We start from the raw sequence: 267887 nt of genomic DNA, 5'->3' as shown, positions 1-267887 counted from the left end.
GCCTATTTTTCAAGGGTGACTTTTTCCAAATAGGGCATAGGGTCGGCAGTCCCAGAGTAATTTCCCTTACTGGTCCTCCTATTGGTAGGTGAGTTGTCCAGGTCCCATCACTTAAGGCCCAAACCAGATGTCCCACACTACCTATAACGCCTCTACAATCAATTCTATCTCCATCAATGCCTATTTTGGTTGCTTCCTTTGGATCCAATTGTTTCTGACAAATGCAACCTGCAATTGTTGCAACTTTAATGATGGACAGAGGTATTTCTTTTACATCTGTCTGGCAGGTTATTACTTGTGAACAATTCCACCATGGTACTGTTGTTCCTCCTGTTACATTGGACCACCGTACACACCATGGAAATGCTTCACTATATTGGTATTGTTGTACAATACTCAGTGTCCACATGTTATTCCATGATTCAGTTCTATTTTTGCTATTTTGATCTTTGCATTCCCAGTAAGTCCGTTCAACCTTTTCATTTACCGTCTCTTTGGTCCAGCTTTCATAGGTGCACTTGGTTTTCCACCCAGCACCTGAACCAAGTTTTCCTCTGAGTCTCATACAATCTTCTACTGTCATTACTTCTGTCTGGGGTCCGCTTTTTACCCATTGCTCAGTTGGGACTTCTTCTATTCTAGTGTGAGATTCACATGCTATTTTACTAGTTTTATTTACTTCTGGTAAGGTGGTAGATATTATTCCCCACTGTATTGGATCTTCAGCCGATTTTGGAATTGGAAGGCAAGCAGTGATGCTACTGGTATTCTGGGTCAATGCAAAATCTCGAATTAGCCCTATCATCAGATTCTCTGCCTGATTCTGTACGCTTTGTACTACCTGTGGCACCTGGGTACTTTCATTATTGTTTACTGCTCTTCGTGGCCTAATTTGCAATCCCATTTGAATTGTCCCATTTTCCCACCGTTTATCAGAGGCCTTGTGGAATAGAGTGGCACTTCCCCCTCCAATTTTCAAAAGTACAAACACTCTAACCAAAATCACAATTCGGTAATGAAAACCAGACATTATTGCGATGTAATCTTGAGCGTGGTAGGACCCACTATCTGCGATTTCCACAGTCTTGGAACTCTTTTCACTCGGGTATAATGTATCCAGGAGTCTACTCCAGCAACTTTGACTGCGGTGAATGTAGTCAGGAGTACTTGATAGGGTCCATCCCAGCGCTCTTTTAAGGGTTCTTCATTCCAGGTTCTTATATACACCGTGTCTCCAGGCTCTATATCATGTACCGGATTCTCGAGCGCTAGTGGGCGATTCCACACTAGTGCGGATCTGAGTCGATTCAATGTCCTGCCAAGAGACAACACGTAATTGTGCAAGTCCTGATTACCTTTCACATGTACCTCTGGGTTTGGGTCTGGTGCTTCATATGGTTTGCCATACAAAATCTCGTATGAACTTACTGACATCCCACTCCTAGGTTTAATCCTAATGCGCAGCAATGCTATTGGCAAGGCCTGAGGCCATTGAATTTTTGCTTCCTGACAGATCTTGCTAAGTTGCCTTTTTAGAGTTTGATTCATTTTCTCCACTTGCCCACTAGACTGGGGTCTCCATGGGGTATGTAACTCCCATTTAATTCCCAAACATCTGCTGGTTTCTTTTACTAATTGTGCCACAAAGTGTGGTCCCCTATCGGAAGATATCCCCAGTGGTACCCCAAATCTAGGGATTATTTCCTTTAGTAACCATTTTACAGTTTCTTTTGCTTGGTTGGTGCGACAAGGGAAAGCTTCTGGCCATCCTGAAAAGGTATCTACCCCAACTAGTATATACCTGAATCCTCGGGTTCTGGGGAGCTCTACATAATCTATTTGCCAATAATCCCCAGGTTGTACACCCCTCTTAATTTTCCCCATTTCTATTTTTCTTCTTACTAAAGGATTATTTTTCAAGCAAATTTCACACTTAGCTGTAATAGACTTTGCCATTGTTAACATCTGGACCGAGATAATTTGTTTTCTTAGGTAAGCTACCAATGCTTCTGCACGCCAGTGACACTTCTGTTGTTCCGTCTGAAGTATTCCTCTCATAATAGTGGTTGGTACCACAACTTGTCCGTTGGTGGTTACATACCACCCAGAATTATTTTTGCTGGCTCTTACTAGACTTGCCAATTTTTCATCTTCTGTAGAATATTTAGGTGGTTCTGAAGGTAATAAATCAATTGCTCTTACCTTCTGGGAGACAAGGCCCACCATTGTTCTTACTTGCCGTGCTACTGACCGAGCTGTTTGATCAGCAAGCCGATTTCCCTCGATGAGTTTTGATGTTCCACCTTGATGAGCTTTACAGTGCATTACAGCAACTTGTGATGGCTTTTGAATGGTCTTAAGCAGGTTCAGTATCTCCTCCTGGTACTTCATGTTTGTTCCTTGTGAAGAGAGCAGTCCCCGCTCTTTCCAAAGGGCTCCATGCACATGAACAACTCCGAAAGCATATTTTGAATCAGTCCATATATTAACTTTCTTGTTTTCGCTGAGTTCCAATGCTCTGGTTAAGGTGATTAACTCCGCTTTTTGTGCTGAGGTGTTTGATGGTAAGGGCTTAGCCTCAATTACTGTCTTGGCAGTAGTGATGGCATATCGTGCATACCACATTCCGTTCTCCACAAAGCTACTGCCATCAGTAAAGAGTTCCCAGTCAGTTTCTGCCAGCGGAGTGTCTTTCAAATCAGGGCGACTTGCGTGGGTATATTCGATGACTTCCACGCAATCATGTTCCAGGTCTCCTTCTTCAGTACCTGCACCCAAAAACTCAGCAGGGTTCATTAGGTTAGTAGTTTTTAGAATAACATCATCTTGTTCTGTCAGAATTACCTGGTATTTCATCATTCTGCTTGCGGAAAGCCAATGGCCCCCCTTTTGTTCCAGTACTGTTGTCACCATATGGGATACAAACACTTCTATCCTTTTTCCCATAGTTAGTTTTCGGACCTCCTGGATCAGTATTACTGTAGCAGCTACCGCCCGCAAGCACGCCGGCCACCCAGCACTTACCGGATCTAGCTGTTTAGAAAAATAGCCGACAGGTCTTTTCCAAGATCCCAGTCGTTGGGTTAATACCCCCAAGGCAAGTCTTTGTCGCTCATGTACAAACAACTGAAAATCTTTGCTCAAGTCTGGCAGACCCAAGGCAGGTGCCTGCATCAAAGCTGGTTTCAATTTCTGGAAAGCCTCTCATTGTGGCTTTCCCCACACTAAGGTCTTATTCTTCTGTGCCTCATATAAAGGTTTGGCAATAAGTCCATAGTCCATGATCCAGAGCCTGCACCATCCTGTCATTCCTAAAAAGGATCTTAATTCATGTAAGTTTCGTGGTTCTGAAATAGCACAGATAGCATGCACACGGTTTGTGTTTTCTGCTGTCCTTGAGAAAGCTCGCATCCTAAATAAATCACAGTCTCGGATACAATTTGAGCTTTATTTTTCGATACTTTGTACCCATTCATTCCCAATTGGTTCAGTATTTCAATCGTTACCTGGATGCAGAGTTCTCGCGTCTCAGTCGCGATCAAAATGTCGTCTACGTATTGTAGCAACAGGTACCGTTGTCGAGGGATTATGATGTGGCCTTTCGTAGTCCATTCCTCGAGCTCCTTAGCCAACTGATTTCCAAAAATAGTTGGGCTATCCTTGAATCCTTGCGGAAGACGTGTCCAGGTTAACGGAGTTTTCCTTCCATTGTGTGGATTTTCCCATTCAAAGGCAAACAATTTTTTGCTTTCCTGGTCGAGGGGTATGCAGAAGAAGGCATCTTTTAAATCAAGTACAGTAAACCATTTATATTTCTCCTTCACAGATGTTAACAAGGTATATGGGTTTACAAATACCGGATAAATGTCCTTAGTGATCTGGTTTACAGCCCGCAAATCTTGGACTAATCGGTAACTACCATCAGGCTTCTTTACTGGAAAAATTGGAGTATTATATTCTGATTCACATTCCTCTAGAATTCCATACCTCAAAAATTTTTCAATTAGAGGCACTATTCCTAACCTAGCTTCTAGTTTCAGTGGGTACTGCCTCAACTGTACTGGCTTGGCATCTTCCTTCAGTTCCACTTTAACGGGCTGGGCCGTTTTCGATTTCCCAGGTATGTCAGTCGCCCATACCGTGGGGATCACTGCCTCCTCCACAGCTTGTGGTACCTCTGCTACTGGGTTTTCTTTTAACAGCAAAACTTGTCCTACCTTAGATTCTGGAATTTTCATTACCAGGTTTCCATTCTCGAATGTTATTACAGCATCCAATTTGGTCAATAAGTCCCGTCCTAAAAGGGAAACTGGACAATTTGGAACATATAAGAACTCATGGGTTAACTTTTTTTCTCCAAAACACAGATCTAAGGGTTGTAGGAATGGCTGTACTTCTTCCTTCCCTGTGGCACCAACAATCGTTGTCTTTTTATTACTTACTGTTCCCTGTAAAGAATTTAGCACAGAATAAGTAGCCCCTGTGTCCACCAAAAAATCTCACATCCTGATCCCCCACTTGTATCGTCACCAGGGGTTCCTTACTCTGGGTATCTGTTTCTGTGCTGCCATATAGTCAGCTGTTGTTATTACACTCCCCCAACACCACAGTTTGTATTGCATTCCCTGCTGCGCTTGGTACCCGACCCGTAGGGCCCGGACGATTCGGGCATTCATTTTTCCAGTGTCCTCCCTCCTTGCAATAAGCACATTGATTTATACCAAGCTTTACAACAGGCCTCAGAGGAGTTCCCTGAACATTCCGAAAACCGCGCCCTCGGCCGCCTCTAGCTCCCCTGCCGCGGGCTTCCATTCCTATTCCCCTGCCTTGCCCTTGGACCAGAGCCAACAAGTCTTGCTGAGAACACCTCGACTGCTCCTTTTCTCTATTATTATAAACTTTCCAGGCTGTTTCTAACATAACATCCAGATCTCGCAATTGTGCCCCCTCCAGTTTCTGTAATTTCTCCCGAATATCATCCTGAGACTCCCCCAAAAAGATCAAAGCCAACTGGACCCTTGCTTGTTCCGTTTCAATATCTAAATCCATATATCTTTTTGCAGTTTCCTTCAATCTTTCTAAAAAGGCTGAAGGGGATTCATTCTTTTCCTGCCTAACATTATACAATTTTGACCAATTCATTTGTTTTGGCATAGCAGTCTGAACGCCAATTAATAACCAGTCCTGATACCTCCGGAGGCGAAGCTGACCAGCCCCAGTATTATAATCCCACCGGGGTTCCTCTTTTGGGAAATTCTCATCAACATTACCGCCCACAGCCCCATTCCGAATATCCTCTCTTACTTTATCTCTTGCTACCCGTATAACCATATCTTTTTCTGTAGAATCCATTAATGTGTCAAGAATCACCTGCAAATCATCCCAATCGGGATTCTGCGTTTTAATTATCATCTTAATTATCCTTGCAACCTTGTCTGGGTTTTCCCGGTAAGGACCAGCTGATTGTTTCCAAATCATTAGATCTCCTGGTGAAAATGGGACTTTTACATAAACTGGTTCTCCCCCCACTCCTACCGCCTGTCTCAAGGGTGCTATTACATTTGACGGTTCACCCCCCTTTTGGGCTTCCTTTTCTCTGTTCCTAGTTCTGTGGGATATTGGTGTAGTTGTTACTCCTTTTACTCCGGTTGCTGCCCCCTCATCCCCACTGGAATCGATATCACTTTCAGTAAGACGCACAGGTGCCGAGGGTTTAAGGGGTTTAGGTGCAGAGGGTTCAATTTCTGAAGGCGCAACGTCTAAACACGGCAGATCTGAAGCGTTGCCGCGGCTGCTCTCTACTGCCAAACACGTTATGCATTTCTTTTCCACCGTACAGCCCGTACATTTATCATTAATACCGTTCCTCTGGACTAACATTAACCCACATTCCTTCGTCCAGTCCTGGTTTTGTTCAAGATAGAAAAAGAGATCCACATACTGTACTTCATCCCATTTACCTTCCCTTTGACAAAACCTCATTAATTCAACAATAGTTCCATGTTCTAAAGTACCCTCCGGTGGCCAACGTACTTCATTAGGCAAGTCATATTCAGGCCACCAGTGAGTACAATATTCAATTAATTTCTTTTTACTCATAGATTGTCCAAATCCAGCCTCCTTCCAATGTTTCAACAAACAGTCTAATGGTGACATCTTTGTACCACACATACCAACACAAAAGAGTAACGCAGAGACGGGTTAATACAGAAAGATAACACACGGATAACTTTGAAATCACCAGTCTCAACAGCGAACACAGGTCAAATTACCAGAACGATGATCTGTATTCACTGTTGAAACCGGCGACCCCAGACAACCAGATAAATAACCAGACCAAATGGTGAGCCTGAATATCACAAATAACAGACCAGGTGTGTGCACAAATAACCAGACCCTAGGTGCACGCAGATAACCAGACAGGCAAAACCAGAACCAGATAACCAGATACCAGATGCCGAACCTGCAGAGGTTTCCCTCTGTCTAACGGACGGCTGCCTAGGCAATACCTCAGGAGCTCCCTGCCCAACCGAGCGTGGCTTTCGCCGCATCTGACCGGCAGGCTACCGGATGCCTGACCAGCAGGCTACAGGACCAGAACAGAACCAGACCAGATGGGTACCCAATAATACAGGTAAAACAACAGATAAAGCACCTTCTTACCAATCAGAGGTCCGTTGTGAGCAGCAGAGAGCCGGTCGCGTCCGACGCACTCCCCAAGAATACCTCGGTGCTAGCCAGAGCAGGATCGAGACGCGAGCCGTCTCAGCAATTCCCGCGAGGTCCCATCTGGGTTGCCAAAATGTTAGCAATCAGGACACATAACCACGGGCGTAGTTATATGCGGTGCTTTATTTCAGCGCGGGGAAACCAGGGGTTCGCACCCAAAACTGGCTTCCATCGTCAGTTTAGGTTACACAGTATTTATGCAGTCCATTCACATACATATTCATATATTCATTAGGATCATTAGAATATGTAACAGTTGCTCAACATTTATTGCAACATCGATTGCAACACCTTGGAACTACTTTGATCATGCGCAGTGTCCTCTGGTGGTCTTTCAGGGGGTCTTCAGGATGAAGTAAGTAGTCTTCATCGCCTCTGTCCTTTCCACCTTTTGATGCGGCACATGCGCACTACTCTATAATTGCACAACTGCTGACTAGCTTAATTTCCAGAGGTACTGTATATATTTCTCCTCATTCTAAGCATATTTGGGCTAAGATAAACGCTAGCTTGATAAGATAAAGGTATGCTCAATTCCCTTATTAGGTAAAACACGGTATGCAAAGGTTGAATCAGCCTGGTACCCATCCCAGAAAAGAACATCTTGTAAAATTGATCCTGTTAGTCTCCTATTAAGATTGACTGTATTGATTGTATTAGTATAATCCCCTATAAAATTGATTCTATCTCTAACACCTGGACCGTGAGTAACTGCCCCCTGACCCCTCCCTGGCGTCGAGTGACACATGGGGTGCCACCTGCCAGGCACTGAGCACCCCATGCCCTGTCCCACAGGGAGCGGACGGGCGAGTGCAGGTACCCCACTGTTCCGCGGAGCTGCGGGGGCCCACACAGCCTCACGCCCCCGCTCTTCCAGCCCCAGCCGCCCAGCACCCCACGACCGTCCCCATCCGGCGCCCGCAGCCCCAGCAAGGTAGGGATGACGGAGGTGGGGAGGGGGATGCTGAGCCTGCGGGGGGATCTATCCGTGCCTCAGTTTCTCCAGGGAGAGCTGGCTGGGGGAGGGTTGCTGGGGGATGCGGAGTGGGGCCCCGTGTTTGGGTCACATGCTCTCCCCTTCCCAGAAGGACTCGATGCAGCTTTCGGGCCAGGACGGCACTGATGGGAACCGGCAGGACGAGCAGCTCTCCATGATGGGGGGCTCTCAGCTGCCCACAATGCCAAGGGCCACCCCAGACACCACGACCTCGAAGAGCCGGCCAGGTATGGCCCTGTCAGGGCACCAGGGGGCAGAGGACACCCTGCTGTCTGTGGGGACGGGTCTGTGCCCGCAGCTGGGCAGGGCGGGACGGGGGTCTGGGGTCTGGACTGGGATGTGGGGGCAGCACGGGCTGCTGGGGCAGCCGCTCCTCGTGGTGGAGCTGGAGGGAGCTGGGGGGACATTGGGGGTGGTGCTGGCAGTGTGGGACAACAGCCTGCGTGCTTCAGGGTGGGGGAAGGACCCTGTTTGTGGGTGTCTGTGGCTGACCCTGCCCCTCGCCCCCAGGCACCCCCTCCTCGCTGCTCTCAGCCATGCTGCTGCACCAACCAGTCCCGTCTCCCAGGCGCTTCACCCTGGCACCGAGTCTGCTGCCGCCCATCCAGCCCCCCCGCAGTGAATCACTCCCTGACAGCCGGGCAGGACAGGGGTCCCGGCCCCGGTCCCAACGGCCCGGGCGCTGAGGAGGCAGCGGCTCCAATAAATGGCGATGGGCAACCAAGCGCTGGTGTGATCTGAGTGGGGGTCCCTGGGGCAGGATGGCAGAAAGCCCCGCTGTGTTTGCTTTTCAGGAGAAAAATAAGCGCTAAAAAGGCACTTTGGGGGTGCCCAGGTGGATCCGGTGGTACCCAGGGCCCCCCCAGAGGGAGCACTGGCAGCAAACCGGTGGGCACCAGGGCAGAGCCAGCAAAGGCCCATCCTGCACCCCGGGGTGGGGCTGAGGTGTCCACGGGCTTCAGAAACACCCCCTGGGACTAACTGGGGGGACGGGGTGAGGGGGTAACCAGGGGGCTGTGCAAGAAGCCGGGCTGACTGTCGGCAGCCGGAGGAGGGGAGCGCTTTGCTCTGGGTCGGGGGACCCAGAACTGGGGGGACGCAGCAGCTCCGCGCCCCGCCCTGGGGGGCCCACAGCCCCATGTCGCAGCACTTTGCAGCCGTTGGAAAGCGCCCGGCACTTCCGGCTGATGGGCGCTCTGGTCACGCCCACAGCCCTCGGCTGACAGACGGGGCCCTCGTTTAGTGAAACGCCTGGGAGCAGAGAAGCTTCTGGAGCACTGACCGTATACGGGCCCAGCTCGGATTCCCTTGGGCTTGACAAGGAGGCTGTGGGACCTTCCAGCGGTTTCGGTGCGGGGCTGTGGGCGGAGCGTTGTCCTTAGACTGCGGACCCTGCGGGAGCTCCCCGGGCAGAGCCCCCCCCGCCCCGCCGGCCGGTGGTTGTGTCTGCTGGGGACCCTGCGGAGCCGCCAGCTTTCGTGAGTGGGGATGTGCCTTTGGAATTGTCATTCAAAGGGTAGATGAGCACAGCTCGGCTTCAGCCAGGACGCCTCTGTGCCTTTAGTTTTTGTTTTTCCCTCACCTTCCCTTTCGTGCGGAGCGGCCCGGCCCGGGACGGGGGGTGTGGGTGTGTGTACTGAGGGAACACCTCGTACCCAGCAGCCTGCTCCGTGCCGCTGCTCCTTGTCCCTGCATTTATATACGATACACAAATGTAAAGCAAACGGGGGGGGTGCGTGGGAGCAGGAGCGGCTGGGGGCTCCTGGGCCGGGCCTGACGCCTGCAGTGCCTCACACTTTCCCACTCCCGTCGCGCCGCCATCTTCGGCGCGGGCAGTGAAGCCGCCGCACTGAGGCCGTGCCTCGTGCCGCCGGGGAGGAGGGGAGCTGGTCGCTCTGGGAGCCGCTCTTGGGAAGCGGGCGGCGCACCCCGCCGAGGAGGGGGAGTTAACGTCCTTCAAGTCCTCCTCCTCGGGTACCGGTGCCGTTCGGGCGGTGGCTGATGAGGTGTCTGTCGCGGGGCGGGGAGAGCGCGGCCGCTGTGCCCTCACTAGAGATGGCGGCGGGGCGGTCTCTCACGCAGACAGGACGGCGGCTGCGTGGAGCGGCGCTCCAGCCCCTGGCGGAGCTCGCGTGGCTGGGTGAGGGGACGGGATCCCCCCTCCAGCCTCGCTGCCTGCCAGGGAAACCCCTTCCCCTTTTCCAAACCTCCTGTTCCCCCTCAGCTCAATCCACCTTTCCCAGCCAGAGGGAACCCGTTCTCTGCCCAGCCACCCCCATCTTGGGGTCACTTGTCCCTGGTTCCTGAGGTTCCGCCGAGTGGGCGTGGGGCGAGTTTGGGTCGGGCTGAGCCGAGGCCCAGCTCCCGGGGGGATGCTCTGCAAGGAACACCCCCCGCCCCAGGAGCACTGCTGCTCCGGTTTATTTTCATATTTCCCGCGCCTAGCACTGCGCCCCAGCAGTGAACCAGCAGACTGCAGGTACCGAAGGGATCTCCTCCTCCTCCCCACCCCTTAAGGGGCGGTGATCCCTGCAGGAGTAAGAAAAGGATGCTGCAGGAGCTGAGGTTGCCTTCTACATCTGTTGTTTCTCGCTTCAGAGCTGCGCCGGGGCTGCAGGACTCTCTGGCTGTGATGGTGAGCGGAAACAACTTTACAACCTGTAAAGTCATAAAACTTCCCAACTCACAAGGTTATAAAGCAGGTATGTTCATTTCGACGTCGGGCGCAAGGGGGATCGTTCCACCGTTCATGCGCAACTTCTAACAATATGAGGTGTGTTTAAATACAGTAAGGTGTTACATATTCATAATGACCCCAGGAACACCTCTACATATTCATAACCTTTCCCGCTTCTTATTAAAATGAGTCCCAGGTGATCATTTCCATAGTCTCCTCCTTGACCCCTCCCTGTTGCACCTGCGCAGTGCCATCTGGTGGTCTTGAGGAGGGGTCTTTGGATGAAGGCTCCTTCAGCCTCGTCACAGTGACCTCTTTACCTTTGGCTCATTATGTTGAATGGACTGGAACCCAAGCTGCCAAGTCGATTGAAATCAGACCGGTTCCCCCCTTTTGCTGTAAATCTTCGTTATCTCGTCTTCTCAAGTTTACATCTAGGTGCTGTAAAACCTCTTACCTTGGCATTCGACGAGGTTCTGTTTTTTCTTAACATAATGGGTTAGTTAGTTAGTTAGTTCCCTCTGTCAGTTCCCCCCTTTTCGGGAAGGTTAGTAAATTCTTGTACTAACATGATGATTTCCTATTTAACCTTTTCTCGGACCACAAGTAAGAAGGCTGTTTCGACAGGAGAAGACTTATCTTTCTCCCTCAAAGAACAAACAAATTCTCATGTTGAACAAAACATTTGTGTTGCTCTTCTGGGGCAGCTGATGACCGGGTGGCTGGTGCCCCAGCAGCAATGGCATCTGTCGCGCTGCAGCGGGAGCTCGCACTCTTTGGCGTGGTGACCCCGCTCACTGCAGTTCCTAGCGCTTTCCTTTTGGGTTTCTTCTTCCCAGTGCGATCGCCAGGTCCAGTTTGGTTTTATCTTTTAAAATCATTTAAAATCATTCTGCAAGTTTTCTACGATTCATTTGTTATCAACTAATTCTCTCTCTGCTTGCTGAAGTTTACTCCATTGTGCTTGTAAATCTGTGTAAGGTGATTTAATGACCTGTTGCTCAGTTTGCTTGTCGTTCGTGGCAGCTATCAATGCTGCTTCCAAAACAGCAGAGATCTCAAATCTGCTTTCTTTTGCCAAGTCCCTTATTTGCTCAGTTACAATATCTGGAGCCGACCAACGTCCAGAAGCCCTCCTAAGACCCTCAGGAGTCCGGCAAGCCTTATAATCTTTCAGGAAACTCAACATCAGGGAGCAGTCCAGGCCTGGCTTGACCCGGGATGCCATGACCCACTGCCGGAGAACGCGGCACAGACTGATCAGTCCTCCTTTAGAGCCTCTGGCTCCTATCCCGCCCGAACCGCTTCTCACAGAATATCCCACTTCTGACACCCAATAAACTGTCCCGTCCCAACAGGTGGGATGAGGGATGAGTTAACTCTTGGTTTCTCCTTAGCTCTTTGAGTTTTTCTAGTTTCTTTCTTATATCTCCCCAGGACTTTGTTACAAACTGGGGGGTCCACTCCAGGAGCCTGTTTATCCTTTGCTTTTTCCTTGGGTGAACTTCTCTTCATCCCAGAATTGTAGCATGATCCTCCCCAAGAGACTGTTGGGGTGTCCAAAATTCTCACGTGACCCCCCCACCAAGGGACTGTCAGGGGGTACCTCTGGCAGGTCACTCGCCTTCGACCTCTTGTGAGGATCAAACCCACAAAACCTGGCTCACAACGTGGGGCTCAAACCCACGACACAAAGTTCTTCACTCACTTTGTCCCTTCAGTGGCCAAGGCCCTCGCGGGGTGTTGGAAGCGCACTTAGAAGGACTCCACGCTCCCTTCGCAACCAGGTTGCGTCTCAGCCAACACCAGTCACACAGTCAAACTGCCCGACCCGGCGGTACTTACAGTCCACTTTTCCTGTCGGGACCGTCGTGCACTCTGGATTACGGGTAAACTGCAGTATTCAGGGGGAGTGAGCTTCTTTCTTTTGCTTCTGCTTTAATTTTGAATAACGTTGGTAGCTCTCCGCACACCCGAGTGCAAGGGCCACTGTTAAAGTGGGGCGCCTCCCTTGAACCTGAGGTAACACAGAGCCATCCAAGGTTGTCACGTCGGGGTCACCAATTGAAATAAATAGCTTACACTTTTTCTATGGATAAACAACGTTTAATCCAATTCCTTAGTTGTATTCCTTAAATACGTGTTCATTAGAGCATAAGCAAAACAGCGCTGGGTGCGCGGGGATTCGCTCTGCCCAACACATACATCTTTTAACAATGGGAAGTGTGCTTAAATATAGTAAGGTGTTACATATTCATAATGACCCCAGAAACCCCTCTACATATTCATAACCTTTCCCTGCTTCTTATTAAAATGAGTCTCAGATAACCATTTCCATAGTCTCCTCGTTGACCCTCCCCAGTTACACCTGCGCAGTGCCATGAAGATTGGAGAGCCGCGGGTCAAAGATGAGTCCTCATGGAGGGATGATTAATGCTCGTTTTATTACAATTCTGATTCTATTCTATAGGGTTAATCTAAGGTTCACGTGGTATATGACACAAGGTAATTAGTTACAACGTAATGTTCACCCGTTACAGCAATAGCACGTCTTTGTTCTACAAGACAGCATACCTTTGTTCTACATCCTCTTTTCGTATTTTACTTCTTAATAAGTTTCTTTCTATTGATTACCCAAGGACAAATCCTTGCTGTCCGACACGTACGCTGGGTTGTGCAAGTGGGACTGGAAAAGTACCGAGTGCCCTGTTTCTTCAAGCATATTCTCTACAGTGTCACTTGGTGATTTTGAGGAGGGGTCTTTGGATGAAGGCTCCTTCAGCTTCGTCACAGTGAACTTTTTACCTGTGGCTCGTTATGATGAATTGGCTGGAACCCAAGCTGCCAAGTCGACTGAAATCAGACTGGCGCCCCCTTTTGCTGTAAATCTCGGCTGTCTTGTCTCCTGAAGGTTACAGCTGTCTTCCCAAACCCTGTCTTCCCAAACCCTGCACCCCAAATCCTGCACCCCCAAATTCGGCCCTACCAAACTCTGCACCCCTAAACCCTACAACTGAAACCTTGCACCCCCTAATCCTGCCCTCCCTACCTTCCTGAACCCTGAAACCTGCACCCCAAATCCTGCATTCCCAAATCCTTCCTATACACTACACCCCTAAACCTGCCCCCAAACCCTGTACCCCAAAGAATTCCCTCCTAAACCTTGCACCTCCAAATCCTGCACCTCAAAGGCCTGGAAACCCAAGCCCTTCAACCCCATCCCTGCACCCCCAAATCCTGCACCCAAATCTCTCACCCCCACCACCCTGCACTCCCAACCCCTGCACCCTAAAACTCCACACCTCCAAATCCTGAACCCTGAAACCCCACACCCCCAAATCCTGTGCCCCAGTCCTGTGCACCCCACACTCTGCAACCTTAAATTTCCCACCAAGCCCCTGCACCCCAAACGCTGCACTCTTAGACCTGACTTCTAAACCCTGCACCCCCAAACAGTGCACCCCCAAATCCTGACGCCCCAGATCCTTCCCTCCCATGCCCTGCAGCCCCAAATCCTGAACCCCCAGATCCTGAATTCCAGGATCTTGCACCCCCAGACCCTGCACCCCCAAATCTTGCACCTCAAAACCTCCACCCCTTAACACTGCACCCCCAAATCTTTCACCCCAAAACCTCAACCCAGAACCCTGTACCCCAAAACCCTACACCTCCAAATCCTGAACCCTTAAACCCTGCACCCCCAGATCCTCCCCCCAAATGAATGAACCCCCAAAACCTGCACCCCCAGATCCTGCTGCCCCATACCCAGCACCCCAAACTCTGCACCCAGAAATCCTGCACTCTCATAACCCTGAACCTCAAACAATTCCCTCGACCCTGCACCCCCAAACCTGTAACCCCAAACGCTGCACCCCCAGGTCCTGTCCCCAAACTCTGCACTGCCAGATCCTGCCCCCCTAGACCCTTAAAGCCCAAATATTGCACCCCCAGATCCTTCCTCAACACCCTGCACCCCCAAATTCCCCACCGAAAACCTGCACCCCCAGATCCTGCACCACCAAGTTCTGTGCCCTGAAACCCTGCACTGAAAATCCTGCCCCCTAACTCTGCACTTCCAAATCCTGCACCCCCAAATCGTTCCCCCAAACCATTCGCCCCCGAATCTTTTATGTCCAAACCTGTCCCCCAAACCTTGCACCCCTGAACTCTGCTCCCCCAAAGCTGGCCTGCGAAACCTGGTCAACCAATTCCATCACCCCCAGATCCTGCTCCCCAAACCCTGCACCCAAAATCCTGCCCCACAAACCCTGCGCCCTCAAATTCTGACCCCCAATCAATGCACTGACAAACCCTGCACCCGCAGATCCTTCCCCCCCAAACCTGGCACCCTGAAATCGCTCACCCCAAATCCCTGCACTCTCAAATCTTGCACACCCCAAAAATGTGCACCCCCAAATCGTTCACCCCATATCCTGCCCCTTTAAACCCTGCACTTCAAAACCCTGCACCCCCAAATCCTTTCCCCAAACACCCTGCACCCATTAATCCTGTAGCCCCAAATCCTGCACCCCAAGTCCTGAAACTTCAAACCCTGCGCCCTCAGATCCTTCCTTACCCAACCCTGCACCCCCAAATCCTCCAACCCCCAAATCCTCCAACCCCCAAGTCCTGAACACCTGAACCCTGCACCCCCAACTCCTCACCCCAAAGCCCTGCACCCCCAAATCCTGCCTCTAAACCCTGAACAACAAGGTTCTGCACCCCATATCCTGCTCCCCAGATCCTGCACCCCAGAATCCTGCACCCCCATGCTGTGATCCCTGCACCCTGCACCCCCAGATCCTTCTCTCCCCAAACCCATAGCCCCATAACGCTGCACCCCAAAACGGTGCACCTCCAGATCGTGAACCTTTAAACCCTGCACCCCAAATCCTTCCTCCCCAAAACCTGCACCCCAATACCCTACAATCCCAGATCTTGCACCTGCAAATCTCTGCACTCCACAACCCTGCACCCCAAATTCTGCCCCCCAAAGCCTCATCCCTGAAACACTGCACCTCCAAACCCTGTACCCCCAAATCCTTCCCCAACACCCTGCTCCCCCAAACCCTGCACCCCAAGATCCTGCTCCCCTAAATCTTGAACACCCAAACCTTGCACCCTCAAACCCTGCACACCCAAACCCTGCATCCCAAACCCTACACCCCTAAATTCAGCCCTACCAAACTTTGCACCCCTAAACCCTGAAATCTTACACCCCTAATCCTGCCCTCCCAAATCCTGAGCCCTGCACCCCCAAAGCCTGCATTCCCAAACGCAGCACCCCCGGTCCTGAACACCCAAATACTGCACCCCCAAATTAGGCAGTCCCAAAACCAGCACCCCAAAATCCTCCATTCACAAACTCTGCACCCCTCAAACACTGCACCCCCACATGTGCACCCCCAAAATCATGCTCCCCTGAAACGCTGTACTTCAAAACCCTGCACCCCCAAATCTTTCCCCCAAAACCCTGCCCCCCCAAACCCTACACCCCAAGGTCCTTCCCCCACCTCCTGGAACCCCAAACCCTGCACCCCAAAGAATTCCCTCCCAAACCTTGCACCTCCAAATCCTGCACCTCAAAGGCCTGGAAACCCAAGCCCTTCAACCCCATCCCTGAACACCAAATCCTGTACCCCAAAAACAGCACCCCAGAATCCTGCACCCCAAATCTGTCACCCCCAAATCCTTCCCCCACCACCCTACACCCTCAGATCCTTCACCCCCATCCCCTGCACCCCAAAACCCCACACCTCCAAATCCTGAACCCTGAAATCCCGCACACCCAAATCCTGTGCCCCAGTCCTATGCATCCCACACTCTGCACCCCAAACCCTGCACTCTTAGACCTGACTTCTAAACCCTGCACCCCCAAACAGTGCACCCCCAAATCCTGAAGCCCCAGATCCTTCCCTCCCATACCCTGCAGCCCCAAATCCTGAACCCCCAAATCCTGCACCCCTAATCCTCCACCCTCTTAACACTGCACCCCCAAAACCTGCACCACCAAATCCTTCACCCCCAAAACCTCCCTCCTCCAAACCCTGCACTTCAAAATGCTGCACCCCCAGATCCTGACCCCAAAACCCTGCACCCCAAATCCTGTACCCCAAAGCCCTGCACTCTCAAATCATACATGCCCAGAACGTGCACCCTAAACTGTGCACCCCAAAATCCTAAACCCCTTAACCCTGCACCCCCAAATCCTCCAGACCCATGTCCCGAACCCAGCACCCCAAAATCTACCCCCCAAAACCTGCATCCCCAAATCCTGCACCCCCAGGTCCTGAATACCCAAAATCTGCACCCCCAATTCTGCCTCCACAAGACCTTCACCCCCAGTCCCTGCTCCACTAAATCCTACACCCCAAACCCTGCACCCCCAACCTCCTGTACCCCAAATCCTGCCCCCACAAGTTGCACCCTAAAATCCTGCACCCCAAATCCTGTCCTACCCACCCTTCACCCCAAACCCCTTCACCCCAAGATCCTCCTGCCCTAAACCCTGCACCCCCAAATCATCCCTCCCTATCCTGCCCCCCAAACCCTGTCCCCCTAAAGCCTGACCCCGAAACCCTGCTCCCCAAAACCCTGCTACCCCAAACCTTGTACCCCCAGATCCTTCCCCCAACACCCTGCAATCCCACACCCTGCACCCCCAATTCTGGCGCTAAACCCTGCACCCCCAGAACGCTGCACCACTGAACCTTGCACCCCAAAACCGTGCTCCCCCAATCCTCCCCCCCCAAAACTCTGCACCCCAAAACCCTATACCCAAAACCCTGCACCCCACAAGTTGCACCCCATATCCCTGCACCCCCAAATCCTCCAGCCATCAGGTCCTGCACCCCCAGGTGCTGAACACCTGAACCCCTCACCCCAGACCCCTCACCCCAAAGCCCTGCACCCCCAAATCCTGCCTCTAAACGCTGAAATACAAGGTTCTGTACCCCAACAGCCTGCTCACCCAGATCTGCACCCCAGAACCCTGCACCCCCATATTCTGATCCCTACAGCCTGCACCCCCAGCTCCTGCACCCCCAAAACCTGTACCCCTAAATCCTGCACCCTTCAACCCTGCAGCCCACAGCGCTGCACCCCCAACCTCTGCAGCCCCAGTTCCTTAACGTGTGAAACCTGCGCCCCCAAGTCCTGCACCTCAAAACCTTACACCCGGAATCCTGCCCCCCAAACCGTGCACCCCAAAATCAAGGCCCCTCAAACTTGCACTCAAAAGTCCGCACCAAGAAACCCTCCCCGCCCAGTTCCTAAAGACAGGGAACCTGCACCCCCAAATCCCGCACCCCAAACCCCTGCACCCCAGTACCCCAGACCACCAAATCTTGCACCTCCAAATCCTGCCCCTATTAGCCCTGCACTTCAAACCCTGCACCCCAAATCCTGCAACCAAACCCTGTACCCCAAATCCTGCAGCCAGCCCTTGTACCCCTAAATCCTTGACCTCCACATCCCGAATCTCCAAACGCAGCAACCCCAAAACCCTACACCCCCAATCCCTGCACCCCCAAATCATTGTCCTTCAAATCCCACACCCAAAGCTCGTACACCCCAAGATCTTGCACCCCCACACACTGCACCCCAAATCCTGCACCCCCAAATCCTCCAGCCCCATGTCCCAAACCCCCAAACCCTGCACCCTCAAGTCTTGCACCCCAATTCTGCCTCCCCAAGACCTGCACCCCCAAACCCTGCACCACTAAACCCTGCACCCCCAAACCCTGTACCCCAAATCCTGACCCCCACAAGTTGCACCCTAAAAACCTGCACCCCAAATCCTGTCCTACCCAACCCTTCTCCCCAAACCCCTTCACCCCAAGATCCTGCTGCCCTAAACCCTGCACCCCAAAATCATCCCTCCCAACCCTGCCCCCAAACCCTGTCCCCCTAAAGCCTGACCCCTAAACCCTGCTCCCCAAAACCCTGCTACCCCCAATCTTGCACCCCCCAACTCTGCACCCTCAGAATCTGCTGCTCCAAACCCTGCACCCCCAAATCCTCCAGCCCCACGTACCGATCTCCCAAACCCTGCACCCCAGAACCCTGCACCGCACAACCCCTTCACCCCCAAACCCTGCACCCCCAGCCCTACCCAATAAACTTTCCACCCCCAAATCCTGCCCTACCAAGCCCTCCACCCCAAACCCCTGCACCCCAAGATCCTGCACCCTAAACCCTGCACCCCCATATCCTCCTTCCCCAAACCCTGCACCCCAAAACACTTCACTCCAAACCACTGCACCCCTAAATCCTGCAACCCCAAATCCTGGCCCCCAAACCCGGCACCCCAAACTCCTGCACCCAAAGATCCTACTGCCCTAACCCTGAACCCCCAAATCCTGCACCCCTGGAACCTGCAACCCCAGACCCTGTAGCCCCAAATCAGGCCCCGCAAAATCCTGCTCCCCCAGCCTTGCACCCCCAAATCCTGCACCACCTAATCCTACAACCCCCTAACACAACCCCATAACCCCTTGTCCCCAGGGCCCATTGTGACATCCCAGGACCCCCCTTTGTCCCCAGGGCCCATTGTGAAGTTCCAGGACCCCCTTTGTCCCCAGGGCCCATTGTTGCATCCTGGGGTCCCCCGTCATCCCCAGGGCCCATTGTGACATCCTGGGGACGCCCTTGTCCCCAGTGCCTATTGTGACATCCTGGGGACCCCCTTTGTCCCCAGTGCCCATTGTGACGTTCCAGGAACCCCCTTTGTCCCCAGGGCCCATCGTGACACCATGTGGACCCCCCTTGTCACTGGTAAGCCATTTTGACTGCATGGGGACCCCCCCTTGTCCTCAGGGCCCATTGTGACATCCTGGGCACACCTCATTGTCCCCAGGGCCCATTGTGACATCTTGGGGACCGCCTTGGACCTCTGGCCCATTGTGGCACTGTGGGGACCCCCCTTATCACTCGGGACCCATTGTGACACCATGGGGACCCCCTTTTTCTCCCCAGGGGCCATTGTGACATCCTGGGGACCCTCTTTGTCCCCAGGGCCCATTGTGGCACCATGGGGACCCCCTTTGTCACTGTGGCCCAATGTGACATCCCAGCACCCCACTTTGTACCCAAGACCCATTGTGACACCATGGGGACCCCCTATGTCACTGGGGCGCATTGTGACTTCCCAGGACCTCACTTTGTCCCCAGGGCCCATTGTGACATCCTGGGCACCCCCCATAGTCCCCAGGGCCCATTGTGACTTCCGGGGGACCCCCTTTGTCCCCAGGGTCCATTGTGACATCCCAGGACCTCCCCTTGTCCCCAGGGCCCATTGTGACATTCAGGGGACCCCTCTTTGTCCCCAGGGCCTGTTGTGAGATCCTGGGGACCCCCTTTGTCCCCAGCGCCCATTGTGACACCATGGGGACCCCCTTTGTCCCTAGGGCCCATTGTGACATCCCAGGACCCCCCCTTGTCCCCATGGCCCATTGTGACATTCAGGGGACCCCTCTTTGTCCCCAGAGTCCATTGTGACATCCTGGGGAGCTCCCTTTGTCTCCAGGGCCCATTGTGACATCCCAGGACCCCCATTTTTCCCCAGGGCCCATTGTGACATCCTGGCGACCTCCCTTTGTCCCCAGGGGCCATTGTGACATCCCAGGACCCCCAATTGTCCCCAGGGCCCATTGTGACACCATGGGGAACGCCCTTGTTACTGGGGACGCATTGTGACACAATGGGGACCCCCCCTTTGTCTCAGGTGTCCATTGTGACATCCTGGGGACCCCCCTTGTCCCCAGGGCCTATTGTGACATCCTGGGGACCCCCTTTATGCCCAGGACCCATTGTGACGTCCCAGGACCCCCCATAGTCCCCAGAGCCCATTGTGACATCCTGGGGACTCCCCTTTCCCCCAGGGCCTAATGTGACATCCTGGGGACTCCTCTTTGTCCCCTGGGCCCATTATGACATCCCAGGACCCCACTTTGTCCCCAGGGCCCATTGTGACATCCTGGTGACTCCCTTTGTTCCCAGGGCCCATTGTGGCACCATGGGGACCCTCTTTGTCACTGGGGCCCATTGTGACATCCCAGGACCCCACTTTGTCTTAGAAGGTCACTGATCGGACTACTTGTACATCCTGACTCTGCTTTCTCAATAAACATTGAAGAACACCTGGGGTTTGTTTGCTCCAAGGGAAAACTTCCCTCCCACGGTTCCTGGTTCCCGGTCCTGTTTCCCGGTCCGGTTTGGCTTCGCTATCAGAACAGCTGCTGCCTCCACAGCCGCGCTCGAAGTCCCCGTTGTGACACCGGGATGGCGGGAGAACGGGGGTGGCGGGGGCGGCAGCGGCGGCGATTGGGGGGGGGCAGTCGGGGCTGGGCGGACAAGCGGCGGCTGCTGCGGCTCCTCAGGCAGCGACAGCAGCAGCGATCGGGGGGACGTGGGGGGGCGGAAAAGCGGCGGCTCCTGCGGCTCCTCAGGCAGCGACAGCAGCAGCGATCGGGGGGACGTGGGGGGGCGGAAAAGCGGCGGCTGCTGCGGCTCCTCAGGCAGCGACAGCAGCAGCGATCGGGGGGACGTGGGGGGCGGACAAGCGGCGGCTGCTGCGGCTCCTCAGGCAGCGACAGCAGCAGCGATCGGGGGGACGTGGGGGGGCGGACAAGCGGCGGCTGCTGCGGCTCCTCAGGCAGCGACAGCAGCAGCGATCGGGGGGACGTGGGGGGGCGGACAAGCGGCGGCTCCTGCGGCTCCTCAGGCAGCGACAGCAGCAGCGATCGGGGGGACGTGGAGGGGCGAACAAGCGGCGGCTGCTGCGGCTACTCAGGCAGCGACAGCAGCAGCGATCGGGGGGACGTGGGGGGCGGACAAGCGGCGGCTCCTGCGGCTCCTCATGCAGCGACAGCAGCAGCGATCGGGGGGACGTGGGGGGCGGACAAGCGGCGGCTGCTGCGGCTCCTCAGGCAGCGACAGCAGCAGCGATCGGGGGGACGTGGGGGGGCGGACAAGCGGCGGCTCCTGCGGCTCCTCAGGCAGCGACAGCAGCAGCGATCGGGGGGACGTGGGGGGCGGACAAGCGGCGGCTCCTCCGGCCGCGATCAGGACGTGGCTTCGCCGGCACCGGGGCCCGAGACCGCGCGCTGTGGGGCTGCGGGGCGGGTGTGGGGCCGGGGGGCTCCGGGGGTCCCGCAGCGGCCGCTGTGGGGCGGGATGGGGCGGCTGTGGAATTACCTGTGGGGCACTCATGGGGCTGCTGTAGGGGTCTTAAGAGGCATGTCTGGAGCACTTATGGGGCGACTATGGGGCAGGTGCTGGGCTGCTACAGCGGGACCTGTGGGGCACCCACGTATGTGCACCCAGCACCGCGTGCACGCACACGCAGCTACACACTGATGTGTAAGCAAACACGTGGCCACACACACGCACACTTCCACAAGCGTGCCCAGTCCCATCTATTGACAGAAAGACGTACGTGAAATGTACTGAGATGCTTGAGGGTAAACACGTGCGTGGATGTTTGGCATACTGCACACACGCACACGTCTGAACGATAATGCTCCAGCTTTAGCATAAATGGAGCTGACATCAAGGCACTCACATGTGGACAGACCAACGTTTATAGGCACTAAGGCTTTCGCGCACAGGTTCGTCCAAGAACAGGCACATACCTGCAGGCACCCTCCGAATGCGTGTTCTGTGCATTCTCTTAAGGGACGCTAGATGGCAGCAAAGACCATGAAATTATTAACCTCAGTCTAACCCTAGGTTTATGACATTTTTTCTTACTATAGATGCGTTTGATGCTAAAAATTCCCCCAAATTGTAATGAATATGCGATAATTGTGTGAATACAAGCATCGCAAGAGCATCCAGTTTTTGGAGCACTTATGGAACATGATAAAGCCAGGCAGAGCCTGACAAAGCGCGACAGAGCCCAACAGGGCTTGACAGAGCCTGATAGAACTCAACAGGGGCCGACAAATCCCGACAGCGCCTGACAGCGAACAGTGGAGTCTGGCAGGGCCTGACAGAGGCTGTCAAAGCACGACAGAGCCAGAGGAGCCTGACAGAGCCCAGCAAACCTGACAGGAATAGACAAGGCCTGGGTGCACAGACCTGGGTGCGTGTGGAAAGGTTTCTGCCTGTTTTCCAGTGAGGAATGGTGTGTGTGCACGTGGACAAACAGAAGGCGAAGCAACTCGGTTCCAACACTGAAGAAGGCTGTACAGTCACGTAGACACGGGGGCTGCTCCACTCCTGCTCTCCTGCTCTCTTGCAGGACACAGAGGCCTCAGAGCCCTGTTCAGTTCAGTTCAGTTCCATACAATGTTCACTGACTGCAAGAAAATCCCTCAAATCCCCCACAATGTGGGGCTCAAAAGGGAGTCCCCCTGAAAAGAGGGGGTCACAGTCCAAAAATGCCTGAAAATTCCTGGGGGAGGATAAAACTTATTAAACCCTGTAAATATGAGCGTGAGAATTTCAAACAGAGAGAAGTCTGTCGTTTGTATTTATATATTGCAGAATGGTATTCATGTAGACATAAAATGATTTTAAAATAAAACCCCTTTTCTACTCTGTTATATAAAGGATTTTAGAATGTAAAAAATTTCTGTTGATGGTTTTAAGAATACAAACATCTTATCTATTTGTAGATTAAAAAGTGAAGGACTTGAAAAAGAAAAAAATATCTAGATAGGAACTTAAAATAGAAAAAAGTGTGAGTAGGCAGAGCTATGTATAATTACTACGTGTTACATAGTCTAAATAGGTAATAAATATCATCTATATATATCCACTCACACCCGTATACATACCTTTAATTTATTAATAAATGTAAATCGATATCCCAGTCTAAATATATATAATTGTAAATATGTCAAAATCTGTAAATTTGAAAAGATACCTGAGTGTTAAAATGGAAGTTTAAATGTATTTAAGTGTAAATAGACACTGGATCAGAGCGCAGCGCGGGGCAAACGGGGACGGGTGATGATAGGCAGAGAGAATGGAAATTGACGTGCTTAGCTGGCCAATCAGATTGCGGAGAGGGAAGAGAAGGGGCGGGCCGCGGGGGAAGGGTTGTCTCGAGGGCTTCCCAATGCGCATGCGCAGAAATGGGCGCTGCGAGGTGCACGGGGCGCTCTCGGCGGCCCCGTGCGCGCACCGTTGGAGCCCGGAGCGGACTCGCTGCGCCGCTGTTTCTGCGAGGCCCCGGGGAGTGCCCGGCCCGGCCCCGCCCGGCCCGCTCCGCTCCGTCTCAGAGCCGCCTGGAGAGCCGGGTCGGGCAGCCCCTTCTCGGCTCCACCTCTTCCCGAGCTAAGCCACGCCCCCTTGGGGCCGTGCCATGTTGACCGCACCCTCTCCGTACCCCAAGAGGCTCCTCCCATGGGGGCGTGCCCCAGAGAATGCCCGCCCCCAGACCACCTCCCATGGGGCGTGACACAGAGGCTCCGCCCCCCCGAGGGGCTCCCCGTGGGCGTGCCCTCTCAGTACCCGCCCCTCGGCACTGACCCCACCCCATGTAGGCGGGGCCACACCCAGCTGCCCCCTCCCATCTGTGACCCATAACCAACCCCATAGCAGCCCTATGGCTGCCCCACAGGTCCCGCTGTAGCAGCCCAGCACCTGCCACATAGTCGCCCCATAAGTGCTCCAGACATGCCTCTTAAGACCCCCTACAGCAGCCCCATGAGTGCCCCACAGGTAATTCCACAGCCGCCCCATCCCGCCCCACAGCGGCCGCTGCGGGACCCCCGGAGACCCCCGGCCCCACACCCGCCCCGCAGCCCCACAGCGCGCGGTCTCGGGCCCCGGTGCCGGCGAAGCCACGACCTGGCCGCGGCCGGAGGAGCCGCCGCTTGTCCGCCCCCCACGTCCCCCCGATCGCTGCTGCTGTCGCTGCCTGAGGAGCCGCAGCAGCCGCCGCTTGTCCGCCCAGCCCCGACTGCCCCCCCCCAATCGCCGCCGCTGCCGCCCCCGCCACCCCCCTTCTCCCACCATCCCGGTGTCACAACGGGGACTTCGAGCGCGGCTGTGGAGGCAGCAGCTGTTCTGATAGCGAAGCCAAACCGGACCAGGAAACAGGACCGGGAACCAGGAACCGTGGGAGGGAAGTTTTCCCTTGGAGCAAACAAACCCCAGGTGTTCTTCAATGTTTATTGAGAAAGCAGAGTCAGGATGTACAAGTAGTCCGATCAGTGACCTTCTAAGACAAAGTGGGGTCCTGGGATGTCACAAAGGGCCCCAGTGATGAAGAGGGTCCCCATGGTGCCACAATGGGCCCTGGGGACAAAGGGAGTCACCAGGATGTCACAATGGGCCCTGGGGACAAACGGGGTGCCCAGGATGTCATAATGGGCCCAGGGGACACAGAGGAGTCCCCAGGATGTCACAATGGGCCCTGGGGGAAAGGGGGGACCCCAGGATGTCACAATGGGCTCTGGGGACTATGGAGGGTCCTGGGACGTCACAATGGGTCCTGGGGATAAAGGGGGTCCCCAGGATGTCACAATGGGCACCTGAGACAAAGGGGGAGTCCCCATTGTGTCACAATGCGTCCCCAGTGACAAGGGGGTTCCCCATGGTGTCACAATGGGCCCTGGGGAAAAAGGGGGCTCCCCAGGATGTCACAATGGGCCCTGAGGACAAGGGGGGGTCCTGGGATGTCACAATGCGCCCTGAGGACAATGGGGGGTCCTGGGACGTCACAATGGGCCCTGGGGACATAGGGGTACCCAGGATGTCACAATGGGCACTGGGGACAAAGGGGGTTCCCCATGGTGTCACAATGGGCGCTGGGGACAAAGAGGGCTCCCCAGGATGTCACAATAGGCCCTGGGGACAAATGGGGGTCCCCTGAATGTCACAATGCACCCTGAGGACAATGGGGGTTCCTGGGACGTCACAATGGGCCCTGGGGACACAGGGGTCCCCAGGATGTGATAATGGGTTCTGGGGACAAGTGGGGTCCCCAGGATGTCACAATGGGCACTGGGGAGAAAGGGGTGGTCCCCATGGTGTCACAATGGGCCCAAGTGACAAGGAGGGTCCCCACGGTTCCACGATGGGCCCTGGGGACAACGGGGTCCACCGGATGTCACAATGGGCCCTGGGGACAAAGTGGGGTCCCCTGAATGTCACAATGGGACCTGGGGACAAAGGAGGTCCTGGGATGTCACAATGGGCCCTGGGGACAAAGGGGGTCCCCATGGTGTCACAATGGCCCTGGGGACAACGGGGGTTCCCCAAGATGTCTCAATGGACCCCGGAGACAATGGGGGGTCCTGGAACATCACAATGGGCCCTGGGGACAAAGGGGGGTTCTGGGACTTCACAATGGGCCCTGGGGAAAAGGGAGGGTCCCCAGGATGCAACAATGGGCCCTGGGGACAAAGAGGGGTCCCCTGAATGTCACAATGGGCCCTGGGAACAAGGGGGGTCCTGGGATGTCACAATGGGCTCCAGTGACAAAGGGGGTCCCCATGGTGCCAAAATGGGCGCTCAGGACAAAGTGGGTCCCGAGGATGTCACAATGGGCCCTGGGGACAAAGGGGGTCCTGGGACGTCACAATAGGCCCTGGGGACAAAGGGGGTCCCCATGGTGTCACAATGGGCCCTGGGGACAAGGGGTTAGGGGGTTGTGTTAGGGGGTTGGAGGATCAGGTGTTGCAAGGCCGGGGGAGCAGGAGTTTGGGGGGCCTGATTTGGGCCTACAGGGTCTGGGGTTGCAGGTTCCAGGGGTGCAGGATTTGCGGGTTCAGGGTTTAGGGGTGCAGTGGTTTGGAGTGCAGTGTTTTGGGGTGCACGGTTTAGGGGAGCAGGATCTTGGGGTGCAGGGGTTCGGGGTGGAGGGCTTGGTAGGGCAGGATTTGGGGATGGAAAGTTTAGGGGGTAGGGCTGGGGGTGCAGGATTTGGGGGTGAAGGGGTTGTGGGGTGCAGGGTTGTGGGGTGCAGGGTTTGGGAGATCGGTACGTGGGGCTGGAGGATTTGGGGGTGCAGGGTTTGGAGCAGAAGGATCTGGGGGTGCAAGATTGGGGGTAGCAGGGTTTTGGGGAGCAGGGTTTCGGGGTCAGGCTTTAGGGGGACAGGGTTTGGGGGGCAGGGCTGGGAGGGATGATTTTGGGGTGCAGGGTTTAGGTCAGCAGGATCTTGGGGTGAAGGGGTTTGGGGTGAAGGGTTGGGTAGGACAGGATTTGGGGTGCAGGTTTTTAGGGTGCAACTTGTGGGGGTCAGGATTTGGGGTACAGGGTTTGGGGGTGCAGGGTTTAGTGGTGCAGGGTTTGGGGGTGCAGGTCTTGGGGAGGCAGAATTGGGGGTGCAGGTTTTTGGAGTTCAGGGATTTGGGGGTGCAGATTTTGGGTGTTCAGGACCTGGGGGTGCAGGATTTGGGGATGTAGGTTTGGGGGGGCAGGGCTTAGGGTTTCAGTACCTTGGGTTGAAGAGGTTTGGGGGGAAGGGTTGTGTACGGCAGGATTTGGGGGTGCAGGGCTTTGGGCTGAATGTTTGGGGGTGCAGGGTTCGCATGTTCAGGAAGTGGGGGTGCAGGATTTGGGTTTGCAGGTTTGGGAATTTTGGGGTAAAGGATTTGGGGTGCAGGGTTGGGGACGCAGGATCTGAGGGTGCAGCGTTTGGGGTGCAGAGTTAGGGGCTGCAGGATCTGGGGTGCAGGGTTTGGGGGGGACTGTTTTGGGGGGAAGGATTTGCGAGATGCAGGGTTTAAGGGTTTAGAATTGGAGGTGTCGAATTTTGGGGTGCAGGAGGTGTGGGGTTTGGGGTTGCAGGATTTGGGGGAGAATGGTTTGGGGGTGCAAGACTTGAGGGTGCAGGGTTTGGGGGTTTGGGACATGGGGCTGGAGGATTTGGGGGTGCAGGATTTGGGGTGCAGTGTGTGGGGGTGCAAGATCTTGGGATGTACGAGCGTTGGGTGTGGGATTTGAAGGACAATGATTTGGGGGTGCAGGGATTGGGGGTGTAGGGTTTTGGGGTTGCTGCGTTTGGAGATTCGGGATGTGGAGGTCAAGGATTTAGGGGTACAAGGGCTGGTTGCAGGATTTGGGGTACAGGGTTTGGTTGCAGGATTTGGGGTGCAGGGTTTGAAGTGCAGGGCTAATAGGGGCAGGATTTGGAGGTGCAAGATTTGGTGGTCTGGGGTACCGGGCTGCAGGGTTTTGGGGTGCGGGATTTGGGGGTGCAGGTTCCATGTCTTTAGGAACTGGGCGGGGAGGGTTTCTTGGTGCGGACTTTTGAGTGCAAGTTTGAGGGGCCTTGATTTTGGGGTGCATGGTTTGGGGGGCAGGATTCCGGGTGTAAGGTTTTGGGGTGCAGGACTTGGGGTGCAGGTTTCACACGTTAAGGAACTGGGGCTGCAGAGGTTGGGGGTGCAGCGTTGTGGGCTGCAGGGTTGAAGGGTGCAGGATTTAGGGGTACAGGTTTTGGGGGTGCAGGAGCTGGGGGTGCAGGCTGTAGGGATCAGAATATGGGGGTGCAGGGTTCTGGGGTGCAGGATCTGGGTGAGCAGGCTGTTGGGGTACAGAACCTTGTAGGTCAGCGTTTAGAGGCAGGATTTGGGGGTGCAGGGCTTTGGGGTGAGGGGTCTGGGGTGAGGGGTTCAGGTGTTCAGCACCTGGGGGTGCAGGACTTAGGGGGTTGGAGGATTTGGGGGTTGGAGGATTTGGGGGTGCAGGGATATGGGGTGCAACTTGTGGGGTGCAGAGTTTTGGGTATAGGGTTTTGGGGTGCAGAGTTTTGTGGGGGAGGATTGGGGAAGCAGGGTTTTGGGGTGCAAGGTTCAGTGGTGCAGCGTTCTGGGGGTGCAGGGTTTAGCGCCAGAATTGGGGGTGCAGGGTTTGGGATTGCAGGGTGTTGGGGGAAGGATCTGGGGATACAAGATTTGGGGTAGCAGGGTTTTGGGGAGCAGGGTTTCGGGGTCAGGCTTTAGGGGGACAGGGTTTGGGGGGCAGGGCTGGGAGGGATGATTTGGGGGTGCAGGGTTTAGGGCAGCACGATCTTGGGGTGAAGGGGTTTGGGGTGAAGGGTTGGGTAGGACAGGACTTGGGGTGCACGATTTTAGGGTGCAACTTGTGGGGGCAGGATTTGGAGTCCAGGAGGTTGGGGGTACAGGGTTTGGGGGTGTAGGATTTAGTGGAGCAGGGACTGGGGGTGAAGGTCTTGTGGAGGCAGAATTGGGGGTGCAGGTCTTGGGGAGGCAGAATTGGGGGTGCAGATTTTGGCTGTTCAGGACCTGGGGGTGCAGGATTTGGGGATGTAGGTTTTGGGGGGTAGATTTTGGGGTGCTGGGTTCGGCACATGGGTCTGGAGGATTTGGGGGTGCAGGGTTAAGGGGTTTAGGATTTTGGGGTGCACAGTTTAGGGTGCACGTTCTGGGCATGTATGATTTGAGAGTGCAGGGCTTTGGGGTACAGGATTTGGGGTGCAGGGTTTTGGGGTCAGGATCTGGGGGTGCAGCATTTTGAAGTGCAGGGTTTGGAGGAGGGAGGTTTTGGGGGTGAAAGATTTGGTGGTTCAGGTTTTGGGGGTGCAGTTTTAAGAGGGTGGAGGATTAGGGGTGCAGGATTTGGGGGTTCAGGATTTGGGGCTGCAGAGTATGGGAGGGAAGGATCTGGGGCTTCAGGATTTGGGGGTGCACCGTTTGGGGGTGCAGGGTTTAGAAGTCAGGTCTCAGAGTGCAGCGTTTGGGGTGCAGGGGCTTGGGGGGAAATTTAAGGTTGCAGAGTGTGGGGTGCACAGGACTGGGGCTCAGGATTTGGGGGTGCGGGGTTTCAGGGTTCAGGATTTGGAGGTGTGGAGGTTTGGGGTGCAGGGGATGGGGGTGAAGGATCTGAGGCTGCAGGGCGGTGGGGGAAGGATTTGGGGGTGAGAGATTTGGGGTGCAGGATGTGGGGGTGCAGAGTTTTGGGAGGCAAGGACCTGGGGGTGCAGGATTTGGGGGTTCAGTGTTTAGGGCAGCACAATCTTGGGGTGCAGCGGTTTGCAGTGAAAGGTTTGGTAGGCAGGATTTGGGGTGCAGGATTCTGGGGTGCTGGTTTGGGGTACAGGATTTGGTGTTGCAGGGATGGGGTTGAAGGGCTTGGGTTTCCAGGCCTTTGAGGTGCAGGATTTGGAGGTGCAAGGTTTGGGAGGGAATTCTTTGGGGTGCAGGTTTAGGGTTCCAGGAGGTGGGGGAAGGACCTTGGGGTGTAGGGTTTGGGGGGGCAGGGTTTTGGGGGAAGGATTTGGGGGTGCAGGGTTTAGGGGTGCAGGATTTAAGGGTGCGGGGGTTTGGGTGAAGGGCTTGGTAGGGCAGGAATTTGGGGTGCAGGGTTTGGGGGTGCAGGGTGTTTGGGGAACGATCTGGGGGTACAGGGTTTGGGGTGCTGGGTTTGGGGGTTAAAGGATTTGCGGGGGCAGGGTTCAGGTGTTCAGGACCTGGGCGTGCAGGCTTTGCGGGTTCAAGGTTCCAGGTGCATTGTTTGGGGGGAGAGGATTTGGGGGTGCAGAGTTTTGGGGTGCAGGGCTTGTGAGAGAGGAATCGGGGGTGCAGGATTTGGGGGTTCAGGGTTTAGGGTAGCAGGATCTTGGGGTGCAGGATATGGGGGTGTAGTGTTTGTGAATGCAGGGTTTGGGGGTCAGGATCTGGGGGTGCATGATTTGGGGGCTCAGGGTTTGGGGATGAAGGGTCTTGGGGTGCTGGGCTTTGGGCTGCAGTGTTGGGGGGCAGGTTTTGGGGTGCAGGGTTTGGGGGCAGGTTTTGCGTGTTCAGGAACTGGGGGTGCAGGATTTTGCGTTGAAGGGCTCTGGGGTGCCGGGGTTGGCCTGCAGGGATTGGGGTGCAGTATTTTGGGGTGCAGGGGTTTGGGGTTCAGGACCTGTGGCTGCAGGGTCTTAGGGAACAGGATTTCAGGGGTGCAGGATTTAAGGGGTGCAGGGGCTTTGGGAGAGGGATTTGGGCTTCAGGGTCTGAGGGGTGCAGGGTTTGGTGGGGAAGGGTTTGGGGGTGCCTGGTTTAGGGTTGCAGGATTTGGGGATCAAGGGTTTGGAGGTGCCAGGGTTTTGGGGGGCAGGATATAGGGGTGCAGGATTTGAGGGTGCAGGGTTGTGGAGTGCAGAGATTTGCAGGTGCAAGATCTGGGATTGTAGGGTTTTGGGGTGCAGGTTTTGGGGAGGAAGGATTTGGGGTGCAGGGTTTAAAGGTTCACGATCTGGAGGTGCAGCGCTTTGGGGTGCAGGGTTATGGGCCTACGGGTTTTGGGAGGGAAGGATCTGGGGGTCAGGGTGCAGGGATCACAGCATGGGGGTGCAGGATTCTGGGGTGCAGGATCTGGGGAGCAGGATCTGGGGGAGCAGGGTTTGGGGTGCAGAACCTTGTTGTTTAGGGTTTAGAGGCAGAATTTGGGGGTGCAGGGCTTTGGGGTGCAGGGTTCAGGTGTTCAGGACTTGGGGGTTGGAGGATTTGGGGGTTGGAGGATTTGGGGGTGCAGGGTTGGGTAAGGAAGGATCTGAGGGCGCAGGGTTTGAAGTTTCAGGACCTGGGGTGCAGGATTTGGGGCTACAGGATTAATGGGTGCAGGGTGTTTGGGGAAAGGATTTGGGGGTGCAGGGTTTTGAAGTGCAGGGTTTAAAGGGGCAGGATGTGGGGTGAACGATTTGGGGGTGCACATTTTTGGGGTGTGTAAGATTTGAGAGTGCAGGGATTTGGGGTGAGCGATTTCAGGGTGCCAGGTCTGGGGGGGAAGGATCTGCGAGTGCAGGGTTTGTCAGTGCATTGATTGGGGGTCAGAATTTGGGGGTGCAGGGTTTGTGGGGCAGGATTTTGGGTGCAGGGTTTGGGGAGCAGGATCTGGGGGTGATGGAATTGGTTGACAAGGTTTCGCAGGCCGGCTTTGGGGGAGCAGAGTTCAGGGGTGCAAGGTTTGGGGGACAGGTTTGGACATAAAAGATTAGGGGGCGAATGGTTTGGGGGAACGATTTTGGGGTGAAGGATTTGGGGGTGCAGGATTTGGGGGTGCAGGTTTTGGGGATTCATGGCTTGGGAAGAAGGATTTAGGGGAGCAGGGTTTCAAGATGCAGGATTTGGGGTGCAGTATTTGGGGTTGCATGTTTGGGGGTGCAAGTTGTGGGGCGGCAGGATATCGGGTATAGGGTTCTGGGCTGCAGGGTTTGGGGGTGCAGGATTTCAACGTGCAGGGTTCTGGGGTGCAGGATCTGGGGGTCCAGGGTTTGGCAGTGCATTGGCTTTGGGGGTTGAAGGATTTGGGGGTGCAGGATTCGGGGGTGCAGAGTTAGGGGGCAGGATTTTCAGTGCAGGGTTTCAGGGCACAGAACTTGGTGGTGCAGGATCTGGGGGTGCAGGTTTTAAGTGGGGAATTTTGGGGTGCAGGGTGTTGAGGAAGGATCTGGGGGTGCAATATTTGGGCTTTAAGGGTTTAGGGGGGCAGGATCTGGCAGTGCAGAGTTTGGGGACAGGACCTGGGGGTGCAGCGTTTGGGGTTACAGGTTTTGGGGGTGCAGGGTTGAGGGAATTGTTTGAGGTGCGGGGTTATGAGAGTGCAGGATTTCTGGGTGCAGAGTTTGGGGTGCTGGGTATGGGGCAGCAGGATCTGGGGGTTGAGGTTTTGGGGGTTCATTCCTTTGGGGGGAGGATCTGGGGGTGCAGGGTTTAAGGGTTCAGGATTTGGAGGTGTAGGGTTTTGGGGTACAGGGTTCTGGGTTGAGGTTTTGGGGTGCAAGATTTGGGGGTGCAGTGTTAAGGGGTGGAGGCCTAGAGGTGCAAGATTTAGGGGTGCAGGGTGTTCGTGTGTCTGATTTGGGGCTGCAGGGTCTGGGGGTGCAAGATCCTGGAATTCAGGATCTGGGGGTTCAGGATTTCGGGGTGCAGGGTATGGGAGGGAAGGATCTGGGGCTTCAGGATTTGGGGTGCACCGTTTGGGGGTGCAGGGTTTAGAAGTCAGGTCTCAGAGTGCAGCGTTTGGGGTGCAGGGGCTTGGGGGGAAATTTAAGGTTGCAGAGTGTGGGGTGCACAGGACTGGGGCACAGGATTTGGGGGTGCGGGGTTTCAGGGTTCAGGATTTGGAGGTGTGGAGTTTTGGGGTGCAGGGGTTGGGAGTGCAGGGTGCTGGGGGTGAGAGATTTGGGGTGCAGGATTTGGGGGTGCAGAGTTTTGGGAGGCAAGGATCTGGGGCTGCAGGATTTGGGGGTTCAGTGTTTGGGGCAGCACAATCTTGGGGTGCAGGGGTTTGCAGTGAAAGGTTTGGTAGGCAGGATTTGGGGTGCAGGATTCTGGGGTGCTGGTTTGGGGTACAGGATTTGGTGTTGCAGGGATGGGGTTGAAGGGCTTGGGTTTCCAGGCCTTTGAGGTGCAGGATTTGGAGGTGTAAGGTTTGGGAGGGAATTCTTTGGGGTGCAGGGTTTGGGGGCAGGGTTTAGGGGTGTAGGGTATAGGACGGAAGGATTTGGGAATGCAGGGTTTGGGGGCAGGGTTTGGGGGTGTAGGCAACGAGAAGAGAGGAGGTGGAGAGAACAGTGGGGAGGTGGAGGAGCAGGAGTGGAGGTGAATACCAGAGAGAGCGAGTGTGTGCGGATCAGCAGTGATCACCCCAAACCTGCCCCGCAGACACGGCACCCAAAATCCTGCACCCCAAAATACTCTTCCCAAACCCGCACCCCAGATCCTGACCCCAAGCCCTGCACCAAAACCCTGCCCCTCAATCCTGCACCCCCAAATCCTCCACCCCCGATCCTGTCTTCCCAAACCCTGCACCCCAGATCCTGCACCCCCAAATTCGGCCCTACCAAAGTCTGCACCCCTAAACCCTACAACTGAAACCTTGCACCCCCTAATCCTGCCCTCCCTACCTTCCTGAACCCCGAAACCTGCACCCCAAACCCTGCATTCCCAAATCCTTCCGTCCTATACCCTCCACCCCTAAACCCTGCCCCCAAACCCTGCACCCCAAAGAATTCCCTCCCAAACCTTGCACCTCCAAATCCTGCACCTCAAAGGCCTGGAAACCCAAGCCCTTCAACCCCATCCCTGCAACACCAAATCCTGTACCCCAAAACCCAGCACCCCAGAATCCTGCACCCCAAATCCTGCCTACCAAACCTTTCACTGCAAACCCCTGCACCCCAAGATTGTGCTGCCCTAAACACTGAACCCCCAAATCCTGCAGCCCCAGATCCTTGCCTCCCAAGACTCTGCACCCCCAAATCCTGCACCACAAATCTCTCACCCCCACCACCCTGCACTCCCAACCCCTGCACCCCAAAACTCCACACCTCCAAATCCTGAACCCTGAAACCGCGCACCCCCAAATCCTGTGCCCCAGTCCTGTGCACCCCACACTCTGCAACCTTAAATTTCCCCCCAAGCCCCTGCACCCCAAACGCTGCACTCTGAGACCTGACTTCTAAACCCTGCACCCCCAAACAGTGCACCCCAAATCCTGAAGCCCCAGATCCTTCCCTCCCATACCCTGCAGCCCCAAATCCTGAACCCCCAGATCCTGAATTCCAGGATCTTGCACCCCCAGACCCTGCACCCCCAAAACCTGTAACCCCAATCGCTGCACCCCCAGGTCCTGTCCCCAAACTCTGCACTGCCAGATCCTGCCCCCCTAAACCCTTAAAGCCCAAATATTGCACCCCCAGATCCTTCCTCAACACCCTGCACCCCCAAATTCCCCACCGAAAACCTGCACCCCAGATCCTGCACCACCAAGTTTTGTGCCCTGAAACCCTGCACTGAAAATCCTGCCCCCTAACTCTGCACTTCCAAATCCTGCACCCCCAAATCCTGCATCCCTAAACCCTGCACCCCCAAATCCTTCAACCCCCAAAGCCAATGCACTGCCAAACCCTGGACCCCCAGATACTGCACCCCAGAACCCTGCACGTTGAAATCCTGCACCCCCAAACCCTGCAGCCCAGAACCCTGTACCCGATATCCTGCCGCCCCACAACTTGCACCCCCAAACCTGCAACCCCAAATACTGCAGCCCAAATCCTGCCTCTTGAAACCCTGCACCCCTAAATCCTTCCTCCCAAGCCATGAATCCCCAAAACCTGTAATACCAATTCCTGCACCCCCAAAATCGTTCCCCCAAACCATTCACCCCCAAATCTTTTATGTCCAAACCTGTCCCCCAAAACCTTGCACCCCTGAACTCTGCTCCTTCAAAGCCGGCCTGCGAAACCTTGTCAACCAATTCCATCACCCCCAGATCCTGCTCCCCAAACCCTGCACCCAAAATCCTGCCCCACAAACCCTGCGCCCTCAGATCCTTCCTTACCCAACCCTGCACCCCCAAATCTTCCAACCCCCAAGTCCTGAACACCTGAACCCTGCACCCCCAACTCCTCACCCCAAAGCCCTGCACCCCCAAATCCTGCCTCTAAACCCTGAATAACAAGGTTCTGCACCCCATATCCTGCTCCCCAGATCCTGCTCCCCAGATCCTGCACCCCAGAATCCTGCACCCCCATACTGTGATCCCTGCACCCTGCACCCCCAGATCCTTCCCTCCCAAAACCCATAGCCCCATAACCCTGCACCCCAAAGCGCTGCACCTCCAGATCGTGAACCTTTAAACCCTGCACCCCAAATCCTTCCTCCCCAAAACCTGCACCCCAAAACCCTACAATCCCAGATCTTGCACCTGCAAATCTCTGCACTCCACAACCCTGCACCCTCAAATCCTGCACCCCTATATCCTGTCCCCCAAAACCCTGGCACCTCCAAACCCTTGATCCCCAGATCCTGCAACCCTAAACCAGGCACCCCCAAACCCTTCCCCATCAAACCCTGCACCCCTCAGACCCTGAAGCCCAAATCCCTCTCTCAAAGCCTCTGCACTCCTTAAATCCTGCACCCCTGAAATCCTGTTCCCTAAGACCCTGCAGCCACAGGTCCTGAACCCCAAACCCCTGCACCCCAAAATACTGCACCCCAATCCCTGCAGGCCAACCCCGGCACCCCAGAGCCCTTCAACGCAAAATCCTGTACCCCCAGTTCCTGAACACGCAAATCCTGCCCTCCTAAACCCTGCACCCCAAAACCTGCCCCCCAACACTGCACCCCAAAGCCCAGCACCCCAAGATCCTTCATTCCCAAACCCTGAGCCCCCAAATCATGCACCCCCAGATCCTGACCCCCAAACCCTGCATTCACAAACACTACACCACCATATCCTGCACCCCAAGATCCTGCTACCCTAAACCCTGAACCCCCAAATCCTGCACCCCCGATTCCTCTCTCACAAGCCCTGCACCCCAAAACTCTGCACCCCCAAATCCTCTCCCCCCAAACAATGCACCTGGAACCTTGAACCCGCAAAGCCTGCACGCCCAGGTCCTGAACACCTGAACCCTGCCCCCGCAAATCCTTTAACCCCCAAACCCAGCACCCCAAACCCTCTACCCCCAGATCGTTTCCCAAACACCCTGCACCCCCAAACCCTGCACCTCAAATTCCTGCCCTGCCAAGCCCTTCACCCAAACCCCCGCACCCTTAAATCCTGCACCCCTAAACCCTGCACCCCCAAATCCTGCACCTCCAGATCCTTCTTTCCTTCCTTCCTTCCTAAAGCCTGCACCCCAAACCCCTGCACCCCACAGTCTTGCTCCCCCTAATCCTGCCATCCGAAACCCTGCACCCCAAATTTTGCCCCCCAAACCCTGATCCCTGAACGACTGCACCTCCAAACCCTGTACCCCCAAATCCTTCCCCAACACCCTGCGCCCCCAAACCCTGCACCCCTAAGCCTGAACCCTAAATCCCTCACCCAAAACCCCTGCAGCCCCAAACCCTGCACCCCAAGATCCTGCTCCCCTAAATCTTGAACAACCAAACCTTGCACCCTCAAATCTTGCACCCCCAAACCCTGCACCCCCAAATCTCGCAGCACCAAACCCTACACCCCGAATCCTGCACCCCTAAATTCATCCCTACCAAACTTTGCACCCCTAAACCCTGAAATCTCACACCCCCTGATCCTGCCCTCCCAAATCCTGAGCCCTGCACCCCCAAAGCCTGCATTCCCAAACGCAGCACCCCCAGGTCCTGAACACCCAAACACTGCACCCCCAAATTAGGCAGCCCCATACCCAGCACCCCAAAATCCTCCATTCACAAACTCTGCACCCCCCAAACCTGGATCCCCACATGTGCACCCCCAAAATCATGCCCCCCTGAAACGCTGCACTTCAAAACCCTGCACCCCCAAATCCTTCCCCCAAAACCCTGCCCCCCCAAACCCTACACCCAAAGGTCCTTCCCCCACCTCCTGGAACCCCAAACCCTGCACCTCAAAGAATTCTCTCCCAAACCCTGCACCTCCAAATCCTGCACCTCAAAGGCCTGGAAACCCAAGCCCTTCAACCCCATTCCTGCAACACCAAATCCTGTACCCCAAACCCAGCACCCCAGAATCCGGCACCCCAAATCCTGCCCTACCAAACCTTTCACTGCAAACCCCTGCACCCCAAGATTGTGCTGCCCTAAACACTGAACCCCCAAATCCTGCAGCCCCAGATCCTTGCCTCCCAAAACTCTGCACCCCCAAATCCTGCACCCCAAATCTCTCACCCCCAAATCCTTCCCCCACCACCCTACACCCTCAGATCCTTCACCCCCATCCCCTGCACCCCAAAACTCCACACCTCCAAATCCTGAACCCTGAAACCCTGCACCCCCAAATCCTGTGCCCCAGTCCTGTGCACCCCACACTCTGCACCCCAAACGCTGCACTCTTAGACCTGACTTCTAAACCCTGCACCCCCAAACAGTGCACCCCCAAATCCTGAAGCCCCAGGTCCTGAACACCCAAAATCTGCACCCCCAATTCTGCCTCCACAAGACCTTCACCCCCAGTCCCTGCTCCACAAATCCTACAGCCCCAAACCCTGCACCCCCAACCTCCTGTACCCCAAATCCTGCCCCCACAAGTTGCACCCTAAAATCCTGCACCCCAAATCCAGTCCTACCCAACCCTTCAGCCCAAACCCCTTCACCCCAAGATCCTGCTGACCTAAACCCTGCACCCCCAAATCATCCCTCCCAGCCCTGCCCCCCAAACCCTGTCCCCCTAAAGCCTGACCCTGAAACCCTGCTCCCCAAAACCCTGCTACCCCAAATCTTGTACCCCTAGATCCTTCCCCCACACCCTGCAATCCCAAACCCTGCACCCCCAATTCTGTCTCCCCAAACCCTTCACCCCCAAAACCCTGCACCACTGAACCTTGCACCCTGAAACCCCGTACTCCACATGTTGCACCCTAAAAGCCCGAAGCCCCAAAACCTGTACCCCCAGATCCTTCCCTCCCAAACCCGGCACCCTGAAATCCCTCACCCCAAAGCCATGCTCCCCAAATCCTGCCCTACCGAACCTTGCACTACAAACCCCTACACCCCAAAATCCTGCACGCTTAAACCCTGCAGCCCCACATCCCACCTAACCCTGCCCCCCAAATCCTTCCCCCTGACCCTGCACCCTGAAACCCTTCACCCCCAGATCATACATTCCCAAACCCTGCCCCCCGAAAGCATTCACCCCCTAACACTGCACCCCCAAATCCTGGAACCCCAAACCTTGATTTCCCAAACCCTGCGCCCCAAAACCCTGCGCTTCCAAACCTTGCACCCCCTGATCCTGCACCCCAAAACCCAGCACCCCAGACCCCTGCACACCTAAATTCTGCACCCCCAGGTCCTAAACATGTGAACCCTGCACCCACAAACCCTGCGCCCCGAATTCCTCCATCCCCACGTCATGAACCCCCAAACTCTGCTCCCCAAAATCCTGCACCCCCAAACCCTGCCCTTCTATATCCTGCTCCCCAATACCCTGCACCCTCAGGTTCTGAACCCGCAAATCCTGCTCCCCCAACCCCTGCCCTACCAAACCCTTCAGCCCAAACCCTGCCCCCCCAGATCCTTCTCTCCCAAATCCTGCACCCCCCATTGTGCTGTCAAACTGTGCCCCCCGAGGTCCTGACCCTTCCAAACCTGCACCCCCAAATTCTGCCTCCCCAAGCCTGCACCCCCAAACCCTGTACTCCAAAATCCTGCACTCCCAAGCCCGGATCCCCCGAAATCCTGCCCACCCAGACCCTGCACCCCGAAATTCTACCCCACACAAACTTATCCCCCCAGCCCTGATTGCCCTAATCCTGCACCCCAGATCCTTGCCCCCAAACCCTTCACCCCAAACCTGGCATCCCAAACCCTGCACCCCAAATATCTCACCCCCAGATCCTTCCCCACTGCCTTTCACCCCCAGATCCTGACCCCCAAACCCCGCACCCCCAAATCCTTCACCCCAAAACCAATGCAACCCACACTGCGCAACGTTAAATTTCCCCCCAAACCCCTGCACCCCAAACCCCTGATCTCCCAAACTCTGCACCCCAGAACCCCGCACCCCCACATTCTGCCAACAAACCCCTGCCCCCCAGGCTCTGCAGCCCTAAATCGTGCACCTCCTCATCCAGCCCCCCAAACAATGCACCCCCAGATCCTTCCTCAACACCCTGCACCCCAAATTCCCCACCCAAACCCCTGCACCCCCAAGTCCTGTACCCCAAAGCCCTGCACCAAAAATTCTGCCCCCCAACTCTGCACTCCCAAATCCTGCACCCCCACATCCTGCACCCTGAAACCCTGTGTCCCCCAGTCCTCCACCCCCAAAACCAATGCACCACCAAACCCTGCACCCCAAATCCCTGCAACCCCAAATCCCAACTAACCCTGCACCCCAAAATCCTCCACTCCAAAACCCTGCACCTCCAGATCCTTCCCTCAAACCCTGAACACCTGAACCCTGCACCTCAAAACCCTGCACCCCAAATCCTGACCCCCAGATAATGTCCCCAAAACCCCTACATCTCCGATTCTTCCCCCTAAGCTCTGCACCCTTAAAACGTGCACCCCTAAATTCTGCACCCCCAAATCCTTCCTCCCAAGCCATGAACCCCTCAAACCTGTGATACCAAACCCTGCAACCCTGAACCCTGCGCCCCCAAACCCTGCACATCCCATAATCCTGTACCCCCAGATACTGCTCCCCAAAACCCTGCACCCCCAAACTGTATACCCGAAATGCTGCCATCCCCAAACTTGCACCCCAAACCCTGCACCCTAAAATCAAGTCCTCCCCCAACTTGCACTCAAAACGCTGCCCCCTAAGCTTTGCACCCCCAAATGCTGACCCCAAAACCCCGTGCCCCCAAATCCCACCACCCTAAATCCTTCCCCCTAATCAATGCACTTCCAAACCTTGCACCCCCAAATCCTCAACCCCATGTCCTGAACCCCAAAACCCTGCACCCCCAATTCTGCCTCCCCAAACCCGGTACCCACGGGTTCTGCACCCCAAACTCTGCACCCACAGGTTCTGAACCCCAAACTCCTGCTCCCCCAAGCCCTGCCCCCCAAACTCTGCACCCTCAATTCCCGCACTACCAAACCCTGCACCCCCAGATCCCTCACCCAAACCTGCACCCCAAATCTGGCCTCACCCAGCCCTGTGCCCCAAAACCATGAAACCCAAAAACCTGCACCCTAAATCCTGCACCCCAAATCAGGTACCCCAGATGCCGCATTCCCAAATCCTGCACCCCCAGATCCTGCACCCCAAAACCTTCACCACAAACCCTGCACCCTCCACCACCTTAACACTGCACGCCCAAACCCTGCACCCCCAAATCCTGCACCCCAAATCCTGCTCCTTCAAACCCTTTGCCCCCAAATTTTACCCCCCTAGACCTGCACCCCCAAGCCTTTCTCCCTAAAACCCTACAAACCCAAATTCTGCACCCTAAACCCTGCACCCCCAGATCCTTCCTGCAAGACTCTGCACCCCAAAATCAAGCACCCCAGATCCCGCACTTCAAAACACTGCATCCCTGAACCCCAAACACTAGATCCTGCCCCCACCAATCCTGCTCTACCATCCTCTTCACCCCAAGCCCCTGCACCCCAAATTCCGGTTACCCTAAACCCTGAAACCCCAAATCCTGCACCCAGATCCTGCAGCCCAAAGCGAGCACCCTAAAATCAAGTCCCCCCAAAACCTGCACTGAAAATGCTGAACCCCAAATCCTGCCCCCCAGATGCTGCACCCTCAGATCCTCCTGCCAAAAACCCTGCACCCCAAACCCTGAACTCCCAAACTCTGCACCCAGAGCCCTGCACCCTCAAATCCTGCACCCCCAGTTCCTGAACACATGAACCCTGCACCCCCAAACCTCACCCGAAAGTCCTGCACCTGCGTATCCTGCTCTACCAAACCCTTCAGTGCAGACCCCTGCACCCCAAGATTGTGCTGCCCTAAACACTGAACCCCCAAATCCTGCACCCCCAGGTCCTTGCCTCCCAAAACTCTGCACCCCCAAATCCTGCACCCCAAATCTCTCACCCCCAAATCCTCCCCCCACCACCCTGCAGCCTCAAATCCTTCACCCCATCCCCTGCACCCCAAAACTCCACACCTCCAAATCCTGAACCCTGAAACCCCGCACCCCCAAATCCTGTGCCCCAGTCCTGTGCACCCCACACTCTGCAACCTTAAATTTCCCCCCAAGCCCCTGCACCCCAAACGCTGCACTCTGAGACCTGACTTCTAAACCCTGCACCCCCAAACGGTGCACCCCAAATCCTGAAGCCCCAGATCCTTCCCTCCCATACCCTGCACCCCGAAATCCTGAACCCCCACAAATCCTGCACCACTAATCTTCCACGCCCTTAACACTGCACCCCCAAAACCAGCACCACCAAATCCTTCACCCCCAAAACCTCCCTCCTCCAAACCCTGCACTTCAAAATGCTGCACCCCCAAATCCTTCTCCCCAACATCCTGCACCCCCAGATCCTGACCCCAAAACCCTGCATCCCAAATCCTGTACCCCAAAGCCCTGCACTCTCAAATCATACATGCCCAGAACGTGCACCCTAAACTGTGCACCCCAAAATCCTAAACCCCTTAACCCTGCACCCCCAAAACCTGTACCCCAGATCCTTCCCCCCCATAACTGGCACCCTGAAATCCCTCACCCCAAATCCCTGCACCCTCAAATCCTCCAGCCCACAAGTCCTGCACCCCCAGGTCCTGAACACCTGAACCCTGCAGACCCAAATGCTGCACCCAGAACTCTTGGTGCCCAAATCCCTGCACCCAAAAGTCTGTCTCCCGAACCTTCACACCAAAGCCCTGCACCCCAATATCCAAAAGCATCCTCTTGTGACTGGCCCAGATGCTCCGTGCATCCTTGGCATAGAGCACCATCATCATCCAACCACCATCATCATCCAACCACCACCATCATCATCCAACCACCACCATCATCATCCAACCACCACCATCATCATCCAATCACCACCATCATCATCCAACCACCATCATCATCCAACCACCATCATCATCATCCAACCACCACCATCATCATCCAACCATCATCATCATCATCCAACCAACCAATCCTGAACCCAACCAATGACCCCATCACCCAATCAGTGACTCCACAACCCAACCAATGACCCCATCACCCAATCAGTGACCCCATGACCCAACCAATGACCCCATCATTCAACCAATGACCCCATTATTCAACTAATGACCCCATCACCCAACCAGTGACTCCATGACCCAACCAATGACCCCAGGGACCACAGTGCTACCATCTGCCATGGGCTGATCCAGACCACACTGGAGCAAGGTGAAGCTCCAGAACACTTGCAATACATTGATGACATCATCGTATGGGGCGACACAGCGAAAGAAGTCTTCAAAAAAGGTGAGAGAATAATTCCTATTCTTTTGGATGCTGGTTTTGCCATAAAACGAAGCAAGGTCAAGGGACCTGCACGGGAGATCCAGTTTTTAGGAAGAAAATGGCAAGATGGCCGTCGTCAGATCCCAATGGAGGTGATCAACAAAACTACAGCAATGTCTCCACCTACTAATAAAAAGGAGACACAGACTTTCTTGGGCATTGTAGGTTTTTGGAGAATGCACATTCCTGACCACAGCCACATTGTGAGCCTCTCTATCGAGTGACTCGTAAAAAGAACCAATTTGAGTGGGGCCCTGAACAACGACAAGCCTTTGAACAAATTAAGCGTGAGATAACTCATGCGGTGGCCCTTGGACCAGTCCGAACTGGACTAGATGTTAAAAATGTGCTCTACACCGCAGCCGGAGATAATGGACTTACCTGGAGCCTCTGGCAGAAAGCACCAGGAGAAACCCGAGGTCGACCCTTAGGTTTTTGGAGTCGAGGATACAAAGGATCTGAGGCCAACTGTACTGCAACTGAAAAGGAGAGACTGGCAGCATATGAAGGAGTTGGAGCTGCTTCAGAAGTGATCGACACTGAAGCACAGCTCCTCCTGCACCTCGACTGCCGGTGCTGAGCTGGATGTTCAAAGGGACGGTTCCCTCTCCACATCATGGCACCGAAGTTACATGGAGTAAATGGATTGCACTGATCACGCAATGAGCTCGGATTGGAAGTCCCAACCGTCCAGGGATATTAGAAGTGATTACAGACTGGCCAGAAAGCAAAGACTTTGGGATGTCTCCAGATGAGGAGGAAGTAAAACGTGCTGAAGAAGCACCACCATATAATCCGTTTTCAGAGACTGATATGCAGTGTGCACTGTTCACAGGTGGATCCTGTCGTCTGTAGGAAAACATCGAAGGTGAAAGCTGCTGTGTGGAGTCCCACACGACAAGTTACAGAAGCCACTGAAGGACAAGGTGAATCCAGTCAGTTTGCAGCAGTGAAAGCCATCCAGCTGGCTTTGGACATTGCTGAACGAGAGAAGTGGCCAATGCTTTGTCTCTATACTGACTCATGGATGGGAGCAAATGCCTTGTGGGGGTGGCTACAGCAATGGAAGAAAAGTAACTGGCAGCGCAGAGGTGAAACCATTGGGAACCACGCTGTGGCAAGACATTGCTGCTCGGCTGGAGAGCCTGCCTGGGGAAGTTGGTCATGTAGATGCTCATGTGCCTAAAAGTCAAGCCACCGAGGAACATCTAAACAACCAACAAGCAGATCAAGCTGCTAAGATTAAAGTAGCTGAGGTGGACTTGGACTGGCAACATAAAGGTGAACTTTTCCTAGCTCGGTGGGCCCATGGTGCTTCAGGGCATCAACGTAGAGATGCAACATACAAATGGGCTCGTGATCGAGGGGTGGATTTAACTATGGACACTGTTTCACACGTTATTCATGAATGTGAAACTTGCGCCGAAATCAAACAAGCAAAACGGTTAAAGCCTGTATGGTATGGGGGGCGATGGTTAAAGTGTAAGTATGGAGAAGCTTGGCAGATTGATTATATTACACTTCCACAAACACGTCAAGGTAAGCGTTATGTACTTACAATGGTGGAAGCAACCACTGGATGGTTGGAAACATCTGCCGTACCTCATGCTACAGCCCGAAATACCATCTTGGGCCTTGAGAAGCAAGTCCTTTGGCGGCACGGTACGCCAGAAAGAATTGAATCAGACAATGGTACTCATTTCAAAACCAGTATTATAGACAATTGGGCCAAAGAACATGGTATTGAGTGGGTATATCATATTCCATATCATGCACCAGCCTCTGGGAAAACTGAAAGGTGCAATGGTTTGTTAAAAACTACACTAAAGGCACTGGGTGGTGGAGCCTTTAAAAACTGGGATTCACATTTAGCAAAAGCCACTTGGTTGGTCAACACCAGGGGATCAACCAATCGAGCCGGGCCTGCCCAATCAGAAATTCTATGGACTGTAGAAGGAGATAAAGTCCCTATAGTACACATGAAAAATATGTTAGGAAAGGCAGTCTGGGTTCCTCCTGCCTCAGGCACAGGCAAAGCCCATTCGTGGGATTGTTTTTGCCCAGGGACCTGGCAGCACCTGGTGGGTGATGCTCAAGGATGGAGAAGTTCGGTGTGCACCTCAAGGGGATTTGATTTTAGGTGAAAATATGCAATGCTGAACTGTACGATGTGAATTGCCGCACTAACAATGTTTAATAAGTGTCTTTCAGATCAAGACAACGGTGATGAAACCAGCGCTGGCTTCTTCGAGTGGCGCCCGACACCTTCTTGGAAGTTGGTGTCCTTAACCCACCAACAGGGGCCATGAGATGCACTTGGACCATTTTCCCTGCCCTGGGAGACTGTGGTGACAAAATGAACTTAATGAACTTTTCAAAGGATGGTCCACTGATTAATTACTCCTGTGTATATATGTACATATGTATATATATATATATAGTAGTAGTGATTAATTAGATTGTATTGATAGATTGTATTGATAAGGTTTAAGTATTCAGTGAATGTCATATTATAAGGGGTGGAATGTCCAGGTTTTGGTAAAAACAAGTTTCTCTTTTAGTGAATTTTGCCTGTCAGCTAAAGCCTTCATGTCAGCTGCATTTTCCGGGAGAACCAGACACATGTTTTGGCAAACCCAGCAATGGAATGGAAACTTATTGACAAGCACAGATGCACATCTCGCGAGAGGGGCAATAAGAAACCGGTGACCAACTGTGTATAACATTCCGTTCACGTGAATACTTCATATAAAAGCGGGAGATCACGAGGATCTCGTCCCTTTTTCCCTTCCCTTTTGCCTTTTTCCTTCCCTTCTGCTCATGGCCGACATCAGAGAGGACCTTGCTGGTCGTCCCTGCGAACGGAGGCCAGTGAGAGACTGAATCCAGCTCCGGTTGGCTGCAGAATCTGATCCAGGACTTTGGGTGCTGGCTCTGCAGTTGCTCAGACTTATAAGATGGGTTTTGTATATTTTGTATTATTTTCTCTGTTCTCATCAGTAGCATCAGTAAAACACCTTGAACTTTTCCAACTCTCTCCCCTCTGTGCTTCTTCCCCTCCCGATCACCTGTGCTGAGTGGGAAGGAGGAGAGGGAGGGGCAAAAGGGGGAGTGGGGGGGAGAGGAGGTTGACAACACATCTGGCAGGGTTTGATTGTCACCCCGCAATCCTAACCCTCGATAGGGACAAAGGGGGTCCTGGGATGTCACAATGGGCCCTGGGGACAAGTTGGGGTCCCCTGAATTTCACAATGGACCCTGGGGAAAAAGAGGGCTCCCCAGCATATCACAATGGGCCCTGGGGACAATGGGGGGTCCTGGGACGTCACAATGGGCCCTGGGGACAAGGAGGGTCCCCAGCATGTCACAATGGGCCCTGGGGACAAAAGGGGTCCCCACGGTATCAGAATGGGCCCTGGGGACAAAGGGGGGTCCCCTGAATGTCACAATGGGCCCTGGGGACAATGGGGGGTCCTGGGATGTCTCAATGAGCCCTGCAGACAAGGGTGGTACCCACGGTGTCACAATGGGCCCTGGGCACAACGGGGGGTCCCCATAGTGTCACAATGGGTCCTGGGGACAATGGGGGGTCCTGGGACGTCACAATGGGCCCTGGGGACAAGGGGGGGTCCGCAGGATGTCACAATGGGCCCTGGGGACAAAGAGGGGTCCCCTGAATGTCACAATGGGCCCTGGGGACAAGGGGGTGCAGAGGATGTCACAATGGGCCCTGGGGACAATGGACGGTCCGGAAATGTCACAATGGGCCCTGGGGACAAGGAGGGATCCCCAGGATGTCACAATAGGCCCTGGGGACAATGGGGGGTCCTGGGACGTCTCAATGGGCCCTGGGGACAAGGGGGGGTCCCCAGGATGTCACAATGGGCCCTGGGGACAAAGTAAGGTCCTGGGATGTCACAATGGGCCCTGGGGACAAGGGGGGGTCCCCAGGATGTCACAATGGGCCTTGGGAACAAGGGGGTCCCCCAGATATCACAATGGGCCCTGGGGACAAAGTAAGGTCCTGGGCTGTCACAATGGACCCTGAGGACAAGGGGGGTCCCCAGGATGTCACAATGAAGTCTTGGGACAAAGGGGGTCCCCAGGATGTCACAATGGGCCCTGGGGACCAGGGGGGGTCCTGGGATGTCACAATGGGCCCCAGTGACAAAGGGGGTCCCTATGGTGCCACAATGGGCCCTGGGGACAAATGGGGTCCCCTGGATGTCACAATGGGCTCTGGGGACAAGGAGGGTCCCCAGGATGTCACAATGGGCCCTGGGGACAAAGAGCATCCCCAGCATGTCACAATGGGCTCTGGGGACAAAGGGGGTCCCCACGGTATCAGAATGGGCCCTGGGGACAAAGGGGGGTCCCCTGAATATCACAATGGGCCCTGGGGACAATGGGGGGTCCTGGGATGTCACAATGATCCCTGCAGACAAGGGTGGTACCCACAGTGTCACAATAGGCCCTGGGCACAAGGGGGGGTCCCCATAGTGTCACAATGGACCCTGGGGACAAGGGGGTGCCGAGGATGTCACAATGGGCCCTGGGGACAATGGGGGGTCCTGGGACCTCACAATGGGCCCTGAGGACAATGGTGGGTCCCCTGAATGTCAAAATGGGCCCTGGGGACAAAGGGGGGTCCGCAGGATGTCACAATGGGCACTGGGGACAAAGGGGGGGTCCCCAGGATGTCACAATGGGCCCTGGGGACAATGTGGGGTCCTGGGATTTCACAATGGGCCCCAGTGACAAAGGGGGTCCCCTGAATGTCACAATGGGTCCTGGGGACAATGGGGGGTCCTGGGACGTCACAATGCGCCCTGCGGACAAGGAGGGATTCCCAAAATGTCACAATGGGCCCTGGGGACAAGGGGGTGTCCCCAGGATGTCACAATGGGCCCTGCGGACAAGGGTGGTACCCACGGTGTCACAATGGGCACTGGGCACAAGGGGGGGTCCCTATAGTGTCACAATGGGTCCTGGGGACAAGTGGAGTCCCCTGAAAGTCACAATGGGCCCTTGGGACAATGTGGGGTCCTGGGATCTCACAATGGGCCCCAATGACAAATGGGGGCCCCTGAATGTCACAATGGGCGCTGGGGACAATGGGGGGTCCTGGGACGTCACAATGGGCCCTGGGGACAAAGGGCGGTCCTCAGGATATCACAATGGGCCATGGGGACAAAGGGTGGTCGCCAGGATATCACAATGGGCTCTGGTGACAATGGGGTCCCCAGGATGTCACAATGGGCCCTGGGGACAACAGGCGGTCCTGGGATGTCACAATGGGCCCTGGGGACAAAGAGGGCTCCCCAGCATATCACAATGGGCCCTGGGGAAAATGGGGGGTCCTGGGACGTCACAATGGGCCCTGGGGACAAGGAGGGATCCACAGGATGTCACAATGGGCCCTGGGGACAATGGGGGGTCCTGGGACGTCACAATGGGCCCTGTGGACAAGGAGGGATCCACAGGATGTCACAATGGGCCCGGGGGACAATGGGGGGTCCTGGGACGTCACAATGGGCCCTGGGGACAAGGAGGGATCTCCAGGATGTCACAATGGGCCCTGGGGACAAGGAGGGATCCCCAGGATGTCACAATGGGCCCTGGGGACAAAGAGGGGTCACCTGAATGTCACAATGGGCCCTGGGGACAAGGGGGTGCAGAGGATGTCACAATGGGCCCTGGGGACAATTGGGGGTCCTCGGACATCACAATGGGCCCTGAAGACAAGGAGGGATCCCCAGGATGTCACAATGGGCCCTGGGGAAAATGGGGGGTCCTGGGACGTCACAATGGGCCCTGGGGACAAGGGGGGGTCCCCAGGATGTCACAATGGGCCCTGGGGACAAAGGGGGGTCCTGGGATGTCACAATGGGCCCTGGGGACAAAGGGGGTGTCCCCATGGTGTCACAACGGGCCCTGGGAGCAAGGGGGTGGCCAGGATGTCACAATGGGCCCTGGGGACAAAGAGGGGTCCCCTGAATGTCACAATGGGCCCTGAGGACAGGGGGGTGCAGTGGATGTCACAATGGGCCCTGGGGACAATGTGGGGTGTCCAGGATGTCAGAATGAGTCCTGAGGACAAGCGGGGGTCTCCATGGTGTCACAATGGGCCCCAGTGACAAAGGGGTGCCCTGAGTGTCACAATAGGTCCTGGGGACAATGGGGGGTCCTGGGACGTCACAATGGGCCCTGGGGACAAGGGGGTGCCGAGGATGTCACAATGGGCCCTGGGGACAAGGGAGATCCCCATGGTGTCAAAATAAGCCCTGGGGACAAAGTGGGGTCCTGGGATGTCACAATGGGCCCTGGGGACAATGGGGGTCCTGGGACGTCACAATGGGCCCTGGGGACAATGGGGGTCCCCACGGTGCCACGATGGGTCCTGGGGACAAAGGGGGGTGCGCAGGATGTCACAATGGGCACTGGGGGCAAAGGGGGGGTCCCCATGGTGTCACAATGGGTCCCCAGTGACAAGGAGGGTTCCCCATGGTGTCACAATAGGCCCTGGGGACAAAGTGGGGTCCTAGAATGTCACAATGAGCCCTGGGGACAAAGGGGGGTCCTGGGATGTCACAATGAGCCCTGCGGACAAGGGTGGTACCCACAGTGTCACAATGGGCCCTGGGCACAAGGGGGGGTCCCCATAGTGTCACAATGGGTCCTGGGGACAAGTGGAGTCCCCAGGATGTCACAATGGGCCCTGGGGACAATGGGGGGTCCTGGGATTTCACAATGGGCCCCAGTGACAAAGGGGGTCCCCTGAATGTCACAATGGGCCCTGGGGACAATGGGGGGTCCTGGGACGTCACAATGGGCCCTGGGGACAAGGAGGGATCCCCAGGATGTCACAATGGGTACTGGAGACAAAGAGGGGGTCCCCATGGTGTCACAATGGGCCCAAGTGACAAGGAGGGTCCCCACAGTGCCACGATGTGTCCTGGGGACAAGGGCGTCCCCCAGATGTCACAATGGGCCCTGGGGACAAAAGGGGTCCCCAGGATTTCACAATACCACTGGGGATAAAGGGGGGTCATGGGATGTCACAATGGGCCCTGGGGACAAGGGAGATCCCCATGGTGTCACAATAAGCCCTGGGGACAAAGTGGGGTCCTGGGATGTCACAATGGGCCCCAGTGACAAAGGGGGTCCCCATTGTGCCACAATGGGCCGTGGGGACCAATGGGGTCCCCAGGATGTCACAATGAACCCTGGGGACAAACGGTGGTCCTGGGACATTTCAATGGGCCCGGGGGACAAAGGGGGGACCCCAGGATGTCACAATGGGCCCTGGGGACAAAGGGGGTCCCCTGGATGTCACAATGGGCTCTGGGGACAAGGAGGGTCCCCAGGATGTCACAATGGGCCCTGGGGACAAAGGGGGGTGTCGACCGTGTCAAAATGGGCCCTGGGGACAAAGGGCGTCCCCAGGATGTCACAATGGGCCCTGGGGACAAAGGGGGGTGTCGACGGTGTCAAAATGGGCCCTGGGGACAAAGGGCGTCCCCAGGATGTCACAATGGGCCCTGGGGACAAAGGGGGGTCCTGTGAATGTCACAATGGGCCCTAGGGACAAGGGGGTGCCGAGGAGGTCACAATGGGCCCTGGGGACAATGGGGGGTCCTGGGACGTCACAATGGGCCCTGGGGACAAGAGGGGATCCCTAGGATGTCACAATGGGCCCTGGGGACTAATGTGGTCCCCACGGTGTCACAATATGTCCTGGAGACAAAGGGGGGTCCCCAGGATGTCACAATGGGCCCTGGGGACAAGGGAGATCCCCATGGTGTCACAATAAGCCCTGGGGACAAAGTGGGGTCCTGGGATGTCACAATGGGCCCCAGTGACAAAGGGGGTCCCCATTGTGCCACAATGGGCCGTGGGGACCAATGGGGTCCCCGGGATGTCACAATGAACCCTGGGGACAAACGGTGGTCCTGGGACATTTCAATGGGCCCGGGGGACAAAGGGGGGACCCCAGGATGTCACAATGGGCCCTGGGGACAAAGGGGGTCCCCTGGATGTCACAATGGGCTCTGGGGACAAGGAGGGTCCCCAGGATGTCACAATGGGCCCTGGGGACAAAGGGGGGTGTCGACCGTGTCAAAATGGGCCCTGGGGACAAAGGGCGTCCCCAGGATGTCACAATGGGCCCTGGGGACAAAGGGGGGTGTCGACGGTGTCAAAATGGGCCCTGGGGACAAAGGGCGTCCCCAGGATGTCACAATGGGCCCTGGGGACAAAGGGGGGTCCTGTGAATGTCACAATGGGCCCTAGGGACAAGGGGGTGCCGAGGAGGTCACAATGGGCCCTGGGGACAATGGGGGGTCCTGGGACGTCACAATGGGCCCTGGGGACAAGAGGGGATCCCTAGGATGTCACAATGGGCCCTGGGGACTAATGTGGTCCCCACGGTGTCACAATATGTCCTGGAGACAAAGGGGGGTCCCCAGGATGTCACAATGGGCCCTTGGGACAATGGGGTTCCTGGGATGTCACAATGGGTCCCCAGTGACAAAGGGGGTCCCCAGGATGTCTCAATGGGCCCTGAGGACAATGGGAGGTCCCCATGGTGTCACAATGGGTCCCCAGTGACAAGGGAGGTCTCCACGGTGCCAGGATGGGTCCTGGGGACAAGGAGGTCCCCAGGATGTCACAATGGGCCCTGGGGACAAAGAGGCTCCCCAGGATGTCACAATGGGACCTGGGGACAAGGGGGTCTCCAGGAACTCACAATGGGCTCTGGGGACAATGGAGGTTCCCCAGGATGTTCACAATAGGCCCTGAGGACAAGGGGTGGTCCCCATGCTGTCACAATGGGTCTCCAGTGACAAGGGGGTCCCCAAGGTGTCACAATGGGCCCTGGGGACAATGGGGGGTCCTGGGACGTAACAATAGGCCCTGGGGACAAGGGGGTTCCCCACAGTGTCACAATGGGCCCTGGGGACAAAGGGGGTCCGCACGGTGTTACAATGGTCCCGGGGGACAAAGGGGGATGCCCAGGATGTCACAAAGGGCTCTGAGGACAAGGGGGGGTCCCCATGGTGTCACAATGGGTCCCCAGTGACAAGGAGGGTCCCCATGGAGTCACGATGGGTCCTGGGGACAAGGGGGTCCCCAGGATGTAACAATGGACCCTGGGGACAATGGGGGGTCCTGGGACGTCACAATGGGCCCTGGAGACAAAGGGGGTCTCCAGGATGTCACAATGGGCTCTGGGGACAATGCCGGGTCCTGGGACGTCACAATGGGCCCCAGTGACAAAGGGGGTCCCCTGAATGTCACAATGGGCCCTGGAGACATTGGGGGTTTCTGGGACGTCACAATTGGCCCTGGGGACAAGGGCGGTTCTCCAGGATGTCACAATGGGCCCTGGGAACAAGGCGGGGTACCCATAGTGTCACAATGGGTCCTGGGGAAAATGGGGTCCCCAGGATGTCACAATGGGCCCTGGGGACAATGTGGGGTCCTGGGATGTCACAATGGGCCACAGTGACAAAGGTGGTCTCCTGAATGTTACAATGGGTCCTGAGGATAATGGGGGGTCCTGGGACGTCACAATGGGCCCTGGGGAAAAGGGGGGGTCCCCAGGATGTCAAAATGCGCCCTGGGGCCCAGGGGGGTCCTGCGATGTCACAATGGGCCCTGGGGACAAAGGGGGTCCCCTGGATGTCAGAATGGACTCTGGGGACAAAGGGGATCCCCACGGTATCAGAATGGGCCCTGGGGACAAAGGGGGGTTCTGGGATGTCACAATGAGCCCTGCGGACAAGGGTGGTACCCACGGTGTCACAATGGGCCCTGGGCACAAGGGGGGGTCCCCATAGTGTCACAATGGGTCCTGGGGACAAGTGGGGTCCCCAGGATGTGACAATGTGTCCTGGGGACAATGTGGGGTCCTGCGATGTCACAATGGGCCCCAGTGACAAAGGGGCCCCCTGAATGTCACAGTGAACCCTGGGGACAATGTGGGGTCCTGGGACGTCACAATGGGCCCCAGTGACAAGGGGGGGTCCCCAGGAGGTCAAAGTGTGCCCTGGGTACAAAGAGGCGTCCCCGGAATGTCAAAATGGGCCCTGGGGACAAAGGGCTGTCCTCAGGATATCACAATGGGCCCTGGGGACAAAGGGTGGTCGCCAGGATATCACAATGGGCTCTGGTGACAATGGGGTCCCCAGGATGTCACAATGGGCCCTGGGGACAAAGAGTGTCCCCAGGATGTCACAATGGGCCCTGGGGACAAGTTGGGGTCCCCTGAATTTCACAATGGGCACTGGGGACAAAGAGGGCTCCCCAGCATATCACAATGGGCCCTGGGGACAATGGGGGGTCCTGGGACGTCACAATGGGCCCTGGGGACAAGGGGGGGTCCCCAGGATGTCACAATGGGCTCTGGGGACAAGGAGGGTCCCCAGGATGTCACAATGGGCCCTGGGGACAAAGACCGTCCCCAGCATGTCACAATGGGCCCTGGGGACAAAGGGGGTCCACACGGTATCAGAATGGGCCCTTGGGACAAAGGGGGGTCCCCTGAATGTCACAATGGGCCCTGGGGACAATGGGGGGTCCTGGGATGTCACAATGGGCCCTGGGGACAAGGGGGGTCCCCAGGATGTCACAATGGGCCCTGGGGACAAAGAGGGGTCCCCTGAATGTCACAGTGGGCCATGGGGACAAGGGGGTGCAGTGGATGTCACAATGGGCCCTGGGGACAATGGGGGGTGTCCAGGATGTCAGAATGAGTCCTGAAGACAAGGGGGGGTCCCCATGGTGTCACAATGGCTCCCCAGTGACAAGGAGGGGTCCCCATGGTGTCACAATAGGCCCTGGGGACAAAGCGGGGCCCAAGAATGTCACAATGGGCCCTGGGGACAAAAGGGGTTGCCATGGTGCCACAATGGGCTCTGGGGTCAAAGGGGGTCCCCATGGTGCTACAATGGGTCCTGGGGACAAAGGGGGGTCCTGGGATGTCACAATGGTTCCTGGGGACAAAGGCGGTGTCCCCATGGTGCCACAATGGGCCCTGGGAGCAAGGGGGTGGCCAGGATGTCACAATGGGTCCTGGGGAAAATGGGGGGTGCCCAGGATGTCACAATAGACCCTGAGGACAAGCGGGGGTCTCCATGGTGTCACAATGGGCCCCAGTGACAAAGGGGGTCCCCTGAATGTCACAATAGGTCCTGGGGACAATGGGGATCCTGGCACGTCACAATGGGCCCTGGGGACAAGGAGGGATCCCCAGGATGTCACAATGGGCCCTGGGGACAAAGAGGGGTCCCCTGAATGTCACAATGGGCCCTGGGGACAAGGGGGTGCAGAGGATGTCACAATGGGCCCTGGGGACAATGGGGGCCCTAGGACGTCACAATGGGCCCTGGGAACAATGGGGGGTCCTGGGACGTCACAATTGGCCCTCGGGACAAGGGCGGGTCTCCAGGATGTCACAATGGGCCCTGGGAACAAGGGGGGGTACCCATAGTGTCACAATGGGTCCTGGGGAAAATAGGGTCCCCAGGATGTCACAATGGGCCCTGGGGACAATGTAGGGTCCTGGGATGTCACAATGGGCCACAGTGACAAAGGGGGTCCCCTGAATGTTACAATGGGTCCTGAGGACAGTGGGGGGCCTGGGACGTCACAATGGGCCCTGGGGACAAAGAGGGGTCCCCTGAATGTCACAATGGGCCCTGGGGACAATGGGGGGGTCCTGGGATGTCACAATGGGCCCTGGGGACAAGGAGGGATCCCCAGGATGTCACAATGGGCCCTGGGGACAATGGGGGGTCCTGGGACGTCACAATGGGCCCTGGGGACAAGAGGGGGTCCCCAGGATGTCACAATGGGCCCTGGGGACAAAGAGGGGTCCCCTGAATGTCACAATGGGCCCTGGGGACAATGGGGGGTCCTGGGATGTCACAATGGGCCCTGGGGACAATGGGGGGTCCTGGGACGTCACAATGGGCCCTGGGGACAAGAGGGGGTCCCCAGGATGTCACAATGGGCCCTGGGGACAAAGAGGGGTCCCCTGAATGTCACAATGGGCCCTGGGGACAATGGGGGGTGTTGGGATGTCACAATGGGCCCTGGGGACAATGGGGGGTCCTGGGACGTCACAATGGGCCCTGGGGACAAGAGGGGGTCCCCAGGATGTCACAATGGGCCCTGGGGACAAAGAGGGGTCCCCTGAATGTCACAATGGGCCCTGGGGACAATGGGGGGTCCTGGGATGTCACAATGGGCCCTGGGGACAATGGGGGGTCCTGGGACATCACAATGGGCCCTGGGGACAAGAGGTGGTCCCCAGGATGTCACAATGGGCCCTGGGGACAAAGAGGGGTCCCCTGAATGTCACAATGGGCCCTGGGGACAATGGGGGGTCCTGGGATGTCACAATGAGCCCTGCGGACAAGGGTGGTACCCACAGTGTGACAATGGGCCCTGGGAACAAGGGGGGGTCCCCATAGTGTCACAATGGGTCCTGGGAACAAGTGGGGTCCCCAGGATGTCACAATGGGTCCTGGGGACAATGTGGGGTCCTGGGATGTCACAATGGGCCCCAGTGACAAAGGGGGTCCCCTGAATGTCACAATGGGTCCTGGGTACAATGTGGGGTCCTGGGACGTCACAATGGGCCCTGGGGACAAGGAGGGATCCCCAGGATGTCACAATGGGCCCTGGGTACAAAGACGCGTCCCCGGAATGTCACAATGGGCCCTGGGGACAAGGGGGTGCCCTGAATGTCACAATGGGCCCTGGGGACAATGGGGGGTCCTGGGACGTCACAATGGGCCCTGGGCACAAGGAGGGATCCCCAGGATGTCACAATGGGCCCTGGGGACAATGGGGGGTCCTGGGACGTCACAATGGGCCCCAGTGACAAGGGGGGGTCCCCAGGATGTCACAATGGGCCCTGGGGACAAAGAGGGGTTTCCTGAATGTCACAATGGGCCCTGGGGACAAGGGGGTGCCGAGGATGTCACAATGGGCCCTGGGGACTATGGGGGTCCCCAGGATGTCACAATGGGCCTTGGGGACAATAGGAGGTTCTGGGATGTCACAATGGGCCCTGGGGACAATGAGTGTCCCCAGGATGTCACAATGGGCCCTGGGGACAATGGGGGGTGCCCAGGATGTGAAAATGAGTCCTGAGGACAAGGAGGGGTCCTCATGGTGTCACAATAGGCCCTGGGGACAAAGTGGGGTCCTAGAATGTCACAATGGGCCCTGGGGACAAAAGTGGTTGCCATGGTGCCACAATGGGCCCTGGGGTCAAACGCGGTCCCCATGGTGCTACAATGGGCCCTGGGGACAAAGGGGGGTCCTGGGATGTCAGAATGGGCCCTGGGGACAAAGGGGGTGTCCCCATGGTGCCACGATGGGCCCTGGGAGCAAGGGGGTGGCCAGGATGTCACAATGGGTCCTGGGGACAATGGGGGGTGCTCAGGATGTCACAATGGACCCTGAGGACAATGGGGGGTCTCCATGGTGTCACAATGGGTCTCCAGTGACAAGGGGGGGTCCCCATGGTGCCACAATGAGCCCTGGGGACAAAGGGAGGTCCCTAGGATGTCACAATGGGCCCTGGGGACTAATGAGGTCCCCACGGTGTCACAATGCGTCCTGGAGAAGAAGGGGGTCCCCAGGATGTCACAATGGGCCCTTGGCACAATGGGGTTCTTGGGATGTCACAATGGGTCCCCAGTGACAAAGGGGGTCCCCAGGATGTCTCAATGGGCCCTGAGGACAATGGGAGGTCCCCATGGTGTCACAATGGGTCCCCAGTGACAAGGGAGGTCCCCACGGTGCCACGATGGGTCCTGTGGACAAGGAGTTCCCCAGGATGCCACAATGGGCCCTGGGGACAATGTGGGGTCCTGGGACGTCACAATGGGCCCTGGGGATACAGGGGGTCCCCAGGATGTCACAATGGGACCTGGGGACAAGGGGCTCCACAGGATCTCACAATGGGCTCTGGGGACAATGGAGGTTCCCCAGGATGTTCACAATAGGCCCTGAGGACAAGGGGTGGTCCCCATGGTGTCACAATGGTACCCCAGTGACAAGGGGGGTCCTCAAGTGTCACAATGGGCCCTGGGGACAATGGGGGTCCTGGGACGTAACAATAGGCCCTGGGGACAAGGGGGGTCCCCACGGTGTTACAATGGTCTCGGGGGACAAAGGGGGGTGCCCAGTATGTCACAATGGGCCCTGAGGACAAGGGAGGCTCCCCATGGTGTCACGATGGGTCCTGGGGACAAGGGGGTCCCCAGAATGTAACAATGGACCCTGGGGACAATGGGGGGTCCTGGGACATCACAATGGGCCCTGGAGACAAAGGGGGTCTCCAGGATGTTTTCACAATGGGCTCTGGGGACAATGGGGGGTCCTGGGACGTCACAATGGGTCCTGGGGACAAAGAGGTGTCCCCAGGATGTCACAATGGCCCCTGGGGACAATGGGGGGTCCTGGGATGTCACAATGGGCCCCAGTGACAAAGGGGGGTCCCGTGAATGCCACAATGGGCCCTGGGGACAACGGGAGGACCTGGGACGTCACAATGGGCCCTGGGGACAAAATTGGTCCCCACGATGTCTCAATGAGCCCCAGTGACAAAGGGTGGTCCCCAGGATGTCACAATGGGCCCTGGGGACAACAGGGAGTCATGGGTCGTCCAATGGGCCCTGGGGACAAAGGGGGTCCCCAGGATGTCACAATGGGCCCTGGGGATAATGGGGCGTCCTGGGACGTCACAATGGGCCCTAGGGACAAGGCGGGGTTCCCAGGATGTCACAATGGGTCTGTGGACAAAGAGGCGTCCTCTGAATGTCATAATGGGCCCTGGGGATAAAGGGGGTCCCCAGGATGTCACAATGGCCCCTGGGGACAAAGTGGAGTTCTGGGATATCATAATGTGCCACAGTGACAAAGGGGGACCCCATGGTGCCAAAGTGAGCCCTGGGGACAAAGGGAGGTCCCCAGGATGTCACAATGGGCCCTGGGGACTAAAGGGGTCCCCACGGTGTCACAATGGGCCCTAGATATAATGGGGTATCCTTTGATGTCATAAGGGGCCCTGGAGACAAGGGGGGTCCCCAGGATGTCACAATGGGCCCTGGGATAAAAGGGGGTCCTGGGATGTCACAATGAGCCCTGCGGACAAGGGTGGTACCCACGGTGTCACAATGGGCCCCGGGGACAAGGGGGGTCCCCATAGTGTCACGATGCGTCCCCAGTGACAAGGGGGGTCCCCACGGTGCCACGATGGGCCCTGGGGACAAGAAGGGGTTCCCATTGTGTCACAATGGGCCCTGGGGTCAAAGGGGTTTCCCAGGACATCACAATGGGTTCTGGGGACAATGGGGATCCTGGGACATCACAATGGGCCCTTGGGACAACGAGGGGTCCTGGGACGTCACAATGGGCCCTGGAGACAAAGGGATTCCCCAGGATGTCACAATGGACCCTGGGGACAAAGGAGGTCCCCAGAATGTTACAATGGGCCTGGGGGACAGTTGGGGGTCTTGGGATGTCACAATGGGCCCCAGTGACAAAAGGGGTCCCCATGGTGCCACAATGAGCCCTGGGGACAAAGGGAGGTCCCCAGGATGTCACAATGGGCCCTGGGGACTAATGGGGTCCCCACGGTGTCACAATGGGCCCTGGAGACAAAGGGGGTTCTTCAGGATGTCACAATGGGCCCTTGGGACACATGGGGGTCCTGGGATGTCACAATGGGTCCCCAGTGACAAGGGGGGTCCCGACGGTGCCACGATGCGTCCTGGGGACAAGGGGGTCCCCAGGATGTCACAATGCGCCCTGGGGACAAAGGGGCTCCCCAGGATGTTCACAATGGGCCCTGAGGACAAGGGGTGGTCCCCATGGTTTCACAATGGGCCCTGGGGACAATGGGGGGTCCTGGGACGTCACAATGGACCCTGGGGACAAAGGGGGTCCCCATGGTGCCGCAATGGGCCCTGGGGAGAAAGCGGGGGTCCCCAGGATGTCACAATGGGTCCTGAGGACAAGGGGGTTCCCCATGGTGTCACAATGAGCCCTGGGGACAATGGGGGCTCCTGGGATGTCACAATGGGCCCTGGGGACAAGGGGTTAGGGGGTTGTGTTAGGGGTTTGGAGGATTAGGTGGTGCAGGATTTGGGGGTGCAAGGCTGGGGGAGCAGGATTTTGCGGAGCCTGATTTGGGGCTACAGGGTCTGGGGTTGCAGGTTCCAGGGGTGCAGGATTTGGGGGTTCAGGGTTTAGGGGTGCAGTGGTTTGGAGTGCAGTGTTTTGGGGTGCAGGGTTTGGGGAAGGAGGATATGGGGGTGCAGGGTTTAGGGTGCAGGATCTTGGGGTGCAGGGGTTTGGGGTGGAGGGCTTGGTAGGGCAGGATTTGGGGGTGGAAAGTTTAGGGGTAGGGCTGGGGGTGCAGGATTTGGGGGTGAAGGGGTTGTGGGGTGCAGGGTTTGGGAGATCGGTACGTGGGGCTGGAGGATTTGGGGGTGCAGGGTTTGGAGAAGCAGGATCTGGGGGTGCAAGATTGGGGGTAGCAGGGTTTTGGGGAGCAGGGTTTAGGGGTCAGGCTTTAGGGGGACAGGGTTTGGGGGCAGGGTTGGAAGGGATGATTTTGGGGTGCAGGGTTTAGGGTAGCAGGATCTTGGGGTGAAGGGGTTTGGGGTGAAGGGTTGGGTTGGACAGGATTTGGGGTGCAGGTTTTTAGGGTGCAACTTGTGGGGGTCAGGATTTGGGGTACAGGGTTTGGGGGTGCAGGGTTTAGTGGTGCAGGGTTTGGGGGTGCAGGTCTTGGGGAGGCAGAATTGGGGGTGCAGGTTTTTGGAGTTCAGGGATTTGGGGGTGCAGATTTTGGGTGTTCAGGACCTGGGGGTGCAGGATTTGGGGATGTAGGTTTGGGGTGCAGGGCTTAGGGTTTCAGTATCTTGGGTTGAAGAGGTTTGGGGGGAAGGGTTGTGTACGGCAGGATTTGGGGGTGCAGGGCTTTGGGCTGAGGGTTTGGGGGTGCAGGGTTCGCATGTTCAGGAACTGGGGGTGCAGGATTTGGGTTTGCAGGTTTGGGGAATTTTGGGGTTGCAGGATTTGGGGGAGAATGGTTTGGGGGTGCAAGACTTGAGGGTGCAGGGTTTGGGGGTTTGGGACGTGGGGCTGGAGGATTTGGGGATGCAGGATTTGGGGTGCAGTGTGTGGGGGTGCAAGATCTTGGGGTGTACGAGCTTTGGGTGTGGGATTTGAAGGACAATGATTTGGGGGTGCAGGGATTGGGGGTGTAGGGTTTTGGGGTTGCTGCGTTTGGAGATTCGGGATGTGGAGGTCAAGGATTTAGGGGTACAAGGGCTGGTTGCAGGATTTGGGGTACAGGGTTTGGTTGCAGGATTTGGGGTGCAGGGTTTGAAGTGCAGGGCTAAAGGGGGCAGGATTTGGAGGTGCAAGATTTGGTGGTCTGGGGTACTGGGCTGCAGGGTTTTGGGGTGCGGGATTTGGGGGTGCAGGTTCCATGTCTTTAGGAACTGGGCGGGGAGGGTTTTTTGGTGCGGACTTTTGAGTGCAAGTTTGAGGGGCCTTGATTTTGGGGTGCATGGTTTGGGGGGCAGGATTCCAGGTGTAAGGTTTTGAGGTGCAGGACTTGGGGGCGCAGGTTTCACACGTTAAGGAACTGGGGCTGCAGAGGTTGGGGGTGCAGCGTTGTGGGCTGCAGGGTTGAAGGGTGCAGGATTTAGGGGTACAGGTTTTGGGGGTGCAGGATTTGGGGGTGCAGGCTGTAGGGATCAGAATATGGGGGTGCAGGGTTCTGGGGTGCAGGATCTGGGTGAGCAGGCTGTTGGGGTACAGAACCTTGTAGGTCAGCGTTTAGAGGCAGGATTTGGGGGTGCAGGGCTTTGGGGTGCAACTTATGGGGTAGAAGGTTTTGGGGTGCAGGGTTTTGGGGGTGCAGGGTTTAGCGCCAGAATTGGGGGTGCAGGGTTTGGGATTGCAGGGTGTTGGGGGAAGGATCTGGGGGTACAAGATTGGGGGTAGCAGGGTTTTGGGGAGCAGGGTTTCGGGGTCAGGCCTTAGGGTGATAGGGTTTGGGGGGCAGGGCTGGGAGGGATGATTTGGGGGTGCAGGGTTTAGGGCAGCAGGATCTTGGGGTGAAGGGGTTTAGGGTGAAGGGTGGGTAGGACAGGATTTGGGGTGCAGGTTTTTAGGGTGCAACTTGTGGGGGCAGGATTTGGGGTACTTGAGGTTGGGTGTGCAGGGTTTGGGGTGTAGGATTTAGTGGAGCAGGGACTGGGGGTGAAGGTCTTGTGGAGGCAGAATTGGGGGTGCAGGTCTTGGGGAGGCAGAATTGGGGGTGCAGATTTTGGGTGTTCAGGACCTGGGGATGCAGGATTTGGGGATGTAGGTTTTGGGGGGTAGATTTTGGGGTGCTGGGTTCGGCACATGGGTCTGGAGGATTTGGGGGTGCAGGGTTAAGGGGTTTAGGATTTTGGGGTGCACAGTTTAGGGTGCACGTTCTGGGAATGTATGATTTGAGAGTGCAGGGCTTTGGGGTACAGGATTTGGGGTGCAGGGTTTTGGGGTCAGGATCTGGGGGTGCAGGATGTTGGGGAGAAGGATTTGGGGGTGCAGCATTTTGAAGTGCAGGGTTTGGAGGAGGGAGGTTTTGGGGGTGAAAGATTTGGTGGTTCAGGTTTTGGGGGTGCAGTGTTAAGAGGGTGGAGGATTAGGGGTGCAGGATTTGGGGGTTCAGGATTTGGGGCTGCAGGGTATGGGAGGGAAGGATCTGGGGCTTCAGGATTTGGGGGTGCACTGTTTGGGGGTGCAGGGTTTAGAAGTCAGGTCTCAGAGTGCAGAGTTTGGGGTGCAGGGGCTTGGGGGGAAATTTAAGGTTGCAGAGTGTGGGGTGCATAGGACTGGGGCTGCAGGATTTGGGGGTTCAGTGTTTAGGGCAGCACAATCTTGGGGTGCAGGGGTTTGCAGTGAAAGGTTTGGTAGGCAGGATTTGGGGTGCAGGATTCTGGGATGCTGGGTTTGGGGTACAGGATTTGGTGTTGCAGGGATGGGGTTGAAGGGCTTGGGTTTCCAGGCCTTTGAGGTGCAGGATTTGGAGGTGCAAGGTTTGGGAGGGAATTCTTTGGGGTGCAGGGTTTGGGGTTCCAGGAGGTGGGGGAAGGACCTTGGGGTGTAGGGTTTGGGGGGCAGGGTTTTGGGGGAAGGATTTAGGGGTGCAGGGTTTTGAAGTGCAGCGTTTCAGGGGGGCATGATTTTGGGGGTGCACATGTGGGGGTCCAGGTTTGGGGGATGCAGAGTTTGTGAATGGAGGAATTTGGGGTGCTGGGTTTGGGGCTGCCTAATTTGGGGGTGCAGTGTTTGGGTGTTCAGGACCTGGGGGTGCTGCGTTTGGGAATGCAGGCTTTGGGGGTGCAGGGCTCAGGATTTGGGAGGGCAGGATCAGGGGGTGTAAGATTTCAGGGTTTAGGGGTGCAAAGTTTGGTAGGGCTGAATTATAGGGGTGCAAAGTATGGTAGGGCTGAATTTAGGGGTGCAGGATTTGGTATTACAGGTTTTGGGGAATCATGGCTTGGGAGGAAGGATTTAGGGGTGCAGGGTTTCAAGATGCAGGATTTGGGGTGCAGTATTTGGGGTTGCAGGTTTGGGGGGTGCAAGTTGTGGGGCGGCAGGATATCGGGTATAGGGTTCTGGGCTGCAGGGTTTGGGGGTGCAGGATTTCAACGTGCAGGGTTCTGGGGTGCAGTATCTGGGGGTCCAGGGTTTGGCAGTGCATTGGCTTTGGGGGTTGAAGGATTTGGGGGTGCAGGGTTTAGGGATGCAGGATTTGGGGGTGCAGGATTTGAGGGTGCAGAGTTAGGGGGCAGGATTTTCAGTGCAGGGTTTCAGGGCACAGAACTTGGTGGTGCAGGATCTGGGGTGCAGGTTTTCGGTGGGGAATTTGGGGGTGCAGGGTGTTGAGGAAGGATCTGAGGGTACAATATTTGGGCTTTAAGGGTTTAGGGGGGCAGGATCTGGCAGTGCAGAGTTTGGGGACAGGACCTGGGGTTGCAGCGATTGGGGTTACAGGTTCTGGGGGTGCAGGGTCGAGGGAATTGTTTGAGGTGCAGGGGTATGAGAGTGCAGGATTTCTGGGTGCAGAGTTTGGGGTGCGGGGTATGGGGCAGCAGCATCTGGCGGTGTAGGTTTTGGGGGTTCATTCATTTGGGGGGAGGATCTGGGGGTGCAGGGTTTAAGGGTTCAGGATTTGGAGGTGTAGGGTTTTGGGGTAAAGGGTTCTGGGTGGAGGTTTTGGGGTGAAAGATTTGGGGATGCAGTGTTAAGGGGTGGAGGCTTAGAGGTGAAAGATTTGGGGGTGGAGAGTTTTCGTGTGTCTGATTTATGGGTGCAGGGTCTGGGGATGCAAGATCCTGGAATTCAGGATCTGGGGGTTCAGGATTTGGGGGTGCACAGTATGGGAGGGAAGGATCTGGGGCTTCAGGATTTGGGGGTGCACTGTTTGGGGGTGCAGGGTTTAGAAGTCAGGTCTCAGAGTGCAGCGTTTGGGGTGCAGGGGCTTGGGGGGAAATTTAAGGTTGCAGAGTGTGGGGTGCACAGGACTGGGGCACAGGATTTGGGGGTGCGGGGTTTCAGGGTTCAGGATTTGGAGGTGTGGAGTTTTGGGGTGCAGGGGTTGGGAGTGCAGGGTGGTGGGGGTGAGAGATTTGGGTGCAGGATTTGGGGGTGCAGAGTCTTGGGAGTCAAGGATCCGGGTCTGCAGCATTTGGGGGTTCATTGTTTAGGGCAGTACAATCTTGGGGTGCAGGGGTTTGCAGTGAAAGTTTTGGTAGGGCAGGATTTGGGGTGCAGGATTCTGGGGGGCTGGGTTTGGGGTACAGGATTTGCTGTTGCAGGGATGGGGTTGAAGGGTTTGGGTTGCCAGGCCTTTGAGTTGCAGGATTTGGAGGTGCAAGGTTTGGGAGGGAATTCTTTGGGGTGCAGGGTTTGGGGGCAGGGTTTAGGGGTGGAGGGTATAGGACAGAAAGATTTGGGAATGCAGGGTTTAGGGTGCAGGTTTCGGGGTTCAGGAAGGTAGGGAGGGCAGGATTAGGGGGTGCAAGGTTTCAGTTGTAGGGTTTAGGGGTGCAGAGTTTGGTAGGGCCGAATTTGGGGGTGCAGGATCTGGGGTGCAGGGTTTGGGAAGACAGGATCGGGGGTGGAGGATTTGGGGGTGCAGGACTGAGGGGCAGGGTTTTGGTGCAGGGCTTGGGGTCAGGATCTGGGGTGCAGGTTTGGGAAGAGTATTTTGGGGTGCAGGATTTTGGGTGCCGTGTCTGCGGGGCAGGTTTGGGGTGATCACTGCTGATCCGCACACACTCGCTCTCTCTGGTATTCACCTCCACTCCTGCTCCTCCACCTCCCCACTGTTCTCTCCATCTCCTCTCTTCTCGTTCCCACCACACTCTGCACACAGACCCGACCACTGAGAATGTTCCAGAACACGCTGATCCAAACCCCGCTGGGACCTCCGGGCTCCATGGCAACGTGAAAATTGAGTGTGCCACAGAATCCCTTTGGGTGTCAAACACCTTGAAGGTGCTGGAGTCCAAGCACAACCCCCCGGCACTGCCCACGGCCCTCAGGAGCTCCTGTGGAAACCCCTCCAGGGATGGCGGCTCCAGCCCTGCCCTGGGCAGCCCGTTCAGTGCCCGACAGCCCTCGCTGGGAGGAACAGCTCCCAGGCTCCAGCCAGAAGCTCACCCGGTACCGCTGGGGCCGTCTCCTCTCCTCCTGCCGCTCGTTCCCGGGCAGAGTCCCCGAAGCCCGCTCTCCGGGCGCTCTGCGGGCGGCTCCTGGCCCGGCCGCCCCCCGCACTCCCGCTCTGGCTCCGCCCCAAGGCTCAGGCGGGAACGGCCGCTGCGGCCCGGCCGGCCAATCGCAGCTCGCCGCCTCAGCCCCGCCCCCTCAAACCAGCCCTTGGCCCCGCCCCCTCCCCCCAGCCCCTCAGGAGGAGCCGCACCCGCTGGTGCTGAGTGCGGAGCTCAGCGCACAAAGAGCTGCACAGGGTGAGAGGGGCAGGGGGATTCGAGCTGGGATGGGCGCTGTTTGCAGACGGAACCAAGTGAGGCACGGGCTCTGCACCTGGAGAAAGGAAAAGGTGCAGTGATCACCCCAAACCTGCCCCGCAGACACGGCACCCAAAATCCTGCACCCCAAAATACCCTTCCCAAACCCTGCACCCCAGATCCTGACCCCAAGCCCTGCACCAAAACCCTGCCCCTCAATCCTGCACCCCCAAATCCTCCACCCCGATCCTGTCTTCCCAAACCCTGCACCCCAAACCCTGCACTCCCAAATTCGGCCCTACCAAACTCTGCACCCCTAAACCCTACAACTGAAACCTTGCACCCCCTAATCCTGCCCTCCCTACCTTCCTGAACCCCGAAACCTGCACCCCAAACCCTGCATTCCCAAATCCTTCCGTCCTATACCCTACACCCCCAAACCCTGCCCCCAAACCCTGCACCCCAAAGAATTCCCTCCCAAACCTTGCACCTCCAAATCCTGCACCTCAAAGGCCTGGAAACCCAAGCCCTTCAACCCCATCCCTGCAACACCAAATCCTGTACCCCAAACCCAGCACCCCAGAATCCTGCACCCCAAATCCTGCCCTACCAAACCTTTCACTGCAAACCCCTGCACCCCGAGGTTGTGCTGCCCTAAACACTGAACCCCCAAATCCTGCACCCCCAGGTCCTTGCCTCCCAAAACTCTGCACCCCCAAATCCTGCACCCCAAATCTCTCACCCCCAAATCCTCCCCCCACCACCCTGCAGCCTCAAATCCTTCACCCCCATCCTCTGCACCCCAAAACTCCACACTTCCAAATCCTGAACCCTGAAACCCCGCACCCCCAAATCCTGTGCCCCAGTCCTGTGCACCCCACACTCTGCAACCTTAAATTTCCCCCCAAGCCCCTGCACCCCAAACGCTGCACTCTGAGACCTGACTTCTAAACCCTGCACCCCCAAACAGTGCACCCCCAAGTCCTGCACCCCTAATCCTCCACCCTCTTAACACTGCACCCCCAAAACCTGAACCACCAAATCCTTCACCCCCAAAACCTCCCTCCTCCAAACCCTGCACTTCAAAATGCTGCACCCCCAAATCCTTCTCCCCAACATCCTGCACCCCCAGATCCTGACCCCAAAACCCTGCACCCCAAATCCTGTACCCCAAAGCCCTGCACTCTCAAATCATACATGCCCAGAACGTGCACCCTAAACTGTGCACCCCAAAATCCTAAACCCCTTAACCCTGCACCCCCAAATCCTCCAGACCCATGTGCCGAACCCAGCACCCCAAAATCTACCCCCCAAAACCTACATCCCCAAATCCTGCACCCCCAGGTCCTGAACAGCCAAAATCTGCACCCCCAATTCTGCCTCCCCAAGACCTGCACCCCCAATTCTGCCTCCACAAGACCTTCACCCCCAGTCCCTGCTCCACTAAATCCTACACCCCAAACCCTGCACCCCCAACCTCCTGTACCCCAAATCCTGCCCCCACAAGTTGCACCCCAAAACCCTGCTACCCCACATCTTGTACCCCCAGATCCTTCCCCCAACACCCTGCAATCCCAAACCCTGCACCCCCAATTCTGGCGCTAAACCCTGCACCCCCAGAACCCTGCACCACTGAACCTTGCACCCTGAAACCCTGCTCCCCCAATCCCCCCCCCCAAAACTCTGCACCCCAAAATCCTATACCCAAAACTCTGCACCCAAGTTGCCCCCCGATATCCCTGCACCCCCAAATCCCTGCACCCCCAAATCCTCCAACCCCCAAGTCCTGCACCCTCAGGTGCTGAACACCTGAACCCCTCACCCCAGACCCCTCACCCCAAAGCCCTGCACCCCCAAATCCTGCCTCTAAACGCTGAACTGCAAGGTTCTGTACCCCAACAGCCTGCTCACCCAGATCCTGCACCCCAGAACCCTGCACCCCCATATTCTGATCCCTACAGCCTGCACCCCCAGCTCCTGCACCCCCAAAACCTGTACCCCTAAATCCTGCACCCTTCAACCCTGCAGCCCACAACGCTGCACCCCCAACCTCTGCAGCCCCAGTTCCTTAACGTGTGAAACCTGCGCCCCCAAGTCCTGCACCCCAAAACCTTACACCCGGAATCCTGCCCCCCAAACCATGCACCCCAAAATCAAGGCCCCTCAAACTTGCACTCAAAAGTCCGCACCAAAAAACCCTCCCCGCCCAGTTCCTAAAGACATGGAACCTGCACCCCCAAATCCCGCACCCCAAAACCCTGCACCCCAGTACCCCAGACCACCAAATCTTGCACCTCCAAATCCTGCCCCCTTTAGCCCTGCACTTCAGACCCTGCACCCCAAATCCTGCAACCAAACCCTGTACCCCAAATCCTGCAACCAGCCCTTGTACCCCTAAATCCTTGACCTCCACATCCCGAATCTCCAAACGCAGCAACCCCAAAACCCTACACCCCCAATCCCTGCACCCCCAAATCATTGTCCTTCAAATCCCACACCCAACGCTCGTACACCCCAAGATATTGCACCCCCACACACTGCACCCCAAATGCTGCACCCCCAAATCCTCCAGCCCCATGTCCCAAACCCCCAAACCCTGCACCCTCCGGTCTTGCACCCTAATTCTGCCTCCCCAAGACCTGCACCCCCAAACCCTGCACCACTAAACCCTGCACCCCCAAACCCTGTACCCCAAATCCTGACCCCCACAAGTTGCACCCTAAAAACCTGCACCCCAAATCCTGTCCTACCAAACCCTTCACCCCAAACCCCTTCACCCCAAGATCCTGCTGCCCTAAACCCTGCACCCCAAAATCATCCCTCCCAGCCCTGCCCCCCAAACCCTGTCCCCGTAAAGCCTGACCCCAAAACCCTGCTCCCCAAAACCCTGCTACCCCCAATCTTGCACCCCCCAACTCTGCACCCCCAGATCCTGCTGCTCCAAACCCTGCACCCCAAATCCTCCAGCCCCACGTACCGATCTCCCAAACCCTGCACCCCACAACCCTGCACCCCACAACCCCTTCACCCCCAAATCTTGCACCCCCAGCCCTACCCAAAAAAATTTCCACCCCCAAATCCTGCCCTACCAAGCCCTCCACCCCAAACCCTTGCACCCCAAGATCCTGCTCTCCTAAACCCTGCACCCCCATATCCTCCTTCCCCAAACCCTGCACCCCAAAACACTTCACTCCAAACCACTGCACCCCTAAATCCTTCAACCCCAAATCCTGGCCTCCAAACCCGGCACCCCAAACTCCTGCACCCAAATATCCTACTGCCCTAAACCCTGAACCCCCAAATCCTGCACCCCTGGAACCTGCAACCCCAGACTCTGTAGCCACAAATCAGGCCCCGCAAAATCCTGCTCCCCTGGCCTTGCACCCCCAAATCCTGCACCACCTAATCCTCCAACCCCCTAACACAAACACCTAACCCCTTCTCCTCAGGGCCCATTGTGACACCCTGGGGATCCCCCTTGTCCCCAGGGCCCATTGTGACACCATGGGGACTCCCTTTTGTCCCCAGGGCCCATTGTGGCACCATGGGGACCCCCTTTGTCCCCAGGGCCAATTGTGACATCCCAGGACCCCCCTTTGTCCCCAGGGCCCATTGTGACAGGGTGAAGATCCCCCTTGTCCCCAGGCCTGTTGTGATGTCCCAGGACCCCCCATTGTCCCCAGGGCCCATTGTGACACCTTGGGGACCCCCCTTGTCACTGGGGACCCATTGTGACACCATGGGGACCACCCGTTGTCCTAAGGGCCCACTGTGACATCCTGGGGACCCCCTTGTCCCCAGGGCCCATTGTGACATCCTGGGGACCCCCTTGTCCCCAGGACCCATTGTGACATCTTGGGGACCCCCCCTTGTCCCCAGGGCCCATAGTGAAGTCCCAGGACCCCCTTTGTCCCCAGGGCCCATTGTGACATCCTGGGGACCCCCCTTCTCACTGGGGACCCATTGTAACACTATGGGGACCCCCCCTTGTTCCCAGAGCCCATTGTGACATCCTGGGGAACCCCTTTTTCCCCAGGACCCATTGTGGCACCATTGGGACCCCCTTTGTCACTGGGGCCCATTGTGACGTCCTGGGGACCCCCTTTGTCCCCAGGGCCCATTGTGACGTCCCCGGATCCCCCATTGTCCCCAGAGCCCATTGTGACATCCTGGGGACCCCCATTGTCCACAGGGCCCATTGTGACATTCAGGGGACAGCCTTTGTCCCTAGGGCCCATTGTGACACCGTTGGGACCCCCGTTGTCCCCAGGGGGCCCATTGTGACATCCCAGGACCCCGCATTGTCCCCAGGGCCCATTGTGACATACTGGGGACTCCCCTTTGTGCCCAGAGCCCATTGTGACACCGTGGGGACCCCCTTTGTCCCCAGGGCCCATTGTGGCATCTAAGGACCCCCCAATTGTGCCCAGGGTTCATTGTAACATATCAGGATGCCCCATTGTCCCCAGGGCCCATTGTGACGTCCCAGGACCCCCTTTGTCCCCAGGGCCCATTGTGTCATCCTGGGGACCTCCTTTGTCCCCAGAGCCCATTGTGACATCCTGGGGAACCCTTTGTCCCCAGGGTCCATTGTGAAATCCTGGGGACCCCTCTTTGTCCCCACGGCCCACTGTGAGATCCTGGGGACCCCCTTGTCCCCAGGGCCCATTTTGAAACCGTGGGTATCCCCCTAGTCCCCAGGGCCCACTGTGACATCCTGAGGACCCCCTTTGTCCCCAGGGCCCACTGTGACAACCTGGGGACCCCCTTTGTCCCCAGGATCCATTGTGACATCCCAGGACCCCCTTTGTCCCCAGCCCCATTTTGACATCCAAGGGACCCCGCTTTGTCCCTAGGGCCCATTGTGACATCCCCGGACCCCCCATTGTCCCCAGAGCCCATTGTAACATCCAGGGCACCATCCTTGATCCACAGGGCCCATTGTGACGTCCCAGGACCCCCCTTTGTCCCCAGGGCCCATTGTGACATCCCAGGACCCCACTTTATACTGAAGGCCCATTGTGACATCCTGGGGACCCCCTTTGCCCCAGGGCCCATTGTGACGTCCCCGGACCCCCCATTGTCCCCAGCGCCCATTGTGACATTCAGGGGACAGCCTTTGTCCCAAGGGCCCATTGTGACACCGTCGGGACCCCTGTAGTCCCCAGAGCCCATTGTGACATCCTGGAAACCCCCTTTGTCCCCAGGGCCCATTGTGACCTCCCAGGACCCCACTTTGTCCCCAGGGCCCATTGTGACATCCTCGGGACACCCCTGGTCCCCAGAGCCCGTTGTGACATCCTGGGGAGCCCCCTCTGTCCCCTGGGCCCATTGTGACACCGTGGGGACCCCATTTGTCCCCAGGGCCCATTGTGAGATTTAGGGACCTCCCAGTTGTGCCCAGGGCTCATTGTGACATCCCAAGACCCCCCTTTGTCCCCAGGGCCCATTGTGACGTCCCAGGACCCCCCGTCATCCCCAGGGCCCATTGTGACATCCTGGGGACCCCCTTGTCCCCAGTGCCTATTGTGAAATCCTGGGCACCCCCTTTGTCCCCAGGGCCCATTGTGACGTCCCAGGACCCCCCTTTGTCCCCAGGGTCCATTGTGACATCCTGGGGACCCTCTTTGTCCCCAGGGCCCATTGTGACAGGGTGGGGACTCCCTTTGTCCCCAGGGGCCATTGTGACGTCCCAGGATCCTCCTTTGTCCCCAGGGCCCATTGTGACATCTCAGGACACCCCAATTGTTTCCAGGGCCCATTGTGACGTCCTGGGGACCGCCCAGTTGTCCCCAGGGCCCATTGTGACATCCTGGGGACCCCCCTTTTTCCCCAGGGCCCATTGTGACATTCAGGGAACATTGTTTTGTCCCCAGGGCACATTACGACAACTCAGGACCCCCCAATTGTCCCCAGGGCCCATTGTGGCATCCTGGGTACCCCTTTTATCCCCGGGGCCCATTGTGACATCCTGGGGACTCCCCTTGTCACTGGTGACCCATTGTGACACCATGGGGACCACCCCTTTCTCCCCAGTGCCCATTGTGACATCCTGGGGACCCCTTTGTCCCCAGAGCCCATTGTGACATCCTGGTGAGCTCCCTTTGTCCCCAGGGCCCATTGTGACATCCCAGGACCCCCCTTTGTCACCAGGGCCCATTGTGACGTCCAGGGGACCCCTCTTTGTCCCCAGGGCCCATTGTGACATCCCCGGACCCCCCATTGTCCCCAGAGCCCATTGTGACATTCAGGGGACAGCCTTTTTCCCAAGGGCCCATTGTGACACCATGGGGACCTGCCCTTGTCCTCAGGGCCCATTGTGACATCCTGGAGACCCTCTTGTCCCCAGGGCCCATAGTTGCACCCTGGGGACCCCCTCTTTATTCCCAGTGCCCATTGTGACATCCCAGGACCCCCCTATGTCCCCAGGGCCCATTGTGACATCCCAGGACCCCCCATTGTCCCCAGGGCCCATTGTGACATCCTGGGGACCCCCTTGTCCCCACGGCTCATTGTGACACCATGGGGACTCCCTTTTGTCCCCAGGGCCCATTGTGGCACCATGGGGACCCCCTTTGTCCCCAGGGCCAATTGTGACATCCCAGGACGCCCCTTTGTCCCCAGGGCCCATTGTGACAGGGTGGAGATCCCCCTTGTCCCCAGGCCTGTTGTGATGTCCCAGGACCCCCCATTGTCCCCAGGGCCCATTGTGACACCTTGGGGACCCTCCTTGTCACTGGGGACCCATTGTGACACCATGGGGACCACCCGTTGTCCTAAGGGCCCACTGTGACATCCTGGGGACCCCCTTGTCCCCAGGGCCCATTGTGACATCCTGGGGACCCCCTTGTCCCCAGGACCCATTGTGACATCTTGGGGACCCCCCCTTGTCCCCAGGGCCCATAGTGAAGTCCCAGGACCCCCTTTGTCCCCAGGGCCCATTGTGACATCCTGGGGACCCCCCTTGTCACTGGGGACCCATTGTAACACTATGGGGACCCCCCCTTGTCCCCAGAGCCCATTGTGACATCCTGGGGAACCCCTTTTTCCCCAGGACCCATTGTGGCACCATTGGGACCCCCTTTGTCACTGGGGCCCATTGTGACGTCCTGGGGACCCCCTTTGTCCCCAGGGCCCATTGTGACGTCCCCGGATCCCCCATTGTCCCCAGAGCCCATTGTGACATCCTGGGGACCCCCATTGTCCACAGGGCCCATTGTGACATTCAGGGGACAGCCTTTGTCCCTAGGGCCCATTGTGACACCGTTGGGACCCCCGTTGTCCCCAGGGGGCCCATTGTGACATCCCAGGACCCCGCATTGTCCCCAGGGCCCATTGTGACATACTGGGGACTCCCCTTTGTGCCCAGAGCCCATTGTGACACCGTGGGGACCCCCTTTGTCCCCAGGGCCCATTGTGGCATCTAAGGACCCCCCAATTGTGCCCAGGGTTCATTGTAACATATCAGGACGCCCCATTGTCCCCAGGGCCCATTGTGACGTCTCAGGACCCCCTTTGTCCCCAGGGCCCATTGTGTCATCCTGGGGACCTCCTTTGTCCCCAGAGCCCATTGTGACATCCTGGGGAACCCTTTGTCCCCAGGGTCCATTGTGAAATCCTGGGGACCCCTCTTTTTCCCCACGGCCCACTGTGAGATCCTGGGGACCCCCTTGTCCCCAGGGCCCATTTTGAAACCGTGGGTATCCCCCTAGTCCCCAGGGCCCACTGTGACATCCTGAGGACCCCCTTTGTCCCCAGGGCCCACTGTGACAACCTGGGGACCCCCTTTGTCCCCAGGATCCATTGTGACATCCCAGGACCCCCTTTGTCCCCAGCCCCATTGTGACATCCAAGGGACCCCGCTTTGTCCCTAGGGCCCATTGTGACATCCCCGGACCCCCCATTGTCCCCAGAGCCCATTGTAACATCCAGGGCACCATCCTTGATCCACAGGGCCCATTGTGACGTCCCAGGACCCCCCTTTGTCCCCAGGGCCCATTGTGACATCCCAGGACCCCACTTTATACTGAAGGCCCATTGTGACATCCTGGGGACCCCCTTTGCCCCAGGGCCCATTGTGACGTCCCCCGACCCCCCATTGTCCCCAGGGCCCATTGTGACATTCAGGGGACAGCCTTTGTCCCAAGGGCCGATTGTGACACCGTCGGGACCCCTGTTGTCCCCAGAGCCCATTGTGACATCCTGGAAACCCCCTTTTTCCCCAGGGCCCATTGTGACCTCCCAGGACCCCACTTTGTCCCCAGGGCCCATTGTGACATCCTCGGGACGCCCCTGGTCCCCAGAGCCCGTTGTGACATCCTGGGGAGCCCCCTCTGTCCCCTGGGCCCATTGTGACACCGTGGGGACCCCATTTGTCCCCAGGGCCCATTGTGAGATTTAGGGACCTCCCAGTTGTGCCCAGGGCTCATTGTGACATCCCAAGACCCCCCATTGTCCCCAGGGCCCATTGTGACGTCCCAGGACCCCCCGTCATCCCCAGGGCCCATTGTGACATCCTGGGGACCCCCTTGTCCCCAGTGCCTATTGTGAAATCCTGGGCACCCCCTTTGTCCCCAGGGCCCATTGTGACGTCCCAGGACCCCCCTTTGTCCCCAGGGTCCATTGTGACATCCTGGGGACCCTCTTTATCCCCAGGGCCCATTGTGACAGGGTGGGGACTCCCTTTGTCCCCAGGGGCCATTGTGACGTCCCAGGATCCTCCTTTGTCCCCAGGGCCCATTGTGACATCTCAGGACACCCCAATTGTTTCCAGGGCCCATTGTGACGTCCTGGGGATCGCCCAGTTGTCCCCAGGGCCCATTGTGACATCCTGGGGACCCCCCTTTTTCCCCAGGGCCCATTGTGACATTCAGGGAACATTGTTTTGTCCCCAGGGCACATTGCGACAACTCAGGACCCCCCAAGTGTCCCCAGGGCCCATTGTGACATCCCCGGACCCCCCATTATCCCCAGAGCCCATTGTGACATTCAGGGGACAGCCTTTTTCCCAAGGGCCCATTGTGACATCCTGGGGACCCTCTTGTCCCCAGGGCCCATAGTTGCACCCTGGGGACCCCCTCTTTATTCCCAGTGCCCATTGTGACATCCCAGGACCCCCCTATGTCCCCAGGGCCCATTGTGACAGCATGGGGACACCCCTTTGACTCCAGGGCCCATTGTCACATCCCAGGACCCCCCAATTGTCCCCAGGGCCCATTGTGACATCCTGGGGACGCCCCCTTGTCCCCAGGGCCCATTGTGACATCCTGGGGTCCCCCTTGTCACTGGGGACCCATTGTATACACCATGGGGACCCCCATTGTCCCCAGGGCCCATTGTGACATCCTGGGGACCCCCCTTGTCACTGGTGACCCATTGTGACACCATGGGGACCCCCGTTTGTCCCCAGGGCTCATTGTGACATCCCAGGACCCCCCATTGTCCCAAGGACCCATTGTGACATCTCAGGACCCCCCTTGTCACTGGTGACCCATTGTGACACCATAGGGACCCCCGTTTGTCCCCAGGGCTCATTGTGACATCCCAGGACCTCCCATTGTCCCCAGGGCCCATTGTGACACCATGGGGACCACCTTGTCCCTCTGGCCCGTTGTGGCACCGTGGGGACCTCCTTTGTCACTGGGACCCATTGTAACACTATGGGGATCCCCCCTTGTCCCCAGAGCCCATTGTGACATCCTGGGGAGCCCTTTTTCCCCAGGACCCATTGTGGCACCATTGGGACCCCCTTTGTCACTGGGGCCCATTGTGACATCCCAGGACCTCACTTTGTCCCCAGGGCCCATTGTGACTTCCGGGGGACCCCCTTTGTCACCAGGGCCCATTGTGACGTCCCCGGACCCCCCATTGTCCCCAGACCCATTGTGACATCCTGGGAACCCCCTTTGTGCCCAGGGCCCATTGTGACATTTCAGGACCCCACTTTGTCCCCAGGGCCCATTGTGACATCCTGGAGACGCCCTTTGTCCCCAGAGCCCGTTGCGACATCTAAGGACCCCCCAATTGTGCCCAGGGCTCATTGTGACATCCCAGGACCCCCCATTGTCCCCAGGGCCCATTGTGACGTCCCAGGCCCCCCCTTTGTCCCCAGGGTCCATTGTGAGATCCTGGGGACCCCCCTTTGTCCCTAGGGCCCGTTGTGACATCTTGGGGACCTCGTTTGTCGCTAGGGTCCATTGTGGCACCATGGGGATGCCCTTTGTCCCCAGGACCCATTGTGACATCCTGGGCACCCCCTTTGTCCCCAGGGCCTTTTGTGACAGTGTGGGGACTCCCTTTGTCCCCAGGGTCCATTGTGAAATTCTGGGGACCCCCTTTGTCCGCAGGGCCCATTGTGACATCTCAGGACCCCCCAATTGTTTCCAGGGCTTATTGTGACATCCTGGGGACCCCCCTTTGTCCCCAGGGCCCATTGTGACATTCAGGGGACCCCTCTTTGTCCCCAGGGCCTATTGTGACATCCTGGGGACCCCCCTTTGTCCCCAAGGCCCATTGTGATAGGGTGGGGAACCCCTTTGTCTGCAGGGCCCATTGTGCCATCCTAGGGACCCCACTTTGTTCCCAGGACCCATTGTGATGTCCACAATGGCCCCGTTGTCCCAAGGGGTCATTGTGACATCCTGGGGACCTCCTTTGTCCCCAGGGCCCATTGTGACGTCCCAGGACCCTCCATTTTTCCAAGAGCCCATTGTGACATCCTGGCGACCCCGCTTTTTCCTCAGGGCCCATTGTGGCACCATGGGGAGCCCCTCTGTCTCCAGGGCCCATTGTGAAATTTAGGGGACTCATCTTTGTCCCCAGGGCCCATTGTGACATCCTGGGGACCCCACTTGTCCCCAGAGCCCATTATCACATCCTTGGGACCCCTGTGTCCCCAGGGCCCATTGTGACGTCCCAGGACCCCCCATTGTCCCCAGGGTGCATTGTGACACCATGGGGACCCCCTCTGTCCCCAGAGCCCATTGTGACATCCTGGGGAGCCCCCTTTGTCCCCAGGGCCCATTGTGACATTTCTGGACCCCCCACTGTCTCCAGGGCCCATTGTGAACATCCTGGGGACCCCTCTTTGTCCCCAGGGCCCATTGTGACATCCTGGGCTGCCCCGTATGTCACCAGGGCCCATTCTGACACCGTGTGGACCCCCTGTTGTCCTCACGGCCCATTGTGACATCCCAGGACCCCCAATTGTCCCCAGGGCCCATTGTGACACCATGGGGAACCCTCTTGTCACTGGGGACGCATTGTGACGCAATGGGGACCCCACCTTTGTCTCAAGTGCCCATTGTGACATCCTGGGGACCCCCTTTATCCCCAGGATCCATTGTGACGTCCCAGGGCCCCACTTTGTCCCCAGGGCCCATTGTTACAGGGTGGGACCCCCCTTGTCCCCAGGGCCCATTGTGACATCCTGGTGACTCCCTTTGTCCCCAGGGCCCATTGTGGCACCATGGGGACCCTCTTTGTCACTGGGGCCCATTGTGACATCCCAGGACCCCACTTTGCCTTAGAAGGTCACTAATTGGACTACTGGTACATCCTGACTCTGCTTTCTCAATAAACATTGAAGAACACCTGGGGTTTGTTTGCTCCAAGGGAAAACTTCCCTGCCACGGTTCCTGGTTCCCGGTCCTGTTTCCCGGTCCGGTTTGGCTTCGCTATCAGAACAGCTGCTGCCTCCACAGCCGCGCTCGAAGTCCCCGTTGTGACACCGGGATGGCGGGAGAAGGGGGGTGGCGGGGGCGGCAGCGGCGGCGATTGGGGGGGGGCAGTCGGTGCTGGGCGGACAAGCAGCGGCTGCTGCGGCTCCTCAGGCAGCGACAGCAGCAGCGATCGGGGGGACGTGGGGGGCGGACAAGCGGCGGCTCCTGCGGCTCCTCAGGCAGCGACAGCAGCAGCGAATGGGGGGACGTGGGGGGCGGACAAGCGGCGGCTCCTGCGGCTCCTCAGGCAGCGACAGCAGCAGCGATCGGGGGGACGTGGGGGGCGAACAAGCGGCGGCTCCTGCGGCTCCTCAGGCAGCGACAGCAGCAGCGATCGGGGGGACGTGGGGGGCGGACAAGCGGCGGCTCCTCCGGCCGCGGCCAGGTCGTGGCTTCGCCGGCACCGGGGCCCGAGACCGCGCGCTGTGGGGCTGCGGGGCGGGTGTGGGGCCGGGGGTCTCCGGGGGTCCCGCAGCGGCCGCTGTGGGGCGGGATGGGGCGGCTGTGGAATTACCTGTGGGGCACTCATGGGGCTGCTGTAGGGGTCTTAAGAGGCATGTCTGGAGCACTTATGGGGCGACTATGGGGCAGGTGCTGGGCTGCTACAGCGGGACCTGTGGGGCACCCAGGTATGTGCACCCAGCACCGCGTGCACGCACACGCAGCTACACACTGATGTGTAAGCAAACACGTGGCCACACACACGCACACTTCCACAAGCGTGCCCAGTCCCATCTATTGACAGAAAGACGTACGTGAAATGTACTGACATGCTTGAGGGTAAACACGTGCGTGGATGTTTGGCATACTGCACACACGCACACGTCTGAACGATAATGCTCCAGCTTTAGCATAAATGGAGCTGACATCAAGGCACTCACATGTGGACAGACCAACGTTTATAGGCACTAAGGCTTTCGCGCACAGGTTCGTCCAAGAACAGGCACATACCTGCAGGCACCCTCCGAATGTGTGTTCTGTGCATTCTCTTAAGGGACGCTAGATGGCAGCAAAGACCATGAAATGATTAACCTCAGTCTAACCCTAGGTTTATGACATTTTTTCTTACTATAGATGCGTTTGATGCTAAAAATTCCCCCAAATTGTAATGAATATGCGATAATTGTGTGAATACAAGCATCGCAAGAGCATCCAGTTTTTGGAGCACTTATGGAACATGATAAAGCCAGGCAGAGCCTGACAAAGCGCGACAGAGCCCAACAGGGCTTGACAGAGCCTGATAGAACTCAACAGGGGCCGACAAATCCCGACAGCGCCTGACAGCGAACAGTGGAGTCTGGCAGGGCCTGACAGAGGCTGTCAAAGCACGACAGAGCCAGAGGAGCCTGACAGAGCCCAGCAAACCCGACAGGAATAGACAAGGCCTGGGTGCACAGACCTGGGTGCGTGTGGAAAGGTTTCTGCCTGTTTTCCAGTGAGGAATGGTGTGTGTGCACGTGGACAAACAGAAGGCGAAGCAGCTCGGTTCCAACACTGAAGAAGGCTGTACAGTCACGTAGGCACGGGGGCTGCTCCACTCCTGCTCTCCTGCTCTCTTGCAGGACACAGAGGCCTCAGAGCCCTGTTCAGTTCAGTTCAGTTCCATACAATGTTCACTGACTGCAAGAAAATCCCTCAAATCCCCCACAATGTGGGGCTCAAAAGGGAGTCCCCCTGAAAAGAGGGGGTCACAGTCCAAAAATGCCTGAAAATTCCTGGGGGAGGATAAAACTTATTAAACCCTGTAAATATGAGCGTGACAATTTCAAACAGAGAGAAGTCTGTCGTTTGTATTTATATATTGCAGAATGGTATTCATGTAGATATAAAATGATTTTAAAATAAAACCCCTTTTCTACTCTGTTATATAAAGGATTTTAGAATGTAAAAAATTTCTGTTGATGGTTTTAAGAATACAAACATCTTATCTATTTGTAGATTAAAAAGTGAAGGACTTGAAAAAGAAAAAAATATCTAGATAGGAACTTAAAATAGAAAAAAGTGTGAGTAGGCAGAGCTCTGTATAATTACTACGTGTTACATAGTCTAAATAGGTAATAAATATCATCTATATATATCCACTCACACCCGTATACATACCTTTAATTTATTAATAAATGTAAATCGATATCCCAGTCTAAATATATATAATTGTAAATATGTCAAAATCTGTAAATTTGAAAAGATACCTGAGTGTTAAAATGGAAGTTTAAATGTATTTAAGTGTAAATAGACACTGGATCAGAGCGCAGCGCGGGGCAAATGGGGACGGGTGATGATAGGCGGAGAGAATGGAAATTGACGTGCTTAGCTGGCCAATCAGATTGCGGAGAGGGAAGAGAAGGGGCGGGCCGCGGGGGAAGGGTTGTCTCGAGGGCTTCCCAATGCGCATGCGCAGAAATGGGCGCTGCGAGGTGTACGGGGCGCTCTCGGCGGCCCCGTGCGCGCACCGTTGGAGCCCGGAGCGGACTCGCTGCGCCGCTGTTTCTGCGAGGCCCCGGGGAGTGCCCGGCCCGGCCCCGCCCGGCCCGCTCCGCTCCGTCTCAGAGCCGCCTGGAGAGCCGGGTCGGGCAGCCCCTTCTCGGCTCCACCTCTTCCCGAGCTAAGCCACGCCCCCTTGGGGCCGTGCCATGTTGACCGCACCCTCTCCCTACCCCAAGAGGCTCCTCCCATGGGGGCGTGCCCCAGAGAATGCCCACCCCCAGACCACCTCCCATGGGGCGTGACACAGAGGCTCCGCCCCCCCGAGGGGCTCCCCGTGGGCGTGCCCTCTCAGTACCCGCCCCTCGGCACTGACCCCACCCCATGTAGGCGGGGCCACACCCAGCTGCCCCCTCCCATCTGTGACCCATAACCAACCCCATAGCAGCCCTATGGCTGCCCCACAGGTCCCGCTGTAGCAGCCCAGCACCTGCCCCATAGTCGCCCCATAAGTGCTCCAGACATGCCTCTTAAGAGGACCCTACAGCAGCCCCATGAGTGCCCCACAGGTAATTCCACAGCCGCCCCATACCGCCCCACAGCGGCCGCTGCGGGACCCCCGGAGACCCCCGGCCCCACACCCGCCCCGCAGCCCCACAGCGCGCGGTCTCGGGCCCCGGTGCCGGCGAAGCCACGACCTGGCCGCGGCCGGAGGAGCCGCCGCTTGTCCGCCCCCCACGTCCCCCCGATCGCTGCTGCTGTCGCTGCCTGAGGAGCCGCAGCAGCCGCCGCTTGTCCGCCCCCCCACGTCCCCCCGATCGCTGCTGCTGTCGCTGCCTGAGGAGCCGCAGCAGCCGCCGCTTGTCCGCCCCCCACGTCCCCCCGTTCGCTGCTGCTGTCGCTGCCTGAGGAGCCGCAGGAGCCGCCGCTTGTCCGCCCCCCCACGTCCCCCCGATCGCTGCTGCTGTCGCTGCCTGAGGAGCCGCAGCAGCCGCCGCTTGTCCGCCCCCCCACGTCCCCCCGATCGCTGCTGCTGTCGCTGCCTGAGGAGCCGAAGCAGCCGCCGCTTGTCCGCCCCCCCACGTCCCCCCGATCGCTGCTGCTGTCGCTGCCTGAGGAGCCGCAGCAGCCGCCGCTTGTCCGCCCCCCCACGTCCCCCCGATCGCTGCTGCTGTCGCTGCCTGAGGAGCCGCAGCAGCCGCAGCTTGTCCGCCCCCCCACGTCCCCCCGATCGCTGCTGCTGTCGCTGCCTGAGGAGCCGCAGGAGCCGCCGCTTGTCCGCCCCACCACGTCCCCCCGATCGCTGCTGCTCTCGCTGCCTGAGGAGCCGCAGCAGCCGCCGCTTGTCCGCCCTCCCACGTCCCCCCGATCGCTGCTGCTGTCACTGCCTGAGGAGCCGCAGCAGCCGCCGCTTGTCCGCCCCCCCACGTCCCCCCGATCGCTGCTGCTGTCGCTGCCTGAGGAGCCGCAGCAGCCGCCGCTTGTCCGCCCAGCCCCGACTGCCCCCCCGCAATCGCCGCCGCTGCCGCCCCCGCCACCCCCCTTCTCCCGCCATCCCGGTGTCACAACGGGGACTTCGAGCGCGGCTGTGGAGGCAGCAGCTGTTCTGATAGCGAAGCCAAACCGGACCGGGAAACAGGACCAGGAACCAGGAACCGTGGCAGGGAAGTTTTCCCTTGGAGCAAACAAACCCCAGGTGTTCTTCAATGTTTATTGAGAAAGCAGAGTCAGGATGTACCAGTAGTCCGATCAGTGACCTTCTAAGGCAAAGTGGGATCCTGGGATGTCACAATGGGCCCCAGTGACGAAGAGGGTCCCCATTGTGCCACAATGGGCCCTGGGGACAAAGGGAGTCACCAGGATGTCACAATGGGCCCTGGGGACAAAGTGGGGCCCTGGGATGTCACAATGGGCCCTGGGGACAAACGGGGTGCCCAGGATGTCATAATGGGCCCAGGGGACACAGAGGAGTCCCCAGGATGTCACAATGGGCCCTGGGGGAAAGGGGGGACCCCAGGATGTCACAATGGGCTCTGGGGACTATGGAGGGTCCTGGGACGTCACAATGGGCCCTGGGGACACAGGGGTCCCCAGGATGTGATAATGGGCTCTGGGGACAAGTGGGGTCCCCAGGATGTCACAATGGGCACTGGGGAGAAAGGCGTGGTCCCCATGGTGTCACAATGGGCCCAAGTGACAAGGAGGGTCCCCATGGTTCCACGATGGGCCCTGGGGACAACGGGGTCCACCGGATGTCACAATGGGCCCTGGGGACAAAGTGGGGTCCCCTGAATGTCACAATGGGACCTGGGGACAAAGGGGGTCCTGGGATGTCACAATGGGCCCTGGGGACAAAGGGGGTCCCCATGGTGTCACAATGGCCCTGGGGACAACGGGGGTTCCCCAAGATGTCTCAATGGACCCCGGAGACAATGGGGGGTCCTGGAACATCACAATGGGCCCTGGGGACAAAGGGGGGTTCTGGGACTTCACAATGGGCCCTGGGGAAAAGGGAGGGTCCCCAGGATGCAACAATGGGCCCTGGGGACAAAGAGGGGTCCCCTGAATGTCACAATGGGCCCTGGGAACAAGGGGGGTCCTGGGATGTCACAATGGGCTCTGGGGACAAAGGGGGTCCCCAGGGTGTCACAATGGGCCCTGCGGAGAAGGGGTTAGGGGGTTGTGTTAGGGGGTTGGAGGATCAGGTGTTGCAAGGCTGGGGGAGCAGGAGTTTGGGGGGCCTGATTTGGGCCTACAGGGTCTGGGGTTGCAGGTTCCAGGGGTGCAGGATTTGGGGGTTCAGGGTTTAGGGGTGCAGTGGTTTGGAGTGCAGTGTTTTGGGGTGCAGGGTTTGGGGAAGGAGGATATGGGGGTGCAGGGTTTAGGGTGCAGGATCTTGGGGTGCAGGGGTTTGGGGTGGAGGGCTTGGTAGGGCAGGATTTGGGGATGGAAAGTTTAGGGGGTAGGGCTGGGGGTGCAGGATTTGGGAGTGAAGGGGTTGTGGGGTGCAGGGTTCTGGGGTGCAGGGTTTGGGAGATCGGTACGTGGGGCTGGAGGATTTGGGGGTGCAGGGTTTGGAGCAGAAGGATCTGGGGGTGCAAGATTGGGGGTAGCAGGGTTTTGGGGAGCAGGGTTTCGGGGTCAGGCTTTAGGGGGACAGGGTTTGGGGGGCAGGGATGGGAGGGATGATTTTGGGGTGCAGGGTTTAGGTCAGCAGGATCTTAGGGTGAAGGGGTTTGGGGTGAAGGGTTGGGTAGGACAGGATTTGGGGTGCAGGTTTTTAGGGTGCAACTTGTGGGGGTCAGGATTTGGGGTCCAGGAGGTTGGGGGTGCAGGGTTTGGGGGTGTAGGATTTAGTGGAGCAGGGACTGGGGGTGAAGGTCTTGTGGAGGCAGAATTGGGGGTGCAGGTCTTGGGGAGGCAGAATTGGGGGTGCAGATTTTGGCTGTTCAGGACCTGGGGGTGCAGGATTTGGGGATGTAAGTTTTGAGGGGTAGATTTTGGGGTGCTGGGTTTGGGACATGGGTCTGGAGGATTTGGGGGTGCAGGGTTAAGGGGTTTAGGATTTTGGGGTGCACAGTTTAGGGTGCACGTTCTGGGCATGTATGATTTGAGAGTGCAGGGCTTTGGGGTACAGGATTTGGGGTGCAGGGTTTTGGGGTCAGGATCTGGGGTTGCAGCATTTTGAAGTGCAGGGTTTGGAGGAGGGAGGTTTTGGGGGTGAAAGATTTGGTGGTTCAGGTTTTGGGGGTGCAGTTTTAAGAGGGTGGAGGATTAGGGGTGCAGGATTTGGGGGTTCAGGATTTGGGGCTGCAGAGTATGGGAGGGAAGGATCTGGGGCTTCAGGATTTGGGGGTGCACCGTTTGGGGGTGCAGGGTTTAGAAGTCAGGTCTCAGAGTGCAGCGTTTGGGGTGCAGGGGTTTGGTGGGAAATTTAAGGTTGCAGAGTGTGGGGTGCACAGGACTGGGGCACAGGATTTGGGGGTGCGGGGTGTCAGGGTTCAGGATTTGGAGGTGTGGAGGTTTGGGGTGCAGGGGATGGGGGTGAAGGATCTGAGGCTGCAGGGCGGTGGGGGAAGGATTTGGGGGTGAGAGATTTGGGGTGCAGGATTTGGGGGTGCAGAGTTTTGGGAGGCAAGGATCTGGGGCTGCAGGATTTGGGGGTTCAGTGTTTGGGGCAGCACAATCTTGGGGTGCAGGGGTTTGCAGTGAAAGGTTTGGTAGGCAGGATTTGGGGTGCAGGATTCTGGGGTGCTGGGTTTGGGGTACAGGATTTGGTGTTGCAGGGATGGGGTTGAAGGGCTTGGGTTTCCAGGCCTTTGAGGTGCAGGATTTGGAGGTGCAAGGTTTGGGAGGGAATTCTTTGGGGTGCAGGTTTAGGGTTCCAGGAGGTGGGGGAAGGACCTTGGGGTGAAGGGTTTGGGGGGGCAGGGTTTTGGGGGAAGGATTTGGGGGTGCAGGGTTTTGAAGTGCAGGATTTAAGGGTGCGGGGGTTTGGGTGAAGGGCTTGGCAGGGCAGGAATTTGAGGTGCAGGGTTTGGGGGTTCAGGGTGTTTGGGGAACGATCTGGGGGTACAGGGTTTGGGGTGCTGGGTTTGGGGGTTAAAGGATTTGCGGGGGCAGGGTTCAGGTGTTCAGGACCTGGGCGTGCAGGCTTTGCGGGTTCAAGGTTCCAGGTGCATTGTTTGGGGGGAGAGGATTTGGGGGTGCAGAGTTTTGGGGCGCAGAGCTTGTGAGAGAGGAATCGGGGGTGCAGGATTTGGGGGTTCAGGGTTTAGGGTAGCAGGATCTTGGGGTGCAGGATATGGGGGTGTAGTGTTTGTGAATGCAGGGTTTTGGGGGTCAGGATCTGGGGGTGCATGATTTGGGGGCTCAGGGTTTGGGGATGAAGGGTCTTGGGGTGCTGGGCTTTGGGGTGCAGTGTTGGGGGGCAGGTTTTGGGGTGCAGGGTTTAGGAGGGCAGGATTTGCGTGTTCAGGAACTGGGGGTGCAGGATTTTGCGTTGAAGGGCTCTGGGGTGCCGGGGTTGGCCTGCAGGGGTTGGGGTGCAGTATTTTGGGGTGCAGGGGTTTGGGGTTCAGGACCTGTGGCTGCAGGGTCTTAGGGAACAGGATTTCAGGGGTGCAGGGGCTTTGGGAGAGGGATTTGGGCTTCAGGGTCTGAGGGGTGCAGGGTTTGGTGGGGAAGGGTTTGGGGGTGCCTGGTTTAGGGTTGCAGGATTTGGGGGTCAAGGGGTTGGAGGTGCCAGGGTTTTGGAGGGCAGGATATAGGGGTGCAGGATTTGAGGGTGCAGGGTTGTGGAGTGCAGAGATTTGCAGGTGCAAGATCTGGGATTGTAGGGTTTTGGGGTGCAGGTTTTGGGGAGGAAGGATTTGGGGTGCAGGGTTTAAAGGTTCACGATCTGGAGGTGCAGCGCTTTGGGGTGCAGGGCTATGGGCCTACGGGTTTTGGGAGGGAAGGATCTGGGGGTCAGGGTGCAGGGATCACAGCATGGGGGTGCAGGATTCTGGGGTGCAGGATCTGGGGAGCAGGATCTGGGGGAGCAGGGTTTGGGGTGCAGAACCTTGTTGTTTAGGGTTTAGAGGCAGGATTTGGGGGTGCAGGGCTTTGGGGTGCAGGGTTCAGGTGTTCAGGACTTGGGGGTTGGAGGATTTGGGGGTTGGAAGATTTGGGGGTGCAGGGTTGGGTAAGGAAGGATCTGAGGGCGCAGGGTTTGAAGTTTCAGGACCTGGGGTGCAGGATTTGGGGGTACAGGATTAATGGGTGCAGGGTGTTTGGGGAAAGGATTTGGGGGTGCAGGGTTTTGAAGTGCAGGGTTTAAAGGGGCAGGATGTGGGGTGAACGATTTGGGGGTGCACATTTTTGGGGTGTGCAAGATTTGAGAGTGCAGGGATTTGGGGTGAGCGATTTCAGGGTGCCGGGTCTGGGGGGGAAGGATCTGCAGGTGCAGGGTTTGTCAGTGCATTGATTGGGGGCCAGAATTTGAGGGTGCAGGGTTTGTGGGGCAGGATCTTGGGTGCAGGGTTTGGGGAGCAGGATCTGGGGGTGATGGAATTGGTTGACAAGGTTTCGCAGGCCGGCTATGGGGGAGCAGAGTTCAGGGGTGCAAGGTTTTGGGGGACAGGTCTGGACATAAAAGATTCGGGGGCAAATGGTTTGGGGGAACGATTTGGGGGTGCAGGATTTGGGGGTGCAGGATTTGGTATTACAGGTTTTGGGGAATCATGGCTTGGGAGGAAGGATTTAGGGGTGCAGGGTTTCAAGATGCAGGATTTGGGGTGCAGTATTTGGGGTTGCAGGTTTGGGGGGTGCAAGTTGTGGGGCAGCAGGATATCGGGTACAGGGTTCTGGGCTGCAGGGTTTGGGGGTGCAGGATTTCAACGTGCAGGGTTCTGGGGTGCAGTATCTGGGGGTCCAGGGTTTGGCAGTGCATTGGCTTTGGGGGTTGAAGGATTTGGGGGTGCAGAGTTAGGGATGCAGGACTTGGGGGTGCAGGATTTGGGAATGCAGAGTTTGGGGTGCAGGTTTCGGGGTTCAGGAAGGTAGGGAGGGCAGGATTAGGGGGTGCAAGGTTTCAGTTGTAGGGTTTAGGGGTGCAGAGTTTGGTAGGGCCGAATTTGGGGGTGCAGGATCTGGGGTGCAGGGTTTGGGAAGACAGGATCGGGGGTGGAGGATTTGGGGGTGCAGGACTGAGGGGCAGGGTTTTGGTGCAGGGCTTGGGGTCAGGATCTGGGGTGCAGGTTTGGGAAGAGTATTTTGGGGTGCAGGATTTTGGGTGCCGTGTTTGCCGGGCAGGTTTGGGGTGATCACTGCTGATCCGCACACACTCGCTCTCTCTGGTATTCACCTCCACTCCTGCTCCTCCACCTCCCCACTGTTCTCTCCATCTCCTCTCTTCTCGTTCCCACCACACTCTGCACACAGACCCGACCACTGAGAATGTTCCAGAACACGCTGATCCAAACCCCGCTGGGACCTCCGGGCTCCATGGCAACGTGAAAATTGAGTGTGCCACAGAATCCCTTTGGGTGTCAAACACCTTGAAGGTGCTGGAGTCCAAGCACAACCCCCCGGCGCTGCCCACGGCCCTCAGGAGCTCCTGTGGAAACCCCTCCAGGGATGGCGGCTCCAGCCCTGCCCTGGGCAGCCCGTTCAGTGCCCGACAGCCCTCGCTGGGAGGAACAGCTCCCAGGCTCCAGCCAGAAGCTCACCCGGTACCGCTGGGGCCGTCTCCTCTCCTCCTGCCGCTCGTTCCCGGGCAGAGTCCCCGAAGCCCGCTCTCCGGGCGCTCTGCGGGCGGCTCCTGGCCCGGCCGCCCCCCGCACTCCCGCTCTGGCTCCGCCCCAAGGCTCAGGCGGGAACGGCCGCTGCGGCCCGGCCGGCCAATCGCAGCTCGCCGCCTCAGCCCCGCCCCCTCAAACCAGCCCTTGGCCCCGCCCCCTCCCCCCAGCCCCTCAGGAGGAGCCGCACCCGCTGGTGCTGAGTGCGGAGCTCAGCGCACAAAGAGCTGCACAGGGTGAGAGGGGCAGGGGGATTCGAGCTGGGATGGGCGCTGTTTGCAGACGGAACCAAGTGAGGCACGGGCTCTGCACCTGGAGAAAGGAAAAGGTGCTTGAGTTCTATGTGAAAAGTTATTAAATTTGTTTGTGAATTATTGGCTTAAACGTTTTTCATCCATAGCAAAAGCGTAAGTTATTTATTTCAATCCAATTCCTTCCTTGTATTCCTTAAACCCCTGTTCATCAGAGCAAAAGCAAAGCAGCGCGGGGGATTCGCTCCGCCCCACACGCCCCCGTTAAACAGCACGGGTGTGTTAAACACAGTGAGGGGTTCATACCCATCATGGCCAAGAACGCTGCACACACCCACAGCCTTTCCTCCCAGCTCGAACCGCACCTGCACTGCTCACCCTGGGCAGCTCTGTGTGCGCTGAGCTCCGCACTCAGCACCAGGAACTGGGGTGGGGGGTGGGAACGAGAAGAGAGGAGATGGAGAGAACAGTGGGGAGGTGGAGGAGCAGGAGTGGAGGTGAATACCAGAGAGAGCGAGTGTGTGCGGATCAGCAGTGATCACCCCAAACCTGCCCCGCAAACACGGCACCCAAAATCCTGCACCCCAAATCCTGCCTACCAAACCTTTCACTGCAAACCCCTGCACCGCAAGATTGTGCTGCCCCAAACACTGAACCCCCAAATCCTGCAGCCCCAGATCCTGCTGCCCCATACCCAGCACCCCAAACTCTGCACCCAGAAATCCTGCACTCTCATAACCCTGCACCTCAAACAATTCCCTCAACCCTGCACCCCCAAAACCTGTAACCCCAAACGCTGCACCCCCAGGTCCTGTCCCCACACTCTGCACTGCCAGATCCTGCCCCCCTAAACCCTTAAAGCCCAAATATTGCACTCCCAGATCCTTCCTCAACACCCTGCACCCCCAAATTCCCCACCGAAAACCTGCACCCCAGATCCTGCAGCACCAAGTTCTGTGCCCTGAAGCCCTGCACTGAAAATCCTGCCCCCTAACTCTGCACCCGCAAATCCTGCACCCCCAAATCCTGCATCTCTAAACCCTGCACCCCCAAATCCTTCAACCCCCAAAGCCAATGCACTGCCAAACCCTGGACCCCCAGATACTGCACCCCAGAACCCTGCACGTTGAAATCCTGCACCCCCAAACCCTGCAGCCCAGAACCCTCTACCCGATATCCTGCTGCCCCACAACTTGCACCCCCAAACCTGCAACCCCAAATACTGCACCCCAAATCCTGCATCTTGAAACCCTGCACCCCTAAATCCTCTTCCCAAGCCATGTTTCCCCAAAACCTGTAATACCAAATCCTGCACCCCCAAATCCTGCACCCCAAAATCGTTCCCCCAAACCATTCTCCCCTGAATCTTTTATGTCCAAACCTGTCCCCCCAAACCTTGCACCCCTGAACTCTGCTCCTTCAAAGCCGGCCTGCGAAACCTTGTCAACAAATTCCATCACCCCCAGATCCTGCTCCCCAAACCCTGCACCCAAAATCCTGCCCCACAAACCCTGCGCCCTCAGATCCTTCCTTACCCAACACTGCACCCCCAAATCCTCCAACCCCCAAGTCCTGAACACCTGAACCCTGCACCCCCAACTCCTCACCCCAAAGCCCTGCACCCCCAAATCCTGCCTCTAAACCCTAAACAACAAGGTTCTGCACCCCAAACCCTGCTCCCCCAGATCCTACTCCCCAGATCCTGCACCCCAGAATCCTGCACCCCCATACTGTGATCCCTGCAACCCCAGATCCTTCCCTCCCAAAACCCGTAGGCCCATAACCCTGCACCCCAAAGCGCTGCACCTCCAGATCGTGAACCTTTAAACCCTGCACCCCAAATCCTTCCTCCCCAAAACCTGCACCCCAAAACCCTACAATCCCAGATCTTGCACCTGCAAATCTCTGCACTCCACAACCCTGCACCCTCAAATCCTGCACCCCTATATCCTGCCCTCCAAAACCCTGGCACCTCCAAACCCTTGATCCCTAGATCCTGCAACCCTAAACCAGGCACCCCAAACCCTTCCCCACCAAACCCTGCACCCCTCAGACCCTGAAGCCCAAATCCCTCTCCCAAAGCCCCTGCACCCCTGAAATCCTGTTCCCTAAGACCCTGCAGCCACAGGTCCTGAACCCCAAACCCCTGCACCCCAAAATACTGCACCCCAATCCCTGCAGGCCGACCCCGGCACCCCAGAGCCCTTCAACGCAAAATCCTGCACCCCCAGTTCCTGAACACGCAAATCCTGCCCTCCTAAACCCTGCACCCCAAAACCTACCCCCCAACACTGCACCCCAAAGCCCAGCACCCCAAGACCCTTCATCCCCAAACCCTGAGCCCCCAAATCATGCACCTCCAGATCCTGAACTCCAAAACCCTGCACCCACAAACACTGCACCCCCATATCCTGCACCCCAAGATCCTGCTACCCTAAACCCTGAACCCCCAAATCCTGCACCCCCGATTCCTCTCTCACAAGCCCTGCACCCCAAAACTCTGCACCCCCAAATCCTCTCCCCCCAAACAATGCACCTGGAACCTTGAACCCGCAAAGCCTGCACGCCCAGGTCCTGAACACCTGAACCCTGCCCCCGCAAATCCTTTAACCCCCAAACCCAGCACCCCAAACCCTGTACCCCCAGATCGTTCCCCAAACACCCTGCACCCCCAAACCCTGCACCCCAAATTCCTGCCCTGCCAAGCCCTTCACCCAAACCCCCGCACCCTTAAATCCTGCACCCCTAAACCCTGCACCCCCAAATCCTGCACCTCCAGATCCTTCTTTCCTTCCTTCCTTCCTAAAGCCTGCACCCCAAATCGTGCCCTACCAAACCCTTCACCCCAAACCCCTGCACCCCACAGTCTTGCTCCCCCTAATCCTGCCATCCCAAACCCTGCACCCCAAATTCTGCCCCCCAAACCCCGATCCCTGAAACACTGCACCTCCAAACCCTGTACCCCCAAATCCTTCCCCAACACCCTGCACCCCCAAACCCTGCACCCCTAAGCCTGAACCCTAAATCCCTCACCCAAAACCCCTGCAGCCCCAAACCCTGCACCCCAAGATCCTGCTCCCCTAAATCTTGAACACCCAAACCTTGCACCCTCAAACCCTGCACCCCTAAATCCTGCAGCACCAAACCCTGCCCCCCAAATCCTGCATCCCTAAATTCATCCCTACCAAACTTTGCACCCCTAAACCCTGAAATCTTACACCCCCTAATGCTGCCCTCCCAAATCCTGAGCCCTGCACCCCCAAAGCCTGCATTCCCAAACGCAGCACCCCCGGTCCTGAACACCCAAACACTGCACCCCCAAATTAGGCAGCCCCAAACCCAGCACCCCAAAATCCTCCATTCACAAACTCTGCACGCCCCGAACCTGGACCCCCACATGTGCACCCCCAAAATCATGCTCCCCTGAAACGCTGCACTTCAAAACCCTGCACCCCCAAATCCTTCCCCCAAAACCCTGCCCCCCCAAACCCTACACCCAAAGGTCCTTCCCCCACCTCCTGGAACCCCAAACCCTGCACCCCAAAGAATTCCCTCCCAAACCTTGCACCTCCAAATCCTGCACCTCAAAGGCCTGGAAAACCAAGCCCTTCAACCCCATTCCTGCAACACCAAATCCTGTACCCCAAAACCCAGCACCCCAGAATCCGGCACCCCAAATCCTGCCTACCAAACCTTTCACTGCAAACCCCTGCACCCCAAGATTGTGCTGCCCTAAACACTGAACCCCCAAATCCTGCAGCCCCAGATCCTTGCCTCCCAAAACTCTGCACCCCCAAATCCTGCACCCCAAATCTCTCACCCCCAAATCCTTCCCCCACCACCCTACACCCTCAGATCCTTCACCCCCATCCCCTGCACCCCAAAACTCCACACCTCCAAATCCTGAACCCTGAAACCCTGCACCCCCAAATCCTGTGCCCCAGTCCTGTGCACCCCACACTCTGCACCCCAAACGCTGCACTCTTAGACCTGACTTCTAAACCCTGCACCCCCAAACAGTGCATCCCCAAATCCTGAAGCCCCAGGTCCTGAACACCCAAAATCTGCACCCCCAATTCTGCCTCCACAAGACCTTCACCCCCAGTCCCTGCTCCACAAATCCTACACCCCCAAACCCTGCACCCCCAACCTCCTGTACCCCAAATCCTGCCCCCACAAGTTGCACCCTAAAATCCTGCACCCCAAATCCAGTCCTACCCAACCCTTCAGCCCAAACCCCTTCACCCCAAGATCCTGCTGCCCTAAACCCTGCACCCCCAAATCATCCCTCCCAGCCCTGCCCCCCAAACCCTGTCCCCCTAAAGCCTGACCCCGAAACCCTGCTCCCCAAAACCCTGCTACCCCAAATCTTGTACCCCCAGATCCTTCCCCCAACACCCTGCAATCCCAAACCCTGCACCCCCAATTCTGTCTCCCCAAACCCTTCACCCCCAAAACCCTGCACCACTGAACCTTGCACCCTGAAACCCCGTACTCCACAAGTTGCACCCTAAAAGCCCGAAGCCCCAAAACCTGTACCCCCAGATCCTTCCCTCCCAAACCCGGCACCCTGAAATCCCTCACCCCAAAGCCATGCTCCCCAAATCCTGCCCTACCGAACCTTGCACTACAAACCCCTACACCCCAAAATCCTGCACGCTTAAACCCTGCAGCCCCACATCCCACCTAACCCTGCCCCCCAAATCCTTCCCCCTGACCCTGCACCCTGAAACCCTTCACCCCCAGATCATACATTCCCAAACCCTGCCCCTCGAAAGCATTCACCCCCTAACACTGCACCCCCAAATCCTGGAACCCCAAACCTTGATTTCCCAAACCCTGCGCCCCAAAACCCTGCGCTTCCAAACCTTGCACCCCCTGATCCTGCACCCCAAAACCCAGCACCCCAGACCCCTGCACACCTAAATTCTGCACCCCCAGGTCCTAAACATGTGAACCCTGCACCCACAAACCCTGCGCCCCGAATTCCTCCATCCCCACGTCATGAACCCCCAAACTCTGCTCCCCAAAATCCTGCACCCCCAAACCCTGCCCTTCTAGATCCTGCTCCCCAATACCCTGCACCCTCAGGTTCTGAACCCGCAAATCCTGCTCCCCCAACCCCTGCCCTACCAAACCCTTCAGCCCAAACCCTGCCCCCCCAGATCCTTCTCTCCCAAATCCTGCACCCCACATTGTGCTGTCCAAACTGTGCCCCCCGAGGTCCTGACCCTTCCAAACCTGCACCCCCAAATTCTGCCTCCCCAAGCCTGCACCCCCAAACCCTGTACTCCAAAATCCTGCACTCCCAAGCCCGGATCCCCCGAAATCCTGCCCACCCAGACCCTGCACCCCGAAATTCTGCCCCACACAAACTTATCCCCCCAGCCCTGATTGCCCTAATCCTGCACCCCAGATCCTTGCCCCCAAACCCTTCACCCCAAACCTGGCATCCCAAACCCCGCACCCCAAATATCTCACCCCCAGATCCTTCCCCACTGCCTTTCACCCCCAGATCCTGACCCCCAAACCCCGCACCCCCAAATCCTTCACCCCAAAACCAATGCAACCCACACTGCGCAATGTTAAATTTCCCCCCAAACCCCTGCACCCCAAACCCCTGATCTCCCAAACTCTGCACCCCAGAACCCCGCACCCCCACATTCTGCCAACAAACCCCTGCCCCCCAGGCTCTGCAGCCCTAAATCGTGCACCTCCTCATCCAGCCCCCAAACAATGCACCCCCAGATCCTTCCTCAACACCCTGCACCCCAAATTCCCCACCCAAACCCCTGCACCCCCAAGTCCTGTACCCCAAAGCCCTGCACCAAAAATTCTGCCCCCCAACTCTGCACTCCCAAATCCTGCACCCCCACATCCTGCACCCTGAAACCCTGTGTCCCCCAGTCCTCCACCCCCAAAACCAATGCACCACCAAACCCTGCACCCCAAATCCCTGCAACCCCAAATCCCAACTAACCCTGCACCCCAAAATCCTCCACTCCAAAACCCTGCACCTCCAGATCCTTCCCTCAAACCCTGAACACCTGAACCCTGCACCTCAAAACCCTGCACCCCAAATCCTGACCCCCAGATAATGTCCCCAAAACCCCTACATCTCCGATTCTTCCCCCTAAGCTCTGCACCCTTAAAACGTGCACCCCTAAATTCTGCACCCCCAAATCCTTCCTCCCAAGCCATGAACCCCTCAAACCTGTGATACCAAACCCTGCAACCCTGAACCCTGTGCCCCCAAACCCTGCACATCCCATAATCCTGTACCCCCAGATACTGCTCCCCAAAACCCTGCACCCCCAAACTGTATACCCGAAATGCTGCCATCCCCAAACTCGCACCCCAAACCCTGCACCCTAAAATCAAGTCCTCCCCCAACTTGCACTCAAAACGCTGCCCCCTAAGCTTTGCACCCCCAAATGCTGACCCCCAAACCCCGTGCCCCCAAATCCCACCACCCTAAATCCTTCCCCCTAATCAATGCACTTCCAAACCTTGCACCCCCAAATCCTCAACCCCATGTCCTGAACCCCAAAACCCTGCACCCCCAATTCTGCCTCCCCAAACCCGGTACCCACGGGTTCTGCACCCCAAACTCTGCACCCACAGGTTCTGAACCCCAAACTCCTGCTCCCCCAAGCCCTGCCCCCCAAACTCTGCACCCTCAATTCCCGCACTACCAAACCCTGCACCCCCAGATCCCTCACCCAGACCTGCACCCCAAATCTGGCCTCACCCAGCCCTGTGCCCCAAAACCATGAAACCCAAAAACCTGCACCCTAAATCCTGCACCCCAAATCAGGTACCCCAGATGCCGCATTCCCAAATCCTGCACCCCCAGATCCTGCACCCCAAAACCTTCACCACAAACCCTGCACCCTCCACCACCTTAACACTGCACGCCCAAACCCTGCACCCCCAAATCCTGCACCCCAAATCCTGCTCCTTCAAACCCTTTGCCCCCAAATTTTGCCCCCCTAGACCTGCACCCCCAAGCCTTTCTCCCTAAAACCCTACAAACCCAAATTCTGCACCCTAAACCCTGCACCCCCAGATCCTTCCTGCAAGACTCTGCACCCCAAAATCAAGCACCCCAGATCCCGCACTTCAAAACACTGCATCCCTGAACCCCAAACACTAGATCCTGCCCCCACCAATCCTGCTCTACCATCCTCTTCACCCCAAGCCCCTGCACCCCAAATTCCGGTTACCCTAAACCCTGAAACCCCAAATCCTGCACCCAGATCCTGCAGCCCAAAGCGAGCACCCTAAAATCAAGTCCCCCCAAAACCTGCACTGAAAATGCTGAACCCCAAATCCTGCCCCCCAGATCCTGCACCCTCAGATCCTCCTGCCAAAAACCCTGCACCCCAAACCCTGAACTCCCAAACTCTGCACCCAGAGCCCTGCACCCTCAAATCCTGCACCCCCAGTTCCTGAACACATGAACCCTGCACCCCCAAACCTCACCCGAAAGTCCTGCACCTGCGTATCCTGCTCTACCAAACCCTTCAGTGCAGACCCCTGCACCCCAAGATTGTGCTGCCCTAAACTCTGAACCCCCAAATCCTGCAGCCCCAGATCCTTGCCTCCCAAAACTCTGCACCCCCAAATCCTGCACCCCAAATCTCTCACCCCCAAATCCTTCCCCCACCACCCTGCAGCCTCAAATCCTTCACCCCATCCCCTGCACCCCAAAACTCCACACCTCCAAATCCTGAACCCTGAAACCCCGCACCCCCAAATCCTGTGCCCCAGTCCTGTGCACCCCACACTCTGCAACCTTAAATTTCCCCCCAAGCCCCTGCACCCCAAACGCTGCACTCTTAGACCTGACTTCTAAACCCTGCACCCCCAACAGTGCACCCCCAAATCCTGAAGCCCCAGATCCTTCCCTCCCATACCCTGCACCCCCAAATCCTGAACCCCCACAAATCCTGCACCACTAATCTTCCACGCCCTTAACACTGCACCCCCAAAACCAGCACCACCAAATCCTTCACCCCCAAAACCTCCCTCCTCCAAACCCTGCACTTCAAAATGCTGCACCCCCAAATCCTTCTCCCCAACATCCTGCACCCCCAGATCCTGACCCCAAAACCCTGCATCCCAAATCCTGTACCCCAAAGCCCTGCACTCTCAAATCATACATGCCCAGAACGTGCACCCTAAACTGTGCACCCCAAAATCCTAAACCCCCTTAACCCTGCACCCCCAAAACCTGTACCCCAGATCCTTCCCCCCCATAACTGGCACCCTGAAATCCCTCACCCCAAATCCCTGCACCCTCAAATCCTCCAGCCCACAAGTCCTGCACCCCCAGGTCCTGAACACCTGAACCCTGCAGACCCAAATGCTGCACCCAGAACTCTTGGTGCCCAAATCCCTGCACCCAAAAGTCTGTCTCCCGAACCTTCACACCAAAGCCCTGCACCCCAATATCCAAAAGCATCCTCTTGTGACTGGCCCAGATGCTCCGTGCATCCTTGGCATAGAGCACCATCATCATCCAACCACCATCATCATCCAACCACCATCATCATCATCCAACCACCACCATCATCCAACCACCACCATCATCATCCAACCACCACCATCATCATCCAACCACCACCATCATCATCCAACCACCACCATCATCATCCAACCACCATCATCATCCAACCACCATCATCATCATCCAACCAACCAATCCTGAACCCAACCAATGACCCCATCACCCAATCAGTGACTCCACAACCCAACCAATGACCCCATCATTCAACCAATGACCCCATCACCCAATCAGTGACCCCATGACCCAACCAATGACCCCATCATTCAACCAATGACCCCATTATTCAACTAATGACCCCATCACCCAACCAGTGACTCCATGACCCAACCAATGACCCCAGGGACCACAGTGCTACCATCTGCCATGGGCTGATCCAGACCACGCTGGAGCAAGGTGAAGCTCCAGAACACTTGCAATACATTGATGACATCATCGTATGGGGCGACACAGCGAAAGAAGTCTTCAAAAAAGGTGAGAGAATAATTCCTATTCTTTTGGATGCTGGTTTTGCCATAAAACGAAGCAAGGTCAAGGGACCTGCACGGGAGATCCAGTTTTTAGGAATAAAATGGCAAGATGGCCGTCGTCAGATCCCAATGGAGGTGATCAACAAAACTACAGCAATGTCTCCACCTACTAATAAAAAGGAGACACAGACTTTCTTGGGCATTGTAGGTTTTTGGAGAATGCACATTCCTGACTACAGCCACATTGTGAGCCTCTCTATCGAGTGACTCGTAAAAAAGAACCAATTTGAGTGGGGCCCTGAACAACGCCAAGCCTTTGAACAAATGAAGCGTGAGATAACTCATGCGGTGGCCCTTGGACCAGTCCGAACTGGACTAGATGTTAAAAATGTGCTCTACACCGCAGCCGGAGATAATGGACTTAACTGGAGCCTCTGGCACAAAGCACCAGGAGAAACCCGAGGTCAACCCTTAGGTTTTTGGAGTCGAGGATACAAAGGATCTGAGGCCAACTGTACTGCAACTGAAAAGGAGATACTGGCAGCATATGAAGGAGTTGGAGGTGCTTCAGAAGTGATGGGCACTGAAGCACAGCTCCTCCTGCACCTCGACTGCCGGTGCTGAGCTGGGTGTTCAAAGGGACGGTTCCCTCTCCACATCATGGCACCGAAGTTACATGGAGTAAATGGATTGCACTGATCACGCAATGAGCTCGAATTGGGAGTCCCAACCGTCCAGGGATATTAGAAGTGATTACAGACTGGCCGGAAAGCAAAGACTTTGGGATGTCTGCAGATGAGGAGGAAGTAAAACGTGCTGAAGAAGCACCACCATATAATCCGCTTTCAGAGACTGATAAGCAGTGTGCACTGTTCACAGATGGATCCTGTCGTCTGTAGGAAAACATCGAAGGTGAAAGCTGCTGTGTGGAGTCCCACACGACAAGTTACAGAAGCCACTGAAGGACAAGGTGAATCCAGTCAGTTTGCAGCAGTGAAAGCCATCCAGCTGGCTTTGGACATTGCTGAACGAGAGAAGTGGCCAATGCTTTGTCTCTATACTGACTCATGGATGGGAGCAAATGCCTTGTGGGGGTGGCTACAGCAATGGAAGAAAAGTAACTGGCAGCGCAGAGGTGAAACCATTGGGAACCACGCTGTGGCAAGACATTGCTGCTCGGCTGGAGAGCCTGCCTGGGGAAGTTGGTCATGTAGATGCTCATGTGCCTAAAAGTCAAGCCACCGAGGAACATCGAAACAACCAACAAGCAGATCAAGCTGCTAAGATTAAAGTAGCTGAGGTGGACTTGGGCTGGCAACATAAAGGTGAACTTTTCCTAGCTCGGTGGGCCCATGGTGCTTCAGGGCATCAAGGTAGAGATGCAACATACAAATGGGCTCGTGATCGAGGGGTGCATTTAACTATGGACACTGTTTCACAGGTTATTCATGAATGTGAAACTTGCGCCGAAATCAAACAAGCAAAACAGTTAAAGCCTGTATGGTATGGGGGGCGATGGTTAAAGTGTAAGTATGGAGAAGCTTGGCAGATCGATTATATTACACTTCCACAAACACGTCAAGGTAAGCGTTATGTACTTACAATGGTGGAAGCAACCACTGGATGGTTGGAAACATCTGCCGTACCTCATGCTACAGCCCGAAATACCATCTTGGGCCTTGAGAAGCAAGTCCTTTGGCGGCCGGGTACGCCAGAAAGAATTGAATCAGACAATGGTACTCATTTCAAAACCAGTATTATAGACAATAGGGCCAAAGAACATGGTATTGAGTGGGTGTATCATATTCCATATCATGCACCAGCCTCTGGGAAAACTGAAAGGTGCAATGGTTTGTTAAAAACTACACTAAAGGCACTGGGTGGCGGAACCTTTAAAAACTGGGATTCACATTTAGCAAAAGCCACTTGGTTGGTCAACACCAGGGGATCAACCAATCGAGCCGGGCCTGCCCAATCAGAAATTCTATGGACTGTAGAAGGAGATAAAATCCCTGTAGTACACATGAAAAATATGTTAGGAAAGGCAGTCTGGGTTCCTCCTGCCTCAGGCAAAGGCAAACCTATTCGTGGGATTGTTTTTGCCCAGGGACCTGGCAGCACCTGGTGGGTGATGCTCAAGGATGGAGAAGTTCGGTGTGCACCTCAAGGGGATTTGATTTTAGGTGAAAATATGCAATGCTGAACTGTACGATGTGAATTGCCGCACTAACAATGTTTAATAAGTGTCTTTCAGATCAAGACAATGGTGATGAAACCAGCGCTGGCTTCTTCGAGTGGCGCCCGACACCTTCTTCGAAGTTGGTGTCCTTAACCCACCAACAGAGGTCATGAGATGCACTTGGACCATTTTCCCTGCCCTGGGAGACTGTGGTGACAAAATGAACTTAATGAACTTTTCAAAGGATGGTCCACTGATTAATTACTCCTGTGTATATATGTACATATGTATGTATATATATATAGTAGTAGTGATTAATTAGATTGTATTGATAGATTGTATTGATAAGGTTTAAGTATTCAGTGAATGTCATATTATAAGGGGTGGAATGTCCTGGTTTTGTTAAAAACAAGTTTCTCTTTTAGTGAATTTGCCTGTCAGCTCAAGCTTCATATCAGCTGCATTTTCCTGGAGAACCGGACACATGTTTTGGCAAACCCAGCAATGGAATGCAAACTTATTGATGAGCACGGATGCACATCTCGCGAGAGGGGCAACGAGAAACCGGTGACCAACTGTGTATAACATTCCGTTCACGTGAATACTTCATATAAAAGTGGGAGATCACGAGGATCTCGGCCCTTTTCTCCTCATGGCTGACATTAGGAGAGGACCTTGCTGGTCGTCCCTGCGAACGGAGGCCAGTGAGAGACTGAATCCAGCTCCGGTTGGCTACAGAGTCCAATTCAGGACTTTGGATGCTGGCTCTGCAGTTGCTGAGACTTACAAGATTGGTTTTGTATATTTTGTATTATTTTCTCTATTCTTATCAGTAGCATCAGTAAAACATCTTTAACTTTTCCAACTCTCTTCCCTCTGTGCTTCTTCCCCTCCCAATCGCCTGTGCTGAGTGGGAAGGGGGAGAGGGACGGGAAAAAGGGGGAATTGGGAGGGGAGAGGACGTTGACAACACATCTGGCAGGATTTGATTGTCACACCGCAATCCTAACCCTCGACAGGGACAAAGGGGGTCCTGGGATGTCACAATGGGCCCTGGGGACAAAGGGCGGTCCTCAGGATATCACAATGGGCCCTGGGGACAAAGGGTGGTCCCCAGGATATCACAATGGGCTCTGGTGACAATGGGGTCCCCAGGATGTCACAATGGGCCCTGGGGACAAGTTGGGGTCCCCTGAATTTCACAATGGGCCCTGGGGACAAAGAGGGCTCCCCAGCATATCACAATGGGCCCTGGGGACAATGGGGGGTCCTGGGACGTCACAATGGGCCCTGGGGACAAGGGGGGGGTCCCCAGGATGTCACAATGGGCGCTGGGGACAAAGAGAGTCCCCAGCATGTCACAATGGGCCCTGGGGACAAAGGGGGTCCCCACGGTATCAGAATGGGCCCTGGGGACAATTGGGGGTCCTGGGACGTCACAATGGGCCCTGGGGACAAGGGGGGGTCTCCAGGATGTCACAATGGGCGCTGGGGACAAAGAGAGTCCCCAGCATGTCACAATGGGCCCTGGGCACAAGGGGGGTCCCCATAGTGTCACAATGGGCCCTGGGGACAATGGGGGGCCCTGGGACGTCACAATGGGCCCTGGGGACAAGGGGGGGTCCCCAGGATGTCACAATGGGCCCTGGGGACAAAGAGGGGTCCCCTGAATGTCACAATGGGCCCTGGGGACAAGGGGGTGCAGTGGATGTCACAATGGGCCCTGGGGACAATGGGGGGTGTCCAGGATGTCAGAATGAGTCCTGAGGACAAGGGGGTTCCCCATGGTGTCACAATGGGTCCCCAGTGACAAGGAGGGCTCCCCATGGTGTCACAATAGGCCCTGGGGACAAAGTGGGGTCCAAGAATGTCACAATGGGCCCTGGGGACAAAAGGGGTTGCCATGGTGCCACAATGGGCCCTGGGGTCAAAGGGGGTCCCCATGGTGCTACAATGGGCCCTGGGGACAAAGGGGGGTCCTGGGATGTCACAATGGGCCCTGGGGACAAAGGGGGTGTCCCCATGGTGCCACAACGGGCCCTGGGAGCAAGGGGGTGGCCAGGATGTCACAATGGGTCCTGGGGAAAATGGGGGGTGCCCAGGATGTCACAATGGACCCTGAGGACAAGCGGGGGTCTCCATGGTGTCACAATGGGCCCCAGTGACAAAGAGGGTCCCCTGAATGTCACAATAGGTCCTGGGGACAATGGGGGGTCCTGGGACGTCACAATGGGCCCTGGGGACAAGGAGGGATCCCCAAGATGTCACAATGGGCCCTGGGGACAATGGGGGTTCCTGGGACATCACAATGGGCCCTGGGGACAAGGGGGGGTCCCCAGGATGTCACAATGGGCCCTGGGGACAAAGAGGGGTTCCCTGAATGTCACAATGAGCTCTGGAAACAAGGGGGTGCAGATGATGTCACAATGGGCCCTGGGGACAATGGGGGGTCCTGGGATGTCACAATGGGCCCTGGGGACAATGGGGGGTCCTGGGACGTCACAATGGGCCCGGGGGACAAGGAGGGATTCCCAAAATGTCACAATGGGCCCTGGGGACAAAGTAAGGTCCTGGGATGTCACAATGGGCCCTGGGGACAAGGGGGGGTCCCCAGGATGTCACAATGGGCCTTGGGAACAAGGGGGTCCCCCAGATATCACAATGGGCCCTGGGGACAATGTAAGGTCCTGGGCTGTCACACTGGACCCTGAGGACAAGGGGGGTCCCCAGGATGTCACAATGAAGTCTTGGGACAAAGGGGGTCCCCAGGATGTCACAATGGGCCCTGGGGACCAGGGGGGGTCCTGGGATGTCACAATGGGCCCCAGTGACAAAGGGGGTCCCTATGGTGCCACAATGGGCCCTGGGGACAAAGGGGGTCCCCTGGATGTCACAATGGGCCCTGGGGACAAAGGGGGTCCCCTGGATGTCACAATGGGCTCTGGGGACAAGGAGGGTCCCCAGCATGTCACAATGGGCCCTGGGGAAAAAGGGGGTCCCCACGGTATCAGAATGAACCCTGGGGACAAGGGGGGTCCCCTGAATGTCACAATGGGCTCTGGGGACAATGGGGGGTCCTGGGATGTTACAATGAGCCCTGCAGACAAGGGTGGTACCCACAGTGTCACAATGGGCCCTGGGCACAAGGGGGGGTCCCCATAGAGTCACAATTGACCCTGGGGACAAGGGGGTGCCGAGGATGTTACAATGGGCCCTGGGGACAATGGGGGGTCCTGGGACCTCACAATGGGCCCTGAGGACAATGGTGGGTCTCCTGAATGTCAAAATGGGCCCTGGGGACAAAGGGGGGTCCGCAGGATGTCACAATGGGCACTGGGGACAAAGGGGGGGTCCCCAGGATGTCACAATGGGCCCTGGGGACAATGTGGGGTCCTGGGATTTCACAATGGGCCCCAGTGACAAAGGGGGTCCCCTGAATGTCACAATGGGTCCTGGGGACAATGGGGGGTCCTGGGACGTCACAATGGGCCCTGGGGACAAGGAGGGATTCCCAAAATGTCACAATGGGCCCTGGGGACAAGGGGGTGTCCCCAGGATGTCACAATGGGCCCTGCGGACAAGGGTGGTACCCACGGTGTCACAATGGGCACTGGGCACAAGGAGGGGTCCCTATAGTGTCACAATGGGTCCTGGGGACAAGTGGAGTCCCCTGAAAGTCACAATGGGCCCTTGGGACAATGTGGGGTCCTGGGATCTCACAATGGGCCCCAATGACAAACGGGGGCCCCTGAATGTCACAATGGGCGCTGGGGACAATGGGGGTCCTGGGACGTCACAATGGGCCCTGGGGACAAAGGGTGGTCGCCAGGATATCACAATGGGCTCTGGTGACAATGGGGTCCCCAGGATGTCACAATGGGCCCTGGGGACAACAGGCGGTCCTGGGATGTCACAATGGGCCCTGGGGACAAAGAGTGTCCCCAGGATATCAGAATGGCCCTGAGGACAAGTTGGGGTCCCCTGAATTTCACAATGGGCCCTGGGGACAAAGAGGGCTCCCCAGCATATCACAATGGGCCCTGGAGACAATGGGGGGTCCTGGGACGTCACAATGGGCCCTGGGGACAAGGAGGGATCCCCAGGATGTCACAATGGGCCCTGGGGACAATGGGGGGTCCTGGGACGTCACAATGGGCCCTGGGGACAAGGGGGGGTCCCCAGGATGTCACAATGGGCCCTGGGGACAAAGAGGGGTCCCCTGAATGTCACAATGGGCCCTGGGGACAAGGGGGTGCAGTGGATGTCACAATGGGCCCTGGGGACAATGGGGGGCGTCCAGGATGTGAGAATGAGTCCTGAGGACAAGGCGGGGTCCCCATGGTGTCACAATGGGTCCCCAGTGACAAGGAGGGGTCCCCATGGTGTCACAATAGGCCCTGGGGACAAAGTGGGGTCCAAGAATGTCACAATGGGCCCTGGGGACAAAAGGGTTGCCATGGTGCCACAATGGGCCCTGGGGTCAAAGGGGGGGTCCTGGGATGTCACAATGGGCCCTGGGGACAAAGGGGGTGTCCCCATGGTGCCACAATGGGCCCTGGGAGCAAGGGGGTGGCCAGGATGTCACAATGGACCGTGAGGACAAGCGGGGGTCTCCATGGTGTCACAATGGGCCCCAGTGACAAAGGGGGTCCCCTGAATGTCACAATAGGTCCTGGGGACAATGGGGGGTCCTGGGACGTCACAATGGGCCCTGGGGACAAGGAGGGATCCCCAGGATGTCACAATGGGCCCTGGGGACAATGGGGGGTCCTGGGACGTCACAATGAGCCCTGGGGACAAGGGAGCTTCCCCAGGATGTCACAATGGGCCCTGGGGACAAAGAGGGGTCCCCTGAATGTCACAATGGGCCCTGGGGACAAGGGGGTGCAGTGGATGTCACAATGGGCCCTGGGGACAATGTGGGGTGTCCAGGATGTGAGAATGAGTCCTGAGGACAAGGGGGGTCCCCATGGTGTCATAATGGGTCCCCAGTGACAAGGAGGGGTCCCCATGGTGTCACAATGGGCCCCAGTGACAAAGGGGGTCCCCTGAATGTCACAATAGGTCCTGGGGACAATGGGGGGTCCTGGGACGTCACAATGGGCCCTGGGGACAAGGAGGGATCTCCAGGATGTCACAATGGGCCCTGGGGACAAGGAGGGATCCCCAGGATGTCACAATGGGCCCTGGGGACAAAGAGGGGTGCCCTGAATGTCACAATGGGCCCTGGGGACAAGGGGGTGCAGAGGATGTCACAATGGGCCCTGGGGACAATGGGGGTCCTCGGACATCACAATGGGCCCTGAAGACAAGGAGGGATCCCCAGGATGTCACAATGGGGCCTGGGGACAAGGAGGGATCTCCAGGATGTCACAATGGGCCCTGGGGACAAGGAGGGATCCCCAGGATGTCACAATGGGCCCTGGGAACAAAGAGGGGTCCCCTGAATGTCACAATGGGCCCTGGGGACAAGGGGGTGCAGAGGATGTCACAATGGGCCCTGGGGACAATGGGGGTCCTCGGACATCACAATGGGCCCTGAAGACAAGGAGGGATCCCCAGGATGTCACAATGGGCCCTGGGGACAATGGGGGGTCCTGGAATGTCACAATGGCCCCCAGTGACAAAAGGGTTCCCCATGGTGTCATAATGGGCCCTGGGGACGAAAGGGGTCCCCAGGATTTCACAATAGCGCTGGGGACAAAGGGGGGTCATGGGATGTCACAATGGCCTCCAGTGACAAAGAGGGGCCTCATGGTGCCACAATGGGCCCTGGGGACAAAGGGGGTCCCCTGGATGTCACAATGGGCTCTGGGCACAAGGAGGGTCCCCAGGATGTCACAATGGGCCCTGGGGACAAAGGGGGTCCCCACGGTATCAGAATGGGCCCTGGGGACAAAGGGGGGTCCCCTGAATGTCACAATGGGCCCTGGGGACAATGGGGGGTCCTGGGACGTCACAATGGGCCCTGGGGACAAGGGGGTGCAGAGGATGTCACAATGGGCCCTGGGGACAATGTCAGGTCCTGGGATGTCACAATGGGCCCTGGGGACAAGGGGGGGTCCCCAGGATGTCACAATGGGCCCTGGGGACAAAGAGGGGTCCCCTGAATGTCACAATGGGCCCTGGGCACAAGGGGGTGCCGAGGATGTCACAATGGGCTCTGGGGACAATGGGGGGTCCTGGGACCTCACAATGGGCCCTGAGGACAATGGTGGGTCCCCTGAATGTCACAATGGGCCCTGGGGACAAAGGGGGGTCCGCAGGATGTCACAATGGGCACTGGGGACAAAGGGGGGGTCCCCATGGTATCACAATGGGCCCAAGTGACAAGGAGGGTCCCCACGGTGCCATGATGGGTCCTGGGGACAAGGGCATCCCCCAGATGTCACAATGGCCCCCAGTGACAAAGGGGTACCCCATGGTGTCATAATGGGCCCTGGGGACAAAAGGGGTCCCCAGGATTTCACAATAGCACTGGGGACAAGGGGGGTCATGGGATGTCACAATGGCCTCCAGTGACAAAGAGGGGCCTCATGGTGCCACAATGGGCCCTGGGGACAAAGGGGGTCCCCTGGATGTCACAATGGGCTCTGGGCACAAGGAGGGTCCCCAGGATGTCACAATGGGCCCTGGGGACAAAGAGCGTCCCCAGCATGTCACAATGGGCCCTGGAGACAAAGGGGGTCCCCACGGTATCAGAATGGGCCCTGGGGACAAAGGGGGGTCCCCTGAATGTCACAATGGGCCCTGGGGACAATGGGGGGTCCTGGGACGTCACAATGGGCCCTGGGGACAAGGGGGTGCAGAGGATGTCACAATGGGCCCTGGGGACAATGTCGGGTCCTGGGACGTCACAATGGGCCCTGGGGACAAGGCGGGGTCCCCAGGATCTCACAATGGGCCCTGGGGACAAAGAGGGGTCCCCTGAATGTCACAATGGGCCCTGGGGACAAGGGGGTGCATTGGATGTCACAATGGGCCCTGGGGACAATGGGGGGTGTCCAGGATGTGAGAATGAGTCCTGAAGGCCAAGGGGGGGTCCCCATGGTGTCACAATGGGTCCCCAGTGACAAGGAGGGCTCCCCATGGTGTCACAATAGGCCCTGGAGACAAAGTGGGGTCCAAGAATGTCACAATGGGCCCTGGGGACAAAAGGGGTTACCGTGGTGCCACAATGGGCCCTGGGGTCAAAGGGGGTCCCCATGGTGCTTCAATGGGCCCTGGGGACAAAGGGGGGTCCTGGGATGTCACAATGGGCCCTGGGGACAAAGGGGGTGTCCCCATGGTGCCACAACGGGCCCTGGGAGCAAGGGGGTGGCCAGGATGTCACAATGGGTCCTGGGGAAAATGGGGGGTGCCCAGGATGTCACAATGGACCCTGAGGACAAGCGGGGGTCTCCAAGGTGTCACAATGGGCCCCAGTGACAAAGGGGATCCCCTGAATGTCACAATAGGTCCTGGGGATAATGGGGGGTCCTGGGACGTCACAATGGGCCCTGGGGACAAGGAGGGATCCCCAGGATGTCACAATGGGCCCTGGGGACAAAGAGGGGTCCCCTGAATGTCACAATGGGCCCTGGGGACAAGGGGGTGCCGAGGATGTCACAATGGGCCCTGGGGACAATGGTGGGTCCCCTGAATGTCACAATGGGCCCTGGGGACAAAGGGGGGTCCGCAGAATTTCACAATGGGCACTGGTGACAAAGGGGGGGTCCCCATGGTGTCACAATGGGCCCAAGTGACAAGGAGGGTCCCCACGTTGCCACGATGGGTCCTGGGGACAAGGGCGTCCCCCAGATGTCACAATGGGCCCTGGGGACAATGGGGTTGCCCAGGATGTCACAATGGGACCTGGGGACAATGGGGGGTCCTGGGACATCACAATGGGCCCTGGGGACAAGGAGGGATCCCTAGGATGTTACAATGGGCCCTGGGGACAATGGGGGGTCCTGGGACGTCACAATGGGCCCTGGGGACAAGGGGGGGTCCCCAGGATGTCACAATGGGCCCTGGGGACAAGGGGGGGTTTTGGGATGTCACAATGGGCCCTGGGGACAAGGGTCGGTCCCCAGGATGTCACAATGGGCCTTGGGAACAAGGGGGTCCCCCAGATATCACAATGGGCCCTGGGGACAATGTAAGGTCCTGGGCTGTCACAATGGACCCTGAGGACAAGGGGGGTCCCCAGGATGTCACAATGAAGTCTTGGGACAAAGGGGGTCCCCAGGATGTCACAATGGGCCCTGGGGACAAAGAGCGTCCCCAGGATGTCACAATGGGCCCTGGGGACTAGGGGGGATCCTGGGATGTCACAATGGGCCCCAGTGACAAAGGGGGTCCCTATGGTGCCACAATGGGCCCTGGGGACAATGGGAGTCCCCTGGATGTCACAATGGGCTCTGGGGACAAGGAGGGTCCCCAGGATGTCACAATGGGCCCTGGGGACAAAGAGCGTCCCAGCATGTCACAATGGGCCCTGGGGACAAAGGGGGTCCCCACGGTATCAGAATGGGCCCTGGGGACAAAGGGGGGTCCCCTGAATGTCACAATGGGCCCTGGGGATAATGGGGGGTCCTGGGACGTCACAATGGGCCCTAGGGACAAGGGGGGGTCCCCAGGATGTCACAATGGGCCCTGGGGACAAAGAGGGGTCACCTGAATGTCACAATGGGCCCTGGGGACAAGGGGGTGCAGAGGATGTCACAATGGGCCCTGGGGACAATGGGGGGTCCTGGGACATCACAATGGGCCCTGAGGACAAGGAGGGATCCGCAGGATGTCACAATGGGCCCTGGGGACAATGAGGGGTCCTGGGACGTCACAATGGGTTCTGGGGACAAGGGGGGGTCCCCAGGATGTCACAATGGGCCCTGGGGACAAGGGGGTGCCGAGGATGTCACAGTGGGCCCTGGGGTCAATGGGGGATCCTGGGACGTCACAATGGGCCCTGTGGACAAGGGGGGGTCCCCAGGATCTCACAATGGGCCCTGGGGACAAACAGGGGTCCCCTGAATGTCACAATGGGCCCTGGGGACAATGGGGGGTGCAGTGGATGTCACAATGGGCCCTGGGGACAAGGGGGTGCAGAGGATGTCACAATGGGCCCTGGGGACAATGTCAGGTCCTGGGATGTCACAATGGGCCCTGGGGACAAGGGGGGGTCCCCAGGATGTCACAATGGGCCCTGGGGACAAGGGGGTGCAGTGGATGTCACAATGGGCCCTGGGGACAATGTGGGGTGTCCAGGATGTGAGAATGAGTCCTGAGGACAAGGGGGGTCCCCATGGTGTCATAATGGGTCCCCAGTGACAAGGAGGGGTCCCCATGGTGTCACAATGGGCCCCAGTGACAAAGGGGGTCCCCTGAATGTCACAATAGGTCCTGGGGACAATGGGGGGTCCTGGGACGTCACAATGGGCCCTGGGGACAAGGAGGGATCTCCAGGATGTCACAATGGGCCCTGGGGACAAGGAGGGATCCCCAGGATGTCACAATGGGCCCTGGGGACAAAGAGGGGTCCCCTGAATGTCACAATGGGCCCTGGGGACAAGGGGGTGCAGAGGATGTCACAATGGGCCCTGGGGACAATGGGGGTCCTCGGACATCACAATGGGCCCTGAAGACAAGGAGGGATCCCCAGGATGTCACAATGGGGCCTGGGGACAAGGAGGGATCTCCAGGATGTCACAATGGGCCCTGGGGACAAGGAGGGATCCCCAGGATGTCACAATGGGCCCTGGGAACAAAGAGGGGTCCCCTGAATGTCACAATGGGCCCTGGGGACAAGGGGGTGCAGAGGATGTCACAATGGGCCCTGGGGACAATGGGGGTCCTCGGACATCACAATGGGCCCTGAAGACAAGGAGGGATCCCCAGGATGTCACAATGGGCCCTGGGGACAATGGGGGGTCCTGGAATGTCACAATGGCCCCCAGTGACAAAAGGGTTCCCCATGGTGTCATAATGGGCCCTGGGGACGAAAGGGGTCCCCAGGATTTCACAATAGCGCTGGGGACAAAAAGGGGTCATGGGATGTCACAATGGCCTCCAGTGACAAAGAGGGGCCTCATGGTGCCACAATGGGCCCTGGGGACAAAGGGGGTCCCCTGGATGTCACAATGGGCTCTGGGCACAAGGAGGGTCCCCAGGATGTCACAATGGGCCCTGGGGACAAAGGGGGTCCCCACGGTATCAGAATGGGCCCTGGGGACAAAGGGGGGTCCCCTGAATGTCACAATGGGCCCTGGGGACAATGGGGGGTCCTGGGACGTCACAATGGGCCCTGGGGACAAGGGGGTGCAGAGGATGTCACAATGGGCCCTGGGGACAATGTCAGGTCCTGGGATGTCACAATGGGCCCTGGGGACAAGGGGGGGTCCCCAGGATGTCACAATGGGCCCTGGGGACAAAGAGGGGTCCCCTGAATGTCACAATGGGCCCTGGGCACAAGGGGGTGCCGAGGATGTCACAATGGGCTCTGGGGACAATGGGGGGTCCTGGGACCTCACAATGGGCCCTGAGGACAATGGTGGGTCCCCTGAATGTCACAATGGGCCCTGGGGACAAAGGGGGGTCCGCAGGATGTCACAATGGGCACTGGGGACAAAGGGGGGGTCCCCATGGTATCACAATGGGCCCAAGTGACAAGGAGGGTCCCCACGGTGCCATGATGGGTCCTGGGGACAAGGGCATCCCCCAGATGTCACAATGGCCCCCAGTGACAAAGGGGTACCCCATGGTGTCATAATGGGCCCTGGGGACAAAAGGGGTCCCCAGGATTTCACAATAGCACTGGGGACAAGGGGGGTCATGGGATGTCACAATGGCCTCCAGTGACAAAGAGGGGCCTCATGGTGCCACAATGGGCCCTGGGGACAAAGGGGGTCCCCTGGATGTCACAATGGGCTCTGGGCACAAGGAGGGTCCCCAGGATGTCACAATGGGCCCTGGGGACAAAGAGCGTCCCCAGCATGTCACAATGGGCCCTGGAGACAAAGGGGGTCCCCACGGTATCAGAATAGGCCCTGGGGACAAAGGGGGGTCCCCTGAATGTCACAATGGGCCCTGGGGACAATGGGGGGTCCTGGGACGTCACAATGGGCCCTGGGGACAAGGGGGTGCAGAGGATGTCACAATGGGCCCTGGGGACAATGTCGGGTCCTGGGACGTCACAATGGGCCCTGGGGACAAGGCGGGGTCCCCAGGATCTCACAATGGGCCCTGGGGACAAAGAGGGGTCCCCTGAATGTCACAATGGGCCCTGGGGACAAGGGGGTGCATTGGATGTCACAATGGGCCCTGGGGACAATGGGGGGTGTCCAGGATGTGAGAATGAGTCCTGAAGGCCAAGGGGGGGTCCCCATGGTGTCACAATGGGTCCCCAGTGACAAGGAGGGCTCCCCATGGTGTCACAATAGGCCCTGGAGACAAAGTGGGGTCCAAGAATGTCACAATGGGCCCTGGGGACAAAAGGGGTTACCGTGGTGCCACAATGGGCCCTGGGGTCAAAGGGGGTCCCCATGGTGCTTCAATGGGCCCTGGGGACAAAGGGGGGTCCTGGGATGTCACAATGGGCCCTGGGGACAAAGGGGGTGTCCCCATGGTGCCACAACGGGCCCTGGGAGCAAGGGGGTGGCCAGGATGTCACAATGGGTCCTGGGGAAAATGGGGGGTGCCCAGGATGTCACAATGGACCCTGAGGACAAGCGGGGGTCTCCAAGGTGTCACAATGGGCCCCAGTGACAAAGGGGATCCCCTGAATGTCACAATAGGTCCTGGGGATAATGGGGGGTCCTGGGACGTCACAATGGGCCCTGGGGACAAGGAGGGATCCCCAGGATGTCACAATGGGCCCTGGGGACAAAGAGGGGTCCCCTGAATGTCACAATGGGCCCTGGGGACAAGGGGGTGCCGAGGATGTCACAATGGGCCCTGGGGACAATGGTGGGTCCCCTGAATGTCACAATGGGCCCTGGGGACAAAGGGGGGTCCGCAGAATTTCACAATGGGCACTGGTGACAAAGGGGGGGTCCCCAAAATGTCACAATGGGCCCAAGTGACAAGGAGGGTCCCCACGTTGCCACGATGGGTCCTGGGGACAAGGGCGTCCCCCAGATGTCACAATGGGCCCTGGGGACAATGGGGTTGCCCAGGATGTCACAATGGGACCTGGGGACAATGGGGGGTCCTGGGACATCACAATGGGCCCTGGGGACAAGGAGGGATCCCTAGGATGTTACAATGGGCCCTGGGGACAATGGGGGGTCCTGGGACGTCACAATGGGCCCTGGGGACAAGGGGGGGTCCCCAGGATGTCACAATGGGCCCTGGGGACAAGGGGGGGTTTTGGGATGTCACAATGGGCCCTGGGGACAAGGGTCGGTCCCCAGGATGTCACAATGGGCCTTGGGAACAAGGGGGTCCCCCAGATATCACAATGGGCCCTGGGGACAATGTAAGGTCCTGGGCTGTCACAATGGACCCTGAGGACAAGGGGGGTCCCCAGGATGTCACAATGAAGTCTTGGGACAAAGGGGGTCCCCAGGATGTCACAATGGGCCCTGGGGACAAAGAGCGTCCCCAGGATGTCACAATGGGCCCTGGGGACTAGGGGGGATCCTGGGATGTCACAATGGGCCCCAGTGACAAAGGGGGTCCCTATGGTGCCACAATGGGCCCTGGGGACAATGGGAGTCCCCTGGATGTCACAATGGGCTCTGGGGACAAGGAGGGTCCCCAGGATGTCACAATAGGCCCTGGGGACAAAGAGCGTCCCAGCATGTCACAATGGGCCCTGGGGACAAAGGGGGTCCCCACGGTATCAGAATGGGCCCTGGGGACAAAGGGGGGTCCCCTGAATGTCACAATGGGCCCTGGGGATAATGGGGGGTCCTGGGACGTCACAATGGGCCCTAGGGACAAGGGGGGGTCCCCAGGATGTCACAATGGGCCCTGGGGACAAAGAGGGGTCACCTGAATGTCACAATGGGCCCTGGGGACAAGGGGGTGCAGAGGATGTCACAATGGGCCCTGGGGACAATGGGGGGTCCTGGGACATCACAATGGGCCCTGAGGACAAGGAGGGATCCGCAGGATGTCACAATGGGCCCTGGGGACAATGAGGGGTCCTGGGACGTCACAATGGGTTCTGGGGACAAGGGGGGGTCCCCAGGATGTCACAATGGGCCCTGGGGACAAGGGGGTGCCGAGGATGTCACAGTGGGCCCTGGGGTCAATGGGGGATCCTGGGACGTCACAATGGGCCCTGTGGACAAGGGGGGGTCCACAGGATCTCACAATGGGCCCTGGGGACAAAGAGGGGTCCCCTGAATGTCACAATGGGCATTGGGGACAATGGGGGGTGCAGTGGATGTCACAATGGGCCCTGGGGACAATGGGGGGTGTCCAGGATGTGAGAATGAGTCCTGAGGACAAGGCGGGGTCCCCATGGTGTCACAATGGGTCCCCAGTGACAAGGTGGGGTCCCCATGGTGTCACAATAGGCCCTGGGGACAAAGTGGGGTCCAAGAATGTCACGATGGGCCCTGGGGACAAAAGGGGTCCCCATGGTGCTACAACGGGCCCTGGGGACAAAGGGGGGTCCTGGGATGTCACAATGGGCCCTGGGGACAAAGGGGGTGTCCCCATGGTGCCACAACGGGCCCTGGGAGCAAGGGGGTGGCCAGGATGTCACAATGGGTCCTGGGAAAAATGGGGGGTGCCCAGGATGTCACAATGGACCCTGAGGACAAGCGGGGGTCTCCATGGTGTCACAATGGGACCCAGTGACAAAGGGGGTCCCCTGAATGTCACAATAGGTCCTGGGGACAATGGGGGGTCCTGGGACGTCACAATGGGCCCTGTGGACAAGGAGGGATCCCCAGGATGTCACAATGGGCCCTGGGGACAAAGAGGGGTCCTCTGAATGTCACAATGGGCCCTGGGGACAAAGAGGGGTCCCCTGAATGTCACAATGGGCCCTGGGGACAATGTGGGGTCCTGGGATGTCACAATGGCCCCTGGGGACAATGGGGGTTCCTGGGACATCACAATGGGCCCTGGGGACAAGGAGGGATCCCCAAAATGTCACAATGGGGCCTGGGGACAATGGGGGGTCCTGGGACGTCACAATGGGCCCTGGGGACAACGGGGGGTCCCCAGGATGTCACAATGGGCCCTGGGGACAAGGGGGTGCCGAGGATGTCACAATGGGCCCTGGGGACAATGGGGGGTCCTGGGATGTCACAATCGGCCCTGGGGACAACGGTGGGTCCCCAGGATGTCACAATGGGCCCTGGGGACAATGGGGGGTCCTGGGACGTCACAATGAGCCCTGCAGACATGGGTGGTACCCACGGTGTCACAATGGGCCCTGGGCAGAAGGGGTGGTCCCCATACTGTCACAATGGGTCCTGGGGACAAGTGGGGTCCCCAGGATGTCACAATGGGCCCTGGGGACAATGTGGGGTCCCCTGAATGTCACAATGGGCCCTGAGGACAAGGGGGTGCCAAGGATGTCACAATGGGCACTGGGGACAAAGGGGGGGTCCCCAGGATGTCACAATGGGCCCTGGGGACAATGTGGGGTCCTGGGATTTCACAATGGGCCCCAGTGACAAAGGGGGTCCCCTGAATGTCTCAATGGGTCCTGGGGACAATGGGGGGTCCTGGGACATCACAATGGGCCCTGGGGACAAGGAGGGATCCCCAGGATGTCACAATGGGCCCTGGGGACAAGGGGGTGTCCTCAGGATGTCACAATGGGCCCTGCGGACAAGGGTGGTACCCACGGTGTCACAATTGGCACTGGTCACAAGGGGGGTTCCCTATAGTGTCACAATGGGTCCTGGGGACAAGTGGGGTCCCCTGAAAGTCACAATGGGCCCTGGGGACAATGTGGGGTCCTGGGATGTCACAATGGGCCCTGGGGACAAGGAGGGATCCCCAGGATGTCACAATGGGCCCTGGGGACAATGGCGGGTCCTGGGATGTCACAATGGGCCCTGGGGACAAGGAGGGATCCCCAGGATGTCACAATGGGCCCTGGGGACAATGGCGGGTCCTGGGATGTCACAATGGGCCCTGGGGACAAGGAGGGATCCCCAGGATGTCACAATGGGCCCTGGGGACAATGGCGGGTCCTGGGATGTCACAATGGGCCCTGGGGACAAGGGGGGGTCCCCTGGATGTCACAATGGGCCCTGGGGACAAGGGGGTGTCCCCAGGATGTCACAATGGGTCCTGCGGACAAGGGTGGTACCCACGGTGTCACAATGGGCACTGGGCACAAGGTGGGGTCCCTATAGTGTCACAATGGGTCCTGGGGACAAGTGGGGTCCCCTGAAAGTCACAATGGGCCCTGGGGACAATGTGGGGTTTTGGGATGTCACAATGGGCCCCAGTGACAAACGGGGGCCCCTTATAGTGTCACAATGGGCCCTGGGGACAATGGGGGGTCCTGGGACGTCACAATGGTCCCTGGCGACAAGGAAGGATCACCAGGATGTCACAATGGGCCCTGGGGACAAAGAGGCATCCCCTGAATGTCACAATGGGCCCTGGGGACAAGGGGGTGCCGAGGATGTCACAATGGGCCCTGGGGACAAGGGAGATCCCCATGGTGTCACAATAAGCCCTGGGAACAAAGTGGGGTCCTGGGACGTCACAATGGGCCCTGGGGACAATGGGGGTCCCCACGGTGCCACGATGGGTCCTGGAGAGAAGGGCGTCCCCCTAGATGTCACAATGGGCCCTGGGGACAATGGGGTTGCCCAGGATGTCACAATGGACCCTGGGGACAAAGGGGGGTGCGCAGGATGTCACAATGGGCACTGGGGACAAAGGGGGTTCCCCATGGTGTCACAATGGGTCCCCAAGACAAGGAGGGTTCTCCATGGTGTCACAATAGGCCCTGGGGACAAAGTGGGGTCCTAGAATGTCACAATGAGCCCTGGGGACAAAGGGGGGTCCTGGGATGTCACAATGAGCCCTGCGGACAAGGGGGGTACCCACAGTGTCACAATGGGCTCTGGGCACAAGGGGGGGTCCCCATAGTGTCACAATGGGTCCTGGGGACAAGTGGGGTCCCCAGGATGTCACAATGGGCCCTGGGGACAATGTGGGGTCCTGGGATTTCACAATGGGCCCCAGTGACAAAGGGGGTCCCCTGAATGTCACAATGGGTCCTGGGGACAATGGGGGGTCCTGGGACGTCACAATGGGCCCTGGGGACAAGGAGGGATCCCCAGGATGTCACAATGGGTACTGGAGACAAAGGGGGGGTCCCCATGGTGTCACAATGGGCCCAAGTGACAAGGAGGGTCCCCACGGTGCCACGATGGGTCCTGGGGACAAGGGCGTCCCCCAGATGTCACAATGGGCCCTGGGGACAATGGGGTTGCCCAGGATGTCACAATGGACCCTGGGGACAAAGGGGGGTGCACAGGATGTCACAATGGGCACTGGGGACAAAGGGGGGGTCCCCATGGTGTCACAATGGGCCCAAGTGACAAGGAGGGTCCCCACAGTGGGGATGGGTCCTGGGGGCAAGGGCGTCCCCAGGATTTCACAATAGTACTGGGGATAAAGGGGGGTCATGGGATGTCACAATGGGCCCTGGGGACAAGGGAGATCCCCATGGTGTCACAATAAGCCCTGGGGACAAAGCGGGGTCCTGGGATGTCACAATGGGCCCCAGTGACAAAGGGGGTCCCCATGGTGCCACAATGGGCCGTGGGGACAAATGGGGTCCCCAGGATGTCACAATGAACCCTGGGGACAAACGGTGGTCCTGGGACATTTCAATGGGCCCTGGGGACAAAGGGGGTCCCCTGGATGTCACAATGGGCTCTGGCGACAAGGAGGGTCCCCAGGATGTCACAATGGGCCCTGGGGCAAAGGGGGGTGTCGACGGTGTCAAAATGGGCCCTGGGGACAAAGGGCGTCCCCAGGATGTCACAATGGGCCCTGGGGACAAAGGGGGGTCCCGTGAATATCACAATGGGCCCTAGGGACAAGGGGGTGCCGAGGAGGTCACAATGGGCCCTGGGGACAATTGGGGGTCCTGGGACGTCACAATGGGCCCTGGGGACAAGAGGGGATCCCTAGGATGTCACAATGGGCCCTGGGGACTAATGTGGTCCCCACGGTGTCACAATATGTCCTGGAGACAAACGGGGGTCCCCAGGATGTCACAATGGGCCCTTGGGACAATGGGGTTCCTGGGATGTTCACAATGGGTCCCCAGTGACAAAGGGGGTCCCCAGGATGTCTCAATGGGCCCTGAGGACAATGGGAGGTCCCCATGGTGTCACAATGGGTCCCCAGTGACAAGGGAGGTCTCCACGGTGCCAGGATGGGTCCTGGGGACAAGGAGGTCCCCAGGATGTCACAATGGGCCGTGGGGACAAAGAGGCTCCCCAGGATGTCACAATGGGACCTGGGGACAAGGGGGTCTCCAGGAACTCACAATGGGCTCTGGGGACAATGGAGGTTCCCCAGGATGTTCACAATAGGCCCTGAGGACAAGGGCTGGTCCCCATGGTGTCACAATGGGTCTCCAGTGACAAGGGGTCCCCAAGGTGTCACAATGGGCCCTGGGGACAATGGGGGGTCCTGGGACGTAACAATAGGCCCTGGGGACAAGGGGGTTCCCCACAGTGTCACAATGGGCCCTGGGGACAAAGGGGGTCCGCACGGTGTTACAATGGTCCCGGGGGACAAGGGGGGATGCCCAGGATGTCACAATGGGCCCTGAGGACAAGGGGGGGTCCCCATGGTGTCACAATGGGTCCCCAGTGACAAGGAGGGTCCCCATGGTGTCACGATGGGTCCTGGGGACAAGGGGGTCCCCAGGATGTAACAATGGACCCTGGGGACAATGGGGGGTCCTGGGACGTCACAATGGGCCCTGGAGACAAAGGGGGTCTCCAGGATGTCACAATGGGCTCTGGGGACAATGCGGGGTCCTGGGACGTCACAATGGGCCCCAGTGACATGGGGGTCCCCAGGATGTCACAATGGGCCCTGGGGACAATGTGGGGTCCTGGGATGTCAGAATGGGCCCCAGTGACAAAGGGGGTCCCCTGAATGTCACAATGGGCCCTGGGGACAATGGGGGTTCCTGGGACGTCACAATGGGCCCTGGGGACAAGGAGGGATCCCCAGGATGTCACAATGGGCCCTGGGGACAATGGGGGGTCCTGGGACGTCACAATGGGCCCTGGGGACAAGAGGGGGTCCCCAGGATGTCACAATGGGCCCTGGGGACAAAGAGGGGTCCCCTGAATGTCACAATGGGCCCTGGGGACAAGGGGGTGCCGAGGATGTCACAATGGGCCCTGGGGACAATGGGGGTCCTGGGATGTCACAATGGGCCCTGGGGACACAGAGGGGCCCTGGGACGTCACAATCAGTCCTGGGGACAAGGTGGGGTCCCCTGAGAATCACAATGAGCCCTGGGAAGAGAGGGGGCTCCCAAGGACATCACAATGGGCCCTGGGAACAATGTGGGGTCCTGGGACGTCACAATTGGCCCTGGGGACAAGGGCGGGTCTCCAGGATGTCACAATGGGCCCTGGGAACAAGGGGTGGTACCCATAGTGTCACAATGTGTCCTGGGGAAAATGGGGTCCCCAGGATGTCACAATGGGCCCTGGGGACAATGTGGGGTCCTGGGATGTCACAATGGGCCCCAGTGACAAAGGGGGTCCCCTGAATGTTACAATGGGTCCTGAGGACAGTGGGGGGTCCTGGGACGTCACAATGGGCCCTGGGGACAAGGGGGGGTCCCCAGGATGTCACAATGGGCCCTGGGGACAACGGGGTGTCCTAAGACGTCACAATGGGCCCTGGGGCCAAGCAGGGATCCCCAGGATGTCACAATGGGCCCTGGACACAATGGGGGGTCCTGGGACGTCACAATGGGCCCCGTTGACAAGGGGGTATCCCCAGGATGTCAAAATGCGCCCTAGGGCCCAGGGGGGTCCTGCGATGTCACAATGGGCCCTGAGGACAAAGGGGGTCCCCTGGATGTCACAATGGACTCTGGGGACAAAGGGGATCCCCACGGTATCAGAATGGGCCCTGGGGACAAAGGGGGGTCCTGGGATGTCACAATGAGCCCTGCGGACAAGGGTGGTACACACGGTGTCACAATGGGCCCTGGGCACAAGGGGGGGTCCCCTGAATTTCACAATGGGCCCTGGGGACAAAGAGGGCTCCCCAGCATATCACAATGGGCCCTGGGGACAATGGGGGGTCCTGGGACGTCACAATGGGCCCTGGGGACAAGGGGGGGTCCCCAGGATGTCACAATGGGCCCTGGGGACAAAGAGGGTCCCCAGGATGTCACAATGGGCGCTGGGGACAGAGAGAGTCCCCAGCATGTCACAATGGGCCCTGGGGACAAAGGGGGGTCCCCACGGTATCAGAATGGGCCCTGGGGACAATGGGGGGTCCTGGGATGTCTCAATGAGCCCTGCAGACAAAGGTGGTACCCACGGTGTCACAATGGGCCCTGGGCACAAAGGGGGGTCCCCATAGTGTCACAATGGGCCCTGGGGACAATGGGGGGTCCTGGGACGTCACAATGGGCCCTGGGGACAAGGGGGGGTCCCCAGGATGTCACAATGGGCCCTGGGGACAAAGAGGGGTCCCCTGAATGTCACAATGGGCCCTGGGGACAAGGGGGTGCAGTGGATGTCACAATGGGCCCTGGGGACAAAGGGGGGTGTCCAGGATGTGAGAATGAGTCCTGAGGACAAGGCGGGGTCCCCATGGTGTCACAATGGGTCCCCAGTGACAAGGTGGGGTCCCCATGGTGTCACAATAGGCCCTGGGGACAAAGTGGGGTCCAAGAATGTCACGATGGGCCCTGGGGACCAAAGGGGTCCCCATGGTGCTACAACGGGCCCTGGGGACAAAGGGGGGTCCTGGGATGTCACAATGGGCCCTGGGGACAAAGGGGGTGTCCCCATGGTGCCACAACGGGCCCTGGGAGCAAGGGGGTGGCCAGGATGTCACAATGGGTCCTGGGAAAAATGGGGGGTGCCCAGGATGTCACAATGGACCCTGAGGACAAGCGGGGGTCTCCATGGTGTCACAATGGGACCCAGTGACAAAGGGGGTCCCCTGAATGTCACAATAGGTCCTGGGGACAATGGGGGGTCCTGGGACGTCACAATGGGCCCTGTGGACAAGGAGGGATCCCCAGGATGTCACAATGGGCCCTGGGGACAAAGAGGGGTCCTCTGAATGTCACAATGGGCCCTGGGGACAAAGAGGGGTCCCCTGAATGTCACAATGGGCCCTGGGGACAATGTGGGGTCCTGGGATGTCACAATGGCCCCTGGGGACAATGGGGGTTCCTGGGACATCACAATGGGCCCTGGGGACAAGGAGGGATCCCCAAAATGTCACAATGGGGCCTGGGGACAATGGGGGGTCCTGGGACGTCACAATGGGCCCTGGGGACAACGGGGGGTCCCCAGGATGTCACAATGGGCCCTGGGGACAAGGGGGTGCCGAGGATGTCACAATGGGCCCTGGGGACAATGGGGGGTCCTGGGATGTCACAATCGGCCCTGGGGACAACGGTGGGTCCCCAGGATGTCACAATGGGCCCTGGGGACAATGGGGGGTCCTGGGACGTCACAATGAGCCCTGCAGACATGGGTGGTACCCACGGTGTCACAATGGGCCCTGGGCAGAAGGGGTGGTCCCCATACTGTCACAATGGGTCCTGGGGACAAGTGGGGTCCCCAGGATGTCACAATGGGCCCTGGGGACAATGTGGGGTCCCCTGAATGTCACAATGGGCCCTGAGGACAAGGGGGTGCCAAGGATGTCACAATGGGCACTGGGGACAAAGGGGGGGTCCCCAGGATGTCACAATGGGCCCTGGGGACAATGTGGGGTCCTGGGATTTCACAATGGGCCCCAGTGACAAAGGGGGTCCCCTGAATGTCTCAATGGGTCCTGGGGACAATGGGGGGTCCTGGGACATCACAATGGGCCCTGGGGACAAGGAGGGATCCCCAGGATGTCACAATGGGCCCTGGGGACAAGGGGGTGTCCTCAGGATGTCACAATGGGCCCTGCGGACAAGGGTGGTACCCACGGTGTCACAATTGGCACTGGTCACAAGGGGGGTTCCCTATAGTGTCACAATGGGTCCTGGGGACAAGTGGGGTCCCCTGAAAGTCACAATGGGCCCTGGGGACAATGTGGGGTCCTGGGATGTCACAATGGGCCCTGGGGACAAGGAGGGATCCCCAGGATGTCACAATGGGCCCTGGGGACAATGGCGGGTCCTGGGATGTCACAATGGGCCCTGGGGACAAGGAGGGATCCCCAGGATGTCACAATGGGCCCTGGGGACAATGGCGGGTCCTGGGATGTCACAATGGGCCCTGGGGACAAGGAGGGATCCCCAGGATGTCACAATGGGCCCTGGGTACAATGGCGGGTCCTGGGATGTCACAATGGGCCCTGGGGACAAGGGGGGGTCCCCTGGATGTCACAATGGGCCCTGGGGACAAGGGGGTGTCCCCAGGATGTCACAATGGGTCCTGCGGACAAGGGTGGTACCCACGGTGTCACAATGGGCACTGGGCACAAGGTGGGGTCCCTATAGTGTCACAATGGGTCCTGGGGACAAGTGGGGTCCCCTGAAAGTCACAATGGGCCCTGGGGACAATGTGGGGTTTTGGGATGTCACAATGGGCCCCAGTGACAAACGGGGGCCCCTTATAGTGTCACAATGGGCCCTGGGGACAATGGGGGGTCCTGGGACGTCACAATGGTCCCTGGGGACAAGGAAGGATCACCAGGATGTCACAATGGGCCCTGGGGACAAAGAGGCATCCCCTGAATGTCACAATGGGCCCTGGGGACAAGGGGGTGCCGAGGATGTCACAATGGGCCCTGGGGACAAGGGAGATCCCCATGGTGTCACAATAAGCCCTGGGAACAAAGTGGGGTCCTGGGACGTCACAATGGGCCCTGGGGACAATGGGGGTCCCCACGGTGCCACGATGGGTCCTGGAGAGAAGGGCGTCCCCCTAGATGTCACAATGGGCCCTGGGGACAATGGGGTTGCCCAGGATGTCACAATGGACCCTGGGGACAAAGGGGGGTGCGCAGGATGTCACAATGGGCACTGGGGACAAAGGGGGTTCCCCATGGTGTCACAATGGGTCCCCAAGACAAGGAGGGTTCTCCATGGTGTCACAATAGGCCCTGGGGACAAAGTGGGGTCCTAGAATGTCACAATGAGCCCTGGGGACAAAGGGGGGTCCTGGGATGTCACAATGAGCCCTGCGGACAAGGGGGGTACCCACAGTGTCACAATGGGCTCTGGGCACAAGGGGGGGTCCCCATAGTGTCACAATGGGTCCTGGGGACAAGTGGGGTCCCCAGGATGTCACAATGGGCCCTGGGGACAATGTGGGGTCCTGGGATTTCACAATGGGCCCCAGTGACAAAGGGGGTCCCCTGAATGTCACAATGGGTCCTGGGGACAATGGGGGGTCCTGGGACGTCACAATGGGCCCTGGGGACAAGGAGGGATCCCCAGGATGTCACAATGGGTACTGGAGACAAAGGGGGGGTCCCCATGGTGTCACAATGGGCCCAAGTGACAAGGAGGGTCCCCACGGTGCCACGATGGGTCCTGGGGACAAGGGCGTCCCCCAGATGTCACAATGGGCCCTGGGGACAATGGGGTTGCCCAGGATGTCACAATGGACCCTGGGGACAAAGGGGGGTGCACAGGATGTCACAATGGGCACTGGGGACAAAGGGGGGGTCCCCATGGTGTCACAATGGGCCCAAGTGACAAGGAGGGTCCCCACAGTGGGGATGGGTCCTGGGGGCAAGGGCGTCCCCAGGATTTCACAATAGTACTGGGGATAAAGGGGGGTCATGGGATGTCACAATGGGCCCTGGGGACAAGGGAGATCCCCATGGTGTCACAATAAGCCCTGGGGACAAAGTGGGGTCCTGGGATGTCACAATGGGCCCCAGTGACAAAGGGGGTCCCCATGGTGCCACAATGGGCCGTGGGGACAAATGGGGGCCCCAGGATGTCACAATGAACCCTGGGGACAAACGGTGGTCCTGGGACATTTCAATGGGCCCTGGGGACAAAGGGGGTCCCCTGGATGTCACAATGGGCTCTGGCGACAAGGAGGGTCCCCAGGATGTCACAATGGGCCCTGGGGCAAAGGGGGGTGTCGACGGTGTCAAAATGGGCCCTGGGGACAAAGGGCGTCCCCAGGATGTCACAATGGGCCCTGGGGACAAAGGGGGGTCCCGTGAATATCACAATGGGCCCTAGGGACAAGGGGGTGCCGAGGAGGTCACAATGGGCCCTGGGGACAATTGGGGGTCCTGGGACGTCACAATGGGCCCTGGGGACAAGAGGGGATCCCTAGGATGTCACAATGGGCCCTGGGGACTAATGTGGTCCCCACGGTGTCACAATATGTCCTGGAGACAAACGGGGGTCCCCAGGATGTCACAATGGGCCCTTGGGACAATGGGGTTCCTGGGATGTTCACAATGGGTCCCCAGTGACAAAGGGGGTCCCCAGGATGTCTCAATGGGCCCTGAGGACAATGGGAGGTCCCCATGGTGTCACAATGGGTCCCCAGTGACAAGGGAGGTCTCCACGGTGCCAGGATGGGTCCTGGGGACAAGGAGGTCCCCAGGATGTCACAATGGGCCGTGGGGACAAAGAGGCTCCCCAGGATGTCACAATGGGACCTGGGGACAAGGGGGTCTCCAGGAACTCACAATGGGCTCTGGGGACAATGGAGGTTCCCCAGGATGTTCACAATAGGCCCTGAGGACAAGGGCTGGTCCCCATGGTGTCACAATGGGTCTCCAGTGACAAGGGGTCCCCAAGGTGTCACAATGGGCCCTGGGGACAATGGGGGGTCCTGGGACGTAACAATAGGCCCTGGGGACAAGGGGGTTCCCCACAGTGTCACAATGGGCCCTGGGGACAAAGGGGGTCCGCACGGTGTTACAATGGTCCCGGGGGACAAGGGGGGATGCCCAGGATGTCACAATGGGCCCTGAGGACAAGGGGGGGTCCCCATGGTGTCACAATGGGTCCCCAGTGACAAGGAGGGTCCCCATGGTGTCACGATGGGTCCTGGGGACAAGGGGGTCCCCAGGATGTAACAATGGACCCTGGGGACAATGGGGGGTCCTGGGACGTCACAATGGGCCCTGGAGACAAAGGGGGTCTCCAGGATGTCACAATGGGCTCTGGGGACAATGCGGGGTCCTGGGACGTCACAATGGGCCCCAGTGACATGGGGGTCCCCAGGATGTCACAATGGGCCCTGGGGACAATGTGGGGTCCTGGGATGTCAGAATGGGCCCCAGTGACAAAGGGGGTCCCCTGAATGTCACAATGGGCCCTGGGGACAATGGGGGTTCCTGGGACGTCACAATGGGCCCTGGGGACAAGGAGGGATCCCCAGGATGTCACAATGGGCCCTGGGGACAATGGGGGGTCCTGGGACGTCACAATGGGCCCTGGGGACAAGAGGGGGTCCCCAGGATGTCACAATGGGCCCTGGGGACAAAGAGGGGTCCCCTGAATGTCACAATGGGCCCTGGGGACAAGGGGGTGCCGAGGATGTCACAATGGGCCCTGGGGACAATGGGGGTCCTGGGATGTCACAATGGGCCCTGGGGACACAGAGGGGCCCTGGGACGTCACAATCAGTCCTGGGGACAAGGTGGGGTCCCCTGAGAATCACAATGAGCCCTGGGAAGAGAGGGGGCTCCCAAGGACATCACAATGGGCCCTGGGAACAATGTGGGGTCCTGGGACGTCACAATTGGCCCTGGGGACAAGGGCGGGTCTCCAGGATGTCACAATGGGCCCTGGGAACAAGGGGTGGTACCCATAGTGTCACAATGTGTCCTGGGGAAAATGGGGTCCCCAGGATGTCACAATGGGCCCTGGGGACAATGTGGGGTCCTGGGATGTCACAATGGGCCCCAGTGACAAAGGGGGTCCCCTGAATGTTACAATGGGTCCTGAGGACAGTGGGGGGTCCTGGGACGTCACAATGGGCCCTGGGGACAAGGGGGGGTCCCCAGGATGTCACAATGGGCCCTGGGGACAACGGGGTGTCCTAAGACGTCACAATGGGCCCTGGGGCCAAGCAGGGATCCCCAGGATGTCACAATGGGCCCTGGACACAATGGGGGGTCCTGGGACGTCACAATGGGCCCCGTTGACAAGGGGGTATCCCCAGGATGTCAAAATGCGCCCTAGGGCCCAGGGGGGTCCTGCGATGTCACAATGGGCCCTGAGGACAAAGGGGGTCCCCTGGATGTCACAATGGACTCTGGGGACAAAGGGGATCCCCACGGTATCAGAATGGGCCCTGGGGACAAAGGGGGGTCCTGGGATGTCACAATGAGCCCTGCGGACAAGGGTGGTACACACGGTGTCACAATGGGCCCTGGGCACAAGGGGGGGTCCCCTGAATTTCACAATGGGCCCTGGGGACAAAGAGGGCTCCCCAGCATATCACAATGGGCCCTGGGGACAATGGGGGGTCCTGGGACGTCACAATGGGCCCTGGGGACAAGGGGGGGTCCCCAGGATGTCACAATGGGCCCTGGGGACAAAGAGGGTCCCCAGGATGTCACAATGGGCGCTGGGGACAGAGAGAGTCCCCAGCATGTCACAATGGGCCCTGGGGACAAAGGGGGGTCCCCACGGTATCAGAATGGGCCCTGGGGACAATGGGGGGTCCTGGGATGTCTCAATGAGCCCTGCAGACAAAGGTGGTACCCACGGTGTCACAATGGGCCCTGGGCACAAAGGGGGGTCCCCATAGTGTCACAATGGGCCCTGGGGACAATGGGGGGTCCTGGGACGTCACAATGGGCCCTGGGGACAAGGGGGGGTCCCCAGGATGTCACAATGGGCCCTGGGGACAAGGGGGTGCAGTGGATGTCACAATGGGCCCTGGGGACAAAGGGGGTGTCCCCATGGTGCCACAACGGGCCCTGGGAGCAAGGGGGTGGCCAGAATGTCACAATGGGTCCTGGGGAAAATGGGGGGTGCCCAGGATGTCACAATGGGCCCTGGGGACAATGGGGGGTCCTGGGACATCACAATGGGCCTTGGGGACAAGGAGGGATCCCCAGAATGTCACAATGGGCCCTGGGGACAATGGGGGGTCCTGGGACGTCACAATGGGCCCTGGGGACAAGGGGGGGTCCCCAGGATGTCACAATGGGCCCTGGGGACTATGGGGTGCCGAGGATGTCACAATGGGCCCTGGGGACAATGGGGGGTCCTGAGATGTCACAATGGGCCCTGGGGACAGGGGTGGGTCCCCAGGATGTCACAATGGGCCTTGGGAACAAGGGGGTCCCCCAGATATCACAATGGGCCCTGGGGACAATGGGGGGTGTCCAGGATGTGAGAATGAGTCCTGAGCACAAGGGGGGGTCCCCATGGTGTCACAATGGGTCCCCAGTGACAAGGAGGGCTCCCCATGGTGTCACAATAGGCCCTGGGGACAAAGTGGGGTCCAAGAATGTCACAATGGGCCCTGGGGACAAAAGGGGTTGCCATGGTGCCACAATGGGCCCTGGGGTCAAAGGGGGTCCCCATGGTGCTACAATGGGCCCTGGGGACAAAGGGGGGTCCTGGGATGTCACAATGGGCCTTGGGGACAAAAGGGGTGTCCCCATGGTGCCACAACGGTCCCTGCGAGCAAGGGGGTGGCCAGGATGTCACAATGGGTCCTGGGGAAAATGGGGGGTGCCCAGGATGTCACAATGGACCCTGAGGACAAGCGGGGGTCTCCATGGTGTCACAATGGGCCCCAGTGACAAAGGGGGTCCCCTGAATGTCACAATAGGACCTGGGGACAATGGGGGGTCCTGGGACGTCACAATGGGCCCTGGGGACAAGGAGGGATCCCCAGGATGTCACAATGGGCCCTGGGGACAATGGGGGGTCCTGGGATGTCACAATGGGCCCTGGGGACAAGGGTGGGTCCCCCAGATATCACAATGGGCCCTGGGGACAATGTAAGGTCCTGGGCTGTCACAATGGGCCCTGGGGACAAGGAGGGATCCCCAGGATGTCACAATGGGCCCTGGGGACAAGGGCGTGCCGAGGATGTCACAATGGGCCCTGCGGACAATGGGGGGTCCTGGGATGTCACAATGGGCCCTGGGGACAAGGGGGGGTCCCCAGGATGTCACAATGGGCCTTGGGAAGAAGGGGGTCCCCCAGATATCACAATGGGCCCTGGGGACAATGTAAGGTTTGGGCTGTCACAATGGACCCTGAGGACAAGGGGGGACCCCAGGATGTCACAATGAAGTCTTGGGAAAAAGGGGGTCCCCACGGTGTCAGAATAGGCCCTGGGGACAATGGGGGGTCCTGGGATGTCACAATGAGCCCTGGGGACAAGGGTGGTACCCATGGTGTCACAATGAGCCCTGGGCACAAGGGGGGGTCCCCATAGTGTCACAATGGGCCCTGGGGACAACGGTGGGTCCCCTGAATGTCAAAATGGGCCCTCGGGACAAATGGGGGGTCTGCAGGATGTCACAATGGGCACTGGGGATAAAGGGGGGGTCCCCATGGTGTCACAATGGGCCCAAGTGACAAGGAGGGTCCCCACGGTGCCATGATGGGTCCTGGGGACAAGGGCGTCCCCCAGATGTCACAATGGGCCCTGGGGATAATGGGGTTGCCCAGGATGTCACAATGGGCCCTGGGGACAATGGGAGGCCCCAGGATGTTCAGAACGAGCCCTGGGGACAAAGTGGAATCCTGGAATGTCACAATGGCCCCCAGTAACAAAGGGGTTCCCCATAGTGCCACAATGGGCCCTGGGGACAAAAGGGGTCCCCAGGATTTCACAATAGCACTGGGGACAAAGGGGGGTCGTGGGATGTCACAATGGGCCCTGGGGACAAGGGAGATCCCCATGGTGTCACAATAAGCCCTGGGGAAAAAGTGGGGTCCTGGGATGTCACAATGGGCCCCAGTGACAAACGGGGTCCCCATGGTGCCACAATGGGCCGTGGGGACAAATAGGGTCCCCAGGATGTCACAATGAACCCTGGGGACAAAGGGTGGTCCTGGGACATTTCAATGGGCCCTGGGGACAAAGGGGGGACCCCAGGATGTCACAATGGGCCCTGGGGACAAAGGGGGGTCCCCATGGTGTCACAATGGGCCCTGGGGACAAGGGGGTCCCCCAGATATCGCAATGGGCCCTGGGGACAAAGTAAGGTCCTGGGCTGTCACAATGGACCCTGAGGACAAGGGGGGTCCCCAGGATGTCACAATGGGCCCTGGGGACCAGGGGGGGTCCTGGGATGTCACAATGGGCCCCAGTGACAATGCAGGGTCCTCATGGTGCCACAATGGGCCCTGGGGACAAAGCGGGTCCCCTGGATGTCACAATGGGCTCTGGGGACAAAGGGGGGTGTCGACGGTGCCAAAATGGGCCCTGGGGACAAAGGGCGTCCCCAGGATGTCACCATGGGCCCTGGGGACAATAGGGGGTCCTGGGATGTCACAATGGGCCCTGGGGACAGGGGTGGGTCCTCAGGATGTCACAATGGGCCTTGGGAACAAGGGGGTCCCCCAGATATCACAATGGGCCCTGGGGACAATGTAAGGTCCTGGGCTGTCACAATCGACCCTGAGGACAAGGGGGGTCCCCAGGATGTCACAATGAAGTCTTGGGACAAAGGGGGTCCCCAGGATGTCACAATGGCGCCTGGGGACCAGGGGGTTCCTGGGATGTCACAATGGGCCCCAGTTACAAAGGGGGTCCCTATGGTGCCACAATGGGCCCTGGGGACAAGGGGGGTCCCCTGGATGTCACAATGGGTCCTGGGGACAAAGAGCGTCCCCAGCATGTCACAATGGGCCCTGGGGACAAAGAGAGTACCCAGCATGTCACAATGGGCCCTGGGGACAAAGGGGGGTCCCCTGAATGTCACAATGGGCCCTGGGGACAATGGGGGGTCCTGGGATGTCACAATGAGCCCTGCAGACAAGGGTGGTACCCATGGTGTCACAATGGGCCCTGGGCACAAGGGGGGGTCCCCATAGTGTCACAATGGGTCCGGGGGACAAGTGGGGTCCCCAGGATGTCACAATGGGTCCTGGGGACAATGTGGGGTCCCCTGAATGTCACAATGGGCCCTGAGGACAATGGTGGGTCCCCTGAATGTCAAAATGGGCCCTGGGGACAAAGGGGGGTCCGCAGGATGTCACAATGGGCACTGGGGACAAGGGGGTGCCGAGGATGTCACAATGGGCCCTGGGGACAATGTGGGGTCCTGGGATTTCACAATGGGCCCCAGTGACAAAGGGGGTCCCCTGAATGTCTCAATGGGTCCTGGGGACAATGGGGGGTCCTGGGACGTCACAATGGGCCCTGGGGACAAGGGGGTGTCCCCAGGATGTCACAATGGGCCCTGCGGACAAGGGTGGTACCCACGGTGTCACAATGGGCACTGGGCACAAGGGGGGGTCCCTATAGTTTCACAATGGGTCCTGGGGACAAGTGGGGTCCCCTGAAAGTCACAATGGGCCCTGGGGACAATGTGGGGTCCTGGGATGTCTCAATGGGCCCCAGTGACAAACGGGGGCCCCTGAATGTCACAATGGGCCCTGGGGACAATGGGGGGTCCTGGGACGTCACAATGGGCCCTGGGGACAAGGAAGGATCCCCAGGATGTCACAATGGGCCCTGGGGACAAAGAGGCGTCCCCTGAATGTCACAATGGGCCCTGGGGACAAGGGGGTGCCGAGGATGTCACAATGGGCCCTGTGGACAAGGGAGATCCCCATGGTGTCACAATAAGCCCTGGGGACAAAGTGGGGTCCTGGGATGTCACAATGGGCCCTGGGGACAATGGGGGTCCTGGGACGTCACAATGGGCCCTGGGGACAATGGGGGTCCCCACGGTGCCACGATGGGTCCTGGGGACAAGGGCGTCCCCCTAGATGTCACAATGGGCCCTGGGGACAATGGGGTTGCCCAGGATGTCACAATGGACCCTGAGGACAAAGGGGGGTGCGCAGGATGTCACAATGGGCACTGGGGACAAAGGGGGGGTCCCAGGATGTCACAATGGGCCCTGGGGACAATGTGGGGTCCTGGGATTTCACAATGGGCCCCAGTGACAAAGGGGGTCCCTTGAATGTCACAATGGGCCCTGGGGACAATGGGGGGACCTGGGACGTCACAATGGGCCCTGGGGACAAGGAGGGATCCCCAGGATGTCACAATGGGTACTGGAGACAAAGGGGGGGTCCCCATGGTGTCACAATGGGCCCAAGTGACAAGGAGGGTCCCCACGGTGCCACGATAGGTCCTGGGGACAAGGGGGCGTCCCCCAGATGTCACAATGGGCCCTGGGGACAAAGGGGGCTGCACAGGATGTCACAATGGGCACTGGGGACAATGGGGGGGTCCCCATGGTGTCACAATGGGCCCAGGTGACAAGGAGGGTCCCCACAGTGGGGATGGGTCCTGGGGGCAAGGGCGTTCCCCAGATGTCACAATGGGCCCTGGGGACAATGGGGTTGCCCAGGATGTCACAATGGGCCCTGGGGACAATGGGAGTCCCCAAGGTGTCAGAACGAGCCCTGGGGACAAAGTGGAATCCTGGAATGTCACAATGGCCCCCAGTGACAAAGGGGTTCCCCATGGTGCCACAATGGGCCCTGGGGACAAAAGGGGTCCCCAGGATTTCACAATAGCACTGGGGATAAAGGGGGGTCATGGGATGTCACAATGGGCCCTGGGGACAAGGGAGATCCCCATGGTGTCACAATAAGCCCTGGGGACAAAGTGGGGTCCTGGGATGTCACAATGGGCCCCAGTGACAAACGGGGTCCCCATGGTGCCACAATGGGCCGTGGGGACAAATGGGGTCCCCAGGATGTCACAATGAACCCTGGGGACAAAGGGTGGTCCTGGGACATTTCAATGGGCCCTGGGGACAAAGGGGGGACCCCAGGATGTCACAATGGGCCCTGGGGACAAAGGGGGTCCCCTGGATGTCACAATGGGCTCTGGGGACAAGGAGTGTCCCCAGGATGTCACAATGGGCCCTGGAGACAAAGGGAGGTGTCGACGGTGTCAAAATGGGCCCTGGGGACAAAGGGCGTCCCCAGGATGTCACAATGGGCCCTGGGGACAAAGGGCGGTCCCGTGAATGTCACAATGGGCCCTAGGGACAAGGGGGTGCCGAGGAGGTCACAATGGGCCCTGGGGACAATGGGGGGTCCTGGGACGTCACAATGGGCCCTGGGGACAAGAGGGGATCCCTAGGATGTCACAATGGGCCCTGGGGACTAATGTGGTCCCCACGGTGTCACAATATGTCCTGGAGACAAAGGGGGGACCCCAGGATGTCACAATGGGCCCTTGGGACAATGGGGTTCCTGGGATGTCACAATGGGTCCCCAGTGACAAAGGGGGTCCCCAGGATGTCTCAATGGGCCCTGAGGACAATGGGAGGTCCCCATGGTGTCACAATGGGTCCCCAGTGACAAGGGAGGTCTCCACGGTGCCAGGATGGGTCCTGGGGACAGGGAGGTCCCCAGGATGTCACAATGGGCCGTGGGGACAAAGAGGCTCCCCAGGATGTCACAATGGGACCTGGGGACAAGGGGGTCTCCAGGAACTCACAATGGGCTCTGGGGACAATGGAGGTTCCCCATCATGTTCACAATAGGCCCTGAGGACAAGGGGTGGTCCCCATGGTGTCACAATGGGTCTCCAGTGACAAGGGGGTCCCCAAGGTGTCACAATGGGCCCTGGGGACAATGGGGGGTCCTGGGACGTAACAATAGGCCCTGGGGACAAGGGGGTTCCCCACAGTGTCACAATGGGCCCTGGGGACAAAGGGGGTCCGCACGGTGTTACAATGGTCCCTGGGGACAAGGGGGGATGCCCAGGATGTCACAATGGGCCCTGAGGACAAGGGGGGGTCCCCATGGTGTCACAATGGGTCCCCAGTGACAAGGAGGGTCCCATGGTGTCATGATGGGTCCTGGGGACAAGGGGGTCCCCAGGATGTAACAATGGACCCTGGGGACAATGCGGGGTCCTGGGACATCACAATGGGCCCCAGTGACATGGGGGTCCCCAGGATGTCACAATGGGCCCTGGGGACAATGTGGGGTCCTGGGATGTCACAATTGGCCCTGGGGACAAAGAGGGGTCCCCAGGATGTCACAATGGGCCCTGGGGACAAGGAGGGATCCCCAGGATGTCACAATGGGCCCTGGGGACAAGGGGGTGCCGAGGATGTCACAATGGGCCCTGGGGACAATGGGGGTCCTGGGACGTCACAATGGGCCCTGGGGACACAGAGGGGCCCTAGGACGTCACAATCAGTCCTGGGGACAAGGTGGGGTCCCCTGAGAGTTACAATGAGCCCTGGGAAGAGAGGGGGCTCCCAAGGATATCGCAATGGGCCCTGGGAACAATGGGGGGTCCGGGGACGTCACAATTGGCCCTGGGGACAAGGGCGGGTCTCCAGGATGTCACAATGGGCCCTGGGAACAAGGCGGGGTACCCATAGTGTCACAATGGGTCCTGGGGAAAATGGGGTCCCCAGGATGTCACAATGGGCCCTGGGGACAATGTGGGGTCCTGGGATGTCACAATGGGCCCCAGTGACAAAGGGGGTCCCCTGAATGTTACAATGGGTCCTGAGGAAAGTGGGGGGTCCTGGGACGTCACAATGGGCCCTGGGGACAAGGAGGGATCCCCAGGATGTCACAATGGGCCCTGGGGACAAGGGAGGGTCCCCAGGATGACACAATGGGCCCTGGGGACAACGGGGGGTCCTAAGACGTCACAATGGGCCCTGGGGCCAAGCAGGGATCCCCAGGATGTCACAATGGGCCCTGGACACAATGGGGGGTCCTGGGACGTCACAATGGGCCCCGTTGACAAGGGGGCATCCCCAGGATGTCAAAATGCGCCCTGGGGCCCAGGGGGGTCCTGCGATGTCACAATGGGCCCTGGGGACAAAGGGGGTCCCCTGGATGTCACAATGGACTCTGGGGACAAAGGGGATCCCCACGGTATCAGAATGGGCCCTGGGGACAAAGGGAAGTCCTGGGATGTCACAATGAGCCCTGCGGACAAGGGTGGTACCCACGGTGTCACAATGGGCCCTGGAGACAAGGAGGGATCCCCAGGATGTTACAATGGGCCCTGGGGACAATGGGGGGTCGTGGGACGTCACAATGGGCCCCAGTGACAAGGGGGGGTCCCCAGGATGTCACAGTGTGCCCTGGGTACAAAGAGGCGTCCCCGGAATGTCACAATGGGCCCTGGGGACAAGGGGGTGCCCTGAATGTCACAATGGGCCCTGGGGACAATGGGGGGTCCTAAGACGTCACAATGGGCCCTGGGGACAAGGAGGGATCCCCAGGATGTCACAATGGGCCCTGGGGACAATGGGGGGTCCTGGGACGTCACAATGGGCCCCAGTGACAAGGGGGGGTCCCCAGGATGTCACAATGGGCCCTGGGGACAAAGAGCGTCCCCAGCATGTCACAATGGGCCCTGGGGACAAAGAGGGGTCCCCTGAATGTCACAATGGGCCCTGGGGACAAAGAGGGGTCCTGGGATGTCACAATGGGGCCCAATGACAAAGAGGGTCCTCATGGTGCCACAATGGGCCCTGGGGACAAAGGGGGTCCCCTGGATGTCACAATGGGCTCTGGGGACAAGGAGGGTCCCCAGGATGTCACAATGGGCCCTGGGGACAAAGAGCGTCCCCAGCATGTCACAATGGGCCCTGGGGACAAAGAGGGGTCCCCTGAATGTCACAATGGGCCCTGGGGACAAGGGGGTGCAGTGGATGTCACAATGGGCCCTGGGGACAATGGGGGGTGTCCAGGATGTGAGAATGAGTCTTGAGGACAAGGGGGGGTCCCCATGGAGTCACAATGGGTCCCCAGTGACAAGGAGGTGTCCCCATGGTGTCACAATAGGCCCTGGGGACAAAGTGGGATCCAAGAATGTCACAATGGGCCCTGGGGACAAAAGGGCTTGCCATGGTGCCACAACGGGCCCTGGGAGCAAGGGGGTGGCCAGGATGTCACAATGGGTCCTGGGGAAAATGGGGGGTGCCCAGGATGTCACAATGGACCCTGAGGACAATGAGGGTCCCCAGGATGTCACAATGGGCCCTGGGGACAATGGCGGGTGCCCAGGATGTGAGAATGAGTCCTGAGGACAAGGAGGGGTCCCCATGGTGTCACAATAGGCCCTGGGGACAAAGTGGGGTCCTAGAATGTCACAATGGGCCCTGGGGACAAAAGTGGTCCCCATGGTGCTACAATGGCTCCTGGGGACAAAGGGGGGTCCTGGGATGTCACAATGGGCACCGGGGACAAGGGGGTGTCCCCATGGTGCCACAATGGGCCCTGGGAGCAAGGGGGTGGCCAGGATGTCACAATAGGTCCTGGGGACAATGGGGGGTCCTGGGACGTCACAATGGGCCCTGGGGACAAGGAGGGATCCGCAGGATGTCACAATGGGCCCTGGGGACAAAGAGGGGTCCCCTGAATGTCACAATGGGCCCTGGGGACAAGGGGGTGCCGAGGATGTCACAATGGGCCCTGGGGACAATGGGGGGTCCTGGGATGTCACAATGGGCCCTGGGGACAAGGGTGGGCCCCCAGGATGTCACAATGGGCCTTGGGAACAAGGGGTTCCCCCAGATAACACAATGGGCCCTGGGGACAATGTAAGGTCCTGGGCTGTCACAATGGACCCTGAGGACAAGGGGGGTCCCCAGGATGTCACAATGAAGTCCTGGGACAAAGGGGGTCCCCAGGATGTCACAATGGGGCCTGGGGACCAGGGGGGGTCCTGGGATGTCACAATGGGCCCCAGTGACAAAGGGGGTCCCTATGGTGCCACAATGGGCCCTGGGGACAAAGGGGGTCCCTAGGATGTCACAATGGGCCCTGGCGACAAAGAGCGTCCCCAGCATGTCACAATGGGCTCTGGGGACAAAGGGGGTCCCCTGAATGTCACAATGGGCCCTGGGGACAATGGGGGGTCCTGGGATGTCACAATGAGCCCTGCAGACAAGGGTGGTACCCACGGTGTCACAATGGGCCCTGGGCACAAGGGGGGGTCCCCATAGTGCCACAATGGGTCCTGGGGACAAGTGGGGTCCAAAGGATGTCACAATGTACCCTGGGGACAATGTGGGGTCCCCTGAATGTGACAATGGGCCCTGGGGACAAGGGGGGGTCCCCATAGTGTCACAATGGGTCCTGGGGACAAGTGGGGTCCCCACGATGTCACAATGGGCCCTGGGGACAATGGGGGGTACCCAGGATGTGAGAATGAGTCCTGAGGACAAGGAGGGGTCCCCATGGTGTCACAATGGGTCCCCAGTGACAAGGAGGGGTCCCCATGGTGTCACAATAGGCCCTGGGGACAAAGTGGGGTCCTAGAATGTCACAATGGGCCCTGGGGACAAGGGGGTATCCCCATGGTGCCACAATGGGCCCTGGGAGAAAGGGGGTGCCCAGGATGTCACAATGGACCCTGAGGACAAGCAGGGGTCTCCATGGTGTCACAATGGGCCCCCAGTGACAAGGGGGAGTCCCCATGGTGCCACAATACGCCGTGGGGAGAAACGGGTCCCCAGGATGTCACAATGGGCCCTAGGGACAAAGGGGGGTCCGCCGGATGTCACAATGGGCCCTGGGGACCAGGGCGGGTCCTGGGATGTCACAATGGGCCCCAGTGACAAAGTGGGTCCCTATGGTGCCACAATGGGCCCTGGGGACAAAGGGGGTCCCCTGGATGTCACAATGGGCCCTGGGGACAAAAGGGGTCCCCAGGATTTCACAATAGCACTGGGGACAAAGGGGGGTCCTGGGATGTCACAATGGGCCCTGGGGACAAGGGAGATCCCCATGGTGTCACAATAAGCCCTGGGGACAAAGTGGGGTCCTGGGATGTCACAATGGGCTCTGGGGACAAGGAGGGTCCCCAGGATGTCACAATGGGCCCTGGGGACAAAGGGGGGTCCTGGGATGTCACAATGGGCCCCAGTGACAAAGAGGGTCCTCATGGTGCCACAATGTGCCCTGGGGACAAAGGGGGTCCCCTGGATGTCACAATGGGCTCTGGGGACAAGGAGGGTCCCCAGGATGTCACAATGGGCCCTGTGGACAAAGAGCATCCCCTGAATGTCACAATGGGCCCTGGGGACAAAGGGGGTCCCCACGGTATCAGAATGGGCCCTGGGGACAAAGGGGGTCCCCTGAATGTCACAATGGGCCCTGGGGACAGTGGGGGGTCCTGGGACGTCTCAATGGGGGCTGGGGACAAGGGGGGGTCCCCAGGATGTCACAATGGGCCCTGGGGACAAAGAGGGGTCCCCTGAATGTCACAATGGGCCCTGGGGACAAGGGGGTGCAGTGGATGTCACAATGGGCCCTGGGGACAATGGGGGGTGTCCAGGATGCGAGAATGAGTCCTGAGGACAAGGGGGGGTCCCCATGGTGTCACAATGGGTCCCCAGTGACAAGGAGGGGTCCCCATGGTGTCACAATAGGCCCTGGGGACAAAGTGGGGTCCAGGAATGTCACAATGGGCCCTGGGGACAAAAGGGGTTGCCATGGTGCCACAATGGGCCCTGGGGTCAAAGGGGGTCCCCATGGTGCTACAATGGCCCTGGGGACAAAGGGGGGTCCTGGGATGTCACAATGGGCCCTGGGGACAAAGGGGGTGTCCCCATGGTGCCACAACGTGCCCTGGGAGCAAGGGGGTGGCCAGGATGTCACAATGGGTCCTGGGGAAAATGGGGGGTGCCCAGGATGTCACAATGGACCCTGAGGACAAGCGGGGGTCTCCATGGTGTCACAATGGGCCCCAGTGACAAAGGGGCTCCCCTGAATGTCACAATAGGTCCTGGGGACAATGGGGGGTCCTGGGACGTCACAATGGGCCCTGGGGACAACGAGGGATCCCCAGGATGTCACAATGGGCCCTGGGGACAAAGAGGGGTCCCCTGAATGTCACAATGGGCCCTGGGGACAAGGGGGTGCCGAGGATGTCACAATGGGCCCCGGGGAAAATGGGGGGTCCCCTGAATGTCAAAATGGGCCCTGGGGACAAGGAGGGATTCCCAGGATGTCACAATGGGCCCTGGAGACAAGGGGGTGTCCCAAGGATGTCACAATGGGCCGTGCGGACAAAGGTGGTACCCACGGTGTCACAATGGTCACTGGGCACAAGGGGGGGTCCCTATAGTGTCACAATGGGTCCTGGGGACAAGTGGGGTCCCCAGGATGTCACAAGGGCCCTGGGGACAATGTGGGGTCCTGGGATGTCACAATGGGCCCCAGTGACAAACGGGGACCCCTGAATGTCACAATGGGCCCTGGGGACAATGGGGGTCCTGGGACGTCCCAATGGGCCCTGGGGACTAGGAGGGATCCCCAGGATGTCACAATGGGCCCTGGGGACAATAGCGGGTCCTGGGACGTCCCAATGGGCCCTGGGGACAAGCAGGGGTCCCCAGGATGTCACAATGGGCCCTGGGGAAAAAGAGGGGTCCCCTGAATGTCACAATGGGCCCTGGGGACAAGGGGGTGCTGAGGATGTCACAATGGGCCCTGGGGACAATGGGGGGTCCTGGGACGTCACAATGGGTCCTGGGGACAATGGTGGGTCCCCTGAATGTCACAATGGGCCCTGGGGACAACGGGGGGACCCCAGGATGTCACAATGGCCACTGGGGACAAAGGGTGGGTCCCCATGGTGTCACAATGGGCCCAAGTGACAAGGAGGGTCCCCACGGTGCCACGATGGGTCCTGGGGACAAGGGCGTCCCCCACATGTCACAATAAGCCCTGGGGACAAAGTGGGGTCCTGGGATGTCAGAATGGGCCCTGGGGACAATGGGAGTCCCCAAGGTGTCAGAACGAGCCCTGGGGACAAAGTGGAATCCTGGAATGTCACAATGGCCCCCAGTGACAAAGGGGTTCCCCATGGTGCCACAATGGGCCCTGGGGACAAAAGGGGTCCCCAGGATTTCACAATGGCCCTGAGGACAAAGGGGGGTCCTGGGATGTCACAATGGGCCCTGGGGACAAAGGGGGTATCCCCATGGTGCCACAACGGGCCCTGGGAGCAAGGGGGTGGCCAGGATGTCACAATGGGTCCTGGGGAAAATGGGGGGTGCCCATGATGTCACAATGGACCCTGAGGACAAGCGGGGGTCTCCATGGTGTGACAATGGGCCCCAGTGACAAAGGGGCTCCCCTGAATGTCACAATAGATCCTGGGGACAATGGGGGGTGCTGGGATGTCACAATGGGCCCTGGGGACAACGAGGGATCCCCAGGATGTCACAATGGGTCCTGGGGACAAAGAGGGGTCCCCTGAATTTCACAATGGGCCCTGGGGACAAGGGGGTGCAGAGGATGTCACAATGGGCCCTGGTGACAATGTGGGGTCCTGGGATGTCACAATGGGCCCCAGTGACAAAGGGGGTCCCCTGAATGTCACAATGGGCCCTGGGGACAAGGAGGGATCCCCAGGATGTCACAATGGGCTCTGGGGACAATGGGCGGTCCTGGGACGTCACAATGGGCCCTGAGGACAAGGAGGAATCCCCAGGATGTCACAATGGGCCCTGGGGACAATGGGGGGTCGTTAGACGTCACAATGGCCCCTGGGGACAAAGAGGGGTCCCCTGAAAGTCACAATGGGCCCTGAGGACAATGGGGGGTCCTGGGACGTCACAATGGGCCCTGGGGACAAGGAAGGATCCCCAGGATGTCACAATGGGCCCTGGGGACAAAGAGGCGTCCCCTGAATGTCACAATGGGCCCTGGGGACAAGGGGGTGCCGAGGATGTCACAATGGGCCCTGTGGACAAGGGAGATCCCCATGGTGTCACAATAAGCCCTGCGGACAAAGTGGGGTCCTAGGATGTCACAATGGGCCCTGGGGACAATGGGGGTCCTAGGACGTCACAATGGGCCCTGGGGACAATGGGGGTCCCCACGGTGCCACGATGGGTCCTGGGGACAAGGGCGTCCCCCTAGATGTCACAATGGGCCCTGGGGACAATGGGGTTGCCCAGGATGTCACAATGGACCCTGGGGACAAAGGGGGGTGCGCAGGATGTCACAATGGGCACTGGGGACAAAGGGGGGGTCCCAGGATGTCACAATGGGCCTTGGGGACAATGTGGGGTCCTGGGATTTCACAATGGGCCCCAGTGACAAAGGGGGGCCCCTGAATGTCACAATGGGCCCTGGGGACAATGGGGGGTCCTGGGACGTTACAATGGGCCCTGGGGACAAGGAGGGATCCCCAGGATGTCACAATGGGTACTGGAGACAAAGGGGGGGTCCCCATGGTTTCACAATGGGCCCAAGTGACAAGGAGGGTCCCCACGGTGCCACGATGGGTCCTGGGGACAAGGGCGTCCCCCAGATGTCACAATGGGCCCTGGGGACAATGGGGTTGCCCAGGATGTCACAATGGACCCTGGGGACAAAGGGGGGTGCACAGGATGTCACAATGGGCACTGGGGACAATGGGGGGGTCCCCATGGTGTCACAATGGGCCCAAGTGACAAGGAGGGTCCCCACAGTGGGGATGGGTCCTGGGGGCAAGGGCGTTCCCCAGATGTCACAATGGGCCCTGGGGACAATGGGGTTCCCCATGGTGCCACAATGGGCCCTGGGGACAAAAGGGGTCCCCAGGATTTCACAATAGCACTGGGGATAAAGGGGGGTCATGGGACGTCCCAATGGTCCCTGGGGACTAGGAGGGATCCCCAGGATGTCACAATGGGCCCTGGGGACAATAGCGGGTCCTGGGACGTCCCAATGGGCCCTGGGGACAAGCAGGGATCCCCAGGATGTCACAATGGGCCCTGGGGAAAAAGAGGGGTCCCCTGAATGTCACAATGGGCCCTGGGGACAAGGGGGTGCTGAGGATGTCACAATGGGCCCTGGGGACAATGGGGGGTCCTGGGACGTCACAATGGGCCCTGGGGACAATGGTGGGTCCCCTGAATGTCACAATGGGCCCTGGGGACAACGGGGGGTCCCCAGGATGTCACAATGGCCACTGGGGACAAAGGGTGGGTCCCCATGGTGTCACAATGGGCCCAAGTGACAAGGAGGGTCCCCACGGTGCCACGATGGGTCCTGGGGACAAGGGCGTCCCCCACATGTCACAATAAGCCCTGGGGACAAAGTGGTGTCCTGGGATGTCAGAATGGGCCCTGGGGACAATGGAAGTCCCCAAGGTGTCAGAACGAGCCCTGGGGACAAAGTGGAATCCTGGAATGTCACAATGGCCCCCAGTGACAAAGGGGTTCCCCATGGTGCCACAATGGGCCCTGGGGACAAAAGGGGTCCCCAGGATTTCACAATGGCCCTGGGGACAAAGGGGGGTCCTGGGATGTCACAATGGGCCGTGGGGACAAAGAGGCTCCCCAGGATGTCACAATGGGACCTGGGGACAAGGGGGTCTCCAGGAACTCACAATGGGCTCTGGGGACAATGGAGGTTCCCCAGGATGTTCACAATAGGCCCTGAGGACAAGGGGTGGTCCCCATGGTATCACAATGGGTCTCCAGTGACAAGGGGGTCCCCAAGGTGTCACAATGGGCCCTGGGGACAATGGGGGGTCCTGGGAAGTAACAATAGGCCCTGGGGACAAGGGGGTTCCCCACAGTGTCACAATGGGCCCTGGGGACAAAGGGGGTCCGCACGGTGTTACAAAGGTCCCGGGGGACAAGGGGGGATGCCCAGGATGTCACAATGGGCCCTGAGGACAAGGGGGGGTCCCCATGGTGTCACAATGGGTCCCCAGTGACAAGGAGGGTCCCATGGTGTCATGATGGGTCCTGGGGACAAGGGGGTCCCCAGGATGTAACAATGGACCCTGGGGACAATGGGGGGTCCTGGGACATCACAATGGGCCCTGGAGACAAAGGGGGTCTCCAGGATGTCACAATGGGCTCTGGGGACAATGCGGGGTCCTGGGACATCACAATGGGCCCCAGTGACATGGGGGTCCCCAGGATGTCACAATGGGCCCTGGGGACAATGTGGGGTCCAAGAATGTCACAATGGGCCTCAGTGACAAAGGGGGTCCCCTGAATGTCACAATGGGGCCTGGGGACAATGGGGGTTCCTGGGACATCACAATGGGCCCTGGGGACAAGGAGGGATCCCCAGGATGTCACAATGGGCCCTGGGGACAAAGAGGGGTCCCCTGAATGTCACAATGGGCCCTGGGGACAAGGGGGTGCCGAGGATGTCACAATGGGCCCTGGGGACAATGGGGGTCCTGGGACGTCACAATGGGCCCTGGGGACACAGAGGGGCCCTAGGACGTCACAATCAGTCTTGGGGACAAGGTGGGGTCCCCTGAGAGTCACAATGAGCCCTGGGAAGAGAGGGGGCTCCCAAGGATATCGCAATGGGCCCTGGGAACAATGGGGGGTCCGGGGACGTCACAATTGGCCCTGGGGACAAGGGCGGGTCTCCAGGATGTCACAATGGGCCCTGGGAACAAGGCGGGGTACCCATAGTGTCACAATGGGTCCTGGGGAAAATGGGGTCCCCAGGATATCACAATGGGCCCTGGGGACAATGTGGGGTCCTGGGATGTCACAATGGGCCCCAGAGACAAAGGGGGTCCCCTGAATGTTACAATGGGTCCTGAGGACAGTGGGGGGTCCTGGGACGTCACAATGGGCCCTGGGGACAACGGGGGGTCCCCAGGATGTCACAATGGGCCCTGGGGACAAAGAGGGGTCCCCTGAATGTCACAATGGGCCCTGGGGACAAGGGGGTGCAGTGGATGTCACAATGGGCCCTGGGGACAGTGGCGGGGTCCTGGAATGTCACAATGGGCCCTGGGGACAATGGGGGTCCCCAGGATGTCACAATGGGCCCTGGGGACAATGGGAGTCCCCAAGGTGTCAGAACGAGCCCTGGGGACAAAGTGGAATCCTGGAATGTCACAATTGCCCCCAGTGACAAAGGGGTTCCCCATGTTGTCACAATGGGCCCTGGAGACATATGGGTCCCCAGGATTTCACAATAGCACTGGGGACAAAGGGGGGTCCTGGGATGTCACAATGGGCCCTGGGGACAAAGGGGGGTCCTGGGATGTCACAATGGGGCCCAGTGACAAAGAGGGTCCTCATGGTGCCACAATGGGCCCTGGGGACAAAGGGGGTCCCCTGGATGTCACAATGGGCTCTGGGGACAAGGAGGGTCCCCAGGATGTCACAATGGGCCCTGGGGACAAAGAGCGTCCCCAGCATGTCACAATGGGCCCTGGGGACAAGGGGGTGCAGTGGATGTCACAATGGGCCCTGGGGACAATGGGGGGTGTCCAGGATGTGAGAATGAGTCCTGAGGACAAGGGGGGGTCCCCATGGTGTCACAATGGGTCCCCAGTGACAAGGAGGTGTCCCCATGGTGTCACAATAGGCCCTGGGGACAAAGTGGGATCCAAGAATGTCACAATGGGCCCTGGGGACAAAAGGGCTTGCCATGGTGCCACAACAGGCCCTGAAAGCAAGGGGGTGGCCAGGATGTCACAATGGGTCCTGGGGAAAATGGGGGGTGCCCAGGATGTCACAATGGACCCTGAGGACAATGAGGGTCCCCAGGATGTCACAATGGGCCCTGGGGACAATGGCGGGTGCCCAGGATGTGAGAATGAGTCCTGAGGACAAGGAGGGGTCCCCATGGTGTCACAATAGGCCCTGGGGACAAAGTGGGGTCCTAGAATGTCACAATGGGCCCTGGGGACAAAAGTGGTCCCCATGGTGCTACAATGGCTCCTGGGGACAAAGGGGGGTCCTGGGATGTCACAATGGGCACCGGGGACAAGGGGGTGTCCCCATGGTGCCACAATGGGCCCTGGGAGCAAGGGGGTGGCCAGGATGTCACAATAGGTCCTGGGGACAATGGGGGGTCCTGGGACGTCACAATGGGCCCTGGGGACAAGGAGGGATCCCCAGGATGTCAAAATGGGCCCTGGGGACAAAGAGGGGTCCCCTGAATGTCACAATGGGCCCTGGGGACAAGGGGGTGCCGAGGATGTCACAATGGGCCCTGGGGACAATGGGGGGTCCTGGGATGTCACAATGGGCCCTGGGGACAAGGGTGGGTCCCCAGGATGTCACAATGGGCCTTGGGAACGAGGGGTTCCCCCAGATAACACAATGGGCCCTGGGGACAATGTAAGGTCCTGGGCTGTCACAATGGACCCTGAGGACAAGGGGGGTCCCCAGGATGTCACAATGAAGTCCTGGGACAAAGGGGGTCCCCAGGATGTCACAATGGGGCCTGGGGACCAGGGGGGGTCCTGGGATGTCACAATGGGCCCCAGTGACAAAGGGGGTCCCTATGGTGCCACAATGGGCCCTGGGGACAAAGGGGGTCCCCAGGATGTCACAATGGGCCCTGGGGACAAAGAGCGTCCCCAGCATGTCACAATGGGCTCTGGGGACAAAGGGGGTCCCCTGAATGTCACAATGGGCCCTGGGGACAATGGGGGGTCCTGGGATGTCACAATGAGCCCTGCAGACAAGGGTGGTACCCACGGTGTCACAATGGGCCCTGGGCACAAGGGGGGGTCCCCATAGTGCCACAATGGGTCCTGGGGACAAGTGGGGTCCCCAGGATGTCACAGTGGGCCCTGGGGACAATGTGGGGTCCCCTGAATGTGACAATAGGCCCTGGGGACAAGGGGGGGTCCCCATAGTGTCACAATGGGTGCTGGGGACAAGTGGGGTCCCCACGATGTCACAATGGGCCCTGGGGACAATGGGGGGTACCCAGGATGTGAGAATGAGTCCTGAGGACAAGGAGGGGTCCCCATGGTGTCACAATGGGTCCCCAGTGACAAGGAGGGGTCCCCATGGTGTCACAATAGGCCCTGGGGACAAAGTGGGGTCCTAGAATGTCACAATGGGCCCTGGGGACAAGGGGGTATCCCCATGGTGCCACAATGGGCCCTGGGAGAAAGGGGGTGCCCAGGATGTCACAATGGACCCTGAGGACAAGCAGGGGTCTCCATGGTGTCACAATGGGCCCCCAGTGACAAGGGGGAGTCCCCATGGTGCCACAATACGCCGTGGGGAGAAATGGGTCCCCAGGATGTCACAATGGGCCCTAGGGACAAAGGGGGGTCCGCCGGATGTCACAATGGGCCCTGGGGACCAGGGCGGGTCCTGGGATGTCACAATGGGCCCCAGTGACAAAGTGGGTCCCTATGGTGCCACAATGGGCCCTGGGGACAAAGGGGGTCCCCTGGATGTCACAATGGGCTCTGGAGACACGGAGGGTCCCCAGGATGTCACAATGGGCCCTGGGGACAAACGGGGTCCCCACGGTATCAGAATGGGCCCTGGCGACAAAGGGGGGTCCCCTGAATGTCACAATGGGCCCTGGGGACAATGGGGGGTCCTGGGATGTCACAATGAGCCCTGCGGACAAGGGTGGTACCCACAGTGCCACAATGGGCCCTGGGCACAAGTGGATGTCCCCATAGTGTCACAATGGGTCCTGGGGACAAATGGGGTCCCCAGGATGTCACAATGGGCCCTGGGGACAATGTGGGGTCCTGGGATGTCACAATGGGCCCCAGAGACAAAGGGGGTCCCCCTGAATGTCACAATGGGTCCTAGGGACAATGGGGGGTCCTGGGACGTCAAAATGGGCCCTGGAGACAAGGAGCGATCCCCAGGATGTCACAGTGTGCCCTGGGTACAAAGAGGCGTCCCCGGAATGTCACAATGGGCCCTGGGGACAAGGGGGTGCCCTGAATGTCACAATGGGCCCTGGGGTCAATGGGGGGTCCTGGGACGTCACAATGGGCCCGAGTGACAAGGGGGGGTCCCCAGGATGTCACAATGGGCCCTGGGGACAAAGAGGGGTCCCCTGAATGTCACAATGGGCCCTGGGGACAAGGGGGTACCCTGAATGTCACAATGGGCTCTGGGGACAATGGGGGGTCCTGGGACGTCACAATGGGCCCGAGTGACAAGGGGGGGTCCCCAGGATGTCACAATGGGCCCTGGGGACAATGGCGTGTCCCCTGAATGTCACAATGGGCCCTGGGGACAAGGGGGTGCAGTGGATGTCACAATGGGCCCTGGGGACAATGAGGGGTCCTGGAATGTCAGAATGGGCCCTAGGGACAATGGGGGTCCCCAGGATGTCACAATGGGCCCTGGGGACAAAGGGGGTCCCCTGTATGTCACAATGGGCTCTGGGGACAAAGGGGGGTCCTGCGATGTCACAATGAGCCCTGCGGTCAAGGGTGGTACCCACGGTGTCACAATGGGCCCTGGGAACAAGGGGGGGTCCCCATAGGGTCACAATGGGTCCTGGGGAAAATGGGGTCCCCAGGATGTCACAATGGGCCCTGGGGACAATGTGGGGTCCTGGGATGTCACAATGGGCCCCAGTGACAAAGGGGTTCCCTGAATGTTACAATGGGTCCGGAGGACAATGGGGGGTCCTGGGACGTCACAATAGGCCCTGGGGACAAGGAGGGATCCCCAGGATGTCACAATGGGCCCTGGGGACAAGGGGGGGTCCCCAGGATGTCACAATGTGCCCTGGGTACAAAGAGGCGTCCCCTGAATGTCGCAATGGGCCCTGGGGACAATGGGGGGTCCTAAGACGTCACAATGGGCCCTGGGGACAAGGAGGGATCCCCAGGATGTCACAATGGGCCCTGGGGACAATGGGGGGTCCTGGGACGTCACAATGGGCCCCAGTGACAACGGGGGTCCCCAGGATGTCACAATGGGCCCTGGGGACAAAGAGGGGTCCCCTGAATGTCACAATGGGCCCTGGGGACAAGGGGGTGCAGTGGATGTCACAATGGGCCCTGGGGACAATGGGGGGTCCTGGAATGTCACAATGGGCCTTGGGGACAATGGGCGTCCCCAGGATGTCACAATGGGCCCTGGGGACAATGGGGTTGCCCAGGATGTCACAATGGGCCCTGGGGACAATGGGAGTCCCCAAGGTGTCAGAACGAGCCCTGGGGACAAAGTGAAATCCTGGAATGTCACAATGGCCCCCAGTGACAAAGGGGTTCCCCACGGTGTCACAATGGGCCCTGGGGACAAAAGGGGTCCCCAGGATTTCACAATAGCACTGGGGACAAAGGGGGGTCATGGGATGTCACAATGGGCCCTGGGGACAAGGGAGATCCTCATGGTGTCACAATAAGCCCTGGGGACAAAGTGGGGTCCTGGGATGTCACAATGGGCTCTGGGGACAAGGAGGGTCCCCAGGATGTCACAATGGGCCCTGGGGACAAAGGAGGGTCCTGGGATGTCACAATGGGCCCCAGTGACAAAGAGGGTCCTCATGGTGCCACAATGGGCCCTGGGGACAAAGGGGGTCCCCTGGATGTCACAATGGGCTCTGGGAAAAGGAGGGTCCCCAGGATGTCACAATGGGCCCTGTGGACAAAGAGCATCCCCTGAATGTCACAATGGGCCCTGGGGACAAAGGGGGTCCCCACGGTATCAGAATGGGCCCTGGGGACAAAGGGGGTCCCCTGAATGTCACAATGGGCCCTGGGGACAGTGGGGGGTCCTGGGACGTCTCAATGGGGGCTGGGGACAAGGGGGGGTCCCCAGGATGTCACAATGGGCCCTGGGGACAAGGGGGTGCCGAGGATGTCACAATGGGCCCTGGGGACAAGGGGGGGTCCCCATAGTGTCACAATGGGTCCTGGGGACAAGTGGGGTCCCCAGGATGTCACAATGGGCCCTGCGGACACTGGGGGGTCCTGGGACGTCACAATGGGCCCCAGTGACAAGAGGGGGTCCCCAGGATGTCACAATGGGCCCTGGGAACAAACAGGGGTCCCCTGAATGTCACAATGGGCCCTGGGGACAAGGGGGTGCCGAGGATGTCACAATGGGCCCTGGGGACAACGGGGGGTCCTGGGAAGTCACAATGGGCCCTGCGGACAAGGAGGGATCCCCAGGATGTCACAATGGGCCCTGGGGACAATGGGGGGTCCTGGACGTCACAATGAGCCCTGCGGACAAGGGTGGTACCCAGGATGTCACAATGGGCCCTGGGAACAAGGGGGGGTCCCCATAGTGTCACAATGGGTCCTGGGGACAAGTGGGGTCCCCAGGATGTCACAATAGGTCCTGGGGACAATGTGGGGTCCTGGGATGTCACAATGGGCCCCAGTGACAAAGGGGCGCCCTGACTGTCACAATGGGCCCTGGGGACAATGGGGTGTTCTGGGACGTTACAATGGGCCCCAGTGACAACAGGGGGTCCCCAGGATGTCACAATGGGCCCTGGGGACAAACAGGGGTCCCCTGAATGTCACAATGGGCCCTGGGGACAAGGGGGTGCCGAGGATGTCATAATGAGCCCTGGGGACAATGGGGGGTCCTGGGACGTCACAATGGGCCCTGCGGACAAGGAGGGATCCCCAGGATGTCACAATGGGCCCTGGGGACAATGGGGGGTCCTGGGACGTCACAATGAGCCCTGCGGACAAGGGTGGTACCCAGGACGTCACAATGGGCCCTGGGGACAAGGGGGGGTCCCCATAGTGTCACAATGGGTCCTGGGGACAAGTGGGGTCCCCAGGATGTCACAATGGGCCCTGGGGACAATGTGGGGTCCTGGGATGTCACAATGGGCCCCAGTGACAAAGGGGGTCCCCTGAATGTCACAATGGGTCCTGGGGACAATGGGGGGTCCTGGGACGTCACAATGGGCCCTGGGGACAAGGAGGGATCCCCAGGATGTCACAATGGGCCCTGGGGACAACGGGCGGTCCTGGGACGTCACAATGGGCCCTGAGGACAAGGAGGGATCCCCAGGATGTCACAATGGGCCCTGGGGACAATGGAGGGTCCTGGGACGTCACAATGGGCCCTGGGGACAAGAGGGGGTCCCCTGGATGTCACAATGGGCTCTGGGGACAAGGGGGGTCCCCAGGATGTCACAATGGGCCCTGGGGACAATGGGGGGTCCTGGGACGTCACAATGGGCTCTGGGGACAAGGGGGGGTCCCCAGGATGTCACAATGGGCCCTGGGAACAAGGGGGGGTCCCCATAGTGTCACAATGGGTCCTGGGGACAAGAGGGATCCCGAGGATGTCACAATGGGCCGTGGGGACAATGGGGGGTCCTGGGACGTCACAATGGGCTCTGAGGACAAGGACGGATCTCCAGGATGTCACAATGGGCCCCTGGGACAATGGGGGGTCCTGGGACGTCACAATGGGCCCCAGTGACAAGGGGGGGTCCCCAGGATGTCAGAATGGGCCCTGGGGACAATGGGGGGTCCTGGGATGTCACAATGGGCCCTGGGGACAAGGGGGTGCAGTGGATGTCACAATGGGCCGTGGGGACAATGGGGGGTCCTGGAATGTCACAATGGGCCCTGGGGACAAAGGGGATGTCCCCATGGTGCCACAATGGGCCTTGGGAGCAAGGGGGTCCCCAGGATGTCACAATGGGTCCTGGGGACAATGGGAGGTGCCCAAGATGTCACAATGGACCCTGAGGACAAGCAGGGGTCTCCATGGTGTCACAATTTCTCCCCAGTGACAAGGGGGGGTCCCCATGGTGTCACAATGGGCCCTGGGGACAAACGTGGTTCCCCTCAGTATCAAAATGGGTCCTGGGGACAAAGTGGGCTCCTCGGATGTCACAATGGACACTGGGGACAACGGGAGGTCCTGGGACGTCACAATGGGCCCCAGTGACAAAGGGGGTCCCCTGAATGTCACAATGGGCCCTGGGGACAATGGGGGATCCTGGGACGTCAGAATGGGCCCGGGGGACACGGAGGGATCCCCAGGATGTCACAATGGGCCCTGGGGACAAGGGGGGATCCCCAGGATGTCACAATGGGCTCTAGGGACAATGGGGGGTCCTGGGAAGTCACAATGGGCCCTGGGGACAAGGGGGGGTCCCCTGAATGTCACAATGGGCCCTGGAGAGAAAGGGGGTCCCCAGGATGTCAAAATGGGCCTTGGGGACAAAGTGGGGTTCTTGGATATCACAATGTGACACAGTGACAAAGGGGGTCCCCATGGTGCCACAATGAGCCCTGGGGACAAAGGGAGGTCCCTAGGATGTCACAATGGGCCCTTGGGACAATGGGGTTCCTGGGATGTCACAACGGGTCCCCAGTGACAAAGGGGGTCCCCAGGATGTCTCAATGGGCCCTGAGGACAATGGGAGGTCCCCATGGTGTCACAAAGGGTCCCCAGTGACAAGGGAGGTCCCCACAGTGCCAGGATGGGTCCTGCGGACAAGGAGGTCCCCAGGATGTCACCATGGGCCCTGGGGACAAAGGGGGTCCCCAGGATGTCACAATGGGCCCTGGGGACAAAGAGATTCCCCAGGATGTCACAATGGGACCTGGGGACAAGGGGGTCCCCAGGAACTCACAATGGGCTCTGGGGACAATGGAGGTTCCCCAGGATGTTCACAATAGGCCCTGAGGACAAGGGGTGGTCCCCATGGTGTCACAATGGGTCCCCAGTGACAAGGGGGTCCCCAAGGTGTCACAATGGGCCCTGGGAACAATGGGGGGTCCTGGGACGTAACAATAGGCCCTAGGGACAAAGGGGGTCCCCACGGTGTTACAATGGTCCCGGGTGACAAAGGGGGATGCCCAGAATGTCACAATGGGCCCTGAGGACAAGGAGGGGTCTCCATGGTGTCACAATGGGTCCCCAGTGACAAGGAGGGTCCCCATGGTGTCACGATGGGTCCTGGGGACAAGGGAGTCCCCAGGATGTAAGAATGAACCCTGGGGACAATGGGGGGTCCTGGGACGTCACAATGGGTCCTGGGGACAAAGGGTGTCTCCAGGATGTCACAATGGGCTCTGAGGACAATGCAGGGTCCTGGGACGTCACAATGGGTCCTTAGGACAAAGAGGGGTCGCCAGGATGTCACAATGGGACCTGGGAACAATGTGGGGTCCTGGGATGTCACAATGGGCCCCAGTGACAAAGGGGGTCCCCTGAATGTCACAATGGGCCCTGGGGACAATGGGGGGGTCCTGGGACGTCACAATGGACCCTGGGGACAAGGAGGGATCCCCAGGATGTCACAATGGGCCCTGGGGACAATGGGGGGTCCTGGGACGTCACAATGGGCCCTGGGGACAAGAGGGGGTCCCCAGGATGTCACAATGGGCCCTGGGGACAAAGAGGTGTCCCCTGAATGTCACAATGGGCCCTGGGGACAAGGGGGTGCAGAGGATGTCACAATAGGCCCTGGGGACAATGGGGGGTCCTGGGACGTCACAATGGGCCCTGGGGACAAGGAGGGATCCCCAGGATGTCACAATGGGCCATGGGGACAAGGGGGGGTCCCGGGACATCACAATGGGCCCGGGGAACAAGGGGGTTCCCCAGGATGTCACAATCAGCCCTGGGTACAAGGGGGGATCCCCTGAAAGTCACAATGAGCCTTGGGAGCAGAGGGGGCTCCCCAGGACGTCACAATGGGCCCTGGGAACAATGGGGGTCCCTTGAAGGTCACAATGGCCCCTGGGGACAATGGTGGGTACCCTGAATGTCAAAATGGGCCCTGGGGACAAAGGGGGGTCCGCAGGATGGCACAATGGGCACTGGGGACAAAGGGGAGGGCCCCATGGTGTCACAATGGGCCCAAGTGACAAGGAGGGTCCCCACGGTGCCACGATGGGTCCTGGGGACAAGGGGGTCCCCCAGATGTCACAATGGGCCCTGGGGACAATGGGGTTGCGCAGGATGTCACAATGGACCCTGGGGACAAAGGGGGATCCCCAGGATGTCACAATGGGCCCTGGGGACCAGGGGGGTCCTGCGATGTCACAATTGGCCCTGGGGAGAAAGGGGGTCCCCTGGATGTCACAATGGGCTCTGGGGACAAGGAGGGTCCCCAGGATGTCACAATGACCCCTGCGGACAAGGGGGGTGTCGATGGTGTCACAATGGGCCCTGGGAACAAGGGGGGGTCCCCATAGTGTCACAATGGGTCCTGGGGACAAGTGGGGTCCCCAGGATGTCACAATGGGTCCTGGGGACAATGTGGGGTCCTGGGATGTCACAATGGGCCCCAGTGACAAAGGGGTTCCCCATGGTGCCACAATGGCCCCTGGGGACAAAGGGGGTCCCCAGGTTTTGACAATAGCACTGGGGACAAATGGGGGTCATGGGATGTCACAGTGGGCCCTGGGGACAAGGGAGGTCCCCATGGTGTCACAATAAGCCCTGGGGACAAAGTGGGGTGCTGGGATGTCACAATGGGCCCCAGTGACAAAAGGGGGTCCCCATGGTGCCACAATGGGCCGTGGGGACCAGGGGGGGTACTGCGATGTCACAATGGGCCCTGGGGAGAAAGGGGGTCCCCAGGATGTCACAATGGGCTCTGGGGACAAGGAGTGTCCCCAGGATGTCACAATGGGCCCTGGGGACAAATGGGGGTGTCGACGGTGTCATAATGGGTCCTGGGGACAAAGGGCGTCCCCAGGATGTCACAATATGCCCTGGGGACAAAGGGGGTCCCCACGGTATCAGAATGGGCCCTGGGGACAAAGGGGGGTCCCCTGAATGTCACAATGGTCCCTGGGGACAATGGGGATCCTGGGATGTCACAATGAGCCCTGCGGACAAGGGTGGTACCCACAGTGTCACAATGGGCCCTGGGCACAAGGGGTGGTCCCCATAGTGTCACAATGGGTCCTGGGGACAAGTGGGGTCCCCAGGATGTCACAATAGGTCCTGGGGAAAATGTGGGGTCCTGGGAGGTCACAATGGGCCCCAGTGACAAAGGCGGTCCCCTGAATGTCACAATGGGTCCTGGGTACAATGTGGGGTCCTGGGACGTCACAATGGGCCCTGGAGACAAGGAGGGATCCCCAGGATGTCACAATGAGCCCTGGGGACAATGGGGGGTCCTGGGATGTCACAATGGGCCCCAGTGACAAGGGGGGGTCCCCAGGATGTCACAATGGGTCCTGAGGACAAAGAGGGGTCCCCTGAATGTCACAATGGGCCCTGGGGACAAGGGCGTGCTGAGGATGTCACAATGGGCCCTGGGGACAATGGGGGGTCCTGGAATGTCACAATGGGCACTGGGGACTATGGGGGTCCCCAGGATGTCACAATGGGCCTTGGGGACAATAGGAGGTTCTGGGATGTCACAATGGGCCCTGGGGACAATGGGGGGTGCCCAGGATGTGAAAATGAGTCCTGAGGACATGGGGGGGTCCCCATGGTGTCACAATGGGTCCCCAGTGACAAGGAGGGGTCCCCATGGTATCACAATATGCCCTGGGGACAATGGGGTCCCCTGAATGTCACAATGGGCCCTGGGAACAAAAGTGGTTGCCATGGTGCCACAAGGGGCCCTGGGGTCAAAGGCGGTCCCCATGGTGCTAAAATGGGCCCTGGGAGCAAGGGGGTGGCCAGGATGTCACAATGGGTCCTGGGGACAATGGGGGGTGCCCAGGATGTCACAATGGACCTTGAGGACAAGGGGGGGTCTCCATGGTGTCACAATTGGTCCCCAGTGACAAGGGGGGGTCTCCATGGTGCCACAATGAGCCCTGGGGACAAAGGGAGGTCCCTACGATGTCACAATGGGCCCTGGGGACTAATGAGGTCCCCACGGTGTCACAATGCGTCCTGGAGAAAAAGGGGGGTCCCCAGGATGTTACAATGGGCTCTTGGCACAATGGGGTTCCTGGGATGTCACAATGGGTCCCCAGTGACAAAGGGGGTCCCCAGGATGTCTCAATGGGCCCTGAGGACAATGGGAGGTCCCCATGGTGTCACAAAGGGTCCCCAGTGACAAGGGAGGTCCCCACGGTGCCACGAAGGGTCCTGGGGACAAGGAGGTCCTCAGGATGCCACAATGGGCCCTGGGGACAAAGGGAGGTCCCTAGGATGTCACAATGGGCCCTTGGGACAATGGGGTTCCTGGGATGTCACAACGGGTCCCCAGTGACAAAGGGGGTCCCCAGGATGTCTCAATGGGCCCTGAGGACAATGGGAGGTCCCCATGGTGTCACAAAGGGTCCCCAGTGACAAGGGAGGTCCCCACGGTGCCAGGATGGGTCCTGCGGACAAGGAGGTCCCCAGGATGTCACCATGGGCCCTGGGGACAAAGGGGGTCCCCAGGATGTCACAATGGGCCCTGGGGACAAAGAGATTCCCCAGGATGTCACAATGGGACCTGGGGACAAGGGGGTCCCCAGGAACTCACAATGGGCTCTGGGGACAATGGAGGTTCCCCAGGATGTTCACAATAGGCCCTGAGGACAAGGGGTGGTCCCCATGGTGTCACAATGGGTCCCCAGTGACAAGGGGGTCCCCAAGGTGTCACAATGGGCCCTGGGAACAATGGGGGGTCCTGGGACGTAACAATAGGCCCTAGGGACAAAGGGGGTCCCCACGGTGTTACAATGGTCCCGGGTGACAAAGGGGGATGCCCAGAATGTCACAATGGGCCCTGAGGACAAGGAGGGGTCTCCATGGTGTCACAATGGGTCCCCAGTGACAAGGAGGGTCCCCATGGTGTCACGATGGGTCCTGGGGACAAGGGAGTCCCCAGGATGTAAGAATGAACCCTGGGGACAATGGGGGGTCCTGGGACGTCACAATGGGTCCTGGGGACAAAGGGTGTCTCCAGGATGTCACAATGGGCTCTGAGGACAATGCAGGGTCCTGGGACGTCACAATGGGTCCTTAGGACAAAGAGGGGTCGCCAGGATGTCACAATGGGACCTGGGAACAATGTGGGGTCCTGGGATGTCACAATGGGCCCCAGTGACAAAGGGGGTCCCCTGAATGTCACAATGGGCCCTGGGGACAATGGGGGGGTCCTGGGACGTCACAATGGACCCTGGGGACAAGGAGGGATCCCCAGGATGTCACAATGGGCCCTGGGGACAATGGGGGGTCCTGGGACGTCACAATGGGCCCTGGGGACAAGAGGGGGTCCCCAGGATGTCACAATGGGCCCTGGGGACAAAGAGGTGTCCCCTGAATGTCACAATGGGCCCTGGGGACAAGGGGGTGCAGAGGATGTCACAATAGGCCCTGGGGACAATGGGGGGTCCTGGGACGTCACAATGGGCCCTGGGGACAAGGAGGGATCCCCAGGATGTCACAATGGGCCATGGGGACAAGGGGGGGTCCCGGGACATCACAATGGGCCCGGGGAACAAGGGGGTTCCCCAGGATGTCACAATCAGCCCTGGGTACAAGGGGGGATCCCCTGAAAGTCACAATGAGCCTTGGGAGCAGAGGGGGCTCCCCAGGACGTCACAATGGGCCCTGGGAACAATGGGGGTCCCTTGAAGGTCACAATGGCCCCTGGGGACAATGGTGGGTACCCTGAATGTCAAAATGGGCCCTGGGGACAAAGGGGGGTCCGCAGGATGGCACAATGGGCACTGGGGACAAAGGGGAGGGCTCCATGGTGTCACAATGGGCCCAAGTGACAAGGAGGGTCCCCACGGTGCCACGATGGGTCCTGGGGACAAGGGGGTCCCCCAGATGTCATAATGGGCCCTGGGGACAATGGGGTTGCGCAGGATGTCACAATGGACCCTGGGGACAAAGGGGGATCCCCAGGATGTCACAATGGGCCCTGGGGACCAGGGGGGTCCTGCGATGTCACAATGGGCCCTGGGGAGAAAGGGGGTCCCCTGGATGTCACAATGGGCTCTGGGGACAAGGAGGGTCCCCAGGATGTCACAATGACCCCTGCGGACAAGGGGGGTGTCGATGGTGTCACAATGGGCCCTGGGAACAAGGGGGGGTCCCCATAGTGTCACAATGGGTCCTGGGGACAAGTGGGGTCCCCAGGATGTCACAATGGGTCCTGGGGACAATGTGGGGTCCTGGGATGTCACAATGGGCCCCAGTGACAAAGGGGTTCCCCATGGTGCCACAATGGCCCCTGGGGACAAAGGGGGTCCCCAGGTTTTGACAATAGCACTGGGGACAAATGGGGGTCATGGGATGTCACAGTGGGCCCTGGGGACAAGGGAGGTCCCCATGGTGTCACAATAAGCCCTGGGGACAAAGTGGGGTGCTGGGATGTCACAATGGGCCCCAGTGACAAAAGGGGGTCCCCATGGTGCCACAATGGGCCGTGGGGACCAGGGGGGGTACTGCGATGTCACAATGGGCCCTGGGGAGAAAGGGGGTCCCCAGGATGTCACAATGGGCTCTGGGGACAAGGAGTGTCCCCAGGATGTCACAATGGGCCCTGGGGACAAACGGGGGTGTCGACGGTGTCAAAATGGGTCCTGGGGACAAAGGGCGTCCCCAGGATGTCACAATATGCCCTGGGGACAAAGGGGGTCCCCACGGTATCAGAATGGGCCCTGGGGACAAAGGGGGGTCCCCTGAATGTCACAATGGTCCCTGGGGACAATGGGGATCCTGGGATGTCACAATGAGCCCTGCGGACAAGGGTGGTACCCACAGTGTCACAATGGGCCCTGGGCACAAGGGGTGGTCCCCATAGTGTCACATTGGGTCCTGGGGACAAGTGGGGTCCCCAGGATGTCACAATAGGTCCTGGGGAAAATGTGGGGTCCTGGGAGGTCACAATGGGCCCCAGTGACAAAGGCGGTCCCCTGAATGTCACAATGGGTCCTGGGTACAATGTGGGGTCCTGGGACGTCACAATGGGCCCTGGGGACAAGGAGGGATCCCCAGGATGTCACAATGAGCCCTGGGGACAATGGGGGGTCCTGGGATGTCACAATGGGCCCCAGTGACAAGGGGGGGTCCCCAGGATGTCACAATGGGCCCTGAGGACAAAGAGGGGTCCCCTGAATGTCACAATGGGCCCTGGGGACAAGGGCGTGCTGAGGATGTCACAATGGGCCCTGGGGACAATGGGGGGTCCTGGAATGTCACAATGGGCACTGGGGACTATGGGGGTCCCCAGGATGTCACAATGGGCCTTGGGGACAATAGGAGGTTCTGGGATGTCACAATGGGCCCTGGGGACAATGGGGGGTGCCCAGGATGTGAAAATGAGTCCTGAGGACATGGGGGGGTCCCCATGGTGTCACAATGGGTCCCCAGTGACAAGGAGGGGTCCCCATGGTATCACAATATGCCCTGGGGACAATGGGGTCCCCTGAATGTCACAATGGGCCCTGGGAACAAAAGTGGTTGCCATGGTGCCACAAGGGGCCCTGGGGTCAAAGGCAGTCCCCATGGTGCTAAAATGGGCCCTGGGAGCAAGGGGGTGGCCAGGATGTCACAATGGGTCCTGGGGACAATGGGGGGTGCCCAGGATGTCACAATGGACCCTGAGGACAAGGGGGGGTCTCCATGGTGTCACAATGGGTCCCCAGTGACAAGGGGGGGTCTCCATGGTGCCACAATGAGCCCTGGGGACAAAGGGAGGTCCCTACGATGTCACAATGGGCCCTGGGGACTAATGAGGTCCCCACGGTGTCACAATGCGTCCTGGAGAAAAAGGGGGGTCCCCAGGATGTTACAATGGGCTCTTGGCACAATGGGGTTCCTGGGATGTCACAATGGGTCCCCAGTGACAAAGGGGGTCCCCAGGATGTCTCAATGGGCCCTGAGGACAATGGGAGGTCCCCATGGTGTCACAAAGGGTCCCCAGTGACAAGGGAGGTCCCCACGGTGCCACGAAGGGTCCTGGGGACAAGGAGGTCCTCAGGATGCCACAATGGGCCCTAGGGACAATGGGGGGTCCTGGGACGTCACAATGGGCCCTGGGGATAAAGGGGGTCCCCAGGATGTCACAATGGGACCTGGGGACAAGGGGCTCCACAGGATCTCACAATGGGCTCTGGGGACAATGGAGGTTCCCCAGGATGTTCACAATAGGCCCTGAGGACAAGGGGTGGTCCCCATGGTGTCACAATGGGTCCCCAGTGACAAGGGGGGTCCCCAAGTGTCACAATGGGCCCTGGGGATAATGGGGGTCCTGGGACGTAACAATAGGCCCTGGGGACAAGGGGGGGGTCCCCTGAATGTCACAATGGCCCCTGGGGAGAAAGGGGGTCCCCAGGATGTCAAAATGGGCCATGGGGACAAAGTGGGGTTCTGGGATATCACAATGTGCCACAGTGACAAAGGGGGTCCCCATGGTGCCACAATGAGCCCTGGGGACAAAGGGAGGTCCCTAGGATGTCACAATGGTCCCCGGGGACTAATGAGGTCCCCACGGTGTCACAATGCGTCCTGGAGACAAAGGGGGGTCCCCTGGATGTCACAATGGGCCCTTGGGACAATGGGGTTCCTGGGATGTCGCAATGGGTCCCCAGTGACAAAGGGGGTCCCCAGGATGTCTCAATGGGCACTGGGGACAATGGGAGATCCCCAGGATGTCACAATGGGCCCTGGCGACAATGGGGGGTCCTGGGACGTCACAATGGGCCCTGGGGACAAAGGGGGTCCCCTGAATGTCACAATGGGCCCTGGGGACAAAGAGGCTCCCCAGGATGTCACAATGGGCCCTGGGGAAAATGTGGGGTCCTGGGACATCACAATGGGCCCTGGGGACAATGGGGGGTACTGGGATGTCACAATGGGCCCTGGGGCCAAACAGGGATCCCCAGGATGTCACAATGGGACCTGGGGACAAGGGGGTCCCCAGGACTCACAGTGGGCTCTGGGGACAATGGAGGTTCCCCAGGATGTTCACAATAGGCCCTGAGGACAAGGGGTGTTCCCCATGGTGTCACAATGGGTCCCCAGTGACAAGGGGGGTCCCCAAGGTGTCACAATGGGCCCTGGGGACAATGGGAGTCCCGGGACAGAATAATAGGCCCTGGGGACAAGGGGGGTCCCCACAGTGTCACAATGGGCCCTGGGGACAAAGGGGGTCCCCACGGTGTTACAATGGTCCCGGGGGACATAGGGGGATGCCCAGGATGTCACAATGGGCCCTGAGGACAAGGGGGGCTCCCCAGGGTGTCGGAATGGGTCCCCAGTGACAAGGAGGGTCCCCATGGTGTCACGATGGGTCCTGGGGACAAGGGGGTCCCCAGGATGTAACAATGGACCCTGGGGACAATGGGGGGTCCTGGGACGTCACAATGGGCCCTGGAGACAAAGGGGGTCCCCAGGATGTCACAATGGGCCCTGGGGACAATGTGGGGTCCTGGGACGTCACAATGGGCCCTGGGGACAAGGAGGGATCCCCAGGATGTCACAATGGGCCCTGGGGACAATGGGGGGTCCTGGGACGTCACAATGGGCCCTGGGGACAAGAGGGGGTCCCCAGGATGTCACAATGGGCCCTGGGGACAAAGAGGGGTCCCCTGAATGTCACAATGGGCCCTGGGGACAAGGGGGTGCCGAGGATGTCACAATGGGCCCTGGGGACAAGGGGGGGTCCCCAGGATGTCACAATGGGCCCTGGGGACAAAGAGTGGTCTCTAAAGTGTCACAATGGGCCCTGGGGACACAGAGGGGCCCTAGGACGTCACAATCAGCCCTGGGGACAAGGGGGGGGTCCCCTGAAAGTCACAATGAGCCCTGGGAACAGAGGGGGTCCCCAGGACGTCACAATGGGCCCTGGGAACAATGGGGGTCCCTTGAAGGTCACAATGGGCCCTGGGGACAATGGTGGGTGCCCTGAATGTCAAAATGGGCCCTGGGCACAAAGGGGGTCCCCAGGATTTCACAATAGCACTGGGGACAAAGGGGGGTCACGGGATGTCACAATGGGCCCTGGGGACAAGGGAGGTCCCCATGGTGTCACAATAAGCCCTGGGGACAAAGTGGGGTCCTGGGATGTCACAATGGGCCCCAGTGACAAAAGGGGTCCCCATGGTGCCACAATGGGCCGTGGGGACAAAAGGGGTCCGCAGGATGTCACAATGGGCCCTGGGGACAATGGGGGGGTCCTGCGATGTCACAATGGGCTCTGGGGACAAAGGGGGTCCCCTGGATGTCACAATGGGCTCTGGGGACAAGGGTGGTACCCACGGTGTCACAATGGGCCCTGGGAAAAAGTCGGGGTGCCCATAGTGTCACAATGGGTCCTGGGGACAAGTGGGGTCCCCAGGATGTCACAATGGGCCCTGGGGACAATGTGGGGTCCTGGGATGTCACAATGGGCCCCAGTGACAAAGGGGGTCCCCTGAATGTCACAGTGGGTCCTGAAGACAATGGGGGGTCCTGGGACGTCACAATGGGCCCTGGGGACAAGGAGGGAATCCCAAGAATGTCACAATGGGCCCTGGGGACAAGGGGGGGTCCCCAGGATGTCACAATGTGCCCTGGGGACAAAGAGGCGTCCCCTGAATGTCGCAATGGGCCCTGGGGACAATGGGGGGTCCTGGGATGTCACAATGGGCCCTGGGGCCAAACAGGGATCCCCAGGATGTCACAATGGGCCCTGGGGACAATGGGGGGTCCTGGGACGTTACAATGGGCCCCAGTGATAAGGGGGCATCCCCAGGATGTCATAATGGGCCCTGGGGACCAGGGGGGTCCTTCGATGTCACAATGGGCCCTGGGGACAAAGGGGGTCCCCTGGATGTCACAATGGGCCCTGGGGACAAAGGGGGGTCCTGGGATGTCTCAATGAGCCCTGCGGACAAGGGTGGTACCCACGGTGTCAAAATGGGCCCTGGGAACAAGGGGGGGACCCCATAGTGTCACAATGGGTCCTGGGGACAAGTGGGGTCCCCACGATGTCACAATGTGTCCTGGGGACAATGTGGGGTCCTGGGATGTCACAATGGGCCCCAGTGACAAAGGGGCCCCCTGAATGTCACAATGGGTCCTGGGGACAATGGGGGGTCCTGGGACGTCACAATGGGCCCTGGGGACAAGGAGGGATCCCCAGGATGTCACAATGGGCCCTGGGGACAAAGAGGCGTCCCCAGAATGTCACAATGGGCCCTGGGGACAAGGGGGTGCCCTGAATGTCACAATGGGCCCTGGGGACAATGGGGGATCCTGGGACGTCACAATGGGCCCCAGTGACAAGGGGGGGTCCCCAGGATATCACAATGTGCCCTGGGGACAAAGAGGCGTCCCCGGAATGTCACAATGGGCCCTGGGGACAAGGGGGTGCCCTGAATGTCACAATGGGCCCTGGGGACAATGGGGGGTCCTAAGACGTCACAATGGGCCCTGGGGACAAGGAGGGATCCTGGGATGTCACAATGGGCCCCAGTGACAAGGGGGGGTCCCCAGGATGTCACAATGGGCCCTGGGGACAAAGAGGGGTCCCCAGGATGTCACAATGGGCCCTGGGGACAATGGGGGAACCTAAGACGTCACAATGAACCCTGGGGACAACGGGGGGTCCTGGGACGTCACAATGGGCCCCAGTGACAAGGGGGGGTCCCCAGGATGTCACAATGGGCCCTGGGGTCAAAGAGGGTCCCCTGAATGTCACAATGGGCCCTGGGGACAAGGGGGTGCAGTGGATGTCACAATGGGCCCTGGGGACAATGGGGGGTCCTGGAATGTCACAATGGGCCCTGGGGACAAGGGGGGTCCCCAGGATGTCACAATGGGCCCTGGAGACAATGGGGGGTGCCCAGGATGTGAGAATGAGTCCTGAGGACAAGGGGGGGTCCCCATGGTGTCATAATGGGTCCCCAGTGACAAGGAGGGGTCCCCATGGTGTCACAATAGTCCCTGGGGACAAAGTGGGGTCCTAGAATGTCACAATGGGCCCTGGGGCAAAAGGGGTTGCCATGGTGCCACAATGGGCCCTGAGGTCAAAGGGGGTCCCCATGGTGCTAAAATGGGCCCTGGGGACAAAGCGGGGTCCTGGGATGTCACAATGGGCCCCAGTGTCAAAGGGGGTCCCCTGAATGTCACAATGGGCCATGGGGACAATGGGGGGGTCCTGGGACGTCACAATGGGCCCTGGGGACAAGGAGGGATCCCCAGGATGTCACAAGGGGCCCTGGGGACAATGGGGGGTCCTGGAATGTCACAATGGGCCCTGGGGACTATGGGGGTGCCCAGGATGTCACAATGGACCCTGAGGACAAGGGGGGGTCTCCATGGTGTCACAATGGGTCCCCAGTGACAAGGGGGGGTCCCCATGGTGCCACAATGAGCCCTGGGGACAAAGGGAGGTCCCTAGGATGTCACAATGGGCCCTGGGGACTAATGAGGTCCCCACAGTGTCACAATGCGTCCTGGAGAAAAAGGGGGGTCCCCAGGATGTCACAATGGGCCCTTGGCACAATGGGGTTCCTGGGATGTCACAATGGGCCCCCAGTGACAAAGGGGGTCCCCAGGATGTCTCAATGGGCCCTGAGGACAATGGGAGGTCCCCATGGTGTCACAATGGGTCCCCAGTGACAAGGGAGGTCCCCACGGTGCCACGATGGGTCCTGGGGACAAGGAGTTCCCCAGGATGCCACAATGGGCCCTGGGGACAATGGGGGGTCCTGGGACGTCACAATGGGACCTGGGGATAAGGGGCTCCACAGGATCTCACAATGGGCTCTGGAGACAATGGAGGTTCCCCAGGATGTTCACAATAGGCCCTGAGGACAAAGGGTGGTCTCCATGGTGTCACAATGGTTCCCCAGTGACAAGGGGGTCCCCAAGGTGTCACAATGGGCCCTGGGGACAATGGGGGTCCTGGGACGTAACAATAGGCCCTGGGGACAAGGGGGGTCCCCACAGTGTCTCAATGAGCCCTGGGGACAAAGGGGGTCCCCACAGTGTTACAATGGTCTCGGGGGACAAAGGGGGGTGCCCAGGATGTCACAATGGGCCCTGAGGACAAGGGGGGCTCCCCATGGTGTCACGATGGGTCCTGGGGACAAGGGGGTCCCCAGGATGTAACAATGGACCCTGGGGACAATGGGGGGTCCTGGGACATCACAATGGGCCCTGGGGACAATGGGGGGTCCTGGGACATCACAATGGGCCCTGGGGACAAAGGGGGTCTCCAGGATGTCACAATGGGCTCTGGGGACAATGGGGGGTCCTGGGACATCACAATGGGTCCTGGGGACAAAGAGGGGTCCCCAGGATGTCACAATGGGCCCTGGGGACAATGGGGGGTCCTGGGATGTCACAATGGGCTCCAGTGACAAAGTGGGGTCCCCTGAATGTCACAATGGGCCCTGTGGACAACGGGAGGACCTGGGACGTCACAATGGGCCCTGGGGACAAAACTGGTCCCCACGATGTCTCAATGAGCCCCAGTGACAAATGGGGGTCCCCATGATGTCACAATGGGCCCTGGGGACAAGGAGGGGTCCTGGGACGTTACAATGGGCCCTGGGGACAAGGGGCGGTCCCCTGAACGTCACAATGGCCCCTGGGGAGAAAGGGAGTCCCCAGGATGTCAAAATGGGCCCTGGGGACAAAGTGGGGTTCTGGGATATCACAATGTGCCACAGTGACAAAGGGGGTCCCCATGGTGCCACAATGAGCCCTGGGGACAAAGGAAGGTCCCTAGGATGTCACAATGGGCCCCGGGGACTAATGAGGTCCCCACGGTGTCACAATGCGTCCTGGAGACAAAGGGGGGTCCCCAGGATGTCACAATGGGCCCTTGGGACAATGGGGTTCCTGGGATGTCACAATGGGTCCCCAGTGACAAAGGGGGTCCCCAGGATGTCTCAATGGGCACTGAGGACAATGGGAGGTCCCCAGGATTTCACAATGGGCCCTGGGGACAATGGGGGGTCCTGGGACGTCACAATGGACCCTGGGGACAAAGGGGTCCCCAGGATGTCACAATGGGCCCTGGGGACAAGGAGGCTCCCCAGGATGTCACAATGGGCCCTGGGGACAATGTGGGGTCCTGGGACATCACAATGGGCCGTGGGGACAAAGGGGGTCCCCAGGATGTCACAATGGGCCCTGGGGACAAAGAGGCTCCCCAGGATGTCACAATGGGACCTGGGGACAAGGGGGTCCCCAGGATCTCACAGTGGGCTCTGGGGACAACGGAGGTTCCCCAGGATGTTCACAATAGGCCCTGAGGACAAGGGATGGTCCCCATGGTGTCACAATGTGTCCCCAGTGACAAGGGGGGTCCTCAAGGTGTCACAATGGGCCCTGGGGACAATGTGGGGTCCTGGGACGTCACAATGGGCCCTGGGGACGAGGGGGCTTTGCCAGGATGTCACAAGGGGCCCTGGGGACAAAGAGGGGTCCCTACAGTGTCACAATAAGTCCTGGGAACACAGAGGGGCCCTAGGACCTCACAATCGGCCCTGGGGACAAAGGGGGGGTCCCCTGAAAGTCACAATGAGCCCGGGGAACAGAGGGGGTCCCCAGGATCTCACAATGGGCCCTGGGGACAAAGGGGGCTCCCCAGGATATCACAATGGGGCCTGAGGACAAGGGGAGGTCCCCATGGAGTTACAATGGGTCCCCAGCGACAAGGGGGTCCCCCATGGTGTCACAATGAGCCCTGGGGACAATGGGGGGTCCTGGGATGTCACAATGGGCCCTGGGGACAAGGGGTTAGGGGGTTGTGTTAGGGGGTTGGAGGATTAGGTGGTGCAGGATTTGGGGGTGCAAGGCCAGGGGAGCAGGATTTTGCGGGGCCTGATTTGGGGCTACAGGGTCTGGGGTTGCAGGTTCCAGGGGTGCAGGATTTGGGGGTTCAGGGTTTAGGGGTGCAGTGGTTTGGAGTGCAGTGTTTTGGGGTGCAGGGTTTGGGGAAGGAGGATATGGAGGTGCAGGGTTTAGGGTGCAGGATCTTGGGGTGCAGTGGTTTGGGGTGGAGGGCTTGGTAGGGCAGGATTTGGGGGTGGAAAGTTTAGGGGTAGGGCTGGGGGTGCAGGATTTGGGGGTGAAGGGGTTGTGAGGTGCAGGCTTCTGGGTTGCAGGGTTTGGGAGATCGGTACGTGGGGCTGGAGGATTTGGGGGTGCAGGGTTTGGAGCAGAAGGATCTGGGGGTGCAAGATTGGGGGTAGCAGGGTTTTGGGGAGCAGGGTTTAGGGGTCAGGCTTTAGAGGGACAGGGTTTGGGGGGCAGGGTTGGGAGGGATAATTTTGGGGTGCAGGGTTTAGGGCAGCACGATCTTGGGGTGAAAGGGTTTGGCGTGAAGGGTTGGGTAGGACAGGATTTGGGGTGCAGGTTTTTAGGGTGCAACTTGTGGGGGTCAGGATTTGGGGTACAGGGTTTGGGGGTGCAGGGTTTAGTGGTGCAGGGTTTGGGGGTGCAGGTCTTGGGGAGGCAGAATTGGGGGTGCAGGTTTTTGGAGTTCAGGGATTTGGGGGTGCAGATTTTGGGTGTTCAGGACCTGGGGGTGCAGGATTTGGGGATGTAGGTTTGGGGGGCAGGGCTTAGGGTTTCAGTATCTTGGGTTGAAGAGGTTTGGGGTGAAGGGTTGTGTACGGCAGGATTTGGGGGTGCAGGGCTTTGGGCTGCAGGTTTGGGGGTGCAGGGTTCGCATGTTCAGGAAGTGGGGGTGCAGGATTTGGGTTTGCAGGTTTGGGAATTTTGGGGTAAAGGATTTGGGGTGCAAGGTTGGGGACGCAGGATCTGAGGGTGCAGCGTTTGGGGTGCAGAGTTAGGGGCTGCAGGATCTGGGGTGCAGGGTTTGGGGGGCACTGTTTTGGGGGGAAGGATTTGCAAGATGCAGGGTTTAAGGGTTTAGAATTTGGAGGTGTCGAATATTGGGGTGCAGGAGGTGTGGGGTTTGGGGTTGCAGGATTTGGGGGAGAATGGTTTGGGGGTGCAAGACTTGAGGGTGCAGGGTTTGGGGGTTTGGGACATGGGGCTGGAGGATTTGGGGGTGCAGGATTTGGGGTGCAGTGTGTGGGGGTGCAAGATCTTGGGGTGTACGAGCGTTGGGTGTGGGATTTGAAGGACAATGATTTGGGGGTGCAGGGATTGGGGGTGTAGGGTTTTGGGGTTGCTGCGTTTGGAGATTCGGGATGTGGAGGTCAAGGATTTAGGGGTACAAGGGCTGGTTGCAGGATTTGGGGTGCAGGGTTTGGTTGCAGGATTTGGGGTGCAGGGTTTGAAGTGCAGGGCTAAAGGGGCAGGATTTGGAGTTGCAAGATTTGGTGGTCTGGGGTACTGGGCTGCAGGGTTTTGGGGTGCGGGATTCGGGGGTGCAGGTTCCATGTCTTTAGGAACTGGGCGGGGAGGGTTTCTTGGTGCGGACTTTTGAGTGCAAGTTTGAGGGGCCTTGATTTTGGGGTGCATGGTTTGGGGGGCAGGATTCCGGGTGTAAGGTTTTGAGGTGCAGGACTTGGGGGCGCAGGTTTCACACGTTAAGGAACTGGGGCTGCAGAGGTTGGGGGTGCAGCGTTGTGGGCTGCAGGGTTGAAGGGTGCAGGATTTAGGGGTACAGGTTTTGGGGGTGCAGGAGCTGGGGGTGCAGGCTGTAGGGATCAGAATATGGGGGTGCAGGGTTCTGGGGTGCAGGATCTGAATGAGCAGGCTGTTGGGGTACAGAACCTTGTAGTTCAGCGTTTAGAGGCAGGATTTGGGGGTGCAGGGCTTTGGGGTGAGGGGTCTGGGGTGAGGGGTTCAGGTGTTCAGCACCTGGGGGTGTAGGACCTGAGGGTTGGAGGATTTGGGGGTGCAGGGATTTGGGGGTGCAGGGATATGGGGTGCAACTTGTGGGGTGCAGAGTTTTGGGTATAGGATTTTGGGGTGCAGAGTTTTGGGGGGGGGGATTGGGGGAGCAGGGTTTCAGGGTGCAAGGTTCAGTGGTGCAGGGTTCTGGGGGTGCAGGGTTTAGCGCCAGAATTGGGGGTGCAGGGTTTGGGATTGCAGGGTGTTGGGGGAAGGATCTGGGGGTACAAGATTGGGGGTAGCAGGGTTTTGGGGTGCAACTTGTGGGGGCAGGATTTGGGGTACAGGAGGTTGGGGGTGCAGGGTTTGGGGTGTAGGATTTAGTGGAGCAGGGACTGGGGGTGAAGGTCTTGTGGAGGCAGAATTGGGGGTGCAGGTCTTGGGGAGGCAGAATTGGGGGTGCAGATTTTGGCTGTTCAGGACCTGGGGGTGCAGGATTTGGGGATGTAGGTTTTGGGGGGTAGATTTTGGGGTGCTGGGTTTGGGACATGGGTCTGGAGGATTTGGGGGTGCAGGGTTAAGGGGTTTAGGATTTTGGGGTGCACAGTTTAGGGTGCACGTTCTGGGCATGTATGATTTGAGAGTGCAGGGCTTTGGGGTACAGGATTTGGGGTGCAGGGTTTTGGGGTCAGGATCTGGGGGTGCAGGGTGTTGGGGAGAAGGATTTGGGGGTGCAGCATTTTGAAGTGCAGGGTTTGGAGGAGGGAGGTTTTGGGGGTGAAAGATTTGGTGGTTCAGGTTTTGGGGGTGCAGTGTTAAAAGGGTGGAGGATTAGGGGTGCAGGATTTGGGGGTGCACTGTTTGGGGGTGCAGGGTTTAGAAGTCAGGTCTAAGAGTGCAGCGTTTGGGGTGCACAGGCTTGGGGGGAAATTTAAGGTTGCAGAGTGTGGGGTGCATAGGACTGGGGCTGCAGGATTTGGGGGTTCAGTGTTTAGGGCAGCACAACCTCGGGGTGCAGGGGTTTGCAGTGAAAGGTTTGGTAGGCAGGATTTGGGGTGCAGGATTCTGGGGTGCTGGGTTTGGGGTACAGGATTTGGTGTTGCAGGGATGGGGTTGAAGGGCTTGGGTTTCCAGGCCTTTGAGGTGCAGGATTTGGAGGTGCAAGGTTTGGGAGGGAATTCTTTGGGGTGCAGGGTTTGGGGTTCCAGGAGGTGGGTGAAGGACCTTGGGGTGTAGGGTTTGGGGGGCAGGGTTTTGGGGGAAGGATTTAGGGGTGCAGGGTTTTGAAGTGCAGCGTTTCAGGGGGGCATGATTTTGGGGGTGCACATGTGGGGATCCAGGTTTGGGGGATGCAGAGTTTGTGAATGGAGGATTTTGGGGTGCTGGGTTTGGGGCTGCCTAATTTGGGGGTGCAGTGTTTGGGTGTTCAGGACCTGGGGGTGCTGCGTTTGGGAATGCAGGCTTTGGGGGTGCAGGGCTCAGGATTTGGGAGGGCAGGATCAGGGGGTGTAAGATTTCAGGGTTTAGGGGTGCAAAGTATGGTAGGGCTGAATTATAGGGGTGCAAAGTATGGTAGGGCTGAATTTAGGGGTGCAGGATTTGGTATTACAGGTTTTGGGGAATCATGGCTTGGGAGGAAGGATTTAGGGGTGCAGGGTTTCAAGATGCAGGATTTGGGGTGCAGTATTTGGGGTTGCAGGTTTGGGGGGTGCAAGTTGTGGGGCGGCAGGATATCGGGTACAGGGTTCTGGGCTGCAGGGTTTGGGGGTGCAGGATTTCAACGTGCAGGGTTCTGGGGTGCAGTATCTGGGGGTCCAGGGTTTGGCAGTGCATTGGCTTTGGGGGTTGAAGGACTTGGGGGTGCAGGGTTTAGGGATGCCGGATTTGGGGGTGCAGGATTTGGAAGTGCAGAGTTAGGGGGCAGGATTTTCAGTGCAGGGTTTCAGGGTACAGAACTTGGTGGTGCAGGATCTGGGGGTGCAGGTTTTCGGTGGGGAATTTGGGGGTGCAGGGTGTTGAGGAAGGATCTGAGGGTACAATATTTGGGCTTTAAGGGTTACGGGGGGCAGGATCTGGCAGTGCAGAGTTTGGGGACAGGATCTGGGGGTGCAGCGATTGGGGTTACAGGTTCTGGGGGTGCAGGGTCGAGGGAATTATTTGAGGTGCAGGGTTATGAGAGTGCAGGATTTCTGGGTGCAGAGTTTGGGGTGCGGGGTATGGGGCAGCAGGATCTGGGGGTGTAGGTTTTGGGGGTTCATTCATTTGGGGGGAGGATCTGGGGGTGCAGGGTTTAAGGGTTCAGGATTTGGAGGTGTAGGGTTTTGGGGTAAAGGGTTCTGGGTTGAGGTTTTGGGGTGAAAGATTTGGGGATGCAGTGTTAAGGGGTGGAGGCTTAGAGGTGCAAGATTTGGGGGTGCAGAGTTTTCGTGTGTCTGATTTGGGGGTGCAGGGTCTGGGGGTGCAAGATCCTGGAATTCAGGATCTGGGGGTTCAGGATTTGGGGGTGCACAGTATGGGAGGGAAGGATCTGGGGCTTCAGGATTTGGGGGTGCGCTGTTTGGGGGTGCAGGGTTTAGAAGTCAGGTCTCAGAGTGCAGCGTTTGGGGTGCAGGGGCTTGGGGGGAAATTTAAGGTTGCAGAGTGTGGGGTGCACAGGACTGGGGCACAGGATTTGGGGGTGCGGGGTTTCAGGGTTCAGGATTTGGAGGTGTGGAGTTTTGGGGTGCAGGGGTTGGGAGTGCAGGGTGGTGGGGGTGAGAGATTTGGGTGCAGGATTTGGGGGTGCAGAGTCTTGGGAGGCAAGGATCCGGGGCTGCAGGATTTGGGGGTTCAGTGTTTAGGGCAGCACAATCTTGGGGTGCAGGGGTTTGCAGTGAAAGGTTTGGCAGGCAGGATTTGGGGTGCAGGATTCTGGGGTGCTGGGTTTGGGGTACAGGATTTGGTGTTGCAGGGATGGGGTTGAAGGGTTTGGGTTGCCAGGCCTTTGAGGTGCAGGATTTGGAGGTGCAAGGTTTGGGAGGGAATTCTTTGGGGTGCAGGGTTTGGGGGCAGGGTTTAGGGGTGGAGGGTATAGGACGGAAAGATTTGGGAATGCAGGGTTTGGGGTGCAGGTTTCGGGGTTCAGGAAGGTAGGGAGGGCAGGATTAGGGGGTGCAAGGTTTCAGTTGTAGGGTTTAGGGGTGCAGAGTTTGGTAGGGCCGAATTTGGGGGTGCAGGATCTGGGGTGCAGTGTTTGGGAAGACAGGATCGGGGGTGGAGGATTTGGGGGTGCAGGATTGAGGGGCAGGGTTTTGGTGCAGGGCTTGGGGTCAGGATCTGGGGTGCAGGTTTGGGAAGAGTATTTTGGGGTGCAGGATTTTGGGTGCCGTGTTTGCGGGGCAGGTTTGGGGTGATCACTGCTGATCCGCACACACTCGCTCTCTCTGGTATTCACCTCCACTCCTGCTCCTCCACCTCCCCACTGTTCTCTCCACCTCCTCTCTTCTCATTCCCACCACACTCTGCACATAGACCCGACCACTGAGAATGTTCCAGAACACGCTGATCCAAACCCCGCTGGGACCTCCGGGCTCCATGGCAATGTGGAAATGGAGTGTGCCACAGAATCCCTTTGGGTGTCAAACACCTTGAAGGTGCTGGAGTCCAAGCACAACCCCCCGGCGCTGCCCACGGCCCTCAGGAGCTCCTGTGGAAACCCCTCCAGGGATGGCGGCTCCAGCCCTGCCCTGGGCAGCCCGTTCAGTGCCCGACAGCCCTCGCTGGGAGGAGCAGCTCCCAGGCTCCAGCCAGAAGCTCACCCGGTACCGCTGGGGCCGTCTCCTCTCCTCCTGCCGCTCGTTCCCGGGCAGAGTCCCCGAAGCCCGCTCTCCGGGCGCTCTGCGGGCGGCTCCTGGCCCGGCCGCCCCCCGCACTCCCGCTCTGGCTCCGCCCCAAGGCTCAGGCGGGAACGGCCGCTGCGGCCCGGCCGGCCAATCGCAGCTCGCCGCCTCAGCCCCGCCCCCTCAAACCAGCCCTTGGCCCCGCCCCCTCCCCCCAGCCCCTCAGGAGGAGCCGCACCCGCTGGTGCTGAGTGCGGAGCTCAGCGCACAAAGAGCTGCACAGGGTGAGAGGGGCAGGGGGATTCGAGCTGGGATGGGCGCTGTTTGCAGACGGAACCAAGTGAGGCACGGGCTCTGCACCTGGAGAAAGGAAAAGGTGCAGTGATCACCCCAAACCTGCCCCGCAGACACGGCACCCAAAATCCTGCACCCCAAAATACTCTTCCCAAACCCTGCACCCCAGATCCTGACCCCAAGCCCTGCACCAAAACCCTGCCCCTCAATCCTGCACCCCCAAATCCTCCACCCCGATCCTGTCTTCCCAAACCCTGCACCCCAAACCCTGCACCCCCAAATTCGGCCCTACCAAACTCTGCACCCCTAAACCCTACAACTGAAACCTTGCACCCCCTAATCCTGCCCTCCCTACCTTCCTGAACCCCGAAACCTGCACCCCAAACCCTGCATTCCCAAATCCTTCCGTCCTATACCCTACACCCCTAAACCTGCCCCCAAACCCTGCACCCCAAAGAATTCCCTCCCAAACCCTGCATCTCCAAATCCTGCACCTCAAAGGCCTGGAAACCCAAGCCCTTCAACCCCATCCCTGCAACACCAAATCCTGTACCCCAAACCCAGCACCCCAGAATCCTGCACCCCAAATCCTGCCTGCCAAACCTTTCACTGCAAACCCCTGCACCCCAAGATTGTGCTGCCCCAAACACTGAACCCCCAAATCCTGCAGACCCGGATCCTTGCCTCCCAAAACTCTGCACCCCCAAATCCTGCACCCAAATCTCTCACCCCCACCACCCTGCACTCCAAACCCCTGCACCCCAAAACTCCACACCTCCAAATCCTGAACCCTGAAACCCCGCACCCCCAAATCCTGTGCCCCAGTCCTGTGCACCCCACACTCTGCAACCTTAAATTTCCCCCCAAGCCCCTGCACCCCCAAACGCTGCACTCTGAGACCTGACTTCTAAACCCTGCACCCCCAAACAGTGCACCCCCAAATCCTGAAGCCCCAGATCCTTCCCTCCCATACCCTGCACCCCCAAATCCTGAACCCTCAGATCCTGAATTCCAGGATCTTGCACCCCCAGACCCTGCACCCCCAAATCAGACAAACGAAAACTCTCCACCCCCAAATCTTGCACCTCTAAGCCTCCACCCCTTAACACTGCACCCCCAAATCTTTCACCCCAAAACCACAACCCAGAACCCTTTACCCCAAAACCCTACACCTCCAAATCCTGAGCCCTTAAACCCTGCACCCCCAGATCCTCCCCCCAAATGAATGAACCCCCAAAACCTACACCCCCAGATGCTCCTGCCCCATACCCCGCACCCCAAACTCTGCACCCAGAAATCCTGCACTCTCATAACCCTGCACCTCAAACAATTCCCTCAACCCTGCACCCCCAGAACCTGTAACCCCAATCGCTGCACCCCCAGGTCCTGTCCCCAAACTCTGCACTGCCAGATCCTGCCCCCCGTAACCCTTAAAGCCCAAATATTGTACCCTCAGATCCTTCCTCAACACCCTGCACCCCCAAATTCCCCACCGAAAACCTGCACCCCCGAATCCTGCACCCCCAAATCCTGCATCCCTAAACCCTGCACCCCCAAATCCTTCAACCCCCAAAGCCAATGCACTGCCAAACCCTGGACCCCCAGATACTGCACCCCAGAACCCTGCACGTTGAAATCCTGCACCCCCAAACCCTGCAGCCCAGAACCCTATACCCGATATCCTGCCGCCCCACAACTTGCACCCCCAAACCTGCAACCCCAAATACTGCACCCCAAATCCTGCATCTTGAAAGCCTGCACCCCTAATTTCCTTCCTCCCAAGCCATGATTCCCCAAAACCTGTAATACCAAATCCTGCACCCCTAAATTCAGCCCTACCATACTTTGCACCCCTATAATTCAGCCCTACCATACTTTGCACCCCTAAACCCTGAAATCTTACACCCCCTGATCCTGCCCTCCCAAATCCTGAGCCCTGCACCCCCAAAGCCTGCATTCCCAAACGCAGCAACCCCAGGTCCTGAACACCCAAACACGGCACCCCCAAATTAGGCAGCCCCAAACCCAGCACCCCAAAATGCTCCATTCACAAACTCTGCATCCCCCAAACCTGGACCCCCACATGTGCACCCCCAAAACCATGCCCCCCTGAAACGCTGCACTTCAAAACCCTGCACCCCTAAATCCTTTCCCCAAAACCCTGCCCCCCCAAACCCTACACCCCAAGGTCCTTCCCCCACCTCCTGGAACCCCAAACCCTGCACCCCAAAGAATTCCCTCCCAAACCTTGCACCTCAAAGGCCTGGAAACCCAAGCCCTTCAACCCCATCCCTGCAACACCAAATCCTGTACCCCAAACCCAGCACCCCAGAATCCTGCACCCCAAATCCTGCCTACCAAACCTTTCACTGCAAACCCCTGCACCCCAAGATTGTGCTGCCATAAACACTGAACCCCCAAATCCTGCAGCCCCAGATCCTTGCCTCCCAAAACTCTGCACCCCCACATCCTGCACCCCAAATCTCTCACCCCCAAATCCTCCCCCCACCACCCTGCAGCCTCAAATCCTTCACCCCCAGTCCCTGCACCCCAAAACTCCACACCTCCAAATCTTGAACCCTGAAACCCCGCACCCCCAAATCCTGTGCCCCAGTCCTGTGCACCCCACACTCTGCAACCTTAAATTTCCCCCCAAGCCCCTGCACCCCAAACGCTGCACTCTTAGACCTGACTTCTAAACCCTGCACCCCCAAACAGTGCACCCCCAAATCCTGCACCCCTAATCCTCCACCCTTTTAACACTGCACCCCCAAAACCTGAACCACCAAATCTTTCACCCCCAAAACCTCCCTCCTCCAAACCCTGCCCTTCAAAATGCTGCACCCCCAAATCCTTCTCCCCAACACCCTGCACCCCCAGATCCTGACCCCAAAACCCTGCACCCCAAATCCTGTACCCCAAAGCCCTGCACTCTCAAATCATACATGCCCAGAACGTGCACCCTAAACTGTGCACCCCAAAATCCTAAACCCCTTAACCCTGCACCCCCAAATCCTCCAGACCCATGTGCCGAACCCAGCACCCCAAAATCTGCCCCCCAAAACCTACATCCCCAAATCCTGCACCCCCAGGTCCTGAACAGCCAAAATCTGCACCCCCAATTCTGCCTCCCCAAGACCTGCACCCCCAATTCTGCCTCCACAAGACCTTCACCCCCAGTCCCTGCTCCACTAAATCCTACACCCCAAACCCTGCACCCCCAACCTCCTGTACCCCAAATCCTGCCCCCACAAGTTGCACCCCAAAACCCTGCTACCCCAAATCTTGTACCCCCAGATCCTTCCCCCAACACCCTGCAATCCCAAACCCTGCACCCCCAATTTGGCGCTAAACCCTGCACCCCCAGAACGCTGCACCACTGAACCTTGCACCCCAAAACCCTGCTCCCCCAATCCTCCCCCCCAAAACCCTGCACCCCAAAACCCTGCACCCCAAAACCCTGCACCCCACAAGTTGCACCCCATATCCCTGCACCCCCAAATCCCTGCACCCCCAAATCCCTGCACCCCCAAATCCTCCAACCCCCAAGTCCTGCACCCCTAGGTGCTGAACACCTGAACCCCTCACCCCAGACCCCTCACCCCAAAGCCCTGCACCCCCAAATCCTGCCTCTAAACGCTGAACTGCAAGGTTCTGTACCCCAACAGCCTGCTCACCCAGATCCTGCACCCCAGAACCCTGCACCCCCATATTCTGATCCCTACAGCCTGCACCCCCAGCTCCTGCACCCCCAAAACCTGTACCCCTAAATCCTGCACCCTTCAACCCTGCAGCCCACAACGCTGCACCCCCAACCTCTGCAGCCCCAGTTCCTTAACGTGTGAAACCTGCGCCCCCAAGTCCTGCACCCCAAAACCTTACACCCGGAATCCTGCCCCCCAAACCATGCACCCCAAAATCAAGGCCCCTCAAACTTGCACTCAAAAGTCCGCACCACAAAATCCTGCCCCCCCAGTTCCTAAAGACATGGAACCTGCACCCCCAAAGCCTCACCCTAAAGCCCTGCACCCCAAATCCGGCCCTACCAAACCCTTCAGCCCCGCACCCCACGATCCTCCTACCCTAAACCCCAAGAGCCTGCACCCATAAATCCTGGAGCCCCAGATCCTGCACCCGACACCCTGCACCCCAGAACTCTGCACCTCCAGATCTAAACCCTTCAACCCTGCACCCCAAATCCTCCCCAAAACACTCCACCCCCAACGCCTACAGCCCTGAATCCTGCCCCACAAACCCTGCACCCCCAGATCTGTCCCCGAAACTCTGTGCCCCAACAGCATGCACGCTCAAATCCTCCACCCCACATCCTGACCCCCAAATCCCTCACCCCAAAACCCTGCACCCCAATACCCCAGACCACCAAATCTTGCACCTCCAAATCCTGCCCCCTTTAGACCTGCACTTCAAACCCTGCACCCCCAAATCCTGCAACCAAACATTGTACCCCTAAATCCTTGACCTCCACATCCCGAATCTCCAAACGCAGCAACCCCAATACCCTACACCCCCAATCCCTGCACCCCCAAATCATTGTCCTTCAAATCCCACACCCAACGCTCGTACACCCCCAGATCTTGCACCCCCACACACTGCACCCCAAATCCTGCACCCCCAAATCCTCCAGCCCCACGTCCCAAACCCCCAAACCCTGCACCCCCAGTTCCTGAACATGCGAACCCTGCACCCCCAAACCCGAAGCCCGAAGTCCTGCACCCCCAAATCCTGTCCTACCCAACCCTTCACCCCAAACCACTTCACCCCAAGATCCTGCTGCCCTAAACCCTGCACCCCAAAATCATCCCTCCCAACCCTGCCCCCCAAACCCTGTCCCCGTAAAGCCTGACCCCGAAACCCTGCTCCCCAAAACCCTGCTACCCCCAATCTTGCACCCCCCAACTCTGCACCCCCAGATCCTGCTGCTCCAAACCCTGCACCCCAAATCCTCCAGCCCCACGTACCGATCTCCCAAACCCTGCACCCCAGAACCCTGCACCCCACAACCCCTTCATCCCCAAATCCTGCACCCCCAGCCCTACCCCCTAAACTTTCCACCCGCAAACCCTGCCCTACCAAGCCCTCCACCCCAAACCCCTGCACCCCAAGATCCTGCACCCTAAACCCTGCACCTCCATATCCTCCTTCCCCAAATCCTGCACCCCAAAACACTGCACTCCAAACCACTGCACCCCTAAACCCTGAACCCCCAAATCCTGGCCCCCAAACCCGGCACCCCAAACTCCTGCACCCAAAGATCCTACTGCCCTAAACCCTGAACCCCCAAATCCTGCACCCCTGGAACCTGCAGCCCCAGACCCTGTAGCCCCAAATCAGGCCCCGCAAAATCCTGCTCCCCCAGCCTTGCACCCCCAAATCCTGCACCACCTAATCCTCCAACCCCCTAACACAACCCCCTAACCCCTTGTCCCCAGGGTCCATTGTGACACCCTGGGGATCCCCCTTGTGCCCAGGGCCCATTGTGACACCATGGGGGACCCCCTTTGTCCCCAGGGCCCATTGTGACAGGGTGGAGATCCCCCTTGTCCCCAGGCCTGTTGTGATGTCCCAGGACCCCCCATTGTCCCCAGGGCCCATTGTGACACCTTGGGGACCCCCCTTGTCACTGGGGACCCATTGTGACACCATGGGGACCACCCGTTGTCCTAAGGGCCCATTGTGACATCCTGGGGACCCCCTTGTCCCCAGGGCCCATAGTGAAGTCCCAGGACCCCCTTTGTCTCCAGGGCCCATTGTGACATCCTGGGGACCCCCTTGTCCCCAGGACCCATTGTGACATCTTGGGGACCCCCCCTTGTCCCCAGGGCCCATAGTGAAGTCCCAGGACCCCCTTTGTCCCCAGGGCCCATTGTGACATCCTGGGGACCCCCCTTGTCACTGGGGACCCATTGTAACACTATGGGGACCTCCTCTTGTCCCCAGAGCCCATTGTGACATCCTGGGGACCCCCTTTTTCCGCAGGACCCATTGTGGCACCATTGGGACCCCCTTTGTCACTGGGGCCCATTGTGACGTCCTGGGGACCCCCTTTGTCCCCAGGGCCCATTGTGACGTCCCCAGATCCCCCATTGTCCCCAGAGCCCATTGTGACATCCTGGGGACCCCCATTGTCCACAGGGCCCATTGTGACATTCAGGGGACAGCCTTTGTCCCTAGGGCCCATTGTGACACCATCGGGACCCCCGTTGTCCCCAGGGGGCCCATTGTGACATCCCAGGACCCCGCATTGTCCCCAGGGCCCATTGTGACATACTGGGGACTCCCCTTTGTGCCCAGAGCCCATTGTGACACCGTGGGGACCCCCTTTGTCCCCAGGGCCCATTGTGGCATCTAAGGACCCCCCAATTGTGCCCAGGGTTCATTGTAACATATCAGGACGCCCCATTGTCCCCAGGGCCCATTGTGACGTCCCAGGACCCCCCTTGTCCCCAGGACCCATTGTGTCATCCTGGGGACCTCCTTTGTCCCCAGAGCCCATTGTGACATCCTGGGGAACCCTTTGTCCGCAGGGTCCATTGTGAAATCCTGGGGACCCCTCTTTGTCCCCACGGCCCACTGTGAGATCCTGGGGACCCCCTTGTCCCCAGGGCCCATTTTGAAACCGTGGGTATCCCCCTAGTCCCCAGGGCCCACTGTAACATCCTGAGGACCCCCTTTGTCCCCAGGGCCCATTGTGACACCGTGGGGACCCCCTTTGTCCCCAGGGCCCATTGTGACAACCTGGGGACCCCCTTTGTCCCCAGGACCCATTGTGACATCCCAGGACCCCCTTTGTCCCCAGCCCCATTGTGACATCCAAGGGACCCCCCTTTGTCCCTAGGGCCCATTGTGACATTCCAGGACCCCCCATTGTCCCCAGACCCATTGTAACATACAGGGCACCATCCTTGATCCGCAGGGCCCATTGTGACGTCCCAGGACCACCCTTTGTCCCCAGGGCCCATTGTGACATCCCAGGACCCCACTTTATACTGAAGGCCCATTGTGACATCCTGGGGACCCCCTTTGCCCCAGGGCCCATTGTGACGTCCCCGGACCCCCCATTGTCACCAGGGCCCATTGTGACATTCAGGGGACAGCCTTTGTCCCAAGGGCCCATTGTGACACCGTCGGGACCCCTGTTGTTCCCAGAGCACATTGTGACATCCTGGAAACCCCCTTTGTCCCCAGGGCCCATTGTGACATCCTCGGGACGCCCCTGGTCCCCAGAGCCCGTTGTGACATCCTGGGGAGCCCCCTCTGTCCCCTGGGCCCATTGTGACACCGTGGGGACGCCCTTTGTCCCCAGGGCCCATTGTGACATTTAGGGACCTCCCAGTTGTGCCCAGGGCTCATTGTGACATCCCAAGACCCCCCATTGTCCCCAGGGCCCATTGTGACGTCCCAGGACCCCCCGTCATCCCCAGGGCCCATTGTGACATCCTGGGGACCCCCTTGTCCCCAGTGCCTATTGTGAAATCCTGGGGACCCCCTTTGTCCCCAGGGCCCATTGTGACATTCCAGGACCCCCCTTGTCCCCATGGCCCATTGTGAAATCCTGGGGACCTCCTTTGTCCCCAGGGCCCATTGTGACGTCCCAGGACCCCCCTTTGTCTCCAGGGTCCATTGTGACATCCTGGGGACCCTCTTTGTCCCCAGGGCCCATTGTGACATCTCAGGACACCCCAATTGTTTCCAGGGCCCATTGTGACGTCCTGGGGACCGCCCAGTTGTCCCCAGGGCCCATTGTGGCGTCCTGGGGACCCCCCTTTTTCCCCAGGGCCCATTGTGACATTCAGGGAACATTGTTTTGTCCCCAGGGCACATTGCGACATCTCAGGACCCCCCAATCTTCCCCAGGGTCCATTGTGGCATCCTGCGTACCCCTTTTATCCCCGGGGCCCATTGTGACATCCTGGGGACTCCCCTTGTCACTGGTGACCCATTGTGACACCATGGGGACCACCCCTTTCTCCCCAGTGCCCATTGTGACATCCTGGGGACCCCTTTGTCCCCAGAGCCCATTGTGACATTTTGGTGAGCCCCCTTTGTCCCCAGGGCCCATTGTGACATCCCAGGACCCCCTTTGTCACCAGGGCCCATTGTGACGTCCCAGGACCCCTCTTTGTCCCCAGGGCCCATTGTGACATCCCCGGACCCCCCATTGTCCCCAGAGCCCATTGTGACATCCTTGGGACCCCCATTGTCCCCAGGGCCCATTGTGACATTCAGGGGACAGCCTTTTTCCCAAGGGCCCATTGTGACACCATCGGGACCCCCGTTGTCCCCAGGGCCAATTGTGACACCATGGGGACCCTCCTCGTCACTGCGGACCCATTGTGACACCATGGGGACCTGCCCTTGTCCTCAGGGCCCATTGTGACATCCTGGGGACCCTCTTGTCCCCAGGGCCCATAGTTCCACCCTGGGGACCCCCTCTTTATTCCCAGTGCCCATTGTGACATCCCAGGACCCCCCTATGTCCCCAGTGCCCATTGTGACACCATGGGGACACCCCTTTGACTCCAGGGCCCATTGTCACATCCCAGGACCCCCCAATTTTCCCCAGGGCCCATTGTGACATCCTGGGGACCCGCCCTTGTCCGCAGGGCCCATTGTGAAGTCCCAGGACCCCCTTTGTCCCCAGGGCCCATTGTGACATCCTGGGGACCCCCCTTGTCACTGGGGACCCATTGTATACACCATGGGGACCCCTCTTTGTCCCCAGGGCCCATTGTGACATCCTGGGGACCCCCCTTGTCACTGGTGACCCATTGTGACACCATGGGGACCCCCGTTTGTCCCCAGGGCTCATTGTGACATCCCAGGACCCCCCATTGTCCCAAGGACCCATTGTGACATCTCAGGACCCCACTTGTCACTGGGGACCCATTGTGACACCATAGGGACCCCCGTTTGTCCCCAGGGCCCATTGTGACATCATGGGGACCGCCTTGTCCCTCTGGCCCGTTGTGGCACCGTGGGGACCTCCTTTGTCCCCAGGGCCCGTTGTGACACCATGGGGACCCCTTTTGTCACTGTGGCCCAATGTGACATCCAAGGACCCCACTTTGTACCCAAGGCCCATTGTGACACCGTGGGGACCCCCCTTGTCTCCAGAGCCCATTGTGACATCCTGGGGACCCCCCTTGTCTCCAGGGCCCACCGTGGCACCGTGGGGACCACCCTTGTCACTGGGCCCAATTGTAATACTATGGGGACCCGCCCTTGTCCCCAGAGCCCATTGTGACATCCTGGGGACCCCCTTGTTCCCCAGGGCCCACTGTGATGTCCCAGGACCCCCCCTTGTCCCCAGAGCCCATTGTGACATCCTGGGGACCCCCTTTATCCCCAAGACCCATTGTGGCACCATTGGGACCCCCTTTGTCACTGGGGCCCATTGTGACTTCCCAGGACCTCACTTTGTCCCCAGGGCCCATTGTGACTTCCGGGGGACCCCCTTTGTCACCAGGGCCCATTGTGACGTCCCAGGACTCCCCTTTGTCCCCAGGGCCCATTGTGACGTCCCCGGACCTCCCATTGTCCCCAGAGCCCATTGTGACATCCTGGGGACCCCCTTTGTCCCCAGGGCCCATTGTGACATTCAGGGGACAGGCTTTGTCCCCAGAGCCCATTGTGACATCCTGGGAACCCCCTTTGTGCCCAGGGCCCATTGTGACATTTCAGGACCCCACTTTGTCCCCAGGGCCCATTGTGACATCCTGGAGACGCCCTTTGTCCCCAGAGCCCGTTGTGACATCTAAGGACCCCCCAATTGATCCAAGGGCTCATTGTGACATCCCAGGACCCCCCATTGTCCCCAGGGCCAATTGTGACGTCCCAGGCCCCCCCTTTGTCCCCAGGGTCCATTGTGAGATCCTGGGGACCCCCTTGTCCCCAGGGCCCATTGTGACATCCTGGGGACCCCGTTTGTCACTAGGGTCCATTGTGGCACCATGGGGATGCCCTTTGTCCCCAGGACCCATTGTGACATCACAGGACCCCCTTTGTCCCCAGGACCCATTGTGACATCCTGGGCACCCCCTGTGTCCCCAGGGCCTATTGTGACAGTGTGGGGACTCCCTTTGTCCCCAAGGCCCATTGTGAAATCCTGGGGACCCCCTTTGTCCCCAGGGCCCATTGTGACATCTCAGGACCCCCAATTGTTTCCAGGGCTTATTGTGACATCCTGGGGACCCCTCTTTGTCCCCAGGGCCTATTGTGACATCCTGGGGACACCACTTTGTTCCCAGGACCCATTGTGATGTCCACAATAGCCCCGTTGTCCCAAGGGGTCATTGTGACATCCTGGGGACCTCCTTTGTCCCCAGGGCCCATTGTGACGTCCCAGAACCCTCCATTTTTACAAGAGCCCATTGTGACATCCTGGCGACCCCGCTTTTTCCTCAGGGCCCATTGTGGCACCATGGGGAGCCCCTCTGTCTCCAGGGCCCATTGTGACATTTAGGGGACTCATCCTTCTCCCCAGGGCCCATTGTGACATCCCAGGATCCCCCAATTGTCCCCAGGGCCCATTGTGACATCCTCGGGACCCCCCTTTGTCCCCAGGGCCCATTGTGACACCCTGGGTACCCTGCTTGTCCCCAGGGCTCATTGTGGCATCCTGGGGACCCCCCGTTGTCCCAGGTCCCATTGTGACATCCCAGGACCCCCCTTTGTTCCCAGGGCCCATTGTGACTTCCTGGGGACCCCCTTTGTCCCCAGGGCCCATTTTGGCACCATAGGGACGCCCTTTGTCACTGGGGCCCATTGTGACATCCCAGGACACCCCTTGTCTCCAGGGCCCATTGTGATATTCAGGGAACTGCTATTTGTCCCCAGGGTCCATTGTGACATCCCAGGACACCCCCTTGTCCCCAGGGCCCTTTGTGACATTCAGGCGACCCCTCTTTGTCTCCAGGGCCCGTTGTTGCATCCTGGGGTCCCCCCTTGTCCCCAGGGCCCATTTTGACATTCAGGAGAGCCCTCTTTGTCCCCAGGGCCTGTTGTGACATCCTGGGGACCCCCTTTGTCACTGGGGCCCATTGTGGCATCCCAGGACCCCCCTTTGTCTGCAGGTCCCAATGTGACATTCAGGGGACCCCACTTTGTCCCCAGGGCCCACTGTGACGTCCTAGGACCTCCCTTTGTCCCCAGGGCCCATTGTGACACCGTGGGGACCCCCTGTTTTCCCCAGGGCCCATTGTGACATCTGGTGGACCCCCTTGTCCCCAGGGCCCATCGTGGAACCGTGGGGACCCTCTTTGTCACTAGGGCCCATTGTGACACAATGGGGACCACCCCTTTCTCCCCAGTGCCCATTGTGACATCCTGGGGACCCCACTTGTCCCCAGAGCCCATTATCACATCCTTGGGACCCCTGTGTCCCCAGGGCCTATTGTGACGTCCCAGGACCCCCCATTGTCCCCAGGGTGCATTGTGACACCGTGGGGACCCCCTTTGTCCCCAGAGCCCATTGTGACATCCTGGGGAGCCCCCTTTGTCCCCAGGGCCCATTGTGACATTTCTGGACCCCCCACTGTCTCCAGGGCCCATTGTGAACATCCTGGGGACCCCTCTTTGTCCCCAGGGCCCATTGTGACATCCTGGGCTGCCCTGTATGTCACCAGGGCCCATTTTGACACCGTGTGGACCCCCTGTTGTCCTCAGGGCCCATTGTGACATCCCAGGACCCCCAATTGTCCCCAGGGCCCATTGTGACACCATGGGGAACCCTCTTGTCACTGGGGACGCATTGTGACACAATGGGGACCCCACCTTTGTCTCAAGTGCCCATTGTGACATCCTGGGGACCCCCTTTATCCCCAGGACCCATTGTGACGTCCCAGGACCCCATTTGTCCCCAGGGCCCATTGTGACGTCCCAGGGCCCCACTTTGTCCCCAGGGCCCATTGTTACAGGGTGGGACCCCCCTTGTCCCCAGGGCCCATTGTGACATCCTGGTGACTCCCTTTGTCCCCAGGGCCCATTGTGGCACCATGGGGACCCTCTTTGTCACCGGGGCCCATTGTGACATCCCAGGACCTCACTTTGCCTTAGAAGGTCACTGATCGGACTACTGGTACATCCTGACTCTGCTTTCTCAATAAACATTGAAGAACACCTGGGGTTTGTTTGCTCCAAGGGAAAACTTCCCTGCCACGGTTCCTGGTTCCCGGTCCTGTTTCCCGGTCCGGTTTGGCTTCGCTATCAGAACAGCTGCTGCCTCCACAGCCGCGCTCGAAGTCCCCGTTGTGACACCGGGATGGCGGGAGAAGGGGGGTGGCGGGGGCGGCAGCGGCGGCGATTGGGGGGGGGCAGTCGGGGCTGGGCGGACAAGCGGCGGCTGCTGCGGCTCCTCAGGCAGCGACAGCAGCAGCGATCGGGGGGACGTGGGGGGGCGGAAAAGCGGCGGCTGCTGCGGCTCCTCAGGCAGCGACAGCAGCAGCGATCGGGGGGACGTGGGGGGCGGACAAGCGGCGGCTCCTGTGGCTCCTCAGGCAGCGACAGCAGCAGCGATCGAGGGGACGTGGGGGGCGGACAAGCGGCGGCTGCTGCGGCTCCTCAGGCAGCGACAGCAGGAGCGATCGGGGGGACGTGGGGGGCGGACAAGCGGCGGCTCCTGCGGCTCCTCAGGCAGCGACAGCAGCAGCGATCGGGGGGACGTGGGGGGCGGAAAAGCGGCGCCTGCTGCGGCTCCTCAGGCAGCGACAGCAGCAGCGATCGGGGGGACGTGGGGGGGCGGACAAGCGGCGGCTGCTGCGGCTCCTCAGGCAGCGACAGCAGCAGCGATCGGGGGGACGTGGGGGGCGGACAAGCGGCGGCTCCTGCGGCTCCTCAGGCAGCGACAGCAGCAGCGATCGGGGGGACGTGGGGGGCGGACAAGCGGCGGCTCCTCCGGCCGCGGCCAGGACGTGGCTTCGCCGGCACCGGGGCCCGAGACCGCGCGCTGTGGGGCTGCGGGGCGGGTGTGGGGCCGGGGGTCTCCGGGGGTCCCGCAGCGGCCGCTGTGGGGCGGGATGGGGCGGCTGTGGAATTACCTGTGGGGCACTCATGGGGCTGCTGTAGGGGTCTTAAGAGGCATGTCTGGAGCACTTATGGGGCGACTATGGGGCAGGTGCTGGGCTGCTACAGCGGGACCTGTGGGGCACCCAGGTATGTGCACCCAGCACCGCGTGCACGGACACGCAGCTACACACTGATGTGTAAGCAAACACGTGGCCACACACACGCACACTTCCACAAGCGTGCCCAGTCCCATCTATTGACAGAAAGACGTACGTGAAATGTACTGAGATGCTTGAGGGTAAACACGTGCGTGGATGTTTGGCATACTGCACACACGCACACGTCTGAACGATAATGCTCCAGCTTTAGCATAAATGGAGCTGACATCAAGGCACTCACATGTGGACAGACCAACGTTTATAGGCACTAAGGCTTTCGCGCACAGGTTCGTCCAAGAACAGGCACATACCTGCAGGCACCCTCCGAATGCGTGTTCTGTGCATTCTCTTAAGGGACGCTAGATGGCAGCAAAGACCATGAAATTACTAACCTCAGTCTAACCCTAGGTTTATGACATTTTTTCTTACTATAGATGCGTTTGATGCTAAAAATTCCCCCAAATTGTAATGAATATGCGATAATTGTGTGAATACAAGCATCGCAAGAGCATCCAGTTTTTGGAGCACTTATGGAACATGATAAAGCCAGGCAGAGCCTGACAAAGCGCGACAGAGCCCAACAGGGCTTGACAGAGCCTGATAGAACTCAACAGGGGCCGACAAATCCCGACAGCGCCTGACAGCGAACAGTGGAGTCTGGCAGGGCCTGACAGAGGCTGTCAAAGCACGACAGAGCCAGAGGAGCCTGACAGAGCCCAGCAAACCCGACAGGAATAGACAAGGCCTGGGTGCACAGACCTGGGTGCGTGTGGAAAGGTTTCTGCCTGTTTTCCAGTGAGGAATGGTGTGTGTGCACGTGGACAAACAGAAGGCGAAGCAGCTCGGTTCCAACACTGAAGAAGGCTGTACAGTCACGTAGACACGGGGGCTGCTCCACTCCTGCTCTCCTGCTCTCTTGCAGGACACAGAGGCCTCAGAGCCCTGTTCAGTTCAGTTCAGTTCCATACAATGTTCACTGACTGCAAGAAAATCCCTCAAATCCCCCACAATGTGGGGCTCAAAAGGGAGTCCCCCTGAAAAGAGGGGGTCACAGTCCAAAAATGCCTGAAAATTCCTGGGGGAGGATAAAACTTATTAAACCCTGTAAATATGAGCGTGACAATTTCAAACAGAGAGAAGTCTGTCGTTTGTATTTATATATTGCAGAATGGTATTCATGTAGATATAAAATGATTTTAAAATAAAACCCCTTTTCTACTCTGTTATATAAAGGATTTTAGAATGTAAAAAATTTCTGTTGATGGTTTTAAGAATACAAACATCTTATCTATTTGTAGATTAAAAAGTGAAGGACTTGAAAAAGAAAAAAATATCTAGATAGGAACTTAAAATAGAAAAAAGTGTGAGTAGGCAGAGCTCTGTATAATTACTACGTGTTACATAGTCTAAATAGGTAATAAATATCATCTATATATATCCACTCACACCCGTATACATACCTTTAATTTATTAATAAATGTAAATCGATATCCCAGTCTAAATATATATAATTGTAAATATGTCAAAATCTGTAAATTTGAAAAGATACCTGAGTGTTAAAATGGAAGTTTAAATGTATTTAAGTGTAAATAGACACTGGATCAGAGCGCAGCGCGGGGCAAACGGGGACGGGTGATGATAGGCGGAGAGAATGGAAATTGACGTGCTTAGCTGGCCAATCAGATTGCGGAGAGGGAAGAGAAGGGGCGGGCCGCGGGGGAAGGGTTGTCTCGAGGGCTTCCCAATGCGCATGCGCAGAAATGGGCGCTGCGAGGTGTACGGGGCGCTCTCGGCGGCCCCGTGCGCGCACCGTTGGAGCCCGGAGCGGACTCGCTGCGCCGCTGTTTCTGCGAGGCCCCGGGGAGTGCCCGGCCCGGCCCCGCCCGGCCCGCTCCGCTCCGTCTCAGAGCCGCCTGGAGAGCCGGGTCGGGCAGCCCCTTCTCGGCTCCACCTCTTCCCGAGCTAAGCCACGCCCCCTTGGGGCCGTGCCATGTTGACCGCACCCTCTCCCTACCCCAAGAGGCTCCTCCCATGGGGGCGTGCCCCAGAGAATGCCCACCCCCAGACCACCTCCCATGGGGCGTGACACAGAGGCTCCGCCCCCCCGAGGGGCTCCCCGTGGGCGTGCCCTCTCAGTACCCGCCCCTCGGCACTGACCCCACCCCATGTAGGCGGGGCCACACCCAGCTGCCCCCTCCCATCTGTGACCCATAACCAACCCCATAGCAGCCCTATGGCTGCCCCACAGGTCCCGCTGTAGCAGCCCAGCACCTGCCCCATAGTCGCCCCATAAGTGCTCCAGACATGCCTCTTAAGAGCCCCTACAGCAGCCCCATGAGTGCCCCACAGGTAATTCCACAGCCGCCCCATCCCGCCCCACAGCGGCCGCTGCGGGACCCCCGGAGACCCCCGGCCCCACACCCACCCCACAGCCCCACAGCGCGCGGTCTCGGGCCCCGGTGCCGGCGAAGCCACGTCCTGGCCGCGGCCGCAGCAGCCGCCGCTTGTCCGCCCCCCACGTCCCCCCGATCGCTGCTGCTGTCGCTGCCTGAGGAGCCGCAGCAGCCGCCGCTTTTCCGCCCCCCCACGTCCCCCCGATCGCTGCTGCTGTCGCTGCCTGAGGAGCCGCAGCAGCCGCCGCTTGTCCGCCCAGCCCCGACTGCCCCCCCACAATCGCCGCCGCTGCCGCCCCCGCCACCCCCCTTCTCCCGCCATCCCAGTGTCACAACGGGGACTTTGAGCGCGGCTGTGGAGGCAGCAGCTGTTCTGATAGCGAAGCCAAACCGGACCGGGAAACAGGACCGGGAACCAGGAACCGTGGGAGGGAAGTTTTCCCTTGGAGCAAACAAACCCCAGGTGTTCTTCAATGTTTATTGAGAAAGCAGAGTCAGGATGTACCAGTAGTCCGATCAGTGACCTTCTAAGGCAAAGTGGGGTCCTGGGATGTCACAATGGGCCCCAGTGACGAAGAGGGTCCCCATGGTGCCACAATGGGCCCTGGGGACAAAGGGAGTCACCAGGATGTCACAATGGGCCCTGGGGACAAAGTGGGGCCCTGGGATGTCACAATGGGCCCTGGGGACAAACGGGGTGCCCAGGATGTCATAATGGGCCCAGGGGACACAGAGGAGTCCCCAGGATGTCACAATGGGCCCTGGGGGAAAGGGGGGACCCCAGGATGTCACAATGGGCTCTGGGGACTATGAAGGGTCCTGGGACGTCACAATGGGTCCTGGGGATAAAGGCGGTCCCCAGGATGTCACAATGGGCACCTGAGACAAAGGGGGGGTCCCCATTGTGTCACAATGCGTCCCCAGTGACAAGGGGGTTCCCCATGGTGTCACAATGGGCCCTGGGGAAAAAGGGGGGTCCTGAGATGTCACAATGGACCCTGGGGACAAAGGGGGCTCCCCAGGATGTCACAATGGGCTCTGGGGACAAAGGGGTCCCCAGGATGTCACAATGGGCCCTGAGGACAAGGGGGGGTCCTGGGATGTCACAATGCGCCCTGGAGACAATGGGGGGTCCTGGGATGTCACAATGGGCCCTAGGGACATAGGGGTACCCAGGATGTCACAATGGGCACTGGGGACAAAGGGGGTTCCCCATGGTGTCACAATGGGCGCTGGGGACAAAGGGGGCTCCCCAGGATGTCACAATAGGCCCTGGGGACAAATGGGGGTCCCCTGAATGTCACAATGCACCCTGAGGACAATGGGGGTTCCTGGGACGTCACAATGGGCCCTGGGGACACAGGGGTCCCCAGGATGTGATAATGGGTTCTGGGGACAAGTGGGGTCCCCAGGATGTCACAATGGGCACTGGGGAGAAAGAGGTGGTCCCCATGGTGTCACAATGGGCCCAAGTGACAAGGAGGGTCCCCACGGTTCCACGATGGGCCCTGGGGACAACGGGGTCCACCAGATGTCACAATGGGCCCTGGGGACAAAGTGGGGTCCCCTGAATGTCACAATGGGACCTGGGGACAAAGGGGGTCCTGGGATGTCACAATGGGCCCTGGGGACAAAGGGGGTCCCCATGGTGTCACAATGGGCCCTGGGGACAACGGGGGTTCCCCAAGATGTCTCAATGGACCCCGGAGACAATGGGGGGTCCTGGAACATCACAATGGGCCCTGGGGACAAAGGGGGGTTCTGGGACTTCACAATGGGCCCTGGGGAAAAGGGAGGGTCCCCAGGATGCAACAATGGGCCCTGGGGACAAAGAGGGGTCCCCTGAATGTCACAATGGGCCCTGGGAACAAGGGGGGTCCTGGGATGTCACAATGGGCTCCAGTGACAAAGGGGGTCCCCATGGTGCCAAAATGGGCGCTCAGGACAAAGTGGGTCCCGAGGATGTCACAATGGGCCCTGGGGACAAAGGGGGTCCTGGGACGTCACAATAGGCCCTGGGGACAAAGGGGGTCCCCATGGTGTGACAATGGGCCCTGGGGACAAAGAGGGGTTGCCTGAATGTCACAATGGGCCCTGGGGACAAGGGGTTAGGGGGTTGTGTTAGGGGGTTGGAGGATCAGGTGTTGCAAGGCCGGGGGAGCAGGAGTTTGGGGGGCCTGAATTGGGCCTACAGGGTCTGGGGTTGCAGGTTCCAGGGGTGCAGTATTTGGGGGTTCAGGGTTTAGGGGTGCAGTGGTTTGGAGTGCAGTGTTTTGGGGTGCACGGTTTAGGGGAGCAGGATCTTGGGGTGCAGGGGTTTGAGGTGGAGGGCTTGGTAGGGCAGGATTTGGGGATGGAAAGTTTAGGGGGTAGGGCTGGGGGTGCAGGATTTGGGGGTGAAGGGGTTGTGGGGTGCAGGGTTCTGGGGTGCAGGGTTTGGGAGATCGGTAGGTGGGGCTGGAGGATTTGGGGGTGCAGGGTTTGGAGCAGAAGGATCTGGGGGTGCAAGATTGGGGGTAGCAGGGTTTTGGGGAGCAGGGTTTCGGGGTCAGGCTTTAGGGGGACAGGGTTTGGGGGGCAGGGTTGGGAGGGATGATTTTGGGGTGCAGGGTTTAGGGCAGCAGGATCTTGGGGTGAAGGGGTTTGGGGTGAAGGGTTGGGTAGGACAGGATTTGGGGTGCAGGTTTTTAGGGTGCAACTTGTGGGGGGTCAGGATTTGGGGTACAGGGTTTCGGTGTGCAGGGTTTAGTGGTGCAGGGTTTAATGGTGCAGGTCTTGGGGAGGCAGAATTGGGGGTGCAGGTTTTTGGAGTTCAGGGATTTGGGGGTGCAGATTTTGGGTGTTCAGGACCTGGGGGTGCAGGATTTGGGGATGTAGGTTTGGGGGGGCACGGCTTAGGGTTTCAGTACCTTGGGTTGAAGAGGTTTGGGGGGAAGGGTTGTGTACGGCAGGATTTGGGGGTGCAGGGCTTTGGGCTGCAGGTTTGGGGGTGCAGGGTTCGCATGTTCAGGAAGTGGGGGTGCAGGATTTGGGTTTGCAGGTTTGGGAATTTTGGGGTAAAGGATTTGGGGTGCAAGGTTGGGGACGCAGGATCTGAGGGTGCAGCGTTTGGGGTGCAGAGTTAGGGGCTGCAGGAACTGGGGTGCAGGGTTTGGGGGGCACTGTTTTGGGGGGAAGGATTTGCGAGATGCAGGGTTTAAGGGTTTAGAATTTGGAGGTGTCGAATTTTGGGGTGCAGGAGGTGTGGGGTTTTGGGTTGCAGGATTTGGGGGAGAATGGTTTGGGGGTGCAAGACTTGAGGGTGCAGGGTTTGGGGGTTTGGGACATGGGGCTGGAGGATTTGGGGGTGCAGGATTTGGGGTGCAGTGTGTGGGGGTGCAAGATCTTGGGGTGTACGAGCGTTGGGTGTGGGATTTGAAGGACAATGATTTGGGGGTGCAGGGATTGGGGGTGTAGGGTTTTGGGGTTGCTGCGTTTGGAGATTCGGGATGTAGAGGTCAAGGATTTAGGGCTACAAGGGCTGGTTGCAGGATTTGGGGTACAGGGTTTGGTTGCAGGATTTGGGGTGCAGGGTTTGAAGTGCAGGGCTAAAGGGGGCGGGATTTGGAGGTGCAAGATTTGGTGGTCTGGGGTACTGGGGTGCAGGATTTTGGGGTGCGGGATTTGGGGGTGCAGGTTCCATGTCTTTAGGAACTGGGCGGGGAGGGTTTCTTGGTGCGGACTTTTGAGTGCAAGTTTGAGGGGCCTTGATTTTGGGGTGCATGGTTTGGGGGGCAGGATTCCGGGTGTAAGGTTTTGGGGTGCAGGACTTGGGGTGCAGGTTTCACACGTTAAGGAACTGGGGCTGCAGAGGTTGGGGGTGCAGCGTTGTGGGCTGCAGGGTTGAAGGGTGCAGGATTTAGGGGTACAGGTTTTGGGGGTGCAGGAGCTGGGGGTGCAGGCTGTAGGGATCAGAATATGGGGGTGCAGGGTTCTGGGGTGCAGGATCTGGGTGAGCAGGCTGTTGGGGTACAGAACCTTGTAGTTCAGCGTTTAGAGGCAGGATTTGGGGGTGCAGGGCTTTGGGGGTGCAGGGGTCTGGGGTGAGGGGTCTGGGGTGAGGGGTTCAGGTGTTCAGCACCTGGGGGTGCAGGACTTAGGGGGTTGGAGGATTTGGGGGTTGGAGGATTTGGGGGTGCAGGGATATGGGGTGCAACTTGTGGGGTGCAGAGTTTTGGGTATAGGGTTTTGGGGTGCAGAGTTTTGTGGGGGAGGATTGGGGAAGCAGGGTTTTGGGGTGCAAGGTTCAGTGGTGCAGCGTTCTGGGGGTGCAGGGTTTAGCGCCAGAATTGGGGGTGCAGGGTTTGGGATTGCAGGGTGTTGGGGGAAGGATCTGGGGATACAAGATTTGGGGTAGCAGGGTTTTGGGGAGCAGGGTTTCGGGGTCAGGCTTTAGGGGGACAGGGTTTGGGGGGCAGGGCTGGGAGGGATGATTTGGGGGTGCAGGGTTTAGGGCAGGAGGATCTTGGGGTGAAGGGGTTTGGGGTGAAGGGTTGGGTAGGACAGGACTTGGGGTGCACGATTTTAGGGTGCAACTTGTGTGGGCAGGATTTGGGGTCCAGGAGGTTGGGGGTGCAGGGTTTGGGGTGTAGGATTTAGTGGAGCAGGGCCTGGGGGTGAAGGTCTTGGGGAGGCAGAATTGGGGGTGCAGATTTTGGCTGTTCAGGACCTGGGGGTGCAGGATTTGGGGATGTAGGTTTTGGGGGGTAGATTTTGGGGTGCTGGGTTTGGGACATGGGTCTGGAGGATTTGGGGGTGCAGGGTTAAGGGGTTTAGGATTTTGGGGTGCACAGTTTAGGGTGCACGTTCTGGGCATGTATGATTTGAGAGTGCAGGGCTTTGGGGTACAGGATTTGGGGTACAGGGTTTTGGGGTCAGGATCTGGGGGTGCAGCATTTTGAAGTGCAGGGTTTGGAGGAGGGAGGTTTTGGGGGTGAAAGATTTGGTGGCTCAGGTTTTGGGGGTGCAGTTTTAAGAGGGTGGAGGATTAGGGGTGCAGGATTTGGGGGTTCAGGATTTGGGGCTGCAGAGTATGGGAGGGAAGGATCTGGGGCTTCAGGATTTGGGGGTGCACCGTTTGGGGGTGCAGGGTTTAGAAGTCAGGTCTCAGAGTGCAGCGTTTGGGGTGCAGGGGTTTGGTGGGAAATTTAATGTTGCAGAGTGTGGGGTGCACAGGACTGGGGCACAGGATTTGGGGGTGCGGGGTTTCAGGGTTCAGGATTTGGAGGTGTGGAGGTTTGGGGTGCAGGGGATGGGGGTGAAGGATCTGAGGGTGTAGGGTGGTGGGGGAAGGATTTGGGGGTGAGAGATTTGGGGTGCAGGATGTGGGGGTGCAGAGTTTTGGGAGGCAAGGACCTGGGGGTGCAGGATTTGGGGGTTCAGTGTTTAGGGCAGCACAATCTTGGGGTGCAGGGGTTTGCAGTGAAAGGTTTGGTAGCAGGATTTGGGGTGCAGGATTCTGGGGTGCTGGGTTTGGGGTACAGGATTTGGTGTTGCAGGGATGGGGTTGAAGGGCTTGGGTTTCCAGGCCTTTGAGGTGCAGGATTTGGAGGTGCAAGGTTTGGGAGGGAATTCTTTGGGGTGCAGGTTTAGGGTTCCAGGAGGTGGGGGAAGGACCTTGGGGTGTAGGGTTTGGGGGGGCAGGGTTTTGGGGGAAGGATTTGGGGGTGCAGGGTTTAGGGGTGCAGGATTTAAGGGTGCGGGGGTTTGGGTGAAGGGCTTGGTAGGGCAGGAATTTGGGGTGCAGGGTTTGGGGGTGCAGGGTGTTTGGGGAACGATCTGGGGCTACAGGGTTTGGGGTGCTGGGTTTGGGGGTTAAAGGATTTGCTGGGGCAGGGTTCAGGTGTTCAGGACCTGGGCGTGCAGGCTTTGCGGGTTCAAGGTTCCAGGTGCATTGTTTGGGGGGAGAGGATTTGGGGGTGCAGAGTTTTGGGGTGCAGGGCTTGTGAGAGAGGAATCGGGGGTGCAGGATTTGGGGGTTCAGGGTTTAGGGTAGCAGGATCTTGGGGCGCAGGATATGGGTGTGCAGTGTTTGTGGGTGCAGGGTTTTGGGGTTCAGGATCTGGGGGTGCATGATTTGGGGGCTCAGGGTTTGGGGATGAAGGGTCTTGGGGTGCTGGGCTTTGGGGTGCAGTGTTGGGGGGCAGGTTTTGGGGTGCAGGGTTTAGGAGGGCAGGATTTGCGTGTTCAGGAACTGGGGGTGCAGGATTTTGCGTTGAAGGGCTCTGGGGTGCCGGGGTTGGCCTGCAGGGATTGGGGTGCAGTATTTTGGGGTGCAGGGGTTTGGGGTTCAGGACCTGTGGCTGCAGGGTCTTAGGGAACAGGATTTCAGGGGTGCAGGGGCTTTGGGAGAGGGATTTGGGCTTCAGGGTCTGAGGGGTGCAGGGTTTGGTGGGGAAGGGTTTGGGGGTGCCTGGTTTAGGGTTGCAGGATTTGGGGGTCAAGGGTTTGGATGTGCCAGGGTTTTGGGGGGCAGGATATAGGGGTGCAGGATTTGAGGGTGCAGGGTTGTGGAGTGCAGAGATTTGCAGGTGCAAGATCTGGGATTGTAGGGTTTTGGGGTGCAGGTTTTGGGGAGGAAGGATTTGGGGTGCAGGGTTTAAAGGTTCACGATCTGGAGGTGCAGCGCTTTGGGGTGCAGGGTTATGGGCCTACGGGTTTTGGGAGGGAAGGATCTGGGGGTCAGGGTGCAGGGATCACAGCATGGGGGTGCAGGATTCTGGGGTGCAGGATCTGGGGAGCAGGATATGGGGGAGCAGGGTTTGGGGTGCAGAACCTTGTTGTTTAGGGTTTAGAGGCAGGATTTAGGGGTGCAGGGCTTTGGGGTGCAGGGTTCAGGTGTTCAGGACTTGGGGGTTGGAGGATTTGGGGGTTGGAGGATTTGGGGGTGCAGCGTTGGGTAAGGAAGGATCTGAGGGCGCAGGGTTTGAAGTTTCAGGACCTGGGGTGCAGGATTTGGGGGTACAGGATTAATGGGTGCAGGGTGTTTAGAGAAAGGATTTGGGGGTGCAGGGTTTTGAAGTGCAGGGTTTAAAGGGGCAGGATGTGGGGTGAACGATTTGGGGGTGCACATTTTTGGGGTGTGTAAGATTTGAGAGTGCAGGGATTTGGGGTGAGCGATTTCAGGGTGCCAGGTCTGGGGGGGAAGGATCTGCGGGTGCAGGGTTTGTCAGTGCATTGATTGGGGGTCAGAATTTGAGGGCGCAGGGTTTGTGGGGCAGGATTTTGGGTGCAGGGTTTGGGGAGCAGGATCTGGGGGTGATGGAATTGGTTGACAAGGTTTCGCAGGCCGGCTTTGGGGGAGCAGAGTTCAGGGGTGCAAGGTTTGGGGGACAGGTTTGGACATAAAAGATTCGGGGGCGAATGGTTTGGGGGAACGATTTTGGGGTGAAGGATTTGGGGGTGCAGGATTTGGGGGTGCAGGATTTGGTATTACAGGTTTTGGGGATTCATGGCTTGGGAAGAAGGATTTAGGGGAGCAGGGTTTCAAGATGCAGGATTTGGGGTGCAGTATTTGGGGTTGCATGTTTGGGGGTGCAAGTTGTGGGGCGGCAGGATATCGGGTAGAGGGTTCTGGGCTGCAGGGTTTGGGGGTGCAGGATTTCAACGTGCAGGGTTCTGGGGTGCAGGATCTGGGGGTCCAGGGTTTGGCAGTGCATTGGCTTTGGGGTTTGAAGGATTTGGGGGTGCAGGATTTGGGGGTGCAGAGTTAGGGGGCAGGATTTTCAGTGCAGGGCTTCAGGGCACAGAACTTGGTGGTGCAGGATCTGGGGGTGCAGGTTTTCGGTGGGGAATTTGGGGGTGCAGGGTGTTGAGGAAGGATCTGGGGGTGCAATATTTGGGCTTTAAGGGTTTAGGGGGGCAGGATCTGGCAGTGCAGAGTGTGGGGACAGGACCTGGGGGTGCAGTGTTTGGGGTTACAGGTTTTGGGGGTGCAGGGTTGAGGGAATTGTTTGAGGTGCAGGGTTATGAGAGTGCAGGATTTCTGGGTGCAGAGTTTGGGGTGCTGGGTATGGGGCAGCAGGATCTGGGGGTGCAGGTTTTGGGGGTTCATTCCTTTGGGGGGAGGATCTGGGGGTGCAGGGTTTAAGGGTTCAGGATTTGGAGGTGTAGGGTTTTGGGGTACAGGGTTCTGGGTTGAGGTTTTGGGGTGAAAGATTTGGGGGTGCAGTGTTAAGGGGTGGAGGCTTAGAGGTGCAAGATTTGGGGGTGCAGGGTGTTCGTGTGTCTGATTTGGGGGTGCAGGGTCTGGGGGTGCAAGATCCTGGAATTCAGGATCTGGGGCTTCAGGATTTGGGGGTGCACTGTTTGGGGGTGCAGGGTTTAGAAGTCAGGTCTCAGAGTGCAGCGTTTGGGGTGCAGGGGCTTGGGGGGAGATTTAAGGTTGCAGAGTGTGGGGTGCACAGGACTGGGGCTCAGGATTTGGGGGTGCGGGGTTTCAGGGTTCAGGATTTGGAGGTGTGGAGTTTTCGGGTGTAGGGGTTGGGAGTGCAGGGTGGTGGGGGTGAGAGATTTGGGGTGCAAGATTTGGGGGTGCAGAGTTTTGGGAGGCAAGGATCTGGGGCTGCAGGATTTGGGGGTTCAGTGTTTGGGGCAGCACAATCTTGGGGTGCAGGGGTTTGCAGTGAAAGGTTTGGTAGGCAGGATTTGGGGTGCAGGATTCTGGGGTGCTGGGTTTGGGGTACAGGATTTGGTGTTGCAGGGATGGGGTTGAACGGCTTGGGTTTCCAGGCCTTTGAGGTGCAGGATTTGGAGGTGCAAGGTTTGGGAGGGAATTCTTTGGGGTGCAGGGTTTGGGGGCAGGGTTTGGGGGTGTAGGCAACGAGAAGAGAGGAGGTGGAGAGAACAGTGGGGAGGTGGAGGAGCAGGAGTGGAGGTGAATACCAGAGAGAGCGAGTGTGTGCGGATCAGCAGTGATCACCCCAAACCTGCCCCGCAGACACGGCACCCAAAATCCTGCACCCCAAAATACTCTTCCCAAACCTGCACCCCAGATCCTGACCCCAAGCCCTGCACCAAAACCCTGCCCCTCAATCCTGCACCCCCAAATCCTCCACCCCTGATCCTGTCTTCCCAAACCCTGCACCCCAAATCCTGCACCCCCAAATTCGGCCCTACCAAACTCTGCACCCCTAAACCCTACAACTGAAACCTTGCACCCCCTAATCCTGCCCTCCCTACCTTCCTGAACCCCGAAACCTGCACCCCAAACCCTGCATTCCCAAATCCTTCCGTCCTATACCCTACACCCCTAAACCTGCCCCCAAACCCTGCACCCCAAAGAATTCCCTCCCAAACCTTGCACCTCCAAATCCTGCACCTCAAAGGCCTGGAAACCCAAGCCCTTCAACCCCATCCCTGCAACACCAAATCCTGTACCCCAAAACCCAGCACCCCAGAATCCTGCACCCCAAATCCTGCCTACCAAACCTTTCACTGCAAACCCCTGCACCCCAAGAGTGTGCTGCCCTAAACACTGAACCCCCAAATCCTGCAGCCCCAGATCCTTGCCTCCCAAGACTCTGCACCCCCAAATCCTGCACCCAAATCTCTCACCCCCACCACCCTGCACTCCCAACCCCTGCACCCCAAAACTCCACACCTCCAAATCCTGAACCCTGAAACCCCACACCCCCAAATCCTGTGCCCCAGTCCTGTGCACCCCACGCTCTGCAACCTTAAATTTCCCGCCAAGCCCCTGCACCCCAAACGCTGCACTCTGAGACCTGACTTCTAAACCCTGCACCCCCAAACAGTGCACCCCCAAATCCTGAAGCCCCAGATCCTTCCCTCCCATACCCTGCAGCCCCAAATCCTGAATCCCCAGATCCTGAATTCCAGGATCTTGCACCCCCAGACCCTGCACCCCCAAAACCTGTAACCCCAATCGCTGCACCCCCAGGTCCTGTCCCCACACTCTGCACTGCCAGATCCTGCCCCCCTAAACCCTTAAAGCCCAAATATTGCACCCCCAGATCCTTCCTCAACACCCTGCACCCCCAAATTCCCCACCGAAAACCTGCACCCCATATCCTGCACCACCAAGTTCTGTACCCTGAAACCCTGCACTGAAAATCCTGCCCCCTAACTCTGCACCCCCAAATCCTGCACCCCCAAATCCTGCATCCCTAAACCCTGCACCCCCAAATCCTTCAACCCCCAAAGCCAATGCACTGCCAAACCCTGGACCCCCAGATACTGCACCCCAGAACCCTGAACGTTGAAATCCTGCACCCCCAAACCCTGCACCCCAGAACCCTATACCCGATATCCTGCTGCCCCACAACTTGCACCCCCAAACATGCAACCCCAAATACTGCACCCCAAATCCTGCCTCTTGAAACCCTGCACCCCTAAATCCTTCCTCCCAAGCCATGAATCCCCAAAACTTGTAATACCAAATCCTGCACCCCCAAAATCGTTCCCTCAAACCATTCACCCCCGAATCTTTTATGTCCAAACCTGTCCCCCAAAACCTTGCACCCCTGAACTCTGCTCCCCCAAAGCCGGCCTGCGAAACCTTGTCAACCAATTCCATCACCCCCAGATCCTGCTCCCCAAACCCTGCACCCAAAATCCTGCCCCACAAACCCTGCGCCCTCAGATCCTTCCTTACCCAACCCTGCACCCCCAAATCTTCCAACCCCCAAGTCCTGAACACCTGAACCCTGCACCCCCAACTCCTCACCCCAAAGCCCTGCACCCCCAAATCCTGCCTCTAAACCCTAAACAACAAGGTTCTGCACCCCAGATCCTGCTCCCCAGATCCTGCACCCCAGAATCCTGCACCCCCATACTGTGATCCCTGCACCCTGCACCCCCAGATCCTTCCCTCCCAAAACCCGTAGCCCGATAACCCTGCACCCCAAAACGCTGCACCTCCAGATCGTGAACCTTTAAACCCTGCACCCCAAATCCTTCCTCCCCAAAACCTGCACCCCAAAACCCTACAATCCCAGATCTTGCACCTGCAAATCTCTGCACTCCACAACCCTGCACCCTCAAATCCTGCACCCCTATATCCTGCCCCCCAAAACCCTGGCACCTCCAAACCCTTGATCCCCAGATCCTGCAACCCTAAACCAGGCACCCCAAACCCTTCCCCACCAAACCCTGCACCCCTCAGACCCTGAAGCCCCAATCCCTCTCCCAAAGCCCCTGCACCCCTGAAATCCTGTTCCCTAAGACCCTGCAGCCACAGGTCCTGAACCCCAAACCCCTGCACCCCAAAATACTGCACCCCAATCCCTGCAGGCCAACCCCGGCACCCCAGAGCCCTTCAACGCAAAATCCTGCACCCCCAGTTCCTGAACACGCAAATCCTGCCCTCCTAAACCCTGCACCCCAAAACCTGCCCCCCAACACTGCACCCCAAAGCCCAGCACCCCAAGACCCTTCATCCCCAAACCCTGAGCCCCCAAATCATGCACCCCCAGATCCTGACCCCCAAAACCCTGCATTCACAAACACTGCACACCCATATCCTGCACCCCAAGATCCTGCTACCCTAAACCCTGAACCCCCAAATCCTGCACCCCCGATTCCTCTCTCACAAGCCCTGCACCCCAAAACTCTGCACCCCCAAGTCCTCTCCCCCCAAACAATGCACCTGGAACCTTGAACCCGCAAAGCCTGCACGCCCAGGTCCTGAACACCTGAACCCTGCCCCCGCAAATCCTTTAAACCCCAAACCCAGCACCCCAAACCCTGTACCCCCAGATCGTTCCCCAAACACCCTGCACCCCCAAACCCTGCACCCCAAATTCCTGCCCTGCCAAGCCCTTCACCCAAACCCCCGCACCCTTAAATCCTGCACCCCTAAACCCTGCACCCCCAAATCCTGCACCTCCAGATCCTTCTTTCCTTCCTTCCTTCCTAAAGCCTGCACCCCAAATCGTGCCCTACCAAACCCTTCACCCCAAACCCCTGCACCCCACAGTCTTGCTCCCCCTAATCCTGCCATCCCAAACCCTGCACCCCAAATTCTGCCCCCCAAACCCCGATCCCTGAAACACTGCACCTCCAAACCCTGTACCCCCAAATCCTTCCCCAACACCCTGCACCCCCAAACCCTGCACCCCTAAGCCTGAACCCTAAATCCCTCACCCAAAACCCCTGCAGCCCCAAACCCTGCACCCCAAGATCCTGCTCCCCTAAATCTTGAACACCCAAACCTTGCACCCTCAAACCCTGCACCCCTAAATCCTGCAGCACCAAACCCTGCCCCCCAAATCCTGCACCCCTAAATTCATCCCTACCAAACTTTGCACCCCTAACTCCTGAAATCTCACACCCCCTAATGCTGCCCTCCCAAATCCTGAGCCCTGCACCCCCAAAGCCTGCATTCCCAAACGCAGCACCCCCGGTCCTGAACACCCAAACACTGCACCTCCAAATTAGGCAGCCCCAAACCCAGCACCCCAAAATCCTCCATTCACAAACTCTGCACGCCCCGAACCTGGACCCCCACATGTGCACCCCCAAAACCATGCTCCCCTGAAACGCTGCACTTCAAAACCCTGCACCCCCAAATCCTTCCCCCAAAACCCTGCCCCCCCAAACCCTACACCCCAAGGTCCTTCCCCCACCTCCTGGAACCCCAAACCCTGCACCCCAAAGAATTCCCTCCCAAACCTTGCACCTCCAAATCCTGCACCTCAAAGGCCTGGAAACCCAAGCCCTTCAACCCCATCCCTGCAACACCAAATCCTGTACCCCAAACCTAGCACCCCAGAATCCTGCACCCCAAATCCTGCCTACCAAACCTTTCACTGCAAACCCCTGCACCCCAAGATTGTGCTGCCCCAAACACTGAACCCCCAAATCCTGCAGCCCCAGATCCTTGCCTCCCAAAACTCTGCACCCCCAAATCCTGCACCCCAAATCTCTCACCCCCAAATCCTTCCCCCACCACCCTACACCCTCAGATCCTTCACCCCCATCCCCTGCACCCCAAACCTCCACACCTCCAAATCCTGAACCCTGACACCCCACCCCCCCTCTGCACACCCCCAAATCCTGTGCCCCAGTCCTGTGCACCCCACACTCTGCACCCCAAACGCTGCACTCTTAGACCTGACTTCTAAACCCTGCACCCCCAAATCGTGAAGCCCCAGATCCTTCCCTCCCATACTCTGCAGCCCCAAATCCTGAACCCCCAAATCCTGCACCCCTAATCCTCCACCCTCTTAACATTGCACCCCCAAAACCTGAGCCACCAAATCTTTCACCCCCAAAACCTCCCTCCTCCAAACCCTGCACTTCAAAATGCTGCACCCCCAAATCCTTCTCCCCAACACCCTGCACCCCCAGATCCTGACCCCAAAACCCTGCCCCCCAAATCCTGTACCCCAAAGCCCTGCACTCTCAAATCATACATGCCCAGAACGTGCACCCTAAACTGTGCACCCCAAAATCCTAAACCCCTTAACCCTGCACCCCCAAATCCTCCAGACCCATGTGCCGAACCCAGCACCCCAAAATCTACCCCCCCAAACCTACATCCTCAAATCTGGCACCCCCAGGTCCTGAACAGCCAAAATCTGCACCCCCAAGCCCATAACTCCCAAAACCTGCACCCCCAATTCTGCCTCCCCAGGATCTACAACCCAATCCGTGCTCCACTAAATCCTGCACCCACAAACCCTGGACCCCCAATCCCCTGTACCCCAAATCCTGCCCCCACAAGTTGCACCCTAAAAACCTGCACCCCAAATCCTGTCCTACCCACCCTTCACCCCAAACCCCTTTACCCCAAGATCCTGCTGCCCTAAACCCTGCACCCCCAAATCATCCCTCCCAGCCCTGCGCCCCAAACCCTGTCCCCCTAAGGCCTGACCCCGAAACCCTGCTCCCCAAAACCCTGCTACCCCAAACCTTGTACCCTCAGATCCTACACCCAATATCCTGCAATCCCAAACAATGCACCCCCATATTCTGATCCCTACAGCCTGCACCCCCAGCTCCTGCACCCCCAAAACCTGTACCCCTAAATCCTGCACCCTTCAACCCTGCAGCCCACAACGCTGCACCCCCAACCTCTGCAGCCCCAGTTCCTTAACGCGTGAAACCTGCGCCCCCAAGTCCTGCACCTCAAAACCTTACACCCGGAATCCTGCCCCCCAAACCGTGCACCCCAAAATCAAGGCCCCTCAAACTTGCACTCAAAAGTCCGCACCACAAAATCCTGCCCCCCCAGTTCCTAAAGACATGGAACCTGCACCCCCAAAGCCTCACCCTAAAGCCCTGCAGCCCCAAATCCGGCCCTACCAAACCCTTCAGCCCCGCACCCCACGATCCTCCTACCCTAAACCCCAAGAGCCTGCACCCATAAATCCTGGAGCCCCAGATCCTGCACCCGACACCCTGCACCCCAGAACTCTGCACCTCCAGATCTAAACCCTTCAACCCTGCACCCCAAATCCTCCCCAAAACACTCCACCCCCAACGCCTACAGCCCTGAATCCTGCCCCACAAACCATGCACCCCCAGATCTGTCCCCGAAACTCTGTGCCCCAACAGCATGCACGCTCAAATCCTCCAACCCACATCCTGACCCCCAAATCCCTCACCCCAAAATCCTGCACCCCAATACCCCAGACCACCAAATCTTGCACCTCCAAATCCTGCCCCCTTTAGACCTGCACTTCAAACCCTGCACCCCAATTCCTGCAACCAAACCCTGTACCCCAAATCCTGCAACCAGCCCTTGTACCCCTAAATCCCTGACCTCCACGTCCCGAATCTCCAAATGCAGCAACCCCAAAACCCTGCACCCCCAATCCCTGCACCCCCAAATCATTGTCCTTCAAATCCCACACCCAAAGCTCGTACACCCCAAGATCTTGCACCCCCACACACTGCACCCCAAATCCTGCACCCCCAAATCCTCCAGCCCCATGTCCCAAACCCCAAAACCCTGCACCCTCAAGTCTTGCACCCTAACTCTGCCTCCCCAAGACCTGCATCCCCAAACCCTGCACCACTAAACCCTGCACCCCCAAACCCTGTACCCCAAATCCTGACCCCCACAAGTTGCACCCTAAAAACCTGCACCCCAAATCCTGTCCTACCCAACCCTTCACACCAAACCCCTTCACCCCAAGATCCTGCTGCCCTAAACCCTGCACCCCAAAATCATCCCTCCCAACCCTGCCCCCCAAACCCTGTCCCCGTAAAGCCTGACCCCGAAACCCTGCTCCCCAAAACCCTGCTACCCCCAATCTTGCACCCCCCAACTCTGCACCCCCAGATCCTGCTGCTCCAAACCCTGCACCCCAAATCCTCCAGCCCCACGTACCGATCTCCCAAACCCTGCACCCCAGAACCCTGCACCCCACAACCCCTTCACCCCCAAATCCTGCACCCCCAGCCCTACCCAATAAAATTTCCACCCCCAAACCCTGCCCTACCAAGCCCTCAACCCCAAACCCCTGCACCCCAAGATCCTGCTCTCCTATACCCTGCACCCCCATATCCTCCTTCCCCAAACCCTGCATCCCAAAACACTGCACTCCAAACCACTGCACCCCTAAATCCTGCAACCCCAAATCCTGGCCCCCAAACCCGGCACCCCAAACTCCTGCACCCAAATATCCTACTGCCCTAAACCCTGAACCCCCAAATCCTGCACCCCTGGAACCTGCAACCCCAGACTCTGCAGCCACAAATCAGGCCCCGCAAAATCCTTGCACCCCCAAATCCTGCACCACCTAATCCTCCAACCCCCTAACACAACCCCCTAAACCCTTCTCCCCAGGGTCCATTGTGACACCCTGGGGATCCCCCTTGTCCCCAGGGCCCATTGTGACACCATGGGGGACCCCCTTCTCACTGAGGACCCATTGTGACACCATGGGGACCTCCCCTTGTCCTCAGGGCCCATTGTGACATCCTGGGGACTCCCCTTTGTCCCCAGGGCCCATTGTGGCACCATGGGGACCCCCTTTGTCCCCAGGGCCCATTGTGACAGGGTGGAGATCCCCCTTGTCCCCAGGCCTGTTGTGATGTCCCAGGACTCCCAATTGTCCCCAGGGCCCATTGTGACACCTTGGGGACCCCCCTTGTCCTAAGGGCCCATTGTGACATCCTGGGGACCCCCTTGTCCCCAGTGCCCATAGTGAAGTCCCAGGACCCCCTTTGTCCCCAGGGCCCATTGTGACATCCCAGGACCCCCCTTGTCACTGGGGACCCATTGTAACACTATGGGGACCCCCCTTGTCCCCAGAGCCCATTGTGACATCCTGGGGACCCCCTTTTTCCCCAGGACCCATTGTGGCACCGTTGGGACCCCCTTTGTCACTGGGGCCCATTGTGACGTCCTGGGGACCCCCTTTGTCCCCAGGGCCCATTGTGACGTCCCCGGATCCCCCATTGTCCCCAGAGCCCATTGTGACATCCTGGGAACCCCCATTGTCCACAGGGCCCATTGTGACATTCAGGGGACAGCCTTTGTCCCTAGGGCCCATTGTGACACCGTCGGGACCCCCATTGTCCCCAGGGCCCATTGTGACATCCCAGGACCCCCCATTGTCTCCAGGGCCCATTGTGACATACTGGGGAATCCCCTTTGTCCCCAGGGCCCATTGTGACGTCCCAGGACCCCCCGTCATCCCCAGGGCCCATTGTGTCATCCTGGGGACCTCCTTTGTACCCAGAGCTCATTGTGACATCCTGGGGAACCCTTTGTCCCCAGGGCCCATTGTGACGTCCCAGGACCCCCCTTTGTCCCCAGGGTCCATTGTGAAATCCTGGGGACCCCTCTTTGTCCCCACGGCCCACTGTGAGATCCTGGAGACCCCCTTGTCCCCAGGGCCCATTTTGAAACCGTGGGTATCCCCCTTGTCCCCAGGGCCCATTGTGACATCCTGAGGACCCCCTTTGTCCCCAGGGCCCATTGTGACACCGTGGGGACCCCCTTTGTCCCCAGGGCCCATTGTGACATCCCAGGACCCCCTTTGTCCCCAGCCCCATTGTGACATCCAAGGGACCCCCCTTTGTCCCTAGGGACCATTTTGTCATTCCAGGACCCCCCATTGTCCCCAGAGCCCATTGTGATATCCAGGGCACCATCCTTGATCCGCAGGGCCCATTGTGACGTCCCAGGACCCCCCTTTGTCCCCAGGGCCCATTGTGACATCCCAGGACCCCACTTTATACTGAAGGCCCATTGTGACATCCTGGGGACCCCCTTTGTCCCCAGGGCCCATTGTGACATTCAGGGGACAGCCTTTGTCCCAAGGGCCCATTGTGACACCGTCGGGACCCCTGTTGTCCCCAGAGCCCATTGTGACATCCTGGAAACCCCCTTTGTGCCCAGGGCACATTGTGACCTCCCAGGACCCCACTTTGTCCCCAGGGCCCATTGTGACATCCTCGGGACGCCCCTGGTCCCCAGAGCCCGTTGTGACATCCTGGGGACTCCCCTCTGTCCCCTGGGCCCATTGTGACACCGTGGGGACCCCCTTTGTCCCCAGGGCCCATTGTGACATTTAGGGACCTTCCAGTTGTGCCCAGGGCTCATTGTGACATCCCAAGACCCCCCATTGTCCCCAGGGCCCATTGTGACGTCCCAGGACCCCCCGTCATCCCCAGGGCCCATTGTGACATCCTGGGGACCCCCCTTGTCTCCAGGACCCACCGTGGCACCGTGGGGACCACCCTTGTCACTGGGACCCATTGTAACACTATGGGGATCCCCCCTTGTCCCCAGAGCCCATTGTGACATCCTGGGGACCCCCTTGTTCCCCATGGCCCACTGTGATGTCCCAGGACCCCCCCTTGTCCCCAGAGCCCATTGTGACATCCTGGGGATGCCCTTTTTCCCCAGGACCCATTGTGGCACCATTGGGACCCCCTTTGTCACTGGGGCCCATTGTGACTTCCCAGGACCTCACTTTGTCCCCAGGGCCCATTGTGACTTCTGGGGGATCCCCTTTGTCACCAGGGCCCATTGTGACGTCCCAGGACCCCCCTTTGTCCCCAGGGCCCATTGTGACGTCCCCGGACCCCCCATTGTCCCCAGACCCATTGTGACATCCTGGGGACCCCCTTTGTCCCCAGGGCCCATTGTGACATTCAGGGGACAGCCTTTGTCCCAAGGGCCCATTGTGACACCGTTGGAATCCCCGTTGTCCTCAGAGCCCATTGTGACATCCTGGGAACCCCCTTTGTGCCCAGGGCCCATTGTGACATTTCAGGACCCCACTTTGTCCCCAGGGCCCATTGTGACATCCTGGAGACGCCCTTTGTCCCCAGAGCCCGTTGTGACATCTAAGGACCCCCCAATTGTGCCCAGGGCTCATTGTGACATCCCAGGACCCCCCATTGTCCCCAGGGCCCATTGTGACGTCCCAGGCCCCCTCTTTGTCCCCAGGGCCTATTTTGACATCCTGGGGACCCCCCTTTGTCCCTAGGGCCCGTTGTGACATCCTGGGGACCTCGTTTGTCACTAGGGTCCATTGTGGCACCATGGGGATGCCCTTTGTCCCCAGGACCCATTGTGACATCCTGGGCACCCCCTTTGTCCCCAGGGCCTATTGTGACAGGGTGGGGACTCCCTTTGTCCCTAGGGCCCATTGTGACATCCTGGGGACCTCGTTTGTCCCTAGGGTCCATTGTGGCACCATGGGGACCCCCTTTGTCCCCAGGGCCCATTGTGACATCACAGGACCCCCTTTGTCCCCAGGACCCATTGTGACATCCTGGGCGCACCCTTTGTCCCCAGGGCCTATTGTGACAGTGTGGGGACTCCCTTTGTCCCCAGGGTCCATTGTGAAATTCTGGGGACCCCCTTTGTCCCCAGGGCCCATTGTGACATCCTGGGGACCCCACTTTGTTCCCAGGACCCATTGTGATGTCCACAATGGCCCCGTTGTCCCAAGGGGTCATTGTGACATCCTGGGGACCTCCTTTGTCCCCAGGGCCCATTGTGACGTCCCTGGACCCTCCATTTTTCCAAGAGCCCATTGTGACATCCTGGCGACCCTGCTTTTTCCTCAGGGCCCATTGTGGAACCATGGGGAGCCCCTCTGTCTCCAGGGCCCATTGTGACATTTAGGGGACTCATCTTTGTCCCCAGGGCCCATTGTGACATCCCAGGATCCCCCAATTGTCCCCAGGGCCCATTGTGACATCCTCGGGACCCCCCTTTGTCCCCAGGGCCCATTGTGACACCGTGGGTACCCTGCTTGTCCCCAGGGCTCATTGTGACATCCTGGGGACCCCCCGTTGTCCCAGGTCCCATTGTGACATCCCAGGACCCCCCTTTCTCCCCAGGGCCCGTTGTGACATCCTGGGGACCTCGTTTGTCACTAGGGTCCATTGTGGCACCATGAGGATGCCCTTTGTCCCCGGGACCCATTGTGACATCCTGGGGACCCCCTTTGTCCCCAGGGCCCATTTTGGCACCACAGGGACGCCCTTTGTCACTGGGGCCCATTGTGACATCCCAGGACACCCCTTGTCTCCAGGGCCCATTGTGATATTCAGGGAACTGCTATTTGTCCCCAGGGTCCATTGTGACATCCCAGGGCACCCCCTTGTCCCCAGGGCCCTTTGTGACATTCAGGGGACCCCTCTTTGTCCCCAGGGCCCGTTGTTGCATCCTGGGGTCCCCCCTTGTCCCCAGGGCCCATTTTGACATTCAGGAGAGCCCTCTTTGTCCCCAGGGCCTGTTGTGACATCCTGGGGACCCCCTTTGTCACTGGGGCCCATTGTGACATCCCAGGACCCCCCTTTGTCTGCAGGTCCCATTGTGACATTCAGGGGACCCCACTTTGTCCCCTGGGCCCACTGTGACGTCCTAGGACCTCCCTTTGTCCCCAGGGCCCATTGTGACATCTGGTGGACCCCCTTGTCCCCAGGGCCCATCGTGGAACCGTGGGGACCCTCCTTGTCACTAGGGCCCATTGTGACACCATGGGGACCACCCTTTTCTCCCCAGTGCCCATTGTGACATCCTGGGGACCCCACTTGTCCCCAGAGCCCATTATCACATCCTTGGGACCCCTGTGTCCCCAGGGCCCATTGTGACGTCCCAGGACCCCCCATTGTCCCCAGGGTGCATTGTGACACCGTGGGGACCCCCTCTTTCCCCAGAGCCCATTGTGACATCCTGGGGAGCCCCCTTTGTCCCCAGGGCCCATTGTGACATTTCTGGACCCCCCACTGTCTCCAGGGCCCATTGTGAACATCCTGGGGACCCCTCTTTGTCCCCAGGGCCCATTGTGACATCCTGGGCTGCCCCGTATGTCACCAGGGCCCATTTTGACACCGTGGGGACCCCCTGTTGTCCTCAGGGCCCATTGTGACATCCCAGGACCCCCAATTGTCCCCAGGGCCCATTGTGACACCATGGGGAACCCTCTTGTCACTGGGGATGCATTGTGACACAATGGGGACCCCACGTTTGTCTCAAGTGCCCATTGTGACATCCTGGGGACCCCCTTTATCCCCAGGACCCCTTGTGACGTCCCAGGACCCCATTTGTCCCCAGGGCCCATTGTGACATCCCAGGGCCCCACTTTGTCCCCAGGGCCCATTGTTACAGGGTGGGACCCCCCTTGTCCCCAGGGCCCATTGTGACATCCTGGTGACTCCCTTTGTCCCCAGGGCCCATTGTGGCACCATGGGGACCCCCTTTGTCCCCAGGGCCCATTGTGACATCCCAGGACCCCACTTTGCCTTAGAAGGTCACTGATCGGACTACTGGTACATCCTGACTCTGCTTTCTCAATAAACATTGAAGAACACCTGGGGTTTGTTTGCTCCAAGGGAAAACTTCCCTCCCACGGTTCCTGGTTCCCGGTCCTGTTTCCCGGTCCGGTTTGGCTTCGCTATCAGAACAGCTGCTGCCTCCACAGCCGCGCTCAAAGTCCCCGTTGTGACACCGGGATGGCGGGAGAAGGGGGGTGGCGGGGGCGGCAGCGGCGGCGATTGGGGGGGGGCAGTCGGGGCTGGGTGGACAAGCGGCGGCTGCTGCGGCTCCTCAGGCAGCGACAGCAGCAGCGATCGGGGGGACGTGGGGGGCGGACAAGCGGCGGCTGCTGCGGCTCCTCAGGCAGCGACAGCAGCAGCGATCGGGGGGACGTGGGGGGCGGACAAGCGGCGGCTGCTGCGGCTCCTCAGGCAGCGACAGCAGCAGCGATCGGGGGGACGTGGGGGGCGGACAAGCGGCGGCTGCTGCGGCTCCTCAGGCAGCGACAGCAGCAGCGATCGGGGGGACGTGGGGGGGCGGACAAGCGGCGGCTGCTGCGGCTCCTCAGGCAGCGACAGCAGCAGCGATCGGGGGGACGTGGGGGGGCGGACAAGCGGCGGCTGCTGCGGCTCCTCAGGCAGCGACAGCAGCAGCGATCGGGGGGACGTGGGGGGGCGGACAAGCGGCGGCTGCTGCGGCTCCTCAGGCAGCGACAGCAGCAGCGATCGGGGGGACGTGGGGGGGCGGACAAGCGGCGGCTGCTGCGGCTCCTCAGGCAGCGACAGCAGCAGCGATCGGGGGGACGTGGGGGGGCGGACAAGCGGCGGCTCCTGCGGCTCCTCAGGCAGCGACAGCAGCAGCGATCGGGGGGACGTGGGGGGGCGGACAAGCGGCGGCTCCTGCGGCTCCTCAGGCAGCGACAGCAGCAGCGATCGGGGGGACGTGGGGGGCGGACAAGCGGCGGCTCCTGCGGCTCCTCAGGCAGCGACAGCAGCAGCGATCGGGGGGACGTGGGGGGCGGACAAGCGGCGGCTCCTCCGGCCGCGGCCAGGACGTGGCTTCGCCGGCACCGGGGCCCGAGACCGCGCGCTGTGGGGCTGCGGGGCGGGTGTGGGGCCGGGGGGCTCCGGGGGTCCGAATAGTGACCTTCTAAGACAAAGTGGGGTCCTGGGATGTCACAATGGGCCCCAGTGACAAAGAGGGTCCCCATGGTGCCACAATGGGCCCTGGGAACAAAGAGGGGTCCCCTGAATGTCACAATGGTCCCTGGGGACAAGGGGGGTCCTACCCTGTAGTAATGGGCCCTGGGGACAAACTGGGGTCCTGGGATATCACAATGGGCCCTGGGGACAAACGGGGTGCCCAGGATGTCATAATGGGCCCAGGGGACAAAGAGGAGTCCCCAGGATGTGACATTAGGCCCTAGGGGAAAGAGGGGTCCCCAGGATGTCACAATGGCCTCTGGGGACTATGAGGGGTCCTGGGACGTCACAATGGGTCCTGGGGATAAAGGAGGTCCCCAGGATGTCACAATAGACCCTGGGGACAAGGGGGGTCTCCAGGATGTCACAATGGGCACCTGATACAAAGAGGGGGTCCCCATTGTGTCACAATGCATCCCCAGTGACAAGGGGGTTCCCCATGGTGTCACAATGGGCCTTGGGGACAATTGGGGGTCCTGGGATGTCACTATGGGCCCTGGGGACAAAGGGAGGTTGCCAGGATGTCACAATGGGCCCTGGGGACAATGAGGGGTTCTGGGACGGCACAATGGGCCCTGGGCACAACTGGGGGGTCCTTAGATGGGGGGTCCTTATGTGGGGGGTGATGGTTAAAGTGTAAGTATGGAGAAGCTTGGCAGATTGATTATACTACACTTCCACAAACACGTCAAGGTAAGCGTTATGTACTTACAATGGTGGAAGCAACCACTGGATGGTTGGAAACATCTGCCGTACCTCATGCTACAGCCCGAAATACCATCTTGGGCCTTGAGAAGCAAGTCCTTTGGTGGCCGGGTACGCCAGAAAGAATTGAATCAGACTATGGTACTCATTTCAAAAACAGTATTATAGACAATTGGGCCAAAGAACATGGTATTGAGTGGGTATATCATATTGCATATCATGCACCAGCCTCTGGGAAAACTGAAAGGTGCAATGGTTTGTTAAAAACTACACTAAAGGCACTTGGTGGTGGAGCCTTTAAAAACTGGGATTCACATTTAGCAAAAGCCACTTGGTTGGGCAACACCAGGGGATCAACCAATCGAGCCGGGCCTGCCCAATCAGAAATTCTATGGACTGTAGAAGGAGATAAAGTCCCTGTAGTACACATGAAAAATATGTTAGGAAAGGCAGTCTGGGTTCCTCCTGCCTCAGGCACAGGCAAACCTATTCGTGGGATTGTTTTTGCCCAGGGACCTGGCAGCACCTGGTGGGTGATGCTCAAGGATGGAGAAGTTCGGTGTGCACCTCAAGGGGATTTGATTTTAGGTGAAAATGTGCAATGCTGAACTGTATGATGTGAATTGCCGCACTAACAATGTTTAATAAGTGTCTTTCAGATCAAGACAATGGCGATGAAACCAGCGCTGGCTTCTTCGAGTGGCGCCCGACACCTTCTTGGAAGTTGGTGTCCTTAACCCACAAACAGGGGCCATGAGATGCACTTGGACCATTTTCCCTCCCTCGGAGACTGTGGTGACAAAATGAACTTAATGAACTTTTCAAAGGATGGTCCACTGATTAATTACTCCTGTGTATATATGTACATATGTATATATATATATATAGTAGTAGTGATTAATTAGATTGTATTGATAGATTGTATTGATAAGGTTTAAGTATTCAGTGAATGTCATATTATAAGGGGTGGAATGTCCTGGTTTTGTTAAAAAACAAGTTTCTCTTTTAGTGAATTTGCCTGTCAGCTCAAGCTTCATATTAGCTGCATTTTCCTGGAGAACCCAACACATGTTTTGGCAAACCCAGCAATGGAATGAAAACTTATTGATAAGCACGGATGCACATCTCGCGAGAGGGGCAACGAGAAACCGGTGACCAACTGTGTATAACATTCCGTTCACGTGAATGCTTCATATAAAAGTGGGAGATCACGAGGATCTCGGCCCTTTTCTCCTCATGGATGACATTAGGAGAGGACCTTGCTGGTCGTCCCTGTGAACGGAGGCCTAGTGAGAGACTGAATCCAGCTCCGGTTGGCTACAGAGTCTAATCCAGGACTTTGGATGCTGGCTCTGCAGTTGCTGAGACTTACAAGATTGGTTTTGTATATTTTGTATTATTTTCCCTGTTCTTATCAGTAGCATCAGTAAAACATCTTTAACTTTTCCAACTCTCTTCCCTCTGTGCTTCTTCCCCTCCCAATCGCCTGTGCTGAGTGGGAAGGGGGAGAGGGACAGGAAAAAGGGGGAATTGGGGGGGGAGAGGACGTTGACAACACATCTGGCAGGGTTTGATTGTCACCCCGCAATCCTAACCCTCGACAGGGACAAAGAGGGTCCTGGGATGTCACAATGGGCCCTGGGGACAAAGGGCGGTCCTCAGGATATCACAATGGGCCCTGGGGACAAAGGGTGGTCGCCAGGATATCACAATGGGCTCTGGTGACAATGGGGTCCCCAGGATGTCACAATGGGCCCTGGGGACAAGTTGGGGTCCCCTCAATTTCACAATGGGCCCTGGGGACAAAGAGGGCTCCCCAGCATATCACAATGGGCCCTGGGGACAATGGGGGGTCCTGGGACGTGACAATGGGCCCTGGGGACAAGGGGGGGTCCCCAGGATGTCACAATGGGCTCTGGGGACAAGGAGGGTCCCCAGGATGTCACAATGGGCGCTGGGGACAAAGAGAGTCCCCAGCATGTCACAATGGGCCCTGGGGACAAAGGGGGTCCCCACGGTATCAGAATGGGCCCTGGGGACAAAGGGGGGTCCCCTGAATGTCACAATGGGCCCTGGGGACAATGGGGGGTCCTGGGATGTCTCAATGAGCCCTGCGGACAAGGGTGGTACCCACGGTGTCACAATGGGCCCTGGGCACAAGGGGGGTCCCCATAGTGTCACAATGGGCCCTGGGGACAATGGGGGGTCCTGGGACGTCACAATGGGCCCTGGGGACAAGGGGGGGTCCCCAGGATGTCACAATGGGCCCTGGGGACAAAGAGGGGTCCCCTGAATGTCACAATGGGCCCTGGGGACAAGGGGGTGCAGTGGATGTCACAATGGGCCCTGGGGACAATGGGGGGTGTCCAGGATGTCAGAATGAGTCCTGAGGACAAGGGGGTTCCCCATGGTGTCACAATGGGTCCCCAGTGACAAGGAGGGGTCCCCATGGTGTCACAATAGGCCCTGGGGACAAAGTGGGGTCCAAGAATGTCACAATGGGCCCTGGGGACAAAAGGGGTTGCCATGGTGCCACAATGGGCCCTGGGGTCAAAGGGGGTCCCCATGGTGCTACAATGGGCCCTGGGGACAAAGGGGGGTCCTGTGATGTCACAATGGGCCCTGGGGACAAAGGGGGTGTCCCCATGGTGCCACAACGGGCCCTGCGAGCAAGGGGGTGGCCAGGATGTCACAATGGGTCCTGGGGAAAATGGGGGGTGCCCAGGATGTCACAATGGACCCTGAGGACAAGCGGGGGTCTCCATGGTGTCACAATGGGCCCCAGTGACAAAGGGGGTCCCCTGAATTTCACAATAGGTCCTGGGGACAATGGGGGGTCCTGGGACGTCACAATGGGCCCTGGGGACAAGGAGGGATCCCCAGGATGTCACAATGGGCCCTGGGGACAATGGGGGGTCCTGGGACGTCACAATGGGCCCTGGGGATAAGGGGGGGTCCCCAGGATGTCACAATGGGCCCTGGGGACAAAGAGGGGTTCCCTGAATGTCACAATGAGCTCTGGGGACAAGGGGGTGCAGAGGATGTCACAATGGGCCCTGGGGACAATGGGGGGTCCTGGGATGTCACAATGGGCCCTGGGGACAAGGAGGGATCCCCAGGATGTCACAATGGGCCCTGGGGACAATGGGGGGTCCTGGGACGTCACAATGGGCCCGGGGGACAAGGAGGGATTCCCAAAATGTCACAATGGGCCCTGGGGACAAAGTAAGGTCCTGGGATGTCACAATGGGCCCTGGGGACAAGGGGGGGTCCCCAGGATGTCACAATGGGCCTTGGGAACAAGGGGGTCCCCCAGATATCACAATGGGCCCTGGGGACAATGTAAGGTCCTGGGCTGTCACAATGGACCCTGAGGACAAGGGGGGTCCCCAGGATGTCACAATGAAGTCTTGGGACAAAGGGGTCCCCAGGATGTCACAATGGGCCCTGGAGACCAGGTGGGGTCCTGGGATGTCACAATGAGCCCCAGTGACAAAGGGGGTCCCTATGGTGCCACAATGGGCCCTGGGGACAAAGGGGGTCCCCTGGATGTCACAATGGGCTCTGGGGACAAGGAGGGTCCCCAGGATGTCACAATGGGCCCTGGGAACAAAGAGCATCCCCAGCATGTCACAATGGGCCCTGGGGACAAAGGGGGTCCCCACGGTATCAGAATGGGCCCTAGGGACAAGGGGGGTCCTCTGAATGTCACAATGGGCCCTGGGGACAATGGGGGGTCCTGGGACCTCACAATGGGCCCTGAGGACAATGGTGGGTCCCCTGAATGTCAAAATGGGCCCTGGGGACAAAGGGGGGTCCGCAGGATGTCACAATGGGCACTGGGGACAAAGGGGGGGTCCCCAGGATGTTACAATGGGCCCTAGGGACAATGTGGGGTCCTGGGATTTCACAATGGGCCCCAGTGACAAAGGGGGTCCCCTGAATGTCACAATGGGTCCTGGGGACAATGGGGGGTCCTGCGACGTCACAATGGGCCCTGGGGACAAGGAGGGATTCCCAAAATGTCACAATGGGCCCTGGGGACAAGGGGGTGTCCCCAGGATGTCACAATGGGCCCTGCGGACAAGGGTGGTACCCACGGTGTCACAATGGGCACTGGGCACAAGGAGGGGTCCCTATAGTGTCACAATGGGTCCTGGGGACAAGTGGGGTCCCCTGAAAGTCACAATGGGCCCTTGGGACAATGTGGGGTCCTGGGATCTCACAATGGGCCCCAATGACAAACGGGGGCCCCTGAATGTCACAATGGGCCCTGGGGACAATGGGGGGTCCTAGGACGTCACAATGGGCCCTGGGGACAAAGGGCGGTCCTCAGGATATCACAATGGGCCCTGGGGACAAAGGGTGGTCGCCAGGATATCACAATGGGCTCTGGTGACAATGGGGTCCCCAGGATGTCACAATGGGCCCTGGGGACAACAGGCGGTCCTGGCATGTCACAATGGGCCCTGGGGACAAAGAGTGTCCCCAGGATATCAGAATGAGCCCTGAGGACAAGTTGGGGTCCCCTGAATTTCACAATGGGCCCTGGGGACAAAGGGGGGTCCTGGGACGTCACAATGGGCCCTGGGGACAATGGGGGGTCGTGGGACGTCACAATGGGCCCTGGGGACAAGGGGGGGTCCCCAGGATGTCACAATGGGCCCTGGGGACAAAGAGGGGTCCCCTGAATGTCACAATGGGCCCTGGGGACAAGGGGGTGCAGTGAATGTCACAATGGGCCCTGGGGACAATGGGGGGTGTCCAGGATGTCAGAATGAGTCCTGAGGACAAGGCGAGGTCCCCATGGTGTCACAATGGTTCCCCAGTGACAAGGAGGGATCCCCATGGTGTCACAATAGGCCCTGGGGACAAAGTGGGGTCCAAGAATGTCACAATGGGCCCTGGGGACAAAAGGGGTTGCCATGGTGCCACAATGGGCCCTGGGGTCAAAGGGGGTCCCCATGGTGCTACAATGGGCCCTGGGGACAAAGGGGGGTCCTGGGATGTCACAATGGGCCCTGGGGACAAAGAGGGTGTCCCCATGGTGCCACAATGGGCCCTGGGAGCAAGGGGGTGGCCAGGATGTCACAATGGACCCTGAGGACAAGCAGGGGTCTCCATGGTGTCACAATGGGCCCCAGTGACAAAGGGGGTCCCCTGAATGTCACAATAGGTCCTGGGGACAATGGGGGGTCCTGGGACGTCACAATGGGCCCTGGGGACAAGGAGGGATCCCCAGGATGTCACAATGGGCCCTGGGGACAATGGGGGGTCCTGGGACGTCACAATGAGCCCTGGGGACAAGGGGGCGTCCCCAGGATGTCACAATGGGCCCTGGGGACAAAGAGGGGTCCCCTGAATGTCACAATGGGCCCTGGGGACAAGGGGGTGCCGAGGATGTCACAATGGGCCCTGGGGACAATGGAGGGTCCTGGGCTGTCACATTGGACCCTGAGGACAAGGGGGGTCCCCAGGATGTCACAATGAATTCTTGGGACAAAGGGGGTCCCCAGGATTTCAAAATGCGCCCGTGGGACCAGGGCGGGTCCTGGGATGTCACAATGGGCCCCAGTGACAAAGGGGGTCCCTATGGTGCCACAATGGGCCCTGGGGACAAATGGGCTCCCCTGGATGTCACAATGGGCTCTGGGGACAAGGAGGGTCCCCAGGATGTCACAATGGGCCCTGGGGACAAAGAGCGTCCCCAGCATGTCACAATGGGCCCTGGGGACAAAGGGGGTCCCCACCTTATCAGAATGGGCCCTGGGGACAAAGGGGGGTCCCCTGAATGTCACAATGGGCCCTGGGGACAGTGGGGGGTCCTGGGATGTCTCAATGAGCCCTGCAGACAAGGGTGGTACCCACGGTGTCACAATGGGCCCTGGGCACAAGGGGGGGTCCCCATAGTGTCACAATGGGCCCTGTGGACAATGGGGGGTCCTGGGACATCACAATGGGCCCTGGGGACAAGGGGGGGTCCCCAGGATGTCACAATGGGCCCTGGGGACAAAGAGGGGTCCCCTGAATGTCACAATGGGCCCTGGGGACAAGGGGGTGCAGTGGATGTCACAATGGGCCCTGGGGACAATGTGGGGTGTCCAGGATGTGAGAATGAGTCCTGAGGACAAGGGGGGTCCCCATAGTGTCATAATGGGTCCCCAGTGAGAAGGACGGATCCCCATGGTGTCACAATGTGGCCCAGTGACAAATGGGGGTCCCCTGAATGTCACAATAGGTCCTGGGGACAATGGGGGGTCCTGGGACGTCACAATGGGCCCTGGGGACAAGGAGGGATCTCCAGGATGTCACAATGGGCCCTGGGGACAAGGAGGGATCCCCAGGATGTCACAATGGGCCCTGGGGACAAAGAGGGGTCCCCTGAATGTCACAATGGGCCCTGGGGACAAGGGGGTGCAGAAGATGTCACAATGGGCCCTGGGGACAATGGGGGTCCTCGGACATCACTATGGGCCCTGAAGACAAGGAGGGATCCCCAGGATGTCACAATAGGCCCTGGGGACAATGGGGGGTCCTGGAATGTCACAATGGCCCCCAGTGACAAAGGGGTTCCCCATGGTGTCATAATGGGCCCTGGGGACGAAAGGGGTCCCCAGGATTTCACAATAGCACTGGGGACAAAGGGGGGTCATGGGATGTCACAATGGCCTCCAGTGACAAAGAGGGGCCTCATGGTGCCACAATGGGCCCTGGGGACAAAGGGGGTCCCCTGGATGTCACAATGGGCTCTGGGGACAAGGAGGGTCCCCAGGATGTCACAATGGGCCCTGGGGACAAAGGGGGGTCCCCTGAATGTCACAATGGGCCCTGGGGACAATGGGGGGTCCTGGGACGTCACAATGGGCCCTGGGGACAAGGGGGTGCAGAGGATGTCACAATGGGCCCTGGGGACAATGTCAGGTCCTGGGACGTCACAATGGGCTCTGGGGACAAGGGGGGGTCCCCAGGATGTCACAATGGGCCCTGGGGACAAAGAGGGGTCCCCTGAATGTCACAATGGGCCCTGGGGACAAGGGGGTGCAGTGGATGTCACAATGGGCCCTGGGGACAATGGGGGGTGTCCAGGATGTCAGAATGAGTCCTGAGGACAAGGGGGGGTCCCCATGGTGTCACAATGGGTCCCCAGTGACAAGGAGGGGTCCCCATGGTGTCACAATAGGCCCTGGGGACAAAGTGGGGTCCAAGAATGTCACAATGGGCCCTGGGGACAAAAGGGGTTGCCATGGTGCCACAATGGGCCCTGGGGTCAAAGGGGGTCCCCATGGTGCTACAATGGGCCCTGGGGACAAAGGGGGGTCCTGGGACGTCACAATGGGCCCTGGGGACAAGGAGGGATCCCCAGGATGTCACAATGGGCCCTGGGGACAAGGGGGTGCCGAGGATGTCACAATGGGCCCTGGGGACAAAGGGGGGGTCCCCATGGTGTCACAATGGGCCCAAGTGACAAGGAGGGTCCCCACGGTGCCACGATGGGTCCTGGGGACAAGGGCGTCCCCCAGATGTCACAACGGGCCCTGGGGACAATGGGGTTGCCCAGGATGTCACAATGGGCCCTGGGGACAATGGGAGTCTCCAAGGTGTCAGAACGAGCCCTGGGGTCAAAGTGGAATCCTGGAATGTCGCAATGGCCCCCAGTGACAAAGGGGTTCCCCATGGTGCCACAATGGGCCCTGGGGACAAAAGGGGTCCCCAGGATTTCACAATAGCACTGGGGACAAAGGGGGTCATGGGATGTCACAATGGGTCCTGGGGAAAATGGGGGGTGCCCAGGATGTCACAATGGACTCTGAGGACAAGCGGGGGTCTCCATGGTGTCACAATGGGCCCCAGTGACAAAGGGGGTCCCCTGAATGTCACAATAGGTCCTGGGGACAATGGGGGGTCCTGGGACGTCACAATGGGCTCTGGGGACAAGGAGGGATCCCCAGGATGTCACAATGGGCCCTGGGGACAATGGGGGTTCCTGGGACGTCACAATGGGCCCTGGGGACAAGGGGGGGTCCCCAGGATGTCACAATGGGCCCTGGGGACAAAGAGGGGTTCCCTGAATGTCACAATGAGCTCTGGGGACAAGGGGGTGCAGAGGATGTCACAATGGGCCCTGGGGACAATGGGGGGTCCTGGGACGTCACAATGGGCCCGGGGGACAAGGAGGGATTCCCAAAATGTCACAATGGGCCCTGGGGACAATGGGGGGTCCTGGGATGTCACAATGGGCCCTGGGGACAAGGGTGGGTCCCCAGGATGTCACAATGGGCCTTGGGAACAAGGGGGTCCCCCAGATATCACAATGGGCCCTGGGGACAATGTAAGGTCCTGGGCTGTCACAATGGACCCTGAGGACAAGGGGGGTCCCCAGGATGTCACAATGAAGTCTTGGGACAAAGGGGTCCCTATGGTGCCACAATGGGCCCTGGGGACAAAGGGGGACCCCTGGATGTCACAATGGGCTCTGGGGACAAGGAGGGTCCCCAGGATGTCACAATGGGCCCTGGGAACAAAGAGCATCCCCAGCATGTCACAATGGGCCCTGGGGACAAAGGGCGTCCCCACGGTGTCAGAATGGGCCCTGGGGACAAGTTGGGTCCCCTGAATGTCACAATGGGCCCTGGGGACAATGGGGGGTCCTGGGATGTCACAATGAGCCCTGCAGACAAGGGTGGTACCCACAGTGTCACAATAGGCCCTGGGCACAAGGGGGGGTCCCCATAGTGTCACAATTGACCCTGGGGACAAGGGGGTGCCGAGGATGTCACAATGGGCCCTGGGGACAATGGGGGGTCCTGGGACCTCACAATGGGCCCTGAGGACAATGGTGGGTCCCCTGAATGTCAAAATGGGCCCTGGGGACAAAGGGGGGTCCGCAGGATGTCACAATGGGCCCTGGGGACAATGTGGGGTCCTGGGATTTCACAATGGGCCCCAGTGACAAAGGGGGTCCCCTGAATGTCACAATGGGTCCTGGGGACAATGGGGGGTCCTGGGACGTCACAATGGGCCCTGGGGACAAGGAGGGATTCCCAAAATGTCACAATGGGCCCTGGGGACAAGGGGGTGTCCCCAGGATGTCACAATGGGCCCTGGGGACAAGGGTGGTACCCACGGTGTCACAATGGGCACTGGGCACAAGGAGGGGTCCCTATAGTGTCACAATGGGTCCTGGGGAAAAGTGGAGTCCCCTGAAAGTCACAATGGGCCCTTGGGACAATGTGGGGTCCTGGGATCTCACAATGGGCCCCAATGACAAACGGGGGCCCCTGAATGTCACAATGGGCCCTGGGGACAATGGGGGGTCCTGGGACGTCACAATGGGCCCTGGGGACAAAGGGCGGTCCTCAGGATATCACAATGGGCCCTGGGGACAAAGGGTGGTCACCAGGATATCACAATGGGCTCTGGTGACAATGGGGTCCCCAGGATGTCACAATGGGCCCTGGGGACAACAGGCGGTCCTGGGATGTCACAATGGGCCCTGGGGACAAAGAGTGTCCCCAGGATATCAGAATGGGCCCTGAGGACAAGTTGGGGTCCCCTGAATTTCACAATGGGCCCTGGGGACAAAGAGGGCTCCCCAGCATATCACAATGGGCCCTGGAGACAATGGGGGGTCCTGGGACGTCACAATGGGCCCTGGGGACAAGGAGGGATCCACAGGATGTCACAATGGGCCCTGGGGACAATGGGGGGTCCTGGGACGTCACAATGGGCCCTGGGGACAAGGGGGGGTCCCCAGGATGTCACAATGGGCCCTGGGGACAAAGAGGGGTCCCCTGAATGTCACAATGGGCCCTGGGGACAAGGGGGAGCAGTGGATGTCATAATGGGCCCTGGGGACAATGGGGGGCGTCCAGGATGTGAGAATGAGTCCTGAGGACAAGGCGGGGTCCCCATGGTGTCACAATGGGTCCCCAGTGACAAGGAGGGGTCCCCATGGTGTCACAATAGGCCCTGGGGACAAAGTGGGGTCAAAGAATGTCACAATGGGCCCTGGGGACAAAAGGGGTTGCCATAGTGCCACAATGGGCCCTGGGGTCAAAGGGGGTCCCCATGGTGCTACAATGGGCCCTGGGGACAAAGGGGGTGTCCCCATGGTGCCACAACGGGCCCTGGGAGCAAGGGGGTGGCCAGGATTTCACAATGGACCCTGAGGACAAGCGGGGGTCTCCATGGTGTCACAATGGGCCCCAGTGACAAAGGGGGTCCCCTGAATGTCACAATAGGTCCTGGGGACAATGGGGGGTCCTGGGACGTCACAATGGGCCCTGGGGACAAGGGGGGGTCCCCAGGATGTCACAATGGCCCCTGGGGACAAAGAGCCGTCCCCTGAATGTTACAATGGGCCCTGGGGACAAGGGGGTGCAGTGGATGTCACAATGGGCCCTGGGGACAATGTGGGGTGTCCAGGATGTGAGAATGAGTCCTGAGGACAAGGGGGGTCCCCATGGTGTCATAATGGGTCCCCAGTGACAAGGAGGGGTCCCCATGGTGTCACAATGGGCCCCAGTGACAAAGGGGGTCCCCTGAATGTCACAATAGGTCCTGGGGACAATGGGGGGTCCTGGGACGTCACAATGGGCCCTGGGGACAAGGAGGGATCTCCAGGATGTCACAATAAGCCCTGGGGACAAGGAGGGATCCCCAGGATGTCACAATGGGCCCTGGGGACAAAGAGGGGTCCCCTGAATGTCACAATGGGCCCTGGGGACAAGGGGGTGCAGAGGATGTCACAATGGGCCCTGGGGACAATGGGGGTCCTCGGACATCACCATGGGCCCTGAAGACAAGGAGGGATCCCCAGGATGTCACAAGGGGCCCTGGGGACAATGGGGGGTCCTGGAATGTCACAATGGCCCCCAGTGACAAAGGGGTTCCCCATGGTGTCATAATGGGCCCTGGGGACGAAAGGGGTCCCCAGGATTTCACAATAGCACTGGGGACAAAGGGGGTCATGGGATGTCACAATGGCCTCCGCTGACAAAGAGGGGCCTCATGGTGCCACAATGGGCCCTGGGGACAAAGGGGGTCCCCTGGATGTCACAATGGGCTCTGGGGACAAGGAGGGTCCCCAGGATGTCACAATGGGCCCTGGGGACAAAGAGCGTCCCCAGCATGTCACAATGGGCCCTGGGGACAAGGGGCGTCCCCACGGTATCAGAATGGGCCCTGGGGACAAAGGGGGGTCCCCTGAATGTCACAATGGGCCCTGGGGACAATGGGGGGTCCTGGGACGTCACAATGGGCCCTGGGGACAAGGGGGTGCAGAGGATGTCACAATGGGCCCTGGGGACAATGTCAGGTCCTGGGACGTCACAATGGGCCCTGGGGACAAGGGGGGGTCCCCAGGATGTCACAATGGGCCCTGGGGACAAAGAGGGGTCCCCTGAATGTCACAATGGGCCCTGGGGACAAGGGGGTGCATTGGATGTCACAATGGGCCCTGGGGACAATGGGGGGTGTCCAGGATGTCAGAATGAGTCCTGAGGACAAGGGGGGGTCCCCATGGTGTCACAATGGGTCCCCAGTGACAAGGAGGGGTCCCCATGGTGTCACAATAGGCCCTGGGGACAAAGTGGGGTCCAAGAATGTCACAATGGGCCCTGGGGACAAAAGGGGTTGCCATGGTGCCACAATGGGCCCTGGGGTCAAAGGGGGTCCCCATGGTGCTACAATGGGCCCTGGGGACAAAGGGGGGTCCTGGGACGTCACAATGGGCCCTGGGGACAAGGAGGGATCCCCAGGATGTCACAATGGGCCCTGGGGACAATGGTAGGTCCCCTGAATGTCACAATGGGCACTGGGGACAAAGGGGGGGTCCCCATGGTGTCACAATGGGCCCAAGTGACAAGGAGGGTCCCCACGGTGCCACGATGGGTCCTGGGGACAAGGGCGTCCCCCAGATGTCACAACGGGCCCTGGGGACAATGGGGTTGCCCAGGATGTCACAATGGGCCCTGGGGACAATGGGAGTCTCCAAGGTGTCAGAACGAGCCCTGGGGTCAAAGTGGAATCCTGGAATGTCACAATGGCCCCCAGTGACAAAGGGGTTCCCCATGGTGCCACAATGGGCCCTGGGGACAAAAGGGGTCCCCAGGATTTCACAATAGCACTGGGGACAAAGGGGGTCATGGGATGTCACAATGGGTCCTGGGGAAAATGGGGGGTGCCCAGGATGTCACAATGGACCCTGAGGACAAGCGGGGGACTCCATGGTGTCACAATGGGCCCCAGTGACAAAGGGGGTCCCCTGAATGTCACAATAGGTCCTGGGGACAATGGGGGGTCCTGGGACGTCACAATGGGCTCTGGGGACAAGGAGGGATCCCCAGGATGTCACAATGGGCCCTGGGGACAATGGGGGTTCCTGGGACGTCACAATGGGCCCTGGGGACAAGGGGGGGTCCCCAGGATGTCACAATGGGCCCTGGGGACAAAGAGGGGTTCCCTGAATGTCACAATGAGCTCTGGGGACAAGGGGGTGCAGAGGATGTCACAATGGGCCCTGGGGACAATGGGGGGTCCTGGGACGTCACAATGGGCCCGGGGGACAAGGAGGGATTCCCAAAATGTCACAATGGGCCCTGGGGACAATGGGGGGTCCTGGGATGTCACAATGGGCCCTGGGGACAAGGGTGGGTCCCCAGGATGTCACAATGGGCCTTGGGAACAAGGGGGTCCCCCAGATATCACAATGGGCCCTGGGGACAATGTAAGGTCCTGGGCTGTCACAAGGGACCCTGAGGACAAGGGGGGTCCCCAGGATGTCACAATGAAGTCTTGGGACAAAAGGGTCCCCAGGATGTTACAATGGGCCCTGGGGACAATGGGGGGTCCTGGGACGTCACAATGGGCCCTGGGGACAAGGGGGGGTCCCCAGGATGTCACAATGGGCCCTGGGGACAAAGAGGGGTCCCCTGAATGTTACAATGGGCCCTGGGGACAAGGGGGTGCAGTGGATGTCACAATGGGCCCTGGGGACAATGTGGGGTGTCCAGGATGTGAGAATGAGTCCTGAGGACAAGGGGGGTCCCCATGGTGTCATAATGGGTCCCCAGTGACAAGGAGGGGTCCCCATGTTGTCACAATGGGCCCCAGTGACAAAGGGGGTCCCCTGAATGTCACAATAGGTCCTGGGGAGAATGGGGGGTCCTGGGACGTCACAATGGGCCCTGGGGACAAGGAGGGATCTCCAGGATGTCACAATAAGCCCTGGGGACAAGGAGGGATCCCCAGGATGTCACAATGGGCCCTGGGGACAAAGAGGGGTCCCCTGAATGTCACAATGGGCCCTGGGGACAAGGGGGTGCAGAGGATGTCACAATGGGCCCTGGGGACAATGGGGGTCCTCAGACATCACCATGGGCCCTGAAGACAAGGAGGGATCCCCAGGATGTCACAATGGGCCCTGGGGACAATGGGGGGTCCTGGAATGTCACAATGGCCCCCAGTGACAAAGGGGTTCCCCATGGTGTCATAATGGGCCCTGGGGACGAAAGGGGTCCCCAGGATTTCACAATAGCACTGGGGACAAAGGGGGGTCATGGGATGTCACAATGGCCTCCGGTGACAAAGAGGGGTCTCATAGTGCCACAATGGGCCCTGGGGACAAAGGGGGTCCCCTGGATGTCACAATGGGCTCTGGGGACAAGGAGGGTCCCCAGGATGTCACAATGGGCCCTGGGGACAAAGAGCGTCCCCAGCATGTCACAATGGGCCCTGGGGACAAGGGGCGTCCCCACGGTATCAGAATGGGCCCTGGGGACAAAGGGGGGTCCCCTGAATGTCACAATGGGCCCTGGGGACAATGGGGGGTCCTGGGACGTCACAATGGGCCCTGGGGACAAGGGGGTGCAGAGGATGTCACAATGGGCCCTGGGGACAATGTCAGGTCCTGGGACGTCACAATGGGCCCTGGGGACAAGGGGGGGTCCCCAGGATGTCACAATGGGCCCTGGGGACAAAGAGGGGTCCCCTGAATGTCACAATGGGCCCTGGGGACAAGGGGGTGCATTGGATGTCACAATGGGCCCTGGGGACAATGGGGGGTGTCCAGGATGTCAGAATGAGTCCTGAGGACAAGGGGGGGTCCCCATGGTGTCACAATGGGTCCCCAGTGACAAGGAGGGGTCCCCATGGTGTCACAATAGGCCCTGGGGACAAAGTGGGGTCCAAGAATGTCACAATGGGCCCTGGGGACAAAAGGGGTTGCCATGGTGCCACAATGGGCCCTGGGGTCAAAGGGGGTCCCCATGGTGCTACAATGGGCCCTGGGGACAAAGGGGGGTCCTGGGACGTCACAATGGGCCCTGGGGACAAGGAGGGATCCCCAGGATGTCACAATGGGCCCTGGGGACAAGGGGGTGCCGAGGATGTCACAATGGGCCCTGGGGACAATGGTAGGTCCCCTGAATGTCACAATGGGCACTGGGGACAAAGGGGGGGTCCCCATGGTGTCACAATGGGCCCAAGTGACAAGGAGGGTCCCCACGGTGCCACGATGGGTCCTGGGGACAAGGGCGTCCCCCAGATGTCACAACGGGCCCTGGGGACAATGGGGTTGCCCAGGATGTCACAATGGGCCCTGGGGACAATGGGAGTCTCCAAGGTGTCAGAACGAGCCCTGGGGTCAAAGTGGAATCCTGGAATGTCGCAATGGCCCCCAGTGACAAAGGGGTTCCCCATGGTGCCACAATGGGCCCTGGGGACAAAAGGGGTCCCCAGGATTTCACAATAGCACTGGGGACAAAGGGGGTCATGGGATGTCACAATGGGTCCTGGGGAAAATGGGGGGTGCCCAGGATGTCACAATGGACCCTGAGGACAAGCGGGGGTCTCCATGGTGTCACAATGGGCCCCAGTGACAAAGGGGGTCCCCTGAATGTCACAATAGGTCCTGGGGACAATGGGGGGTCCTGGGACGTCACAATGGGCTCTGGGGACAAGGAGGGATCCCCAGGATGTCACAATGGGCCCTGGGGACAATGGGGGTTCCTGGGACGTCACAATGGGCCCTGGGGACAAGGGGGGGTCCCCAGGATGTCACAATGGGCCTGGGGACAAAGAGGGGTTCCCTGAATGTCACAATGAGCTCTGGGGACAAGGGGGTGCAGAGGATGTCACAATAGGTCCTGGGGACAATGGGGGGTCTTGGGACGTCACAATGAGCCCTGGGGACAAGGGGGCGTCCCCAGGATGTCACAATGGGCCCTGGGGACAAAGAGGGGTCCCCTGAATGTCACAATGGGCCCTGGGGACAATGGGGGCTCCTGGGATGTCTCAATGAGCCCTGCAGACAAGGGTGGTACCCACGGTGTCACAATGGGCCCTGGGCACAAGGGGGGGTCCCCATAGTGTCACAATGGGTCCTGGGGACAATGGGGGGTCCTGGGACGTCACAATGGGCCCTGGGGACAAGGGGGGGTCCCCAGGATGTCACAATGGGCCCTGGGGACAATGGGGGCTCCTGGGATGTCTCAATGAGCCCTGCAGACAAGGGTGGTACCCACAGTGTCACAATGGGCCCTGGGCACAAGGGGGGGTCCCCATAGTGTCACAATGGGTCCTGGGCACAATGGGGGGTCCTGGGACGTCACAATGGGCCCTGGGGACAAGGGGGGGTCCCCAGGATGTCACAATGGGCCCTGGGGACAAAGAGGGGTCCCCTGAATGTTACAATGGGCCCTGGGGACAAGGGGGTGCAGTGGATGTCACAATGGGCCCTGGGGACAATGTGGGGTGTCCAGGATGTGAGAATGAGTCCTGAGGACAAGGGGGGTCCCCATGGTGTCATAATGGGTCCCCAGTGACAAGGAGGGGTCCCCATGTTGTCACAATGAGCCCCAGTGACAAAGGGGGTCCCCTGAATGTCACAATAGGTCCTGGGGACAATGGGGGGTCCTGGGACGTCACAATGGGCCCTGGGGACAAGGAGGGATCTCCAGGATGTCACAATAAGCCCTGGGGACAAGGAGGGATCCCCAGGATGTCACAATGGGCCCTGGGGACAAAGAGGGGTCCCCTGAATGTCACAATGGGCCCTGGGGACAAGGGGGTGCAGAGGATGTCACAATGGGCCCTGGGGACAATGGGGGTCCTCAGACATCACCATGGGCCCTGAAGACAAGGAGGGATCCCCAGGATGTCACAATGGGCCCTGGGGACAATGGGGGGTCCTGGAATGTCACAATGGCCCCCAGTGACAAAGGGGTTCCCCATGGTGTCATCATGGGCCCTGGGGACGAAAGGGGTCCCCAGGATTTCACAATAGCACTGGGGACAAAGGGGGGTCATGGGATGTCACAATGGCCTCCGGTGACAAAGAGGGGCCTCATGGTGCCACAATGGGCCCTGGGGACAAAGGGGGTCCCCTGGATGTCACAATGGGCTCTGGGGACAAGGAGGGTCCCCAGGATGTCACAATGGGCCCTGGGGACAAAGAGCGTCCCCAGCATGTCACAATGGGCCCTGGGGACAAGGGGCGTCCCCACGGTGTCAGAATGGGCCCTGGGGACAAAGGGGGGTCCCCTGAATGTCACAATGGGCCCTGGGGACAATGGGGGGTCCTGGGACGTCACAATGGGCCCTGGGGACAAGGGGGTGCAGAGGATGTCACAATGGGCCCTGGGGACAATGTCAGGTCCTGGGACGTCACAATGGGCCCTGGGGACAAGGGGGGGTCCCCAGGATGTCACAATGGGCCCTGGGGACAAAGAGGGGTCCCCTGAATGTCACAATGGGCCCTGGGGACAAGGGGGTGCATTGGATGTCACAATGGGCCCTGGGGACAATGGGGGGTGTCCAGGATGTCAGAATGAGTCCTGAGGACAAGGGGGGGTCCCCATGGTGTCACAATGGGTCCCCAGTGACAAGGAGGGGTCCCCATGGTGTCACAATAGGCCCTGGGGACAAAGTGGGGTCCAAGAATGTCACAATGGGCCCTGGGGACAAAAGGGGTTGCCATGGTGCCACAATGGGCCCTGGGGTCAAAGGGGGTCCCCATGGTGCTACAATGGGCCCTGGGGACAAAGGGGGGTCCTGGGACGTCACAATGGGCCCTGGGGACAAGGAGGGATCCCCAGGATGTCACAATGGGCCCTGGGGACAATGGTAGGTCCCCTGAATGTCACAATGGGCACTGGGGACAAAGGGGGGGTCCCCATGGTGTCACAATGGGCCCAAGTGACAAGGAGGGTCCCCACGGTGCCACGATGGGTCCTGGGGACAAGGGCGTCCCCCAGATGTCACAACGGGCCCTGGGGACAATGGGGTTGCCCAGGATGTCACAATGGGCCCTGGGGACAATGGGAGTCTCCAAGGTGTCAGAACGAGCCCTGGGGTCAAAGTGGAATCCTGGAATGTCACAATGGCCCCCAGTGACAAAGGGGTTCCCCATGGTGCCACAATGGGCCCTGGGGAAAAAAGGGGTCCCCAGGATTTCACAATAGCACTGGGGACAAAGGGGGTCATGGGATGTCACAATGGGTCCTGGGGAAAATGGGGGGTGCCCAGGATGTCACAATGGACCCTGAGGACAAGCGGGGGACTCCATGGTGTCACAATGGGCCCCAGTGACAAAGGGGGTCCCCTGAATGTCACAATAGGTCCTGGGGACAATGGGGGGTCCTGGGACGTCACAATGGGCTCTGGGGACAAGGAGGGATCCCCAGGATGTCACAATGGGCCCTGGGGACAATGGGGGTTCCTGGGACGTCACAATGGGCCCTGGGGACAAGGGGGGGTCCCCAGGATGTCACAATGGGCCCTGGGGACAAAGAGGGGTTCCCTGAATGTCACAATGAGCTCTGGGGACAAGGGGGTGCAGAGGATGTCACAATGGGCCCTGGGGACAATGGGGGGTCCTGGGACGTCACAATGGGCCCGGGGGACAAGGAGGGATTCCCAAAATGTCACAATGGGCCCTGGGGACAATGGGGGGTCCTGGGATGTCACAATGGGCCCTGGGGACAAGGGTGGGTCCCCAGGATGTCACAATGGGCCTTGGGAACAAGGGGGTCTCCCAGATATCACAATGGGCCCTGGGGACAATGTAAGGTCCTGGGCTGTCACAATGGACCCTGAGGACAAGGGGGGTCCCCAGGATGTCACAATGAAGTCTTGGGACAAAAGGGTCCCCAGGATGTCACAATGGGCCCTGGGGACCAGGGGGGGTCCTGGGATGTCACAATGGGCCCCAGTGACAAAGGGGGTCCCTATGGTGCCACAATGGGCCCTGGGGACAAAGGGGGACCCCTGGATGTCACAATGGGCTCTGGGGACAAGGAGGGTCCCCAGGATGTCACAATGGGCCCTGGGGACAAAGGGCGTCCCCTGAATGTCACAATGGGCCCTGGGGACAATGGGGGGTCCTGGGACGTCACAATGGGCCCTGGGGACAAGGGGGGGTCCCCAGGATGTCACAATGGGCCCTGGGGACAAAGAGGGGTCCCCTGAATGTTACAATGGGCCCTGGGGACAAGGGGGTGCAGTGGATGTCACAATGGGCCCTGGGGACAATGTGGGGTGTCCAGGATGTGAGAATGAGTCCTGAGGACAAGGGGGGTCCCCATGGTGTCATAATGGGTCCCCAGTGACAAGGAGGGGTCCCCATGTTGTCACAATGAGCCCCAGTGACAAAGGGGGTCCCCTGAATGTCACAATAGGTCCTGGGGACAATGGGGGGTCCTGGGACGTCACAATGGGCCCTGGGGACAAGGAGGGATCTCCAGGATGTCACAATAAGCCCTGGGGACAAGGAGGGATCCCCAGGATGTCACAATGGGCCCTGGGGACAAAGAGGGGTCCCCTGAATGTCACAATGGGCCCTGGGGACAAGGGGGTGCAGAGGATGTCACAATGGGCCCTGGGGACAATGGGGGTCCTCGGACATCACCATGGGCCCTGAAGACAAGGAGGGATCCCCAGGATGTCACAATGGGCCCTGGGGACAATGGGGGGTCCTGGAATGTCACAATGGCCCCCAGTGACAAAGGGGTTCCCCATGGTGTCATCATGGGCCCTGGGGACGAAAGGGGTCCCCAGGATTTCACAATAGCACTGGGGACAAAGGGGGGTCATGGGATGTCACAATGGCCTCCGGTGACAAAGAGGGGCCTCATGGTGCCACAATGGGCCCTGGGGACAAAGGGGGTCCCCTGGATGTCACAATGGGCTCTGGGGACAAGGAGGGTCCCCAGGATGTCACAATGGGCCCTGGGGACAAAGAGCGTCCCCAGCATGTCACAATGGGCCCTGGGGACAAGGGGCGTCCCCACTATATCAGAATGGGCCCTGGGGACAAAGGGGGGTCCCCTGAATGTCACAATGGGCCCTGGGGACAATGGGGGGTCCTGGGACGTCACAATGGGCCCTGGGGACAAGGGGGTGCAGTGGATGTCATAATGGGCCCTGGGGACAATGTCAGGTCCTGGGACGTCACAATGGGCCCTGGGGACAAGGGGGGGTCCCCAGGATGTCACAATGGGCCCTGGGGACAAAGAGGGGTCCCCTGAATGTCACAATGGGCCCTGGGGACAAGGGGGTGCATTGGATGTCACAATGGGCCCTGGGGACAATGGGGGGTGTCCAGGATGTCAGAATGAGTCCTGAGGACAAGGGGGGGTCCCCATGGTGTCACAATGGGTCCCCAGTGACAAGGAGGGGTCCCCATGGTGTCACAATAGGCCCTGGGGACAAAGTGGGGTCCAAGAATGTCACAATGGGCCCTGGGGACAAAAGGGGTTGCCATGGTGCCACAATGGGCCCTGGGGTCAAAGGGGGTCCCCATGGTGCTACAATGGGCCCTGGGGACAAAGGGGGGTCCTGGGACGTCACAATGGGCCCTGGGGACAAGGAGGGATCCCCAGGATGTCACAATGGGCCCTGGGGACAAGGGGGTGCCGAGGATGTCACAATGGGCCCTGGGGACAATGGTAGGTCCCCTGAATGTCACAATGGGCCCTGGGGACAAAGGGGGGGTCCCCATGGTGTCACAATGGGCCCAAGTGACAAGGAGGGTCCCCACGGTGCCACGATGGGTCCTGGGGACAAGGGCGTCCCCCAGATGTCACAACGGGCCCTGGGGACAATGGGGTTGCCCAGGATGTCACAATGGGCCCTGGGGACAATGGGAGTCTCCAAGGTGTCAGAACGAGCCCTGGGGTCAAAGTGGAATCCTGGAATGTCACAATGGCCCCCAGTGACAAAGGGGTTCCCCATGGTGCCACAATGGGCCCTGGGGACAAAAGGGGTCCCCAGGATTTCACAATAGCACTGGGGACAAAGGGGGTCATGGGATGTCACAATGGGTCCTGGGGAAAATGGGGGGTGCCCAGGATGTCACAATGGACCCTGAGGACAAGCGGGGGTCTCCATGGTGTCACAATGGGCCCCAGTGACAAAGGGGGTCCCCTGAATGTCACAATAGGTCCTGGGGACAATGGGGGGTCCTGGGACGTCACAATGGGCTCTGGGGACAAGGAGGGATCCCCAGGATGTCACAATGGGCCCTGGGGACAATGGGGGTTCCTGGGACGTCACAATGGGCCCTGGGGACAAGGGGGGGTCCCCAGGATGTCACAATGGGCCCTGGGGACAAAGAGGGGTTCCCTGAATGTCACAATGAGCTCTGGGGACAAGGGGGTGCAGAGGATGTCACAATGGGCCCTGGGGACAATGGGGGGTCCTGGGACGTCACAATGGGCCCGGGGGACAAGGAGGGATTCCCAAAATGTCACAATGGGCCCTGGGGACAATGGGGGGTCCTGGGATGTCACAATGGGCCCTGGGGACAAGGGTGGGTCCCCAGGATGTCACAATGGGCCTTGGGAACAAGGGGGTCCCCCAGATATCACAATGGGCCCTGGGGACAATGTAAGGTCCTGGGCTGTCACAAGGGACCCTGAGGACAAGGGGGGTCCCCAGGATGTCACAATGAAGTCTTGGGACAAAAGGGTCCCCAGGATGTTACAATGGGCCCTGGGGACAATGGGGGGTCCTGGGACGTCACAATGGGCCCTGGGGACAAGGGGGGGTCCCCAGGATGTCACAATGGGCCCTGGGGACAAAGAGGGGTTCCCTGAATGTCACAATGGGCCCTGGGGACAAGGGGGTGCAGAGGATGTCACAATAGGTCCTGGAGACAATGGGGGGTCCTGGGACGTCACAATGAGCCCTGGGGACAAGGGGGCGTCCCCAGGATGTCACAATGGGCCCTGGGGACAAAGAGGGGTCCCCTGAATGTCACAATGGGCCCTGGGGACAATGGGGGCTCCTGGGATGTCTCAATGAGCCCTGCAGACAAGGGTGGTACCCACGGTGTCACAATGGGCCCTGGGCACAAGGGGGGGTCCCCATAGTGTCACAATGGGTCCTGGGGACAATGGGGGGTCCTGGGACGTCACAATGGGCCCTGGGGACAAGGGGGGGTCCCCAGGATGTCACAATGGGCCCTGGGGACAATGGGGGCTCCTGGGATGTCTCAATGAGCCCTGCAGACAAGAGTGGTACCCACAGTGTCACAATGGGCCCTGGGCACAAGGGGGGGTCCCCATAGTGTCACAATGGGTCCTGGGCACAATGGGGGGTCCTGGGACGTCACAATGGGCCCTGGGGACAAGGGGGGGTCCCCAGGATGTCACAATGGGCCCTGGGGACAAAGAGGGGTCCCCTGAATGTTACAATGGGCCCTGGGGACAAGGGGGTGCAGTGGATGTCACAATGGGCCCTGGGGACAATGTGGGGTGTCCAGGATGTGAGAATGAGTCCTGAGGACAAGGGGGGTCCCCATGGTGTCATAATGGGTCCCCAGTGACAAGGAGGGGTCCCCATGGTGTCACAATGGGCCCCAGTGACAAAGGGGGTCCCATGAATGTCACAATAGGTCCTGGGGACAATGGGGGGTCCTGGGACGTCACAATGGGCCCTGGGGACAAGGAGGGATCTCCAGGATGTCACAATAAGCCCTGGGGACAAGGAGGGATCCCCAGGATGTCACAATGGGCCCTGGGGACAAAGAGGGGTCCCCTGAATGTCACAATGGGCCCTGGGGACAAGGGGGTGCAGAGGATGTCACAATGGGCCCTGGGGACAATGGGGGTCCTCGGACATCACCATGGGCCCTGAAGACAAGGAGGGATCCCCAGGATGTCACAATGGGCCCTGGGGACAATGGGGGGTCCTGGAATGTCACAATGGCCCCCAGTGACAAAGGGGTTCCCCATGGTGTCATAATGGGCCCTGGGGACGAAAGGGGTCCCCAGGATTTCACAATAGCACTGGGGACAAAGGGGGGTCATGGGATGTCACAATGGCCTCCGGTGACAAAGAGGGGCCTCATGGTGCCACAATGGGCCCTGGGGACAAAGGGGGTCCCCTGGATGTCACAATGGGCTCTGGGGACAAGGAGGGTCCCCAGGATGTCACAATGGGCCCTGGGGACAAAGAGCGTCCCCAGCATGTCACAATGGGCCCTGGGGACAAGGGGCGTCCCCACGGTGTCAGAATGGGCCCTGGGGACAAAGGGGGGTCCCCTGAATGTCACAATGGGCCCTGGGGACAATGGGGGGTCCTGGGACGTCACAATGGGCCCTGGGGACAAGGGGGTGCAGAGGATGTCACAATGGGCCCTGGGGACAATGTCAGGTCCTGGGACGTCACAATGGGCCCTGGGGACAAGGGGGGGTCCCCAGGATGTCACAATGGGTCCTGGGCACAATGGGGGGTCCTGGGACGTCACAATGGGCCCTGGGGACAAGGGGGGGTCCCCAGGATGTCACAATGGGCCCTGGGGACAAAGAGGGGTCCCCTGAATGTTACAATGGGCCCTGGGGACAAGGGGGTGCAGTGGATGTCACAATGGGCCCTGGGGACAATGTGGGGTGTCCAGGATGTGAGAATGAGTCCTGAGGACAAGGGGGGTCCCCATGGTGTCATAATGCGTCCCCAGTGACAAGGAGGGTTCCCCATGGTGTCACAATGGGCCCCAGTGACAAAGGGGGTCCCATGAATGTCACAATAGGTCCTGGGGACAATGGGGGGTCCTGGGACGTCACAATGGGCCCTGGGGACAAGGAGGGATCTCCAGGATGTCACAATAAGCCCTGGGGACAAGGAGGGATCCCCAGGATGTCACAATGGGCCCTGGGGACAAAGAGGGGTCCCCTGAATGTCACAATGGGCCCTGGGGACAAGGGGGTGCAGAGGATGTCACAATGGGCCCTGGGGACAATGGGGGTCCTCGGACATCACCATGGGCCCTGAAGACAAGGAGGGATCCCCAGGATGTCACAATGGGCCCTGGGGACAATGGGGGGTCCTGGAATGTCACAATGGCCCCCAGTGACAAAGGGGTTCCCCATGGTGTCATAATGGGCCCTGGGGACGAAAGGGGTCCCCAGGATTTCACAATAGCACTGGGGACAAAGGGGGGTCATGGGATGTCACAATGGCCTCCGGTGACAAAGAGGGGCCTCATGGTGCCACAATGGGCCCTGGGGACAAAGGGGGTCCCCTGGATGTCACAATGGGCTCTGGGGACAAGGAGGGTCCCCAGGATGTCACAATGGGCCCTGGGGACAAAGAGCGTCCCCAGCATGTCACAATGGGCCCTGGGGACAAGGGGCGTCCCCACGGTGTCAGAATGGGCCCTGGGGACAAAGGGGGGTCCCCTGAATGTCACAATGGGCCCTGGGGACAATGGGGGGTCCTGGGACGTCACAATGGGCCCTGGGGACAAGGGGGTGCAGAGGATGTCACAATGGGCCCTGGGGACAATGTCAGGTCCTGGGACGTCACAATGGGCCCTGGGGACAAGGGGGGGTCCCCAGGATGTCACAATGGGCCCTGGGGACAAAGAGGGGTCCCCTGAATGTCACAATGGGCCCTGGGGACAAGGGGGTGCATTGGATGTCACAATGGGCCCTGGGGACAATGGGGGGTGTCCAGGATGTCAGAATGAGTCCTGAGGACAAGGGGGGGTCCCCATGGTGTCACAATGGGTCCCCAGTGACAAGGAGGGGTCCCCATGGTGTCACAATAGGCCCTGGGGACAAAGTGGGGTCCAAGAATGTCACAATGGGCCCTGGGGACAAAAGGGGTTGCCATGGTGCCACAATGGGCCCTGGGGTCAAAGGGGGTCCCCATGGTGCTACAATGGGCCCTGGGGACAAAGGGGGGTCCTGGGACGTCACAATGGGCCCTGGGGACAAGGAGGGATCCCCAGGATGTCACAATGGGCCCTGGGGACAATGGTAGGTCCCCTGAATGTCACAATGGGCACTGGGGACAAAGGGGGGGTCCCCATGGTGTCACAATGGGCCCAAGTGACAAGGAGGGTCCCCACGGTGCCACGATGGGTCCTGGGGACAAGGGCGTCCCCCAGATGTCACAACGGGCCCTGGGGACAATGGGGTTGCCCAGGATGTCACAATGGGCCCTGGGGACAATGGGAGTCTCCAAGGTGTCAGAACGAGCCCTGGGGTCAAAGTGGAATCCTGGAATGTCACAATGGCCCCCAGTGACAAAGGGGTTCCCCATGGTGCCACAATGGGCCCTGGGGACAAAAGGGGTCCCCAGGATTTCACAATAGCACTGGGGACAAAGGGGGTCATGGGATGTCACAATGGGTCCTGGGGAAAATGGGGGGTGCCCAGGATGTCACAATGGACCCTGAGGACAAGCGGGGGACTCCATGGTGTCACAATGGGCCCCAGTGACAAAGGGGGTCCCCTGAATGTCACAATAGGTCCTGGGGACAATGGGGGGTCCTGGGACGTCACAATGGGCTCTGGGGACAAGGAGGGATCCCCAGGATGTCACAATGGGCCCTGGGGACAATGGGGGTTCCTGGGACGTCACAATGGGCCCTGGGGACAAGGGGGGGTCCCCAGGATGTCACAATGGGCCCTGGGGACAAAGAGGGGTTCCCTGAATGTCACAATGGGCCCTGGGGACAATGGGGGGTCCTGGGACGTCACAATGGGCCCGGGGGACAAGGAGGGATTCCCAAAATGTCACAATGGGCCCTGGGGACAATGGGGGGTCCTGGGATGTCACAATGGGCCCTGGGGACAAGGGTGGGTCCCCAGGATGTCACAATGGGCCTTGGGAACAAGGGGGTCCCCCAGATATCACAATGGGCCCTGGGGACAATGTAAGGTCCTGGGCTGTCACAATGGACCCTGAGGACAAGGGGGGTCCCCAGGATGTCACAATGAAGTCTTGGGACAAAAGGGTCCCCAGGATGTCACAATGGGCCCTGGGGACCAGGGGGGGTCCTGGGATGTCACAATGGGCCCCAGTGACAAAGGGGGTCCCTATGGTGCCACAATGGGCCCTGGGGACAAAGGGGGACCCCTGGATGTCACAATGGGATCTGGGGACAAGGAGGGTCCCCAGGATGTCACAATGGGCCCTGGGAACAAAGAGCATCCCCAGCATGTCACAATGGGCCCTGGGGACAAAGGGCGTCCCCTGAATGTCACAATGGGCCCTGGGGACAATGGGGGGTCCTGGGACGTCACAATGGGCCCTGGGGACAAGGGGGGGTCCCCAGGATGTCACAATGGGCCCTGGGGACAAAGAGGGGTCCCCTGAATGTTACAATGGGCCCTGGGGACAAGGGGGTGCAGTGGATGTCACAATGGGCCCTGGGGACAATGTGGGGTGTCCAGGATGTGAGAATGAGTCCTGAGGACAAGGGGGGTCCCCATGGTGTCATAATGGGTCCCCAGTGACAAGGAGGGGTCCCCATGTTGTCACAATGGGCCCCAGTGACAAAGGGGGTCCCCTGAATGTCACAATAGGTCCTGGGGACAATGGGGGGTCCTGGGACGTCACAATGGGCCCTGGGGACAAGGAGGGATCTCCAGGATGTCACAATAAGCCCTGGGGACAAGGAGGGATCCCCAGGATGTCACAATGGGCCCCGGGGACAAAGAGGGGTCCCCTGAATGTCACAATGGGCCCTGGGGACAAGGGGGTGCAGAGGATGTCACAATGGGCCCTGGGGACAATGGGGGTCCTCGGACATCACCATGGGCCCTGAAGACAAGGAGGGATCCCCAGGATGTCACAATGGGCCCTGGGGACAATGGGGGGTCCTGGAATGTCACAATGGCCCCCAGTGACAAAGGGGTTCCCCATGGTGTCATCATGGGCCCTGGGGACGAAAGGGGTCCCCAGGATTTCACAATAGCACTGGGGACAAAGGGGGGTCATGGGATGTCACAATGGCCTCCGGTGACAAAGAGGGGCCTCATGGTGCCACAATGGGCCCTGGGGACAAAGGGGGTCCCCTGGATGTCACAATGGGCTCTGGGGACAAGGAGGGTCCCCAGGATGTCACAATGGGCCCTGGGGACAAAGAGCGTCCCCAGCATGTCACAATGGGCCCTGGGGACAAGGGGCGTCCCCACGGTATCAGAATGGGCCCTGGGGACAAAGGGGGGTCCCCTGAATGTCACAATGGGCCCTGGGGACAATGGGGGGTCCTGGGACGTCACAATGGGCCCTGGGGACAAGGGGGTGCAGTGGATGTCATAATGGGCCCTGGGGACAATGTCAGGTCCTGGGACGTCACAATGGGCCCTGGGGACAAGGGGGGGTCCCCAGGATGTCACAATGGGCCCTGGGGACAAAGAGGGGTCCCCTGAATGTCACAATGGGCCCTGGGGACAAGGGGGTGCATTGGATGTCACAATGGGCCCTGGGGACAATGGGGGGTGTCCAGGATGTCAGAATGAGTCCTGAGGACAAGGGGGGGTCCCCATGGTGTCACAATGGGTCCCCAGTGACAAGGAGGGGTCCCCATGGTGTCACAATAGGCCCTGGGGACAAAGTGGGGTCCAAGAATGTCACAATGGGCCCTGGGGACAAAAGGGGTTGCCATGGTGCCACAATGGGCCCTGGGGTCAAAGGGGGTCCCCATGGTGCTACAATGGGCCCTGGGGACAAAGGGGGGTCCTGGGACGTCACAATGGGCCCTGGGGACAAGGAGGGATCCCCAGGATGTCACAATGGGCCCTGGGGACAAGGGGGTGCCGAGGATGTCACAATGGGCCCTGGGGACAATGGTAGGTCCCCTGAATGTCACAATGGGCACTGGGGACAAAGTGGGGGTCCCCATGGTGTCACAATGGGCCCAAGTGACAAGGAGGGTCCCCACGGTGCCACGATGGGTCCTGGGGACAAGGGCGTCCCCCAGATGTCACAACGGGCCCTGGGGACAATGGGGTTGCCCAGGATGTCACAATGGGCCCTGGGGACAATGGGAGTCTCCAAGGTGTCAGAACGAGCCCTGGGGTCAAAGTGGAATCCTGGAATGTCACAATGGCCCCCAGTGACAAAGGGGTTCCCCATGGTGCCACAATGGGCCCTGGGGACAAAAGGGGTCCCCAGGATTTCACAATAGCACTGGGGACAAAGGGGGTCATGGGATGTCACAATGGGTCCTGGGGAAAATGGGGGGTGCCCAGGATGTCACAATGGACCCTGAGGACAAGCGGGGGTCTCCATGGTGTCACAATGGGCCCCAGTGACAAAGGGGGTCCCCTGAATGTCACAATAGGTCCTGGGGACAATGGGGGGTCCTGGGACGTCACAATGGGCTCTGGGGACAAGGAGGGATCCCCAGGATGTCACAATGGGCCCTGGGGACAATGGGGGTTCCTGGGACGTCACAATGGGCCCTGGGGACAAGGGGGGGTCCCCAGGATGTCACAATGGGCCCTGGGGACAAAGAGGGGTTCCCTGAATGTCACAATGAGCTCTGGGGACAAGGGGGTGCAGAGGATGTCACAATGGGCCCTGGGGACAATGGGGGGTCCTGTGACGTCACAATGGGCCCGGGGGACAAGGAGGGATTCCCAAAATGTCACAATGGGCCCTGGGGACAATGGGGGGTCCTGGGATGTCACAATGGGCCCTGGGGACAAGGGTGGGTCCCCAGGATGTCACAATGGGCCTTGGGAACAAGGGGGTCCCCCAGATATCACAATGGGCCCTGGGGACAATGTAAGGTCCTGGGCTGTCACAATGGACCCTGAGGACAAGGGGGGTCCCCAGGGTGTCACAATGAAGTCTTGGGACAAAAGGGTCCCCAGGATGTCACAATGGGCCCTGGGGACCAGGGGGGGTCCTGGGATGTCACAATGGGCCCCAGTGACAAAGGGGGTCCCTATGGTGCCACAATGGGCCCTGGGGACAAAGGGGGACCCCTGGATGTCACAATGGGCTCTGGGGACAAGGAGGGTCCCCAGGATGTCACAATGGGCCCTGGGAACAAAGAGCATCCCCAGCATGTCACAATGGGCCCTGGGGACAAAGGGCGTCCCCTGAATGTCACAATGGGCCCTGGGGACAATGGGGGGTCCTGGGACGTCACAATGGGCCCTGGGGACAAGGGGGGGTCCCCAGGATGTCACAATGGGCCCTGGGGACAAAGAGGGGTCCCCTGAATGTTACAATGGGCCCTGGGGACAAGGGAGTGCAGTGGATGTCACAATGGGCCCTGGGGACAATGTGGGGTGTCCAGGATGTGAGAATGAGTCCTGAGGACAAGGGGGGTCCCCATGGTGTCACAATGGGCCCCAGTGACAAAGGGGGTCCCCTGAATGTCACAATAGGTCCTGGGGACAATGGGGGGTCCTGGGACGTCACAATGGGCCCTGGGGACAAGGAGGGATCTCCAGGATGTCACAATAAGCCCTGGGGACAAGGAGGGATCCCCAGGATGTCACAATGGGCCCTGGGGACAAAGAGGGGTCCCCTGAATGTCACAATGGGCCCTGGGGACAAGGGGGTGCAGAGGATGTCACAATGGGCCCTGGGGACAATGGGGGTCCTCGGACATCACCATGGGCCCTGAAGACAAGGAGGGATCCCCAGGATGTCACAATGGGCCCTGGGGACAATGGGGGGTCCTGGAATGTCACAATGGCCCCCAGTGACAAAGGGGTTCCCCATGGTGTCATCATGGGCCCTGGGGACGAAAGGGGTCCCCAGGATTTCACAATAGCACTGGGGACAAAGGGGGGTCATGGGATGTCACAATGGCCTCCGGTGACAAAGAGGGGCCTCATAGTGCCACAATGGGCCCTGGGGACAAAGGGGGTCCCCTGGATGTCACAATGGGCTCTGGGGACAAGGAGGGTCCCCAGGATGTCACAATGGGCCCTGGGGACAAAGAGCGTCCCCAGCATGTCACAATGGGCCCTGGGGACAAGGGGCGTCCCCACGGTATCAGAATGGGCCCTGGGGACAAAGGGGGGTCCCCTGAATGTCACAATGGGCCCTGGGGACAATGGGGGGTCCTGGGACGTCACAATGGGCCCTGGGGACAAGGGGGTGCAGAGGATGTCACAATGGGCCCTGGGGACAATGTCAGGTCCTGGGACGTCACAATGGGCCCTGGGGACAAGGGGGGGTCCCCAGGATGTCACAATGGGCCCTGGGGACAAAGAGGGGTCCCCTGAATGTCACAATGGGCCCTGGGGACAAGGGGGTGCATTGGATGTCACAATGGGCCCTGGGGACAATGGGGGGTGTCCAGGATGTCAGAATGAGTCCTGAGGACAAGGGGGGGTCCCCATGGTGTCACAATGGGTCCCCAGTGACAAGGAGGGGTCCCCATGGTGTCACAATAGGCCCTGGGGACAAAGTGGGGTCCAAGAATGTCACAATGGGCCCTGGGGACAAAAGGGGTTGCCATGGTGCCACAATGGGCCCTGGGGTCAAAGGGGGTCCCCATGGTGCTACAATGGGCCCTGGGGACAAAGGGGGGTCCTGGGACGTCACAATGGGCCCTGGGGACAAGGAGGGATCCCCAGGATGTCACAATGGGCCCTGGGGACAAGGGGGTGCCGAGGATGTCACAATGGGCCCTGGGGACAATGGTAGGTCCCCTGAATGTCACAATGGGCACTGGGGACAAAGGGGGGGTCCCCATGGTGTCACAATGGGCCCAAGTGACAAGGAGGGTCCCCACTGTGCCACGATGGGTCCTGGGGACAAGGGCGTCCCCCAGATGTCACAACGGGCCCTGGGGACAATGGGGTTGCCCAGGATGTCACAATGGGCCCTGGGGACAATGGGAGTCTCCAAGGTGTCAGAACGAGCCCTGGGGTCAAAGTGGAATCCTGGAATGTCGCAATGGCCCCCAGTGACAAAGGGGTTCCCCATGGTGCCACAATGGGCCCTGGGGACAAAAGGGGTCCCCAGGATTTCACAATAGCACTGGGGACAAAGGGGGTCATGGGATGTCACAATGGGTCCTGGGGAAAATGGGGGGTGCCCAGGATGTCACAATGGACCCTGAGGACAAGCGGGGGTCTCCATGGTGTCACAATGGGCCCCAGTGACAAAGCGGGTCCCCTGAATGTCACAATAGGTCCTGGGGACAATGGGGGGTCCTGGGACGTCACAATGGGCTCTGGGGACAAGGAGGGATCCCCAGGATGTCACAATGGGCCCTGGGGACAATGGGGGTTCCTGGGACGTCACAATGGGCCCTGGGGACAAGGGGGGGTCCCCAGGATGTCACAATGGGCCCTGGGGACAAAGAGGGGTTCCCTGAATGTCACAATGAGCTCTGGGGACAAGGGGGTGCAGAGGATGTCACAATAGGTCCTGGGGACAATGGGGGGTCCTGGGACGTCACAATGAGCCCTGGGGACAAGGGGGCGTCCCCAGGATGTCACAATGGGCCCTGGGGACAAAGAGGGGTCCCCTGAATGTCACAATGGGCCCTGGGGACAATGGGGGCTCCTGGGATGTCTCAATGAGCCCTGCAGACAAGGGTGGTACCCACGGTGTCACAATGGGCCCTGGGCACAAGGGGGGGTCCCCATAGTGTCACAATGGGTCCTGGGGACAATGGGGGGTCCTGGGACGTCACAATGGGCCCTGGGGACAAGGGGGGGTCCCCAGGATGTCACAATGGGCCCTGGGGACAATGGGGGCTCCTGGGATGTCTCAATGAGCCCTGCAGACAAGGGTGGTACCCACAGTGTCACAATGGGCCCTGGGCACAAGGGGGGGTCCCCATAGTGTCACAATGGGTCCTGGGCACAATGGGGGGTCCTGGGACGTCACAATGGGCCCTGGGGACAAGGGGGGGTCCCCAGGATGTCACAATGGGCCCTGGGGACAAAGAGGGGTCCCCTGAATGTTACAATGGGCCCTGGGGACAAGGGGGTGCAGTGGATGTCACAATGGGCCCTGGGGACAATGTGGGGTGTCCAGGATGTGAGAATGAGTCCTGAGGACAAGGGGGGTCCCCATGGTGTCATAATGGGTCCCCAGTGACAAGGAGGGGTCCCCATGGTGTCACAATGGGCCCCAGTGACAAAGGGGGTCCCCTGAATGTCACAATAGGTCCTGGGGACAATGGGGGGTCCTGGGACGTCACAATGGGCCCTGGGGACAAGGAGGGATCTCCAGGATGTCACAATAAGCCCTGGGGACAAGGAGGGATCCCCAGGATGTCACAATGGGCCCTGGGGACAAAGAGGGGTCCCCTGAATGTCACAATGGGCCCTGGGGACAAGGGGGTGCAGAGGATGTCACAATGGGCCCTGGGGACAATGGGGGTCCTCGGACATCACCATGGGCCCTGAAGACAAGGAGGGATCCCCAGGATGTCACAATGGGCCCTGGGGACAATGGGGGGTCCTGGAATGTCACAATGGCCCCCAGTGACAAAGGGGTTCCCCATGGTGTCATAATGGGCCCTGGGGACGAAAGGGGTCCCCAGGATTTCACAATAGCACTGGGGACAAAGGGGGGTCATGGGATGTCACAATGGCCTCCGGTGACAAAGAGGGGCCTCATGGTGCCACAATGGGCCCTGGGGACAAAGGGGGTCCCCTGGATGTCACAATGGGCTTTGGGGACAAGGAGGGTCCCCAGGATGTCACAATGGGCCCTGGGGACAAAGAGCGTCCCCAGCATGTCACAATGGGCCCTGGGGACAAGGGGCGTCCCCACGGTGTCAGAATGGGCCCTAGGGACAAAGGGGGGTCCCCTGAATGTCACAATGGGCCCTGGGGACAATGGGGGGTCTTGGGACGTCACAATGGGCCCTGGGGACAAGGGGGTGCAGAGGATGTCACAATGGGCCCTGGGGACAATGTCAGGTCCTGGGACGTCACAATGGGCCCTGGGGACAAGGGGGGGTCCCCAGGATGTCACAATGGGCCCTGGGGACAAAGAGGGGTCCCCTGAATGTCACAATGGGCCCTGGGGACAAGGGGGTGCATTGGATGTCACAATGGGCCCTGGGGACAATGGGGGGTGTCCAGGATGTCAGAATGAGTCCTGAGGACAAGGGGGGGTCCCCATGGTGTCACAATGGGTCCCCAGTGACAAGGAGGGGTCCCCATGGTGTCACAATAGGCCCTGGGGACAAAGTGGGGTCCAAGAATGTCACAATGGGCCCTGGGGACAAATGGGGTTGCCATGGTGCCACAATGGGCCCTGGGGTCAAAGGGGGTCCCCATGGTGCTACAATGGGCCCTGGGGACAAAGTGGGGTCCTGGGACGTCACAATGGGCCCTGGGGACAAGGAGGGATCCCCAGGATGTCACAATGGGCCCTGGGGACAAGGGGGTGCCGAGGATGTCACAATGGGCCCTGGGGACAATGGTAGGTCCCCTGAATGTCACAATGGGCACTGGGGACAAAGGGGGGGTCCCCATGGTGTCACAATGGGCCCAAGTGACAAGGAGGGTCCCCACGGTGCCACGATGGGTCCTGGGGACAAGGGCGTCCCCCAGATGTCACAATGGGCCCTGGGGACAATGGGGTTGCCCAGGATGTCACAATGGGCCCTGGGGACAATGGGAGTCTCCAAGGTGTCAGAACGAGCCCTGGGGTCAAAGTGGAATCCTGGAATGTCACAATGGCCCCCAGTGACAAAGGGGTTCCCCATGGTGCCACAATGGGCCCTGGGGACAAAAGGGGTCCCCAGGATTTCACAATAGCACTGGGGACAAAGGGGGTCATGGGATGTCACAATGGGTCCTGGGGAAAATGGGGGGTGCCCAGGATGTCACAATGGACCCTGAGGACAAGCGGGGGTCTCCATGGTGTCACAATGGGCCCCAGTGACAAAGGGGGTCCCCTGAATGTCACAATAGGTCCTGGGGACAATGGGGGGTCCTGGGACGTCACAATGGGCTCTGGGGACAAGGAGGGATCCCCAGGATGTCACAATGGGCCCTGGGGACAATGGGGGTTCCTGGGACGTCACAATGGGCCCTGGGGACAAGGGGGGGTCCCCAGGATGTCACAATGGGCCCTGGGGACAAAGAGGGGTTCCCTGAATGTCACAATGAGCTCTGGGGACAAGGGGGTGCAGAGGATGTCACAATGGGCCCTGGGGACAATGGGGGGTCCTGGGACGTCACAATGGGCCCGGGGGACAAGGAGGGATTCCCAAAATGTCACAATGGGCCCTGGGGACAATGGGGGGTCCTGGGACGTCACAATGGGCCCGGGGGACAAGGAGGGATTCCCAAAATGTCACAATGGGCCCTGGGGACAATGGGGGGTCCTGGGATGTCACAATGGGCCCTGGGGACAAGGGTGGGTCCCCAGGATGTCACAATGGGCCTTGGGAACAAGGGGGTCCCCCAGATATCACAATGGGCCCTGGGGACAATGTAAGGTCCTGGGCTGTCACAATGGACCCTGAGGACAAGGGGGGTCCCCAGGGTGTCACAATGAAGTCTTGGGACAAAAGGGTCCCCAGGATTTCACAATGGGTCCTGGGGACCAGGGGGGGTCCTGGGATGTCACAATGGGCCCCAGTGACAAAGGGGGTCCCTATGGTGCCACAATGGGCCCTGGGGACAAAGGGGGACCCCTGGATGTCACAATGGGCTCTGGGGACAAGGAGGGTCCCCAGGATGTCACAATGGGCCCTGGGAACAAAGAGCATCCCCAGCATGTCACAATGGGCCCTGGGGACAAAGGGCGTCCCCTGAATGTCACAATGGGCCCTGGGGACAATGGGGGGTCCTGGGACGTCACAATGGGCCCTGGGGACAAGGGGGGGTCCCCAGGATGTCACAATGGGCCCTGGGGACAAAGAGGGGTCCCCTGAATGTTACAATGGGCCCTGGGGACAAGGGGGTGCAGTGGATGTCACAATGGGCCCTGGGGACAATGTGGGGTGTCCAGGATGTGAGAATGAGTCCTGAGGACAAGGGGGGTCCCCATGGTGTCACAATGGGCCCCAGTGACAAAGGGGGTCCCCTGAATGTCACAATAGGTCCTGGGGACAATGGGGGGTCCTGGGACGTCACAATGGGCCCTGGGGACAAGGAGGGATCTCCAGGATGTCACAATAAGCCCTGGGGACAAGGAGGGATCCCCAGGATGTCACAATGGGCCCTGGGGACAAAGAGGGGTCCCCTGAATGTCACAATGGGCCGTGGGGACAATGGTGGGTCCTGGGACGTCACAATGGGCCCCAGTGACAAGGGGGCGCAGAGGATGTCACAATGGGCCCTGGGGACAATGTCGAGTCCTGGGACGTCACAATGGGCCCTGGGGACAAGGGGGGGTCCACAGGATGTCACAATGGGCCCTGGGGACAAAGGGGGGTCTTGGGATGTCAAAATGGGCCCTGGGGACAAAGGGGGTGTCCCCATGGTGCCACAACGGGCCCTGTGAGCAAGGGGATGGCCAGGATGTCACAATGGGTCCTTGGGAAAATGGGGGGTGCCCAGGATGTCACAATGGGCCCTGGGGACAATGGGGGGACCTGGGACGTCACAATGGGCCCTGGGGACAAGGGGGTTCCCCAGGATGTCACAATGGGCCCTGGTACCAAGGGGGTGCCGAGGATGTCACAATGGGCCCTGGGGACAATGGGGGGTCCTGGTATGTCACAATGGGCCCTGGGGACAAGGGGGGGTCCCCAGATATCACAATGGGCCCTGGGGACAATGGGGGGTCCTTGGATGTCACAATGGGCCCCAGTGACAAAGGGGGTCCCTATGGTGCCACAATGGGCCCTGGGGACAAAGGGGGTCCCCTGGATGTCACAATGTGCTCTGGGGACAAGGAGGGTCCCAGGATGTCACAATGGGCCCTGGGGACAAAGGGTGTCCCCTGGATGTCACAATGGGCTCTGGGGACAAGGAGGGTCCCCAGGATGTCACAATGGGCCCTGCGGACAAGGGTGGTACCCACGGTGTCACAATGGGCACTGGGCACAAGGGGGGGTCCCTATAGTGTCACAATGGGTCCTGGGGACAAGTGGGGTCCCCTGAAAGTCACAATGGGCCCTGGGGACAATGTGGGGTCCTGGGATCTCACAATGGGCCCCAGTGACAAACGGGGGCCCCTGAATGTCACAATGGGCCCTGGGGACAAGGGAGATCCCCATGGTGTCACAATAAGCCCTGGGGACAAAGTGGGGTCCTGGGATGTCACAATGGGCCCTGGGGACAATGGGGGTCCTGGGACGTCACAATGGGCCCTGGGGACAATGGGGGTCCCCACGGTGCCACGATGGGTCCTGGGGACAAGGGCGTCCCCCTAGATGTCACAATGGGCCCTGGGGACAATGGGGTTGCCCACGATGTCACAATGGACCCTGGGGACAAAGGGGGGTGCGCAGGATGTCACAATGGGCACTGGGGACAAAGGGGGGGTCCCCATGGTGTCACAATGGGTTCCCAGTGACAAGGAGGGTTCCCCATGGTGTCACAATAGGCCCTGGGGACAAAGTGGGGTCCTAGAATGTCACAATGAGCCCTGGGGACAAAGGGGGGTCCTGGGATGTCACAATGAGCCCTGCGGACAAGGGTGGTACCCACAGTGTCACAATGGGCTCTGGGCACAAGGGGGGGTTCCCATAGTGTAACAATGGGTCCTGGGGACAAGTGGGGTCCCCAGGATGTCACAATGGGCCCTGGGGACAATGTGGGGTCCTGGGATGTCACAATGGGCCCCAGTGACAAAGGGGGTCCCCTGAATGTCACAATGGGTCCTGGGGACAATGAGGGGTCCTGGGACGTCACAATGGGCCCTGGGGACAAGGAGGGATCCCCAGGATGTCACAATGGGTACTGGAGACAAAGGGGGGGTCCCCATGGTGTCACAATGGGCCCAAGTGACAAGGAGGGTCCCCACGGTGCCACGATGGGTCCTGGGGACAAGGGCGTCCCCCAGATTTCACAATGGGCCCTGGGGACAATGGGGTTGCCCAGGATGTCACAATGGACCCTGGGGACAAAGGGGGGCGCACAGGATGTCACAATGGGCACTGGGGACAAAGGGGGGGTCCCCATGGTGTCACAATGGGCCCAAGTGACAAGGAGGGTCCCCACAGTGCCACGATGGCTCCTGGGGACAAGGGCGTTCCCCAGATGTCACAATGGGCCCTGGGGACAATGGGGTTGCCCAGGATGTCACAATGGGCCCTGGGGACAATGGGAGTCCCCAAGGTGTCAGAACGAGCCCGGGGGACAAAGTGGAATCCTGGAATGTCACAATGGCCCCCAGTGACAAAGGGGTTCCCCATGGTGTCACAATGGGCCGTGGGGACAAAAGGGGTCCCCAGGATTTCACAATAGCACTGGGGATAAAGGGGGGTCATGGGATGTCACAATGGGCCCTGGGGACAAGGGAGATCCCCATGGTGTCACAATAAGCCCTGGGGACAAAGTGGGGTCCTCGGATGTCACAATGGGCCCCAGTGACAAAGGGGTTCCCCATGGTGCCACAATGGGCCGTGGGGACAAATGGGGTCCCCAGGATGTCACAATGAACCCTGGGGACAAACGGTGATCCTGGGACATTTCAATGGGCCCTGGGGACAAAGGGGGGACCCCAGGATGTCACAATGGGCCCTGGGGACAAAGGGGGTCTCCAGGAAATCACAATGGGCTCTGGGGACAATGGAGGTTCCCCAGGATGTTCACAATAGGCCCTGAGGACAAGGGGTGGCCCCATGCTGTCACAATGGGTCTCCAGTGACAAGGGGGTCCCCAAGGTGTCACAATGGGCCCTGGGGACAATGGGGGGTCCTGGGACGTAACAATAGGTCCTGGGGACAAGGGGGTTCCCCACAGTGTCACAATGGGCCCTGGGGACAAAGGGGATCCGCACGGTGTTACAATGGTCCCGGGGGACAGGGGGGATGCCCAGGATGTCACAATGGGCCCTGAGGACAAGGGGGGGTCCCCATGGTGTCACAATGGGTCCCCAGTGACAAGGAGGGTCCCCATGGTGTCATGATGGGTCCCAGTGACAAGGGGGTCCCCAGGATGTAACAATGGAAACTGGGGACAATGCGGGGTCCTGGGACGTCACAATGGGCCCCAGTGACATGGGGATCCCCAGGATGTCACAATGGGCCCTGGGGCAAAGGGGGGTCCTGGGATGTCACAATGGGCCCCAGTGACAAAGGGGGTCCCCTGAATGTCACAATGGGCCCTGGGGACAATGGGGGGTCCTGGGACGTCACAATGGGCCCTGGGGACAAGGAGGGATCCCCAGGATATCACAATGGGCCCTGGGGACAAAGGGGGGACCCCAGGATGTCACAATGGGCCCTGGGGACAAAGGGGGTCCCCTGGATGTCACAATGGCCTCTGGGGACAAGGAGTGTCCCCAGGATGTCACAATGGGCCCTGGGGACAAAGGGGGGTGTCGACGGTGTCAAAATGGGCCCTGGGGACAATGCGGGGTCCTGGGACGTCACAATGGGCCCCAGTGACATGGGGATCCCCAGGATGTCACAATGGGCCCTGGGGACAAAGGGGGGTCCTGGGATGTCTCAATGGGCCCCAGTGACAAAGGGGGTCCCCTGAATGTCACAATGGGCCCTGGGGACAATGGGGGGTCCTGGGACGTCACAATGGGACCTGGGGACAAGGAGGGATCCCCAGGATGTCACAATGGGCCCTGGGGACAATGGGGGGTCCTGGGACGTCACAATGGGCCCTGGGGACAAGAGGGGGTCCCCAGGATGTCACAATGGGCCCTGGGGACAATGTGGGGTCCTGGGATGTCACAATGGGCCCCAGTGACAAAGGGGGTCCCCTGAATGTTACAATAGGTCCTGAGGACAGTGGGGGGTCCTGGGACGTCACAATGGGCCCTGGGGACAAGGAGGGATCCCCAGGATGTCACAATGGGCCCTGGGGACAACGGGGGGTCCTAAGACGTCACAATGGGCCCTGGGGCCAAGCAGGGATCCCCAGGATGTCACAATGGGCCCTGGACACAATGGGGGGTCCTGGGACGTCACAATGGGCCCCGTTGACAAGGGGGCATCCCCAGGATGTCAAAATGCGCCCTGGGGCCCAGGGGGGTCCTGCGATGTCACAATGGGCCCTGGGGACAAAGGGAGTCCCCTGGATGTCACAATGGACTCTGGGGACAAAGGGGATCTCCACGGTATCAGAATGGGCCCTGGGGACAAAGGGGGGTCCTGGGATGTCACAATGAGCCCTGCGGACAAGGGTGGTACCCACGGTGTCACAATGGGCCCTGGGCACAAGGTGGGGTCCCCATAGTGTCACAATGGGTCCTGGGGACAAGTGGGGTCCCCAGGATGTGACAATGTGTCCTGGGGACAATGTGGGGTCCTGGGATGTCACAATGGGCCCCAGTGACAAAGGGGCCCCCTGAATGTCACAATGGGTCCTGGGGACAAAGAGGGGTCCCCTGAATGTCACAATGGGCCCTGGGGACAAGGGGGTGCAGTGGATGTCACAATGGGCCCTGGGGACAATGGGGGGTCCTGGGACGTCACAATGGGCCCCAGTGACAAGGGGGGGTCCCCTGAATGTCACAATGGGCCCTGGGGACAAAGAGAGGTCCCCTGAATGTCACAATGGGCCCTGGGGACAAGGGGGTGCAGTGGATGTCACAATGGGCCCTGGGGACAATGGGGGGTCCTGGAATGTCACAATGGGCCCTGGGGACAATGGGGGTCCCCAGGATGTCACAATGGGCCCTGGGGACAATGGGGTTGCCCAGGATGTCACAATGGGCCCTGGGGACAATGGGAGTCCCCAAGGTGTCAGAACGAGCCCTGGGGACAAAGTGGAATCCTGGAATGTCACAATGGCCCCCAGTGACAAAGGGGTTCCCCACGGTGTCACAATGGGCCCTGGGGACAAAAGCGGTCCCCAGGATTTCACAATAGCACTGGGGACAAAGGGGGGTCATGGGATGTCACAATGGGCCCCAGTGACAAAGAGGGTCCTCATGGTGCCACATTGGGCCCTGGGGACAAAGGGGGTCCCCAGGATGTCACAAATGGCTCTGGGGACAAGGAGGGTCCCCAGGATGTCACAATGGGCCCTGTGGACAAAGGGGGTCCCCACGGTATCAGAATGGGCCCTGGGGACAAAGGGGGGTCCCCTGAATGTCACAATGGGCCCTGGGGACAGTGGGGGGTCCTGGGACGTCACAATGGGCCCTGGGGACAAGGGGGGGTCCCCAGGATGTCACAATGGGCCCTGGGGACAAAGGGGGGTCCCCTGAATGTCACAATGGGCCCTGGGGACAGTGGGGGTCCTGGGACGTCACAATGGGCCCTGGGGACAAAGGGGGGTCCCCTGAATGTCACAATGGGCCCTGGGGACAGTGGGGGTCCTGGGACGTCACAATGGGCCCTGGGGACAAGGAGGGGTCCCCATGGTGTCACAATAGGCCCTGGGGACAAAGTGGGGTCCAAGAATGTCACAATGGGCCCTGGGGACAAAAGGGGTTGCCATGGTGCCACAATGGGCCCTGGGGTCAAAGGGGGTCCCCATGGTGCTACAATGGCCCTGGGGACAAAGGGGTACCTGGGATGTCACAATGGGTCCTGGGGACAAAGGGGGTGTCCCCATGGTGCCACAACGGGCCCTGGGAGCAAGGGGGTGGCCAGGATGTCACAATGAAGTCTTGGGACAAAGGGGTCCCCAGGATGTCACAATGGGGCCTGGGGACCAGGGGGGGTCCTGGGATGTCACAATGGGCCCCAGTGACAAAGGGGGTCCCTATGGTGCCACAATGGGCCCTGGGGACAAAGGGGGTCCCCTGGATGTCACAATGGGCCCTGGGGACAAAGGGGGTCCCCACGGTATCAGAATGGGCCCTGGGGACAAAGGGGGGTCCCCTGAATGTCACAATGGGCCCTGGGGACAATGGGGGGTCCTGGGATGAAACAATGAGCCCTGTAGACAAGGGTGGTACCCACGGTGTCACAATGGGCACTGGGCACAAGGGGGGGTCCCCATAGTGTCACAATGGGTCCTGGGGACAAGTGGGGTCCCCAGGATGTCACAATGGGCCCTGGGGACTAAGAGGGGTCCCCTGAATGTCACAATGGGCCCTGGGGACAAGGGGGGGTCCTGGGACGTAACAATAGGCCCTGAGGACAAGGGGTGGTCCCCATGATGTCACAACGGGTCTCCAGTGACAAGGGGGTCCCCAAGGTGTCACAATGGGCCCTGGGGACAATGCGGGGTCGTGGGACGTCACAATGGGCCCCAGTGACATGGGGGTCCCCAGGATGTCACAATGGGCCCTGGGGACAATGTGGGGTCCTGGGATGTCACAATGGGCCCCAGTGACAAAGGCGGTCCCCTGAATGTCACAATGGGTCCTGGGGACAATGGGGGTTCCTGGGACGTCACAATGGGCCCTGGGGACAAGGAGGGATCCCCAGGATGTCACAATGGGCCCTGGGGACAATGGGGGGTCCTGGGACGTCACAATGGGCCCTGGGGACAAGAGGGGGTCCCCAGGATGTCACAATGGGCCCTGGGGACAAAGAGGGGTCCCCTGAATGTCACAATGGGCCCTGGGGACAAGGGCGTGCCGAGGATGTCACAATGGGCCCTGGGGACAATGGGGGTCCTGGGACGTCACAATGGGCCCTGGGGACACAGAGGGGCCCTAGGACGTCACAATCAGTCCTGGGGACAAGGTGGGGTCCCCTGAGAGTCACAATGAGCCCTGGGAAGAGAGGGGGCTCCCAAGGACATCACAATGGGCCCTGGGAACAATGGGGGGTCCTGGGACGTCACAATTGGCCCTGGGGACAAGGGGGGGTACCCATAGTGTCACAATGGGTCCTGGGGAAAATGGGGTCCCCAGGATGTCACAATGGGCCCTGGGGACAATGTGGGGTCCTGGGATGTCACAATGGGCCCCAGTGACAAAGGGGGTCCCCTGAATGTTACAATAGGACCTGAGGACAGTGGGGAGTCCTGGGACGTCACAATGGGCCCTGGGAACAAGGGGGGGTCCCCATAGTGTCACAATGGGTCCTGGGGACAAGTGGGGTCCCCAGGATGTGACAATGTGTCCTGGGGACAATGTGGGGTCCTGGGATGTCACAATGGGCCCCAGTGACAAAGGGGCCACCTGAATGTCACAATGGGTCCTGGGGACAATGGGGGGTCCTGGGACGTCACAATGGGCCCTGGGGACAAGAAGGGATCCCCAGGATGTCACAATGGGCCCTGGCGACAATGGGGGGTCCTGGGACGTCACAATGGGCCCCAGTGACAAGGGGGGGTCCCCAGGATGTCACAGTGTACCCTGGGTACAAAGAGGCGTCCCCGGAATGTCACAATGGGCCCTGGGGACAAGGGGGTGCCCTGAATGTCACAATGGGCCCTGGGGACAATGGGGGGTCCTGGGATGTCACAATGGGCCCCAGTGACAAGTGGGGGTCCCCAGGATGTCACAATGGGCCCTGGGGACAAAGAGGCGTCCCCGGAATGTCACAATGGGCCCTGGGGACAAGGGGGTGCAGTGGATGTCACAATGGGCCTTGGGCCGATGGGGGGTCCTGGAATGTCACAATGGGCCCTGGGGACAATGGGAGTCCCCAAGGTGTCAGAACGAGCCCTGGGGACAAAGTGGAGTCCTGGAATGTCACAATGGCCCCCAGTGACAAAGGGGTTCCCCATGGTGTCATAATGGGCCCTGGGGACATAAGGGGTCCCCAGGATTTCACAATAGCACTGGGGACAAAGGGGGGTCATGGGATGTCACAATGGGCCCTGGGGACAAGGGAGATCCCCATGGTGTCACAATAAGCCCTGGGGACAAAGTGGGGTCCTGGGATGTCACAATGGGCCCTGGGGACAAAGGGGGGTCCTGGGATGTCACAATGGGGCCCAGTGACAAAGAGGGTCCTCATGGTGCCACAATGGGCCCTGGGGACAAAGGGGGTCCCCTGGATGTCACAATGGGCTCTGGGGACAAGGAGGGTCCCCAGGATGTCACAATGGGCCCTGGGGACAAAGAGCGTCCCCAGCATGTCACAATGGGCCCTGGGGACAAAGAGGGGTCCCCTGAATGTCACAATGGGCCCTGGGGACAATGGGGTGCAGTGGATGTCACAATGGGCCCTGGGGACAATGGGGGGTGTCCAGGATGTGAGAATGAGTCCTGAGGACAAGGGGGGGTCCCCATGGTGTCACAATGGGTCCCCAGTGACAAGGAGGGGTCCCCATGGTGTCACAATAGGTCCTGGGGACAAAGTGGGGTCCAAGAATGTCACAATGGGCCCTGGGGACAAAAGGGGTTGCCATGGTGCCACAATGGGTCCTGGGGTCAAAGGGGGTCCCCATGGTGCTACAATGGGCCCTGGGGACAAAGGGGGGTCCTGGGATGTCACAATGGGCCCTGGGGACAAGCGGGGGTCTCCATGGTGTCACAATGGGCCCCAGTGACAAAGGGGGTCCCCTGAATGTCACAATAGGTCCTGGGGACAATGGGGATCCTGGGACGTCAAAATGGGTCCTGGGGACAAGGAGGGATCCCCAGGATGTCACAATGGGCCCTAGGGACAAAGAGGGGTCCCCTGAATGTCACAATGGGCCCTGGGGACAAGGAGGGATCCCTAGGATGTCACAATGGCCCCGGGGGACAATGGGGGGTCCTGGGACGTCACAATGGGCCCTGGGGACAAGGGGGGGTCCCCAGGATGTCACAATGGAGTCCTGGGACAAAGGGGGTCCCCAGGATGTCACAATGGGGCCTGGGGACAAGGGGGTGTCCTGGGATGTCACAATGGGCCCCAGTGACAAAGGGGGTCCCTATGTTGCCACAATGGGCCATGGGGACAAAGGGGGTCCCCTGGAAGTCAGAGTGGGCTCTGGGGACAAGGAGGGTCCCCAGGATGTCACAATGGGCCCTGGGGACAAAGAGCGTCCCCAGCATGTCACAATGTGTCCTGGGGACAATGTGGGGTCCTGGGATGTCACAATGGGCCCCAGTGACAAAGGGGGTCCCCTGAATGTCACAATGGGTCCTGGGGACAATGGGGGGTCCTGGGACGTCACAATGGGACCTGGGGACAAGGGGGTCCCCAGGAACTCACAATGGGCTCTGGGGACAATGGAGGTTCCCCAGGATGTTCACAATAGGCCCTGAGGACAAGGGGTGGTCCCCATGGTGTCACAATGGGTCCCCAGTGACAAGGGGGTCCCCAAGGTGTCACAATGGGCCCTGGGAACAAGGGGGGGTCCTGGGACGTAACAATAGGCCCTAGGGACAAAGGGGGTCCCCACGGTGTTACAATGGTCCCGGGTGACAAAGGGGGATGCCCAGGATGTCACAATGGGCCCTGAGGCAAGGAGGGGTCTCCATGGTGTCACAATGGGTCCCCAGTGACAAGGAGGGTCCCCATGGTGTCACGATGCGTCCTGGGGACAAGGGGGTCCCCAGGATGTAAGAATGAACCCTGGGGACAATGGGGGGTCCTGGGACGTCACAATGGGTCCTGGGGACAAAGGGGGTCTCCAGGATGTCACAATGGGCTCTGGGGACAATGCAGGGTCCTGGGACGTCACAATGGGTCCTTAGGACAAAGAGGGGTCCCCAGGATGTCACAATGGGCCCTGGGGACAATGTGGGGTCCTGGGATGTCACAATGGGCCCCAGTGACAAAGGGGGTGCCCTGAATGTCACAATGGGCCCTGGGGACAATGGGGGGGTCTTGGGACGTCACAATGGGCCCTGGGGACAAGGAGGGATCCCCAGGATGTCACAATGGGCCCTGGGGACAATGGGGGGTCCTGGGACGTCACAATGGGCCCTGGGGACAAGAGGGGGTCCCCAGGATGTCACAATGGGCCCTGGGGACAAAGAGGTGTCCCCTGAATGTCACAATGGGCCCTGGGGACAAGGGGGTGCAGAGGATGTCACAATAGGCCCTGGGGACAATGGGGGGTCCTGGGACGTCACAATGGGCCCTGGGGACAAGGAGGGTTCCCCAGGATGTCACAATGGGCCCTGGGGACACAGAGGGGCCCTACAACATCACAATCAGCCCTGGGTACATGGGGGGATCCCCTGAAAGTCACAATGAGCCTTGGGAGTAGAGGGGGCTCCCCAGGACGTCACAATGGGCCCTGGGAACAATGGGGGTCCCTTGAAGGTCACAATGGGCCCTGGGAACAATGGTGGGTCCCCTGAATGTCAAAATGGGCCCTGGGGACAAAGGGGGGTCCGCAGGATGTCACAATGGGCACTGGGGACAAAGGGGAGGTCCCCATGGTGTCACAATGGGCCCAAGTGACAAGGAGGGTCCCCACGGTGCCACGATGGGTCCTGGGGACAAGGGGGTCCCCCAGATGTCACAATGGGCCCTGGGGACAATGGGGTTGCCCAGGATGTCACAATGGACCCTGGGGACAAAGGGGGATCCCCAGGATGTCACAATGGGCCCTGGGGACCAGGGGGGTCCTGCGATGTCACAATGGGCCCTGGGGAGAAAGGGGGTCCCCTGGATGTCACAATGGGCTCTGGGGACAAGGAGGGATCCCCAGGATGTCACAATGGGCCCTGGGGACAATGGGGGGTCCTGGGACGTCACAATGGGCCCCAGTGACAAGGGGGGGTCCCCAGGATGTCACAATGGGCCCTGAGGACAAAGAGGGGTCCCCTGAATGTCACAATGGGCCCTGGGGACAAGGGCGTGCCGAGGATGTCACAATGGGCCCTGGGGACAATGGGGGGTCCTGGAATGTCACAATGGGCACTGGGGACTATGGGGGTCCCCAGGATGTCACAATGGGCCTTGGGGACAATAGGAGGTTCTGGGATGTCACAATGGGCCCTGGGGACAATGGGGGGTGCCCAGGATGTGAAAATGAGTCCTGAGGACATGGGGGGGTCCCCATGGTGTCACAATGGGTCCCCAGTGACAAGGAGGGGTCCCCATGGTGTCACAATAGGCCCTTGGGACAATGGGGTCCCCTGAATGTCACAATGGGCCCTGGGAACAAAAGTGGTTGCCATGGTGCCACAAGGGGCCCTGGGGTCAAAGGCGGTCCCCATGGTGCTAAAATGGGCCCTGGGAGCAAGGGGGTGGCCAGGATGTCACAATGGGTCCTGGGGACAATGGGGGGTGCCCAGGATGTCACAATGGACCCTGAGGACATGGGGGGGTCCCCATGGTGCCACAATGGGCCCTGGGGACTAATGAGGTCCCCACTATGTCACAATGCGTCCTGGAGAAAAAGATGGGTCCCCAGGATGTTACAATCTGCTCTTGGCACAATGGGGTTCCTGGGATGTCACAATGGGCCCTGGGGACAATGGGGGTCCCCACGGTGCCACGATGGGTCCTGGGGACAAGGGCGTCCCCCTAGATGTCACAATGGGCCCTGGGGACAATGGGGTTGCCCAGGATGTCACAATGGACCCTGGGGACAAAGGGGGGTGGGCAGGATGTCACAATGGGCACTGGGGACAAAGGGGGGGTCCCCATGGTGTCACAATGGGTCCCCAGTGACAAGGAGGGTTCCCCATGGTGTCACAATAGGCCCTGGGGACAAAGTGGGGTCCTAGAATGTCACAATGAGCCCTGGGGACAAAGGGGGGTCCTGGGATGTCACAATGGGCCCTGGGGACAAGAGGGGATTCCTAGGATGTCACAATGGGCCCTGGGGACTAATGTGGTCCCCACGGTGTCACAATATGTCCTGGAGACAAAGAGGGGTCCCCAGGATGTCACAATGGGCCCTTGGGACAATGGGGTTCCTGGGATGTCACAATGGGTCCCCAGTGACAAAGGGGGTCCCCAGGATGTCTCAATGGGCCCTGAGAACAATGGGAGGTCCCCATGGTGTCACAAAGGGTCCCCAGTGACAAGGGAGGTCCCCACGGTGCCACGATGGGTCCTGGGGACAAGGAGGTCCCCAGGATGCCACAATGGGCCCTGGGGACAATGGGGGGTCCTGGGACGTCACAATGGGCCCCAGTGACAAAGGGGGTCCCCAGGATGTCACAATGGGCCCTGGGGACAATCTGGGGTCCTGGGACGTCACAATGGGCCCTGGGGACAAGGAGGGATCCCCAGGATGTCACAATGGGACCTGGGGACAAGGGGGTCCCCAGGACTCACAGTGGGCTCTGGGGACAATGGAGGTTCCCCAGGATGCTCACAATAGGCCCTGAGGACAAGGGGTGGTCCCCATGGTGTCACAATGGGTCCCCAGTGACAAGGGGGGTCCCCAAGTGTCACAATGGGCCCTGGGGACAATGGGGGTCCCGGGACGGAATAATAGGCCCTGGGAACAAAGGGGGGGTCCCACAGTGTCACAATGGGCCCTGGGGACAAAGCGGGTCCCCACGGTGTTACAATGGTCCAGGGGGAAAAAGGGGGATGCCCAGGATGTCACAATGGGCCCTGAGGACAAGGGGGGCTCCCCAGGGTGTCGGAATGGGTCCCCAGTGACAAGGAGGGTCCCCATGGTGTCACGATGGGTCCTGGGGACAAGGGGGTCCCCAGGATGTAAGAATGAACCCTGGGGACAATGGGGGGTCCTGGGACGTCACAATGGGCCCTGGAGACAAAGGGGGTCCCCAGATTGTCACAATGGGCCCTGGGGACAATGTGGGGTCCTGGGACGTCACAATGGGCCCCAGTGACAAAGGGGGTCCCCAGGATGTCACAATGGGCCCTGGGGACAATCTGGGGTCCTGGGACGTCACAATGGGCCCTGGGGACAAGGAGGGATCCCCAGGATGTCACAATGGGCCCTGGGGACAATGGGGGGTCCTGGGACGTCACAATGGGCCCTGGGGACAAGAGGGGGTCCCCAGGATGTCACAATGGGCCCTGGCGACAAAGAGGGGTCCCCTGAATGTCACAATGGGCCCTGGGGACAAGGGGGTGCCGAGGATGTCACAATGGGCCCTGGGGACAAGGGGGGGTCCGCAGGATGTCACAATGGGCACTGGGGACAAAGGGGAGGTCCCCATGGTGTCACAATGGGCCCAAGTGACAAGGAGGGTCCCCACGGTGCCACGATGGGTCCTGGGGACAAGGGGGTCCCCCAGATGTCACAATGGGCCCTGGGGACAATGGGGTTGCCCAGGATGTCACAATGGACCCTGGGGACAAAGGGGGATCCCCAGGATGTCACAATGGGCCCTGGGGACCAGGGGGGTCCTGCGATGTCACAATGGGCCCTGGGGAGAAAGGGGGTCCCCTGGATGTCACAATGGGCTCTGGGGACAAGGAGTGTCCCCAGGATGTCACAATGGGCCCTGGGGACAAGGAGGGATCCCCAGGATGTCACAATGGGCCCCAGTGACAAGGGGGGGTCCCCAGGATGTCACAATGGGCCCTGAGGACAAAGAGGGGTCCCCTGAATGTCACAATGGGCCCTGGGGACAAGGGCGTGCCGAGGATGTCACAATGGGCCCTGGGGACAATGGGGGGTCCTGGAATGTCACAATGGGCACTGGGGACTATGGGGGTCCCCAGGATGTCACAATGGGCCTTGGGGACAATAGGAGGTTCTGGGATGTCACAATGGGCCCTGGGGACAATGGGGGGTGCCCAGGATGTGAAAATGAGTCCTGAGGACATGGGGGGGTCCCCATGGTGTCACAATGGGTCCCCAGTGACAAGGAGGGGTCCCCATGGTGTCACAATAGGCCCTTGGGACAATGGGGTCCCCTGAATGTCACAATGGGCCCTGGGAACAAAAGTGGTTGCCATGGTGCCACAAGGGGCCCTGGGGTCAAAGGCGGTCCCCATGGTGCTAAAATGGGCCCTGGGAGCAAGGGGGTGGCCAGGATGTCACAATGGGTCCTGGGGACAATGGGGGGTGCCCAGGATGTCACAATGGACCCTGAGGACATGGGGGGGTCCCCATGGTGCCACAATGGGCCCTGGGGACTAATGAGGTCCCCACTATGTCACAATGCGTCCTGGAGAAAAAGGGGGGTCCCCAGGATGTTACAATCTGCTCTTGGCACAATGGGGTTCCTGGGATGTCACAATGGGCCCTGGGGACAATGGGGGTCCCCACGGTGCCACGATGGGTCCTGGGGACAAGGGCGTCCCCCTAGATGTCACAATGGGCCCTGGGGACAATGGGGTTGCCCAGGATGTCACAATGGACCCTGGGGACAAAGGGGGGTGGGCAGGATGTCACAATGGGCACTGGGGACAAAGGGGGGGTCCCCATGGTGTCACAATGGGTCCCCAGTGACAAGGAGGGTTCCCCATGGTGTCACAATAGGCCCTGGGGACAAAGTGGGGTCCTAGAATGTCACAATGAGCCCTGGGGACAAAGGGGGGTCCTGGGATGTCACAATGGGCCCTGGGGACAAGAGGGGATTCCTAGGATGTCACAATGGGCCCTGGGGACTAATGTGGTCCCCACGGTGTCACAATATGTCCTGGAGACAAAGAGGGGTCCCCAGGATGTCACAATGGGCCCTTGGGACAATGGGGTTCCTGGGATGTCACAATGGGTCCCCAGTGACAAAGGGGGTCCCCAGGATGTCTCAATGGGCCCTGAGAACAATGGGAGGTCCCCATGGTGTCACAAAGGGTCCCCAGTGACAAGGGAGGTCCCCACGGTGCCACGATGGGTCCTGGGGACAAGGAGGTCCCCAGGATGCCACAATGGGCCCTGGGGACAATGGGGGGTCCTGGGACGTCACAATGGGCCCCAGTGACAAAGGGGGTCCCCAGGATGTCACAATGGGCCCTGGGGACAATCTGGGGTCCTGGGACGTCACAATGGGCCCTGGGGACAAGGAGGGATCCCCAGGATGTCACAATGGGACCTGGGGACAAGGGGGTCCCCAGGACTCACAGTGGGCTCTGGGGACAATGGAGGTTCCCCAGGATGCTCACAATAGGCCCTGAGGACAAGGGGTGGTCCCCATGGTGTCACAATGGGTCCCCAGTGACAAGGGGGGTCCCCAAGTGTCACAATGGGCCCTGGGGACAATGGGGGTCCCGGGACGGAATAATAGGCCCTGGGAACAAAGGGGGGTCCCACAGTGTCACAATGGGCCCTGGGGACAAAGCGGGTCCCCACGGTGTTACAATGGTCCAGGGGGAAAAAGGGGGATGCCCAGGATGTCACAATGGGCCCTGAGGACAAGGGGGTTCCCCAGGGTGTCGGAATGGGTCCCCAGTGACAAGGAGGGTCCCCATGGTGTCACGATGGGTCCTGGGGACAAGGGGGTCCCCAGGATGTAAGAATGAACCCTGGGGACAATGGGGGGTACTAGGACGTCACAATGGGCCCTGGAGACAAAGGGGGTCCCCAGATTGTCACAATGGGCCCTGGGGACAATGTGGGGTCCTGGGACGTCACAATGGGCCCCAGTGACAAAGGGGGTCCCCAGGATGTCACAATGGGCCCTGGGGACAATCTGGGGTCCTGGGACGTCACAATGGGCCCTGGGGACAAGGAGGGATCCCCAGGATGTCACAATGGGCCCTGGGGACAATGGGGGGTCCTGGGACGTCACAATGGGCCCTGGGGACAAGAGGGGGTCCCCAGGATGTCACAATGGGCCCTGGGGACAAAGAGGGGTCCCCTGAATGTCACAATGGGCCCTGGGGACAAGGGGGTGCCGAGGATGTCACAATGGGCCCTGGGGACAAGGGGGGGTCCCCAGGATGTCACAATGGGCCCTGGGTACAAAGAGGGGTCTCTAAAGTGTCACAATGGGCCCTGGGGACACAGAGGGGCCCTAGGACGTCACAATCAGCCCTGGGGACAAGGGGGAGGTCCCCTGAAAGTCACAATGAGCCCTGGGAACAGAGGGGGTCCCCAGGACGTCACAATGGGCCCTAGGAACAATGGGGGTCCCTTGAAGGTCACAATGGGCCCTGGGGACAATGGTGGGTGTCCTGAATGTCAAAATGGGCCCTGGGGACAAAGGGGGGGTCCGCAGGATGTCACAATGGGCACTGGGGACAAAGGGGGAGTCCCCATGGTGTCACAATGGGCCCAAGTGACAAGGAGGGCACCCACGGTGCCACGATGGGTCCTGGGGACAAGGTGGTCCCCCAGATGTCACATTGGGCCCTGGGGACATTGGGGTTGCCCAGGATGTCACAATGGGCCCTGGGGACAATGGTGGGTCCCCTGAATGTCAAAATGGGCCCTGGGGACAAAGGGGGGTAGCAGGATGTCACAATGGGTACTGGGGACAAAGGGGGCGTCCCCATGGTGTCACAATGGGCCCTGGGGACAAAGGGGGATCCCCAGGATGTCACAATGGGCCCTGGGGACAATGGGAGTCCCCAAGGTGTCAGAACGAGCCCTGGGGACAAAGTGGAATCCTGGGATGTCACAATGGCCCCCAGTGACAAAGGGGTTCCCCATGGTGCCACAATGGGCCCTGGGCACAAAGGGGGTCCCCAGGATTTCACAATAGCACTGGGGACAAAGGGGGGTCATGGGATGTCACAATGGGCCCTGGGGACAAGGGAGGTCCCCATGGTGTCACAATAAGCCCTGGGGACAAAGTGGGGTCCTGGGATGTCACAATGGGCCCCAGTGACAAAGGGGGTCCCCATGGTGCCACAATGGGCCGTGGGGACAAAAGGGGTCCCCAGGATGTCACAATGGGCCCTGGGGACCAGGGGGGGTCCTGCGATGTCACAATGGGCCCTGGGGACAAAGGGGGTCCCCTGGATGTCACAATGGGCTCTGGGGACAAGGGTGGCACCCACGGTGTCACAATGGGCCCTGGGAACAAGGCGGGGTGCCCATAGTGTCACAATGGGTCCTGGGGACAAGTGGGGTCCCCAGGATGTCACAATGGGCCCTGAGGACAATGTGGGGTCCTGGGATGTCACAATGGGCCCCAGTGACAAAGGGGGTGCCCTGAATGTCACAATGGGTCCTGAAGACAATGGGGGGTCCTGGGACGTCACAATGGGCCCTGGGGACAAGGGGGGATCCCCAGGATGTCACAATGGGCCCTGGGGACAAGGGGGGGTCCCCAGGATGTCACAATGTGCCCTGGGTACAAAGAGGCGTCCCTTGAATGTCGCAATGGGCCCTGGGGACAAGGGGGGGTCCTGGGATGTCACAATGGGCCCTGGGGCCAAACAGGGATCCCCAGGATGTCACAATGGGCCCTGGGGACAATGGGGGGTCCTGGGACGTCACAATGGGCCCCAGTAATAAGGGGGTATCCCCAGGATGTCATAATGGGCCCTGGGGACCAGGGGGGTCCTTCGATGTCACAATGGGCCCTGGGGACAAAGGGGGTCCCCTGGATGTCACAATGGGCCCTGGGGACAAAGGGGGGTCCTGGGATGTCTCAATGAGCCCTGCGGACAAGGGTGGTACCCACGGTGTCACAATGGGCCCTGGGAACAAGGGGGGGACCCCATAGTGTCACAATGGGTCCTGGGGACAATGTGGGGTCCTGGGATGTCACAATGGGCCCCAGTGACAAAGGGGCCCTCTGAATGTCACAATGGGTCCTGGGGAAAATGGGGGGTCCTGGGACGTCACAATGGGCCCTGGGGACAAGGAGGGATCCCCAGGATGTCACAATGGGCCCTGGGGACAAAGAGGCGTCCCCGGAATGTCACAATGGGCCCTGGGGACAAAGAGGAGTCCCCTGAATGTCACAATGGACCCTGGGGACAATGGGGGATCCTGGGACGTCACAATGGGCCCCAGTGACCAGGGGGGGTCCCCAGGATGTCACAATGTGCCCTGGGGACAAAGAGGCGTCCCCGGAATGTCACAATGGGCCCTGGGGACAAGGGGGTGCCCTGAATGTTGCAATGGGCCCTGGGGACAATGGGGAGTCCTAAGACGTCACAATGGGCCCTGGGGACAAGGAGGGATCCTGGGACGTCACAATGGGCCCCAGTGACAAGGGGGGGTCCCCAGGATGTCACAATGGGCCCTGGGGACAAAGAGGGGTCCCCTGAATGTCACAATGGGCCCTGGGGACAAGGGGGTGCAGTGGATGTTACAATGGGCCCTGGGGACAATTGGGGGTGTCCAGGATGTGAGAATGAGTCCTGAGGACAAGGGGGGGTCCCCATGGTGTCACAATGGGTCCCCAGTGACAAGGAGGGGTCCCCATGGTGTCACAATAGGCCCTGGGGACAAAGTGGGGTCCAAGAATGTCACAATGGGCCCTGGGGACAAAAGGGGTTGCCATGGTGCCACAATGGGCCCTGGGGTCAAAGGGGGGTCCTGGGATGTCACAATGGGCCCTGGGGACAAAGGGGGTGTCCCCATGGTGCCACAACGGGCCCTGGGAGCAAGGGGGTGGCCAGGATGTCACAATGGGTCCTGGGGAAAATGGGGGTGCCCAGGATGTCACAATGGACCCTGAGGACAAGCGGGGGTCTCCATGGTGTCACAATGGGCCCCAGTGACAAAGGGGGTCCCCTGAATGTCACAATAGGTCCTGGGGACAATGGGGGGTCCTGGGACGTCACAATGGGCCCTGGGGACAAGGAGGGATCCCCAGGATGTCAGAATGGGCCCTGGGGACAATGGGGGGTCCTGGGACGTCACAATGGGCCCTGGGAAGAAGGGGGGGTCCCCAGGATGTCACAATGGGCCCTGGGGACAAGGGGGTGCCGAGGATGTCACAATGGGCTCTGGGGACAATGGGGGGTCCTGGGCTGTCACAATGGACCCTGAGGACAAGGGGGGTCCCCAGGATGTCACAATGGGCCCTGGGGACAAAGGGGGTCCCCACGGTATCAGAATGGGCCCTGGGGACAAGGGGGGTCCCCTGAATGTCACAATGGGCCCTGGGGACAATGGGGGGTCCTGGGATGTCACAATGAGCCCTGCAGACAAGGGTGGTACCCACAGTGTCACAATGGGCCCTGGGCACAAGGGGGGGTCCCCATAGTGTCACAATGGACCCTGGGGACAAGGGGGTGCCGAGGATGTCACAATGGGCCCTGGGGACAATGGGGGGTCCTGGGACCGCACAATGGGCCCTGAGGACAATGGTGGGTCCCCTGAATGTCAAAATGGGCCCTGGGGACAAAGGGGGGTCCGCAGGATGTCACAATGGGCACTGGGGACAAAGGGGGGGTCCCCAGGATGTCACAATGGGCCCTGGGGACAATGTGGGGTCCTGGGATTTCACAATGGGCCCCAGTGACAAAGGGGGTCCCCTGAATGTCACAATGGGTCCTGGGGACAATGGGGGGTCCTGGGACGTCACAATGGGCCCTGGGGACAAGGGGGGGTCCCCAGGATGTCACAATGGGCCCTGGGGACAAAGAGGGGTCCCCTGAATGTCACAATGGGCCCTGGGGACAGGGGGGTGCAGTGGATGTCACAATGGGCCCTGGGGACAATGGGGGGTCCTAAGACGTCACAATGAACCCTGGGGACAACGGGGGGTCCTGGGACGTCACAATGGGCCCCAGTGACAAGGGGCGGTCCCCAGGATGTCACAATGGGCCCTGGGGACAAAGAGGAGTCCCCTGAATGTCACAATGGGCCCTGGGGACAATGGGGGTCCCCAGGATGTCACAATGGGCCCTGGGGACAATAGGAGGTTCTGGGATGTCACAATGGGCCCTTGGGGTTTAGAAGTCAGGTCTAAGAGTGCAGCGTTTGGGGTGCAGGGGCTTGGGGGGAAATTTAAGGTTGCAGAGTGTGGGGTGCACAGGACTGGGGCACAGGATTTGGGGGTGCGGGGTTTCAGGGTTCAGGATTTGGAGGTGTGGAGTTTTGGGGTGCAGGGGTTGGGAGTGCAGGGTGGTGGGGGTGAGAGATTTGGGTGCAGGATTTGGGGGTGCAGAGTCTTGGGAGGCAAGGATCCGGGGCTGCAGGATTTGGGGGTTCAGTGTTTAGGGCAGCACAATCTTGGGGTGCAGGGGTTTGCAGTGAAAGGTTTGGTAGGCAGGATTTGGGGTGCAGGATTCTGGGGTGCTGGGTTTGGGGTACAGGATTTGGTGTTGCAGGGATGGGGTTGAAGGGCTTGGGTTGCCAGGCCTTTGAGGTGCAGGATTTGGAGGTGCAGGGTTTGGGAGGGAATTCTTTGGGGTACAGGGTTTGGGGGCAGGTTTAGGGGTGGAGGATATAGGACGGAAAGATTTGGGAATGCAGGGTTTGGGGTGCAGGTTTCGGGGTTCAGGAAGGTAGGGAGGGCAGGATTAGGGGGTGCAAGGTTTCAGTTGTAGGGTTTAGGGGTGCAGAGTTTGGTAGGGCCGAATTTGGGGGTGCAGGATCTGGGGTGCAGGGTTTGGGAAGACAGGATCGGGGGTGGAGGATTTGGGGATGCAGGATTGAGGGGCAGGGTTTTGGTGCAGGGCTTGGGGTCAGGATCTGGGGTGCAGGTTTGGGAAGAGTATTTTGGGGTGCAGGATTTTGGGTGCCGTGTCTGCGGGGCAGGTTTGGGGTGATCACTGCTGATCCGCACACACTCTCTCTCTCTGTCCCCATTGTCCCCAATGCCCCCTTACCTGTCTCACCTCCCTCTCCAGCTCCGCTCCCACCCCCCAATCCCCCTCAGCGGGGCCAGCCCGGGGTGCAGCTGCTGCAACGGCTCCTCCTCTGCATTCATTAACAATTAACACCCTCAGCAGCGCTAATTAACACCCCCCCCACCCCCCCGTATCCCCGCTGCCCCCTAATTACCCCCTAATTCGCGCTAATCACCCCTAATTCCCCCTCATTACTCACCCAGCAGCCCCTCGATGTCCGCAGCCGCCATCTTGCCCCGCCGGGAGGGCCACAAACCACCTCAAAATTGACCCAAAATAGCGCTTTTTCAACCCAAAACCCTCCCGCTGAGGCTCCCCGAGCTGTGTCCCCAAAGCCCCCGCTGTTGTCACCTCGGGAAAAGCGCGAAAAAAGCGGCCCCGGGGGTCCCCGCGCTTCGCTTCGCGCTCTGAGGGAAAGCGCGGGAAAACGAGCGGAGACGGAAAGAGCCGAGCGCAGCCGAATGGGCCCGAGCGGAGCCGAATGGGCCCGAGCGGAACCGAACGGCGCCCGAGCGGAGCCGAACGGCGCCCGAGCGGAGCCGAGCGGCGCCCGAGCGGAGCCGAGCGGCGCCCGAGTCCCGGCCGGGGCCGAACGCACCCGAAGGGACCCGAAGTCTTCCCGAAGGGGTCCGAGTGGAGCCGAACGCACCCGAACGCACCCGAAGGGGCCGAACGCACCCGAAGGGACCCGAAGTCTTCCCGAAGGGGTCCGAGTGGAGCCGAACGCACCCGAAGGGACCCGAACCCACCCGAAGGGGCCCGAGTGGAGCCGAACAAACCCGAAGGGACCCGAACCCACCCGAAGGGACCCGAACCCACCCGAAGGGACCCGAACGCACCCGAAGGGACCCGAACGCACCCGAAGGGAGCCGAACGCACCCGAAGGGACCCGAACGCACCCGAAGGGGTCCGAGTGGAGCCGAACGCACCCGAAGGGACCCGAACGCACCCGAAGGGACCCGAAGTCTCCCCGAAGGGGCCCGAACCCACCCGAAGGGGCCCGAAGTCTCCCCGAAGGGACCCGAAGTCTCCCCGAAGGGACCCGAAGTCTCCCCGAAGGGACCCGAACCCACCCGAAAGTGCCCCAAAAGGCGCCAAACTCCCAAATCCCCCCCTTTTTACCCCAAAACCCGTGTTCCGCTCCCCCCCCGGCCCCTCCTCTTCCTCCCCCCGCCCCCTTTCTTCCCCTTTTCCCGCCTCACGATCGTTTCCCGCCGCGGCGGTGGCTGCGAGCGAGGCCACGCCCCCTTCCTCAGGCGGCGGCCAATGGGAAGCGGGGGGGGTGCGTGGCCACGCCCACTGTGCGTGGCGTGCGCGGAGGCGGCTCCGAGAGGAGCCGAAGATACACGAAGGGAGCCGAAGATACACGAAGGGAGCCGAAGGGACCCGAGGGGACCCGAAGGGACCCGAACGCACCCGAAGGGACCCGAACGCACCCGAAGGGACCCGAACGCACCCGAAGGGACCCGAGTGGGGCCCGAACGTACCCGAGGGGACCCGAAGGCACCCGAAGGCACCCAAAGGGACCCGAACGCACCCGAAGGGACCCGAACGCACCCGAAGGGACCCGAGTGGGACCCGAACACACCCGAAGGGACCCGAAGGGACCCGAGTGGGGCCCGCACTCACCCGAAGGGACCCGAAGGGACCCGAACACACTTAGGGGGCTCCATGAGTCACTTATGGGTCACTATGGGGCACTCCTGGGTCCCTAAGGGGGAAATTATGGGGGTCTATGGGGAGTTCAGGAGGGACCCAGGAGTACCCCAAGGGACCCAGGAGTGCCCCAAAGGACCCAGGAGTTCAGGAGGGACCCAGGAGTGCCCCAAAGGACCCAGGAGTTCAGGAGGGACCCAGGAGTGCCCCAAAGGACCCAGGAGTACCCAAATGTGTTGTGTTTTGTTTTTTCTCTCTTGTTTATGTCCTCTTTTACCTGAAATGGGACAATGGGGGCAATGGGGGGCAATGGGGTCAATGGGGGGCAATGGGGTCAGTGGGGGGCAATGGGGTCAGTGGGGGGCAATGGGGGACAATGGGGGACAATGGGGGCAATGGGGGGCAATGGGGGCAATGGGGGGCAATGGGGGGCAATGGGGGGCAATGGGGGGCAATGGGGGCAGTGGGGGGCAATGGGACAATGGGGGGCAATGGGGTCAATGGGGGCAATGGGAGTCAATGCGGTCAATGGGGGCAATGGGAGTCAATGGGGGGCAATGGGGATCAATGGGTCAACGGGGTCAATGGGGGTCAATGGGGGTCAATGGGTCAATGGGGGCAATGGGGGCAATGGGGATCAATGGGGGGCAATGGGGGGCAATGGGGATCAATGGTGATCAATGGGGGGCAATGGGGGTCAATGGGGGGTCAATGAAGTCAATGACTCAATGGGGGTCAATGGGGATCAATGGGTCAATGGGGTCAGTGGGGTCAATGGGAGTCAATGGGGTCAATGGGGGTCAATGGGGTCAATGGGGATCAATGGGTCAATGGGAGTCAATGGGGTCAATGGGTCAATGGGGTCAATGGGGATCAATGGGTCAATGGGGTCAATGGGTCAATAGGGATCAATGGGGGGCAATGGGGATCAATGGGTCAATGGGGTCAATGGGGTCAATGGGTCAATGGGGGTCAATCGGTCAATGGGGATCAATGGGGGTCAATGGGGTCAGTCAATGGGGTCAATGGGGTCAATGGGAGTCAATGGGGTCAATGGGTCCCAGGGTCGCATTCCCGCTGTCCCTGTCCCCGCTGTCCCAGGGCTCAGTGCTCACTCCTCATTGGTTCCTGGCCTTTTGCATTCATTAATATTCGGTTAATTATTCGTTAAGGTTTTCTTGCCATAGTTGAGCCCAGCAGGAACCCCCGGGGTCCTAAAACCCTCCCTCTCTATGGGTCCCTATGGGGCTCTATGGGTCCCTATGGAGCTCTATGGGTCCCTATGGGTCCCTATGGAGCTCTCTAGGTCCCTATGGGGTTCCATGGGGCTCTGTGGTTTCCTATGGGCCTCTATGGGGCTCTATGGGTCCCTATGGGTCCCTATGGGTCCCTATGGGTCTTAATGGGTCTCTATGGGGCTCCTTGGGTCTCTATGGGTCCCTATGGGTCTCTATGGGTCTCTACGGGTCCCTATGGGTCTCTATGGGTCTCTACAGGCTCTATGGGTCCCTATGGGGCTCCTTGATGCTCTATGGGTCTCTATGGAACCCCCAGGGTCCTAAAACCCTCCCTCTCTATGGGTCCCTTTGGGTCTCTATGGGTCCCTATGGGTCTCTATGGGGTTCCATGGGGCTCTGTGGCTCCCTATGGGCCTCTATGGTCTCTATGGGTCCCTATGGGGTCCTACGGAGCTCTATGGGTCCCTATGGGTCTCTACAGGCTCTACGGTCCCTATGGGTCTCTATGGGGTTCCATGGGGCTCTGTGGCTCCCTATGGGCCTCTATGGTCTCTATGGGTCCCTATGGGGTCCTACGGAGCTCTATGGGTCCCTATGGGTCTCTACAGGCTCTACGGTCCCTATGGGTCTCTATGGGGTTCCATGGGGCTCTGTGGCTCCCTATGGGCCTCTATGGTCTCTATGGGTCCCTCTGGGGTCCTATGGAGCTCTATGGGTCCCTATGGGTCTCTACAGGCTCTACGGTCCCTATGGGTCCCTATGGGTCTCTATGGTCTCTATGGGTCCCTTTGGGTCTCTATGGGTCCCTATGGGGTTCCATGGGGCTCTGTGGCTCCCTATGGGCCTCTATGGTCTCTATGGGTCCCTATGGGGTCCTATGGAGCTCTATGGGTCCCTATGGGTCTCTACAGGCTCTACGGTCCCTATGGGTCCCTATGGGTCTCTATGGTCTCTATGGGTCCCTATGGGTCCCTTTGGGTCTCTATGGGTCCCTATGGGGTTCCATGGGGCTCTGCGGCTCCCTATGGGCCTCTATGGTCTCTATGGGTCCCTATGGGGTCCTATGGAGCTCTATGGGTCTCTATGGGTCCCTATGGGTCTCTACAGGCTTTACGGTCCCTATGGGTCTCTATGGGGTTCCATGGGGCTCTGTGGCTCCCTATGGGCCTCTATGGTCTCTATGGGTCCCTATGGGGTCCTATGGAGGTGGGTGCTTTTTTCCAACCAAAGTGATTAATGAGTTTTTAGGGTTTATCCCAAATGATGGGAACCCCCGGTTCCTTCCTTCCTTCCTTCCTTCCTTCCTTCCTTCCTTCCTTCCTTCCTTCCTTCCTTCCTTCCTTCCTTCCTTCCCTCCTTCCTTCCTTCCTTCCTTCCTTACTTCCTTCCCTCCTTCCTTCCCTCCTTGCCCTCTCATAACCGCACGTGAGCCCCGATGCTGAGGGCCCTTGAGCTCCTCCTCGCCTTTGAAAACAACATGGACGACCTCATCTTGTTGATGATGGGGATCTTCTGGAGCAGGCCAGGGATCCTCTGGAGATCCTCGCAACGTGGTGCTTTCCTTTGAGCCCACGACTTCTCTGCCTGGGGCCTCTTCCCATTGGACGCTCTTGGAGGAGCCACTGAGTTTTTGGAGCTCGCCACCTCTTTTGGATGAAGCTGGAGCAGCTGGGGATGGGCCTGGGATGCTGGGCAGGAAGAGCCAGGGCCGGTGCTGGACCCTCCCCAGCCCATTTCTCTCTGTTCGCTCCTCCAGAATCCTCTGAATCTGATGGCGAAGATGACGAAGATGACGAAGATGACGAAGATGACGAAGATGATGAAGATGATGAAGATGACGAGCGTGTCCCCACGCGGGAAGACATCAAGAAGCTGATGGAAAGCAAGAAGAAGCAGCAGTCGCTCCAGGAGAGCTTTGGATACCCCAGACCACCCCTTGTGCTTCAGATGCCCACACCACCCCTTGTGTTTTGGATACCCCAGACCACCCCTTGTGCTTCGGATGCCCACAGCACCCCTTGTGTTTTGGATACCCCAGACCACCCCTTTGGGGAAGACCCTCCGTATGCTGAGGTGTTGCGTCTCCTTCCTCTTCATCCTCTAAAAGGTGTTTGGTGAAGAGCAGAGCTGGAAGCGGGGGTTCCCATCATTTGGGATAAACCCTAAAAACTCATTTTGGTTGGAAAAGACCCTCGAGGTCATGGAGGCCAAGCATAACCCACCCCTGGCACTGACCCGTATCCCTGAGGACGGTGTTTTGTGACACCATGGGGACCCCGCCTTGTCCCCAGAGCCCATTGTGACATCCTGGGGACCCCCTTTGTCCCCAGGGCCCATTGGACGTCCCATGACTCCCCCTTGTCCCCAGGGCCCATTGTGACATCCAGAGGACCCCGCTTTCTCCCCTGGGCGCATTGTGACTTCCTAGGACCCCCCATTGTCCCCAGGGATCATTGGGACACCGTGGGGACCCCCTTTGTCCCCAGGGCCCATTGTGATATTCGGGGGACCCCCTTGTCCCCAGGGCCCATTGTGACATCCCAGGACCCTCCATTGTCCCCAGAGCCCATTGTGACATCCTAGGGACCCCCTTTGTCCCCAGGGCCCATTTTCGCACCATGGGGACCCCCTTTGTTACTGGGTCCCAATGTGACATTCCAGGACCTTACTTTGTCCCCAGGGCCCATTGTGAATTCCCAGGGCCCCATGTTGTCCCCAGGGCCCATTGTGACATCCTGGGGACCCCCTTTGTCCCTGTCGAGGGTTAAGATTCCTAACCCCAACTCCTAACCCCAACTCCTAACCCAGACCATAACGCTAATCCTAATCCTAAACCTAAGCCTAATTCCTAACCCTAAACCCAATCCTAACCCAATCCCTTAACCCTAACCCAATCTCTTAACCCTTATCCCAATCCCTTAACCCTAACCCAAACTCCTAACTCTAAGCCTAAGCCCAACCCAGACGCCTAAGCCCAACCCAGACGCCTAAGCCAAACTCCTAACACTAAGCCTAACCCTAACGGAAACTCCTAACCCTAACCCAAACTCCTAGCCTTAAGACTAACCCTAAATCCTAACTCAAACTCCTAACCCTAAGTCTAAGCCTAAACCAAACTCCTAAGCTTAAGACTAAGCCTAACCCAAACTCCTAAGCCTAACCCTAACCCAAACTCCAAAACCTAAGCCTAACCCTAACCCAAACCCAAACTCAGTGGCCACTAAGCAGGCCTGGAGCTGTCAGGAGAAAGGACTCCCTGGAGCTCACCCAGCTCTAAACTCAGCCCCAACCTGCTGCTGCCTCGGCAGCCGGCACTGCGAGCGGCGCAGAGACGGAGCAGTTGGCAAAGAGCTTTGCAAGGCAGAGCCCTCTGGGGCACAGCACTGAGCTGGACCCACTTCCCCTCTGCGTGACCGAGCGTCAGCCAAGAAAGCAGCAAGCTAAATTTCACAGGAACGGAAAATTAACATGGAAACGCTCATTTGTTCCCAGGTCGTACCTGTGGGATCGCCCCGAGGCTCACGGACACACTCAGGTGAAGCAGTCAAGGAGCCGCTGCCTACAGGGACGGCTGGAATCGAGCAGAAAGGAAAAGCGTTTCCATTTCACGTTGTGAAATGACCTGCAGTGCCTGGACGGGGGTCAGGCAACAACACGGGACCCAGACGCATGCTGAAATTGCCAAAGCTGCAGAGGGGCTGCAGACCCCTTGTCTGGGACCTGGCAGCTTCCAAACTACTGTGTCCAGGCCACATGCAACACCCCTCAAGGACCAGATGGACCAACACGGGGCCTCTCAGGGCCTTCTGACCAGGAGACCTCTCACACACACAAAAGGAAACCCACACTAACGTGGGAGCATGGAGCACCAGGGCAAAAAATGATCATCCATGTTTCTCCTAAATCAGAGCCTGCTGGCTACTGCAAGGCTCAACTATTGCAAGAAAACGTTCACAAATAATAAACCAAATACTAACAAATGCAAAAGGCCAGTAACCAATGAACACTGAACACTGGGCACTGGAGACAGTGGGGGGTCCTGGGATGTCACAATGGGCCCTGGGGACAAAGTAAGGTCCTCGGCTGTCACAATGAGCCCTGAGGACAAGGGGGGTCCCCAGAATTTCACAATGAGCACTGGGGACAAAGTGGGGTCCTGGGATGTCAAAATGGGCCCTGGGGACAAAGGGGGTCCCTTAATTGTCACAATGGGCCCTGGGGACAAAGTGGGGTCCTGGAAAGTCACAATGGGCCCAGAGGACAAAGGGGGTCCCCATGGTGCCACAGTGGGCCCTGGGGATAAAGGGGGTCCTGAGACGTCACAATGGGCCCTGGGGAAAAGGCGGGGTCCCCACGGTGTCACAATGGGCCCTGGGGACAATGGGGGGTCCTGGGATGTCACAATGGGCCCCAGTGACAAAGGGGGTCCCCATGGTGCAACAACGAGCTCTGGGGATAAAGGGGGTCTCCAGGATGTCACAATGGGCCCTGGGGACAAAGGAAGTCCCCAGAATGCCACAATGGGTCCTGGAAAGAAGTGGGGTCCCCACGGTGTCACAATGGGCCTTGGGGACAAAGGGGGGTCCCCAGGATGTCACAATGGGCCCCGGGGACAAAGGGGTCCCCAGGATGTCACAATGGGTACTGGGGACAAAGGCGGGGTCCCCATGGTGTCACAATGGACCCAAGTGACAGGACGAGTCCCCACGGTACCACTATGGGCCCTGGAGACCAGGGGGTTCCCCGGATTTCACAATCGGCCCTGGGGACAAGGGGGGTCCCCCGGATGTCACAAGTGGCCCTGGGGATAAAGGGGGTCCCCATGGTGCCACAATGTGCCCCTGGGACAAAGGGGTCCCCAGGATGTCACAATAAGCCCTGGGGACAAGGGGGGTCCCCAGGATGTCAGAATGGGCACTGGGGACAACGCGGGGTCCTGGGATGTCACAATGGGCCACGGGGACAAAGGCGATCCCCATGGTGTCACAATGGGCCCTGGGGACAAGGGGGTCCCCAGGATGTCACAATGGGCTCATGGGATAAAGGGGGGACCCACGGTGTCACTATAGGCCCTGGGGACAACGGGGGGTCCCCACAGTGCCACGATGGGTCGTGTGGACAAGGGGGTCCCCAGGATGTTCACAACGGGCCCTGAGGACAAAGGGGGTCCCCACGGTGTCACAATGGTCCCTGGGGACAACTTGGGGTCC

At 59.2% G+C, this 267887-nt stretch overlaps 1 long non-coding RNA gene across 2 annotated transcripts; it reads right to left on the bottom strand.

Moving 5' to 3' along the window:
• Nucleotides 1–45179: 45179 nt before the first annotated feature.
• On the bottom strand, nt 45180–261037 carry LOC139826796 (uncharacterized). Of its 2 annotated transcripts, none has more exons than XR_011736933.1 (3): nt 260986–261037; nt 259983–260042; nt 45180–45268 (listed from the first exon to the last, which is right to left on the bottom strand). It is a non-coding gene; the product is annotated as an uncharacterized lncRNA (long non-coding RNA). The 2 variants fall into 2 exon arrangements; XR_011736932.1 differs by lacking the exon at nt 45180–45268 and adding an exon at nt 205041–205831.
• Between the last annotated feature and the right edge of the window lie 6850 nt (nt 261038–267887).

The sequence above is a fragment of the Patagioenas fasciata genome, unplaced genomic scaffold (assembly GCF_037038585.1).
Source record: "Patagioenas fasciata isolate bPatFas1 unplaced genomic scaffold, bPatFas1.hap1 Unplaced_2, whole genome shotgun sequence".
NCBI lineage: Eukaryota > Metazoa > Chordata > Aves > Columbiformes > Columbidae > Patagioenas > Patagioenas fasciata.
Note: the sequence above shows the minus strand (reverse complement) of the source record. Positions and strands in the feature narration are given on the sequence as shown.